We start from the raw sequence: 288358 nt of genomic DNA, 5'->3' as shown, positions 1-288358 counted from the left end.
AGGCCTACATATTGAATAGAGTGTGAGAAGATGCCTAAATATTTAGGATATTAGAATCCATTTCTGATTCCTACTCATCATGCAATAGTAGCCTCTTTCATAAGTCCCAATTACCACGATGTTCTTCTTTACTACATACATAAAATTTAAAAACTCAACACTAGTGTTCTGAAAATATGAGCCCAACCACATTCTCTTTATGCGTATCCTAAGGTAATTGTCACACTACAGAAAACGTAAGGAGCACAATTATTTATTATCATTACTTTAGCACCTTTAATATCCAAAGTTACTGTGATTTATTTAAATTCTTACAATTCATGGGTACTCTAATCTCTATTTTCCCATTTGTGCAATATCTAGAGTGCATTATACATGTTTGTACTTTTTTTCATCTTTATTAACTTGAGTATTTATTATTTACTTTTACATTTGTTATTCCCCTTCCCGGTTTCCGGGCCAACATCCCCCTAACCTCTCCGCATTCTCCCTCTCTATGGGTGTTCCCCTCCCCCTCCTCCCCCCATTACCGCCCTCCCCCCAACAATCACGTTCACTGGGGGTTCAGTCTTGGCAGGACCAAGGGCTGCCCTTCCCCTCATTTATTTTAATCACACATATCTCTGCACCAAGCCTACTAAGTAAAAATATCATAGATTTCATCTGATGGAATATGATACTGGAAGCAAAAAAACTTACTAACAGCTTGGACATTTTTCTTTACAGGAAAAATGTGACATACCTTACATGCTTCTGTGCCTTTTGTCCTGGGCAACTGTAAGATTTGTATGGGTCATAAAGACTTGGAAAATGAAAAGAAACCATGCTGTAAATAGAATGACTTGTAATCCTATACCAAATTCTTCCTTACAACAATGCATAAAGAAAAATAAACAAATTAAACAGAACACCAGACATATTGTAGCCACAAGATGAGGGCATGCACAACTTAGTGTAATCAGAGACCTCTACTGGCTTCTCTATTCGTCACTTCAGTGCTTTAGGTACCATTTTATATTTTAGACTCACTTTGCAATGAAATCTGATCATTCTCTTATTCTATGTAGCAGGAGAAGAATCACTTTATTTCCTACCAAACCTAACATCTATAGTGTCTCAGTCCTGAGACTATATCATCTCCAGAAATCAGTGAGGCAGTTTTGTTCCTTTGCAAATAATACACTAAAACTGATCGCTGTGTTAAACAATAAATGACACTATTGTTAACTTAAAGAGACATGTATGGTTTTCTTTAAATATTTCATCTCTAGAATGAAAATCGTTTAAAAATTAATTACTATTTATTTGATATTTAACTAGAAAATAGTCACCATATATTTTTACAGAAAAAGATTCAAGAGCTTTAAAAATTCACAAGCAAAAGCACTTCCTTTTATTATTATTTTATGTATCTTATTTCTATTTCCATGGAAACAGGATAGAAGTTGCAGCTAGAGGCCAGGAGTAGATTAGAAATCTTTCTTCTGACTTTGTTTGCTGTCTCCCGAGGTGATAGACTTTGCTAGTGTTTTATGAGTGGAAAGGAAAAGACCTCCACAATTCAGTGACTGCTTGTCAGATTCTTCAATAAATGAGCATGTGCAGGAATTTATTCCTTCCCAGCAGAAATGGTTGAATATTAGGGTATATTTTCACAGAAAATGAAGTCAGAACACAAAAAATAATTTAGCCGTTGTATGCTATTTTTAATTGAAGTTGAATATGAGCATGTTCAGTATATATAGAAACTATGAAAAATAATAAACACTTAATCTGAGAGTTATGACTTTCTTGCTTCTGTACAAAATATATGCAGAAAAGTAAATGTAATGCTGTAAGTGTGTGTCTTCTGAGGTAACCTTCATGGCCTTTATATTTAGGCTTACAATTTAGCCTTAGGGATGATTTCACCTCTTACCCATAATGTCCCTGCATTGTGATCTTATGTGTTTCTTGTCAATGTTACGCAATCAGTCAAGGATCAGCCCCTAATTACTCAGTAGTTCTTGCAATTAACTAAATTAGACTTTTTGCACTTAAATATTGAAGCTAACTTTTTAAAAGTTTATGTCAATAATCTGTGGGTTTTTTTTCTTTTTTCAAATTTTTATTTAGGGTACAAGGAAATGGAGTTAATGATGGCTGTGTGTGTGTGTGTGTGTGTGTGTGTGTGTGTGTGTGTGTGTATGCATGTATATTACATTTACAAGCTCCAATTCTCTCCTCCCCCTTGCTTGCTACTCTCGCCCTCTTCTTTCATCACACAGTACACCATTAGCCTTTTTCATTCCCATTTCTGTTCTTTAGGTCGAGTCTTCCTTTTCATCGTTCCCTCTTTTTATTGCCTGCGCGTGCGCGCGCACACACACACACACACACACAATTTTATTTATTACATATTATTGCACTTACATATTTAAATCTAAATTCTACATGTAAGATGAAACATGTAACGTTGACTTTCTGAATGTGACTAGTTCTCTTTCTGCCTCTGTCTCCTGTAGTGCCCACTGTCCTCAAACCACTATACATGTAGGAGAGATAGGCATGTTTTTAGACTCCTGGTTTTCTTGCCTCTACCTTCAAGGGGAGGATGTTGGGCATGTAGGACTACTCTGCCTGATTCAAGTGTACTTAGTTCTTTGCAATGCAGTAATTTTCTTTCAGCCATAACATATGCTTTAACTGGAAACAGGTTTGTTTCCAGTTAAAGGAGGTTCCATCAAGGAGGAAGATAACTGTTATTTGGAGAGTTGTTTCTTGGAAAGTAGTAGGCTTTTCCTAATATTGGTGCTTCTATTTCTAGAATGTTTACTTCAAATATAATTATTTAATTTGAATGAGAACTCCTGCTTAGGAAGGATTAGGATGTTAGCCAGTGCCTTGGACATTGCTCTACTGAGGTGAAGAAGCAACATTAGAACTGCAAGTCTTATGAGAGAAAGGCATTTATTTGTGACCTCTTCGAGTTTCAGATGCTCAGTCCATTGTAATCATGGGAGGGAAGTGTGGCAAGCAGACAAAGCAGACATGGTGCTGGAGCAGTAGTTGAGAACTTCACTCTGTTTCTCAAGAAAAGAAAAAGATACAGGGCTTAGCAGGGGGCCTTGAACCATCAAAATCTAGGCATAATGATGTACTTTCATCAGTAATACGTCTCCATCTAATACATAGTATCCTTTCAAATGTTCTAGATGTTCTAGTCCCTGGTCACTAAGTAGGCTATGGGGGTCATTCTTATTCAAAGGAACACAGGCATGTTGAAGTAGGTGTGAGCTCTCAGCTACTTTCCCAGTACTATACCTGCATGTCTGTTGCCATATCTACCACCATGAGTATAATAGTGTTCTGAAGCTATAAAAGGACCACCAATTAAATGCTTTATTTTGTAAGTTGGGTTTGCCATTATGTACCCATAATGTACTTGGAACAAGAAAATTGGTACTAATGCAGAAAAATGCACAAGTAAATCTATACACTACTTTAAAATTACCTGCTCATCTGTACATACAGCTGTTCTATTCATGAAAATCAGTAAATTGTCATGACAAACATGACCAAATATCAATGAATTATAATGAAAATAAGGTAGTTTGACAAAATGGAATATTATTGAACCATTAGGAAATTATAAAATCACAAATGAATAGACACAGTCATTCTGAGTGAGGAAAGAGTCCCAGGAAAGTGAACACTTTATATTTTCTTATGGATGTTACCTTTGAATCTTCAGATCTGTGCAATTTATATGATAAATCAATACATATTAAGAAATATTAGAACATAGATGTCTCCTGAGAGACAAAGTCAGAGCATGTTAAAAACAGAGGCGAATGCTAGCAGCAAACCACTGAACTGAGAATGGGACCCCCATGGGAGGAATTAGAGAAAGAATTGAAAGAGCTGAAGGGTTGTGCAACCCCATAAGAACAACAATGTCAACCAACCAGAGCTTCCAGGCACTAAACTATTACCCAAAGTCTATACATGGACTGACCCATGGCTCCAACTGCATTTGTAGCAGAGGATGGCCTTGTTGGGCACCAATGGAAGGAGAAGCCCTTGGTCCTACCAAGGTTGAATCCCCAATGAATAGGGATGACCCGTCCAGCCAGTTCAGTTATTCAGAGTTCCGAAGAGGCGCTACCTGAGGGTCAAGGGGGGGGGGAGAAAAGAAGGAGACCAAGCAAGGTTCTGTTGTCAAGGTCTCGTTTATTGAGAGGAATGTACAGCATTTAAAGCTCTGAGGCAGGAGTTGAAGCAGGAACTGAAGCTTAGGGTGGGGAGTATTGGGAAGTGCCCAAGGACATAAGGTGAATCACTACACTGCAACATATCCTCCTTTAACAAAGAGACAACAGTCTTCCAGGGACATGTTCTTTGAAAAGGTCGAACCCTTCTCAGGAATCTGCTCAGGGACCTCGGATGTTTGCTCAGGCTGAAACATCCTGTGATTGCTCCAGGAATCTTCCTGGAAGAGGCTTTTGTCCAACAATCTCATAATCTTACAGCAGCCACCTTAGGGCTGAGTGCCCTGTGACTGCAAAGCTCAGAATGGCTCCCTACAGAGGGATGTCAGGGGTGGGAATGGGGGGGTGGGTGGATGGGGAGGGGGAACACCCTTATAGAAGAGGGGAAGGGGGATGGGACAGGGGATTTATGTCTGGGAAACCAGTAAAGGAAATAACATTTGAAATGTAAATAAAAAAAATCTAATTTAAAAAAAAGATTATCATTGTATGGTGAATAGATACATGACTTTTAATGTGATAAGGGAGAAAAACTTTCAAAAAAATTCTTAATCAACCTACAACTTATCAATGAAGGAAGGACAGAGAATTACAGAAGGGGTAGATAAATATAAAACATAAAATAGTATACCATGGTGGAATCAGGGCCAGTGAGATGACTCAGTGAAGAAAGATACTTGCCTTGTAATCCTGAACCCACACTGTCAAAGGACTTTCACAAGTTGTTCTCTGACACTCACATGCTTGCACAATGAGTAAATTAATATTTAAAGGCAGGGTGGGTAAGGTATCCAGGCTAGTTTTATGTCAACTTGACACAAGTTGAGTCATTTGGAAGGAGGGAACCTCAGTTGAGGAAATGCCTCCATATGATCCAGGTACAGGGCATTTTCTTAACTGGTGACTGATGGGGGAGGGCCCAACCTATAATGGGTGGTGCCATCCCAGGACTGAAGGCCTTGAGTGCTGTCTTTCTTCTTCTTCTTCTTCTTCTTCTTCTTCTTCTTCTTCTTCTTCTTCTTCTTCTTCTTCTTCTTCTTCTTCTTCTTCTTCTTCTTCTTCTTCTTCTTCTTCTTCTTCTTGGAGCTGGGGACCGAACCCAGGGCCTTGCGCTTGCTAGACAAGTGCTCTACCACTGAGCTAAATCCCCAACCCCTTGAGTGCTGTCTTAAAGCAGGCTGAGAAACCATGGGGAGCAAGCCAGTAAGCAGGCATTCCTCCATGGCTTCTATATCAGCTCCTGCCTCCAAGTTACTGCCCTGTTTGTGTTCCTGTCTTGACATCATTGATAATGAGCGGCACTGTGGAAATATATCCCCAATAAACCCTTTCCTCCTCAAGCAATAGCTTGAGCAATATACAGCAAGTATTATGCTCCAGAAAAGGGAACACATACAAGAATATAGAGACAACACCAATTGGACTAACATGAATATATAAAAGGACAGACAGACTTGGTGGTGTAGAAAAGCAGGTGGGCTTGACAAAGTTTGAGGTTACATATCAAAACACATTGTATTACATTCTCAAAGAACTTTAAAACAAACAAAATAAAACTAGAAAGAAAATAGCCAATTAAAAAGAAAAGAACCAAAGGGAAAAACCCAGAGTAATAGGCTGAAGTCATGATACAAAACAAAACAAAAAGAAAATAAATATCATTACAGTTATAAGTAATAAAAAGATGATTTAAAAAGTATTAAAATACAAACTTACATAATACTGAATGAGAAAATATTTTTTTCCTGGATTGTAGATAAAAAAGGAAGAAAAATCCACATCTCCTGAGAGGCTCTGCCACAGCCTGACTGATACAGATAAGGATGCTTGCAGCTAACCATTGGACTGAGCACGGGGATGCCAATGGAGAAGTTAGAGAAAGGATTGAAGGAGCTGAAGGGGGTTACAACACCTTAGGAAAAATAATAATATCAATCTACCAGACCCCTACCCCCAGAGCTCCCAGGGACTAAACCACCAACCAATGAGTACACATGGAGGGACCCATGACTCCAGCCCAGCCGCATATGTAGCAGAAGAGGGCATTGTCTAGCATCAATAGGAGGCAAAGCCCTTGGTCCTGTGAAGGCTCAATGCCCCAGTGTAAGGGAATGCCAGCCTTTGTGGGAGTGGCAGCATTCTCCTAGAAGCAGGGGGAGGGCGAGGGGGGATGGGAGAGGTGAAGAAAGGGGATAATATTTGAAATGTAAATACATAAAATATCCAAAAAAATTAAAAAATGTTAACTGATATTTTCGTTAATGTATTAATAACTATTAGTTATTAATAAAGACACTGTGCCAATCAATATTAAAATTAGTTATAAAGTCTTCACTATCCAGTGGCTGCCTGTTTACCCTAGAAGACAGATTGATTTTTCATACAAGGTGGTATTATCAGAAAACCGAGAAACGACCAAATATCTCCACCAGAGGCCAAGAGATGTATGCCGAATGTCGATATGCATGGGAACTCTCTATCCCATTAAATGTTCTTTCTGATTTTCTACGTGATAATGTGTTCTTTGAATTTCTCTTAGGCTCTCTATGATTCCCATTCTGCCATGTATGGAAAATGTTTGAGAAATATCAAAGTTGGATGAAGTTGTAGAGATTAGAATATCTCAGTAAGTCTGCAACATTTTGGTGAAGAGCAGGTGAATTAGCCATGAGTCAGAAGTTAAAATCCTATGTAAGACGTTAATTAACAAATACAGACATAATGAACTGTATCTTACTTTTGTAACACACATTCTTGAGGCCTTGTGCTATGTACTTTGTTGAATTGTTTAAGAAGCCCTTAATCTAAAATAAGAAACCTCTACAGATACTCCAGACATTCCAGCAATGCCACTTTTATTTTGAAGAGAAGAATTTGATCAATATTTGCTTATAAGTCAATAAAAATGATTTGTGAAAACAAATAAAAGTTTCTACTAAAACTTACTTTTCATTATTGTCCAATACCATGCTTAAGGTAAGGAACATGGTTTAGATTATGAAGGTCATTGATGCCACCCTGGTGACCTGATTTTGAAACCCAGTACCCACACAGTGGAATGAGGGAACATATTCCCACAGTTGTCCTCCGACCCTCACACGCATAAGAAGGTACTCATGTGCTCCTCATGTAACAAAATAAAAATAAATTTTAAAGTAAAATGGCTATAACCCAAGTAATATCTCTGACCTATTTGTCAGTTAAGTGAAATTTGTATTATTTTGTAGAGTCCAAAGCAATCACTTGACAAATTATCATTTTAATTAAATATAAAAATGTAATTAAAAGGTGACACTTTGTGATGTTTGTGTATATGGCATAATGTTAAAATAATAATTCAACTTCTATTATTTAAATATATTTCAGTTTTGTTACAGTAAAAACTTTCCAAATCACTCTTTCTATAGTTTAAAAAGGCAGAGTTAAATTGTTATTTAAAATACCATCATGCTAAACCCAAGATCTTTTATTCCTTATAAATATAATACAGTACTCATTAATCAATTTTCCACTATTCCCATTGCCATACTAAGCCCCAAACCTGAAATGCCCAATTCTGATAGACCAAACTTTTAATGTTTCATTAATTAGTAAGTGAAGTGATATTGACTTTATGTTTAGTTTAATGATGTATATTTCCACTGATATAGCCACAAATCAAAGAATTCTATTGCTTTTTATAGTTTAGTAATAATATTTTATGTCCATAATATGTGCAATTGTAACTTATATGCATTCAAAAATTGATTAATATTCTACATGCTTAAGTTACTTGGTTAATATAAATATGGATGCTGTGAACATGGGAACATGGACCTGTTTCCTATAGACTGCTTTTATTTCTTTTATATTCAAAGTAATTAAATGATAGAAATACAATTTATTTATTTTTAACTTTGAGAAATTTCACACTGTTCCACAATGGCTGAGTACCTTTTTAATTTTTAATTTTTTTTTAAATTTGCAGTTTTTTTCTTTTATTGAATATTTTCATTATTTACATCCCAAATGTTATCCTCTTTCCCGGTTTCCCCTCTGAAAACTCCATGCCCCATCCACCATCCCCCTCCTTCTGTAAGGGTGCTTCCCCACCCATCCAATCCCTCCCACCTCTCTGCCTTGCCATTCCCCTACACTGGAGCATGGAGACTTCACAGGACCAAGGTCTTCTCCTCCCATTGATGTCCGACAAGGTCATTCTCTGCTATATATGTGGCTAAAGCCATGGGTCGCTCGATATGTACTCTTTGGTTGATGGTTTAGTTCCTGGAAGCCTTGGGGGAGGGGTGTTCCGGTTGGTTGATATTGTTGTTCATCCTATGGGGTTGCAAACCCCTTCAGCTCCTTTAGTCTTCCCCTAACTTCCGCATGCTCAGTCTGATGTTTGGCTGCTACATCTTTATCTGTATTGGTCAGGCTCTCACAGAGCCTCTCAGGAGACAGTTGTATTTTGGCATCAACAATGGTGTCTGGGTTTGGTGTCTGAAGATGTGATGGATTCCTAGGCGGGACAGTCTCTGGATGGCCTTTTCTTTAGTTTCTGCTCCACTCTTTGTCCCTGAATTTCTTTTAGACAGGAGAAATTCTGGATTAATAATTTTGAGATGGATGGTTTCCCTATCCCTCAACTGGAGACCATGTCTAACGTCTGGATATGATCTCTACAGGTTCTATCAACTGTTTGAATTTCAGCTAAAGTCTGTTAGGTGCTGGGAGCCTGTTGCATCCCTGGCATCTGGAACTTTCTAATGGCTACCTCATTTCCCCATTCTCCCATGGCTACACTCCTGAGTTCAATTTCCTGACTCTCTGTACTTCTGTCCCTTCCCATACCTGATCCTGCCCCATTTTTTGTTCTCCTTTCTCTTTCCCTTCTCTGTCCTCCCCTCCTTCCCCCTCCCATGGTTATTTTGTTTCATTTTCTAAGTAGGACTGAAGCATCCACACTTTGGTCTTCCTTCTTCGTAGGCTTCATATGATCTGTGAGTTGTATCTGGGTATTCCAATCTTTTTGCCTAATATCCACTTATCCATGAGTATATACCATCTGTGTTCTTTAGTGACTGGGTTACCTCACTCAGGATAATATTTCCTGTTCCATCCATTTGCCTGCAAATATCATGCAGTCATGGTTTTTAGTAGCTGCTTAGCACTCTTTTGTGTAAATATGCCACAATTTTGTATCCATTCCTCTGTTGAGGGGCATCTGGGTTGTTTTTAGGTTCTGGCCATTATAAATAAGGCTCCTATAAACATAGTGGAACATGTGCTCCTTTGTTTTTATTTTGTATGCTGTACTTCCAAGGTCTTACCCCAAACTATTTTCACCCATTTATCAATGTTGTCAGATGATTAAGCCAAGTTTAAAAAGCACTGACACAGAAGGTAGAGGAAATAAAAATTCAGAGATCAGCTGTATTTTATAAATACAATGGTTGAGAGGGTTGTGGCCTCCATAGAAAATGCTGTGTAGCTCAAACTCACAATCCAACAAAATAAAACTTGCAGAAAACTGGTCAAACTGTTCTGAATATTAGTGCAGTCACAGAGATCAGTTGAACTGAAGCTACACTGAAACTAAACTTTAGTTTTAAACCTCACAGGGAGAAAACATGCTAGCTAACCTCTGTGAATTTGCTTAGTGCTTATGACCTTTATCAATGGTAGGCTGGCACCTATCACAGAGATGGAGAAAGGGTATTTTCTGTTTGTGGATAGAAGTTCAATGGATAATGTGAATATCTTTCATACTCCTAGGATGTAGCAGAATTAGTCCCAACAAATGAGAGAAATAAATTGCAACTTAACATAAAATAAATGATTATGTGATCATTTTGTGAACGTGACAGAGATTAGATCCACCTTGGAAAGGAGATCAAGTTCTATCAATTGAGGAAATGCATTCATCAGATTAGCCTCTTGGTATTTTATTGGCTCATGATTGATGTATGAGGGCCGATGCCTAGAAGCATAATTTTGACATCTATAAGAAAGACATGCTGAGCAATCCAGTAAAAAGTATGGTTTCATGAACTATACTTCAGTTCATGCCTCTGGATTCCTCTCTTGATTCCTGCCTCGGTTTCCCTTAAAGATTGACTATAAGTTATGCACTAAAATAGCCATTTCTTCTCCCATATTGCTTTTGGTCAAGGTTTTTACTCAGAACAATGATTCACACTAAAAATGAATACAGGAATTCCTAATAGAGACTAATTTCTTTCCTCTTTACTGAAATCATAGATGGGGTCTAGGTTCAAACACCCTTAATAAAAACATAGTTTTCTAAATTGATTAACAGTTGTACTGGCTTGCTATGTATTTCTAACTCCTTTTCTCAAAGGGAGTGTTAAATTATATTTTTCTATCCTTCAGAATTTCAGACATTGTTGCCTCTTATTCTTTCTCTGTGCATAAGTATTATTTTCTTTTCTTTATGTCACCATCATATCTTAGGGTGACCTTGCCTTGCAATTTTTGCTACTTGTGATTCTACCTCTATGTTTCCTTTCTCCCCTTAGTTATTAATCCATTTTGATATGTTTTATGAAATTAAGTGTAATCTTTACATGTTAATTCATTGTCAAGGACTGCCTTATAGGAGATGACGCTCTCAAACATGGAAAACATCTTTACTACTCTTCAATGAAAAGAGAAAAAGAAAGCTGCTATGAACAACCACATTCTTCCTCAATGATGACTTCTAAGTTTCCCTAAAATATAGGAAGCGATTCTCACATTTTTGCTAATCTGAGCAGGATATCAATATGACTTTTTCTTCCATTTTCTCTGAACAACTTTGTTTTTAAGGTCACATTTGCCTACTTCTTATTCTAAAATCAGGTAGGGATAGTAATGAGGCCAATTGTACTGCCTGAAGAGACAAGAGATGTCCAGTGAATTTTATCCCTTGTTCCCTGAAATGCTAGACCATGAATTATTTGCAAGGAGAGTAGATCAAAGTTGCTGAAAACATTAAGCAACATTTAGTGTTCAATGTTATATAACAACTCTCTGTAGCTTAAGCTCATGGTTCTTGGTGTGGGGGAGAGATTGAAAACCAGACATCATACTTCACATTGCTCTAAATATGAGATCTTCAGGCAGTACACTTACCATTGGTCTAAGTAGAAGGTGTTGTTCCTGTTGATATTGGGATGGATATCATGGCTGTACTTTCAAGGAATTATGTTCCCACTTGCACAGCCCTCAGAAGCAAATAAATGTTGAGAGATTAGAGCTGGTATTGGTGTTAGTGGAGTGGATTTGTAATAAAACTGCTGTCATTGCAGTGAATAGAAAAAAAATATCTTTTAGAGTTCAAGCAAATGAATCAAAATGCCCAGAAATTTATACAGCAATATTTATGTACAAGTTTAAATGTGACATCATTTTTATTTTACAGCTATATGACTGAGTTGCCCAGGGCAAGACAAACCATTTGATTTTGCTCGGAGTGAAGATAAATTGGTTGAATTCTTCATTTTCATACCCGGCCTCCCTTTTAACCCATATGGCACTGTAAATAGACATTGCTGGCTTAGGCTTTTCTCACTGAAATGAAGTAGGGAGCAAACCTAAATACATTTAAAATGAAAAAACCCATTAACTATGATCTGAGTGAATTCTTAGAAATTATTTGGTGAATAGCTATACCTTCTTAGGCAAATGAATAATTACTCTACAAGAGAGAAGTGAGTGAAAGGAGTCCTTTAAGAATATCCACTACACCACGTTCAAAGTTATCTATTTAGCTAAGGTTTATCTATCTTGCTGATTTCTCAAAAAAAACAAAACAAAAAAAAACAAACAAACAAACAAAAAAACACCAACCTTTGATTTTATGGATTCTTTTTATCAATCTCTTTGTTTCTAACATGCTGATCTTTGTCCTAAGTTTAATTATTTCCTGCAGTATACCTCTCTTGGGTATGTTTGCTCTTTTCTTTGTTTGTTTGGTTGTTTTTTTAAACATTTTCTCTTTGTTATGCTTATTATTTCCTAAAAGTGTTTTTATTTATTGATATTCCAAATGTTGCCTCTCCCAGTCCCTCTCTCAGAGAGTCTCTCCCCTGTTACCCCTACTATTCTTGTCTGAGAGGTAGGGACTCTTGGGTATACCCCCACCATGATGAAACAAGTCTTCACCAAATTAGGTACATCCTCCCATACTTCTGCCAGAGTTCAACTTGAACACATAGATATACTGCTTCTGGGCTTATACCGATAAGATGCTTCACCGTACAACAAGAACATTATGTTCATAGCAGCTTTATTTGTAACAGCCAGAAACTGGAAACAACCCAGATGTCCTTCAAGTGAAGAATACAGAAAGTGTGGTTTATTTACAAAAGAATACTATTTGGCCATTAAGACAAAGACACAATGAATTTTGCAGGCTCATGGGTGGAACTAGAAAATATCCTGTGTGAGGTAACTGAGAATCAGAAGGGCATGCACCCTATGAACTCACAGATAAGTGGATATTAGCCACAAAGACCCATTTCTGTAAGTGCTTCACAACCATTCAAGATTACTTTTTTGACAATTCTGTTTAGCATTGTAGCCTATTTTAAGTAGATTATTTGGATTGTTGGTGTGTATATTTTTTTATTGATTTTGGATATTAGCATTTGGATATAGAGTTGGTAAAGATTGGTTCTTATCCTGTAGGCTGCTGTTTTGTCCTATGGACAGTTTCCTTTGTCCTACAGGAACTTTTCTGTTTCATAAGGTTTCATTTATCAACTGTTGATCTTAGAACCTGAACCATTGGTTTTCTGACACTTTGCTAAATGTGTTATGTAGCTGTAACAGTTCTGTGGTAGAATTTTTCGGATCTCTTATGTATACTATTGTTAGAGATACTTTGATTTCTTCCTTGCAATTTGTAGCTACTTAACTCCTTTTTTGGATTTTTTTCTTATTTACATTTGAAATGTTATCCCCTTTCTCCATACCAACAACCCACCCTTTCCAGATTCCCCACCCTGACATTCCCATACACTGGGGAGTCCAGCATTGGAAGGACCAAGGGCTTCTCCTCTATTTGGTGCCCATCAAGGCTATTCTCTGCTGCATATGCATGTGGAGCAATGGCTCTGTCTTGTGTACTCTTTGAATGGTGATTTAGTCCCTGGGAGCTCTGGTTAGATGGTATTGTTGTTTTTATACCATCGTAAAACTCTTCAGCTCCTTCAATCCTTTCTCTAACTCCTCCAATGGGGACTCCATTCTCAGTTCAATGTCAAGCTGTGAGCATTCACCTCTATATTTGTCATGCTCTGGCAGAGCCCCTCAAGAGACAGCTATATCAGGCTCCTGTCAGCATGCATTTCTTGGCATTAGCAATATTGTCTGGGTTCAGTAGCTGTATGTATATGGACTGGATTCTCAGATAGGGCAGGCTCTAAATGGTTATTCCTTCAGACGCTGCTCCAAACTTTGTCTCCATCTTCTCCTATGAATATTTTTGTTCCCCTTCTAAGAACGATGAAGCATCCACACTTTGGTTGTCCTTCCTCTTGAGCTTCATATGGTCTGTGGATTGTATCTTGGGTAATCTGAGCTTTTAGGCAAATATCCACTTACCAGCAAGTTCATACCATGTTTGAAATTTTGTGATTAGGCTACCTAACTCAGGATGATATTTTCTAGTTCCATCCATTTGCCTATGAATTTCAAGAAGTCATTGTTTTAATAGCTGAGTAGTATTCCATTGTGTAGATGTACCACATTTTCTGTATCCGTTACTCTGTTGAGTGGCATCTGGGGTCTTTTCAGTTTCTCATTATTATAAATAAGACTGCTTTGAAAATAGTGGAACATGTGTCCTTGTTATTATTCCATTCATTCTATCAGATCACCATGGACTAAGGCTGGTCTTCAATAACAAAAAAAAAAAAAAAAAAAAAAAAAAAAGAAGAATAAAAAGAAAAAAAAAAGCCCAAACACAGAAGCTGAACAATGCTCTATTCAAGAACAATTTGGTCAAGGAAAAAAAAAGGAAGAAATTAAAAACTTCTTAGAAGTCTTCTGGGATAAAATGAAAAAAAGTGCTAAGAACTCTAAGTGCCTCCAAAAAACAAACAAATAAACAAACAACAACAAAACAAAGCAAAAAATCCTGGAGAGCATAGGTGAGCTTGACAGCACACCTATTAGCTGTAGAACAAAAATAAGCAAATACACTCAAGATTAGTAAATGGAAACAAAGAAACAAGTAGAAACAAAGAATAGACCTATACAAAGAATCAATGAAACTAGCAGCTGGTTCTTTAAGAAAATCAACAAGATAAATAAACCCTTAGCCAGACTAACCAGAGGGCAGAGAGATAGTATCAAAATTATCAAAATCAGAAATGAAAAGAGAGACATAACAACAGAAACATACAGAATTCAGAAAAAATTATCAGAACCTACTACAAAAGCCTATACTGAACAAAACTGGAAAATCTGGAGGAAATGAACAATTTTCTAGACAGATACCAGGCACCAAATTTAAATAAGGGTCAGATAAAACATCTAAACAATCCCATTAACTCCTAAAGAAATAGTTATTAAAAGTCTCCCAACCAAGAAAAGACCAGGACAAGATGGGTTTAGTGCAGAATTCTACCAGACCTTCATAGAAGACCTAATACCAATATTGTCCAAACTATTCCACAAAGTAGAAACAGAAGGAATATTACTAATCACTTTCATAAGGCCACAATCATGCTTATACATAAACAACACAGACACAACAAAGAAAGAGAACTTCAGACCAATTAGTCTTATAAATATCGATGCAAGATAGTCAATAAAATTCTCACAAGCCAAATCCAAGAACACATCAAAACCATCATCCATCACAATCAAGTAGGCTTCATTCATCTTAGGGATGCAGTGATGGTTCAATATATGAAAATCCATCAACATATTCCACTGTATAAATGAACTCAAGGCAAAAAACAAATGATCATTTCATTAGATGTTAAGAAAGCATTTGACAAAATTCAACATGCTTTCATGATAAAAGTCTTCGAAAGATCAGGAATTCAAGGTCCATGCCTGAACATAGTAAAAAAAAAAAAAACAATATACAGAAAACCAGTAGCCAACATCAAAATAAATGGAGAGAAACTTGAAGCAATCCCACTAAAATCAAGGACTAGACAAGGCTGGCCACTCTCTCACTACCTATTCAATATAGTACTCCAAGTCCTAGCCAGAGCAATTAGAAAACAAAACAAAACAAAAAAAAATCAAAGGAAATCACCTTGGAATAAAAGAATTGAAAATATCACAATTTGCAGGTCATATGATAGTATACTTATGTGATCCCAAAAGTTTCACCATAGAACTCCTAAACCTGATAAACAACTCAAACAAATCAGTAGCCTTACTCTACTCAAAGAATAAACAGGCTGAGAAAGAAATTAGGGAATTGACACCCTTCACAGTAGCCACAAATAATATAAAATACCTTGGTGTAACTCTAATCAAGCAAGTGAAAGACCTGTATGACAAGAACTTTAAATCTCTGAAGAATGAAATTGAAAAAGATCTCAGAAAATGGAATGATCTCCTATGCTCATGGATTGGCAGAATTAATGTAGTAAAAGTGGCCATTTTGTCAAAAGCAATCTACAGATTCAATGCAATGCCCATCAAAATTATAAATCATTTCTCCATAGAATTAGACAGAGTAATTTACAAATTCATTTGGAAAAGTAATAAGCCCATGATAGTGAACACTATTCTCAACAATAAAAGAACTTCTGGGGAAATCAACATCACTGACCTCAAGCAAGATTAGAGAGCAATTGTGATAAAAATTGCTTGGTATTAGTACAGCGACAGGCAGGTAAATCAATGGAATAGAATTGAAGAACCAGATATGAACCACACACCTATGATCGCTTGATCTCTGAAAAAAGAAGCTAAAGCTATCCAATGGAAAAGAGACTGCATTTTCAACAAATGTGCTGGTTCAACCTGAGTTCAGCATGTAGGATTCAAATAGACCCTTTCTTTTCTCCTTGTACTAAGCTCAAGTACAAGCGCATCAAAGACCTCCATATAAAACCAGATACACTAAAATTAATAAAAGAGAAAGTGGCAAGGAACTTCAAACACAGGGTAAAACACAGGGTAAAATTTCTTGAACAGAATACCAATAGGTTATGCTCTAAGATCAAGAATCAACAAATGGGACCTCATAAAATTGCAAAGCTTCTGTAAGGCAAAGGACACTGTCAGTAGGACAAAATGGCAAACAATAGATTGGGAAACGGACTTTACCAGTCCTACATTCAATAAAGGGCTAATATCTAATGTACATGAAAAACTCAAGGTGTTAGACTCCAGATAATCAAATAATCCTACTAAAAATGGGGTACAGGGCTAAACTAAGAATTGCCAACCGAGGAATACAGAATGGCTGAGAAGCACCTAAAGAAATGTTCAGCATCCTTAGTCATCAGGGAAATAAAAATCAAAATAACCCTGAGATAACACTTTACACCAATCAGAGTGGCTAAGATCAAAAAAATCAGGTGACGGTAGATGCTAGGGAGGATGTTAGTAAATAGTAACACTCCTGGGTGAGGTAACCCAGTCACAAAAGAACACATATGGTATACACTCACTGGTAAGTGGATATAACCCAAAAGCTTGGAATACCAAAAAAAAAAAATCACAGATAATTTGAAATCAATAAAGAAGACAAAAATGTAGGTGCTTCATTCTATCTTAGGAGGGAGAACTAAATACTCATGAAAGGAAAGACAGGGACCAAGAGTGGAGCAGGGACTGAAGAAAGGGTCATCCAGAGACTGCCCCACCTTGGGATCTGTTCCTTGTGTAGCCACCAAGCCCAGCCACTATTGCTGATACCAGGAGGTGCTTGTTAATAGTAGTCCCCTGAGAGGCTCTGCTAGAGCCCTATTGATACAGATGAGGATGCTTGCAAGTAACCATTGAACTGAACAAGGAGAATCCAAGGAAAAGTTATAGAACAATCTGAAAAAGCTGAAGAGGTTTGCTATACCATAAGAAGAACAATGGTATCAACCAACCAGACTCCCCCCACTACAAAGTTCCCCAGGACTAAACCACCAACCAATGAGTACACGCTGAGGAACCCATGACCCAAGCCGCTTATGTAGTGGAGGATGGCACTGTCCAGCATCAATGGGAGGAAAAGCCCTCCCTGCCCTATGAATGCTCATTTTTCCAATGTGAGGAAATACCAGGGCATTGGGATGGGAGTGAGTAGGTGGGCCTGGGAGCATTCTCGTGGAGGCAGTGGGGGTGGGTATAGGAGAGGGGAAAATGGTAAAGGGGTTAACATTTGAAATGTAAAAACATAAAATATCCAAGAAACATAAAATTACAAAAAAAAGTTACTTGTGTAGGACATCTCCAGGTTCTTTATGAGGACACTTAGTGCTATGACTTTTCTTCTTAGCACTGCTTTCTTTGGGTCCCATAAGTTTGGATATGCTGTCTTCTTTTTCACTGAATTCCAGAACTCTTTAATTTCTTCTTTATTTCTTCCCTATCCAAGTCATCACTGAGTAGAGTTGTTCAGTTTCCATGGGTACGTGGCCTATCTGTTGTTTTGTTGTCATTGAAGTCAAGCCTTAGTCCATGGTGATTTGATACTATGCATGGGACTATTTCAATATTCTTGTATCTGTTGAAGCTTGTTTTGTGGCTGATTATATGGCGATTCCTTGGAATTTCTTTTATTGTTAAGAAATGTTTTAATTTTTTTTGGTTTTTTGGATTTCCACATGAAATTGAGTATTGTTTTTTCTATGTCAGCGAAGAACTGTGTTGGTATCTTGAGGAGGATTATGCTGTTTTTGTTAGGATAAAGGGGTGTTGTACTTTGACAAATACTTTTTCGGCATCTAATGAGATGATTTTATGATTTTTTTCCTTGAGTTTGTTATATAGTGAATTACATTAATGGATGGAATGGAATTGAACCATCAAGTGCTGTGGTGGAGAGAAGAGAGAGATGAAGGATAATATGGAAGACACTCATAAAAGAAAAGGCCACTTGATGATTTGTATGAAAACCTAATATAGTTGAAGCTTCCTAAAATATATAAACATATCAAGACAATTTAAATATAATTACGTAACGACTCGGAGACAGAGTCTCACCTTGCTGTCACTTGTTACCAAATGAAGCTTCCAGTATTGTGAATAGGTTGCTTCTGATTGAGTTGTTGTCCAAAGTGTACCCTCATGGGAATCCCTAAGCAAGAAAGGCTATGAGTAAGACTATAAGAGACTTTTCTACAAACTGATAGTTGTAAGTACCTACTGAAAACAGTGGCTACACAATTCATTGAATTGAACATGGAGAAGTTGAGGTAGAAGTTGACAGAAAGCCTTTAGATACACTGGCAAGTGTTCTTGATGCTAAAAGGTACACTGCATACTAGCAAAGAAGAAATGTGAAGAAAATGTCAGATAAAAGCCCTTTGAGAGCATCCTGCCTGTAAAATATGATAGTGCAATGGTTGCTGAAAGCTTGAGGATGTAACTAATTAATATCTGATTTGACTTAATGCATGCCCATTTCATGATGTGGATGGGATGGTCAATAGCATGAGACTAGATAGCCCAGAAACCTAGGATAACACCAAACACCATTACTGTCCTACTAAAGAAATATATCAATAAAATGATTCATAATGAAATGTATTTATAATCATAGATCAATTTCTTGTTCAGTTATCATGGGAGAAGATTCCTCCTACAGCAGATGAGAATAAGAGCAGAAACGAATAGCTGGATGATATAAAGAGCAAAAGACCTTTAAACACTTGTTACTAAATAGCCATCAAATCCCTTCTACCCAGACTAAGAGAACCCCACAGAAGAGAAAGAGGTATGGCTATAAGAGTCATTGTATATAGAGGATAAGCTTGGATAACCCAAGGTACAATACACAGACCATATGAAGCTCAAGAAGAAGAAAATCCAAAATGTGGATTCATTAGTCCTTGTTAAAAGGAGGGACAAAATATTCGTGGGAGGAAATACAAGGACAATGAGTGGAGCAGAGACTGAAGGAAAGGCCATCCAGAGACCGCCCCACCTAGGGATTCATCCCATATGCAGCCACCAAACTGAGTCACTATTGCGGATGCCAAGAAGTACTTGCTGACAGAAGCCTGATTTGAATGTCTCCTGAGAGACTGCCAGAGCTTTACTGATACAAATTAAGATGCTTGCAGCTAGGCATCAGAATTAGCACAGGGACCCCAATGGAAGAGTTAGAGGAAGGACCGAGTAGCTGAAAGGGTTTGTAACCCTGTAGGAAGAACAATATCAACCAACCAGACCCACAGAGCTCTCAGGGACTAAACCACCAATCAGCCATGTTGGGGAACACATAGCTCCAGTTGCATATGTAGCAGAGGATGGCATTGTTGGGCAACAATAGAAAGATAAGCCCTTGGTCTCATCAATAGGAAGAGAGCCCTGTGAAGGCTCATTTCCCCAGTGTAGGGGAATGCTAGGATGTTGAGCTGGGAGTAGGTGGGTGGGAGGGAGAGCATGCTAATAGATGCAGGAGTAGGGGGTATGGAAGAGCGGGAACCTGGAATGGGGTAAGATTTGAAATGTAAATAAATAAATAAACTATCCAATTTAAAAAAAGAAGAAACAAAGCTTTCTAAACACCACAGTATTGAAACCCATATGACTCACAAAAGCTGACACATCATTCTCAGGGCTAGCACAGGTCTTCACTGCACAGGGTCTAAGAGATAATAGGATAAGTAGACATATATTCCATTCCTATCTCATAAATTATTTCCAATTGATAATCACTTACAAATGAAACTAGTTTCTTCTTAGGATGTGGCACTGTGGAAGCAAACTGCTCTTGAAGATTAAGTATAGTCTACATGCCCAGCAGTAGGTAACCAAAACCACCAACATCATGACCACTGCTACCACCACAACAACAATAACAACAGTCACCACCACCACAACCAAGGTCAACTAGTTTGACAGCATCCTTGGTGTTTTCTTATCCTGTTAATAATTTTTTTAATTTTATATTTTATATTTTTAATCTTTTTCTTCTCTCTCTCATCTTGTCTCTTCTGTTTCTTCTTTTTCTCTCTTTCCCTCTTCTGCTCCCTCTCTCACCCACTGTACAGTATGTCCTTTGTATATATTACGGTTTCTGATTTTGCATTTTTATGTAAATCAGTGAGTTTCTGTTTATATCTTTTTCTTGTACATTTTTCTTCTCTTTGTTTGTTTGTTTGTTTCTTTCTTTCTTTCTTTCAGAGATGTTTCTTTTCCTTATGTTTCTTTTGTACTATTTCTATGTGCTTGCTTCTGTTTTATCTCATTTTATTTTTTATTAACCTTGATAAAGCTTATCCTTTTCTAATGATACACAAGAACGAGGTGAATCTGGATGGAAAGGAAAGTGGGAGAAAATAGAAGGAATAAGGGAATATAAACCATAATCAAGATAGACTATAAAAAATCTATTTTCATTCAAAAATACACTTCTTTTAAAAAGAAGTGTAATGATCAACTTCAGGGCAATGGTGCAATTCTCTAAATTGTCAAAGGAACTGGCCCTCCTGACATGATCAATGGTTATTACACAGATTGTCTGGCAAAAGGACAAGGGGAAACTGTCTAATAACAGGGATACTTATGGAGTTTTGTGGCTGTACAACTCAACACGTAGTCCTCCTGTATATTCACTCTTTAGCCTCCTTTCACCCTCAACTAAGAAAAAAGGGAAAAGAAAAAAGAAAAACAATGTATACCCATATTCTTTGCCATATTGCTAATAACCATTTACTATATTACAATTACATGGTTTAACATACTTAATATTTTTCTTGAGATAAAAAATATCATATACCATAAGTTTCTATATACTAGTCTTTTAGTTATCATGCCATAATAATGTGCACATACATTAATCTATTTATTTAGGACCAACATCACAAAGAATCAATACTATATTATAGTCAATAAGGAGAAAAATGCGAACTTGTTTACAAACTAGATGAAATTGTAATATTGAAGGTTAAATACATAATTAATAATGAATATATGCATATTACACATTTTGGAAGGCATATGTAAAGTAATTATGTAAATATTCATATTTTATAAGCAGACAATATATAATATATTCTCTAATAGACATTGCTATAAATTCAATGAGGGTTCAATAAAATATATTACACAAACAAATTTATTAGAGATAACCTAATTAGTGAGTTTTCCACATTAAATTGAAATAAATTGTATCTAAAAGTAAGTTCCAATTAACTATAGAAAATTTTCTACTTCTTTACAAATACATGCCGATATCGTTACATCATAATGTTATAAAATTAGAAAACTAAAGTAAATAGCACAAAAAGGAATTTTCATGTATCAAACATAATAGAGTAAATGATACAAGACTAGTAATGATTTAAATCACATCAACTCAGAGAAAGCCTGACCCATGCATAACAACTCATAGGCATAATATCTCAATAATCTCCCCAAAAGGCAAACTTCCAGTGTGAGATCTGCAAACCCCACACCTTCAGAACTGTAGAAAAAGCTTCCTGCTTGTTTTTGAGAGGCTGAATGAAGACAAGACAAGCATTACCACTCCTCTGAAGTGAGGAAGGAAAAGTAGACCATAAAGCACTTAACACAGCTGATATTTAAGTTCTACAGTGTTGAGGCCTAGGCAGAGGGAGTTGGAAACATTAGACTGTGATTAATTTACTTTGGAGTCTTTGAAAGCTGGTCTGCACATGTTCCAGTAGAAACTCATCTAGTGTATGCTGAAAGAGAAGAAAGATACCTGTGAAATGTGGAGAGATCTGAGAGTTCTAGTCCAGTGAGAGTGGAAAGTCCTGTTTTAGGCTTTCATCTAACATAGCAGGAAGACGATGAATTAGGAGGAAGGGACATTTCTTATACCAAGTTCTACTTTAAGGTAACAATAAAAATTAATACTTAAGAAACTATGTTAACATTCACAGAAAAGGTAGATATGGAATGGCAAGTCTAGAAAGCCAGAGAATTTAATGACCATAAAAGGTTTTCAACAGATCCACTCTGTTAAAATGATTAACAGAAAATAAAATTACATGTGTAGAAGTTGATCCAATTCACTTTTTAAAAATAGAATAAATTTTGATCTTTAGGACTTACATTTACAATGCGAATCATGTTACAAACATTTCTGCATCATTCCTAAATGGAAAAAATAAATATAATATGACATATATACAAAGTGAACAGAAAGAAAAGAAAATAACCTCTGAGAGGACCACTATTTAAAATTTGCAAATTCTTCAGCCACCAGAAAAATATAGAGAGTGATAATTATGGTTTGTGTGCTCTAATACAATTTTATTTACAAACACAGATATTAAACTAGATTTATGTGTAATATCTTTCCAAGTTATTACAATACTGTAGCAATGACTAAGCCAATTTAACATAAATATTTGAAGCTTAAAGGAATTGAATATGAATTCTCATATTTTTAAGTACCAACAGAATATAAGGTTTTGATAGTTTTTCTCATATTTTTACACTAGAAAAGGATCTTTACTTTTGCAAGCTAGATGTTTCTAAATTCTCTGTAAAGAGATATAATATCACTCCAAATAAACTAAAAAATTATATCTCTTCTTAAAGTTTTGTTAAAAAATAACTGGAATACAGAAGGAAAAACAAATATAGATGATGGAGATACAGCTGAAGATGCTATAGAGTGGATACAAACAGCAATAAAATATTATTAAGCCTTTCAAAGGACTTTAGTACTGATAAACTCTGACATGGATAAACCTTGAAAACATTATTCCACGTCAGAGTGGCCAACTGCAGAGGTCAAACATTTTACAACTCCTGTTATATGAGATATTCAGAAGAACAGAGAAGAAACACCTAGAAAGAGTAAAGACACAGATCATATCAATGAGTACCAGAGAAGCAAACAGAAAATAAATACACAATGGGATTTGGGTCTCTTTAGGGTGGTGAACAAAGTTGAACTAGACAGAGGTAGTTGTTTAAAACTCCTATAAAAGCATGAAATGCTATTGAGTTTTCTTTAACAGATTAATATGTTGTATGAATTCTATGTCAGTTATCTTTTTGAAGTCTATTGCCAATTACTTTTTTTCTAGTTAAGACATTTTGAATCTATACAACGAACATCCTGCATCAGTGCTCTGATGATTCATTCATATCTACTTTTCTTTTTTTACTTTTTTTTAAGTCCAGTCAGTACCCCCTTACAGTTTGCCCTCCCATAGTTCCTCATTCCATTCCTCCTTCCCACTCTCCCCAAAGGTGAGAGTGGGTGGGTGGGTGAGAGAACACCGTCTTAAAGGCAAAAGGGACTAGAGATAGGGTGGGGATAGGGCTAATGGACAGGGTAATGGGAATGGTGAGAGAGGCTTCATTGGGAGCAAATGAGAGAGGATGCAGAGGAACACATTACACAGAGGTTGGCGGGGAGAGACAGCCAGAGAGAGAGAGAGAGAGAGAGAGAGAGAGAGAGAGAGAGAGAGAGAGAGAGACAGAGAGACAGAGACAGAGACAGAGACAGAGAGAGACAGAGAGGAGAAAAGAGAGGGAAAATTAGAGATATCCATTGTGTCCTTCCTTACAGAGCTTCCTGTGGAAGAGGTGGCAGAAATATTGTAGGAGTCAGAGTGGATGGAGGACACCAGGAAAGCAGGGCACACTGAGTCAACTAAGTAGGACACATACAGGCTCACAGAGACTGAAGGAGCAGGCACAGAGCCAGTCTAGGTGTGGATCAGGTTCTCTGCTTTTATGTTGTGGTAGTTTGGTATTTTTGTAGGACTTCTAATAGTGGGATCAAGTTTGTCTATGACTTTGCCTGGTCTTGCAACTCATTTCATCATGTTGGGCTGCCTTGTCTTGATTTGATCTGGGGACTTTTGTGTGTTTTGTTTTGTTTCTTTTCCTTTTGGTCCAGTTTGGCTGTTGTCTCTTAGAGGCTTCCTATCTTTTCTGATGGGAGACAGAGGGGGAGTGGATGTCGTAGACTGGCAGAAGGGTGGGGGACTGGGAGGATTGGAAGTAATGGCAACTGTGGTGGGGCATATTGTATAAGAGAAGAATCTATTTTCAATAAAATAAGCAAATATATTTAAATTAGACCTTTTAATGATAATACAAGCTAATCACATATATATCACATTACATATATATGTAAATGCACACAAAAATATATAAAAGCCAATCCTTGATACATAAAAAAAGAAGGGTTGATATGATGGCCACTATAGCATCCAGAAGAATGGGAAAACTATTTGTAGTAAAGCCCCAGTCAGGCAAAAAGAGAATACATGGCTGATGTATTTTCAAAGTTTCCACACGACTCACATTCATTTCTTGCATGGAAATGGCTATGAGAATTTACATACCTCTTATCATTGAAAAATAAAATAAAACATTGAGTTCAACACTGTGATCCTTGATTTTGCTACCCACTTCTATTGTGCCACAGAATTGTTCTAGCTAAAGTAAAATAATATACCTAGTGTTTTCTAATGAACTATTATTTGACAAGTTATGATGATAGTGAGTTTATTTATAAATGCCCTTCCTTGTGTAGGCAGAAGCAAAGCACCTTTTAAGATAGTTTCATGGATCATGCTCATTGTATTTCTTTCTAAAGTAGGGGATTAGTAGAACTGCTGGATGAATATGGCACCATTTTGTCTGAGTAAGAGCTTACCTGTGTTACTGCACAGTATTTTATTATGGAAAACAACACATACCCCATTTCCTAAAGCCAGAAGAAAGAACTTTTGGGTATGTTTACACAATGATAAATGATAAATGCAGCAATGAATACTTGGCCATCCTTATAGCACATACATCTGCTCAACACCATAATGGACTTGGATTGTTAAAGAGGAACATTCCAGCTATGGTGTTCGTTATTCCACCTGGATACCAGGCCTTTCAGGTGATGAAAAGTCAAACACCATAATGAACAGAGTCATTACTTCACTTGCCTGCGGGTGGAGCTGAAACATTTGTTTTGAATCAGCAGTCCCCTATTGTACATGCGGGCAATTGTTTCTGTAGTGTTTTGGTTCCAACTCACTTTTACAAGTGTTTTATTGAAATGTCAGCTCTCATTGTACTGGCACAATAATGACTCCATTTGAGTGTGTAAAGTATTCAGAAAGTTTTGTTAATTAAAGTCCTTTTTCTGTTTGTACCTTTTTGGATCTCCATGATTAATAGTTATGGGGCACTTCTTATGGATCTGAAGTTTTTTTGCCAAAGGCTAGCTTTCTTGTAGCTTCTTCATCATAGTCTATTGTGCCAATATCTCACTGTGGTCAATGAGAGACATGATTTTCTTAAAAAGATAAATCATCGGAAGGGAGAGAGAAATCAGGATTTTTTTTCATTTTCCAAATATAACACTGAAAACAAGATATTCTTCAACTCTAGAACACTATATATATCCTATATTTTCAGGGAGAAATAACACAAATCTTATTGCTCCAAGACATTGTTTTTCCATTTGGAAAAAAAATTACCTTAAATTCATGGTTGTTGTGAATCTAATAGAAATACATTTTTAAAAAGGTGACTCTATCCCTTTGAACTCCTTTTGTTGTCTAATTGTTCTGGCTAGGATTTCAAGTACTATATTAAATAGAAAGAGAGTAGGCAGGCTTGTTTAGTTGCTGATTTTAGTGGGATGGCTTCAAGTTTCTCTTCACTTAGGTTGATGTTGGCTACTGGTTTACTGTATATTGCTTTTACTATTAAGGTACGGCATTGAATTCCTGCTCTTTCCAAGACTTTTAATATGAAGGGGTGTAGAAAGTTGTCAAATGCTTTCTCAGCATGTAATGAGGTGATCATGTGGTTTTCTTCCTTGAGTTTGTTTATCTAGTGGATTACACTGATGGATTTGTCTATATTGAACCATCCCTGCATCCCTGGTTAAAGCCTACTTGATGATGATGTATGATCCTTTTTATGTGTTCTTCAATTTGTTTTGAGAGAATTTTATTGAGTATTTTTGCATCTATATTCATAAGGGAAATTGGTCTGAAGTTCTCTTTCTTTGTTGGGACTTTGTGTGGTTTCATAGAAAAAATTGGTAGCATTTCTTCTGTTTCTATTTTGAAGAATATTTTGAAGAGTGTTAGTAGTAGGTCTTTGAATGTATGATAGAATTCTGCACAGAACTCATCTGGTTCTGGGGTACTTTTGGGTGGTAGATCATAATGACTGCTTCTATTTCTTTAGGAGTTATGGAACTGGTTAGGTGGTTTCTCTGATCTTGTTTTAACTTTGCTTTAACAATCCTACATGTGATAGAGGGTTAATATGAAGTATATTCTAAGAATTCAAGAAGTTAGACTCCAGAGAACCAAATAACCCTATTTAAAAATGGGATACAGAGATAAAGAATTCTCAACCGAGGAATGTCAAATGGCCAAGAAACACCAAGAAATGTTCAACATCCTTAGTCATCAGGGAAATACAAATCAAAACAACCCTGAGATTCCACCTTACAGCAGTCAGAATGGCTAAGATCCAAAACTCAGGCGACAGCAGATGCTGCCAAAGATGTGGAGAAAGAGGAACACTCCTCCATTGTTGGTGGGATTGCAAGCTGGTACAACCAGCCTGGAAATCAGGCTGGTGGTTCCTCACAAAATTGAACATACTACTACCTAAGATCCCAGGTATATGCCACTCCTGGGCATATACCCAAAAGTTGTTCCAACATTCAACAAAGACACATGCTCCACTATGTTCAAATCAGCCTTATTTATAATAGGCAGAAGCTGAAAAGAACCCAGATATCCTTCAACAGAGGAATAGATACAGAAAATATGTTACATTTGCACAATCAGGTACGATTCAGCTATTACAATGACTTCATGAAATATTCAGGCAAATGGATAGAACAAGAAAATACCGTCCCAATTAAAGTCACCTAGTCACGAAAGAACATACATTGTATGCAATCACTGATAAGTAACTATTAGCCAAAAGCTTAAAATACCTAAGATACAATTCACAGACCATATGAAGCTGAAGAAGAAGGAAGACCAAAGTAGAATGTTTCAGTCCTTCTTAGAATGAGGAACAAAATACTCACAGGAGATAGAGGGTGGGACAGACTTGGGAGGAGGAGAGGAGGGGGAGGGGAAACAGGGCCCAGGACAGGTATGGAAGGAGATTAGGATGATACTCAGAGGATCAGGAATTTGAAGAGAGGTGTGTGGCAATGGGTGATGGGGATCGGGGAGAAGCCACCAGCAAGTCCAAGATGCCAGGAAATCAACAAACTCCCAGAACCTAAGGAGTTGAGATTAGCTGAAATGCCCAACAAAGGGGAGGAAGAACCTGTAGATACCATATCCTGAGATTAGGCAAGGCCCCTGGTTGGGGGATGGGTTCAATCACTCATCTCCAAATTTTTAACCCAGAATTGCTCCTGTCTAAAGGAAATAGAGATACAAAGTGTGGAGCAGAGACTGAAGGAAAGGCCATCCATAAACTGCCCCATCTGGGGAATCCATTCCATATACCAAACCCAGACAATATGGCAGATGCCAAGAAGTGCTTGCTGTGAGGAACATGATATAGCTGTCTCCTGAGAGGCTCTGCCAGAGCCTGATAAGTACAGAGGTAAAGGCTGGCAGCCAACCATTGGACTGGACCAATGGAGGAGTTAGAAAAGGACTGAAGGATTTGAAGGGGTTTACAACTCCACAGGGAAAACAACAATATCAAACAACCAGATACCCTAGAGCTTCCAGGGACTAAACCACCAAACAAAGGGTACACATGGAGGGACCTATGGTTCCAACTGCATATATAGCAGAAGACAGCTTTGTCAGGCATCAGTGAGAAGGGACTCCCTTAGTCCTGTAAAGGTTTCATGCTCCAATATAGGGGAACACCATGGCAGGGAAGTGGGAGTAGGAAGGTGGAGGAGCACCCTCATAGAAGCAGAGGGAGGAGGAATAGGATACAGGATTTCCTGAGAGGAAACTAGGAAAAGGGATAACATTTGAAATGTAAATAAATAAAATATCCAATTAAAAAAAAAAAAGGAAGCCTCTACTTTCCCCCTCCAAAAAAAATGTATAGCATTTTATTGGAAAACGTTCAGATGCCATTTAGATTAATATTGAGACAATAAAAAAAATCTAGTTAACTATTTTTCACTTAGTGAATACCTAGTGAATGGTTATTAGATCTTTCAGTCTTGTGGCAAAAAGCATATATAATAAGAAAGCATTTTGTAAAGGGAATTTTGAGAAAATTCTTTGTATAAACGTCCTTCTGAAATTTAGTCTTTTCAAAAATGTATTCAATACCACTCAAGCAAGGGACTAACTAGGTCACAGGAGTAAAAGAGCAATGATAAAGCTGGGTGAAGCAGAAAACTGATTTGACTTTACAACTAAATTCAAAATGAATACAAATAAGATCAATATAATGGCAAATTAATATGGGAGAGAAAATATTCTTATGCAATGTGGCAAGTCCAGGTGTGACATGGTATTGAGACTTGTGGGATAAATGCATACCATACCCTCCAGAGGAAGCAGAATCCTGGTCACTTGGCAGGCCTCCACCAAAGATGAAGACTTGATTCACAGTAAGCGTTACTCGGGACACTGCACAAATAATTTCTCTATTCCGAACTTCATGCACATAGTACAGTCCAACCCATCTTCTTGGCTTCTGAATTAATCCATCTACTAATCAGTACAAACAGACTTGAATCAGTAATGAACACGTTTTATTTCTGAATACGTTTTTTTCTGATTAACTGTAGGATATGTGTGTGTGTGTGTGTGTGTGTGTGTGTGTGTGTGTGCATCTGTGTAATTCATAGACTGAGTTCCCACCTGAGTTGTTTCAGGTGTAAGATTCATCAAAAAAGTACATGAAAGCCTGAAAGCAAGATAATTAATTGAAATGAATCTGATCAGTAAATGATTAGTTTTAGTATAAATATTTTTTGCAGATAACAAATGTAATAGTTTATGGATATCAATACAATTGTTCATTCTCTCTAATAATGTTTTCCTTCTAAGTCAGAGATTTTTAAAGAGTTTCCATCTAAGCTTTTAAAACAAGGAAGGGTAGACTGTCAATAGTTAAGTAACATAGTAGCTTGAAAACAAATTTGAGGACGCAGTTTTCTAAACTTTAGGTCACAGATAATATACTACATATCAATCCTCAAAAAATATAGATTAATTTGGTCTCAAAGAGAGTGGGGTTTATATCAGTAAGACTATTCTGACATAAGAAAGATAGGAAAGAATGTAGCACACATGTTTTTTTTGATAATAACAATGGGGACAAAGCATTTGTAAGAGAAAATTTGCACACTACTCAACCTTTCTTATATTCGGTGACTAATATTAAAGAAAGTAAGTGGCCTTAAAAACACACAGTAAATGTGTTAAAGTCCCCAGTTTAAAAGTAATTCAAAGATGCTCATTCCATTATTCTGAGAGTCTGAAATATTAGTTATTCTTCATGGATCAGTGGAGATAGAAAGGTACAGTGACTATTCTGTCCTAAGTCTCATTTAATATTGTGAAGCATAGTTTTATGTCAACTTGACCCAAGCTAAAAATCATTTAAGAAACAAAAACCTCATTTAAGAAAATGCTTCCGGGTTGGGGATTTAGCTTAGTGGTAGAGCGCTTGCCTAGCAAGCACAAGGTCCTGGGTTCGGTCCCCAGCTCCGAAAAAAAGAAAAGGAAAAAAAAATACATCCATAAGACAAGTCTGTAGGTGTCCCTGTGGGGCATTTTCTTGACTAGTGATTGGAATGGGGTAGGCCCAGCTCAGTGTAACTGTGATATTCCATGGGCTGGTGGTTCTGAGTTCTATAGGAAAGAAGACTGAACAAGCCACAGAAATAAGCCAGTCAGTTGCATCCCTCTGTGGCCTCCAGATCATTGCCCTGTTGGAGTTCCTGTCCTGACTTTCTTCAATAATAAACAGTGAAATAAATCATTGCAGATTGCCTTAGTCATAACAATAGTATTATCACAGTAATGGTAACCCTAAAGCAGATATCAAGGTGGCCAGAAGTTCTCATTTCTGTAAACATGAATACAAAAAGAAATACAGATGATGAATCAGGAAAATTTTACAGTAAGATCCTTGCCTGAGAGAGCGATGGCATAGCAGGAATATCCTGGGTTGATTTTATGATTTTAATAATAATAAAATTTAAGATGCAGATTGGAATAAAAAATGGCCACTGCTCTTTAGGAAATTTTTGAAATTAAAAAAGATCATTTTACTTCATATATATATATATATATGTATATACATATATATATATGTATATATATATATATACATATATACACGTTCTTCCTTTAAGGCAATACATTTTCTTTGAGAAAAGGTTTCTGGTTGGCCTAGAGTTTATCAATTTGAATAGTCTGAGGTCAGGTCAAGAGGGTCTCCTCTTGTTTCTGCCTTGTCAAAACTGAGATTTCAAATGTGAGCCATTTTACCTGGCATTTAGGTGGGTTCTGGATCTCAAGCTCCAGACTTGGTGTCTGCAAAGCTAGGACTTGACTCCCTGAGCCATCTCCTGAAGTCTGACATTTTTGGGTCAGACTGTCATTATGAATTCATGACTGACAGATGCTTGCTGCTAAATTTCAGAAAATCCTCTGAATTTGCGTCAAAAATAATGGGATTACATGGATGTGATTCTGGCTTGTTACATTCATCATTTACCTCAGCAACATGTAATACATTAGCTCACCCAGATGCTTCTGTGTAATTACTTTACAATGTACCATTTCCTCTGCAATTCAGACAGATCCTCAGTGCACACAGGAAGAACAATAGACTATTTGTATAGTGAAGAAAAACATTTTCTATTAAGGTGTAAAATACAGGTTAGCAAATGCCAAGAGTACAATACTTCAGGAATGTTCCATGCTTAGTGCCTATTAAGATAACAGTGCAATGAGTCTGTTTTTTTCTGTGATGGAATTGCATATATTAGAGGAAATGATTTACTTAAAAGTTTGAAAAAGATCATTTTGTCCCATGCATGAAAGGTAAAAAAGACAAAAAACAAAACACAGAGCATCTTTATTGTCATCTCATGGAAAATTCACACCTTGTATAAAATTTCAAAACTGTGGTTAATGCAAATCTTGTATCAAATTTCAAAATCTTTATTAATGCACATCTTGTATCAACTTTCAGAAGACCTTATGCATTATCCTGTTTTCTGAGATGCACAGCATCATGGTTTTCAGTAGCAACCTTGCTATACAGCAAACCCTGCAACTTCCTTTTCCTATCAATGCTTGACCTTACTCTATCCAAGCTTTAAAAACAATCATTTAAAGATTTTATAAATTAAGTGAGGGTGTCTGTGAGTAATTTCATAAAGGAAACTATGAATGATTGGTTTTTAAGTCAAATTTAAAGGTGTTTTTTAACCCATGAATCATGAATAAATTAATTGTATGAAAGAAAAGTTTGTTACTATTTTGAGTAAGTATAGCATGAAGAAATTAATTTTAAAGATTGAGAAGAGTTTATTGAATTAAAACCTAATGCAATCAGGATAAAAAAGTCCTGAAAATTTTAAATGTCATTTGAATATGATTTTTGTATTTGTGCATAAGAAACGCTATGCACTGATTTATGTAATAAATTTAAGGCTTCCAGGAATTACCTAATTAATGTTAATTAGAAGTTAATGATTGAAAAAAGAAATATAAATTTTATAATTTAATAACATTTGATATATAGTATTAAAGGAACATTTTTACAAACTGTTATGGGTAGAAAAAAAAACTAATTCTTCACAAATGTTCCAGTCTTAATAATAATATATGATTGTTACTAGTTATTACTTGTAAAATTTTAAAATAATTAATGGATCAGCTTAGCTGTGTATCTGATGCTTTCAACTGCACATATACTTATTATGTATTTATTTACTTATTTCTTTTATGAACCACAAGGCAAGTAAGCCTACCTCTGAACATTCTTTGTATGTGAGGTAATAAACAGATTTGTTTAATAGGGCAATGAAAATGTATGAATTATTTGTGTCGTTTATTCACAGCCCACCTTTAGGACTTCCTAAAGTCTACATTATCTTCTCCTTAAAGCATTAATCATGCTTTCTCAGAAAGCAAATCCAATGAAGGATTATTTAGGGGTGGCAGATTCTTCCTGTATTTAGTCATGTAAAATATTCCATAGTAAAGCAGAAATCTCCAAATTCTTTATTCTCTTTATTATTGGATATTTTATTTATTTACATTTCAAATGTTATCCTTCTTCCCAATTTTTCCTCTGGAAACCTCCTATCCCATCCTCCCTCCCCATGTTTCTATGAGGGTGTTCCCCATCCACTCACCTACCCACTCACCCAAACACACACCCATCCACCTCCCTGCCCCATCTTTTTCCTACTGAGACTGAAGGAAAGGCCATCCAGAGACTGCGCCACCTGGGGATCCCTACCTTATATAGACACCGAACTCAGACACTATTGTGGATACCAAAAAGTGCTTGCTGACAGGAGCCTGATATAGCTGTCTCCTCAGAGGCTCTGACATTGTCTAACAAGTACAGAGGTGGATGCTTGCAGCAAACCATGGGACTGAGGACAGGGTCCCCAATGGAGGAATTATAGAAAGGACTGAAGGAGCTGAAGGGGTTTGCAACCCCAGAGGAAGAAAAATATCAACCAACCAGACCACCACTGCCCCCAGAGTTTCCAAATTCTTTACTGTAGTTCAGCTTGAAATTTTGAGTGAAATTGGTTACCATTTCATTTTTCCAGGGTTGTCATTTGAGAAAAGATTTTAAAGAAACTTCCTTGTCAAGAAATATTTGAAAATATGTGGTTTTCCGAAACAATCGTTCTTTTTTTTTCCCTCCGTCTTTATTAAATTGGGTATTTCTTATATACATTTTAATTGTTATTCCATTTACTGGATTCCAGGCCAACATTCCTCTAACTCCTCGCCCTCCCCTTCTATATGGGCTTCCCCTCCCCTTTCTCCCCCCATTACCGCCCTCCCCACAAAAATCACTTTCACTGGGGGTTCAGTCTTGGCAGGACCAAGGGCTTCCCACTGGTGCCCTTAGTAGGCTATTCATTGCTACCTATGCAGTTGGAGCCCAGGGTCAGTCCATGTATAGTCTTTGGGAAGTGGCTTAGTCCCTTGAAGTGCTGGTTGGTTGGCATTGTTGTTCATATGGGGTATCAAACCCCTTCAAGCTCTTTCAGTCCTTTCTCTGATTCCTTCAACCGGGATCCCGGGGATCCCGTTCTCAGTTCAGTGGTTTGCTGCTGGAATTCGCCTATGTATTTACCATATTCTGGCAGTGTCTCTCAGGAGAGATCTGCATCCATTTCCTTTCAGCCTGCACTTCTTTGCTTCATCCATCTTATCTAGTTTGGTGGCTGTATATGTATGGGCCACATGTGGGGCAGACTCTGAATGGGCGTTCCTTCAGCCTCTGTTCTAAACTTTGCCTCCCTATTCCCTGCCAAGAGTATTCTTGTTCCCCTTTTAAAGAAGGAGTGAAGCATTCGCGTTTTGGTCATCCTTCTTGAGTTTCATGTGTTCTGTGCATCTAGGGTAATTCAAGCATTTGGGCTAATAGTCACTAATCAATGAGTGCATACCATGTGTGTTTTTCTGTGATTGGATTACCTCACTCTGGATGATATTTTCCATTTGCCTAAGAATTTCATAAAGTCATTGTTTTTGATAGCGGAGTAGTATTCCATTGTGTACATGTACCACATTTTCTGTATCCATTCCTCTGTTGAAGGGCCTATGGGTTCTTTCCAGCTTCTGACTATTATAAATAAGGCTGCTATGAACATAGTAGAGCATGTGTCTTTGTTAAATGTTGGAGCATCTTTTGGGTATGTATGCCCAAGAGAGGTATAGCTGGGTCCTCAGGTAGTGCAATATCCAATTTTCTGAGGAACCTCAAGACTGATTTCCAGAATGGTAGTACCAGTCTGCAATCCCACCAACAATGGAGGAGTGTTCCTCTTTCTCCACATCCTCGCCAGCATCTGCTATTGCCGGGGTTTTTTATTTTAGCCATTCTGACTGGTGTGAGGTGGAATCTCAGGGTTGTTTTAATTTGCATTTCCCTTATGGCTAAAGATGTTGAACATTTCTTTAGGTGCTTCTCAGCCATTCGTCATTCCTTAGTTGTGAATTCTTTGTTTAGCTCAGAACCCCATTTTTAATAGGGTTATTTGTCTCCCTGCCATCTACCTTCCTTAGTTCTTTCTATATTTTGGATATGAGCCCTCTATCAGTTGTAGGATTGGTAAAGATCTTTTCCCAATCTGTTGGTTGCTGCTTTGTCCTAACAACAGTGTCCTTTGCCTTATAGAAGCTTTGAAGAGAAACAATCATTCTTAGTATTAGTCTTTGATGAGATTGTCTTGACTGCTCCTGTGGACATAATGAGGAGATAAAATACTGTAGCCCTATGTAGGGCTTCCATAAGCTCTCGACAATATCCTATTCAGTAGCAATGCACATTCATGTCCTGAGACTGTCACTTTTCACATATAATAATATTTTGCAAATCACCTGTGTTCTGCTACTTATTCTACTTTACCTAAGTAAAGCGTGAGCTTTGTTTTGATGGAAGCTAAACTGAGGTGAGAGTAAGTGAAGAAAAGCATGAGAATCTGCAGAATGTACCATGCACTGCAGAACTGCAGGAGAGATGATGCTGTGACACTGAAAGACACCACCTCATCCAGGGCAGGTGGTGCTGATGTCATGACTTTGACCAAATGCATCCTTTCCTGATGATGTGTGATAGATAGATGTGGAAAATTATTACAATGGCGGGAAGAGGGAAACTGTTTTATAAACATAACCCAAATAGATGTCTCAAATATTGTGATCAGTTTAATTACATTCAAAACAATAGGGACAGCACTAAAACATACTAAATTTTGATAGACAAAATAGTATCTCAAAGAGCATGGAGATAGCAATTAAAATGAGTAAGAAAAATACATTAATAGTTTTTTCTTTATATACAAGCACAATTTTTATAATGGATGCTCATTAATGTTAATACCCATACACCATACATCATGTTTTCTTTTATAAAATTATCAAACAAATATAAAACATTTATTACTTAAAATGTTCTTCAACATTTTGTTTTGCTATGAAGAAATAATCAAAAATAAGTGTCTTCCTATAGCTCCACTTTTAATACATGTTGGATTCAGATTTCATATTAGGCACTCTTGCCTACTGTCCATACAGTTAAACTCTTCACTGTAGAAGTTAACCATCAAGGATTCTAGTAATGCATGAAATCAATCAAAAACTAATATAGACATAGTTAAACTTAAAGCATCATTGAATTTAAGGAGAAATAAATGAGTCTGCAAAGGTATGGTAGAAGACAGGTATGTAAAGGCATAGTTCAGATCTGTGTATCCCTAAGGCAGAGAAGGTGGTACCTGTGGATGTGGACTGGGTTGTCATAGAGACGCTGGGCACTGTGTTTTGTATGTTTTATATGCACTATACAAGAATTTGAATTTACAATTTAACCAATTGTACAATTTTGTTAATCCATGCATGACCTAGATTGCCCTGAAGAGAGTTTCTTTTGGAGAGAAAAGACTGGAAATTGGCATGCAATTAAAACAAAAGTTTGAAAGAAAAACCAAATACCTATCTTTTAACTTTAACCCCTAATACACATCATCAGTGGTGTAGCTATGAAAAGATAAAGAGAATGACAGTATGTTCACTATAGTGACTGTAAGTACCCAAGCCTGTCCTCAAACTAATTCCTCTGCCACAGTTCTATACTTCTGCAATCAAGATACACTTACGGAATTGATCGAAATAAACAGTGATGCTCTCAAACATGTCCCTGAATTACCTTTAATGGTAAACATACCAACAAAGCAGCAAGGAAATTGTCTTGTTCCAGAACTATATGGTATTTACAGCTAAACCTTTGGTGTAAAAAGATATGGCGAGGTCTGCTACCTTCTCTTTTTCTAATATTGTATCCTTAAAAAGGAAAAAAAAAACAGTACTTTTTATCTGCTTCAGGGAACACTCAGTTTTATTATCTGTATTTTTATCTGTGCTCCCTGACTGCTCACACTGCTGGAGTGCCTGGCATTGGGGACAAAAAAGCAATGTACAGTGGTCAAGAGTAACTATCATCGTAGTCCCAATGTGAGCAGGCTCTTTGCCCAAAGTCCTAATTCAAGTGATAGGGAAGGGCTCTCCAGAGGACGTAAGGGAAGGCAATTGCAAATGTACAGCCCACGGAATCATTTTCACATGGCTTGAAGAATACTTAGGGAAGGTTTTTCATTCCACTGTTCTTTTTGTTAGGTACCTTGGTTCTACAAAGAAAGTGAAGCAAAATACTGCTATGTTTGCCCAAGAGGCCAATCGACAGAATAATAGATAATTGTGTTATATTCTTAACAATGTTCTCCAAGGACAAGTAACCACCCAAGGTTCTTTTTATTTCTTTTTTTCTCAGTTGTGAGAGATAAATTTAAATTCACCCCCTGGTAGAAATGAATATAACTTTGCTTGAGGTTATATGTAGAAATTGTTTGGCATGGGACAAGTCATGTTAGATGATTTTTTTCCTGCTTTGTACTGTACTTAATTTAAATCACTAACAGAATATCTGAGTATGAATTATATATACATTCATCTCCATTTGTTTTCATGGCCATTTGTTTCACTAATTTTTATTGCATGTAAATATGTATATGTTTATATATATTTATATTCCTAATTTAAGCTTTTATTTGATAATTTTTGTTTGTATTGTATCATTGTGTGTATATGGTAGAGGAGGGCATGGGCATGGCTACAATCAACACAGCATACATATTGAGATCAGAGGACAATGAGTGGACTGTAATTTTCTAATTCTACCATGTGGTTCCCGGGGAGTGAAATCATATTTCACAGCAAGCAGTTAACCTATTGGGCCTTCTAACAGCCTCATGCTTTTCCATTTTAATGTCTAGTAAAATTTGAATGTATTAAAATAATGAGTTTTAAGGCAAATGCTTCATTTTTTTTCATGATAGCCCATAGCCTGTCTTTTTTCCTTAATTACTGACTATGCTCATTGTATTCATATGTGTAGTGTGGACAGACTTTCAAATTTTTCTAGGTGATTTTCCCATTCTTTTATCACTATACTCTGTGAACATTTATTTATGTCTAGTTATCATAAAAGATTGGACTATAAGATGCACATTATAAATTTTTTAGATTTACTTTCTATTTTTTTTTATTGGTTATTTTATTTACTTAAATTTCAAACCTTCCTGGTTTCCCCTCTACAAAACCCCTATTTCATTCCCCTTCTGCTCCTATGGTTTTCCCTCTATAAACCCCCTATTTCATTTCCCCTCTGCTCCTATAAGAGAGCTCCCCCACTCACCTACCCACTCCTGCCTCTCTACTTTAGCATTCCCCTACTCTAGAGCATCAAGTTTCCACAGGACCAAGGGCCTCCCCTCTCACTGATACCACCAGATAAGAGAACTCTCTGCTACATAAACAGCTGGAGCCAAGGGTCTGTCCATGGGTCTGTCCAACTCTGGTTGATGGTTTAGTCCCTGGGAGCTCTGGGGAGTGTGGCTGATTGATATTGTTGTTCTTCCTATAAGGTTACAAACATCTTCAGTTACTTTAGTCCTTCCCCTAACTACTCCATTGGGGGCCCATTGCTCAGTCTGATGGTTGGCTATGAGCATCTGCAAATATATTTGTCAGGCTCTGGCAGAGCCTCTTAGGAGACAGCTGTACCAGGCTCCTGTCAGCAAGCCCTTCTTGGCATCTGCAATGTTGTCTGGGCTTGGTGTCTGCATGTGGGTTGGATAACTAGCTGGTTCAGTCTCTGGGCCTTTCTTTCAGTCTCTGTTCCACTTTGTCCCTGCATTTCCTTTAGACAGGTGCAATTCTGGGTTATTATTTTTGAGATTTCCTGAAGGAGACAGGGGCAGGAGGATCACGAGTTCAAAGCCAGCCTGGGCTACAGATTTTTGTTTTATAGTGTGCAGTTTTAAGTTTTTGATAAAAATTAATGGCAAAGTGCTTTATAGTTAATTTTATATTACCTCAATATTTTCTTCAGTTGCTATAAAATATTTCTCGTAGACACTGAGTTGGGTGAATACAAAGCCATGAGTTAATGACACAGGCATGTTTTGCTATGTTATAGGTTCCATATATATTCTGGTTTTCCCTCACTATTGTCTAGTTCATTAACTATTTTCTCTTTTGATTTGTAATAAATTTGTGACCTTATAATTTTAAATACATTCTTAATTCAGAGAATATTAAGCGACTGTCAGTACATTTGACTTGATGTCTGAAGTACGTTAAGATGCATTATCCTTTTCTGACCACTTAGGTACAATTGAACACTTCAGTTCACCCTACTTTTCCTGTCTCCAAGGGATTTAATTCTAATATCATAGCTCTGCTTGACGTTAAAGCTGTGTACCTTTCACACTCCTTAGTACTGTTTTATCCTAGAGTGTTTACTTACAATTTAACAACGTATTTTGTTGTACTTCTGTCTTCTTGTTGATGGAATGTAATAGAAGTTACTGTACTATGCTGGGAGAAGCTATAAAATCCCTGTGATTTTTTCTGAAAGCATGCCTGTTTTTTATTCCCCTTGAGTGATAATGTTAATAAAAAATTTCATGTTCACTACTATTCTTTGGGATTTCATTGATAGCCTCAAATGGTCAGTGTGTGCAACAGAACCTGAGATTTTATGCTTTCTCCCCTCCTTCCTGGTTGTGGTTTTCTCCTCCACTGATTCCAGCTTAGCCTATGTCTCTCTGTTAAGACACTTTCTCATAGTCTTGCCTGCCCTTATCTGCCCCATACACAATTTATAAGTTCCAGGCATCAACTTAACTGCCTGTCTTTTCAGTTGAATTCCAAAGTCCTATCATAAAAATTCAATTTAATTTGGTGTTCTATGACAGAAGCCTACAACACAGCCCACCACGCTATATGAAATTCAAATTATGATTGTTGGAAAAAGTCAATAAAATATATGCAATTGAGGATTGATATTGTGCTACATACTAATCTCTTCAGAAACAATATTTACTGTCTGAGGATTGCCATCCTTATACCCAATTCTCAGCATTTATTTTGAGTTGCAGTTTGGAATACTTGAACTTTTGGAAGATAACCCAGGTTAGCAATGTGGGTAGAGTATTTGGTAAAGATAAACTACACAAAGCCTCAGGTTTGATTCATAGCACCACACAAACCAAATTTTATGCTCCCTATCTGTAACCCCAATAGTTAAGCAGCCAATGTTGCAGAAGAGTAAATTCAGGGTCATCTTTGGCTATATGGTAAGTTCTTCAACTTGAGATATTTCAGATACTTTCAGTTTGAAGCTCGAGTAAAGGAATCTGATTTTGCTTGCTTTCAGAACACAGTGGTATAATCAACTATATTTATATTTATGGTGTATGAAGAATGTTCCTCTAGGGCTTGTCCAGGTTGCACCAGTGCATACAGACTGCTTTCAAACAAGACAGTTAGCATATTAAACCATCATGACACTTCGTGCATCTCACTGTTCTTTCTTTCATAGTCTCCTACATTCTTCAACTGTATCATTTTCTTCTCTTCTCACCAAAAAAGGCACTCAGGAACCATATTATATTTCTGTTTGCTTTGTAACTCTCCTGGCTTTCCTGTAATTGCAGTATACTTTTAATTTGCTAATATTATAGGTTTTAATTTGATTAAAAGTAATAATATGAAATTAATATTTTATTGATATACTTAAACAGCTCAGATTAGAAATATTTTTGTACTTCTTTGGTAGCACCTTACTGCAATCTGCTTACTCTACTCCAAATCTTCACATAGTATATGAGACCAAACCTTGGAAGAGGCTTTCATTGGTTAAGCTCTACAAATCCTACCCAGTCTCAATGAATGCATCTGGCAACTATACCCAGCCAGACCTACTAACTAACCTAGTTCCCCTTGTCGTTGCACCCTACAGACTCCGGATATTGGACTTATTGAAATTCTGGTTTAGTGAACTACAATAACATGAAAAACAGAAAAGCAATACATTTTCTCCATATGTGTAGGCCCTGCCACAAAACAGACAACAACCCAAGATAATATATGTCCCCAAATGAATATCAATCTTATAGTCATTATCCCCAATAAGAACAGCATAGATGATTTTGAGATGAAAAATTTAAAATAGCTGTTGAAAATTTATTCAAAGAAGAAGTAATAAACACCAGGAATAAACATTTAACTGCAATGACAAATGTTTGACTGAAGAAATAAACTGAGAAAAAATGGCTGAATGAAATGACGAGGAAACATTAGAAATGAAAATTAAATTCAGCAAAAAGGCAGAAATACTGAGGAAAACCCAAACTAAAATAGAGCAGAAATTTAAAATCCAATGTATCTAATATAAAGTATAATGGAAATTTCACAAACAGAATGGATAATAGAAAATGTAGACTAGCAATGCTTGAAGTAAAATAAAAATGTGTACATTAAATCATTGAAAACAATAAAATTAGAAATAAAACTCACAAGTGCGATATGTTGGAACTATTGTAACCCCAAGAAAAGAACAACTATATAATTTTTTTGCATTGAGGAAATTTTTTAATTTTCTTTTTCTTGGATATTTTCTTTTTTTACATTCCAATGTTATCTCCTTTTGCCCATCTCCCATACCCTTCCACCTCCACCTGCTTCTATGAAGATGCTCCCACTTCCACTCCCTCACTCCAACCTCTACATCTTGGCATTAACCTACATTGGGGAAACAAGCCTTCACAGAACCAAGGTCTTTTCCTCCTATTGATGCTGGACAATTCCATCCTCTGATATATATGTGGATGGAGTCATGGGTCTCTCTATGTGTACTCATTGGTTGATGGTTTAGTCCCTGGGAACTCTGGTGGGGTCTGGTTGGTTAATATTGTTTTTCTTCCTATGGTGTTGCAAACCCCTTCAACTCCTTCAGTCTCTTCTCTAAATGCTCCATTGGAGTCTCCTTGTTCAGTCCAATCATTCGCTTCATCATTAGGGCTCTGACAGAGCCCGTCAAAAGACACTCTTATCTGGCTCCAGTCAGCAAGCACTTCATGGCATCAGCAATAGTGACTGGATTTGGTGGCTGCATATGGGATGGATTCCCAGGTGGGGCACTTTCCGGAGGACCATTTCTTGAGTTCCTGTGCCATTCTTTTTCTTTTTTTTTTTCTCCCATGAGTATTTTGTCCTCTCTTCTAAGAAGGAATCCAGCATCCACATTTTGGTCTTCCTTCTTCTAAGGGTTCACATGATCTGTGAATTTTTTCCTTATGTATTCCAAACTTTTGGGCTAATATCCATGTATCAGTGAGTGCACACCATATCTGTTCTTTTGTGACTGGGTTACCTCCCTCAGGATGATATTTTCTATTTCTAGCCATTTACCTAAGAATTTCATGTAGTCATTGTTTTTCCTAGCTGAGAAATACTCCATTGTATAAATGTATGACATTTAAAAAAATAAATAAATGGAGTACAAAACTAAACAAAGAATTCTCAACTGAGGAATATCGAATGGTCAAGAAGCACCTAAAAAAATGTTCAACATCCTTAGTCATCAGGAAAATGCAAATCAAAGCCTTGAGATCCCACCTCACACCAGTCAGAATGGCTAAGATCAAAAACTCATGTGAGAGCAGATGCTGGCCAGGAGGTGGAAGAATAGGAACACTCCTCCATTGTTGGTGGGATTGCAAGCTAGTACAGCTAATCTGAAATTCAGTCTGGCAGTTCCTCAGAAAACTGGACATAGTACTATCTGAGGACCCAGCTCTACCACTCCTGGGCATATATCCAAAAGAAGCTCCAACATATAACAAGGACACATGCTCCATTATGTTCACAGCAGACTTATTTATAATAGCCTGGAAAGAACCCAGCTGTTCCTCAACAGAGGAATGGACACAGAAAATGTGGTACATTTTCACAATGGAATACTACTCAGCTATTAAGAACAATGATTTCCTGAAATTCTTAGGCATTGGATGGAACTAGAAAATATCATCCTGAGTGAGATAACCCAATCACAAAAGAACATACATGATATGCACCACTGATAAGTGGATCTTAGCACAAAGACTTGGAATATCCAAGATACAATTTACAGACCACATAAAGCTCAAGAAAAAGTAAGAGCAAAATGTGGATGCTTCAGTGCTTCTTAGAAGAGGGAACAAAATACTCATGAGAAATACAGAGACAAAATGTAGAGCAGAGACTGAAGGAAAGGCCATCCAGAGACTGCCCCACCTGGGGATCCAGACCATATACGGTCTACAAACCCAGACACTGTAATTGATGCCAAGAAGTGCATGTTGACAGGAGCCTGATATAGTTGTCTCCTGAGAGGCTTTGCCAGAGCCTGACAAATACAGAGGCAGATGCTCACAACCAACCATTGAACTGAGAATGGGATCCCCAGTGAAAGAGTTAAAGGACTGAAGGAGCTGAAGTGTTTGCCACCCTATAGGAAGAACAACAATATCAACTAAGCAAACACACCCTGGAGCTCCCAGGGACTAAACCACCAGCCAAAGAGTACACATGGAATGACTCTTGGCTCCAGCCACATATGTAGCAGAGGATGGTTTTGTTGGACCTCAGTGGGAGGAAAGACCCTTTTCCTGTGAAGGCTTGATACCCCAGAGTAGGGGAATGCCAGGGAGGGGAGGAGGGAGAGAGTTTGTGGGTGGGTGGATGGGTAGGGGGCATCCTTATGGAAGCTGGGACAATGGGAGAGGACAGAGGGTGGCCAGAGGGTAAACCAGGAAGGGGGGGTAACATTCAAAATATAAATAAAGAAAATATTTTTTAAAAAGAAAAATAAATAAATAAGATTTAAAAATGTATGACATTTTCTGTATCTATTCCTCTGTTGAAAGATATCTGAGGACTTACCAGCTTCTGGCTATTATAAATAAGGCTGAAATGAACATAGTGGAGCATATGTCCTTGTTATATGTTGAAGGATCTTTTGGGTGTATGCCAAGGAGTGGTATAGCTGGGTCCTCAGGTAGTATTATGTCCAATTTTCTAAGGAACCTCCAGACTGACTTCCAGAATGGTTGTACCAGCTTGCAATCTCACCAACAATGAAGGAATGTATTTCTCTGCATCCTTGCCAGCATCTACTGTCACCTGAGTTTTTTATCTTAATCATTCTGATTGGTATGAGGTAGTATTTCAAGGCTTGGTTTACTTTTTTTTTTTCTTTTTTTTTTTTTTTTTTTTTTTTTTTTGCATTTCCCTGATGGCTATGGATGTTGAACATTTTTTAGGTGCTTTTCAGCCATGCATTTTGTCTCGGTTTGTAAGTCTTTGTTTAACTCTGTATCCCATTTTTAATAGAATTATTTGATTCTCTGGAGTCTAACTTCTTGAGTTCTTGCTATATATTAGATATTTGCCCTCCATTGGACGTAGGATTGGTAAACACATTTTCCCAGTCTTTTGGTTGCTATTTTATCCTATTGACAGTGTCCTTTGCCCTACATATTCTTTGCAATTTATAATTGCTAAAAAAAATCCTGATCAATGGTTTAGGAAATATTTTTCATAAGATTATAAAAGAATTGTTTTCAAAAGTCTAAGAAAAGAGATTTACAAGAAGAAGCACATAAAACACGAGGTAGACAAGAATGGAAAAGAACTACCCCAAGAAATATTATGGTTTAAACAATTAACTATTCAGAACAAAGAAAGGTACTTCAAAGATACCTATGGGTAAGTAGAGGGAGAGAGAGCCCAAGGTACATATAAGGGAGACTTATCACAATAATAATTGATTTCTTTAAAAGCAAAAATGGTTGCATCAAGTTATGAAAGAAGAAAAATAACTTCCCAGTCTACTTTTTCTGGAATAACTACCCATCATAATTTAAGGAAGAATCATATTCTAAGAAAATATTAGAGCTAAATAATGAATGAACACTAATTCAGCCTTTAGGACATGACTGGGAAGAATGCTTTATTATTAAAAAATCAGAATCACACACTGTAATTCAAGATCATGACATCGATAAAATGACAGTAATTAATACATATTATTCAAAAATAACTCTAAACATTATATTCCCAATTTTCCAATCAAAAGACACACACTAGCCAACTGTATTGAAAAACAGGAGCCATTATTGTTGTGTACAGAAAACATACTGCAACTTCAAAGACACACACTCTCCTTATAGTTGAAGATTGGGAAGAACACAATGCTGCAAATAGGACACAGGAGACTGATAGGTATTGCTATTCTTTTATGCTTAAACAGACTTAAACATGATTACATATTCAACCCATGAAAGAAATAGTAAGTAATTTTAATTCTACACTTCCACTAATGCACATATCCTCTACACAAACACATAAAGAGGTAAACGTTGTGAATAAATAACACAATGCATCAAATAGTTGTAACAAATATCCATATTACAGTGCATCAAAACACTAGAGCACAGACATTTTCTCAGAAACTTATCGATGTTTGTTCTAAAATAGATATTATATTGTAATATAAATCAATATCAACTAACTTTAGAAAATTAAACTATCTTGATGTAATCTATCTGACCACAATGGAACAATGATTGAAATTAATTTACAAAATGAAACTAAATTCTTTCCATTCACCTTGCTCAAAAATCAGCCTCATGTGGATCAAAGACCATGACCTAAATTGGAAATGTCAGAAACTCCTAGAAGTGAATCTAGATGGGTAGACTGTACATTTCAAAATGTTGAAATGTTTAGAAATTTTCTAAATTCCAATTCCTATAGAAATGAGGCTGACATTTGACAAGTGTGACTTATTGATAAAACAATCTTCTTTGGATCTTGGCCAAATAGTTTAGAAGCAATGAAGAAAGGTCTGTACAGTAAATTAGTCAATACACCAAAAGATAGCCTAGAGGATAGAAGAAAATCCCCTGACAGAGAATTAATATTTGGAATACATTTTTAAAAACTGAAAAAACTGAAATCATAAAGAAAAACAATCCATTAAAAAGTGGAATATTGCTGAAAAGAGATTTCTCAAAGGACAAAATATGAATAACAAGTAAACAATTTTAAAATTCCCTAAAATCATTAGCCTTCAAGCAAACACAAGTTAAAATTACTTTGATGTCCTGTCTCATCCCAGTCTGAATGCTTGCTATCAAGAAATTAAATGAAATCAAATGTTGATGATGGACAAAGAGATACCCTAATCCATTCTTGGTGTAGTTCAAATTCATATTGCAGCTATGAAAAATATTCCAGTTGTGAATATATACTCAAAGGTACAGACATATTTGCTCTGCCATGTTCTCCACTTCTTTATTCTGAGCCAGAAAACAATAGCTATGAAGGGCAGAAAACTAGAAAGTATCCATGTACTCTTGCTGTAATTGAGTGGAGATAGCAGAACATTGTCTATGAAATGAAAGTAGATAAGGGTATGGAAATGTTTAAGCATGATCACCTGTGGAAACAAGGTGAGAGGTGGGAAAACAAATCAAAATTGAGGACGTATTAAATAAAAAATATAGGGGAATAATACTTTCAAAAAACAAAAAATATATACAATATTTAAAAATGTTAAAAGAATATGTGAACATGTGAATATTGATGTTTTTAAAATTCTAGCATTACAAAAAGAAAAAAAGAAAAAAGAAAAGAATAGAATAGAAAAGGAAAGGAAAGAAATCAGCTTTGGAGCACTATCTTATGAATGGTTGTCCAGGGAAGACCTAAACGTTCCTATGAAAAGGGTTGTCTCTTGTCACTTCTCTTGTTGTTTACCAGAACTGATTGATAAGTTACTCTTTCAGAAATCACCACACAATTTTATTGCCAGACATAGATAAATCAAACCAGGACTTAAACTAGAGTTGAAAGCTCCTCTCCTGGCTTTTATTGTCATGAGAGGTGCCATACAAACTGAGGTAATACATACGGCAGGAATGATATTAATCAGATCTGGACGCCAAAATTTCAATGCCACCTTGTCAGGTAGGATGTGTCCACTTGTGTAATTATGGCAGGCAGTTGTGGGAGTATCCAACCTTTCTCTGATTGTATTAGAGGCCCAATACATGGGATACAATTCATGCCTAGTTACTGTAATCCTGTTTTTTTGTTTTTATTTTTTTTTAATCATGTCTGATGAGATCTTAACCCGCAAGTGGAAACTTACTATTTTGGAATTTTATGGCCTCAAATTTTCTCTTAAATACTATGTTCTTATCTATAGATATATCTTGGGAATAAGTACAGATGATGCTTTAAGTAGTGGTCAGTCATGAATTCAGAATGCTCAGCCCTAAGCATTATTTTCATCAATATTTCTAAGGCATAAGGAATCTTGCAGAAGTGAGTTCACAAAGCAATATAAGGTAAGGTGAAGAGCTAAGAAATTCTATCTTGGTATCCACTCATTGATAAGTGGCTATTAGTCCAAATGCTTGAATTACCCTAGATGCACAGAACACATGAAACTCAAGAAGGATGACCAAAATGCCAATTATTCACTCCTTCTTTAAAAGGGGAACAAGAATACTCTTGGCAGGGAATAGGGAGGCAAAGTGTAGAACAGAGGCAGAAGGAACACCCATTCAGAGCCTACCCCACATGTGGCTCATACATATACAGTCACCAAACTAGATAAGATGGATGAAGCAAAGAAGTGCAGGCCGACAGAAACCGGTTGTAGATCTCTCCTGACACCCAGAATACAGCAAATACATAGGCGAATGCCAGCAGCAAACCACTGAACTGAGAACGGGACCTCCGTTGGAGGAATCAGAGAAAGGACTGGAAGAGCTTGAAGGGGCTGGAGACCCTATAGTAACAACAATGCCAACCAACCAGAGCTTCCAGGGACTAAGCCACTACCCAAAGACTGTACATGGACTGACCCTGGGCTCCAACCTCATAGGTTGCAATGAATAGCCTAGTAAGAGCACCAGTGGAAGGGGAAGCCCTTGGTCCTGCCAAGTGAACGTGATTGTTGGGGGGAGAATGGTAATGGGGGGAGGATGGGAGGGGAAGCCCATATAGAAAGGGAGGGGGAGGGGTTAGAGGGATGTTGGCCCGGAAACTGGGAAGGGGAATAACAATCGAAATGTAAATAAGAAATACTCAAGTTAATAAAGATAAAAAAAGAAATGCTATCTTTGGGGCATTTCTAAGTATTACAATCATAATCCTAGAGCTAGGATTATCTCTACTTGTCCCTCAGAAGACTGGACTTGACTCCGTCTGTCATGGAGCAATGATGGGATTCAGAGACTCTACCTCTCCCTTGTGAAATATTGACAAAATGTTTGATTCTATGAGAGAAACATCCATTGTCCTCAACTGTGTATCCATGAACCAGACGCAGGAAGAGGTCCTATTAAACCTAGTGAGTCACAAATCAGAACCAACATATATGAATGTGCATGATAGAAAACATTTTACTACCTTTTTAATATTATATTTATGATGGTTATTTTATTTTTGAGATCATAATATAATTGAAATAAATCTCCCCATTTTATTTCTTCCTCTCAACCTGTCCCAGGAGGCCCCACTTGCTTTCAACTTCGTGGTTTCTCTCATCCCATTCTTTTTTCCAGGTTTCATACAGAAAACACACGAGAATAGAGCATTATTGCTTACTGGATAAATGGCCACTTGTGCATGCTGAACCAACGTGCTTTGCCAGCCAGAATACACTGCTAAGCTGCATCAGCCTTGCCTCTGATGATCTGTGATGAGTGATGTACAGAGAAGATAAAAGCAAAGTAACTGCTATGTGGCATTTGCTTTTATTACTGTAAATGGTATCATGTGTTTGCATTTACTTGAGAGTTGATCAAATGTAATAGGAGACAGTGTTGACAGATGTCGAGGACGTGTTAACCTCTCCTTTTATCTTTCTTGCTTATGTGTCTCTTGTATCATACAGACTTCTTAGATAGTTTTATTAGCTGATAGGCGAAATGTTGTACAAAATACTCACATAAAGAATTTCATTGTTATAAAGAATTGCCTGTAGTTGCATAAATGATATACTCAAACTGTTGGCTCATATATGGTAACACCACACACATTAGTTCAACCCAAAGGTTTTGTACTGAAGCGCATTGTTAAAAGAAAATTAATTTGTTGCAATGCACATTGAATTACTATTTGCTAATTGATTGCAGCTACATATAGAACTGGTTTATACTGTGTGCAAAATCCTTGAAAATTTCTGAAGTTTGCTTGAAAAAAATTTGATTTTAATGTGTTTTATAAAACTTTAAAGCTACTTTAACACTACACTTTGTTGCTTACATATTTATAAAACAAATGGGTTTCATATAGAACAAGTACTTCTAGGCATGCTTTTAAAAAGATCAAAGAATTGTTTTTATTCTACAAAGCTTGTGAAGGAAGTCTTTTTATTGCATAAAGAATCACCTATCCCATGTATGTTTTCCTGAGTAAAATGAGAAAAACTTTGAAATTATTAAACTAGTATCCTTCTATCACCATTGTCTTACAATTATATTTCTGATATGTATTACAACTCTACATAGTTGCAAACTTCTATTGAGGAATCTTCTATGGCATCATGATACACATAGAATCAATAAAATTCTTATTTCATGATAAAGCCTTATATTATTTCCAGAAACCTCTAACTGAAGCTTACTTTTCCAGAAAAACAAACTGAAGTTTTTTCAGGTGAGTTAGTGATTTGGGAGAGCTAGCATTAGGTAATCATCTGAAGAACACTTGTCACTAATCCAGGTAGTGTGTCTTTAGAACATGTGTGTCACACATGGCCTCCTTAATCAACCTGAGAGTTTCACGGACTTGCAAACATTCTCAATGTGTCAATGGAAAATACAGGGTGCTACAGGTCATGTAGGATATACTAGACACATTGTTCAATGTTCCTATCAATAGAAGGAGAAGTTATATTTTATAGAATATGGTGTTATTATTTATTGTGTTAAATATTATTTTACTATGTAATAGACTTCTTGGAGCTAATAGAAGTTTAGAACAAAATGTAAATATTTCACTTAAAATTAAGAGTTCCTATGTCTCACTCTATTACTGTCCTTCAGGCTATGGTTACTAGTGGTTGCCCATCCCCTAGTGGATAGCCAAATACTTATGTGTATAGGGCTATACTAATTAAATTTGAAAGGTAACTAGTAACTAAAATAAAAAGTAAAAAGGGGACATAAATCTAGCATGGAAATGAGGTAGGTTGCATATGGAGGTAATGGAACTAGTTAGTGGTTGTTTGTTTGGATATATGTCACTTAAAAATGAAACTATTATTCTTTTTTTTATTAACTTGAATAGAAACTATTATTCTTAATGATATATTAAAACTTGCTAGACTAATAATAGACTAATTCATACATAAGAAAGTTTTCATTCTAAAAGTAGAATACATAAATCATCATTGGAACTTCAGTATCTACAAGGTAATTTTGTAAAACAAACAGGATAGATAGCATACAGGAGGAAATAAAAGTGCAGCAACTCCATTTACAGCCTGTTACAAAGTTATGATTTCTGATTCTTCAGATCCTGGGTGCCTAGTTTAAGCACTAAAGTCCCTAAACAATCAGAGCTTGAGAATGAATTAGAGTTTTGGAGCAATTGTGACCATATCATATTGTCTACAAGGCACATGATTTACAAAACTGACAGGGGAACAAGACAGACAGACAGATTTTATACATTAACCCTTGGGGAAGTAACAATTCAGCAGACCACAGAAAAGCATGGCAGTGATGTTCTTCATGTCACCAACACAGTTTTAATGCTTTTCCGTTTCCTCTGGTTGAGTGTATTAATATATCTGTGGTTTCTTTAGCAGCAATCAGATGCATAATAAATGGTATGCAACTGTCAACTAAGATTTTTTATACATGTTATTGACCTTCCAATTTACAGGATTTTTATCCATGATATATATAGCAAGATAAGACTCCCGAGCTGCTGTATAGTCTGTTGATATCATTTTAAGGCGATACATAAAATACCACTGGAAGATGAATGAGATTTTATTTCTTAAATGTTGTCCAGCTAGAGCTTTCTTCTATATACTCACCTCAGCTGTTTTATATGGAACCACATTATATAGAGAAAATGAATATTTCAGCTCATTTATGAAAAGGCAATGTCACATCAAATATTTATATTTCTACCAATATGCAGCAAAGGAAAACAATCTATAATGATTATTTACAAAAGATCATGTCTTTCCTAATTTTTGAGAAATTTTTCATTTGAATATAGTTTTTTTCATACAAAACATATTCTTTTCCCTCCCCAACTCCTACCATATCCTCCATACATACTCACCCACACAAATTTACATTTTTCTTGTTCTTTCTAATTAGAAAACAAGTAAACACGTAAAAAAAAAAGAAAATGGTAAAAATAAGATTAAATAAAAATAAAGAAAAACACAGGACAATACAATTAAATGAAGAAAAACACAAAGAACCCAAGAAACAGCATGAGAAAAACATAGACACAACAGGACACACACATTAGTAATCATAGAAAGCTCATAGATACAAAGTCAGAAACCATAGAAAATAACTGAAATACCTTTAGATGTAAGGGGGAAAAGAAAGAAAAGACAATGCCCAGACAAAGCATTCGGTATCAAATAAACAACATGCCAACAAACATACAAAAATTCCCTCCAAATGCCCTTGAGTTTGTTTTGTTTTGTTAATCTACAACTGGGCAGGCAGACTCCCTTAAAGAGTGGTTTGTGTACTCAGTGAGACTCCCTTGGTGAGTGGTTATCAATTAAAAATAGCTTCTGGACTAAGGATGAGAGCTAGTGCCTACACTCACTTTCAGTACTGGGACCCATTAGGCACAGGCAGGTGAAGGTCTTACACATTGCTAGTTTCTTTGAGATCGCCTGGGCATTAGTCCTGCTGTGCTTGAAGGCTTTGTTCCCAAGCTGTTCTTCATTCCTTCTGACTCTTAATATTTCTGCTTCCACCTCTGCAGAGCTCTCTGCAGGAATGGAATTAGTGCAGACAACCTCTTTAGAACAGAGACTTCTAGTGTCTCTAGATCCCTGCATATGGCACAGATGTGGGTCTCTGCAGGAGGGGGTCTTCTCTGATGATGGCTTAGAAAGTCTCTTAGCTACAAGTATGTACAAGAGGGAGTCATGGTGATGCCCCTCTCCTCTAACAGGACAGTACTATTTTGTTTCTCCTAGGCTTCTGATATAATTAATTTTAGTTCCTGAGCCATCCAAGCAGTGTTGAATATGGGTTACATCTCACAGAGTGTTTCTTAAATCAAATTGGTTAGTTGCTTCTATGAGCTATGTGTTGCTAGTGCACTAGTGATCCCTGCGTGCAGGTCATCATTGTAAAGCCAAGAGTTTATAGCAGGGTTTGTGTTTACCTCTCTTCTCTGGTAGTATGCAGAGTACCCACTAGTTCCCTAAATTAAGGGTGAAGGCTGTAGCCAGGCATCAGGTCAACTTCTCCGTGTTCAATGAGCTATGTAGATGTTGTCTTCAGCTATATGACCTTATCATCACTTTGTGGAGAGTAATCAATAGCTTTGGCAACAGCCTGCATGTTTTTGGGGGTAGGGGAATGTTCCCGTAGGACATCTTTGACCAACAGCTCTACTAGATGTAATTATTTCAGTAACAACATTTCTAGGTTGAGAGTCTACCACTTTTGAATTCTTTTTCACTATTGTTTTGATTTATTAAACTTAATGTACAATTGAATACTTATATTTATTGACTGTGAAATGTATGATCAAACTCATAAACTACTATGCTCATTGGGAAGTAGATTATTGCTCTCTATAGTCATTACTAGTAGACATAATTGGTATTTTTTGGTTCCTTCAGAATTTTAGATAACCTTAGACCATCAGTGGAGAAAAGCTTCTTCTCTGTTTGCTGAGAGACAAATGCTTCCCTTCAATCAGAGAAGTAACATTTCCCTGTCTATCTAGAAAACTACACTCTGTATACAGAATCATTTTCCTGTCTAGAGAAGAGCCTTCTTCTATCAATTTAGAGATGAACCTTTGTTTTCCACATAGAGAAGAGACATCTACTGCTCTCCAGAGGTCTTCTTTTCATGCAAAAAACAACTTTCCTTTATTAAGGAATAAGTAAAATAAGGAAAGACTTTATCATATAATTTTCAAACTACATAATTTTTAAATGTGTGAAAATCAAGTGGTCGGTCCTAAAATCATATAAATGCAAGTAATACAATATGGAATAATCATACACTATATATATATATATACATTCATAATATACTCAAATAATGTGATAATAAATATACATAATAATTAAAGAAAATGAAGCCAGAGGCATTTAATTTGAGAGCTCTTTGAACATTTGTACAGAGGGTTGGAGAGAGGAAAGAGAAAGTAGGAAAATATCTATCATTTTCAACAAATATAGAATAAACAAAAGTAAAAGATAATCATTGAAACTAAACTTGGACGTATTGTATAAATCAAATTTGTGGAGAGACGATGATGACTTAAACTATACAATGACAGAAAACAATTATTTTCTTTTTCCCTTAAACCATTGCTCTTTGTTTGAGTTCCCTTAAGTGGCTCCTTCCCGCAAGCTTCCATTAATGACATCATCACACAAGATTCACAATCTCCTCTTAACATTTCCGCCTTTGGCTCTTAAAATCTGACACTTACTCACTTTCTGCCATCCAACACCATACTTTTCATTTTAAGAAAAATCTGTGGCTTTTTGTATTATTCTTTCACTTGTTCTCCCTGGTTTTCACAAGAACATTCTGCTTTACTGTATTCCTTTGTGTATAAGATGCCAATGAATGTGTGCCCTTTCTGCAGTATGTAATAATTCATGACTAGGACAATAATCCTGCAGAAAATTTTTTCCCCAGGAATTAACTGGCTTCATATTTTAAACATTTCCACTAATAGTCAATTTCCAATAATGGAAAGAAGAAATGACTCCACATACAATTCTTTAAGACTCAGAACAAACATCTTCTCTCAACCGAATCTTTCACAATTAGGTAGGCATGCCTGAATTTTGTATTTTGGTTTTTAAAGATCCTTATAGAAGTGGCACATGAAGTCCTTCTCTTATCACTTTATCAAGATTAAAACACTTCCATGCACATAACTTTAAATGGAACCATAAGGGATATATTAATCTACCCTTAACCTTGGAATCGATTCAAACATCTATGAGAGAGAGAGCTTTAGATCTACTTCGACCCAATTATATTTTGTGAGAGGTAATATTTCATTTTCTGGAGTATAATTATTAAAACTCCCTTTCCATGGTGTTGCTATAACCAATATATGTGTTACCCAAATATTTGAGCACTATAAAATAAACTGTAAGGTAAACATATTTTGTCATTTTGGATCAAAAAGTTAAATTTTAGTCAGTTAAAATGGAAGCTATGTTGAGTGGGCTCAACTTAATCATACATCTTGAGATAGGCACTCATTGAGCCTTTCCTGACAGAAACCAAGTAAGGTGCCATGATGCTTTAGAAGAACGTGGAAGAGAAACTGGGTTCTTAGGAACCAACAGAGGCTTCTGGCTCACAGCCTGTTTACAATGTAACTGAGCTATGCCAGAGCTATGCCAGACTTAGAATTTGGAGACACTAATTTGTGAAAGTGTAAATACAAACTGCTTAAGCTAATAAAACACTGGCAGTTTAGTGTGATATAATAGGAAAACTATGTACATTTCTATGGAAAAATACACATTCTTATTACATAGCAATTTTGTACACATACACAATTTAATAAGTTATACAATATTCAGTATAATTCTAATAGATAATTTATAATATAGTCTTCTACTTTAATAAGTCAGTGTATTTATATATCAAGCATAGTAAGTTCAATATATTCTGATGACAGAAATCTATGGCATACTTGGAGAACTGATTATGGGTGGGAACTAATTTATATCTAGGTGCATCTCTGACTCTGAGGTTATTATCCCTAGCCCTAAAGAGCAAAGGTGAGTAGCTGAAAGGACAATTTTAAGTCACATTTTATGACTTAGTTATTCCACTTTACATTTGAAAAGGGTATTCCAGAGGATTGTCAATGTGGTCTACTCTAGGTATAGTGTTTTGTACACTGTATAAAGTTTACCCCTAGGTTATTTAAATGCTGCTTTCTCTGCCCTCATATCATGTTTCAATCCAGACCAAGCATTGCAATGCTTTTACCAAGAATCCCTTGTCCCAATTTTGTGTAAACAGGTCTTACCCTTCTCTGCCCTGTCAATAAATTCTGATTGCCCAAATGGGTGGGCAGAGTAAAGAAGAGGGTGGGATGTCTGCTAGCAAGAGGAGATAGATAGGAAATGGAAATTCACAGCGAGACTGGAGGAATTGGAATAATACAGAAGGGACCCAAAGAACCAGACTCATAATAATATGTAAGTATCAAGGGATGAGGCTGGGAAGTAGCAAGATTAGCATAAAAATTTAATGTATAAAATTTAATTGCTCGGCAATTAAATAAGTCTTAAATAAGTTCTGGTTTCTTGTAAAGTTGTTGGTGATTAGCATAAGGTAAATAAATACAGGTAACAGATTAATTCACAGTTTACAGTTATATAAAGACACAGATGGTATCTAATCACTTGTAAGTGGATATTGGCCATAAAGTACAGGATAACCAATGCTATAATCAACAGACTCATAGAAGCCAAATAGCAAGGAGAGCCAAAGTGAGGGCGGTTGATTCTTTCTTAGGAGGAGAAACACAATAGATATTGAAAGTTGATGAAAGGAGGGAACTGAGTGAAAGAAGGAACGGAGGGTAGAACCAGGTGGGGGTGGTGTAGATGTAGGGAGAATAGGGAGAAAGAAGGGAGATCTTGTCAGAGTGGTCAACCTCTAGGAGGTGCCAGAGACCTGGGATGGGGGAAGCACCAGAGGGACTATGGGACAATTCCAGCTGAAACTTCTAGCAATGTGTGATATGGAAAGATATGGAACTTGAACGGGTCATTTCTTGTAGCCATGCAGAACTCCCAGTGGAAGGAAAAGGACAGCTACCCACCCAGCAGCCTTTTGACCCAAATGTGTCCTATCTTCAAGATTTGTAGGGACAAAGATAGAGCAGAGACTGAGAAAATGGCCAAACAATAATGAATGCTCCAAATTGAGACCCATCCCTCGGGCAAGAACCATCCCTGACACTATGAATTGTTCTCTGTTTTGCTTGCAGACAGGAACCTAGCTTAGTTGTCCTCTGAGAGGCTCTGCCCATAAGCTAATGGAAAGAGATGCAGAGACTCATACCCAAAATTAGATGGAGTTCTGGGAATGCTAAGGAAGAGACAGGAGAAGGATTAAGGGACCAAAACAGGAGAGCTAATCCACAGGAAGACCAAGAGTCAACTAACCTGGACCCTTGGTGGCTCCCAGAGACTGCAACCCCCAATCAGAGTGAGCATGGGCTGGACCCAGGCCCTCTGCACATATGTAGCAGATGAGCAGCTTGGTCTTCATGTGGGTTCCCCAACAACTGGGGCAGGGGCTGTCCCTAAGCCTGTTGCCTGTTGTTCTGGGTTCCTGTGCAGGTGTACTACTTTGTCTGGCCTCAGTGGGAGAGGACACACCTAATCCAGCAGTGACTTTATATGTATGTATGTAGGGGGGGAGGGTATGGTATTAGTGGGAGTGTTGACACCGAGAGAGGGGAAAGTGGATTAGGGGAAGGACTTGTGTGAGTAGGTACTATGAGGAGGGAAAGGCTGATATTGGGTTGTAAATCAAATAAAGTCCCAGTGAATTTTACTATCGTGCCCCAAATCTTGACTATAGCATATAAAACTATGCTGAAGTTTAGGAGGTAAGACCAATCTTAATTTTCTGGAAATTGTTTGTGTTTTTATCATGTTCTGTAGTTTGCTCTCAGACTTACTATTTAAGTAATTTGATGAAAGATAAGAACAAAATGATTTTCTCTCAATATTTAGAAAATCAAAAATTGTGTTGTCTACAGCTTTCACTTTTTAAAAATGTATTCTTTTTTTTTATGTTATTTGTGAATTCTTGTGTCCTAACTCCGGGTGGATATAGTTGTATAAAGAATCTACAGGAGGGCTCTAGAAGAGGAGTCTCAAAGAGAGGTAGTTACAGGCACCTACAGGGGTTACCACATGTAGCTCTAGGAACTGCAAGCACAGTTAGTACTCTTACCCCTGTCCTGCCACTGGAGCCCTCAGTCTTGGCCTCTGAGGTCGAGTTACAAGGCTCTGAGACAGGTTTATGCACTGTTGAACTGTTTTCACATGATTAACCCAGACCCCTCACATGTGAGTCGGGGTACAAGGAAACAGCATCATCCATTTACTTCCACGGTGCGCATCTTTACTCTGTGAACATAGGACTCCTGGAAATAGTGTTCCCAGGCTATAGCCATTTATTAGAAAGGTGTAACTACAGAAAGAAAACAGTAAGTCTATTCCCTAACACTCATTTTACCTTTTGAACTGAATTTAGTTTGAGTCACATTTTTAATTTTACAACATGAAAAATTAATCTATGTGACTTGGTTTTAACAACAAAAATTTTAATTTTTTACAAATAAGAGAAAAAGGCAACTGACATATGAAATGTGTAACTTCTTTCTTGGAGTCCTTCTTAGAAAGAAAGGCAATATGGGTCAGTGTGAATAATTATTTTTCTATGTTGAACTAGTAATCTCATTGAAAAATAATTCTAATATTGTAGAACTTTTGATTAAATTTTTCTCATCCATTATTCAAACTTTTAAAAAATTGAAAGACAGTTTTTCATTTAGGGTCATTACACTGCTTTTGAGCTAAGTAAAATTGACTAAATTGAGGACACTGTATATAAATTAAAATTGTGCTTATACTGTAAAAGTCAGATGAAGCTAAATCACTTCACTTAGTTTTAATGTAGTTAAAACTTCAGTACATTCTATATTATTTCTAGTAAAGAGCATTGTGAAGTAAAATCACTTGTGGTTATAACAGAAGGATTCCTCCTTTTTCCCCAGTTTTAAAAGACAGTCTAATTTCTAGACCATATTTTGAAAATGAAGTATCCTAGTAAAGTTTTAGGATCCCTCCCCACAAATTATAAATGGCCATTAGATAAAGGACATTTAATTTTCTGTGGCTACACTGATCATGCTGTCAAAAGAATAAGTGAGAATTTTGTAACTGTTACTAATCCATTAGGTACTGAACCTACAGTTTTGAAAATATAGCCAACTCACAAATATATATATATATATATATATATATATATATATATACATATATATATACAAACATATATGTATACATATATTCTAATTTAGGAATTATTTTGAATATTTTCTGAGGAGTTGTCTCTTTATATTACTGTATCCAAATATCATGAAAACTATGTCAAGTTAAGTAGATTTATTTTGTCCATTGAGTGGCTATGATGACAATAGTAGATAGGGCATTGATGTTAAAACAGAAAAAAATGTAAAATATGATGGAAAAGAGGTGGTGATTTAGTGATATTAATTAACATAATTTTTAAAAGTTACATTGTTGTCCTTAGGGACAATTTTGACCAGCAGTCAACATACATAGAAGCAACAGTACCATATACAAGTTCCATTACAGATTATGCTTGCTGTCATTTTGTACAATTTTTATTCATAATTTTTTCTGTGATAGTTATAGCCTCTAGTCTGTAGCTAAAAAACTACATCTTAACACGTTTTGATATATTCGTGAATATTCATTCATTTATACATTCATTTTTAATTTCTTAAATTGATACATAATAAATGAAGGAATTTATTGGGTACTGAGGCATATCTTTATATACAGACACATGCATAAAATCAGGCTCATTAGCATGTCCATTGCCTCAAATATCTATGTGTTGAGAATGTTGAAGATTCTGTCTTCTAATCATTTTGAAACAGCCCTTGATATTCTAGAGGTCTTGACTACCTAGCTACCTGCGGAGCACAGTTTCATGTGCTAAAGAATCTTGACAGTGTAGCTAGGTGGTCAAAACCTTTAGAATATCAGGGCTGTCCAAGAACAGTACAAAGAACCTGAGCTGAAGAATTTTATCTCAGGTCTGTGATACCAAAATATGCTTCAGTGTTGTGAAGAACAGGACAAGTTAAAATTTCAAATTAGAAATAGTATGCACGGTAAAACACCTCCAAGTTACAAGCCTGCCCCCGACACTTCACTTCCTAACAACCACCTATCCAGAGGAAAACAGAAGTTAAATTTATGGTTTGCGCTGCCAACACCAGCCAATTATATTAAAGGCCATAATGGCTCACAGTCAGATGTGTGCCAGGCTAGACACCCACTTCTTGCTCTATAAATGCGTGCCTGAAACTAGGCTCAGGGCTGTCCCCTCCTTTTGGGGTTCACAAATGCTTCCTGGATTCACAAGGTCTTAGAAAGTGAAGCTGCCTCCACCAACCCTGACAACCTGAGTTAGATCCTGGGGATCCAGCAGAAGAAGGAGAGAACCAGTTCCTTAAATTGTCCTCTGACATCCACCCACATGCTGTAGCTCTCTGACTACCTTCCCCCACCACACACACAAAATAAATGAACAAAATGCAATAAAAGATGTTAGCCTTGGCCAAGCATGGTGGAACGGATCTGTAATCCCAGCTACTCCAGAGCCTGAGACAGTAGAATTGCAAGTTCAAAGTCTCCTTGTGCTACAGACTGTGGCCAAGACCTGCCTGGATGGAAAGAGGGCATAGGATGTAGCTCAGCATTACCTGAACAATATGTTCAAAGCCTCTCCTTCCTTTAGACCCCAAGAGGACCCTCAGCACAGTGGCCTACTGTCACTCTCGATAGCATATTTATTTCTTCCTGATCTTTTCTGTCGCTTTGACTTTGAATAAAGTTTTAAGATAGTCAAAAAAAAAAGAAAGAAAGAAAGAAAGAAACAAATGATATGCATAAGACACAGCACATTTTGGAAGCTATGGAGAGTCTCAGTAGCCCACATATCACTTCAATGAACAAATATGAAGCTTACGCCAATGACCAGTGAAATGCTTCCTTTTCCCTTTGCCATTTGGATCTTTTCATTTGCTTTTCAACTTATGGTGTTTGCAGACCCAGTTACTTTAGTATGGTGTTCAATAAGGGTCAATAATGGAGGGTCCATGACCTCTTTGTCATATTGTTACACCAAAAGTAGCATCAAAATCATTTTTATGGAACACTATATTTGAAAGATTCAAAGAAACTCAGAGACTCTTTGAACACATCTTCTCTTCCAAATCAATGTAAATTGACAGCTCCCAGGTGGAGATTCACACCTATGAATGAATTCACCAAGGATTTTGTATTCAAGTTGAATATGCCCTAAAATAAAAGACATTTTCTGTGAGTATAATAACAATGCTAACTCATATTTTCCAAATTGTTGAATACTAACAAATCACCATAATGTTGTGATAATGTGCTAAGCTGGTGGGCAATGATATAAAAAGAAACATTTCATATATTTAAAATATTATAATAACTGATTTTAATATATTACAAGTTTTATGCATCATACAGGAAATGATATGATAATATATTTTGCTAAAGAGTTAAGCAGTGGGAAGGAAACACAGTTAATACCATAATCAATAACATTTATTTTTATTTGGTCCTTTATTGTTTATAATAATTGCACAGGTCCTTAAACTTTTCCTCTACTCTTCCTCATAATTCTATTGAACTTTACATCTGCCATAGCCAGTACTGCTCTTTGAAATCTCTACAGTTAAATCTATTCATTCAATGAAGAAGCATGTGTTTCTTGTGTGTGCATCTGTGTATATGTCTTATCTTATTTAATTTAGGTGGTAGTATAATTAATTTATTCCAACATTTAAATGATATAATAACTAATAGGACTTCTATTTTTCAAGGGACATATTTTAGGCTCTATATCTACAACAGTTCAAAAAATCATGTAATTAAAGTTCTAATCAACCTCATCAATACAAAGGAACAATTTGATACACTTATAACTACCTCTATTAATTTAAGACAGTATGAGCTGGTAGGGAATCATATAGTTTCAATTGTAAAGATTCCACTGACTGGACACAGGGGAATGAAATGAAGTTTTAAACATAGGGAGAGTGTAGTGCATATGGCATTGGTAATTCATGTTATTCATGGAACAGGCAGGGCACCACAGAGGAAGGCTCAGTAATAATCTTTAGACATCTTTAAGAAGGTTATCTTATTTTCAAGATGCTTATTTCAAAGGAGAAAATATAACAACAAAGTATTTGAGAAACATGGTATCCTAAGAATAAAAGAATTAAATTACCTCATTTCCTGGTACTTTTCTGGAGAAAGTTTAATCTTCCCATATTTGGTAGATAAACAGCAATTACTATTTTAAACTCATTTGAAGCAAATAATAACCACAAGAATATGCACTGAGAAGTTCAGAACTTGGGATGCAGTTCAATGACAAGGCATTTTTCTAGTGATTTTAAAGTCCTGGGTCCATTCCACAGTAATGTCAAAGAAAAGAAGAGAGATCAGAAAAACTCTAATTTGAATGTTAACTACAATCATAATCAAATAAATGATCAGATTTTGCTCTAAAAACTGATTTATTATATATTAGAAGTCAGATGGGAAATACAATATTCCTTTTGTGACTGTCCTTAATTCATTTCAGCAAAAATTTTCTTGTGGTTCCAGTAACCTAACTGAAATATTCTTCCTACTTTCGTTTTGATGGAAAAATGATTTTCCCATTATATATGACTATAGTTTGGGTGTCAAGACTTTAAAAAGACTAGGGTGTTTTGTGAAATCCTAGAATATATTTATAAACTTGATTCTGAAGATTGTTTATTCTTATTATTTTAAGACTACTAGTTTGAATGTGTCACTAACAGAAAAGTAGTAAAAAAATTCTAGGCAAAATCTAATTATTTTTCTCAGTACACTATACTTTATATAACTAGAGATCATTTCCTTATTGTAACCTTTTGGTAATTACCATAGCTTCTTTTTTTTCTCTGAAATTATTCCTATCATGTGGTGTTCTAGTATAATAAAAATTTAGTTTTTAAACTTGTTTAATTTTAATTAAAATCTAGTTAAATTATTTACCCTTCCAATAGTTCCCTACATACCTTTTCTCAAAAGGATCTCATAACACAAAACACTCATTCTAAATCGAAGGCCCCTATTTTTTATATTAATTTTGTCATATATGAAACATTCAGCATTCAGTTAGTGTTGCTTGTGTGAAGATCATCTCAGAAATGACCACTTGGTATTGCATAACCAGTAGGGGACTAATCACTAGGTAAAACTAATTCTCTCAGAAGTCATTTGCTGCATGTGTCTTTTTTCTAGTATTGGGATAACTTGAGATTTTCTCTTCCTATGTTACTCGTCTATTGGTGCTATCTTTGTTCAAGTCTTGTATAGGTAGCCATGTTGTTGTATTATAGCTAGTATAGCTTTTCTGTCATTTCAAGTAGATATAATCTTACAACAGTCTTTATAGTCCCCTGGCTCTTTCAATAATTCTGCCTCCTCTTATTGGATACTTTTTATTTACATTTCATATGGAGTTCCCTTTCCCAGTTTCCCAGACATAAGCCTACTATCCTATCCCCCTTCCCTTCTTCTATAATGGTTTTCCCCTCCCCATCCATCCCCCCTTCCCATTCCCTGACATTCCCATATACTGGTGTGTCTAGCCTTGACATGACCAAGGTCTTCTCCTTCCAATGGTGCTGAACAAGGTCATCCTCTGCTACATATGCAGCTAGAGCCATGGGTCAGTCCATAAGTAGTCTTTGGGTAGTGGTTTAGTCCCTAGGGACTCTTTCAATACTAATTCTAATTTGGAATGAGTAATTTCTAATTCCTCCAGTGGGAATCCTATTCTGAGTTAAATAGTTTGCTGCTAGCTTTCACCTCTGTATTTGACATTTAATGGTTATGCCTCTCAGGAGTCATCTATATCCGGCTGCTGTCAGCATGCACTACCTAGCTTCCTCAATCTTATCTAGTTTTGATAGCTGCATATACATATATGGGCTGTATATTTATGTGGGGCAGGCTCTGAGTGACTGTTTCTTCAGTCTCTGCTCCAAACTTTGGCTCCATATCCCCTCTTATGAATATTTTGTTCCCACTTCTAAGAAGGAGTTAAGCATCTACACTTTGGTGGTCTTTCTTCTTGAGCTACATGCGGTTTGTGGATTGTATATTGGGTAATTCGAGCTCTTGGGCTAATATCAACTTATCAATGAGTACATACCATGTTTTTTTTTCTACGATTGGGTTACCTCACTCAGGATAATATTTTCTAGTTCAATCCATTTGCCTATGAATTTCATGAAGTCATTGTTTTTGATAGCTGAGTAGTATTCCATTGTGTAAATGTAACACATTTTCTGTATCCATTACTCTGTTGAAGGGCATCTGGGTTCTTTCCAGCTCTGGCTATTATAAATAAGGCTTCTATGAACATAGTGGAACATGTGTCTTTTGTGTGTTAGAGCATCTTTTGGGTATATTCCTAAGATAGGTATACTGGGTCCTCAGAAAGTACAATATCCAATATTCTAAGGAAACTCCAGACTGATTTCCAGAGTGATCCACCAACAAAGAAGTTCCTCTTCTCCATATCCTTGCCAGCATCTGTTGTCACCTGAGTTTTTGATCTTAGCCATTCTGACTGGTATGAGGTGGAATCTCAGTGTTGGTTTGATTTGCATTTCCCTGATGACTAAGGATGTTGAACATTTCTTTAGGTTCCTCTCAGTCCTTCCATACTCCTCAGCTGACAATTCTTTAGCTCTGAACTCCATTTTTAGTAGGGTTATTTGGCTATCTTGAGTATAACTTCTGGAGTTCTTTTTATATTTTGGATAGTAGCCCTCTATCAGAGGTAGGATTGGTAAAGATTCCAATCCTAAACAATCTGTTGGTTGTCACTTTGTCCTAATTACAGCATCCTTTGTCTTACAGAAGCTTTGCAGTTCTATGTTGTTCCATTTGTTGCTTCTTGGTCTTAAAGCATAAACCATTGGTGTTTTGCTCAGGAAATTCTTCCCAATTCCCATGTGAAGGAGACTCTTCCCCACTTTTTCTTCTATTGGTTTAAGTGTACCTGGTTTGAGGTGGAGATTCTTGATCCATATGGACGTAAGTTTTGTACAGGGTGATAAGAATGGATAGATTTGCATTCTTCTACATGCTGACCTCCAGTTGAACTAGCGCCATTTGTTGAAAATGCTGTCTTTTTTTCATTGGATGGTTTTAGCTCCTTTGTCAAAGTTCAAGACCATAAGTGTGTGGTTTTATTTCTGGGTCTTGGGTTCTGTTACACTGATCAATCTGGCTGTCTTTGAACCAATACCATAAAGCAGTTATCACTATTTCAGTGCTCTGTAATACTGCTTCAGGTGAGGGATAGTGATTCCCCCCAAAGTTCTTTTATTGTTGAGGATAATTTTCACTATTCTGGGTTTTTGTTATTCCAAATGCATTTGCAAATTGCTCTTTCTAACTCTATGAAGAATTGAGGTGAAATTTTGATGAGGATTGCATTAAATATGTAGATTGCTTTTAGCAAAATGGCCATTTTTACTATATTAATCCTGCCAATCCATGAGCATGGGAGGTCTTTCCATCTTCTGAGATCTTCAATTTCTTCCTTCAGAGACTTGAAGTTCTTGTCATAAAGATCTTTCACTTGCTTGGTTAAAGTCACACCGAGGTATTTTATATTACTTGGGACTGTTATAAAGGGTGTCCTTTCCCTAATTTCTTTCTCAGCCTGTTCCTCCTTTGAATGGAGGAAAGTCTATTATTTGTCTGTATTAATTTTATAACCAGACACTTTCCTGAAGTTTCTTATCAGACTTAGTAGTTCTCTGGTGGAACTTTGGTATCACTTAAGTACACTATCATATCATCTGAGAATAGTGATACTTTGACTTCTTTCTTTTCATTTTGTATCCCTTTGACTCCTTTTGTTGTCTGATTGCCCTGACTAGGACTTTGAGTACTATATTGAATAGGGAGAGAGAGAGTGGACAGCCTTGTCTAGTCCCTGATTTTAGTGGGATTTCTTCAAGTTCCTCTCCATTTATTTCAATGATAGCTACTATTCTGCTGTACATTACTTTTAATATGTTTAGGTATGGGCCTTGAATTCCTGTACTTTTTAGGACTTTTATCATGAAGGGGTATTGAATTTTGTCAAATGCTTTCTCAGCATCTACTGAAATGATCATGTAGTTTTTTCTTTGAGTTTGTTTATATAGTAGATTACGTTGATGTAGTTCCATATATTCCACCTTCATTACATACCTGGGATGAAGCTTACTTGATCATGATGGATGATCCTTTTGCTGTGTTCATGGATTAGGTTTGCAAATTTTTATTGAGTATTTTTTTACATTGATATTCATAAGGGAAATGGGTCTGCAGTTCTCTTTCTTTGTTGGTTCTTTGTGTGGTTTAGGTATAAGCATAATTTTGGCTTCATAAAAGGAATTTGGTAGTGCTCTGTCTGTTTCTATTTTGTGGAATAGTTTGTACAGTATTTGTATGAGGTCTTCTATAAAGGTCTGGTAGTATTCTGCACTAAACCCATCTGGTCCTGAGCTCTTCTTGGTTGGGAGACTTTTAATAAGTGCTTCTATTTCTTTAGGAGTTATGGAGATGTTTAAATAGTTTATCTGATCGTTATTTAACTTTGGTACCGGGTATTTGTCTAGAAAATTATCCATTTCCTCCAGATTTTCCAGTTATGTTGAATATAGGCTTTTGTGGTAGGATCTGATGATTTTTTGAATTTTCTCAGATTCTGCCTCCTCTTATGCAATGCTGCTTTAACCATAGGTGCAGAAGTTGTATTGTAAATATTTTTGTTGAGGTTAGGTACTGCATGATCAGTCGCTTGTACAGTTTGGCCAGTTTTTGTTTTCTGTGATTGTCTCTGTTTGCTGTGAAAAAAACCTTCTTTGTTGATGAATGAAGCTATACTCTTGTGCATGCTAGTATACATTTTTAATACAGTTAAGAATTGCAACCATATAGGAAGAACATCAGTTGGCCAGACCACCCAGTGTTCCCAGGGACTAGACCACCAACCAAGGAATGGGCAGGGAGGAATCCATGGATCCATTACACAGGTAGCAGAGGATGGCTTTGTCTTACATCAGTGGGAGGGAGGCCATTGGTCCTGTGGAGGTTTGATGCCCTAGAGTAGGAGTATGCTGGAGGGGTAGGATGGGAGAGGGTGTGGGGGGGGGAGCACCCTCACAGAAGCAAAGGGGAGGGACGGGAGGGAGTTTATAGTCTGGGAGCTTATGGAGAGTTAACAACAAACTTGGATATCATTTGGGATGTAAATGAATGGAATTATTAATAGAAAAAGAATTGTACTGATTGAATAAAATAACAGTAGAGTGTTATCCTCTGAATACCATAACTCTAATACTTCCAGGTAGCTTCTGACTGATTCAACTTCTATTAGCAGTTATAATTTCTTTCCTTTGGATCAATTCTTAAGTTCTATTGTACACTTGTTTATTACCAGCAAGATATCAGTGTCACTATTGGTTATTATCTGATTATTAGTTATTATTGGTCATTATTATAGTAAGTTTTACAGTTTCTAAGAAATATTGATTGATTCCCAGAGGAAAATAAAAAATTATCAATCAACTTCTTGATAGAAAGAGAAAAATGTGAAGGTGGCTATAATGGAGACAAGTGGGCACAGTTTTGTATTCTGATGGTATGTAATCTAGACATCTGAAAGGACATTTTCAAATCAAGCCCAGCTCAAACTTTCCAGGTCTTTGCTGAAATGGTCTGATTTCCTCGGCAATAGTAACTTACCCCAATTTCTTGGTGGCAGCCAAGGTCAACAGCAATAGCCTATATTATTTTTGAAGTCACCTGGAGTTATGAAAGGTGAAATAGAAAATATAGGAAAGTTTGGGGGGGGGGTAGAGTAAATTAAGCAGGGATAAAAAGCTCAATAAAGAAGATGAATATAAGAAAAACAAAAAAGCATAAAAGATATTTAATATATCTTTGAAGATTCCTATTATTTCATATACCTAAAATTACGTGAAATACTTTGACAATTTTACTCAAAGAGATATAGAATACTATTATACTTGGTTTTCTTTCAAGCATAGGTGCTAAGCTCCAAATGTTGAAGATACCATGTAATTTCAAGACAAGATTCAGATGAATCAAGCTAGCTCTTATCTGAAGACTCTTCCTGAGGATTAAGTTTCATAATATTCGAAGGTTCTATGGATGCTGTCAAAGGAGAAAAATAATCACTAATCCTACTCAGCTATGACACCCATGAATCATAATGACCAGCTCAGCAAAATACTCCTAAAGGGGCAATTTTACTCCTCATAAATTGGCAGGAAGAAACTATTGCTTAACTGGACTTCAAGATGAATCAAAATGGGAGAAATTATGCCTAATAGTAGAAAACTAAGTACACAGTTATATTGAAGTCATGGATTCAGAGGAAAACCTACTACTCACACTTTAGTAAATCAATGCAATTCCTACTTGAATTTCAATTATTTATCCTTATACCAGCCATTGAGTACAGCTCTCATTACTCATCAAACTTCTCTTTATAACAGTGAGATCTCAATGGAGGAAATCATAACTACGTAGATACATTTACAATACAGCTGATTTTAAGGACATGATAACATTGCAGAAGAAATACAGAGTAATTATAAGGGTCAGAGACTTAGAAAGCTTGTGCAATTATATCTCTTCAAAATGATACAGACTCTAAACCATGATGCCTAAGTATTATAGCCACCTAAACAAGAACAAGACAATGACAACACCAGTAAATATGGTAATGTGGTTAAACAAATTCTCACAGGACCTCATAGATAGACAAAGATATTTGGCTAACTAATGACTTATGAAAGAAGTATCATAGTCTTTCTCAGTGATAATCTCACTGAATTATTTATCCAGTACCAAGTAATCAGCTCTAAATTTAAATACACAAAAGCATTACTAAATGAACTCAGCAGGTTTTATTTATATATTTATGAATATGCATAATGATAATAATAAAAAAGGTAACAAATTTTGCGACAAAACAAGTGAAGGAAATGTGAGATTTTGGAGGAAAGGAAAGAGTAGGAATTATGTAATTAGGTTTTAGTAAACTTACTTTTACTTAAAAGGGAAATACTTGAGAAAAATTAATTTTATTGTTATTATATCAGCCACTATAAAGCACACTGACATTAAGTATTGAATTTGCAATGCCAATGGATATATTCATGCTCAATCATTGTCTACTCACTAGTTACATTGAAGATGTTATCGCTTGTACCAGCATTCTAATTAATTGCTTCTCAGGAGGAATTTCCTCATGAAGACTTCCATCTTTGGCTCTGTTGTCATTCAGATTTAAGTAGTGGTGATTTTGTTTCTGCTTAAACCTTCTTAGCCAATGAAGTGAGTCATGCTTGCACTCTATTTTGTTTACATTTGAAGGAAAAATTCATTTAAGGGAAAAATGAATGTAGAGTCCTATTTTGGACCTAGATAGTATATAATTTTAGGACTTAATGTTTCAAATGCTTTGAAATAAATGTGAGAAATGTTATCATGAGTAAATAACAAATTTTAAGCTTTTCAAATTTTAAATGAAATAATTTTCCAGTTTCTCTTTTTATCTGAGCACAATAATTAATTTGAATGTAATCGTCTACTCAAAATATATGAATAAAAATAAAAATTTTATACAATTCTCAAAGGCAGTAATTAAACAAATGGTAACCATATCAATTGGTTTTGCTTCAGTACGTTAATCAGTAATTACATTATTTCATCTCTACTTATTGAGTACTTATTGAATATTAGGCAAGGGATGAAGCAGCAAGTGTGCAGTGATGAGCAGACTTGGCATTTGTCCTCAGACAGCTGTGCTATGCCCGAGAATGATTTGTTCCACAGACTATTTGGTGAATCATTGAAAGGGGGAATCTCTCAATATCACATAACTGTGATTGATGGTTAATATGCAATTCTGGAATCATTTTGGTTTGAAATGATTTGTATTGTTATACACATAGTTAAAGTGGCTATATTGGGCCAGCTGATGTGGTATATGCCCTCTAAACTGAATATTCTTCTGAATGGCTTATGTTATTTATTTATTTTGAAACATAAGAGCAATAAAGATAGTAAATATTCTGAGATGGGTAATTAATCTTTATTGATTTTTTAATCTGCTTTCATGATAAAAGCTTCCACTCAGTCTTTCTAATGCCAAATCTTCTCTTTTCTTCATAACCACAGTAGACAATTTGTATGTGTATTATGTGCTGAGATAGAACACATGCATAAATATGCATGGTATACTATTATTATAGCCAAATTATATTACCAATAACCCTGACTATTATTTTTTTGTCAACCTGATAAAAAATAGAGTCATAGATCAAGCTCCAATTGGAAAAAAATGTTATCATATTGAGATGTAGGCAAGCCCACAAATCACTTTTTACTGATGATTGATATAAAAGAGCCCACCATACTGTGAGGTGTTCATCCTCGGGCATGTAGGCTTGGGTCATATAAGAAAGCAAACTGAGCAAGTAAGGAGGAGCAAAGCAGTTGACAGCTTTCATCCATGATCTCTGCTGTAGTTCCTGTGTCTGGGTTTCCACTTTCAACTTCATACTTTGACTTTCCTGTGTGATGAACTGTAAACTGTATGATGTCATAATGCCTTCCTTTTGCAAGTTATTTCTCATCATGGTGTTTAGAAAAACAATAGAAAGTAAGCTATAACACATGGTCTTTTCTAGTAAAAGCATATCAATAAAAATGTGAAAATATATTTATAAGAACATGATTCTAGACAACTTGTGGTAACAGATATTAAACACAAAATTTGAAATATTATTTCATTTAATGTACTATGTATATATGAATCTTTTTATAGATGAAATACTCCATTATTCTCATCATATGTATATTGTTTTATTTACAAAGAAAGAAAATTATTCTACCTTAGAAAATGGAAGTTCAAGTAGATGCAAATAACAATTAAGAAGACAATATGAATTATAATTCTCAAGTCTACTGATTATACGTGGTTTTGTTAATTACAGACTTGCCTCCTATGTTCAGTGAAGTTGATTAAAATCACTTGTAGACATGAGAATGCTCACACAATCAAATGCAAGTAAGTGTGATATTTTAATTATCCACACCTGCAAACATTCAAAGAAAAATACCCTACTGACTTTTCAAGTGTCAGAAAGTACACAAATTGTGTTCATTCTAAACTTTAAAATAGGTCTACAAAACTTTATTCTCTTATGAGATAAGGAAAAAAATATTTACCAGGATATCTGAGTAGGTCATTCCTCTAATAAAGCTATCCTCCACAGAGGTTACCTTAATAGTATAGGAAGATTCCATAACCACTTTCTTAAGTTCTACTACCTGGTTGAGCTGAATAATGGCTCTATCATTCAATTACTGCATAATAAGCTTTTTGTTTGTTTGTTTGTTTGTTTGTTTTATAGTTACCATCTCTAAATATTGTAGAACATTCTCTGTAGAGTTTGCTGGCCTTATCATGAACTCAGATATCTTTCTGCTTCTGTCTCTGTAGAGCTGAGATTTAAGGCATGTGCCACTACATGCCTTAATTCCTTTTTACTACTTAGAAGCTTAGCTGGGTGGGATACTGCCCTGAGGCCAATACTTTTTTCATTCCATTTAGCATCATGCATTTCTCCATTTTCTTTCTTTTTAAGAAAAAATATTTTATTTATTTACATTCCAGTCATTGTCCTCCCCTCAGTCCCCCTCCTATAGTTCCTCATCCCATTCCTCTCCCCATTACCACTGAGAGGGTGCTCCCCCACATTAAGCCTCCCCTTTCCTGGGGCCTGAAGTCTCTCATGGATTAAAGACATTTTCTCCCACTGAGATCAGACCAGGTAGACCTCTGCTACATATGTACCAGGGACCTCGGACCAGCCTAGTACTTATCCTGATTGGTGGTTCAGTCTCTGGGAGCTCCATAGGGTCGGATTGAGTTGAACTGCTGGTATTTCTATGTCACTGCTATCCCTTTCTGCTTCTTTAATTCTTCCTCTAATTCAACCATATGGGTCCATGACTTCAGGCAAATGGTTGGCTGTAAGTGTCTCTCCTTTTGTCTCAGTCAATTGCAGGCTCCCATCTATAAGCACATCATAGCATAGTAGTGGCAGGCCTTCATGTCCCCCATGAGATGGACTCCAAGTTGAGCCTGTCATTGGACTGTCTTTCCTTCAGACTCTTCTCAATTTTTGTTGCTATAGCTCTTTTCAACAGGAACAATTCTGGGTCAGGAATTTTGACTGTGGGTGAGTAAACCTGTCCCTCCACTTGAGGCACTGTTTATCTATTAAAGCTAATCTTCAAGTTTGCTTTCTGCAGTGTTGGGCATTTTAGCTAAGGTCACCTCCAAGGAGTCTTGAGAGTCTGTTACCTCCCAAGTCTCTGGTGTTTTCAAGGAAGTTTCCTCAAACACCAACTTCTCAGGCTGCTTACTTCAATTCTCTCTCTCTCTCTCTCTCTCTCTCTCTCTCTCTCTCTCTCTCTCTCTCTTTCTCTCTCTCTCTTTTGAATATTTCTTATATATTTGAGTGTTATTCCCTTTCCGGTTCGAGGCAAACATCCCCTCCCCCTCCCTTCCTTGTGGGTTTCCCTCCTCCACCCCTCCCCCAAGCCGCCCTCCCCCCAACAGTCTAGTTCACTGGGGGTTCAGTCTTAGCAGGACCCAGGGCTTCCCCTTCCACTGGTGCTCTTACTAGGATATTCATTGCTTGCTACCTATGAGGTCAGCCCAGGGGGGTCAGTCCATCATATGATCTTCAGGTGGTGGCTTGGTCCCTGGAGCTCTGGTTGCTTGGCATTGTTGTACATATGGGGTCTCGAGGCCCCTTCAAGCTCTTCAGTTCTTTCTCTGATTCCTTCAGGGGTTTCCTATTCTCAGTTCAGTGGTTTGCTGCTGGCATTCGCCTCTGTATTTGCTGTATTCTGGCTGTGTCTCTCAGGAGCGATCTACATCCGGCTCCTGTCGGTCTGCACTTCTTTGCTTCATCCATCTTGTCTAATTGGGTGGCTGTATATGTATGGGCCACATGTGGGGCAGGCTCTGAATGGGTGTTCCTTCAGTCTCTGTTTTAATCTTTCCTCTCTCTTCCCTGCCAAGGGTATTCTTGTTCCCCTTTTAAAGAAGGAGTGAAACATTCACATTTTGATCATCCGTCTTGAGTTTCATTTGCTCTAGGCATCTAGGGTAATTCAAGCATTTGGGCTAATAGCCACTTATCAATGAGTGCATACCATGTATGTCTTTCTGTGATTGGGTTAGCTCACTCAGGATGATATTTTCCAGTTCCAACCATTTGCCTACGAATTTCATAAAGTCGTTGTTTTTGATAGCTGAGTAATATTCCATTGTGTAGATGTACCACATTTTCTGTATCCATTCCTCTGTTGAAGGGCATCTGGGTTCTTTCCAGCTTCTGGCTATTATAAATAAGGCTGCAATGAACATAGTGGAGCACGTGTCTTTTTTATATGTTGGGGCATTCTCTTAACCACCTTTGTCCTCTCTCCTGTCCCATACCCTACCTACCTGATCATGTTTCTCCTATCTCCTCCCTCATCTCCCATCCATAAACATTCTTCCCTTGGTCTCCTATGATAATTTTCTTCTCCCTTCTCAGTAAGATTGATAACTCCTGACTTAGGAATTTCTGCTTGTTACACTTCTTAGGGTCTATATGTTAGGTATTATGTACTTTTAGGTTAATATCCACTTATCGGTATGTATGTACTGTGCATGTCATTTTGGGTCTTAGTTATGTCACTCAGGATGTTATTTTCCAGTTCCATCTGTTTGCCAGCAACATTCATGATGTCCTCATTTTGAATAGCTGAATAGTATCTCTTCAATAGTACCTTCTTTCTTCCATGAGCATTTTGTTCCCCCTTCTAAGAAGGACTGAAGAATTCATACTTTGCTCTTTTATCTTCTTGATCTTCATATGAGTTGTATCATGGGTATTCCAATTTTTTTGCCTAATATTCTCTTACCATTGAGTGTATACCATGTGTGTGCTTTTGTGACTGGGTTACATTGCTCAAGATGATATTTTCTAGTTCCATCCATCTGCCTAAGAATTTCATGAAGTCATTGTTTTTAATAGTTGTGTTGAACTCCATTGTGTCAATATACCACATTTTCTGTATCCATTCTTCTGTTGAGGACATCGGGGTTGTTTCCAACTTCTGGCTTTTATAAATAAGGCTGCAATGAACAGAGTGGAGCATGCGTCCCTGTTATAGGTTGGGGCATTTTTGAGTATATACCCAGGAGTTTTATAGCTGGGTCTTCAGGTAGTACAATGTCTAATTTTCTGAGGAACCTCCAGACTGATTTTAGAGTGGTTGTACCAGTTTGCAATTCAAACATCAAAGGAGGAATGTTCCTATTTTTCCCCATCCATGCCAGCATCTGCAGTCAGCTGAGTTTTTGACTTTGGCCATTCTGACTGGTGTGAGGGAGAATCTCAGGGTGGAACTTTGGGGTCACTTAAGTGTACTATCATATCATCTGTAAATAATGATATGTTGACTTCTTCCTTTCCAATTTTTATCCATTTGACCTCCTTTTCTTGTCTAATTTCTCTAGCTAGAACTTCAAGTATTATATTGAATAAGTAGGGAGAGAGTGGGCAGCCTTGTCTAGTCCCTAATTTTAGTGGGATTGCTTCAAGTTTCTCTCCATTTAGTTTGATGTTGGTTACAGGTTTGTGGTATATTGCTTTTACTATGTTTAGGTATGGGCCTTGAATTCCTGAGCTTTCCAAGACTTATACCATAAATGGATGTTAGATTTCATCAAATGCTTTCTCACCATCTAATAAGATGACCATGTGGTTTTCTTCTTTGTGTTCAAGTTGATTAGTTTGATGAATTTCCATATATTGAACCATCCCTGCATCCCTAGGATAAAGCCTATGTGATCATGATGAATGATCACTTTGATGTGTTCTTGGATTCAGTTTTCAAGGAATTTTATTGAGTGTTTTCGCATCACTCTTCATAAGGGATATTGGTCTGAAGTCCTCTTCCTTTGCTGGGTCTTTGTGTAGTTTATAAGTGTAATTGTGGCTTCAGAGTATGAATTGGGTAGTGTTCCTTCTGTTTATATTTTGTGTAATACTTTCATGAATATTGGTATTAGGTCTTTGAAGGTCTGATAGAATTCTGCACTAAATCCATGTGGTCCTCAGCTTTGGTTGAGAGACTTTTAATGATGGCTTCTATTTCTTTAATGGTTATGTGACTGTTTAGATGATTTATCTGATGCTGATTTAACTTTGGTATCTGATATCTATCTAGAAAATTGTCCATTTCATCCAGAGTTTTCAGTTTTGTTGAGTATAGACTTTTGTAGCAGGATCTGATGATTTTTTTGAATTTCCTAAAATTCTGTTGTTGTTCTCCCTTTTCATTTCTGATTTTGTTAGTTTATATACTCTCTTTGTGCCCTGTGGTTACTCTGGCTAAGGGTTTTTCTTGCTAATTTTCTCAATGAACCAACTCCAGGTATTGTTGATTCTTTTTATAGTTCTTGTTGTTTCTACTTGATTGATTTCAATACTGAGTTTGAGTATTTCCTGCCATCTATTCCTCTTGGGTGTATTTACTTCTTTTTATTCTAGAGATTTCAAGTGTGCTGTCAAGATGTTAGTGTATGTTTTGTCCAGTTTTTTTTGGAGGCAATCAGAGCTATGTGTTTTCCTCTTAACACTGCTTTCATTTTGTCCCATAAGTTTGGGTATGTTGTGACTTCATTTTCATTAAACTACAAAAAGTCTTTAATTTCATTCTTTATTTCTTCTTTGACCAAGTTATCATTGAGTAGAGTGTTGTTTAGCTTCCATGTATATGTGGGCTTTCTGATGATTTTTTGTTTGTTTGTTTTGTTTGTTTTGTTTTGTTTTGTTTTGTTTTTGGATACTAAAGACCAGCCTTAGTCCATGGTTATCTGATGGGATGCATATAATTATTTCAATCTTCTTGTATATGTTGAGACCTTTTCTGTGAGTAATTATATGTTCAACGTTTGAGAAAGTACCATGAGGTAGTAAAAGGAAGGTATATGCTTTTGTTTTAGAATGAAATGTTCTATAGCTATCTGTTAAATCCATTTGGTTTGTAACTTCTGTTAGTTTCACTGTGTTTCTGTTTAGTTTCTGTTTCCATGATCTGTCCATTGGTGAGAGTGGGGTGTTGAAGTTTTTCACTATTATTGTGTGAGTTGCCATGTGTGTTTTGTTCTTTAGTAAATTTTCTTTTTATGAATGTGGGTGTCCTTTTATTTGAAGCGTAGATGTTCAGAATTGAGAGTTTATCTTGGTAGATTTTTCCATTGATGAATACAAAGTGTGTTTCCTTATCTTTTTTGATAATTTTGGCTGAAAGTTGATCTTTTTCAATATTAGAATGGCTACTCCAGCTTGTTTCTTGGGACCATTTAATTGAAATTTTTCCAGCCCTTTAATCTGCAATAGTGTCTGTCTTTGTCACTGGGGTGCATTTTCTGTATGCAGCAAAATGCTGGGTCCCGTTTATGTATCCAGTCTTTTTAGTCTGTGTCTTTTTATTGGGGAACTGAGTCCATTGATATCAAGAGATATTAAGAAAAAGTGATTGTTACTTTCTGTTGTTTTTTGTTGGTGGTGTTGTTATTGTTCTTAGAGATGGAATTATGTTTGTATGACTGTCTTCCTTGGTTTTATTGAAAAAGATTACTTTATTGCTTTTTCTAACATGTAGTTTCCCTTCTTGTGTTGGAGTTTTCCATCTATTATCCTTTGTACGGCTGGATTTGTGGAAATATATCATGTAAATTTGGTTTTGTCATGGAATATCTTGGTTTCTCCATCTATGTTAATTGAGAGATTTGCTGGGTATAGTAGTCTGAGCTGATATTTGTGTTCTCTTAGGGTCTGTATGACATCTGCCCAAAATCTTCTGGTTTTCATAGTTTCTGGTGAGGTTTGGTGTAATTCTTATACATCTGCTTTATACTTGACCTTTTTCCCTAACTGCTTTTAATATTCTTCCTTTGTTTTATATATTTGGTATTTTCATTATTATGTTGCAGAAGGAGTTTCTTATCTGGTCCAGTCTACTTTGAGTTCTGTAGGCTTCTTGTATGTTCATGGACATCTCTTTCTTTAGGTTAGGGAAGTTTTCTTCTATAATTTTGTTGAAGATATTTAGTGACCTTTTAGACTGGGATACTTTGCTCCCTTGTATACCCATTATCCTTAGGCTTGGTTTTCTCATTGTGTCTTGGCTTACCTGACTGTTTTGGGTTTAGAAATTTTTGCATTTTACATTTTCTTTGACAGTGTGTTATTGTTTTCTATGTTATCTTCTGCCCCTTGAGATTCTCTCTTCAATCTCTTGTATTCTGTTGGTGATGACTCCTGATTTCTTTCCTAGTTTTTCTATCTCCACGGTTGTCTCCCTTTGCAATTTATTTATTGTTTGTTTTTCCATTTTTCGATTCTGGATGGTTTTGTTCAATTCCTTCACCTGATTGCTTGTGATTTCCTGTAATTCTTTAAGGGATTTTGGTGTTTCCTTTTTAAGGGCTTCTACCTGTTTACCTGTGTTCTCCTGTATTTTTTAATGGGAGCTATTTATGTCCTTCCTTAAGTCATCTATCATCATCACAGGATGTGACTTTAAATCTGAATCTTGCTTTTCTGGTGTGAACAGTTATTCAGGACTTGCTATAGTGGGAAAACTCAGTTTGTATGATGCCAAGTAGCCTTGGTTTCTGTTACTTGTGATCATTTGCTTGCCTCTTGCCATCTGGTTATCTCTAGTGCAACACGCCCTTGCTTTCTCTGACTGGAGCCTGTCCATCCTGTGATCCTGGTTGGGTCAGAACTTCTCAGAGTCCAACTATCTCAGTGATCCTATGATTCTGAGATCCTGTGTTTATCAGAGCTCCTGAGAGTCAAGCTGACTCTGGGACCCTGAAATCCTGGTGTTACCAAGCTCCTGATATCCTGTTGTGTCAGAACTCCTGGAAGTCAATCTTTCTCAGGGTGTGGCAGGAATGGGTGTGTAGCCTGAGCCCTGGGTTTGCTCCAGGCACAGGTACAAGCTGGAAGGAACCTATGCCTCTGGCTGTGTGGCAGTTTGTGTTTCCCTGGTTCTTATGGGGTCCCAGTTATGCTGGTTGTTTGGAAAGTTGTTGTGGCTTCAACAGTGATCTCGAGTGTGGGAGAGCTCCAGTGCTCCTGGTTATGTCCTATTACTTGGGAGTCAAACATCCTCTGTATTCCTGTGGTTCTGTGATCCTGGGTGTTTCAGAGCACCTGGGACAGCTCCCTCTAGTTGTAAGAGTGGATGTAGAGCCAGCACCCTAGGTCTGCTGAGGGCCCAGGTTCAGACCTGAAGGAACCCATGCCATTGAATCATATGGTTCCCTGTTACTCTGGGTGTGGGGACAGTTGTTATGGACTCCTCACCTACGATCCAGGGCATGGTAGAGCACCTGGGATTCAGACTACCTCTGGGTGTTGTGGGAATGCATGTGCAGACAGCAACCAAGGTCTGCCCAGGGCACAGTTTCATACTGGAAGGGCTCATTATATTTTCATGGGCTTCTTTTCTTCTCAAATTATAAGTTTTGATTTTCCCTTACCCAACTTCCTCTTTCTTACTGTAGATTTCTATAAGAGTTAACACTAACAACCACAGAACAGAGTCTATACTAGGCTGTTTTGAGACATCGTATTTCAGTGGAAATATTCGAAAACTCTTCAGTTTAGCCTCAGTCAGACTTTTTGGACAAGGGCCAATTCATGTACATTCTCCACCAACAGATCACCAGAATGATCTCTAGGCAACATAATAAATTTCTTTTCCTCGAAAACATCTTAAGCCACTCACCCACTATTCAAATCAGCGTCAGCACCTCTGCCTTCCATGTTCACACTATCGCAGCCCATTAAGAAGCACTTAAAACATCCCACTGCTTTTCTAATCCAAAGTTCTAAAGTCCACTTCTCTCCAAATGAAAACATTCTCATCCACACAACATGCAAAAATAACCAAGTCGCTAATACTAAGTTCCCCCTGTGGCAGCAATAAGCAGCTCTTATCAAAGGGGAAAATATTGAGTTGTGCCTGGCTTACAGTATCAGAGATTTTGTCCATTATTTGAATTGTGGGAAATAGAGTGATAAGTAGGCTGACATATTGCTTGTGAAGAATCTGAGAATTCCAATCTCTATAGAATATATAGTTATTCTTTAATAAACAGCTATGCTTAATGATAAAACTCATTGATTATTATTTATACTTATTTGCTACAAATGTAATTCTCTTCCAGATGGAAAAAAAGGAGAGGAGTTGACATGCTTGCAGGTGTTATGGTAAGCTGTTCCCAGAGGCTTTGCTTATGATATATTGATATACACAAAATATTGTGTCACAAAATTGGTCTCAACATATAAGGGATGGGATATCTGGACAAATTTGGGGTAGAGTTTTAAAAGTAATAGGCCTTTCAGGATCTTGAATTAACTTAAATAAAAATCATTTTTAAAATGGCATAATTTCTGCAAGCTTAAAAGTCAGATGAACATCTGTGTCTTACAAATGGCTAGACTGATCCAGAAGTTGGGAGTTTCATTTCTAACTCTTATTTTCTACTCTTCTTTTTCTTAATGAAGTTCTGAAACTCTTTTAATACTAAATACTATCTTCTCAGGTATGGGGCTATATGTTTTTCCATATACTTCAAACTTTCCAACCAAAATACCACCCTTAAAACTGTAGTATTGAGCAGATTGGGGAAAAAGATCATTCTTTAGCTGAAAGAAAAAGATTGCTAGCTTAGAATACTATTTCCAAGCAACATACTGGTATTATGTATGACCTGCTGTCTAAAGAAAGCTGTAATTATGATAAACAATAATGTAGTAATGCAGACATTTTAGTCATCTCAAAACAGAGTTGTTGGATCATTTAAATGTAAAATGTCCCTCCTAGTCACAGGTGTGAACATTTGCAGATATATCAGGAGGTTGTGGGGCCTATAGAGATTAGGGCACACGGGAGCATGTTTCATAGCCTATAGTGATTCCTGACTTGAGAAAACTTAGTTAGATCTCTGTGGATTCTCATAACATCCATCTTGCCTTTAAGATTTTAACCATAAGTAGATATAACAAAATCCCTCAAAGGGGAAAAAAATCAGACCCCTTCCCCTTTATTTGCTCTTTTATACAATGTCTGTTTCCTAGAAAAAAAGAAAATTGACTAATACATTGTTTACTTGAATTATTTTTCTGTTTTTTGTTTTTTTGTCTTCCACATTAGTTGTTTAATAGTCTTTTTCCAAAGCAAATTTGGTGAATTTCTCAGGAAGACAAGAGATCTCAAGGTAAGATTCTCAGGATTTAATCTTTAAGTTCATCTCTTATGACCTGCCTAAACTTCAGGTGTCTTAGCACTTTTTGTTTTTTTCTTCCCCAATACTTCTGTCTTCCAAAGTAAATTGTGGAAGACAAGACTTATTTTGGTTTATGGTTCCAGAGAAAGGGCAGCAGGAAGTAGTCATGGCAGCAGGATTAGAATGTTGAAGGATAAGGATTGAAAAAAAAAACAAAGTAAAGAAAGTATCAAACTGGAAGTAGAGAAAGGTTTTAAGCTCCTAGAACCATCATTGCTTACATCATCCTTTCTCTAGCAAGGTTATGCCTTTGCCACCTGGGAGCTAAGTATTCCAATAATGAGACTATGAGAAGGATTTCTCATTTATATTATAATATTCAACATCTCAGCCCTCATAGGTATCACCACCATATATTAATGCAAAATACATTTAGTTCAACTTTAAAAGTCCTAAAGTATTTCACAATGCCAACACTATTTAAAATATTCAAAATGTTTTCTGAAAAACACAAAGCAATCTCTTAATTGAAACACTCTGTGTACTCAAAAGGCCAATTACATGTTTCCAACATGTAGTGGAACGGAATATTCATTAGTGTTCCAAAGGGAAGCATGAACACGTAATGATGAAACACGGAATCAAAGCAAGGCTGTAGTCAGTGGGCCAAAGGACAAACATTTCAGCTTGGTGTCCAATAACAAAAGATATTACATGGCTCTGCTTTTCTAGACTTGCTACCTGTAATATAAATCTTTCTCTTGAGCTGATTCCATTCCCTGTACAGAGCCCTCCCTAATAGATACCTCATGAATTCTGGCATTTCCAGCATTATGACATCTCCCACTGCAACCCAGTCTTAATTTTCTCAGTTTTATCCAGCGAGTTCTTAGAGTCTACACAGATGGAACCCTCTGCCACATACGGTCTGGCTATGGAAAGAGTTTAATAACATTCCACAGACTCAGTGTTACGCTGTGTTGACATTCCTTCAAGAAGTAAGTTAACCTATTTCTTTTATATTTAACCTGAGTCCAGTTTGTAGGACACACAGAGAAGGCAGCTAGATTCTTTGACTGAATACAATAGGAACAGCTTCTAGCTTAGTTGGCAATAGTTATCACATTCAGTGCTATGTCATCTTCATTGCTCTCAGTAATCTGTCTTCCAGGTTCCTACTTAAAAACCCCTTAACAGTTTTCTTATAAAACTTCAGTGATTTTGTAATCTAAAGTTCCAAGACCTTCAATGTTTAAACAACAAACAAAAATACAAAACAATAACAATAAGAAACATGATCCAATGGTTCAGTTCTTCAGTTCTTTATAACTATATAGCTCACATTATGATACCAATATTAATTATATAATGTACTCTCTTTCTGTGCTCATACACTATGATGAAAAGCAATTTGTTGGGAAAGAGTTTGAACTGTTTATAGCTCCTAAGGTCTATGAGTCCATTGTGGCAGGAAAGCAAGTTACCAGAAAAAGGATCATCTCAGGAACAAAGCAAAGAGTACAAACTAGAAGTAGAATCAGGCTTTAAGGTTGCAAAGGCTGTGCCAACAATATACTTTTTCTACCATAGCTGTACTGTCCCCTGAATCTCCCCATACAATGGCACATAATGTGTACCAAGTAGGAAAATACTAAAGCCAAACAGAGAACTAAACTAAAAAGCAGAGAAAATCACCACCAACAAAACAACAGCATCTTTAACCCTACAACTCATCAAGCTTTAGCTCTCACTTTTGTTGGATTTAATGCTGGTCTTAGGGATCAGATCCATGGCCTCACATAGGCTCAATAGAGACTATTTCTGTGGAATTTTTTCCAGTGATAGACAATATTGTCATATTGAAGTTGTCTCTTAGAATCATCATTTGTAACAAATATCCACACACATATGTGAGGTAGATACTAGAGAAGGTAGAAGCTAGGAAGACTTACCCTAAGAATGGTGAAAATTATTCTTTGGGATTCATAAAATTAATTAAAGTCTAGAAATAAAGAGTGAGGTGAACTTTTCCTCTAGGCTTGAATGTGTAACCATGTTCCATAGCCAGTTGTTCTTGATGCCATGGCAGAACTACCCATAGATTGTACCCTTGATATAGAAATAATAGTAAAAATTTCATAAGTTGCTAATCACCATTCTTTATTTCTGTTTGTATATCACTGGAAAACCTCAGTAACCAATATTTTGTTGTAATACTTTCATTTTTACTTTTTGAAAATTTTAGAGTCCTGTAAATTACCAGAGGTAGCCACCTCTCTGCTCCAGCATTTAAGTAGCATATGAATTTCAGCCATTCTAGAAGTCTTAAATATCTGTCTTCATAAATTTAGGAGTAAGTGTTCTTTTTGGTTACCTTACTTCCCAGAATGTATCACAGTGTATTTTGTTCTAAATCTTCAATTGCTAATTTATAATTCAGAACAATTCTCGTTCTCTAAGAATCCTCCTTTTAAACATTCCATAATGTCCTCATTTTAACAGTTATTAATAGAAAGTTCAAGAGATAGCACAACTTACATATCAAAAACGAATTACCATATGCCATTGTTTATTGTGTTTACTCTGTTTCTTGTTTAGCAGTTGACATTTGATTTGTATCTTCTTGCATTATCATGAGACATCTAAAATATGATCAAATTAAGATTAAATAAAATGGTTGGTGAGAAATTTCAACAGATAATTGCATTGGTTGCATAAGTCTGAAAAATGTGAATCCGTTCCCTATAAAACACATAAAGACAGAAAGCAAAATTCATAGCTCAGGTCTCAAATCATCTCATATAAAGCAAGTGACAAGTGTGTTGTGGCACAGTTGCCTACTCCTACACACCGAGACACAAGAGAATAATAATAAATTTAAAATGAATTTTAAACAAAATAGGCAGATTTAATTGATTGCTTAACTCATCAAGGAAAGAAACGACATTAATAAAAAATAGACAGCAGACACAAGCAACTACAGAAATTATTGCACGTTCTGATACTACTTCCCTTTCTAAAAATTTATTTTTAAATCATCTGCATATATATGTGTCCTGTGTAGAACTGTGCACAAGAAAGGCAGACACCCATAGAGCCAAATAGGGCATTGTTTTACCTGGAACTTGAGTAGTCTCCAATATGGATGCTACTTATTGAACATCGTCCCTCTACAAGGGCAGTAGGCACTATGAAGTAGGGGCCATCTCTTTCACCTTAGTTGACTAGATTTGATTTTCAAAGATAAATCTTACCAATTTTTCAAACAGAATAAATTACATCAATACAGATAAACATTTGGTTAATGTTTTCGGAGGATTTGATATTGTGGGAGAAAACTGCCCAAGGAGTGGAACATGACTTTGGCAGGTGTTAAAAAATATTCTGTTTCTTAATTGTGATAATTTGACAAAGCTCATTAAACTGTACGTGTCAAAAGATACAAATCTTTCCCTCTGAAATTTTTAACAAAATAAATCTTATTTAAAAGAACTAGAAACGTCTGACACCAAGCAGTCACTGAATAGATAACAGCTTTCATCATCACTGTCACTTAGAACACTCACACATGGATAACATTCTGCTAGAGTATGCCAAGGCACAAGAGTACAGGAAGGGATCCTACATGAAGTACATCCTATAGTCTGGCAAATCCATGAGTAGGAGAACTAATGAGAGCTATACTGGGTTAACAGTGCCTTAAAGAAAGTGGGTGTGAAAACTTGAGGAAAACAGAAAGTTAGACTGCTAAGCACTTTCCTTAGCTACATGAGTGATGGATATGTTTATGTTGCCCATTATTGGTAAACTAGTCTCACTTATCCAAATAATGGTTTCTTCTAACTACTACAGTTAGGGCAGTACTAATTGAAAATCAGACATACAGAGCTTCTTTCTGAGGCCTCAGCAAAAGGAGTACCACACCAGAGCTGCACCTGAAGTCTGTAACATCATCCTAATTACATGTAATGCTGTGGGCTTGATATACCAGACTGATATGTTTATTGCGGGGTTTGTCCAGTTCAGTAGAAGAAGTAAAAGCCATATAGTAGAATTCTAACAAGCTGTATAGCTTGAGGTTTTTTACATGCTAACCACAAAGCCTAAGGGTGGGTTATGAATATAAAAACAAGCAAGTTTATAACCTTGTCAATAAAAGTTCGAAGTTGGCAAACTTAGTGGAAATTTGATCATTCATCAATCAAGAACTGGAAATCTTTGAAAACCACTTGAATATAACGAATATATCTAATCTGTGTAGAATGGCTAGAAACTAAGTTTGGATTTATACCTTCTCACTCCTAGTTCTGTTCTGTACCTCAAATTATTTAACGTCAACTTGTGATTTCTTTTTCTGCCACATTCTGATATTTTGTGGGTAGTACCCAAGTATTATGGTGTAAGTAAAAAGTCACATATAAGTGCTTTTGTTGGTAGTATTTTTATTTACTTTAATATAGGTAAGAAAAACAGGTCTAAGCCTAAAATTTGAAAAGCAACGCTTACATGTTTTAATAAGACGGCGATTCTGATAATCGCATTTGTCTCATTTCTCCTTTTAGGTGTGATGCCTAAATTTTTCATTTCATTTTTGTTTTACAGGGTGTTGTTTCGTTAAAGCATTGGAGTTGTGGGCAGAATATATTCCAAATCAAATCAATGAAAACTATTTGCGCAGGACCTTTGTTCCACACCATGCTGTAAGGATTTTCCCTTTGTTTAGTAAGACAACTAGTTTAAGTATGAGGTACTATTCCCAACCTCCTTTGAAGAAGAAGACACTAGCTTTGCAAAAGTATGTCGGGTGTTCCACCCAAATAGGTGAAAGAGGTTCAAAAATTCTTTATATGGAGAAATGGTTTTTAGAAATATAAAACGAAAACATACTGACAGTGTATAGTCACTAGTTTTATGACTATTGACATCTTATTTTTCCTTGTTCTGACATTCTTTTTGGTCATTAGCGTTATTTGGTATTTAGTTTATTTATGTAGCGTTACAGTTGCTTTCTGTATCTCACACAGAGTATGAACCTGTTTTGCTACATTGACTCTTCCACATACTAAGGAATACGATGTCAGACATTTCCTGCATACAGAGGAAGAAACTGAACTGCAGAACGCTGGAACTGTTGTGCTTATTAAGTGCCAGTGTCAACATTTATACAATAGCTGTGTGCATGCATAGCGTGACAGGATTGCACGTATGTCAGTGGAAGGTAGACAGAAATGCATACTGACTGCTGCTCTTACATAGCACGAATTGGACGAACAACTCTGCAATCAGATTTATACATTCACCCATAGGAAATAGTGCAGCTTCTATGGTGGGTATAAAATTGGGAGTGATTATAATACTTTTAATAAAGCTTATATTTTGAGTGTTTTTAATGTTTGAGTGTTTATAGGTTTACTAAAACCTTGCTATGTAAAAATGAGGATCTGAATTTGAGTCTCCAGTGCCTAAGTAAGAAGCCAGGGATGTCTCCTGTGCCTTTAATGGGTTTAGGAGTAAAAGGGGGAAAATTGAGACAAGGATCTTACCATTAAGTATAGAGATAACAAGATGCAGACAACTATTAAGCCAGTCTAGCTGATAAAACATGATAAGGATTCAATGATAGACCCTGTCTTAAGAGAATAAGTTGAACAGTAACAGAGTAAGACACTCTCCATCCTCTTCTGGCTTCTGGAGGCAATGCCTGCATTGATACACCCAGAGACATTTCGTGCAGAGCCAGGGGAGTCTAGCAAACCACACACATACAGATGCTTCACACACACACACACACACACACACACACACACACACACACACACACACACACACACACACACACACACACACACACACACACACAATCTTAATCTTATGCCTAACAACTTCATTAGTCAATATTATTCTCACAGTTTTGACAGGAGAAATAGATTTGTGTGTCTCATTCTCTCATTCTCCACAGTGATACCTGTATCCTTCAGTAACTTCACCTTCCTTCCCTATTATATTGGATTCAAATATAGCTAAAGGGATATTGACTCTTGGATGCTTATTATTTTTCCTACTGCAATGCCCTCCAGGATGCTGCAGAACAATTTCTGCTATCTCGTCATTAATATAGAGGTCATATGTAACTGAAAAGCAAACCATGCTCTTCAGCACACACGTGTGCATGCACACATAAACACACACACACATACACACATATGCATATATGTGTTCATTAACAATTCATATTTTAAGCTGGACAATATTATGTAAAGAATATTGACTTTTGAAACTTTCATGGACAGTGAGAAAAGAGATGTGTGGTATATTGAATGTTAGACTCTTTACCAATTCATTAAGCCTTCTCTGTTGACATATTCTCTGAGAGAAAATTCTCACAAGTGTGTCAGAAATGTCGAGTTGCGTATTCCAAATGTTAGTGTACTATTTCCACTTTTGTGTTTCAGAAAACAAAAAATCATTTTTACTTAATATCAATACTAAATGTGTACAATTTAGGGAGTTATCAGTTTTAGAATTGATTTTGGTTTTAGTGCTTATCTCAATAGCATAATATATCACAATATATTAAATTTGATTTTCCAATTTATATAATTTGCCTAACATGAGGAGATTTTGTGGCATAATATTGAACATTAAACAAAGTAATTTTCCTATTCTTTCATTTGATCTATATTTTAAAATTAATGATATTTGAAGTTTTTTTATGTTAGGCAACGCTTTAGAAGAAATTAAATCATATGATAATATGATCTGAAACTTTAGACTGATTTGAAATATTTATTAAAATATTTACAGAACCTCTGGAGAATATATACAAACCCAGACAGACATAGACTTTCATAAAGAGCCACCACATTAACGATCTAGCCGTTTCAAGTTTACCTTCCCCCTTTTGTTTGCTGGTGGCTCTAGTTGTGCAACTACAGTGTTGTTCAGTAAGTGTAATTTCTCTTGGGCTATGAGTTCATGTCTGACGAACTCCTACATCTATTGCACCTGCCAAATTGTACATGGGTCAAGTACAAGCTCTTATTTTATCATTCACAAAGAAAGTCATTGCTGTCGTCTAGGACTTTTACATAACATACCCAAAGAAAGTTAAAAATTCTATTTTGTATGTTTGCTTATCTTTCTTGTTAGCTCTGAAGACTCACAGTTTCAGCAAAAACTGCAAGGGTTAGATGATTGGAGTATTTTGTTAAGATGTCAGGGAAAATCCTGCCTCCGTGTGAGAAAAGCAGGATATTCTTAAGTAGAGACACAATAATTAGTATTATGTTGTTGGCACAAACTGCCCACGAAATGTTAATTTGGACAAATTGCCCAATGACAATGCCTCTGTCCTGCGATTGACAATTTAAAACATTAAACATATCAAGTAGATGGTAAGGTATATTGCACCATCATTGCAGGAAGAATGAAAACAGTGGGATCTTAGATTTTGCCTCCGTTTGAGACTGCTGTAAAGTGAATGCCAAATTAAACTGTTCTCTTTTTTTATAATTACAAGAATGATATGGTGCAAAGCTAAATATAAGAATGATGCTTAACACAAATTACAATTATCTCATGATAAATGAATAATAGTTTAATATTTTTATATATCACAGAGGACACAGATTATTCAAAGTATTGAAACTGTGGAGAAAAGAAACAACGCACTTTACACAAATGAATTTTTCAAATAATCACCTGTATTTGTTTAATGGTCTGTATTTGCATTGGCCCTGCATATCAAGTTATTGATTTCAATCCTTATTACTTTATCATTTACCTTTCAGCAGTGTTGCAGGTATGTGGGGAAATCAGATGGAGGTAAACTACTGAGTACTAGCAGGATTTGCATCATTGAATTGTTGGTGAGCTAAGGCTGTGCATAAGCCCCCATTGCTAGAGTTTTTATTGGAGTAAATGTGGGATGAACTTCAACACACACAACAGTTTTACAGCTTACTGCACCAAGAAAAAAAAATGCTTTAAGTTTCACTTCATGTAGTTCTTGGGCCATCTTTTAACCAGGAAGCTAGCTAGTTACGTTTCTTTTTTTTTAAGTTTTTCTTTCATGTTTAATATATAATTCAGTGGGGTTTTTATCTGAAATTTATTACATGTTAATAGATATGGCTTGCTTTCTTATAATCAGTGTGAATTAAGAAAGGTTCCTTTTTCATCACTTATTTGCACAATTAATATAGGCCCTTAGTTTGTAGGAACCAATGACTATTGCCCACATTAATAAAGGTATAAGACATGATGCAATGCATAGCATAGATGGAAACAAAAGCAGCATATTTATTTATCTATACTTTACCTTAATCACTAGGGCACATATAATATAATACCCTGTAGCAGGATTTTGAATTCAGAGGAGCTAAGATGTTTTATTAATTCTCTATAGGAATTAAAAAACATAGTTTATTTGGAAGCAGTAATGTAAAATTCTAATTGTGTATTAACAATAAGGATGTAATATAACATTTGTTTTTCAAAAACAAGAGTGTCCAGGAAATAATTTAATGCTGGGTCGTACCAAGAGCTGAACATTAATGGTATAGAATACTATATTTTTTAGAGTAAGAAAAGTAGGTCATAGAGTAGACATGAAAAACATGAGCAAGAAAAAGACAATACTTAAATATTTGACATATTGGGGACAAGGTATTTTTGGTGGATCATTGTCTTAGCTTGTTTTATGACCCAAATGGTATCTAATATCAATCAGAGATGAAGTTTTCTGAGTAAGCCATCATTTATAAGTTGTTCTTCCCAGTAGCATGTCAATGGCAAGGAAAACCTCGATTTCTTGATTGCTCATTACTGACCAGTTCATAATTTTTTACAAGTTCATGTAATTTAAATACAAATTTAAAATTGCAAGTAGGTATTTGAATAGAGTGGCCTTGTTATAAGTCTGTGTGTGTTTAAAAATACACTACTCTAAAACTGAATATTTTTAATAATCCAGTATATAATGTTATAACGATAGGTCATTAAACAACTTTGATGAATATACTTACAAAAACAGAGGTGGTACTTTTCAAAATTACAGCTACATAATTGATATGAATTATGGAAATCTTGAATCAATGAAAATTTCTAACATAAGAAATTTTAAGAAGAATTAAATAGTAGAAATTCAGAATAACTCTCGTTAATTACTACAAATTATATTTACTCTCTATTGTCTAAAGATTCTCTAAATAATATGCACTTTACCTTTAAATATTTCTCTTCCTGCAGACAAGTTTCTAATGTATCAGTGTAACCACAAAGAAAATCCTGAAGGATGAGTCTTCGGTTTCTTGTTTCATAGTTTCCCCTAGTTTCATCCTGAAAGGCCAGAGTTGTATTTATTATACATGACCTGACAAGAGCAGATAACATCTGTAATGGTTCTGTTCATGATTCCATTTCCTGCCTTGCATTAGATGCAATATAAATCTTTTACATAAAACATCAAAAGTGCTTTATTCTGACAATTAAAATAAAAGAAACAAAGCACTTCCAGAATGAAAACTGATCAGATTTCCAACTAGCCGTCTCTGTTTATTTTATCTACCTGAAATATTTGCATCTCCAGAGTAAGTAGTTTTGCTAATCGGTTTACATCTTCAAGCTGGCTTCATTTCCTTAAATATTTATACAGTCTTAATGTACATCATGCTGGTTTTATTAATTTTAACCCCAAAGCCTCCCCTACCAATTACTACTTAATGACTATATTGCTTTTTCTCTTGATCGCCTTTGTTCTTTGCTACAATATTAAAAGGGGGAGGTGGGAAGGAAGCATGAGGCTTAAAATCAAACAGCTAAATAAATGGCTACTCTCAAAAATCTACTATGGAGCATCCAGTCTCTGGCTCTGCTGTGTTTCCCTAGCAAAGTTTCTGCGATTGATTTGGATTTGTTTTTCCTTAATATAAATTAATATATTTTTTGTTTAAGAAATAAAATAAAAATATATTTTCAATAAATGGAGTTGGTATGTGGCTTGATGTCACTTGATAAAAGTACATCAGAAATATTGAATCATTTTATATCTTTTGAATGATCAGTAAAAAAATAAGCTTAGTAAGATAAGATTATTCAGCCAAAAATATTAAAGTGTTACACTCATGAGACACTCAGTATTTCCCATTATAAAAGGTGTGGGTGAAAGAGATTAATTTCAAAGTCTATGGTATTTCTTCTCATTTTTATTACTTGCAGAAGGTAATAATTATTGTAAGATGTGAAATACAACAAATCCACACATAATACACATGTATGTATTTATGAATGCATTTGCGAATAAAGATATTCTCCATCTCATGACTTCTAAAATAGTGTCTTTAGCTCTGGTGAATTCCTATAAATTTTACAATACCCACAAAAAATATATTTCAGTACAAATATGAATAAATTTGTGTTCTCAGAAGAAAATTATGTACTCTTTTGTTTCATTTTGGCAACTAAGAATGTTGCAACCTACAAAGAATGTATTAAATATATTTTACTCATTTTATTCTGTGTGTAGCTCCCTGATATGTATCTGTTTTATATATATTAAAATATTTCATTCTATCATTTCAATATATCATTCTATCATTTATCAGCCATCAATACATTATGCAAATTTCTCTACATAGCCAGCATTTACAGGGCATCAAAAACACTACATACACCAGCAGGGCATTCTTAGATGGCAAGAGCAATGAATGTATCTGTTCATATTTGAAAAGTGTATTACATGTTCATTTTAGATGCACTACTAGGTGCTGGTGCTATTAGTGATACAAATATTTAAGAAAATTTAGCTGTCTTGAAACCTAATTATACTCAATGAGCTTTTGATTATCTCAATTTCTGACATTCATTTCAGCTTTGCTGATTGGAAGCTCTAGTAAAAGCGAAGCAATACAACTCATGTTAAAAAATATAAATCTAGTATTTAGGCTGCTTACACAACCTGAAAACTTAAAACTCTTATTTAAATATTTGTTCCCCAATTTATGAGGTATTTTCAAAACTCAAAAATCTTTGCACATTGCACCTAGTACTTATTTCTTAACACATGAATTCTTTCAGAATTGCTTTTATTTGCAAATTTTATGTAAATATTCATATGCCCAGAATAGACTTTAACATACATTAGTTAATTAGTTAAAATTTTATACATTTTTCTGCGAATCTTGATGAATTAACTACTGGCTTGAAATTTTCACAGATTTTAAGTAAGTAAACACTTTTCAGACATTCTTTCTTTTTAGTCTTTCAAAGATGCACACTTTTATTTCTAGTTCTGAGTTTCCAGAAACACTAGATTTGTCCATTCTCAACTTCATTTTTTTTTTTTTTTTTTAGGACAAGGTTTACCTGTGCTACCCAACAACTTTTCATTTTTTCCAAGGATTGACTGAATGCTCTTTAAAATAATAACCTAGTAATTCTTTAAACACTGCTAGTTTTCTCTGAATTTAGCATGTTCATTTCTTGAGCCATTCCATTTTCCCCTTTACATAATTATCCTTACTTTAAAAACCTCAGAATAGAACCTTTAAATCTCTGAACCAATTCTGGACTATTAAGGTTTCCTACCCTGTTCCAGTGCACTATGGCTCTAGGTCTACTCTTTTCTTTGTTTGTTTTGTCTCTCTACATGGGGCTTTTTTTTTTTTTTTTTTCAAAAATCGAACATGCATTCATACAAAGCTGTTTACTATGTTTAATAAGACAAGATGTGCTCCGCTGTAGTTAGGCCACAGTCATTGCCTCTGTACACACATGGATCACGGAGAGCGTGTCTACTGAATAGAAACTGCAGAAACCCTACAGAAATTATATCCTGCCTGTTCAATTGAAAATGGAGTGTTTCCCCATTCTAGAAATTCCCCTCAGCTCTATTTATCTGCCAGTGTTGCTTCATTTTTAACTTTTGATGTCTTAAAATTTCAGAGTGCTGAAAGATACTGAGTCCTAATTAAGCCAATATGTTACAATGCGTATCTAAACAATTGTGTCTTGCTGTGTTAGCATGGGATTAGACACACATACCGAAGTAAAGCCCACTTACATTGATTAAAACGCAGAGTGCAATCTTATTCTTCTGTTCATATTTTAGTTTTGTTTTTGTAGGGCCGATATCACCAGTTAACAACTGTTTTCTGGTCGTTGTTTTGGTGAAAGAAGAGATCATATTACAAAATGATAAGTGTATCTTATATTGAATACCCATAATCTAAAATTTATTTTGCAAGGATTCCATAAGATCAGTCAACTATTTTATATTCTGGAGTTCATCTCTACACACAGCACTTCATCGCTTGAACTTTTTTCTCTTCATACGTAGAGATTTTTATAAAATATTCATAAGAAATTGTTGACTGTAGAACTGTGGCAATTCTCTTGAGTGATCCTGGGAGTTTTTCAGTCAGTGAGCTCCATGTGGCTCTGGCAGCCTGGGCTACGCTCCATAAATCAGGCTAAAACCATTTTGTGCTACTTTCTAAAATTACTGCTATCAACAAAACCCATGAGCCTGAATTACTTAATCTATGCAGATGTTGTTAACTGCATTAATTATTTAATTCTGGCAATAAAACAGCAGTTGCGTTTGCCTTAATACAGACAGACCATTCACGGAGCTCCTTATTGAAAAAATATGTACTAATGTGACCACTAGATGGGAGTAGACAACCTTCCAAGCAATGCACAGTTTGCCACTGGAAGTCCCTAGACTTTGATGTAAGGTAATTCTAGGTTACGGTATCACATTTCTAACCAAAGCTCAAAGAGGATCCTTTGTTAACTATTGGAAGTTACATTGAGATTGAGTTGTTTATGTCAAGAACTGAACTGATCTGAAAACCCTTTCCTCTGTATGATTTCCTGGTGAGCAAAGGACACAAAAATATACATTTTTTAAAATGTCTTTACTGACACAGAACCCACTTTAGATCATAGTTAAGAAACCAGTAGTTTGATAAATTAAGTTGTTCCTTTTGAAGTACAGCCATGTTTAAAAAATAATTACATAAACTAGACCTGAAGGAGAGGAATCCAATAAGCTCCTGCTGTCTTAAGGAAGATGGTTAATTGAATAGTTCATGCACATGTGCTGAATAATAAGCACCTCCAATCAAAGATAAGTATAAAACAAAATGAATGTTTTTAACTGGGTGAGCTGGGCCAGTGAGCCTCGACCGGTCAATGAAGTTATAATTGGTTCTAATTACCACATTTCAAGCCGTTAATGATTTTGGTGTTGTCATTGTTAACCTGTATCTAAATCAAGAACAAAGGTAAAAAAAAAGTTAGAGGAAATAAACGTAAAATGACGAAACGGCATGATTCTTTCCTCTCAGTGCAAGATCCAAAGCTCAGATAACTCTCTAGTGAGGCAAAATCGGATACACAAAACGTTCATCGTAAACAGCAGTGTTTTTCTGTTCTCGAGAAAGTAAATGTCATCGTAATTTTAAATTTAAAATGAGTCATGCTTATTTCATTATCGTTCTTCTTACTCTTAGCCACACAGGCAGTGAGGTCATCAAGACAAGGCAAATGCTACTTTGTCTGCTGAAAACCTTTGTGACTCTGCTTCCAATCCTGAAACCTGTCTGATTTTTCCTGTTCAGCACTCAGATTTGAGTCAGATTTCAGTTTTACCATAGTCTGCTTTACTCATTTTTAGTTGTTACTTATAGTTTAAATATAGATTTATTCTCTAAAGTTTATCTTAATAATCTGCCTGAAAAAGTTTTCAAAAATTATTCTCAGCCTACATTTTCTATACTGGACCCTGTGACCACATTTTTCTAATTTCAAACGCAGAAGACCATTCAATTATATCTTCATAAATGTGAATTTTACTCCAGTTTTAATTTTTTTCAAGTTAAATATTATCATTTTTTTAAATGCCAAAAATGTAATAATATGTTTTATGGCAATTCTGCAAATTTAAATAGCTAAGTAAGTGTTAAATATGTCTCTTATGCTATTAGCTTGTAATAGTACGTCTGTCAAATTATGAGCAAGAAAAGTTGTCTTTGTAATTGTAGATAATAAATGCAATTTTAAAAGAAGGTTCTAAGTAGATTTAAATATTGTTATCACGTAATTAAGGAAAAAAGAATTATGAAGTGATATTTTATAGTAAAATTAACACTAATTTTTTCTTTAATATGTTTTGAAATAAACTTTCTAATTCATACAAATGTGAAAATCATATGCTTAGTCTTTCAAATGCAAATGCTCTGCTGTTACTAAGAATTTTAAGGGGATGGCAATTGATTTCTGAAAAACAAGGCTAACATTATGAAACAAGTTACAAAATTCAATTCAAAATCAAGTGTTACTTAATTATTTTATGTGAATAAGTCTTAACAGAGTTGATATAAATATTTTTATACCATAATTTAATTATTTTAATAAGAAAAGTAAAAATGTTAGTAAATGGTGATTGTTATATCTTAACTTTAGTTTTAAATAATACAAGTATTTTCATATATAGTTACATTCATTTATAATTTCCAAATAAGGGTATAAATTGATCAATTATTGGAAAAGAAGTAGTATTAAATATATTTACATTTTTCTAATCATACTAAAAATAAAACAAGTCAAGGACCTCGGTAATTGTAAATGATTAAATATAATACATATTGATTCTATTATAATGTATGTGGTCTTAAGTGCTGTTAGTATTTTATCTGATATTAGGAACATGGTTTCACAAATAGCCATGTATTATATTTTCCATTTATTTGTTTGTAATGATTTCCTTGTAATAATTTATATATATATATATATGAGTATTTTTAAAATCTATGTATCAATTTATCAAAGTAAACTGTTGGCACACATAATCTTAATTGAAACTGCTTAAATCTCATCATGTATTCTAATTTACGTTTTGCTAGCCAATCTTAAAATCCCAGAAAATCTAAAATCATTCTGTTGTGGATGAATGTTAGTCTAAACACGGTTTTCTTTTCCTTATCCTTTTTTTCCTGTTTCTGGTGTCCATTTTGAAAGAAAAAAGTGTGTACGCTAAATGTGGAAAGAGCAAGCAGTCTTTGCTTCAAATAAAAAATAAACATATATGTTTTTTAAAGCACATTTGTTTGAACATGCCCAAAATAAATTGAGCGAAACTGAAGGATTGCAAGCTTGCTCGTTTTTGTTTTGATTTTACTTACATTATGTTCCCTTGTTTTACTTTATTACTGTGTGAGAGCAGATCAAACACTGGAGCCTCAGGTAAGTGCTGGAGCCCCGCCCTGCACCTGCTGAGACAGACGTTCTTCACAAGCCTGCCTGACTTAGGAATATTTCCTCTCAGTTTCCTCTCAGCCAGCCGCCCCCCGCTACACATTTCTTGTCCCCTCCTCCTCCTCCCCTCCTCCTCCTCCTCCTCCTCCTCCTCCTCCTCCCCTCCTCCTCCTCCTCCTCCTCCTCCTCCCTCCCCTCCTCCTCCTCCTCCCCTCCTCCTCCCTCCTCCTCCTCCTCCTCCTCCTCCTCCTCCTCCTCCTCCTCCTCCCCTCCTCCTCCTCCTCCTCCCTCTCCTTTTCTCCCTCCTCCTCCTCCTCCTCCTCCCCTCCCCCCTCCCCCTCCTCCTCCTCCTCCTCCTCCTATTCCCAAATCACAGAAAGGTTTTAGGAATTAATAGAATTCTTTTTGCAATAGTAGATTCTTCACCAAGGGATAAAATGTTCTGAGGAAGGACAGTGGAGTGACAGAAGAGAAAACATTTCTAAAGGAGAAAGAGCAAATATGAAAGAGATGGTAATCCAGGACAGTGAGCATGCAGGCACGAGCGAGTTGGCACATCAGGCATTATGCACCCAGCACCACAGCTCTGAAAGACCTCCTCATGACTGAGATGTGACAGTGCTACCTGGGGCTTTGTAGAAGCTCAATAACGAAAATGGTTTCATTAGGACGTGGGTTGTTTGCGCCTATAATCAGCCTGTGTATTCTCACTTATATTATGACAAATATAACAGAGACAGAGCAGGCTTTGTTCCTGTATTCGATGCTGGCCGCGGTGGCAGAAAAAATAATATATATGATTCACGTACACATATATTTTTTACCTATCCATTTCTGTTTACTCAGCCAAGATAAGGACTCAAGCTACTGTTGTTAAAAGGCAAGAAGTGAGTGATTTTTTTTCCTCTGGCCTTCGAAACGGAACAAACAACTAATCTTTCATAAATCCTGAATTTAAACAATGAAACATACAGTACACATTGCATTATATTTTGCGGTCTATTGTATATCTCACGGGTGATTCTTATTCTAATGAGACAGAGCTCATGAATGGGAATGTGGGGTGTATTAGAGAAGCCTGAGAACAAGCGGGGAGCAAAACTGTGGCTTCAGCACTTCCCGAGAAAGTCGCACAAGCTGTTGTAAACAATCTGATTTGATTTGGGAATTTTTCAAGCTTTCTTAACATAAACTTCATTTTAATTGCAGAAAATTCTTCCAGAGGGACTGGTTTTATAGTCAACACATAAGGTTTGAAAATCTTGGACTTCCTGTAACAATGGGTTCAAATCCCAGCAGTGCTCCATCCCTTGGTGGTGGCTGAGTTAAGTACCATGCGCATGTATATACATGTGTGAGCGGATATTTTACAGATGAAGCATCCAAAATGAGAGCATTCGTTTCACCGTGTGAAGTTCCCAGTGCAGTTTTCCTAAGAACAGAGTGTGTGGCTCATGAATGACTGCAGCTTCTGGGAACCTTGCCAAAACCTAGGGAAACCAAGAGTGTGGCTTTTCTCTAAAGGAGATTAAACTCCCCATTTAAAAGCTCCCTATACTCCACCATTGTGAGGCTTACACTCATTACTTTTTCCATGTTAGATGGTGAGTTAATACACATGTCTAACTGCAATATCTTAATTTCCTTCTCCCTCTGTGTCTTAGAGTCAGTGGACTCGCTACCACGTGCACCGTTCAGGGTTGGGATTTACAATCGCGCATACAAGATGCTATTGTAAGGGAAATAGTATGCGCACTGAACAAAAAGTCCTACAAAGTAACTGACCAACAATAGTTATCTTGAGAGGAATGTTGAAATAAATATATTCTAAGGTCTGAGGGGATAACATACATTTCTCTTTGAATTGTCTAGTTTTCGGTTTCTACATACATACAGAGGTTTCTCATTATCAAGTATTTGTAAAGTGGATTATAGGAAAGCATGTGAATGGCCAACACTGACTAATGTCTGCTGCTTGTGCATCAGTGTTTTACATATGTGGTTATGCATTTATAGGATATAAACACAAAGTACTTGTTAAATCAATCAGAATACCTATTAATAATATCTTCTGTTTTCTATAACCTGTGGTAGCTTATGATTTATATGGGAAACATGTCCACTTGACAATTAACAACTAAATATAACAATTTAACTTACTTTAAAAAGTTTACAAGGGTATATCATGATATGTATATTGATCAATATCAATATCAATATGTATATTGATGGAAAATATGAGTTGAAATATAACAGAAACAACAACTTCTGTTTCTGTGGCTGTTTTCCTAATCATGTCTTTGGTATTCTATTAAAAGAACTATCATAATTTAACTAGAAAAACATTATATGTGTCTTCATAAATAAATACCATAGGAACTTCAGAAATCTTATTCCTATTTTTAAAATAAATCACTGTTTTCTTCACCTCAAGATAACATATAAACTCAGAATTAATGTGATACAATGTAAAGGTCATCTGAAAAACCAGAATATATCCTAAAATTTAAAGTTCTTTTCTAGTTGTGATATTTATGTTATACTTAGCAGTACGGAAGTGCTGAAATATAAAAATAAGACAAAAATAGTTATTCTACAAGTATTCTAATAATTGAAAAAAAAACAGGTTGCAGTTAAACAATATTTGGCATCAAAGGTAATACTCAAATCTATTGATATGATTAGGTGCTGCAGAAAGCTAATTTTGCGACTTTAAACGTACTGTCTTGAATATAGTGTCTGTATTTTTTATGCTCTTGCTTTAAAGAGAACATTGGTTTGGTATTTAGCCAAGTCCAGTGCTAAAAATGAGACTTTAGCTCTCCTATTGCCCTTTTATTCTATTACAAAAGAAAACAAAACAAAAAACCCAAAACTTTGAAGGTGTGTCTACTTACAGAATGATGGCATAACAATACACAGAGAGAAAACAAAAGCATACAAAAAGCTGAATTCTAATACAAATAAAGAATATTAGAAATAATATAGGGTAAAAATCGAAAAATAATTACCACAAGTTGTCCTCTTATCTCCACATATGTATTGCAGTGTGCGCTCGTGCACGCATCCATACACACAAACACACACACACAATTAAATATAATAAAAAATTTGAGACAAATTAATCTTAGTATAAAATAACAAAGATTATAAGGACAATTTTTGTAATCCTATTTAAAACCAATTTAAAATATCAAGAAAAAAATAAAGATAGATTAGAAAAATATGCCTGTGAAGCATACATTTGATAAAATAAATAAAGGTAAAAATAATAGGACTCAAAAAGGAAATTGTCCAAAACTTCTACATGAGCATAAAAAATGATCTATTCACATGACAGCATTACAAAATACCATAAATAAGTAAAATTTAAGACTGATACTATATAATTTCTCAACTTAAATGAAAGTTTTCTAAATATAAATGTGAAATTAAGTAAAACTTTGAATGCGGTGTCATTATGGGCTTAACTTGGTAAAATAAACTTCTAAAAATATGACATAACTCTGGAGAAAACAAGATAGTCGTGGTGAAGCCATGGAACCACATTCTTTAACATAGGCAAGTCCGATGCTCAGAATGAGGCAGATTTGATTTTCCTACTGACTTCATTTCTACAAAAAAGAAAAAAGAAACCATCCTGTGAAGGTGTGGATATTTACATCATGATTTCATAATTACATGCATGGAGGAAACAAATGCATACAAGTAAGCTAAATTCTAATAAGAAAAATTAGGGCATCTAAATGGAAAAAAAATAATTACCACAAGTTTTCCTCTGACTTCCACATGTGTATTGTAAAACACACCACACACACACAAACCACAAACACACACACAGACACACACACACAGACACACACACACACACACACACACACACACACACACACACAAATAAATAAATACAATAAAGATTTTAAAAACAAAGAAAATGCTCTAGAAAAATGCAGATGTGGAGACATGGACCAGGATAACACTAGCAGGACTATCACACCCCAAGTGAAAACTAAAATAAGTTCTCTATCCACAGTGGTTTATGAGTGAATTATGATGTATGGGAAAGATTATGTGAGTATCTGTTGTGGTTTGCCCTGGAGTTATCTGTATTTTGATGCTAATTCCACTGCCCCTAGGACCGCAGCCTAGTCAGGTGCTCAGGACTCAGGTGAGTTCACCAGAACCATCTCCCCATTGAATTTGTAAAGTACAGGTGAGGGGCAGGTACAGGATAGAAGGAGGCCTGACATTGGAGGAGAAGGAAGGATGGGCGGGAGAGAAGGTTGAAGAAAGAGGAGACTAGAGGAAAGGAGGAGACAGGGAGAGGAGAGGGGAGAAGCCATGGCAGGTGATGTTAAGATTCTGCTCTGTGTATTTACAGGTTGTTATTACTGTTCTCAAGGGATGGATAGTACCGGGATTTGTATGTTTAAGTGGGCAATTATATATTATCAATTGGATCTAAGATTATTGTGTTGTGTGTTCTTTTATGTGAGGGTTTGAGTGTAGGAAAGTGTGTGGCCGGGATGTGTTTCCGCCAAGATATCTAGCAGATATCTTGGGGCACCGCGGTGCGGACCTAGCAGGGAAAAAGACAATATTACTCTTTTTTATTTTTATATTTTTACAACAACAAGTATCAGTATAGATGGACAAGTGGGTGACACAAATACTGTTATAACAGAAAGTCAGTGATAGGATCTAAGATAATGGAACAAATTGTAGAAAAGGTATGTAGTTGTATATATTTATTTAAAATCAAAAATACAAATGTGTCCAGGGTACAGACAAATGGGTTACAGTCATTGATCAAAGCAAAGAAGTAGGGGTGAAGCTTAGGAAACATTCCATGTCTTCACTGAAAGCAAAGGGCTGAGAGGGTGACTGGGAGGGAAACTGCACACCAGGTTCCCTTCGTTTCAATACCTAGTGAAGAAGACAACACTTAGAGAAGTAAATAAAAGAAGAACCCATATACATAGAATTTTGAAGTAATGAAAATATTTACATGGGATGATTGCAAAATAGTAGTGTTTAAAGATGTATTTGAGTATTTATGAGTTTACTTTTCCCCATATTTTAACATTTAGCGTATATGCTTCATGAGACAGGAAGAGAAAATAGCTTCATCAGATGCAGTGGCTTCCAGAGAGAGCATTTTCAGTAAACATCTGCTGTAGTACAGCACTTCGGGTACCTTCTTAACTTTTGGGTTTTCTTGTATGATGGGAACTGAAACCATGCCACTTAGGGACAACAGGAAACCATCCTGAGATACTGATGCACTTATCCAGGACTTTACTGAGGCAGCTAGACTCCAACATTCTTTATAACATCATTGTCATTGTCATCCGTGATTCTAGAATAAGCTGCCACAGACTTTAATTGAAATGAGAAATAAGATTTGGTTGGCAGCCTGGTGATCTCACTGGACGATAGGGCCTCCCATGGAAACTGTACTTTTACATAATTGACTCTTCTTTTTCTTTTTCTTTATGTATCATTTTCTCCTTTTTTAAAAGTTATTATATTTATTTACATTCCCGTCTCTGCCCCCCCAGTCCTACTTACAGAGTTTCTTACCCGATTCCTCAACCTCCTTGACTCTGAGAGGGTGCTTCCCTCCACCAGGCCTCTTGCTTTTGGGGGAACCTAAAATCTTTCAAGGATTAGGTGCATCTTTTCCCATTGAGTACAGAACAGACAGACCCCCTGCTATATATGTGCCTAGAACTAGCCTTTCTGTGCTCCTCGCTTGCGTCTCAATCTCTGGGGCTCCCTGTTGTCCCTAAGTGGCATGGGGTCTGAGTTAGTTGAGTCTGCCAGTCTTCTATGGGGTCACTGTCCCTTTCAGCTTCTTCAGTCTTTCCCCTAATTCGACCTTAGGGGTCCCTAACTTTAGTCCAATAGTTTTTGTATCTTCCTCTATCTCAGTCAGCTGCAGGTAGGGACCCTAGTAGAACAGCCATGCCAGGTTTCTGCCTGTAAGCACATCATAGCATCAGTAATTGTGTAAGGCCTTAATGTACCTCCACCCTGCAGTGAGATGGATCCCAAGTTAGGCAGGTCATTGGACTGCCTGCCTTCAGTCTCCTCTCCATTTTTTCCCAGCAGTTCTTTTAGAAAAGAACAATTCAGGTCAGAAATTTTTACTGTGGGTTAGCAACCCTTTCAATTGAGACCTTGTCTATCTACTGGACATGGACTCTTCGAGTTCCTTCTCCATAATGTTGGGCATTTTGGCTCCTGTCACCCCAATGAGTCCTGAGAGTCTCTCACCTCCTAGATCTCTGGTTCTTTCTAGAGGGTCCCTGCACTCCCCATCTCCCAACCTCTCCCCCGAGGCTACTTATTTCCATTTATTCTCTTGAACCTTTGGACTTCTCTCCCACCCAGATCCCTCCCTCTCCCTGCCTCCTGTGATAATTTCCTTCTCCCTTCTAAGTTGGATTGAAGCCTCACTTAGGCATTTCTGCTTGTTACACTTCTTAAGGGTTGTTGGTTTTATCCTAGGTATTCTGTACTTTTTGGCTAATATCTATTTATCAGTGACTATATACCATGAATGTCCTTCTGGGTCTGAGTTACCTCACTCAGGATGATATTTTCTAGTTTCATCCATTTGCAAGCTATTTTTAATAGCTGAATAATATTTCATTGTGTAAATGTACCACACTTTCTGTATCCATTTTTCAGTTAAGGAACATCTGGGTTTTTTCCAGTTTTGGGCTATTACAAATAAGGCTTTAGGGAATGAGAGTGTCTTTGTAATGGCTCACCTTTATTCAACAATGGAAGGTTACATGTAGAGTTTTCTATAATTACTCTACACTTCACATTAATTTCCAGTAGTTACTTCATTCATAGAACTTCACATATTTTGTATGTGTTACTCAGAAAAATATTTATTGTATTGAATACTATTCAGTTTCATGACAGAATGATAGTAGAAAAATGTTCCTGAGAGTAGAACAGTGCTTACTAATATCAGGGAGAAACAAGGGGTAGACATGAAGAAAAATAATCAATATCCAGGAAATTAGAGTTATACTGTGCTATGCACTTCTGGTGTATTATCTAGTATCAGGGAGCCCAAAGATAAAAAAATATTCACAAGTTTTTACATAATATTTACACTATTTCATAGCGAAGAATTAGGCTTCACTGTGATTTTCCATAATCTATGCAATATACTTTGATTATATTCACAGCTCTATCAGGTTATTTAGCTTCTTTAATTCCTTCTGTTCTGTTCCTCACAGTAATATTCCTCCATTGACTTCATTATCGTCCTTTATCCAAATTATATATATCATCCATATTTCTTAGTATGTCTTGTTTTACTTAGCATCATGAGCTCCAGTGCCATCCATTTTTCTGATAATGTCATCATTCATCTTCAGAGCTAAATATTATGTATAACTTCTATGTTCTCTGTTTCAATTAAAATACCTTTAAATATGCAAAACAGAAACAACAAATCTGAAACTTGCTAAACAATACTTACACTACTATTATTAAACTTTTATTACAAATATTAAAATGTGAACTTAGAGTATATCTCCTTACATAGATGATGGCTTCTACAAAAATAATTCCAGTGCTAATGTGGAGAAATCATGTTATAGAGAATTTTTAAATTATTTATATTAATTACATATTATAAATTTCTTTAAAGACATGCAATATATAGTTGGTTGCTTTTCTAGAAGGTGTAAAAGGAGCATGTAGGAATAAAATCAATATTAAAAGTAAGCACATAGTCATGTCACAGCGAAAAATAAGAGAGAAAAAATAAAATCAGAATCATTAGATGAAACTTTATTATATATAATATATATTTATTTTTATGTGAAAAATATCAACAGAATTTAGAATGATCCAAAGTGAATCAAAATTAAAACTGATGGTTCAAATCATATATTTTAAATTCATGTAGGTTTCCACAGACACATCTGAAATTTACCCCAATATTGTTTGCTCCACACATATATTTTTACATGTTTGTGCAGGGAGGAAGTATTTTTCCTCGCTTGACATCCTGTAAAATAAAAAACAAAGAATATAATGAGAGGAGATTACTGGGTAGAGGCTAACGAGTCTGTCTAATACAGCTTCGGCCCTGGGTTTTAATTATAAAAGTACCCATAATCAAAGACAACATTTTAAACTAAAGCTATGCAGTTCCTTCCTTAGTATTTTTACAGAAGACAAAAGGATCATAAACAAAAGACGGTCACCAAAATCAAGGGTTCCATCCCTGCAAAAGTAACAACCAAAATCTTCTCAGGCACAACATGGTGGTGCAGGTATTTAATCCACAAACAAGGGAGCAGAGGAAGGCAGATTTCTGAGTTCAAGGCTGACCTCTTATACATAAGAAATTCCAGGCAAGCAAGATGTACACAGTGAGAAAATATCTCAAGAAAAATAAACAAAACAACAAAAATAAATATAATTTGGCCCCAGCTCTCCGTTTGACTCCTCCTGGATTAGTTCTACAGCAAAGAATCCATCACTATTATATAGAATATTAGTTCTGGACATTCAACTTATCATAACATGCTGTGCTATTTCCATGTGCCAGGGTCATAGCCTCAGCATATAGCTTAATCAGTGGCAAGACTTGGTCTTGATATTGGTTTCCACTCTTTTCCTTGCATTGAAAAAGCTTTGCACAGATTTATTGCCAGTTTGGCTCTGTTCCAATCTATCCTCTTTTTCCCCTTTTGCCTTCATATATCGTCTATAAATGTTAACGTTCTTCCAACTTACTGTTCTCAATACTTTTGTTTCAAGTATCTACATGTGTGATAATGCTTTGTAGTAATTGTATAGTTTAGTTATCTCTTCAGATTTAGTGCTCATCATAACTAATTCTACCCATTGTTTAAAATGTTCCAGGTGCTTCTGATATTTGTGTTCTGTATACATTAGAAAATAAGTCAGTTTTAATTAATCCATGCAGATAAATGTAATTGATTCAATAATTATTCCAATCTATATGCAGAACACTCTTGAGCAGGAATCAAAAGCCTTTCTTCAGCCCTTTGCTCCCAAAGTACTATTCACCAACATCAAGGTTGAAGGCCACAAACTTCCTTCCAACAGTAGAAAACAGTGCCATTGTGTAGCTTTTAGTGAGTAGATGCAAAAAAAAAAAAAAAAAAAAAAAATCTGTTTACCTCAGTTCGAGCACCTATGACTGTATTTCACCAAAATCTATCACAGTGAATCAGTGTGGGGGTCTTTGGGTGGAGAAGGAGGAGGTTTTAAGGTTTGTCACAGTATATTTGTTGAGTAGTTTCAATCAAAATGGTTTTAACATCAATGTTTGAGAATCCACTCAGAACCAGGCTGTATTTACTCAAGTCCCAGATCTGCAGTCTCACTCCCTCTTCCTCTCCCTCCCCCTCTCTCTATCTGTCTCCCTGTCTCTGTCTCTCTCTCTCTGTCTATCTCTCTTTCTCTCTCTCTCTCTGTCTCTCTCTGTCTCTCTCTCTTTCTCTCTCTCTCTCTCTCACACACACACACACACATACACACACAAATCATGATAAGTATATTTAGTGTTCTTTTAATATATATGTGTTTAGTGATGACTATTTAGATATGAATAACCTATCAAAAGGTTTGTCCATTGATATAACTGAATCTCTCTCCTTTCAGCAGACATTGGCTAAGGCATGTTTACTTGTATGGGATTTTACAAGTTTGATGTTGGCAACCGTATTGTTGAGAGCTGAAGATGTCATGTGTAGATGATATTATTTTCACAGTAACCATCCTGTTCCTTTGGATCTAACAAGTCCGTTCTATCCCTTCAGCCTCTGTTATAAGTTTTGTGTTGTATATGTATATTTCCCAGCTGGGACTGAAAACTACATGGCCACTTATATTCTCTCAAAAGTGATCAGTTGCAGCCTTTGTCTGACACAAAGAAGTCTTCTTTGATGGAGGGTGAGACCTACAATTATCTCCTGGAATAAAGCTGTATTTCAAATAAAATTGAAGCATTATTAATTTAGAAAATTGGCAATGTCCTCTTGTAGAGTCTATGACCTCTCCAACCATGAGGCTTGGCTGTGTTTACTAAGCATGAGTTCCTTCCTTATTTTGAGCAGACATTAATTCTAGTTAAATAGCCTTTTGTTACCCTAATTTATAAATGTCACTATTGAATGGAGGATATTTTCATGGACTGCTCATTTTTTTAATGTTGATGGGCTTAACAGTCAGATAGGACTGTTACTAATTACTCTTGGCAGCTTGCATAACAATAGAAGGTGTCCTATAGAAGGTTGAATAACTCAAAGGGACTTTGTCACCAACAGAGCCTGGGTAAATTCTCTGGAATACTGCATTCCTACAGCTGCTTGCCCATCACACAGGAAACTCAAAAGTCATGCCAGAGAGTCTCCTCTTTCCAAAAGTCCCTAAGCAGAAAGCTTAGGGAATTTTCAGAAGAGGTGTTGTGGACTAAATGTTTCATCCTTCTGAGACTAGTGAGGTTTGTCTACTTCCGGAATCTGATGAATATCCCTCCTTCTTTTTGCAGATAATATTTTAATCACTAGGAATTTAAAACATACAGGTATTTCCATAGTTGTGACACATTAATTTTCCCTCTGTAAAATGTAAAAATCTATTTTGTAGTATTATGGTCAGTGTAAACCAAAAACATAGTAAACAAAACGAGACAAGCCTTAAGATAAGATATAAACACATGCTATATATACCTGGAAATCTCTGCCTTTTAAAAGAGTCATCTATAAACTTTTATATCTGGGATTATTGGAATAGACAATTGTTAAGATATTTAAATCAGAGGCAAATTTCAAATGTCGTGAGTGGAAATCTTCAATGTACTTATAACTCAGAAGAGTTGGCCTCCCATTATACCATTAAATCTAACCCATTAAGTGGAAAAGGTACCCAGACTAGTTATAATTAATTATAAGGTAAATAATGGAGCAACGATACAGGCTTCAAACTAGTAACACCTTTAAAGTGTTATACTGGGTAGCTGGAACCAGAGAGTTTGTGGTTAGCAAAGAGCCCCGAGAGATATTAATCTGAGATAAATTAGCGCTACTTCCAGTGGCCCATTGTAGTCTGAACTAGCAACCAAAAGGGTATGCGGAAATCGGTTCTGCCATTTTTTTTAAACTGCGACGGTGTTATCCAAAGACAATTAAGTTCAATTCACTACTTCTTACAAGATCAAAGCTACTAAGAGACATAAACTGGTATTGAGAAACACTGGGCACTGATAGCTATTATTCCTTTCTGACTAAGACATGTTTTATGTAGTGATCAATTCTTAACAAATCTAAAGCAACCCATTCTAAGGTTGACTAGCCCCACCTTGGTTAGTCCCAGATGGTAAAGTGCTTACCTCATGCTCTAGGATATTTTCCATTAAATCTACAAGTTTCAATGACCCTAGGCACCTTTTGTTTTTTTCTTGTCACGCTGTACCCACCTTGTGTTTCTAAGTTTATAATTGCTTTTCTTTTCTGTTTTTTTTTTCTCACTATTTAAAGTGTAACTTTCCTCCCTCCTTCCAACTTCTTTCTTCATCTTTCTAACTCTGGTGCTCTGGCTACTTTCCCTGTCTCTAAATCCAACATATTTTTCTTAATTAATTATTTCATTTATTTACATCCCAAATGTTGCGCCCACTACCAGTCCCCACTCCCAGAGTTCTTCACCACATGTCCCCTCCCCTTTGCCCCTGAGAGTTTCCTCCTGCACTCATTTCCCCTACGCTCTGGCTCTGTCAATCCTCTTCCTTTCCTCTCCCACTGAGGGCAGCCAAGGCAGTCCTCTGCTACATATGTGCCAGAGGCCACAGATCAGTGTATGTATGCTCCTAGGTTAGTGACTTAGTCTCTGGGAGTTACCAGGGTCCTGGGTTAGTTGATAATATTGTTCTTCTTATGGGAATGCCATCCTCTTCAGCTTCTTCATTCCTTTACCTAACTCTTCCATAAAGATCCCTGACCTTAGTCCAACAGTTGACTGTAAGTTTCTGCATCTGTCTTAGTTGGGTGCTGATAGAGAACCCCTTGGAGGACAGCATGCTAAACTTCTTCTGCAAGCACAGACTAGCATCAGTAATAGAGTCATGGTTTGGTGACTACTCATGGAATGAGTCCTAAGGTGGCCAGTCATTGGACAACCTTTCCTCAGTCTCCTCTCCATTCTTGTCCTTGCATTTCTTTAAGACAGGGACATTTCTGGGTGAAAAATTTGCAGGTCAGTTGGTGGCTCTAGCATTTAGGCTAAGGTCATCCTCATTGAGTTGTTGGAGCTTCTCATAAGTTCCTTTCTTCTCTTTCTGCTTTCAAATTTTATTTTCAGGAATATGAAGAATATGAAGAATGTGAAGAGGGTACTTTTGTCCAGTGAAAATTCTAGTATGATTTTTTTTTTTTAGTTTAGACATATGTCATATCCCTACCACAATTTTCATTCTCTTATTGGAGATACTGTGTTAAATTTGCTGCAGACTAATAGGTAGTGTTTAATGTGAATTCTGAGTTAGTCAATTACTCATAATCTCCACTATTTTGAAATACATTATTATTTTAAGAGAATATTTTAAGAAAATTAAGAAAGCATGTTCCTTACAGCAGAAAATTTGTTTTAGGTGGAATTTAGTTTCCAACTACACCCACCTGTTTGTGAATATTCGAGAATACTAGTATTCAACAATATTTTCCAGATATCAAAATGTAGCTGCCCTGGTCCCATAGGGATTTTAATATGAGCCTTTCTGCTTCTATGAAGCATATAGTAAGTGTTTTGATTAGGATTGTGTAAGACCTGTGAATTGCCTTTGTTGCTAGTCATTTTCATAATAATAACTCTACCAGTTCATATGCATGAGAGAGCTTTTCATATTCTAGGTAAAGGGCTCTAACAGACTCAAGATTGACAAACAGGCTACCAACAGGTCTTGCCCATCCTCCTTCATTCCTCCTTTCTAAATGGTTAGATTCATTTTTGGGGCATGTCCATGTCGCTAAAGCCCAGGAACCAAGGACTATTCTCATTTTGGCCACTTGCTTATGCCTGATGTATTCCTGAGGCTGATTATTGTGGCGCAACTATCAAATTACCAAGGTCCAGCAATCAAATATCCCAATTTAGTTATCCTAACCAACATGTCCTCATCAAATTTACAAACTTATTCTAGCTCACTCTAACACTATCATAGTTTGTATATGCTTGGCCAAGGGAATGGCACTATGAGAAGATGTGGCACTGTTACAGTAAGTGTGTCACTGTGGGTGTGGGCTTTAGGACACTCATACTAGCTGCCTAGAATCCAGTCTTCTTCTAGTAGCCTGTAGATGAAGATGTCGAACTCTCAGCTCTGCCAGCACCATGTCTGCCTAGATGTTGCCATGTTCCCACCTTGATGATAACAGACTGAACCTCTCAATCACCAAACCAGCTCCAATTAAATGTCGTCCTTATAAGAGTTGCCTTGGTCATGGTGTCTGATCACATCAGTAAACCCTAAGACAAAAACATAACTCCCCAGGAGCAATCCACTGAACTGAGAACAGGACCCCCATTGAAGGAATCAGAGAAAGGACTGGAAGAGCTTGAAGGTGCTTGAGACCCCATATGAACAACAATGCCAAGCAACCAGAGCTTCCAGGGACTAAGCCACTACCCAAAGACTATACATGGACTGACCCTGGGCTCCAACCTCATAGGTAGCAATGAATAGCCTAGTAAGAGCAGCAGTGGAAAGAGAATCCGTTGGTCCTACTAAGACTGAACCCCCAGTGAACGTGATTGTTGGGGGGAGGGAGGCAATGGGGGGAGGGTGGGGAGGGGAACACCCATAAGGAAGGGGGGGAGGGGGATGTTTGCCCGGAAAATGGGAAAGGGAATAACACTCGAAATGTATATAAGAAATACAAAAGTTAATAAAAAAAAAAAATGACCTCAGTCCCAAGAATTTGTTCTTTTTTGTATGGTATTGGTACAGGGACAGGCAGATAGATCAGTGGAATAGAATTGAAGACCCAGAAATGAACCCACACACCTATGGTCATTTGATTTTTGACAAAGAAGCCAAAACCATCCAATGGAAAAAAAAGATAGCATTTTGAGCAAATGGTGCTGGTTCAACTGGAGGTCAGCATGTATGCAGAATGCAGATCAATCCATTCTTATCACCCTGTACAAAGCTTAAGTCCAAGTGGATCAAGGACCTCTACCTCAGAATCACTGAAAGTAATAGAAGAAAAAAGGGGTGGGGGGGAGTCTCAAACACATGGGCACTGGAGAAAATTTCCTGAACAAAACACTAATGGCTTATGCTCTAAGATCAAGAATCGACAAATGGGATCTCATGAAACTGCAAAGCTTCTGTAAGGCAAAAGACACTGTGGTTAGAACAAAACGGCAACCAACAGGTTGGGAAAAGATCTTTACCAATCCTAAAACTGATAGAGGCCTCAAATCCAAAATATACAAAGAACTCATGAAGTTAAACGGCTGGAAGACAAATAACCCTATTAAAGGATGGGGTTCAGAGCTAAATAAAGAATTCACAGCTCAGGAATGCCAAATGGCTGAGAAGCACCTAAAGAAATGTTCAACATCTTTAGTCATAAGGGAAATGCAAATCAAAACAACCCTGAGATTCTACCTCACACCAGTCAGAAAGACTAAAATTAGAAACTTCGGCAACAGCAGATGCTGGCGAGAATGTGGAGAAAGAGGAACACTCCTCCATTGTTGGTGGGACTGCAGACTGGTACAACCATTGTGGAAATCCGTCTGGAGGTCCCTCAGAAAATTGGACATTGCACTACCTGAGGACACAGCTATACCCCTCTTGGGCATATACTCAAAAGATGCTCCAACATATAACAAAGACACATGCTCCACTATGTTCATAGCAGCCTTATTTTTAATAGCCAGAAGCTGGAAAGAACCCAGATTCCTTTCAACGTAGGAATGGATACAGAAAATGTGGTACATCTATAAATGGAATACTACTCAGCTATCAAAATAAATGACTTTATGAAATTCATAGGCAAAAGGATGGAACTGGACAATATCATCCTGAATGAGGTAACCCAATCACAGAAAAACACACATGGTATGCACTCATTGATAAGTGCATATTAGCCCAAATGCTCAAATTACCCTAGATGCACAGAACATGTGAAACTCAAGAAGGATTACCAAAATGCAAATGTTTCACTCCTTCTTTGAAAGAGGAACAAGAATACCCTTGGGAGAGAATATGGAGGCAAAGTTTAGAACAGAGGCTGAAGGAACACCCATTCAGAGTGTTCCCCACATGTGGCCCATACATATACAGCCGCCCAACTCCAAGATGGATGAAGCAAAAAAGTGCAGGCCGACAGGAACCGGATGTAGATCTCTCCTGAGAGACACAGCCAGAATATGGCAAATACATAGGCAAATGCCAGCAGCAAACCAGTGAAGTGAGAATGAGACCCCCGTTGAAGAAATCAGAAAAAGGACTCAAAGAGCTTGAAAGGGCTTGAGACCCCATATGAACAACAATGTCAACCAACCAGAACTTCCAGGGACTAAGCCACTACCCAAAGATTACACATGGACTGACCCTGGGCTCCAATGCATAGGTAGCAATGAATAGCCTAGTAAGGGCACCATTGGACGGGGAAGCCCTTGGTCCTGCCAAGACTGAACCCCCAGTGAATTGTTGGGCGGAGAGCGGTAATGGGAGGAGAATGGGGAGGGGAACACGATATAGAAGGGGAGGGAGAGGGCCTAGGGGAATGTTTTCCTGGAGACTGGGAAAGGTGATAACAATTGAAATGTAAATAAGAATTACCCAATTTAATAAAGATGGAGAAAAAAAGTGCTGAGTAAGAGTGCCCAGTGCTGGAGGACTTTCATTGATCCACTTCACTTCTCTCCTTCCCCATCAATTCTCTAGGGGTACTAGGACTCTGATCTTAGCTGAGTTCCAGTCTGTCTTTGGATGCTTGGAATATGGAAATGAATCTAAGAGTCAACATTTCTGCTCTCTAAAGTATTCTGTGATGGCAGAGGCATTGTCTTAAAATGAGGCTTTTGTGTAGAAACTTGATGTAAATTCTACCCCTGGCTGCCCAGATCCCTGGGGGTTCTCCAGCTGCTTGAGTGTCTAGGCAACTACTGTTAATATATTGAAAGAATGAAAAATGCAGCCAAGAAGTCAGAAGTTTAGAAATGCTATCTCACCCTCTAAGAAGCCCTAAATACCTCCAATTCCAGACCCTGCTCTCAGCCAGTATGTAGATAAATGGTCATATTTCTTGAGCCTGCTCTCCCAGTAACTAGATAAAAGGGTGTGAGATAGGCCCTTAAGTAAGTGATCCCAACTTAGTAAGATAACAGGAAGGTTCTCCCAGGAACTAGCTGACCATAAAGTTAGATTGAAAATAATCTTGAAAAACAGGAAGCTTCTCCTTGCGATTTTTCATTAGTATTCTCAACATGTTCCAATGACGCCATCCCTACACCCTTGGGTTATGACTTCTTCCTTTAAATACCCCTTCTCCCAGCTACTTGGAGTCGAATTCCTCTACCCCTGTTTGGGATTTGAATCTTGACCCAGTGTACTGGTTCCTATCAATAAACCTGTTGTTATTACAGCAAGGATGGTCTCTCATGAGTTCTTGGGGGGTTGCACCATCACTTGACTTGAGTGAGGGTCTCCCTGCTTTGGGGGTCTTTCACTATCTGTACAATTCAAACCTTCAATGGTACTTCCTTGGCATATGACTTATGGCAGATTATTGTTGTTTTTGTTGTTGTTGTTGTTGTTCTAGAATCCGTCCTGTCAAACTTTCTCCAAAATGTATCTTTAAGCACTAAATTTCATGTTTGACTTTATATTCTATTTTCATTTCTATAGTGTTTTCTGTTTTCTCCCCCGTGCCCCCTTGCTCCCCCCCTGGAGCTGAGGACCGAACCCAGGGCCTTGCACTTGCTAGGGAACAGCTCTACCCCTGAACTAAATCCCCAACCCCTTATGTTTTCTTCATGGACACTTGAGCAATGTTTGTCATTACATGATTGGTTTAGCTATCTAGGTCAGCAGATAGGAGTGCAGCAAAGGAAATGAGTCACTGGGACTGCAACTGAACGGCCTGAGTAGAGTTAAATCCATTTTATTGCAATATTCTGAGTAAAACAAAGTGAGGTTCTAAGCACAGCAGCAACAAGGGACAGTTTGAATTGTACATGTCCTAGACACATGTGCTGAAGAACTGTGGTGGGAATGAGGTTAGGTGAAGGATGCTTGTACTGGCAGAAGCTTGGTAGTGATTTCCATTGTCAGAAAAACCAGTTTGCAAAGAGTCTATCTGCTGAACCTTGCCTCTGCTTGGCAGAAAAGGGACTGACAATACAGAACAGTCAAACTTTGTTTTTTCACCAACTAAGTGACCACACCCTCTTGCAAAGATACAGGGACCTCTTGCCCAAGGCCATCTCACCTTTGTCTCAAATCCTCCTCTTTAACAGACATATATTACCATTACAAAAGGGAAGGAAGGGAGCACAGCCGGGAAATAAGAGACAAAACAATACCAAAAGTCAGTGATATCTCCATCTGATGTCAAAACACTTTAGATCCCTTGTTGGAGTTCAGACACTGCCACACAAACCTTACAAACACTGATGTCCCTTAAGTAAGAATAGTTTATTGAACACATACCCTAATACTGGATATTCAGGACTTCAAAAGAGACTTGATAGCCTAATTGTGCTACTGGTGTGCTCTCAGGGTAGAGTTTTTATAGGAAAAAAAAGATCAAAAATTTAAAGGCAAGTAGGGAAACAGTTGACTTACCCTGCAAAGTATTATCAGATAACCTTTAAGTTTAAGCCAATTGTTCCTGTGTAAGGTAAGTGTGGTGATGTATGGGTATTGAACAGGGGAATTTCAGAAGATTGAGATACCAGAGCAGGAGTATTATAATCATAAATCTTGGCTTATTAGGAGCATTCTTCAGTCTCAGACACACACACACACACACACACACACACACACACACACACACACAAACCCAACAACAACAACAACAACAACAACAACAACAAAAAAAAAAAACCACAAGTGAGCTCATACGTATGTGCCCGCGCCTGGATAAAGCACACAAAGCCAACATGGTTCCACGTGGAGAGGTCTAATGAGAGAAGAAGAGTAGAGTAGAGGAAACAAGGCCAGCCATGGGCACGTGGCAGGAAGTGGGAAGGGGGAGAGAACAGAGAATAGGAAAGAGTAAGAGAGAAGAGGGAGAAGAGGTGGGAAGCAGCCCCTTATATAGTCAGACACAGCTGGCTGTTGCTAGACAACTGTGGGGTGGGGCATACTTTGCTTTTGCCAGGTAGCTGTGGGGCTGAAGCGTACACAGAATACCAACTTCCCCTGTTTAATTTGTTTAATTAAAAAGAAAAATTAGACAGGACGTTGGTGGAGCAGGAATAGCGTTGCCTTGTGATCTCTGACTACTTCCTGCTTGCTTGGGGGCGACGTGTCTCTAGGGAACCTAGAAAAGTGGGTATGAGATGTTTGTCCAGTTTTAGAGTTGGCTATTTCCTTGTTGTCCAGTGTCTGTGGAACCATCTGAGAATAGGCCAGAAGGAACAGGTCCAATATTAGCTTCTGTGTCTGTGAGATTAAATTGGACATCTGGAGGTCACTTCTCTGGAGCTGTCCTGGGTGTACTAAGCGTCTGGACTTGACAAGATGCTGGAACACACGCATATATAATATAGGCAGAGAATAATATTAAGCACATTTGGGAGAAAGAAAAAAAAATTTTCTTAAATGTACATTTGAAACCCAGAGGAATCCCACCCTTTGGAATAGGCAGAAAGTGGGAATAGGCAGATGTACTTGTCTTGGTGGAGCAGATTTGGTTCATGGGAAGTAGGTCTGAGTGGGTTTCCTGTAGCTTATAAGTGAACATCCTTTAAGATCTGCAGAGCGAGGGAGAGGTGTCAGCCTGTGCGTGGGTACGTGCAGCTGGAACACTGGTGCGTGCAGAGAGAGCTCATTTGAGTCGCAAACGTGTAGGAAACAAGTCTTACGGACAGAGTTCTGGCTGAGAGAGGCCAGACCTGCTTTTCATGAGCATGAACCAGGAGCTACAGCAATGAGGCAAAGGAGGAAAGGGAGGCCTGGGGATGGCTCCAGACAAAGATATTGTTTACTGCTTAGTGTAAATTAGACGAAAACTTCCCAGGAAATGGAGACAGGCAGCGAAGACCAATAGATCCGTGGGTGAGAATAGGGATTAATTGCCCCACCAGTGGTGCTGGGGCTAGATTTAGTGCCGATGCTCCTGAGCCAGAGAGCAGTTTATCCAGGCCTGGCCTGGCATTAAACTGTCTCAAAAAGAGAGGGAGGAAAAGTCTCACCAAAGGGAAAAGGGTCCTAGAATGAGAGTCAGTGAAAGGATCTATCCCCAGAGGCAGCATAGGTAGCGCCAAGTTCAAGAATGTTCCCCTGAGACCGTATGTACACCATGGAAAGTCAAAGCACTAAGGTAGAGAAAACTCACAGAGGTTGAGTACATACTGCTCACCAGCAGGAACTCCTCTTGGCGGGCAGCTGTATGCAGAACATCACAGCAATTGGGAGGTCTGCTGGAGTGGTGGAACTCCTGAGTCCCACAGGAACCAGCAAGTGATGGTGATGGTGGTAGTTGGATGGTATAGATGGTGTGGTAGAGACAGCAGCTGTGATTGAATTGTGCTCACTGAAGCAGTGGTGGATATAATGGCGAGTGGTGTACGCAGAAGTAGCATGCATCTCCAGTCCTCCTTTCCACAGCCAGCCTGAGCTTACAGTTGGACTCCACCCCGAACCCAGGGTGGACCGTGGGCGATGCGGCGGGAGCAACAGGGTGGACTGGGGGCCAGGGCAGGCAGCAGAGCCGCGCGGTGGGAAAGGCCTCTCCTCCTCACTGTGGATGGCAGCAGGGTGGGGGCGCCCTGTGGGCACGGGGAGATAAAAAATCCTCACACAGGGCACCAATGTTAGGGTTCAAATCTCGGCTGGTGCCCGACAGAACACACCAAGCAAACATGGTTCCACATGGAGAGATTTAATGAGAGAAGAAGAGTAGAGGAGACGAAGGAAGGCTGGCCATGGGTGAGAAGGGGAAGGGAGCAGGAACAGAGAAGGACAGAGTAAGAGGGTAGTAAGAGAGAGAGGAGGGGGGCAAGCAGCCCCTAATATAGTCAGGCGCAGCTGGCTGTTGCTAGGAAACTGTGGGGCAGAGCATACCTGGCTGCTGCCAGGTTGTTGTGGGGGTGAAGCTTAGACAGAAAACCACCAGGTGAGGAAGAGCTGCCCAGTGATCAGCTCTGACTCAAGATATGTTAGACATAACCATTCATATTGGCCTTTGATTTGATGATTCCTACGGAAAGCTTTGTGGAATTTCTTTAAGATTAGTAACCTTCATAGAGAACACCCATAAGATGGTCAAGATGTCCTTTCTCTAAATCAAGGCATTTCTCCGTGTCAATGACTGCAGATGCATGATAACAATGAGAAAAAGCTGGCAGGCATGGAACAAAATGACTATAGCAATTCTGGGGAGGCTAGGTGTGTATGTGTGTGTCAGACCATAACATCTACAACCCTTTCCAAGTTTGTAGATTGCTACACTTTTCTTTCTCCTAGGCTTTATCTACTACCTGTTAGTAGTTCGCCTAGGCTTGTTTCCCTGATTCTGACATCTCCAATATCTTGGTTTCTTCAATGCAATCCAGACTGTATCTTTATAGCTTGATGGAATGACCTTTCTAGGTCTCCATAAAGGGACAACCCTGACACATGCCTGGTCTGAGCAGCTTTCCTTAGACATGGAGAGAGATTATATAACCCCTTACTTGTATGCTTGACACTAAACTCAGAACCACTTGGCTGAATCTGCCTAATTCTGCTGCTTGTTGAGGCTAGAATAAGGCCTCACCATTCATATACATTTTTACTAGCTTTCTGTGGTTGGTGTTTTTTTACCTTGGCTAAGCTTGGCAACCCTGTACCTTGCTCAGTAGATCAAGTTTGCCTTGAACTCTGATATCCACCTGCCTCTGCCTCCCCAATGTTAGGATTAATGGTATATACCTGGTCCTAAACTTTTCTCTAATTTTGTTTCCCAAATTGGAAGCTTAGATGGATGTGGACTGACTCTTAAGTCAGCATTTCATTTATTCCCCTCAGCATCAAGATTTTCTTTAATCTGTTCATACATTCTGGTATTCTTTTTCTTCTTCAACTGTACATTTTGTGTCTTCTGTTGCTGAGGTTATACCTAATCAGTTAATTAAGTAATTACTTACTTACTTAATTTAAGATCGGCTATTAATAGCCAGAAAATACAATCCCTAGGTTTTTTGGAAATGACATTTTTTTTAAATGCTGTTTAATCCATATCTTCAACTTAACCTCAGGTAGATCTTTCAGATAAGAGTTGAGGTCAGTCATATTCTCTACAAAAATATTCCAAGAATGATCTAGAGGTCAAATTAATATCATTTTTGTTTTATACCTCTTGAGCTGGTCCCCCAGAGTTCAAGTCACCCTCAATATTACTGTCTTTCATGTTTCTACGAGTATGGTTCCCTAAGCACCATTTTAATCATTCAATTGATTTTTCTAATTCAAAATCCCAAAATTTACATTCCTCCAAATAGAAGTATGATGTAACCTTTAAAAGTATTTATTTGGTTGAAGCAATTGGCTCACATGTTTCCTGCTGTATAAACTCATCCCTTTTTGTTCTTTCTAAACCTTGGCTAGTTGGCTCAACTTATATGTTCTTGTTCAAAATTCCTTTGAAAACTGACTGTTTCAAACTGACTTCTCTCAGATTCTCCTAAATTACTCTGCTTGACTTCAAACTAACTCTGGCAATCTGTGCCAATCTTCTGGATTAGAACTCCTCATTCTTTGCTCATTCTGTCTTCATCTATGTCTAGCTTGTTTTGTCTGAAACCAGTGTCTGTAAAACTGTCCCAGTGAAACTGACTCTGAACTCCACAAATTGACTCTGAACTCCACAAACTGAAATGCCATGGACTCAACTTCACTACACTGCTTCTCAGCTCACTGATTCAATGAACTGGCTAACGAGAACTCAAAGATCTATGTGCATGTTTCTGTCTCCCAAGTGCTGGGATTAAAGTTGCATATGACCATACCTGAAGATAAACTTCTCTTAACACGCTAGACTTTTATTCAGAGATATTCTTGCCTCTCTCTCCTAGAATTAAAGGCTTGTCTATATTCCAGCCAGATTATACAGACCTAGAGCATTTGGATTTGATCTCTTGCCAGAGAGGCTATGTTGCTGGATTAAAATTTCTCTACACTAGTCTATAACAGCAATATCCTGCAATGGGAATGACTTCTTAAATTTGATATAAAGGAAAAGGATGAATGAGTTAAATAAAATTAAGATTTGTTCTTAAAGAACCCTAAAGACAATGAAAAGACAAATGAAATTGTACTAAAGTAAATTTTTTTCTGTCTGCAACAGAAACAAAACTAAAATAATGAATTGTCAAATGAAAGAAAACTTCAGCTGACAATTATGAGCTCTGGAGACATGTGAGTGGTATTCTAACTTAACAGCCAACCTCTCAAATAAGTGAATGCAAACACTGAACCATTCTAACCGGTAACTCTTTAATATTTTTAAGCCTAAAATTAAGAGCAGGTTCATGGAAATCTGTTCTACACGAAAAGTTTGAGGAATAGTCAGAGTGTGGTTCTTAGTGAAAGATACCAATCTGAAAATAAAAATCATATAATAATGAAATACATACTTTAATTTTTAAAAGTATGTAATATTACTCTACAAGGGCGATGTACTATAGTCTTGAAAATGTTTTACTTATGTAAAGACTGTTCCATTTCTCTCCAAGTGTGCTAACCCCTACAATCTCTTCAAATTAGGGAAACTCGACTACATAATATAGTACAATAGAGAGGAATTTGGACTTTACCATGGGGAAAAATTACTTTTATTTATTGTGTATGTTTGCAGGCAGTGGTATGCACATGCACACTAGGCATTTGAAGACAGTATTAACACATTTTTATTTACAAGCAAATGATTGATCAATCAATCATACAGAAGTACTGCAGACAATTTGTATAAAATCTATGAACTAGCCCTCTGGCTGCTTGGTGGGAAGTGTTTGATGTCTTAGTTTTCAAAGTAACAGAGTTTAATTCAGTGGATAAAAAGGGATTCTGGTACTCTGCGTGAAATAAATTTGAAGTGTTTTCACCATTTCACTGGAATTAAGGGCATGCTAAAGAAACAGAAGATAACGTGATTAGTTCTATGATAGGAAACACATACATTAGAAGGAATATAAACTGCATACAATTTTAAATGACTACATTACTAATATTTAACACCTGAAAGTATTCAGAATGGTTTCCTTTTCATTTATTTTATGGCAGTCAGCATTGTAACAATAGGATCGTGTATTTAAAATATAAAAATGTGTGATGGAAGTAAGAGTAAAGTTTATTCTAAAACTCGAGAATTGTCTTTATCATATACTGAAGCCTGAGTTCAATGAACACAACACTTCTTGCAAATTCTAGGTAGTAACTTGTGTTGTTATATTTTTATACATATAAAATCAGAGTAGTAAGAATTTTTACAGAGCCATTTGTAAATATGTTATCTTCTTTTAATGTAATGATATATGTATGTCATTACACACACACACACACAGATATGTGTGTGTGTGTATATATATATATATGTATATATATATATGTACGTATATGTATAAATTTTGGGGACAGAGATGAACTTTGCTTCTTGTTTTTCTAACATTTCATGCACTCACTATATTAGCATCACAGGCTTATAAATCTCCCAAAATTTGCTGCGGAAATCTAGTGTCTATCAAATGACACTGGTACACACTGACAGAATCTAATTTAAATATCAGAGCAGCATCTTGTAAGATTCTTACTTTGGAATAATGAAAAGGAAACTGTAGCCGCTTATAAAGCACTGTGCTTATATGTGACTGAGAAACAAAATCTTAAGTATGTTTCTAAGACTAGTGGATGTAGCACAACATATTTTATTACTTTATTTTTAATCTCATAAACATTTTTTTGAAAAATGATTCTGAGTATGCTTGTTTAGCTGGCCAATTCCATTAAATGATTGAATACTTTTTGGGTTTGAAAGAATTTGAAGTGAATTAGTTTGATGTCTGGATTTCTCAACAAATTATCAAAGACTTTTATTTGTTATATTTCTGGTCAAGGAAAATAAAAGTATGCAATTTTGTTTTTGCCAGCAATCAGGATGACTATACAAAAATTTTATCTTTATTTGCTTACAATCTGCTATATTATTAAGCTGACAAGAGGGTTGTGATTTTGTGGGTGTATGTGTGTGTTTGTGTGTGTGTGTGTATATATATATACATATGTATATATATATATGAATGTATTTGTGTGTATGTCCATATGTATCATGTATGTATGCCTATATATGTATGTATGTCTGTATGACTGTGTATGTATGTACTTATGTATGTATGACTGTGTATGTATGTGTGTGTTTGTGGGCGGGTATTTGTGGTGTATGGAGTACTCACATAGATGGAGAACCCAAGCAGGATGTTATGGAGTCTGACTGTTACTCTCTGCCTCATTATTTTGAGACAGCATCTCTCAGTGAAGAGAAGCTTGCAATTTTGTCTAGGATCCCTGACCAGAGATCTCTCATGGTTCATCTTTTCATGTCATTCTAATGTTGGGGTTACTGGAGTATCTACTCATGATTTTTATGTGTGTTTTCAAGATTTAAACTTAGGTCCTTGTGTTATAGACCACTAAACCTTATCACTATGCCCAGAAAATAAATTAAAAATAGAAAAAAGCAAAAAAAATCTGTGTTTGGCACTTGTGACCAGGAAATCATGCTTTAATAGTTAGTGACTAGCAAATATGAACCAACAGTTTGCCCTATCAGCATGCCTTTCCTTAGTGATAGACCATCAACCGAAAGAGTATCTTTCTTTTAGTTTGTTTTCTCAGGTATTTTTAATAGCAATGAGTAATGTTACAAACACAATACTTATTTTATTTCTAATATGGATGGTTCCACATAACACAGTTTGAGTAGGATGAACAGTATTCACACTGCTTCTACCTTAGGAAAGTAACTTTGTCTCACCTCACATGAAAGAATCTAAATCACAAAATAAATTCTACAATTTTTGATTGCATTTTTTGGGTAGCCCATAGTTATTCATTCAGATAAGTCATTGATTGTGTGTACCAGTTTTCAAAGAATATAATATGCTTAGAATTGATAAATGTACTTTATCATAGCACTTATCAGTCTATAAAAATTTGTATTAACTGTATAATTTGGCTTAATTCTCCTATAGCAAATTGAGTAAAACCCAATGTTACTGGTCTAGTAAAACGGTTGTTATTTTAAAAGTTACTTTTCAATCTTATGATGGCATTTCACTAGGCAATGATCTAGTTGGTTTCTTTGCCTTTTATGAAAAAGTCAGTTTTCCAATTTTATTTAGAAACAGATTCTCTGTTGAAGTAATCAGATTTTTGATTTTCTCATAATAGCAGTGTGCCAATAACATATTCTATATTACTAACAGGGTTGCTTTTTAATTTTTAGCTTAATCCTAATAAGGGGTGGGATGGTAGTTGAAGTACATGATGTTTGTAATGTACTCACACAGCTTACTAAAATGCATAATTGGAATAAAGATTTATATTAAACTAATGATTCCAAATACGTTGATTTTTAGAATGAGTTCCTTTTGCTATGTTTTAAATTATATTCTGTGCTTTAAGCAACCTGTATGAATATACAATGATAATAGAAATCAAAGAATTCTGCAAGAAGTGTTTTTTCTCTGACCTAAAGCTGATATCCAAAAATAGCATTTTCAACTAGTTTGGTGGTTCTCTCTCTCTCTCTCTCTCTCTCTCTCTCTCTCTCTCTCTCTCTCTCTCTCTCTCTCTTTTCCTCTCTTCTCTGTCGCTCATTTCTCTAAGTAAGATGCATGTGCTTCCACAAGCCTACTGTTCAGCAGAAATCATTATCTATTCATTTATTCACAATGAATGATTTCAAACACAGCCCAAGTACCTGCATTCTCACAGCCCTACACATTTATATCACAATTTGTTTTTAATTATATTTATACTGTCAATATGCATGAACTATCTTAAGCAAACTATGCAGCTCGTCATTATTTTTTGCTAGCTTGCATACTGCTATTTTTGTTCCAAAATTAATAATTTTCTTGCCATTATTTTCGCTTAGTTTTCTATGCACTCACAATTTCTCTTTACAGCGACTGACTGGCTATAATTGTAAAAGTCCCTTTAATTTATTCAAACCTTATATCAATTTCATGTCCTTGATAAAAATCTCTACTCAACCTGTTCCAATCTGTTCCTTTTTCACCTGGTATACAATTGTCTTTCTGGGACCTACTTTCCTCATTCTAAAGAGCCATTAATATTTGAGGGGTAGCTATGAATAGAAATAAAGGAGTGTGGTCTGCATCAGCCCACTTTCCCTGCAGAGCATGCCTCATGAGAGCAGCATAGATGAAGCCTAGAAGTCATTCATGCTTGTAATGAGTGAGACATTCATTTGGACAGACATTCTTCAAGCATCCTGCCTGGAGAATTTTGGCTATAGTGCCATCCCTCTCAGAGGATGCTACATGCTTCATAGTTACTCTTTCAGAACTCAGCTTGTTGAAATCTGTTTGCCACTGTGTCAGGTGCCCAACATTAGGCATTTATGATTTCCTCTCCAGGCTTTAACTGGGATGAGAAAAAAGAGCAGTCCCCTATTTTTTCTAAATAGGAGAAAGAAATCTATGTGTGCTTGCACTGTATAAATGTCTACCTAATTCTGTTTTCGATTTATCTAAATGTCTGCTCTTAGAGTACCAACATTGGGTACTAAACACCAAGCACTACAAAGAATGTAAGAGGTGCTGTCATTTTAATGATCCTTTTTCCTAATTCATGTTTTGAAACACAATGCTGATGTGATGCTTTTTAGAAACTGAGTCTTCAGTATGCAGATTTGGTCTTCAGGCCAGAGCTATTATGGGAAGAACCTGTGCTGTTAATCTTTCACTATTGATTATTACCCTGAGAAGTACTTAGACAATTAATAATGCACACATCTGTAACTTGACTGATGAAGGAGAGTCACTTGGCGGTGTGGGTGGTTTCATCTAGTTGATGCAGGCCATAAATGAAAGGAAGATGAAATAAGGAGGATGACTGGTACACACTCCTCTTCCTGAAGATGTCACATTGTTGTTGACTGCTTTCATGGACATCTGACTCTCCCTTCTCCACCTTCATGAACATACATTATTGAATCTTCCAAGACCTTCCAGCCTTCAGAAGAAAACTGGGCATTACTATTGTTCCCAACGTGTTAGGAGTCTTCTAGCCTCTCAGATAATAGGTGTTGGTATATCAGATTCTCTAACATGCTGATAAGGATTGAACTAATCAGGCTTTGGTTGGGAATGTGGTGTAGCAAACAAACTTTTGAATTATCAGATACACTCAATGCAGTCTGTTCCTCAAAAGAAATGTGAATAATACAGGATCAAGGCTTTTATTAAAGAAACACAGAATAACAAAAATATCCAAATAAATAAACAAAAATTTAAAACAGCCAACCTTTTTAATCCTATAAGGACAAAGACAGGGTACATTGTCTGTCTGTACACTTGTAAGTCAGTTCTCACCAAATACTTAAGCTGCTGAGTTTTGAAATCAGAAGTACCTCAGCATCTAGCAGAAAATGTCTTCCTAATGAGGGTAACTAGTTAAATAAGAGTCTTCTATTTTGGAATATTTCATATACTTTAACTACTAATATATTTTCATATAAAGACCCTAATATGAAGTTAGACTAATTTTTATGTCTAAAAATAAACTACTTAAAAAAGATTTTTTTGTTCATAGTAAAGTTGATTAATTGTTTTAAATGATAATATAGTAGGTTTAGTTTAGAAATTTGTCATTGATTATATTTCATATTTCTCAATATTTAGAGGAGGAGGGGAAAAGTGGGAAGAATAGATATGGGGGGAGACAGGAGAGAGACCCAGAGAAAAAGGAGAATAAACAGAAATATGCAACAGCTGAGGGGTGGGGTTGGGGAAACATCCAGAAACTCCCAGAGACCTGAGACGGGGAAAACTAAAGTCTCAGAGACCTGAGATGGGGGAAAACTCCCAGGATTCAATGGGGATGACCTTAGTCATGATGCCCAACAGTGGAAGATGGAACCTGAAGAGACCACCTCCAGTAGTCGGACAAGGCTCTCAGTGGAAGATGGGGACACAGGCCCATCTACAAAATTTTCAATCCCATATTCCTTCTGTCTAAAAGAAATGTATGGACAAAACTGGAGTAGAGACTGAAAGAATCACTGAACAGTGACTTGCCCAACTTGGAACTCATTCCATTGGCGGGAACCAGCCTTTGACACTATTGCTGATGCTATGCTGTGCTTGCATCGGGAGCCTAGCATGGCTGTCCTCTAGGAGGCTCTCAAGCAGATGTAAATATTCACAGCCAAGCATTGGATGGACATCGGGACCATTATAAAAGAGTTAGGGTAAGGATTGAAGAAACTGAAGGAGATGACAATCCCATAGGAAGAACAACAATGTCAACTAACTGGGACACTTGGAACCTCCCAGAGACTGACCCACCAACCAAAGAGCATATACAGGCTAGTTCGAGGATCCCAGCACGTACGTAGCAAAGGGTTGCCTTCTCTGTCTGGCTTCAGTGGGAAAGGATGCACCCCACTGAAGGAGACTGGATCAGGGTGAGGGAAGGATATTTTCCTAGAGTTGAAAGGCAGAGAATGCTGGAAATAAGTCGTGGGGCAGGGGCAAACGTTGGGATGCACATTAATTAATTAATTTTGAAAACCAAAATTTATTTTAATATAATTACTAATAGTTTAATATAAAGACACTAATATGAATTTGACTAATTTCTATGTCTAAAAACTACTTAACATAATATATCCTTCTTCATAGTAACATTGTATAATTGCATTAAATGACAATGTTTTAGGTTTAGTTTAGAAGTCTGATTTTGTTTACATTTCACTAGTCAATATTTAGAAAATTATCATAGTGGGTCAGAGAAAAGGCTCAGTTAACAAGGCTGCCTTCTGTCAAAGCAAAGACCTGACTTCAAACCCTGATAGCCTATGTGGCGAAAGTAGAAAATTCACTCATGAAAGTAGTCTTTGCCACAGGTTCAGTGAAACACATGTACTACCATTCATCTATATAAGCTTGTGTAGGAGACACACACACACACACACACACACACACACACACACACACACAGAGATGGGGGGGCAGAGACAGAGACAGAATGGTGAGGGAAGGGAGAGGGAAGTGGAAGGAGAGCAGGGAGAGGGGAAAAGGGAGCACAAAAGATAGGGAGAATATAAGTATGATAAAATGATTTTAAAAAATTAAATGTCTCATGAAAATCAAACTTTATTTAGTAGTGATTTGTGTATCATCTTTTAAATGAAACTCTGTAAGAATATATTTTGATGTGATTTTAGTATACTTAATGTTCTATATATCAGTGGCTAGAAATATGTGTAGATTATAACAGATAGAATGGTAAAGTTTGCAGGGTTAAGGTCATGCAAGATTAATATATAAAAAAGACCAGTATGTACAATTTATGGTAACATTCATACTTGAAGATTCCTTTTCCAGGAACAGTGAGAATCAAAACTCAGAAATGCTTTACTGACTAAACCATCTTCTCAATCCCACACTTGTAATTTTTGTTTGTTTCCAATACATCTTGATCACAGTTTCCCCTACCTCCAATTCTCCAGTCCTCACCCCCACATTCCCCTCTCCCCAGATCCACTTATCTGTTTCCTGTCACAAAAGAGCAGAACTACAGGAATATCCACCAAACATGGCCTAACAGCATACAATAAGACAAACCCTCATATCAAGGCTGGGTCAGGGAACCCTGTAGGAGAGAAAGGGTCCAAAGAGGAGACAAAGATATTAGAGACACCCCTACTCCCACTTTTAGGACTCCTACAAAAACAACAAGCTAACAATTATGTCATATGCAGAGGACTAGCACTGGACCATGCAGTCTTCAAGATTGCTACTTCAGTTTCTATGAGCCCATAGGAGCCCTACTTAGTTGAAGTCTGTGGGCCTTCTTTCTCTGGAATCCTCTATCTATCTGGCTCTGGCATTTCTACTTCCTCCTCTTCCATGATGTTCCTAGGACGCCGAAGGGAGAGACCCAATAGAGATATTAAATTTGGCCACTTTTCTGTCTCATGTTTGGCTGTGTGTTGCTATTCCCATCAGCTGCCCTTGATGACCTCTTTGCTGAAGACTGGAATAAGCGATGTTGTTCATGAATGTAAAGATATCATTAGGAATTATTTTATTGATTTTTTTCTATCATAGGTCTCTCAGCTATCCAGCTTCTATTTCCTGGTCATTAAGGCAGTGTTTGATATTTCTCTCTTGGTTTGGATCTCAAATTAGACCCATATTTTGTTAGCCAACTCCACATGTTCTGTATCTACATTGCCCCAAGACGTTGTGCAGGCAGGAATGATTATGAGTGGAAGGTTTTGTGCTTGGACTGTTGCTCCTATGCCATCCCTGGAAACCTCGCTTGTTTATAGTGTGTAACGAGTTCAGGCTCACAGTCTCCCAGTACTTAGAATCATAGAATCCTGAGAGTTTCTACTGAAACTCCACCCCCCCACACACAGACACAAACACACCTTCCAATTCTAGTTATTTCTCCCATTTCTTCCAGACCAGAGCTCTCTCCCTTTATCCCCTCCACATCTGATCCTTTCTTTTCTTATCCTCATCAGTCCCCAGATCATCCAAAAAATCTATTCTATTTCCCCCTTCCAGGGAGATCCATGCCTCTCCCTTAGAGCCTTCCTTGCTTGTTACTTAGCTTTTCTGGTTCTGTGGATTGCAGTATGATTATCATTGCCTTCACAGCTAAGTCCATTATAAATGAATTCATATCATGTTTGTTTCTTTGTGCTTCATTTAGGATGTTTCCATTCATTCATTCATTCATTCATACACTCACTTGTGTCAACGAGGGTGTTGAGTACCTGGAAGAGAATAGGGGACAAGAGACGTGAAGAAAGACGCCAAGACAAAAGTCTGATCAAGGCGACAATTTTATTTTTCCAAGGCTGAATTTATACCATAACATGGGTAACAGAGGGAGGGGGGAAGTAAGAAACATTTATGCAGGCCAAGGACACAATATTCGTGTGGTCGGTGAATAGGCTGATGTTGACATGATGTCAGAAAGGTCACAGGTTTGTCATATCATTAGTCAGTAGGATGTTGGTTTTTCAGAAAGGTTATAGGTCATCACATTGGGCATCTTGATGTTAGATGTATTTCTATTTTGACCACCAGATTTGTATTAGTCTTCTGCAGCTGGCTGGGGATTTTCCATGAACTCAGTCATACCTAATTCTAACCATAATAATAACATCAACAATGGAGGGCTTTAAGAGCATCGCTCCCAACATCTCCCCCTTCCTTACAGCCAAATGAAAAGGTGACCAAATGGCCGTGCTGTCCTGGAATGAGCCCATCGGGAACTCTGTCTGTCTTAGGTTGGAGTGATATATGTCACATGGCCAAGAGAATCTTGTGGCCAGGATTCGTCATGGGATAAGGCAGCAGCTAATGACGGCCCTCCTGTCTTAGGCCCTTTATTGTGAATATATCACTCTCTTACCCATCATTGACTGTCCAGCTCAGCACACAGGGGTGACAATTCATTGATTTTTTTCAGCAAAGACATTAGGACTGCAGGTAGAAAAGAATGTTGGCCTCATTTGGCTGAAGGACAAAAATGTCCTTGCCTGGGCTGGGAGGAGATGTGTAGGTGAGCTTGGCCATCATCAAAGCATCCTCCATAGATAGCCTTTGATAATATACCTGAATAGGTTTTGTTGCTATATTATCTACCTGTTGTTTAACAAAGCTGGTTAAATGATTAAATGTCCAAGGGCCAAAAGATATAAGCAAAAGAAGGCCTACTAGGGGGCCCAACAGAGAGGTAAGCAGGGTGGACAACCAAGGAGAGGTGGAGAACCAATTTTGATATCACCTTTCAGCTTTTTCTCTTTCTCATTTTCTTTTTTCTAAGCCTTCTCTGACATTTTTAATTTTCTCTTTACCCATATTCTAAGACACAGGACGTATCCAAGCACTGCCTTTCTCTCACAAACCAGAATTCACTGTGATTGCTCAAAGTTGGGAAATTAAAGGTAAAAAGTCAATCAGAAATAAGTATACTTTTAGCATGTATGGTTTATGTAAAAGAGGTGCCAGACAATTATTGTCCTTTCTGATTAACTTCTGACCCCCAAAGACAGTGTGAGTCAAAATTAAAATAGCCAGATATACTTAAAACACTGCTCTAAATGTTTCTGTGAATTGTAAATGTTTACAATTTTTAATTCATATTAAACATCTTAAATAATGTGGAGAAACCTCAGCATTGAATTATAACCATCAGGAACAAAAAGACATACATCGATATCCCGTGCATGTTATGTAAGAAATAAGCAAACTCCAACTCAGTACAGTACAGTATCAATAACTGAAAATTAAATATGTTGATACATAGAAGGAAAAATAACATGTTGATTGACATTGTTGAAATTCCCAAAATAATTCCAATAGACAATTCAATTTGCTTTCATGTAACAATCATAATTGCATTATCCAAAAAGTGAAACCCTGCGAAAGGTAGAAGAATATATATCTTAGAATACATGTCCTGGAGTGGTTGGTAGAGCTTCTAATTTTTCTTGTGCAATGACAATGGTCTCAAAGCAGTGCATGTCTTGGAGCAAGCAGCTCGTCTCAGTGGAGTGCAGGCTGTAGATGAAGTCGTGTATGTGCTCTGCACCTTGTTCAGTGCCTCCCTGGGCTCCTTCTTTGGGTGAGTGCCAAAAGCAGGGGAGTAGGAATGTCCAGGTTCTTTTAACAATTTTATGGAAAATATAATCCCTGTATTGACACCTGATTGAAACATTCTATGATCCCAGGTATATCCATGTGTCCTATCCTGGTTTCAACTTGCAGAGGTAAATTTAATATTTAGGGGGATGCACCATCCCCTTGTTTTAGAATTAGACCCTTCACAACAGGAATCTAGGACAAGCATATTAGCAGAATGGAAGGTATTATAAGTCAAACAACACAGTGTATTAGGTGATAAAATTCTTAGGAACAGGAGAAAGGAACCAGGCAAGAAAGTTAGAGGGCGGCCTGGAGAGAGCTGGTGGAACAACCAGATCAGGTGACAAATAGCATTCAGTAACACAGCTAAACGAGGAATCTTTCTTGGGATGAAAAGCCCATTGCAAAAATGGCCGCAAGCTTTGTGCCTGTGAAACAGAAAGGCGAGCAGAGGGGCAGCTGGTCTGTTACCGGCTGTCTCTCTGGTCATAGATTTTACTTAAGGAGTACCTCCCTTCAGTGTCAGGGTGGTGGCTCTGCCTCTCAAGAGAACCAACCTCCAAACGTCACTAAGTTTCCAGTAAGAACTAATAACAAAAGGATGGAGAGATGGTTAGGACTTGGGTGCTAGATGCCAAGTGGCTGATAAAAGAATTGTATGGTTTGTCTGCTTTAGGGGGGAAGTTTCTTCCAGGCTGTCAGATATGCCTGGCGACCTTGAGCCAGAGGACCAGGAGAAAATAGCATCTGAGTATTGAAGCAGGACTCGCCCGGGGGTGTGTGAGTGTGTAACCCGATTGAAACCTTGGGTATCAGAAAGTAAGCTATAGTAAGAGATAACTGTTTATAAGGACTCTTCTGCTCCCATTCCTGAGGCAGGGGTCACAATTGAGTTGGACTTCCTGCCTCTTAGATCTAATAAAGATATTGCTAACACTGACCTTTAATAGAACTACAGCCCTCCCAGGACTGCAGTAGTAGCCCTTCACCAAGCTGTCTCACTGGGTTAGAGGGCCATGGAAAAGAAAACATTGATCCTGACCTTGCTACAGCCTCCAGTTGGAGTAAGCTGAAGAGCCGGTGCCAAGACTTTCTCCTCTTATCATCCTAGAGTAAGTAAAGTCTGTTCTGTCTGGCAAAACAAAGTTCCTCACAGTCTGCTACAGACTTTTTCAGAAACTACTTTAGGGGCTCCCTGCCCCCCAGCCTGGGGCTTTTTGACCAACCTGGGGCAGGAGCTGACTGCTGCAGAGATAGGATCAGAGGCACTGTCTATGTCAATGATGACTAATGGGGAAGGTGACTTAATGTTAGAGATCAACTCCTCTCTTGGAATAGGGCCAGCAGATAAGGCAGGCTCCCTTAAAGAACTTCTCTTAATGAAATCTCTTCTTCTGTGAGCAAGTGTAGAAGGTCTGGCCACTGAAGGCAGCAACTGGAAGTTTCACTAAATCTCCACTATCTTTTTGTTGTCAAAGCATCAGCCCTGGCCGGCCTCATCACCTTGAAACTCCTCTTATGCCAATTTGGCCTGAGCTGCTCCACCACAGGCAGCCTGCAGCTTGCTTGCTAGCAGGCCTGCTGGACTGGCACCCTTAGCCCCACATTTTCTCACTCTGTGCTGTGAATGTCTAAGCAACAGGGAGATCTTTCTTCAGGATCCAAGGCAAAGCTTTTCAGGTTCTTGTTAATGCCTGCTTCAGACATGATCACTCGATAACCTGGAGTCCTTCATATTCATGTGTGATAAACTATTAACAGCTGCTAGACTGGGCAAGGGGAACAAAAGGAGGGGCATCTCTCCTTGGGGAGGAGGTTCAAGAGAGAAAGACAAAACTCCTAGGGAGAAAACAATTTCTCTCAAGCAAATTATTTCCAAGTTAAGCACCAAGAGGACCAAGTAAATTTCCTTGACAAACAAAACAAACATTTCCATGATTTCAAACACAGTCATCAGTCCAAGTCCAAAATGAAACAAAAGTCAAAAAGACATGACAATACCACAGAAAACAAACTAGACAAACAAGACCAATTTCCACAGATGCCTGATACCTTCAGTACCTGGCCCAAACTACAGCTTAACCTTAGCTGCTTCTGGGATGAGGCAGACCGTCTGATCTCACCTCCCAAGAGGATTCTAGATTCCTTTCTTCACCTAGAGTATCATAACCGTAAGCCCCTCACGGGACCCATAGCAACCACGGAGGGGACTGTAACACCTCTCCAGGGGAGACTCAAACCCCCCTCTAAAGGGACTTGAATCCTTCAGACAGCCGACATGGGCAATAAAAGACAACATGAAACAAAGAAAAGACAAGATGACACAAAGACAAAACAAAAAGTAACACAGAACACAAAAGACAGATTTGTGAGCTTACCTCAGATCTCCCTGCCAATTGTGGTCTGGGGGGAGCACAGTTCACAGCTGATGCACCAAAATGTTGTGAGACCCCCTAGTGGCCTTACATAAGGAGCACCACCCACAGAGCACAGATTGACAAAGTGACTGCTGAAATAGCATGAGGATATAAGGTTTTTAATCCACGTACCTGGGGTTGCCCTTCCACGCAGGGAGAGGCAACATCAAACCCAAAAAGCACACAACTTTTATTCTTTACAGAGAGCAGACCTAAGCAACAGGATTAGCTGGCCCATAAAGCAATCACTAACTCTGCACTACCTTTTGTGTCAATTGTTCCCTCCTGGGGGAACTATGGACAAATATTTCCTACAAAATCTAAGAATTTATTTAAATTTTTTAACCCTATTCTTTGTGTGCTGAGTGACTCCCAGAGTTCTGTCACAAAAGGTGACTGTAGAATGCTTGTCCCATCACTCACCACTGAGATCTGCGTCATCCAGGGAGAAACACACACCAAGCCTCTGAACCAAGTTCGGGCAGTCCGTGGTTGCCAGAAGCAGGGTAGCAATGGCTCCAAGGGGGGTGGGGAGAGCAAAGGCTTTGACGGGTAGCAAAGGCTCCAATAAACAAGGAATTCCTGCCTATTCACAGGGGACGACGTTCTGCTCCAGGAGATCTCCAAACGGCTGCACGTTGGGCGCCATTTGTCAATGAGGGTTTTGAGTACCTGGAAGAGAATGGGGTACAAGAGACGTGAAGAAGGACACCAAGACAAGAGTCTGATCAAGGTGACAAATTTACTTTTCCCCAAGGCTGAATTTATACCATAACTTGGGTAACAGAGGGAGGGGGGAAGTAAGAAACATTTACGCAGGCCAAGGATACAATATTCGTGTGGTCAGTGAATAGGCTGATGTTGACAGGATGTCAGAAAGGTCACAGGTTTGTCATATCATTAGTCAGTAGGATGTTGGTTTTCCAGAAAGGTTACAGGTCATCATATTGGGCGTCTTGACGTCAGATGTATTTCTATTTTGACCACCAGATTTGTATTAGTCTTCTGCAGCTGGCTGGGGATTTTCCATGAACCTAGTCATACTTAATTCTAACCATAATAATAACATCAACAATGGAGGGTTTCAAGGGCATCGCTCCCAACACATTTGTTTGCAAATTTCATGGTGATATTTATTTTATTTTATTTTATATTATTTTGTTAACAGTTGAGTAATGCTCAATTGGATAAATATATCACTCCATAATTTAATATTTTATAATATTATATTATTTGTCTGTATGTTGAAGTGTGTTGTTCTCCTGACTTCTTTCTCAATTTGTTTACCATTTGTATATGAGAGGGTTATTGTTTGTTTTTGAGATTTTATTGCTCTTTTTGTTTTTGTTCTTGTTTTGTTTGTTGGATTGGTTTGTTTTGTTATGTTTTTGGTTTCAGTTCATCTTGTTCCCAGCTACTTTGGCAAAGGTGTATGTCAGCTATAGAAGTTCTCTGCCAGAATTTTTGGGGTCTGATCTTTTATGTATATTATCATATCATTGACAAATAGTGATATTTTGACTTTTTCATTTCCAATTTGATTCTTCTTCATCTCCTTTATGTGTCTTATTTCTCTAGCTAGAACTTCAAGTATCAAATTTAATTTTGATAAAAAAAAGTGGTCAACCTTTTCTTGTTCTTGATTCTAGTTGGCTTGCTTTGATTCTCTCTCCATTTGTTTGATGTTGGTTATAAGCTTATTGGAAATTGCCTTTATTATGCTGAGGCCTGCCTTTATATGTTACTTTCTCTCTTTTTTTCCTTACAACTTTAAGTATTCTTTCCTTGTTCTGATTGTTTTGTGTTTTGATTATTATATGGTGAAGATACTTTCTTTTCTGGTTCAATCTATTTGGTATTCAATAAACTTCTTGTATTTCAATGGGCATCTCCTTCTTCAGAAAATTTTTTTTCTATGATCGTGTTAAAATATTTCCTGGACATTGAGCTGGGGTGTCTTCTGCTTCTATTCATGTTATTCTTTTCAGAGTTTCCCATATTTTCTGGATTTTTTAAATAATATTTTTAGGTATTTTACTTTGACCTATGTACCTCTATTCTATTGTATCTCCAATGCCTGACATTATTTCTTTATCTTATATTATTATGATGCTTGCATATGTAATTACTACTTACTTATGGAGATTGTTTATTTCCATAACTCCCTCTCTTTATGTTTTCATTATTGCTTGCATTCCCAATTCCAAGTATTTTTCTTGACCTTCTTTAAGGAATTTTTAATTTCTTCTAATTTTCGTGTTTGTCTTTTCCTTGATTTCCTTAAGGGATTTATTCAGTTCTGCTTCAAAAACCTCAATCATATTGGTAAAATTCGCTTTAGGTCTTTGTCTTGAATTTCTTCCAAGTTAGATTATTCATATCTTGCTGTACTACTATAGTTGGGTTCTGGTGTTGACATGCTATACTTTCTACTGTTGATTATGTTTTTATGCTGATCTCTAGACATACATCTAGGATTAGGGTAATTATATGTCTACATGCCTATTTCTGAGTTTGTCTTTGTTGGATAGTTGTTCTGTTTTTATATTTTCAGTTTACTCTTTGGTCCTCTCACCAGTGTGGCCTCTATTGAGCAGGGTTTTCCAACCATATTTGTGTGTAGTTTTCTTGTGGTCTTCAGAGCCTCTTGAGCATGAGGTCCCTCCCCAAGGTAGGGACTGGGATAGTTGGGGACAAGACTAGGACATGGGTTATATTGGATGGGTACTATGAAAATAAGTGGGCAGTTCAGTGGCTAGACAGTCTACCTAGGTTTCTCATATTTTGTGTGGTCTCTGGTAGAGCTGGGCATCTGCACACTTTTATTCCTTACTTAATTCATTCAATTTGCTTCTATAGCCTCAGTGCCTCTCTCTTTTCTTTACTTCATCTCATCTTTATAAGATCCTCATTGGATTTGTGGGAAATTAGAGAATCTAGTATTATCTTTTCATATCAGAACAGATACTTTCATTGTACTTACAAAAGTCATTTTTTCTACAATACTGCTTAATCCTTGTGCTGTAGTACTAAAACATTTTCAAGACATCCTGTGTTTTTTCTACATCATAAAATGGTTTTTACATTTACTACATTTTTATTTTGAAAAATATTTAATATAAAGCCAGAGTCACACAAATAAATGTAGGTGACACAAATAATTGTAATCTAGCCAGGCAGCCAGCAGCCAGGCAGGCAGGCAGGCAGGCAGGCAGGCAGGCAAGCAGACAGACAGACAGGCAAACAGACAGACAGATAGATAGATATACATATACATGCATAGATATAGATAGGCTAAGGTGAGCAAAAGAATCAAATTTCTTGAGAGGAAGGCTATCAGTCACTTAGACACAACATGACATGTACACATAATTGAAAATAATGAATATATTTTTTTAAAATCAGAATCTTGTGAACAATAAAGCATTTTAAAGTTATATTTGGAAGTTCACTAACCAATTAGGCAAAGGTATATGAAAGGTGCTGTTTCTTGTTATATATTGTACAATGATTAATTTCTTATGTCAAGGAAGACTGTTTTTTTCTAGTTTCTTACCAGATATTGACCTAGTTATTTGGGTAAAAGTGTTGTAAATGTGGCTAATGTGTGCAGTTGATTGTGAGTATAGAATGCTACCCTCCACAACGTGAGTAGATTCCCCTTCAACCAGCTGATTTATAATGAAAATAGTTTTTCTAGATAAAGAAAATTCTGAATCCCTCTGCAATGTTAACACCAGCTAGATTTCCTCATGTTATTTTTCCTAGAAACTCCAGGCTCATCAGTCATTAAAATCAAATGTTACAAAAAAATGAACTTATCTGTGAAATATAGCTGTGTAGAGATTCCCATGTATTTGTTCTCTGTCTGTGGAGACTGTTAACTGTTACAGATAGCTGTAACAAATTTTAAAATCCTGGTAAACTTGCCAAGATTGTACAATAAGATAGTTAGTTATTATAAAGCATTTATGATAAAAATGAGGTTTCCAAAGAAAATAATGAACAAGCTCATGCTGAAACGGTGGCAGAATTACCTCTAGAATTGGACAGTCTGTGTCCAAACTCTGACTCTTAGACAAGTTACTTGCTCCTCAATATCCAACTTTCCATTTTCATAATGGCATTATCAATCATTCTTGCTGCATAGACTGTAGCAAAAAAATTAATGATATACTGGATATATAACAGAACATGTCTTAAATATAAAGAAAGCTCAACAAATCTAGTGGTCAATTATAATTACTTAGTTTTAGAAAGAGAACTGCTTTAATTTTAGTAACAAAGAAAAATACAGTAGTAATTTTGTTTTAAATATTCTGTTGACACCCAGCGGAGTAAAATGTCAGACACTTGAATAAAATTACCTTTAAGTAATAAAAGGTACCCACAGAAAAGAAAAAAAAGTTTTATTATGTTAGGAAAAAATATTTAAACGGAAAAACTTCAAAGCCTGAATTGAAAATGTTGGTGTATATTATTTTTTAGAGAAACAGAAAGGCTTTTACGAAGTGTTCCACTAATAGAAGTGGGAGGGGAAACAGATGATTATGATAAAAGAACAATTCTCATTTGAGACCTCTTTGGATTATAAATACATATTTTATGCAAATAGAAACTTGAAAACAAAACAAAACAAACAAACAAAAATGAACCCTCTCATCCTTCCCATGAAATACTTGGTCAAGTGCTTGAAGGTTCCAAGGCCTATGCAAGAGTTAGGAGAGTTAGTTTTTCTTTTTGTAGTATTAAAACAAAAAACATTTATTTTCTTGAAATACAAAAGAACGGGGCTATGGATTAGTACAGTCCCCGTGAGTAGGGCAGCTCATGAATGATATAAATCTTGGGAAGGGCCCAAAGCATTAGCTGACAATACAACCTTCCTACATAGTAGGAGCTGAACATTGCTATGCGCAATGGAGTTGAGAAACAATGTCAAGGATTTAAAACTGAACATGATAATTCTATACATTTCAAGAATTATTTATCTTAGTAATTAAGATTAAGTAATTTATATTGCTGTTTTCAAATATATTTCAAATATATTTCAAATATATTTCTATGAGGTGATTCTATGTAATATAAATGACATATACATATATTACATTTTTTGAAAATAATTTTTATGCAATGTATGGTAATCATTGTTTTCAATCCCATTTCTACTTCCAAATCCCCTCTACCTTCTTACCTATTCAACTCTATGCATTTCTTTATTGAGAAATTTTCTAAAGAGTCTCACTCTTTAGAAAACTTGCAAGAATATGGTAAAATAAACAAAAGTAAAAAAGAATTCAGAACAGCAGGTAAAAATCATGACACCCATTCCAAATCACATCCATAAAAATAACACATCAGCACAAGCTGTAACATACAAGCAAAAGACCAAAAAGTAAAATAGAAATAAATTCAAACCAACAAAAAAACAAGATCATTCCTGAAAAATGCAATAGGAGAAAAATAGTCTATGGAAATATCATTAAATTCATTGTGTGTTGGCAATCTACTGGGTTCTCAGGTAGTGGAATGTCCAATGTTCTGAGGAACCACCAAACTGATTTCAAGAGTGGTTGTACCAGTTGCATTCCCACAGAAAATGGAGGAGTGCTCCTCTTTCTCCACATCCTTGCCAGCATCTGCTGTCACATGAGGTTTTGATTTTAGCCATTCTGACTGGAGTGAGGTGGAATTTCAGGATTGTTTTGATTTACATTTCCCTGATGACTAAGAAGGTTAAACATTTCTTTAGGTGCTTTGTGGCCATTCATTATTCCTCAGTTGAGAATTCTTTGTTTAGCTCTGTACTCCATATTTAATAGGGTTATTTGATTCTGTGGAGTTTAATTTCCTGAGTTCTTTGTACATATTGCATATTATCCGTCTATCAGATATAGGATTGGAAGGACATTTCCCCAATCTGTTCGTTGCCATTTTGTCATATTGACAGTGTCCTTTGCCTTATAGAAGCTTTGCAATTTTATGAAGTCCCATTTGTCTATTCTTGATTTTAGAGTATATGCCATTTGTACTTTGTTTAAGAAAATATTCCATATGCCTAAGTGTTCAAGGCTCTTCCCCAATTTCTCTTCTAGTAGTTTTGGTGTCTCTGGTTTTATGTAGAGGTCTTTGATCCGCTTTGACTTGAGCTTTGTAGAAGGAGATAAGAATGGGTCAATTTGGGCACTCAACACTGAAGTCCAGACACCGTCTGGATCTGAAAGGAGCCCGAAAAACAGCTACTGCACCCAAATCCTGTGGGATGGAGAGCTAGACCTTCAGAGAAGCAGACATGACAGAGAAACCAGAGGAGACTACTCTCTGCCCACATTTCTGACTGTAGAGGAAAACACCTAGAGCCACCTGGGCCCCCTGTGCACAGGGTCCCAAGTGAAGGCGGGGCAGGCCTTTCTGGGAGCTGCCCTCATGGAAAGCTGAAACCCGGCTCTGAAAAGCGACTTCAGGCATGAAACCAGAGGTGAGACCAACTTTTCTGCTCCAAGTGACCTGCCTGGTGGACTCAGGACACACAAAGGCAAAATTCCTCTAGGACCGGGCACTTCCGGTTTCTAGCTGGGGGCCCAAACCTCACTGATACTGGCCTACAGCTCCCTGCTCTTAAGCCCCGTGGGAGAGAGAGCTCATTGCCCAGACAGGTGGGCACTCCTGAGACTGCAGGACAGGAGGGACCACCAGTACTGCCCACCCTTGCCCACAACCCTGGCCCAAGAGGAAGCTGTATAGGGCCTCTGAGAACAGAAAGATAGGGACACTCAACACTGTGGTCCAGACACCTCCCTGATCTGAAGGGACCCTGTCAAACAGCTCCGTGCACCCAAATCCCGAGGGAGGGAGAGCTAGACCTTCATAGGGGCAGAAATGCCTGGGAGGCCAGAAGAGACTACTCTCTGCCCACATTTCTGACTCTAGAGAAAAACACCTAGGACAATCTGGGCCCCCTGTGCCCAGGGTCCCGAGCAAAGGTGGGGTCCTTTGGTTGCTACCCTCACAGAAAACTGAAACCCGGTTCTGAGGAATGACTCCAGGCCCGAGACCAGAGGTAAAATCAACTTTTCTGCTCCAAGTGACCTGCCTGTTGACTAAGGACACACGCCCACAGAAAACCTGAAGACCAGTAGACAGGAACGACTACATGCCTGAAAGCAGAACACTCTGTTCTCACAACTGTCTGAAAAGAACAGGAAAACAGACCTACAGCACTCTTGACACACAGGCCTATAGGACTATCTAGCCACTGTCAGAACTAACAGAACAAGGTAACACCAGAGACAACCTGATGGCAAGAGGCAAACACAGGAACCCATGTGAAAGAAACCAAGACTACATGGCATCATCGGAGCCCAATTCTCCCAAGAAAGCAAATACTGAATATCCAAACACAACAGAAAATCAAGATCTAGATTTAAAATCACATTTGATCATGATGATGGAGGACTTCAAGAAAGACATACTCCCTTAGAGAAATGCAGGAAAACACAAATAAAAAAGCAGAAGTCTATAGATAGAGCAATAGTGATAAAAAACTGCGTGGTATTGGTACAGAGACAGATATATACACCAGTGGAATAGAATTGAAGACTCAAAAATGAACCCACACACATATGGTCACTTCATTTTTGACAAAGGAGCCAAAACCATCCAGTGAAAAAAAGGATACCATTTTGAGCAAATGGTGCTAGTTCAACTGGCCATCAACATGTAGAAGAATGCAGATCAATCCATTCTCATCACCCTGTACAAAGCTTAAGTCCAAGTGGATCAAGGACCTCCACATCAGACAAGATACACTCAAACTAATAGAAGAAAACGTGGGGAAGCATCTTGAACACATGGGCACTGGAGTAAATTTCTTGAACAAAACACCAATGGTTTATGCTCTAAGATCAAGAATCGACAAATGGGATCTCATAAAACTGCAAAGCTTCTGTAAGGCAAAGGACACTGTGGTTAGGACAAAACGGCAACCAACAGATTGGGAAAAGATCTTTACCAATCCTACAACTGACAGAGGGCTTATATCCAAAATATACAAAGAACTCAAGAAGTTAGACCACAGGGAGACAAATAACCCTATTAAAAATTGGGGTTCAGAGCTAAACAAAGAATTCACAGCTGAGGAATGCTGAATGGCTGAGAAACACCTAAAGAATTGTTCAACATCTTTAGTCATAAGGGAAATGCAAATCAAAACAACCCTGAGATTCTACCTCACTCCAGTCAGAATGGCTAAGATCAAAAACTCAGGTGACAGCAGATGCTGTCGAGTATGTGGAAAAGAGGAACACTCCTCCATTGTTGGTGGTATTGCAAGCTGGTACAACCAACCTGGAAATCAAGCTGGTGGTTCCTCAGAAAATTGGACATTGAACTGCCTGAGGATCCAGCTATACCTCTCTTTGGCATATACTCAAAAGATGCCCCAACATATAAAAAAGACACGTGCTCCACTATGTTCATCGCAGCCTTATTTATAATAGCCAGAAGCTGGAAAGAACTCAGATGTCCTTCAACAGAGGAATGGATACTGAAAATGTGGTACATCTACACAATGGAATATTACTCAGCTATCAAAAACAACGACTTTATGAAATTCGTAGGCAAATGGATGGAACTGGAAAATATCATTCTGAGTGAGGTAACCCAATCACAAAAAACACACATGGAATGCACTCATTTATAAGTGCCTGCTCAAATTACCCTAAATGCACAGAACACCTGAAATTCAACAAAGATGACCAAAATATGAATGCTTCATTCATTCTTTAAAAGGGAGCAAGAATATCCTTGGAAGGGAATAGGAGGCAAAGTTTAGAACAGAGGCTGAAGGAACACCCATTCAGAGTCTGCCCCATATGTGACCCATACATATACAGCCATGAAACTAGATTGATGAAGCAAAGAAGTGCAGGCTGACAGGAACCGGATGTAGATCTCTCCTGAGAGACACATCAGTTTATGGCAAATACATAGGCAAATGCCAGCAGCAAACCACTGAACAGAGAACGGGACCCCTGTTGAAAGATTCAGAGAAAGGACTGAAAGAGCTTGAAGGGGCTTGAGACCCCAACCATAGTTTCCACGGACTAAGACACTACCAAAAGTCTATACATGGACTGACCCTGGGCTCCAACTGCATAGGTAGCAATGAATAGCCTAGTAAGAGCACCAGTGGAAGGGGAAGCCCTTGGTCCTGCCAAGACTGAACCCCCAGTAAATGTGATTGTTGCTGGGAGGGGGTAATGGAGGGAGGATGGGGAGTGGAACACCCATATAGAAGGGGTGGGTTAGGGTTAGGAGGATGTTGGCCTGAAACCGGGAAATGGAATAACAATTGAAATGTAAATAAGAAATACTCAAGTTAATAAAGATGGAGGAAAAAAAAGAACGTGTCAATTTGCATTCATGTACATATTGACTTAAAGTAGAACCAGCGCCATTTGTTGAAAATGTTGTCTTTTTTCCATTGTTTTAGCTCCTCCATCAAAGAATAAGTGACTAGATTTGTATTGGTTTCTTTCTGGGTCTCCAATTTTATTCCATTGTTCTGCCTGCCTGTCACTGTACAAATACCATGCAGTTTTTATAATGATTGTTCTTTAATACACCTTGAGGACAGGGAAGGTGCTATCCTTGGTTTTTTGCATTTCCAAATGAATATGGAAATTGTTTTTTTCTAATTCTCTGAAAAATTGAGTAGGAATTTTGATGGGGATTACATTTAATCTGTAGATTGTTTTTGGCAAGATGGCCATTTTTACTCTATTAACTCTGCCAGTCCATTTGCATGGAAGATCCTTCTATCTTCTGAGATCTTCAGTTTCTTTCTTAAGAGACCTGAAGTCCTTTTCATACACATCTTTTACTTGCTCGGTTAGTGTCACACCAAGTTATTTTATGTTATTTGTGGTTATTGTGAAGGGTGTCATTTCCCTAATTTCATTCTCAGTCTGTTAATTCTTTGAGGGGAAGAAGGCTACTGATTTGGTTGATTTAATTTTATATCCAGCCACTTTGCTGAGGGTGTTTATTAGCTGTAGGAACTTTCTTGTGGAATTTTTAAGGCCACTTAAATATACAATCATATAATATGCAAGTTGCGATATTTTGATTTCTTCCTTTCCAATTTGTATCCATTTGACCTCTTTTTGTTTTCTAATTGTTCTGGCTAGGATTACAAGTACTATATTGAATAGGTAGGGAGAGAGTATGCAGTCTAGTCCTTGATTTTAGTGGGATTGCTTCAAGTTTCTCTCCATTTAGTTTGATGTTGGTTACTGATTTGCCGTATATTGATTTTACTATGTTTATGTATCATTCTTGAATTCCTGATCTTTCCAAGACTTTTAACATGAAGGGGTATTGAATTGTGTCAAATCCTTTCTCAGAATCTAATGAGATGATCATGTGTTTTATTTCTTTAAGTTCTAGTGGATTACTTGAATGGATTTCCATATATTGAACCATCTCTGCATCCCTGGGATGAAGCCTACTTGATCAACATAGACGGTTGTTTTGATAGAGTTTATCTATCTTGTTGATTTTCTCAAAGAATAAGATCCTGGTTTTGTTGATTCTTTGTATAGTTCTTTTTTGTTTCTTCTTGGTTGATTTCAGCTCTTAGTTTGAGTATTTTTTATCCTCTACTCCTCTTGGGTGAACATGCTTCTTTTTGTTCTAGAACTTTCAGATTTGCTGTAAAGCTGTTAATGTTTGCTCTCTCCAATATCTTTTTGGTGTCCATTGGAGCTATATATTTTTTTCTTAGCACTGCTTTCATTGTATCCCAAAAGTTTGGCTATGTTTGGCATTCATTTTCATTAATTTCTAAAAAGTCTTTAATTTTTTTAATTCTTTCTTGACCAAGGTGCCAATGAGTAGAACATTGTTCAGCTTCCATATGTACATGTGCTTTCTATATTTTTTGTTGTTTTGAAGATCAGCCTTAGTCCATGGTGATCTGATAGAATGCATTGAATTATTTTAATTTCTTTGTACTTATAAAGGCCTATTTTGTGACAAATTATATGTTGGATTTTTTGAGAAGGTACTATGAGGTGCTGAGAAAAGTTATATTCTTTTGTTTTAGGATGAAATGTTCTATAGATGTCTGTTAAGTCCATTTGGTTCATAACTCCTATTAATTTCACTGTGTCTCTGTTTAGTTTCTGTCTCCATGATCTGTCCATTAATGACAATGCTCTGTTGAAGTCTTCTACTATTATTGTGTGTGGTGCGATGTGTGCTTTGAGTTTTAGTAAAGTTTCTTTTATGAACGTGGGTACCCTTGCATTTGGAGCATAAATATTCAGAATTGAAAGTTCATCTTGGTAGATTTTTCTTTTGTTGTGTTTCTTTGGAACATTTGCTTGGAAAAAATTTTCCCAGCCCTTTATTTTTAGGCACTGTTTGTCTTTTCACTGACCTGTATTTCCTATATGCAGCAAAATGCTACATCCTGTTTCTGTATCCAGTCTGTTACTCTATGCGTTTTTATTGGGCAATTGAGTTCATTGCTGTTAAGAGATATTAAGGAATAGTCATTTTTTCTGTTATTTTTGTTATTAGATGTAAGATTATGTTTGTGTGGGTATTTTCTTTTAGGTTTGTTACAAGAAGATTACTTTCTTGCATTTTCCAGGGTGCAGTTTCCCTCCTAGTGTTGGGAGTTTTCCATCTACTATCCTTTTTAGGGCTGGATGTGGAAAGACATTGTGTAAATTTGGTTTTGTTATGGAACATCTTGGTTCCTCCATCTATGGTAATTGAGAGTATTGCACAGATCATATGAAGTCTGAGAAGGAGGAATATCAAAATGTGGATGGTTCATTCCTTCTTCAAATGGAGAAGAAAATACCTCAGGAGGAAATACAGGTACAAAGTGTAGAGCAGAGAATGAAGAAAAGGTCTCCAGAGACAGCCCCAGCTGAGGACCCATTCCATATCCAGCCACCAAACCCAGTCACTTTTGCTGAAGCCAAGAAGTTATTGCTGTCAAGAACAAAATATGGGTGCCTCCTGAGAGGCTCTGACATAACCCCATTGATACATATGAGGATGCTTGCAGCTAACCATTGGACTGAACAAGGGAACTCCAATAGAGGAGATAGAGACAGAAAATGAAGACACTGAAGGTATTCACAACCCCACAGGAAGAACAACAATATCATCTAACCAGATCCAACCAGAGCTCACAGGGACTTAACTACCAACCAATGAGTACACATGGAGAGACCCTTGACTCCAGCCACATATGTAGAAAAGGATGGCATTTTACAGCAGGGCTAGGAGGAAAAGCCCTTGGTGCCGTCAAGGTTCATTTCCCCAATGTAGTACAATGTCAGGGCATTGTGGTTGTAGTGGGTGGGTAGGAGTGGGAGCATCCTCACAGAAGCAAGTGGAGGAGGTATGGGAGAGGGTGGAAAGGGGATAACATTTAAAATGTAAATACATAAACTGTCAAAGAAAAATAAAATTAAAAAATAGACAAATAAGTCAATTTAAATGTCAATATTTTAACTTGAACAGGCTCCAGTATACTTGCTGCACTTCTGAGACTTCCTGTTTTCATTATTTCTCCTTACTTCACTAGATTTATGTAGCACAAGGAAAACCACAGTAGATTCCAATGTTGTATCTCAACAATATTGATTGAGCTGCATCTAAAGAATATTGATATGTTGTAAGGACATCTTTTAGTAACTTATCTAATTTTCAGTTCAGTCTTGGCCTTTAAATGTTGAAAGACACAGAAATTTACAGAAAAATAATAATCAAACAGGTATATTTCAAAGGAATTTTTCCTAAAGGGTATACTGAAAGAAAAGGCATTATTTCAAATTATTTTAGACAATCACATATTTTGCATACAACCCTACACTTTATTTGAGGATAGTCACAATTCAGGCCTGACATTTGTTCTATTCTTCTCACTCTTTTCATTTCTTTGTTTTAAATTTTTGTTGATATAACAATGTATTGTAAACCATTTAGCACTCTACTTCACAATGAGCCATGTAATATCTATCAAATAATAGTGCCATAAAAATTATGGGCACAAACATTGTTTTAAAGTTTGTCTGTGTCAATCACCTATATAATGTTTAAATTACTCAACATTTTAATTATATAAATAGACTTTTAAATAAATTATTCAACAGAACAAAACTTTTACATTGTTGTAATTAATTTCTTATTAACATGGCAGTGTTTTCTTTAATGAGAAGTTCTAATTTCTCTTCAAGAAAATGGAGTTTTTCTTTGAGCACTCAGGTAAGAATGTCTCATTTACATTAGGTTTGTATGGAACTCAAAAATCAATCATTGCATATTATTTGCAAATACTCTTAGGTATTATGAAGGAGATGATAAATGCTATTATTGATACCACATACTTCAAGTCAGAGAACATAGAGAAATGAGACCCATAAAAACTGAGAAGCTTCATCCATACAGGCTAGTTTTCATAGTGATGAACTATACTATGCATGATATCAGAGAAAATGAAGAATCATCAGTCTAATTCAGATCTGGTTCGTGTGAAAAATGGTAAATAGCCAACAATAATTATCCTGACTACTGGTTGAGAGTGGTACAAGTGTCCTAGTAATAACCTATAATTTTGTGTTTGTGTTTAAGTCCTGCTCTACAAGTTAAAATCACACATCTATATTTATAGGTTTCATTGCAACTTTATTTGCCAGAGAAAGTAATGAGATGAGTATTGAGAGAATGTCTATCTGTTCTATCTATCCCCAGGCCTAGGCCAGTAAGCTTCTAGACTCCATACAATCTTTCAGACTCTGCTAACCTAGGCCTACAACATTTTAGCTTCTGTGACTTACAGCTGAATAAGGTCATTCTTTCTAGATCTTTCTGAATGCTGGTTGCTTGGTTCATCTTAGCTGTTCTGGCTCTAAATCATCTCCAAGCTGATTGATTCTCAGCTGCTCACTGAATTCTTGGGCTTGGCCTAAAACAAACTTTGGAAATTTGTACTAGTCCTTTGAATCCTTCTTATTCTCTGGCTTCAACTGTTTCTGTTGACCTATATACCACACTGCACATGAATGTCCTGAACTCCATAGCACTATGTGCACTGCACTGACTCACAACTGACTGATTTTTTTCCCCTGTGTTGTTCTTAAACATTAGCTTCTCTTTCCTGTGCTGTTCTCTTGAGATTTGGCATATTTTATTTCTGACTCATTCTGTCAAATCTTTCTCTGATTTGTCACTCAACTAGATGTCACTGTTTGGGATTAAAATATGTATAAATGGTGTGTCTATATTCCAGTCAGGACTAAAGATGTGCCATATGTCTGCATTCCAGCCAAATCAAACAGACCTAGATCTTTGGATGTGAGCAGAGCAACTATGATGGTGAATTAAAATTCCTCTATATGCAGGAGTCAAGAACTTGTGTCAAGAGAAATCACAGATCCTAAGAGCCTGCTATTATTTTTCTAAATGCATTGAATATTAAAATCATGCCTCATCTCAACCTCATTTCCTTAGATTTGTGTGTCTCTCAGTACTCATCAATGAAGCTTCTTTTTACTCTAGATGGCAATTAGCACGAAGGCCCACAACTAGTCAAGGTATAGAGAGTGAAAGGTTTACAATGCTCATCCCGAAATGGGACATCCTCACAGTCTCAGAGATTTTTGTGGAAGACAGTACAAAACACCATAAAAACCAAAGGTAGTGCATGAATACAAGGAAACAGAATTTTCTGGGCATAACAGGCTGGTTGCCCATATGGCATCACAGTAGTTTTGACAGCATGCACAAGACCTGCATAAACTGAAGCCAGACAAAATCCCAGCATGCCAAGAGGAAATAGGCATAAAACACTAGTTCTAGCCAAATAACAGCATGCAACTGATAGCTGCTGGGAGAGTGAGAGTCCATTTTCTTTAAAGGTATGGCAGATTTATTGGCTCCAGTGGGAGCCTACAACACTAAGAATATATACAAATTGTACTTGGTAAGCTTAAATTTTAATAGGATGTCATAAAGTTGGATGAATTGGGAATGAGTTGCTTCTGTGAAGTGTTGGGTAAATATGATCACAATACAGTGTATGAAACTCTTAAAGAACTAATAAAATTGAAGAAAAAGTTCACAAAATAAGTGAAGAAAATGGCAAATGTCAACATAGTAGGACAAATGAGGATGAAAACTACAAGTAAAATATTGGTGAGAAACATTTTAAAATAAGAAAAAGAGATTACATAGCACACATTGCATGATAAGAAAAATTCTTGTGCTTCAGGAGTTTCATTAATATTTTGTGCAAAGTCAAAATATTTTCTTTGAGAGGATAGAAATTAATCAGTTGTTTTACTATATCACAATTGATCATAACTATGATAAAAAGTTCTTTACTAGTTACATAACTTCAGCCAACAATTTATTGTGAAAAGAAAGATATAATCTTATAGAATAAATTATAGTTTAGATTCTCTGTGAAATTCTCTAAAATGTTGACTATCATTTCAAACCAAGAAAAATACCAAATCTCTTAATTTTCTGGATTGCAAATCCCATAAAACTGTAGCTCAAGAAAGTATTTGCTTTCCTACAACTAAATAAATAAAAAAACAGCCCTGGTTATTAAATACTAAAATATAATGCTTGAGGTGGTACACTAATCATAATTTATTATGCTTAGACCTATATTAAGTAATTGTCTAAACACCCAGTGCATACCTATGCTTGAAATATTGAGATAGTTTCTTACCTTAGGCAAATAAATGTAATTTTTTGAAGATGTAGATGGAATTGAGCTGGTATAGTTACAAAACAGTAGAGAAAATTAAAATTAAAAAGGAGTTTAGGGATGAGCTCTGAGGTCAATGGAAGTGAACAGTAAGTGGTGTTCCACACTTGTTTCTGTTTTTAGGTTCCTGTCTTGAATTCCTGCCATGGTTCCTTTTGATGATAGATTATAACCTGTAACCTGAAATAAGATGAAACAGAATTTTTATTCTTTCCTCAAAATTATTTTGTAAATGCCAGTTGCTAACATAGATAAATGTGCAGGCATAATAACACATGCAAATACTTTCAAGAAAAATAAAATGAAGATGACACAGGTAACAAGAGACATGGGTAAGAATATATGCTCATTGAACAGCAAGCCTTAGAGAATTTTAGTCACAACCGAGAGGATAGTGCCCTTTTGGAATCTAGAGAGTGTGAAAACATGATCCTGCTGTGCTCAAGAACTACAAAAATTGCACCGAAACACTGGGAAAAAATAAGGCAAAGAAATTTCTCTAACATATTTCAACTAATATTTAATTGTTCTCACTTTGGAGACTGTAATTTAATTCCATCAGTTCACTTTCCTATTTGTACCTCCAAAGACTTCTGTATATTTCTCCCACCTCTCCTTCAAATATATGACCTCTTTTTTAACTGTTATTGTTTATATATATATAATAACATATATACATATATTTGTATATATGTATTATACATACATACATATATATCTATATCTATCTATCCATATATATAACCTATTCATTCCAAATAATGCTACCTGTATATATAGTTTCAAGACTGACCCTTTAGCAACTAGGCAGGCCACTTCTCCTTTTCCCAGTTTTTCTCAGGTGAGTGTAACTCTCTGTATAAGGTGGAGATAGCTTGAGTTTATTTCCAACTAGATTGGCATGTTCTCTGACATCATCCTTGTTAAGCTCATGTTTGGGCAGTGACAAGGAATATTGCAGAAACTGGGGCAAAAAATATAGTAAGAGCCAGGAAAGCAGGGAGTTTTCTGAGATTGTATCTCAACTGACTAAAATCTGCTTCTCTCTAAAGTTCTTCATATTAGGTCCACCTTTGGTGGAGAATAATTCAGATTTTAACATTCCATCTTATAACAAAACTCTGTAAGTCTATGATTCAGTGTTAATACATTTAAATGTATGCATAAACCCATGTTTTTAAAGATACCTGCAATGTATAATCTCACTAGTGTTAATTGTCTACTTGAGAATCACCTGAGAGATGAACCTCTGAGCATTACCTTTATTACATTATTTGGGGTAGGAAAGCCCCACCACACCACAGGAGAGGGACAATTCCATGGTCAGATCTCATGGACTATATAAAATGGGTAATGTGTGCTGAACACTAACATCCCCTGTGACAGGTATTCCTTAGCTCCTGCCTCCTTGACCTCACGGCCATGATGGACTACAACTTGAAATTTGAGAGAAAATGAGGCCTTTCTTCTGTAAGAGGATCACCCCACTCCCCGCAATATGTTGTCACAGTAACAGAAAATTGACTTAGGCACCAAGGTAAGATAAAGGAGGAAGCAACAAGTGAGACTACTTCAGCTGAGTACTGAGAAGCACTGCAGTGCCTCTGATTGATATGCTAGAAGAAAATGTGAAGTGGCTGAGGTGACTAAATGAAATGATGATGCACACACACACACACACACACAAGCACATTTTGAGAAATAAAATAATTTTTATATAAAGTATCTGGATTTTTTTATGTGCTGACAGTATATGATTGCTAGAAGAAAACACTTGGCAAAATGCATGCAGTCAACTGAAAAAGGGAGAGAGAAAAAGAAAAGAGAGGGGGGAGGGGAGGGGAGAGAGAGAGAGAGAGAGAGAGAGAGAGAGAGAGAGAGAGAGAGAGAGAGAGAGAAAAATTAAGCAGCTTATTTATGGAGATAGACCATAAGGCATAGTTAACAAAGGGTCACTCTCCAAGATACATGTGTATCTGTTCACCCCACACACCAAGCTTTCACATCAACAGCACTTTCTCCAGCAATTGCTTTTCAGCTCCAAAATATCAGAAAGTAAAACATTTCACTTAGACAAAAATATTTTCTAATTCTGTTTATATAAACAACAGTTCGACCAGGCCCCAGCTCTCAGAGGGCAAAGTGGACACTGGCTTCCACCAGTAATCAAGAGGCTATGGCCAATTGGCATCTGCTTGTAGAGGAAACATTAGTTTATTCCAATGGTGTCTCACCCCATGACCAGCAGTATATGATCAACACAAAATGAACTCAATGATATTTTTGTAGGTATGTTTTCTCATATTGCTTTGTTTGGACATTTTTTGTCTTTCTTATCTTTTGTATAATATTGTTTTTGATTTTGCGTTTGTTTCTGTATGGGTTTTGTGTATTGTATTTGTGTGTGTGTGTGTGTGTGTGTGTGTGTGTGTGTGTGTGTGTTTAAACTCTGGTTTGGTTTTATTTTCATTTTCTTGCTTGTATGTTTTCTAAAAACAGAGAGAAAAGACTTAGTTATGTTCATGGTTAAGCTGCTTCATTTTATTTCTCTCTCTCAGGTGACTTTGCCTGCATTTTGTCAGGAGTTTTGCTCTAGCAATACTATATTGTCACCATGTAAAAAGCCCAGATACTTTCTTTAATAGTTATTTTGCTTCTCAAAATGTGTTGACATACGTATATGCATTATTCTAGCATCTCTCATCATTTCATTTAGTAATTTCAACCAGTTTACATTTTAGTGTGACAACCTGGAATGTAGACTTGGGTAAATGTGGAGGAGGGAGGAGAGGAGAGGAGTTGTAAGACGGAAAGCTCTGAATTTTTTCAATGAAAAGAAATGTCGAAAGAGGAAGGGAAGATGGCAGAGAGGAAGAAGCAGATGGGAAGAAATGTAGAAAATCCTACTGTAGCTCTCAACTCCGGTTATATTTTATATGTCCTCTAGGTCTACCTCATAATCACTCATGTCTATATTTGTAATTAGAAAATTGGAGGAATTTAAATGCATTACTTACTCCCTCTTTTTTTTTTTGCAAAAGATTTCCATGTCAATTAGAGATTAAAGGGAAAATGAAATGTGTCACAGTGTCCATAGAGAATTTTACTGTGTGTAGTAATATAAAGTATTTATTGACAATTTGACAAATATTTGTTCTACACATAAATAATTTTTCTAGGTGGTACTTATTTCTTGGCCATTTTACTATATTCTAAGTAATCTGTAATAGATCCTAATCTATCAATGGAGGGGATAGATTTTAACTGATATTAAATTAAAAAATTAAGTAAATGTTTTCTAGCACCATTGGGACCAGACAAAGAGAAAATGGCCTGATAAATGGCTCAAAGATAGACTCTGAGAAAGTAAGCTACTTTTGCCCCAACCACTGCAACTTTTGCCACCACCACTGCTGCTGACCACCCATTACCGCCTGCCACAGTCCATCTAAATGCTGAGAAGTCTCCGGGTAGTTCTAGACCCTTGAGGATTGCAAAAGATTGAATCACCAACCAAAGAAGGAAAATGAGCTGGACCTATCCCTTTTCCCAACACATATAGCAGATTTACAGCTGGTTATTCATGAAGGTCTGCTTACAATTGAAGCAGGGACTATCCCTAAAACTGTTAACTACCTGTAGGTCCTGTTTTCCTACCTGGCTAAATTGTTTGGCCTCAGTGGGGGAGGATGCACCTGGTCCTGTAGTGACTTGATATGAGTGGAGGGTTCTTCCCCCTTCTCAGAGGAGAAGGGGTGGTGGTAGAGGAGGAACTGTATGAGGTAGGAAATGGGAAGAAAGGGGGTCCTGATATTAGAACTATGTTTTTAAAAACATAATCTAGTACATATAGAAAATAATATAACCAAACTAGAAAAAAATACCTGCTTTACACACATAAAAGCAATAGTATTTTTAACAAACTCACAATGGTTATACATTATCAGTTAATACCTAAGAATATTACTTGTATCATTACTGTGAAATAACATTAAATACAGGAATTATTACTTTTCCTCTGTACCATCTTGTTAGATAAACTAGTAAGAGCTTGATAATACCAAAAATACATGAAAGCAGAGAAGTGGAACATTTGCTGCTCAGGGTAATAAATGATAAAGTCATATCATGAAGACATTTTCATATTTTAGAACATACAGAAATAAAATTATGTAGAATTCCTTTGATAGGTCAACTGAAAAATACACACCTTACATGGTATATATGATGAACATTATTTTGAATCAGAAGATGTCATATTGATTTCAATATTCATTCCTAGGAAGAGTACCATACAATTCACACTTTGATATCCTATGAAGCAGTTAAAAGCAATACAGAATTACATATATTGCTTCACAAAATCTCAAATACAATTCATGAATCAATGACAGGACATAAAAGTGCAGAATTTTAATCACAAGCTCACAAAAATATCGAAGACCTATGAAACTGTTAGAGTCATCCTAATTGTGAGTGTTAAAAAAAAACAAAAAATGAGATAATCTGTAAAATTATAAAAGTACAAAACTTTATTAAATAAAATAAATTTCAAATTGAGACAGGTAACTGCAAAGAGAAACAGTTTACTCTGTCAACTCATAGAGGAAATGCATGGACATGAAGAAAAGACTTTATGTTAAATTAGGTCTGATTTTTTTTTTTGAGACAGAGCTTCTATATGTAGTACTGGATGTCATTGTATGAGCTCTGTACATAGGTTGTCTTCAAACTTAGAGATTTGTCTACCTCTGCCTCCCAAGTGTTGATGTTGCAATCACCAGTTATAAAAGAATTCTTAAATGGAAGTTACTAGTGCTCCCTGGAAGAACAAAAATGAGGGTGTAGCAATATGTGCCTTGAGAAAAAGTAAATTAACTGAGATTTTCAAAATTTTAGTTCACAACATAAAATTTGGTTCTACCATGTGATGAGTTATGATAATAGAAAACACAAGTGAACTTAGTGTCAATTAATTTGTAACAATTTTGGAAAACTTCACTGATGTATTTTCTATCAGGATTATTTCCACATGCAATTATAGAAGACAAATGAAAATTAATTTACCACTTATAGATTCACAATGCCAACTTGAGGGCTATTTCCTTACTTTTTTGGGACTATAGTCTTACTTAGTAAGATATGTTGGATACTTTAGAAAATATATATTACAAAGGAAATATTGTGCTTTTATTCCTACTGTTTATAAGAGTTACTCTGAAGATGCTGGGAGACTACATGATAAAAGGTGGGAAATGTATGTTCTCCAAATGAGTGGAGAAAAGCAAGCTACCTGGTTCAGGGAGCAATAAGACAGTCCACACAGACAAATGTACTACTCTAAAGCAGGCAGGTTGATCAGTATTCTGGGGAAGATAAAATAAAGATGTTGGCTACTGTGAAGAAGAAGAGAAAGAAATGTAAGATGTCTCTCTCTGCACTCTTAGCTTACAGAACCTTGCCAGGAGTGACATGTAATGAAGATATATATTCAGTATTGTACAGCTACATCCCCAAAATCTATCAGACCTACAGGGTCAACATGAATATCTAAAAAGAGAACTGTGACAGGGGATATTGTCGTTAGTGAAGAAAGCACTTAAAAATATCACTAAGTAGCATCTTATTGGCCAAAGGCATGAATTTGGTTGTATGTAGAGCTAACTCACAAAAAGGAAACATCAGCTCAACATGCTACTGGTTTGGCCATCACTGTAATGGCAGACAGAATAAAGTAATTCACTTAATTATGGTTTCTAACATTTTTGAGTTTATGGATACTGTTCAATTAAATATTACAAAAACAATCAAGAAAAGAAGTAATTTGACAGAAGCACAAACATTTGATATTTTCACTAAGGATAGCTGTCTTTAAGTTGTCAGAATACACAGGAGAATCTAGGAAACTTGCAACTGCTTTTACAAAGCAGCAAAATTTAAATGAAGACAGTGAGTGTCATATCACTCAAAGAAAACTTGGCTCTTGAGGTTGAAATACAAAGAGCTATATTGACATGTGAGGAAAATGATACATAACAAAGCTAAAATTTTTAGCAAACTCAACAGATCAGAAATGAGTACAATACAAATATATTAAAGGCAGCCAAATATAAGAAATGAATGACTATAAACCTCAATATATCAAAACCTAGTCCTATGGTGCAGAACTAATCATTTTATAGATGTTCCAGTAATGTATCAGCAGTAAAAATGACAGGACAGATGGCAAACAATGTATTGAAGAGGGGGATAGGATAGAAATAAACCCATACACACACATACATGAGCCATGTACACATACATGTACTCACATAATCAGATGTGTACGAACATGCAGAGAAGTATAGACATTAGTATGTATACACACATTTATGCATATGCATACATATACCCTCTCTTGTACACACACACACACAAACACACACACACACACACAATACACACACTGGGATTTTTTTATAAATTGGTTAATAACAGTAACAGAGAAAAGAATATTGAAGATGGAAAAAGAGGAGAAAACTTCAAATAAAAAATCAGAGTTAGAACTATCTTTAGGTAAAAATTATTAAATGTCAGAGAACAACATGGTGGATAGCAGAACTATTTCAGACTACCCAGAGATATAAATAATGACACAAAAGTTTTCTTATATTTTAAATCTTAGGCCTTATGCTGGCCAGTCTCCCAGCTACAGCAAACTTAAAACAACTAATCCTTGGACTAGCTTGCACCACATGGCTAGCTCTATCTCTCTGCTCCTCTCTTCAGAGTCTGTTCATCTCCAAGTCCCTGAAGAGTTTCCTATCTCTAATTCTTCTCTAAGTGTCACTATGCCAAGAAGTTGCACCTTTTAGCCTAGCTATTGGTCTTCAGATATTTATTATAGCCAATCAGATACAATTCTAGATTCCCTTAGAAAGGTGATTTACAAAGTATGACACCAGTGATTGGTCATAGAAATAAAAATACCAAGACCCTGTCAGTACTTAGCTTTCTTCCAGTACAGAATTAATAATTGAGTATACGGAGACAATCTTCATATAATTTACCCCACAGTGTTGATATAAACTATTAAGAAACTAGCACATAGAATTTTAAAATTCTGAAATTTTAAAGGAAAATATTTCTGGAAGCTGAAGTTTACTAAGTGATAGTTTGGGTAGAATCATCTAGAAAATGTATATTCAGGAAAATGTTACATGGGAACTATAATAATGATACTACATGTAAATATTTATAAGTGTGATAATTAATTACATCATATTGAACAAACAACAAAATGTAAACAGAAGACTAATACAACTAGTATTACTTATTTTTATTGACTAAAATTTAAAGTTGTTTAAAATAAAAAAAATGTATTTTAAGAATTGTAACAGATAAAATAGCATGTCAAGCATTTAACAAATTATAGGAAATAGCATTGCTTTTATACTTTATATAAATTGGTAGATTACATTACATGTATACAGTTTTATAAATTAGCAACTGTAGTGGTAATTTTGTAAAAGTAAATTTGTTAAATAGATCCAACTTTCTCAACTAGCAATGAAGAATGCAAACATCATAGAGTTTCTACCAACTTAAAAATAGGGGGTCAAATGGGTGACTCAATAGTTAAGAGCTCTAGCAGGGAATCACAGTTCTCTTACTCAGGAGGCTCTCAATGGCACCCAAGTGCAGCTTCAGGGTATCTGACATTGTATTTTGATCTCTGGAGGAAACTATAATCCTCCCCATAAAGAAATACATACATACTATAATTAAAAGTAAGAAAAATTCATGTAATAAATGAGGACTGTCTGACACGGATTTAACAGACCAGACTTCAGTCTTCTTTATGAACAGTATACACAATTTTTAAAGGTCTTAATTTTTTGTATACTTTTACTCTCTTTTACTTTTAAATTATAATTTCATTAATTTTTAAATTTTATTTTACATTTTTATTAATTATTTTATTTATTTACATTTGCAATGCTGTCCTCCTTCCTGGTACTATCCTACATGAACCTCTACCCCATTTTCTCTCCCTTTTATCTCTAAGAGGGTACTCCCCCAATTACCCATACAGTCCCACCTCACCCCTCTAGTATCTCCCTTCTCTGGGGCATTACCAAGACCCCCACTCCCACTGATGGCAAATAAGGCAATATTCAGCTATATATGTAGCAGGAGCTATATATGTAGCATGGACTGGCCCATAGGTACTTTTTAGTTGGTAGTTTAGTCCATAAGAGCTCTGGGGAGTCCAGTTAGTTGATACTGTGGTTCTTCCTATGGAGTTGCAATCCCCTTCAGCTCCTGCACTACTTTCCCTAACTCTTCCATTAGGGTCCCCATCCACAATCTAATCGTTGGTTATGAGTATCTGTATCTGTCTTAGTCAGGTACTGGAAGAGTCTCTCAGGGAACAGCCATACCAGGCTCCTGCCAACAAGCACTCCTTGATGTCAGCAATAGTGTCAGGATTTGGTGCCTATGGATGGCATAGATCCCAAGGTGGGGGTGGGATGGTCCCTGATTTGAACCCAGAGTTGTTCCCGTGTAAAGGAAATGCAAGGACAAAAAATGGAGCAGAGATTTTATTATGTATTTTTATTAGAATACTGAGAATTCTATAGAATATATTTGATCATATATAACGCTTTCTCCTTCTCTGAGATCAACCCATCTTCCCACTTACTTACACATACTTTTTTTCATTTTCTTACATTTAAAGCCCAGCTAGTATAGTCTATGTTTTTTTACGTGCACTTAGATGTGTAGCTTTCTGGTGAGGCTTATTAATTCTATGCAGAGTCACAGTTTTTAAAAGTCTGGCTCTTACATTCCCAGAACCTACCATTTGTCATTAGCCTCTTCAATAGTGGTATGACTATATTTCAACATGCTACTTTTGTATGCCTTTGGTTTTCATAGGTCTTGAGAATGTTGTCAAACTGAATACAAACTGTATGAGTTCATCTGTGCAACTGCCTTGTTATGTCCTGAAAACACTGTCTCACTGTAATGTCATATACTTTTTGTTTTAATGATTTTTTCTTCATTATTTTTCTTCTGCAGTAAGATTTCTGAGCCTTTGGAGAAAGAGATTTGATTTATATATTTTGTTTAAGAATGAATGCAATACAGTCTTTCACTCTATGGACCACAATTAGTCATAGTAATCTGTGTTAATTGCATTAACCTATAAAAAAGTTTATCTGATGAAGACTTAGAGATGAATTAATCTATATGTAAAACAATCAATCATTTGGAATTAGGTTTGTATTGTCCCCATTCATCTTATTAATAGTAGTGGTTTCTTTCTTTCTTTCTTTTTTTTTTTTTTTGAAAGAATCTTTCTACAAAATAATGTTATTTTTCATTTTTATTTTATTTTATTTTTTTATTAACTTGAGTATTTCTTATTTACATTTCGAGTGTTATTCCCTTTCCCTGTTTACGGGCCAACATCCCCTAATCCCCTCCCCTCCCTTCTTTATGGGTGTTCCCCTCCCCATCCTCCCCCCATTGCCGCCCTCCCCCCAACAATTACATTCACTGGGGGTTCAGTCTTTGCAGGACCCAGGGCTTCCCCTTCCACTGGTGCTCTTACTAGGATATTCATTGCTACCTATGAGGTCAAAGTCCAGGGTCAGTCCATGTATAGTCTTTAGGTAATGGCTTAGTCCCTGGAAGCTCTGGTTGCTTGGCATTGTTGTTCATATGGGGTCATGAGCCCCTTCAAGCTCTTCCAGTTCTTTCTCTGATTCCTTCAACGGGAGTCCTGTTCTCAGTTCAGTGGTTTGCTGCTGGCATTCGCCTCTGTATTTGTTGTATTCTTGCTGTGTCTCTCAGGAGAGATCTACATCTGGCTCCTGTCGGCCTGCACTTCTTTGCTCCATCCATCTTGTCTAATTGGGTGGCTGTATATGTATGGGCCACATGTGGGGCAGGCTCTGAATGGGTGTTCCTTCTGTCTGTTTTGGTCTCATGGACACTCTAGAGACAAATTATTGACATCCATTATAAAAATTTATATTAGTTTATACTTGTGGATCTTGTCATAACATAATCAGAAATGACTGTTTGTTTCCATGAAATGTGTTGCATTCTTACAACACTGGTTATTTACAATGCTTCACCAAGCTGATTGATGTAATAGCTACCAGGGTTTACAAATGGGTAAGATCAATAATTATATACTCTTCTGGTAGCATGGATAGCTCTTTTCAACACTATAATTACTAGAAAATCATGATGGTAGGGGTGTTTTACTTGGGATGAGCTTTGAGGCTTCAAAAGCTCATGGTATTTCCATATTGGTCTTTCAGCTTTCAGCCCAGTGCTTTTGGATGAAGATATAAGCTCTCAGCTACTGCTTGAGTGGATACCTGTTGCCTGCTGCCATAATTCCCACCACAATAGTTATGGGTTTTCTCTCTGAAATTATATGTCCTAAATAAACTCTCTCTTTTATATATCACCTTTATCATTTTTTCACAGAAATAAAAGAGTAAAGGAGACAAAGTTTTGTACCAGGAATGGAGTAAAACCATGAATGATATTTCCATGTGGCTTTTTGGAAGAATGTGAAAGAGTTGAAAGGTTTGACTGGGAAAGCAAGGCAGTTGAATCTACTAGCAGAGATTAATGAGTCATCTTACTATAGTCAATAGTAACGACAGTGATGTAGACTATGGAAGACCTGTAGAAGAGGCTTAAAGCACTGCAATATTGACAACTGGAATTGGGATCAGTCATAATATTTTATCAAGGAATGTGGCTGCTTCTTTGCAGTGCACTAAGAATCTTCCTGACTTTCAACTGAAACTTTTTGAACTAATTTGTTGGCAGAAGAAATTCCAAGATAGCCTAACATTGACTCTGTCATGTAGTTATTAGTATTAGACTTATAGGCAGTCAGTGGAAAAATGCAACTTGTGGGGGAAAATATGCCTGGAAATTTAACATTGGAACCAAGGGCTTTTATTAAAAGAGTTAAAAAGTGGCCTGAGGGAAACTTAATAAAGGAGCTGGTCTTCGGTACAGAATCCCACCCTAGGAAGCCTCTAAATTGTGATAAGAAAAATGAAAAATGGTATACTTTTAAAACAAGGAAAAAATACTCAAATTATCTTCTATAATTACAGATAGTCTACAAAATCTTTTGCAAATTTGAAAAATGAAAGGAATAAGTTCATGAACAAAGATGCAACAATGTATTAGAAAATTGAACTCAGATGTCAGTGCTTTCGCTTTTACAAGCAGATATTGTGCATGTCAATTTAGTCAGGTTTTCTTTTTTAGAAGCTATTTTATTCCTCATCAATAGAACTTTTATTTTACTTATATCAATATGTGCCTACATTTGTGTATGTGAAACACATGCTTAATCTGGTGACAGAGAAGAACAGAAGAAGATAACAGTTACATGCACTGAAGTTTACAACTCTGAGCTTTCATGTGGGTTCCAGAAACATCAACCAATCCTCTGCAAGAGCAACAAGTAGTGTTAGGGACAAACCATTTTTTTCCAGCCACTTTTTAGATTTTCCCAACATTAAATATAAAACTACTCAGTTTTTAACATTAATAATATGAATGAGAGAAGTAGATGATATGACAAATTGAAGCAAGAGAATTTATATGATTATATATCTATTGATAACATAGAAAACCAAGTTAAGGCTAGTGTTATATGGGATGAAGCAGATTGATGTTTCTTAGGTAGAAGAAACTATAAATATGTTTTATGAACTTCTTTTTAGTAACTTAATATAAGTTTGTGAGAGTATGTTAACACTAATGAAGGCTATTTTAATAAGATTTTTCAAATGAGTGTGGAAAAGAAGAAAAGTAACTGTTACTATTGATATAGTACTTTCTACAGAAACATTTTCTAATGTTATTAAAAACAACCCTAAATTCCCAATGTTATAGGAGCCCTCATGGTAAAACTGGAACTGATAAAACTCATTGTAGAAAACAGGAAGACTACAACATATAGATATAAGACTATAGAAGGAGGAGCTGATGCTAAAATCTGGTTCCCTAATTTTTCTTTATTACGTTAATGAACACAGCAGATGCCTGCTGTGGGTGAAGGAAAAAAAGGTGGGATTTCCAGGACTCAGGAGGAAGAAGAGGGAAAGAGATAGAGAGAGGGGCTTTTTGGACCGACCTTGGGGAAAGGCATACTTACAACATATAAGGACTGAGGGCAGCTAGAAGCAGTGGCAGCCTCTGCCACCACCAGAATTCTCATGTAGGTTAGCTGATGAATTGAGGGCAATAGATTCTGTGCCCAGAAGTTGTGTTATCTAGGTTGTTTTAAAATGTTAAGTCTGTCTGGTGTTTTTGATCCACATAGACTCAGGAAAGCAGGAAAGAAAGGCAGAGCCATGTGCAGACATTGGCAGAGAGGAAGCACAGCTCCCAGCACTTGTTTGAAAAGCATCAGAACTGACATTTTGGAGCTACTGAACTGAGCAAGACCAGGGAGGCTTGGTGGAGCTAGCAGCAAGAGATTGAAGGAACCCAGGCAGAGCTCTTGAGAAAGAACGAGCACGTTTAACCTTACACGCAACATATGACTACAAGACTACAATGTATAGAAACAGGAATTGACTTTCTGAATAGAAGGACTCCATTTACTTAGAAATTAAGAACAAACATTGAAAAAGGAGCCCTCAAAATTAAAAGAATTTTTTTTTACAGAAAAAAAATCAACAAGCAAACAATGAGGGATTCAGAAAATGAAAGCTTATGGCTATTACTTATTTATCTCATAGTATCTAGAATGAAGAAAGAGCCCAAACCCAAGAAAGGAGTGTGCAATGACAGACTCAACCTGGAGCTAACAATTATCAATGACTCATAAGATAGAGCTAGGAGCTAATATTCACCTCCTTTCTCAATGCTGAGATTTGGACTGCAGTGAGCGTATGCACATATTATCCATATTGTTACAGTCATGGTGTGTGCAACTTCCTTGATATGTCTTAAGAACATTGCTTTGTTGTAGTCCTCTACTTCCTTTGGCTCTTATGAAAATTTTGATTTTATATCATCACTGTTAATTTCCCCTAAGGAATTTTAATTTTCATTTATCATCAAACAAATTATTTGTCAATGTTTTCCTTCTAAAACCTTTTGTGACTTACTCATTTTTTTTTGATGTGTATTCATTTTGGCTTGGTTCTCATACATTCTTGTCTACTCTGGAAAAGATCCAGTCAGTTTTCTTTACAAGAAATTCTTACTTTAACTTGTAAAAAGCAATCTTTCAACTTCAGCATTTCCTTTTCTAAACAAATTGCAGTGGGAATTTTCATATTTCTTTATAATGCTCAGACTGAGCATTATCTAATATTCATATTCTACAATGTGGTCCATCAGTAACACACCAAGATCTAGGAGAGAAAGTTGGGAAAGAAATTGAAACATGAAGACTACAAACTTACAAATGGAGAGATTTTCTAGTTTTCTGTGTTCTTTTCTGTTTCCCAAATTGAGAAGCAAGGAACCAAATGAACTCACTGAGACAAATAGGGAGAGGAAGAGGGAGGAGGAAAGGGAAGGGGAGGGGAGGGGAAGGGAGGCAGAGGGGGAGGGGGAAGAGGAGAGAAAAAGGAGGAGGGGGAGGGGAGGGGTAAGAATGGGGGGGAGAAAGGGTGAGGAGGAAGAGAGGGAGAGGAGGAGGGAAGGAGGAGGAGGAGGGGACGGGGAGGGGGAGAGTCTTTACCATTTGACACAAAACTTAATGAAAATACAATGAACAACAAATTTAATCCAGGTAGAAAGAAAGGCATTATATACAATTTGTTTTTTATATGGCTTTTAATATGCCAAGGACAACACATAACACAGTGGAAGTTTATTTCCCAGTTCATGCTGTATTTTTCTGCCAACTACTAAAAATCTTTGAAAATTTATATTTATATAATTTTTATTTTTATCATGCATTTTTCTTTTATTGAAAATAGCTATTTTTCTCCTAAAGAAGACATCCTTACTATGGTTTATCTTCCTCCTAGTTCTGCTAGTTTCTTTCTATCTTGGATCCCATCTGGATCCACGTCCTTTGTATTACAATAGAAAAAAAAGGTGATTTTTAAGGATTAACAATAAAATAAAATAAAACCCTAATATACACATTGTAATTGGAGAAAACAAAACAAAGAGAAGAGCCCAAGAGAAGGCCTAAGTAACAGAGAGCTAGGAATTCCATAAAACAGTAAGCTAGAAGCCATACTATATAAAGAAAGTACCTGAAGAGTATGAAGAAAAAGAAAAAAGTAATAGTTAAACTAAACTAATAAAAAGGATAAAATTAAAAAAGAGTCACTGATAAAACATTTATGAGGCAATGCAATTCTGAAGAGGCAGCTGAGTTCATTTTGAGTTTGCAGTCTACTGCTGGACATGCAGCCTAACCTTAAGAGTTGTTTCTTTCCCCTATTAGACTTTCATTGTGAGATTAAAATTTCATGTACAATTAGTTATTAATTTGAGAGAGCTGTTGGTGTAGGTGTGAGGCATGTTGATGAATAATCAATCAAGAATCCATCATCCCTTCTGACTCTTACCTATTTTTCACCTCCACTTTTGCAGGGTTCCTTGATGACTGAGGTGATGGAATTTGATGCAGATATCATTTTTCAGTTTGACTGTGACAAGAACCCTCACTCTCTGCATAATTTCTTGTGGTTCCCTGTATTTCTTTCCCTATGCTGGAAAGAGGAAGCTTTAGTGGTGGCTGAGCAAGGCAATGATCTATGAATATAATAAAGTATGATTAGAATTCATCATCTTGCTAAAGGTTTTGTTTGTTTTGTATTCTTTATTCTTGTTTTCTTGCTTGTTTGTTAAAACAGTAGCATTTGGTTTTACTCTAAGTCCTGGGGTTATACAATTGCAGGTTCTTGATCATGCAAGCAGTGTCATTTAAAGGGTATGTGATGGTTTGTAAATGCTTGGCCCAGGGAGTGGCAATATTAGAAAGTATAGCCCTGTTGTAGTAGATGCTGAACTTGTTTATCATTTGTAGGATTTAACCCTCGTGGAATGCTTAAGATCACTTATGTATGCTATTGCATTATTTCCAAATAGAAATACATTGAGTTTTACCACTCAGATCCCCTTGATCTGCTTCAGTTTTCTTATTCATTTAGTTAACATTTCAGTCAATTTATTGAATTTATGGAAGGAGTGGATAGCCTAGATGTGCTGATTTTATTTCAATTGCTTTGAGTTTCTCTTCACATACATCGATGTTGGTTATGGGCATAATGGAACTTGCATTATGTTGAGATGTGTCTGTTGTTTCTCTAATTTCTCCCAGACTTTTATCATGAAGGGTTATTGGCATTTATAAAAGCCTCTATGGTATCTAATGAATGAACCATCTGTTTTTTGTTTATTAGATTGTTTATCGGTTTGACTTAACACATGTTTGATCATCCCTGAATGTCTTGGATGAAGTCTACTTGATCATATACTTCATATTCTTCATTTGTCCTTGGATTAGATTGGGAAGTATTTTACTGAAAATTTTGCATTTATGTTCATGAAAAATTGTAATCTTCTCTGTGTCTAAGTGTATGCTCTGTTTTTGAGAAAGTTCTGTAAGATGCTGAGATGGAGATATATTCTTTATTGTTTGGGTAAAAATGTTCTCTTCAGATTTGTTAGTTCTGTTTGCTTTATGATGTCAGTTAGCTCCTACATTTCTCTACTTAGCTGTCTTCTGGATGACCTATCTATAGCAAGCATGGTGTATAAAGTCTCTCATTATCAGTGTGTGAGAATCAACACAGAATTTAAACTGTAGTATTGTTTCTTTTACGAATTTGGATGACATTGCCTTTAGTCATTTTGGTGGATTTTTTTTCTTCCTTTTCCTGTCCATTTGGTGTTCTCTATATTTCTTGTATATTGGGAGGCACCTCCTCCTTTAGGCTAAGCAAATTTTCTCCTATGATTTTTTTAATGTAAATAGTTTTGTGTCTTTGACATGTGTTTGTTCTCTTCCGTCCGTTCCTGTTATGCTTAGATTTAGTGTTCCACATTTGCCCAATACATTGAGTCAGGGTTTTTGGTTTTCATTCTTTATTTTTTACTTTTAACATTTTGTTTGGCTCAGGACTCTATTTCTTCTATCATGTCTTCAGTGTCTGACATTAGTTTTTCCATCTTGTATTCAGCTACTTCTACTTGCTTCTGAGGTCCTTTTCTTTTTTCTTTTCTTTTTTTTTTATTTCTTCTTTTTTTCGGATCTGGGGACTGAACCCAGGGCCTTGTTTGTGTTTCTTTTCTTTCACTATTTTACCCCTTGAGCTAAATTTGGATTCCCCTGGAGGGCCCTTTTCAAGTTCTAATTTCATCTCTTGTTTAGATACCAAAAGTTCCCTCAGTTTGGGTTTCATTACTGATCCTATTTTACTTTGACTCGGAGGTTTTAACTTCATTATTATTTTGTTCCACTGTTTGTGTTTCTACAAGTTTCTTTCTTTCCATTTTACCCCAAAGAAATATATTTATTTGGATTCATGGAGGGCTAGGTAGACCCATATAGTTGTGTGCTTTTTAAAAAAATAATTCTTTGACTTGTTTATATACCAAAAGTGGTCGCCTCTCAGTCTCTCCTCCTGAGTTCTTCACCCACTCTTCCCTTCCCTTTGACTCGGAGAGGGTGCTCTTACCTCCCATTCCTCTTTCTTTCCCGGGGCATTTAGAATCTATAGGGATAGGCAAGTCCTCTCCACAGAGTCCAAAAGACAGCACTCTGCTACCTATGAGATTGCGGGGTTGGGGTTAGGGTGTAGGGGGCTGCCCCAACTATCATGTATGCTGTTTAGTGGCTTAGTATCTGTTAGCTCCCAGGGGCCCAGATTAGTTGACACTGTTGGTCTTCCTATGAGGTTGCCATCTTCTTCAGTTCCTTCAATTGTTCTATTAACTTTTCTGTTTTTTTTTCCGAGCAAAACATTTTTATTAAATATTTTATGCATTTTCAATTTAAATATTATCCTCTTATCCCCTGAAGTCCTGTGAAGGACTGAAGCATCCACATTTTTGGTCTTTCTCCTTCTTGTGCTTTTCAAATCTGTGAATTGTTTCTTGGGTATTCTGAGCTTTTTGTCTAGTATCCACTTATCAGTGAGTGCATACCATGTGCATTCTTTCGTAACTGGGTTACCTTACTCAGGATGATATTTTCTAGGATGTTGATTTTCTAGTTCTACCTATTTACCTAAGAATTTCTTGTACTCATTGTTTTTAGTAGTTGAGTAGTACTCCATTTTGTACTACATTTTCTGTATCCATTCCTCTGTTTAAAGACATCTGGGTTCTTTCCAGCTTCTGGCTATTATAATAAAGCTGCTATGAACATAGTGGGGCATGTGTCTTTGTTATATATTGGAAATCTTTTGGGTATATGCCCAAGAGTGGTACAACTGTGTCCTCAGGCAGTACAATGTACACTTTTCTGAGGAACGGACAGGCTGATTTCCAGAGTTTCTACCAGCTTAGAATACCCCAACAAAGAAAAAGTGTTTCTATTTCTGTGCATCCCCGACAGCATCTCCTGTCAATTGAGCTTTTGATCTAAGCCATTCTGAATGGTGTGAGGTGAAATCTCAGGGTTGTTTTGAATTACATTTCCCTGATAACTGAGGATGTTAACATTTATCTAGGTGTTTCTCAGCCATTCAATATTCTTCAATTGAGACTTTTTTTTAGATATGTACCCCATTTTTACTCTGCTATCAATGACTTCAGGAAATTCATAGGCAAATGGATGGAACTAGAAAATATCCTGAGTGAGGTAATCCAATACAGAAAACACACATGGTATGCACTCACTGATAAATGGATATTAGCCCAAAAGCTCGAATCACCCAAGATACAATACACAGAACACATGAAGCTCAAGAAGAAGGATGATCAAAGTGCAGATGCTTCACTCCTTCTTAAAAGGGGGAACAAAAATCTTCATAGGAGGGCATATGGAGCAGAGTTTGGAACAGAGACTGAAAGAAGCAGCTGGAAATAAATATATATATATATATATATATATATATATATATATATATATATATATACATATATATATATATATATATATATATATCAGCCACCAAAACTAGGTAAGATTGATGAAGCTAAGAAGTGCATGCTGACAGGAGCCTGATATAGCTGTCTCCTGAGACACATAGCCAGAGCATGTTAAATACAGAGGCAAATGCTAGCAGCAAACCACTGAACTGAGAATGGGACCCCTGTTGAGGAATTAGAGAAAGGACTGGAAGAGCTGAAGGGACTTGCATCCCCCATAAGAACAATAATGTGAACCAACCAGAGCTCCCTGGGACTAAACCACTACCCAAAGATTATACATGGACTGACCCATGGCTCTAACTGTATATGTAGCAGTGGAAGGCCTTGTTGGGCACCAATGGAAGGAGAAGCCCTTGGTCCTTACAATGTTGGACCTCCAGTCTAAGGGGGTGGGAGGAGGAAATGGATAGGGAAGGGAACACTCTTATAGAAAAAAGGTAGGGGGACGGCATTAGAGGCTTATGTCTGTGAAACCAGGAGAAGGAATAACATTTGAAATAAAAGTATTGTAAGTAAAATACTACAATAAAAAAAGAAAAAAATTGAAAAGGTTTATTTGATTCTTCTTGAGTTCTTTGTATGTATTAGATATTAGCCCTCTTCTGGATGTAGGATTGGTAAAGATCTTTTCTCAATCTTTTGGTTGACATTTTGTATCCTTTGCCTTAGAGCTTTGTAATTTTATGAGGTCCCATTCATCAGTTCTTGATCTTAGAGCATAAGTCATTGATGTTCTGATCTACAAATTGTCACATTTTTCTACATGTGCAAGGTTATTCCCGACTTTTTCTTCTATTAATTTGAATGTATCTGGTTTTATGTGAAGGTCATTGATCCACTAGGACTTGAACTTTGGACAAGGAGAAAGAATGGATTGATTTGCATTCTTCTACATGCTGACCTCCAGTTGAACCAGCACTATTTGTTGAAAATCCTGTCTTGTCCATTTATGAGAATGGGGTGTTGAAGTCTCCTACTATTATTGTGTGTGGTGCAATATATGCTTTGAACTTTAGTACAGTTTCTTTTATGAATGTGGTTTCCCTCGCATTCAGGGCATAGATGTACAGAATTGAGAGTTCATCTTGGTACATTTTTTTCCTTTAATGAGTGTAAAGTGTCTCTGCTTATCTTTTTGATAACTTTTGATTGAAAGTCGATTTTATTTGATATTAGAAAAGCTTGTTCCTTTGGATAATTTGTTTGTAAAATTCTGTCCTAGCCTTTTACTCTGAGATAGTGTCTGTCTTTGTAACTGAGGTGTGTTTCCGGTAGGCAGCAAAATGCTGGGTCCTCTTTATGTATCAAGTCTGTTAGTCTTTGTCTTTTTATTGGAGAATTGAGTTAATTTGTGTTAAGAGATATTAAGGAATAGTAATTGCTGTTTCCTGTTATTTTTTGTTACAGGTGGAATTATTTTTGTGGGTCTCTCTTCTTTAGATTTCGTAGCAAGGAGATTAATTTCCTGCTCTTTCTAAGTTTTAGTTTCTCTCTGTGTGTTGATGTTTTCCATGTAGTATTCTTTGTAGAGCTGTATTTGTGGAAAGATAATGTGTAAATTTGGTTTTGTCATGGAATATCTTGTTTTCTCCATCTATGGTAATTGAGAGTTTTGCTGGGTATAATAGCCTGGGCTAGCATTTGTGTTCTCTTACGAAACCTGCCCAGGGTCTTCTGACATTCATAGTCTCTGGTGAGAAGTCTGGTTTAATTCTAATAGGTCTGCCTTTATAAGTTACTTGACCATATATACCTTTATAGCTTTTAATGTTTTTTCTTTCTTTTGTGCATTTGGTGTTTTAACAATTATGTGATAGGAGGAATTTCTTTTCTGGTTTATCTATTTAAAATTCTATAGGCTCCTTGTATGTTCATGGGTATCTCTTTCTTTAGGTTTGGGAAGGTTTTTTTTTTCTATAATTTTATTGAAAATATAAACAGGCCTTGAAGATGGGAATCTTGCTCTCTTTAATACCTATTGTCCTTACATTTGAACTTTTCATTGTGTCCTGAACTTCCTGATGCTTTTGTTTATGAGCTTTTGCTTTTTGCATTTTCCTTGACTATTGTGTCAATGTGTTCTATGGTATCTTCTGCCCCTGAGATTCTCTCTTCACTCTCTTGTATTTTGTTGGTGATGCTAGCCTCTATGACTCCTGATCTCTTTTATAGGTTGTTTCCCTTTTTGATTTCTGTATTTTTTTCTATTTCCATTTTAAAATCCTGGATGATTTTGTTCAATTCCTTCACCTATTTGCGTATCTTTTCCTATAACACTTTAAGGGATTTTTGTGTTTCATCATTAAGGGCTTCTACTTGTTTACTTGCATTGCCCTGTATTTCCTTAAGGGAGTTATTTATGTTCTTATCAAAGTCCTCTATCCTCATCATGAGATGCAATTTTTAAATGCAAATCGTGCCTTTCCAGTGTATTGGATATCTGGTACTTGTTCTGGTGGAAGAACTGGATTCCGATGATGCCAAATAGTCTTTGTTTCTCTTGTTTAGGTTCTTGCCATCTTGTTATCTCTGATGTTAATTGGTCTGGCTATCTTTGACTGGAGCTTGTCCCTCCTATGGGCCTGTGAGTCTGTGATCTTAGATTTACAAGCACTCCTGGGAGACTGGTTCTCTCCCCAGGCTTTGGACCCAGAGTGCTGTGGGATAGCCTTAGCTCTGGGCACAGTTGGAGACTGGAAGAATCATGTCCCAGGCTGCTCCCTAGTTCCTGTGCCCTGTGTGATCCTGGAAGGCGGACACTGTGTGTCCTTGTTGGGACAGTCGGTGGATGGAAGTAGGGTCTCACCTGATCTCTTAATATGGAGAGTGCCTCTGGGACACCAGCACTCTCTGAGCAGGTTTTGCATCCAGAGTCTTCTAATGTTTCAATACAGGTTGCATACCTCAGTCCAATAGTTGGCTGTATCTGACAGTCAGCTGCTGTTAGGGTCTCCCAGAGGACAGCCATACTAGGCTCCTGTCTATAAGCACAACATGATATGAGTAATAGTATCACAGGTTGTTACCCACCTATGGAATGTATCCTAATTTGGGTCAATCACTGTTCAAAATTTTCAATTTCTGTTCCATTGTTCTCTCAGCATTTCTTTTAGACAGGAGCAATTCTGGGTCAAAAATTTTGAAGTTATGTCCCCATCCCTCCACTGGGTGCCCTGTCTTTGTACTGGAGATAAACTTCTGCTTCCATCTCCCCACTATTGGGAAGTACAGATAGAGAGACCTAGAATCAATGGTGGGAGTATCTCTGGCAAGAACTAGAAATTTCAGTAAAAGGAAATACCCAGGAATTTATGAGGGTGACTCTAGCTAATACTTCTAGCAATGGGTGATATGGAGCTTGAAGTTACCATCTCCTATACCAGAAGGAACTTCCAATGTAGGGAATGTGACACAGCCAAAAATTCTTAGAACTGCAATTTCTCCTGCTAACAAGATGTGCAGCTGTAAATTGAAGTAGAAATTTAAGGAGTGGTCAAGCAAGGACTGGCCTGGCTTGATCCCTACTCCATGAGAGAGCTGACCCCTTATACTATTAGGGATATTCTGCTATACTTCTAGAAAAGTACCTAGCATACGTCTTCTGAGATACTTCACTCAGCAACTGCTGGAAACAAATGCAGAAATACATAGCTAATCATAAGGGGGAGCTCAGCGAATTTTATGGAAGAGAAGGACAAAGAATTGATGTCACAGTAGCTCTGTCTTTTTGTGGGACTCCTAATACAAGGAGCTGGAGTCTATCTGACTTTGTTGGCCTGCCTTTAGATCCCTTTCCCATAACTGGGTTGCCTGTTCCTAGACATAGTAAGGGAGTATGAACCTAACCCTACTACAACTTGATATGTTCAGGCAAGTTGAAATTCATGGAAAGCCTTCCTTTTTTCTAAATTTTTCAAAGGAGAAGGAAGGGGATGGTGGGTAAGTGAGATGGAGAGAAAGAATGGGTACAAAGAGAGCAGTACCTAAAGTTGGGATGTAAAGTAAATAAATTAATAAAAACAACCTTCAGTATTGCTTTTGGAAAAGAGAGGAAGGAAAGATAGATAGTTAGGCTTATTTTCCTGGTGGAAGTAGACTTTGATTTCCAGGGAATGACTGCTGTCAATGGAAGTTAGGATAATGGGATGAGACTGGGTGATTAAACTTGAAAGAACAGTAGTGAGAGAGGAACATCCACACTTAACCTACCTGCTTTCCTAGCTGGACTGCTCTTTGAGATGGGTCCTAGGCTAAAGCAATGAATGGAGAAGCAGGGGTTTGGAATATGGTGGGGAATATATTTATAATCCACTGGAGATGAACCAGGGGAAGGTAATGGGGGCAGCAGCAGATGATCTGTTTTAGAGCCCAGGGGTAGGAGAGTGAAAGTTTGGGAAATTGTATATACAGGGACAGATGGAGTGATGAAGATCTATAGTTAGTCTACTTGTTTCCATGGGTGGAGTGGCTGCCAGTTATTTATAATAAATGTGTACAGATGTCTCTTCAATTAGATATTATTTAAATTTTAAGACTTTTTCACAATCTACTTTGGTTCAATACTTGAGAAAACAAGTATCTTTGATATTACTACAGATATTGAACTCTCCTGTCTTAGTTAGGGGTTTACTGCTGTGAACAAGCACCATTTAGTCAAGTCTTATAAGGATATTTAATTGGGGCTGTTTGAGAGGTTCACAGATTCAGTTCAGTATCAAGAAGGGATCATGGTAGCATGTAGGTAGGCATGGTGCAGGAGGATCTGAGAGTTCTACATCTTCATCTGAAGGCTGCTATTGGAAGATGAGCTTCCATACAGCTAGGATGATGTTCTTAAAGCTCATCTCCACAGTGACACACTTCCTCCAACAAGGCCAAACCTACTCGAAGTGGGTCACAGCTTCTAATAGTGCCATTTCCTGGGCCCAGCATATACAAGCCATCGCACCTCCAATAAAATTTAAAAAATAGAATAAAAAAAATATCATATTTTAGAAAGTGTAACTTTTCATTTTAACTTTATTAAAAGTATATTCTTATTTCTTTGCATCAAGAAAAAGTGTGTGTGTGTGTGTGTGTGTGTGTGTGTGTGTGTGTGTGTGGTTATTTATTCCTATGTTGGTTTCTTATTTTGCTCTAGAATGGTGAAATGGAGGGCAATAAAGCCACCAAATTTAACTCAAAGAAGTATGTTCTTATCAGGTCTCTAGAGTGAAGTCATACTTTAATGCAAAACTATATTTTCTGTTCTAAATTGATCATCTCCCCCAATGGTAGCATGTCGCGCGCCCAACATCCCGCCAGCAGGAAACGCACACGCAGACACATGAATCCTTCTGCAGCAAAACATTTTTATTGTATCTTAAAGAGAGGGTACCGGGGCGCCAGCATGGCGCGGCTTATATACACCCTAGCACGGCGCATCCACACCTGATTGGTCGCTTACCCATGATCTCATAGGCACGCCCCAGAGTGAGCAAAGACCTGGCACGAAGATACTCTTGCACATGCGCACACAGTTAACTTCCTGAAAGGAAGTCGGTTGGCGCTGCGGAGGCCAGCGCCATCTTGTCTATCCCGGCTTTCCACGTGGGGCACAGTGGAAGCCAGCTCCATCTTGTGGTGGTGAATGTTATTGCGGCTCTCCACACTAGCATGTAGGATTATAGACTTATTCTGCAATTATATCACATATACATCATCTTTGGCATTTGAGTACTTGATATCAATTGTTGGCTATTCAGAGAGAATTAGAATGCATAAACAACTTTCCACAGAAAATTTGTCATCAGGGTAGAAGAGCCTTTGTGGTTTCAAAGGACATGGGTTCATTCTTTCTCTTTGTGGTTCGATTTGTGAGCTATCAACCGCTTCCTTACCATGTCTATCTCACTGATACAATGCTGTTATGTTCAAATCTTAGTAGTGATAGATTCTTATTGATATGAAACTATAATTTCCAAATAGATAATTCTTCTGTAACTTACCTTGGTCATGGTGTTTAATACAGCAAAAAATCAATGACTACTAAGGCTGAGTAGAGTATTTCAAAGAAATGTGGTAGTAAACACTATAATATATATTACCTATTTAATAAATATTTCATGTAAAATATACTTAGCCTTATGTCTTATTTCTTATATACTATATTATACATAAAATTTATACGGTTCACATCATTATAAATTTTCACCATAGTTCATATGTATAAAGATTCAAAACATGTCTATAATTTGAATTATGACTAAGAGAAGAAGCTATGATTTTATTCAGTTGAAAAATTGGGACTGATTGGCACATGTCAGAATGCAAAGAAATCCAACTGAGAATAAGCTGTCAGCAGTATAGCAAGAAATTTTAGTGATAGCTGGTATTTGTGTATGTGTGTAGACAGGGAGAGAAGGGAAGCTGACTAGATGATGACATTATACCACATATTCTGCTCTTGAGGAAAAATAAAATTTAAATAGTAAATCCTTGCCCTACTTATATTTGTCTATAATTTTCTCTCTCTCTCTCTCTCCAAAAAAAAAAAATGCCCCAGCTCTGTGTTCATTGAGAACAGTTTTTGGTCAAAGCATAAGAATTCAGATTTTAGCTTTGTTTTATTCACAATATCTCTATCAAATATACACAATATTACCTCATCTCTCTATCTTGTTATTGACTTAGAATCCTTGACATTAATCTAAGTCTCACTGCTGTTTATCTTTTTATCCTTTTTTCCTCCATCTTTATTAAATTGGGTATTTCTTATTTACATTTCAATTGTTATTCCATTTCCTGGTTTACAGGCCAACATCCCCCTAACCCCTCTCCCATGCCTTCTATATGGGTGCTCCTTACCCCATCCTCCCCCATTACTGCCCTCCCCCTAACAACCACGTTCACCGGGGGTTCAGTCTTGGCAGGACCAAGGGCTTCCCCTTCCACTGGTGCTCTTACTAGGATATTCATTGCTACCTATGCAGTTGGAGCCCAGGGTCAGTTCATGTGTAGACAGGGAGTAGCTTAGTAGCTTGGGTAGCAGCTTAATCCCTAGAAGCTCAGGTTGGTTGGCATTGTTGTTCATATGGGGTCACAAGCCCCTTCAAGCCCTTTCATTCCTTTCTCTGAATCCTTCAACGGGGGTCCCATTCCAGTTCAGTGGTTTGCTGCTGGCATTCGCCTATGTATTTGCCTTATTCTGGCTGTGTCTCTCAGGGGAGATCTACATCCGGTTCCTGTCAGCCTGCACTTCTTTGCTTCATCCATCTTATCTAGTTTGGTGGCTGTATATGTATGGGCCACATGTGGGGAAGGCACTGAATAGGCGTTCCTTCTGCCTCTGTTCTACACTTTGCCTCCCTATCCCCTCCCAATGGTATTCTTGTTCCCTTTGAAAGAAGGAATGCAGCATTCACATTTTGGTCATCCATCTTGAGTTTCATGTGTTCTGTGCATTTAGGGTAATTCAAGCATTTGGGCTAATAGCCACTTATCAATGAGTGCATACCATGTGTGTTTTTCTTTGATTGGGCTACCTCACTCAGGATGATATTTTCCAGTTCCATCCATTTGCCTATGAATTTCATAAAGTCATTGTTTTGATAGCTGAGTAATATTCCATTGTGTAGATGTACACATTTTCTGTATCCATTCCTTTGTTGCAGGGCATCTGAGTTCTTTCCAGCTTCTGGCTATTATAAATAAGGCTGCTATGAACATAGTGGAGCATGTGTCTATATTATATGTTGGGACATCTTTTTGGTATATGCCCACGAGTGGTATAGCTGGATTAACAGGTAGTTCAATGTCCAATTTTCTAAGGAACTTCCAGACTGATTTCCAGAATGGTTGTACCAGTCTGCAATCCCACCAACAATGGAGGAGTGTTCCTCTTTCTCCACATCCTTGCCGGCATCTGCTGTCGCTGGAGTTTTTGATCTTAGCCATTCTCACTGGTGTGAGGTGGAATCTCAGCATTGTTTGATTAGCATTTCCCTTATGACTAAAGATGTTGAACATTTCTTTAGGTGCTTCTCAGCCATTCGGCATTCCTCAGCTGTGAATTCTTTGTTTAGCTCTGAACCCCATTTTTTAATAGGGTTATTTGTCTCCCTGCAGTCTAACTTCTTGAGTTCTTTGTATATTTTGGATATAAGCCCTCTATCAGTTATAGGATTGGTAAAGATATTTTCCCAATCTGTTGGTTGCTGTTTTGTCCTAACCACAGTGTCCTTTGCCTTGCAGAAGCTTTGCAGTTTATGTGATCCCGTTTGTTGATTCTTGATCTTAGAACGTAAGCCATTGGTGTTTTGTTCAGTAATTTTTCTCCAGTGCCCATGTATTTGAGGTTCTTCCCAAATGTTTCTTCTATTGGTTTGAGTGTATCTGGTTTGATGTGGAGGTCCTTGATGCACTTGAACATAACTTTTGTATAGGGTGATAAGAATGGATTGATCTGAATTCTTCCACATGTTGACCTCCATTTGAACCAGCACCATTTGCTGAAAATGCTATCTTTTTTTCCATTGGATAGTTTTGGCTCCTTTCCAAAATTCAAGTGACCATAAGTGTTTGGGTTCATTTCTGGGTCTTCAATTCTTTTACACTGGCCTATCTGACTGTCTCTGTACAAATACCATACAGTTTTTATCACTATTGCTCTGTAATACTGCTTGAGTTCAGGCATAATGATTCCCCCCAGAAGTCCTTTTTATTTGGGGATAGTATTAGCTATTCTGGGTTTTTTTGTTATTCCAGATGAATTTGCAAATTGTTCTGTCCAACTCTATGCAGAATTGGGTTGGAATTTTGATGGGAAATGCCTTGAACCTGTAGATTGCTTTTGGTAAAATGGCCATTTTTACTATATTAATCCTGCCAATCCATGAGCATGGGAGATATTTCCATCTTCTGAGATCTTCTTCAATTTCTTTCTTCAGAGGCTTGAAGTTCTTATCATACAGATCTTTCATTTGCTTTGTTAAAGTCACACCGAGGTATTTTTATATCATTTGGGATTATAATGAAGGGTGTCATTTCCCTCATTTCTTACTCTGCTTGTTTCTCTGTTCTGTAAAGGAAGGTTACTGATTTGTTTGAGATAATTATATACTCAGCCACATTTCTGAAGGTGTTTATCAGGTTTAGAAGTATGTTGGAGAAACTTTTGTGATTATTAAATATACAATCATATTACCTGCATATAGTGATATTTTGATTTCTTCCTTTCCAATATGTATCACTTTGATTTTTTTTTTTTGTCTGATTGCTCTGGCTAGGGCATCGAGAACTATATTGAATAAGTAGGGAGAGAGTGGGCAGACTTGTCTAGTCCCTGATTTTAGTGGGATTGCTTCAATTTTCTTTCCATTTAGTTCAATATTAGCTACTGGTTTGCTATATATGGCTTTTCCTATGTTTAGGTATGGGCCTTGAATTCCTGTTCTTTCCAGGACTTTTTTCATGAAGGGGTGTTGAATTTTGTCAAATGCATTCTCAACATCTAATGAAATGATCATGTGGTTTTGTTCTTTCAGTTTGTTTATATAATGGATCACGTTGATGGTTTTCCGTATATTAAACCATCCCTGCATCCCTGGAATGAAGCCTACTTGATTATGAAGGATGATTGTTTTGATGTGCTCTTGTGTTCGGTTTGCAAGAATTTTATTGAGTATCTTTGCGTCGATGTTCATAAGGGAAATTGGTCTGAAGTTCTCTTTCTTTGTTGGGTCTTTGTGTGGTTTACGTATTTACGTATAAGAGTAATTGTGGCTTCATAAAAGGAATTTGGTAGTGTTCCATCTGTTTCAATTTCATGGAATAGTTTGGATAGTATTGGTATGAGGTCTTCTATGAAGGTCTGATAGAATTCTGCACTGAACCAATATGGACCTGGGCTCTTTTTGGTTGGGAGACTTTTAATAACTGCTTGTATTTCTTTAGGAGTTATGGGGTTGTTTAAATGGTTTATTTGTTCATGATTTAATTTCTGTACCTGGTATCTGTCTAGGAAATTGTCCATTTCCTGCAGATTTTCAAGTATTGTTGAATATAGGCTTTTGTAATAGGATCTGATGATTTTTTGAATTTCATCTGATTTTGTTGTTATGTCTCCCTTTTAATTTCTGATTTTATTAATTTGGACATGCCCTCTGTGTCTTCTGGTTAGCCTGACTAATGGTTTATCTATCTTCTTAATTTTCTCAAAGAACCAGATTTTGGTTCTTTTGATTCTTTGTATAGTCCTTTTTGTTTCTCCTTGGTTGATTTCAGTTCTGAGTTTGATTATTTCCTGCCTTCTACTCCTCCTGGGTGTTTGCTTCTTTTTGTTCTAGAGCTTTTAGGTGTGCTGTCAAGCTGCTGATAAATGCTTTTTCCTGTTTCTTTCTGCAGGCACTCAGAGCTGTTAGTTTTTCTCTTAGCACAGCTTTCCTTATGTACCATAAATTTGGATATGTTGTACCTTCATTTTCATTAAATTCTAAGAAGTCTTTAATTTCTCTCTATATTTCTTCCTTGCTCAGGTTATCATTGAGTAGAGCATTATTCAACTTCCACGTATATGTGGGCATTCTTCCCTTATTGTTATTGAAAACCAGCTTTAGCCTCTGGTGTTCTGATAGTAAGCATGGGATTATTTCTATCTTTCTGTATCTGTTGAGGCCTGTTTTATGACCGGTCATATGGGCAATTTTAGAAAAAGTTCCATGAAGTGATGAGAAGAAGGTATATCCTTTTGTTGTAGGATAGAATGTTCTATAAATATCTGTTAAGTCCATTTGGCTCATGACTTCTCTTAGTCTGTCTATGTCTCTGTTTAATTTCTGTTTCCATGATCTGTCCATTGATGAGAGTGGGGTGTTGAAATCTCCCACTATTAATAGATGAGGTACAATGTGTGCTTTGAGCTTTAGTAAGGTTTCTTTTATGTATGTAGGTGCCCTTGTATTTGGAGCATTGATATTTAGGATTGAGAGTTCTTGGTGGTTTTTTCCTTTGATGAATATGAAGTGTCTTTCCTTATCTTTTTTGATGACTTTTGGTTGAAAATTGATTTTATTAGATATTAGAATGGCTCCTCCAGCTTGCTTTTTCAGACCATTTCCTTGGAAAGTTGTTTTCCAGCCATTCACTCTGAAGTAGTGTCTCTCTTTGTCTTTGAGGTTTGTTTCCTGTAGGGAGCAAAATCTTGGGTCCTCATTGTGTATCCAGTTTGTTAATCTGTTTCTTTTTATTGAGGAATTTATTTCCATTGATGTTGAGAGATATTAAGGAATTGTGATTGTTGCTTCCCGTTATATTCATGTTTGGATGTGAGATTATGTTTGTGCTTGTCTTATCTTTGCTTTGTTGTAAAACAATTAGTTTCTTGCTTCATGTAGTGTGTAGCTTGCCTCCTTGTGTTGGGCTTTACCATTTATTATCCTTTGTAGGACAGGATTTGGAGAAAGATATTGTGTAAATTTGGTTTTGTCATGGAATATCTTGGTTTCTCCATCTATGTTAGTTGAGAGTTTTGCTGAATACAGTAACCTGGGCTGGCATTTGTGTTCTCTTAGGGTTTGTTTGACATCTGTCCAGAATCCTCTGGTTTTCATAGTCTCTGGTGAGAAGTCTGGTGTAATTCTGATAGGTCTGTCTTTATATGTTACTTGTCCTTTTTCCCTTACTGCTTTTAATATTCTGTCTTTGTTTTCTGCATTTGGTGTTTTGACTATTATGTGACAGGAGGAGTTTCATTTCTGGTCCAATCTATTTGGAGTTCTGTAGGCTTCTTGTATGTTTATGGGCATCTCTTTCTTTAGGTTAGGGAAGTTTTCTTCTATGATTTTGTTGAAGATATTTACTGGTGCTTTGAGCTGGGAGTTTTCACTCTCTTCTATACATATTATCCTTAGGTTTGATCTTCATATTGTGTCCTGGATTTCTTGTATGTTTTGCACCAGTATCTTTTTTCCATTTACATTATGTTTGAGAGTTGTGTTGATGATTTCTATGGACTCTTCTGCTCCTGAGATTCTCTCTTCTATCTCTTGCATTTTGTTCATGATGCATGTATCTATGGCTCCTTGTCTCTACCTTTGTTTTTCTATATCCAGGGTTGTTTCCCTGTGTTCTTTCTAGATTGCTTCTATTTCCAGTTTTAATTCCTTCAACTGTTTGATTGTGTTTTCCTGAAATTCTTTTAGAGATTTTTGTGATTCCTCTCTATAGGCTTCTACTTGTTTATTTATGTTTTCCTAGGATTCTCTAAGGGAGTTCTTCATGTCTTTCTTGAAGTCCTCCAGCATCATGATCACATGTTTTTCATGTAGATCTTGCTTTTCTGGTATGTTTGGATATTCAGTGTTTGCTTTTGTGGGAGAATTGAGCTCTGGTGATGCCATGTAGTCTTCGTTTCTGTTGCTTGGGTTCCTGTCCTTGCCTCTCGCAATCAGATTATCTCTGCTGTTACTTTGTTCTGCTATTTCTGACAGTGGCTAAACTGTCCTATAGGCCTGTGTTTTAAGAGTTTAAGCCCTTATAGGGCTGTGTGTCAGGAGTGCTGTAGACCTGTTTTCCTGTTCTCTTTCAGCCAGTTATGGGAACAGAGTGTTCTGCTTTCAGGTGTGTAGTCGTTCCTGTCTACTGGTCGTTAGGTATTCCTGTGGGTATGTGTCCTGAGTCCACCTGGCAGGTTACTTGGAACAGAAAAGTTGGTCTTACCTCTGTTCTCAGTCCTGGACTCGCTCCTCAGAGTTGGGTTTCAGCTCTCAGTGAGGGCAACAACCAGAAGGACCTGCCCTGCCTTCACTCAGGACGCTGGCACAGGGGACTCAGATAGCGCTAGGCATTTCCTTCTACTGTCAGAAATGTCTGCAGTGAGTAGTCTCCTCTGGCTTCCCAGGCATGTCTGCCCCTCTGAAGGTCTAGGTCTTCCTCCCACAGGATTTGGGTGCAGGGAGCTATTTGATCAGGTCCCTTTATGATCTAGGCGGTATCTGGATGCTGTGTTGAGTGTCCTTATCATCCTGTTCCCAGAGGCCCTATACAGTTTCCTCTTTGGCCAGGGGTGTGGGCAAGGGTGGGTGGTACTGGCAGTCTCTCCTGCCCTACATTCTCAGGAGTACCCACATTTCTAGGTGATGAGCTCTCTCTCCCATGGCATTTGGGAGCAGGGAGCTTGGGTGAGGGTCAGCAAGGTTCGGGCCCCAGCTAGAAACAGGAAGTGCCCAGTCAGGGTGGAATTTTGCCTTTGTGTGTCCTGAGTCCACCTGGCAGCTCACTTGGAGCAGAAAAGTTGGTCTTACCTCTGGTCTCGGGCCGGGAGTCGCTCCTCAGAGCCAGGTTTCAGCTCTCTGTGAGGGTAGCCACCAGAAGGGCCTGCCCCACCTTCGCTCAGCACCCTGTGCACAGGGGTCCCAGATAACATTAGCATTTTCCTCTAAAGTCAGAAATGTGGGCAGAGAGTAATCTCTTCTGGCTTCCCATGCATGTCTGCCCCTCTGAAGGTCTAGCTCTCCCTCCCATGGGATTTGGGTACAGGGGGTTGTTTGACCAGGTCCCTTCAGTATCTTTTTGTCTTTAAATTAACACAATGTTCTTAGTATATTTAAATTCTTTAATCAAAATTTGAAAACTATATATAATACTATAGAGGGAGATCATTCACAGCTATAAAAATGAAACTAACTTATTAGTTCAGTGCCTCTGCTGCATATTCATTTACTTCACAGTGATAATAAAACTTTCTTCAGTTTTTGGCTATTCACCCATGCTTTCTATACTAAACAGGGTGAACAGTTATGTTGCATGCTCTTTTACAAAATGAGATTCAAAATATAAATCAGAAGAATTATTTAACAGATGATTCTAGATAAAATGGCAAGCAGCCTTAATACATTCTTGTCAGATGTCATATCAAGGTAACACATTGACTAGGTACAAACTTCTAGCTAAAACATTTGCATATATGGATTCATAGAGTGCATGGGTTATGATGGTCATTCTAGACAAATGACTTATCTATAATTGTATAATGCTTTTGGCAAAGTCATTTACTGTAGGAAAATGAAATTAATGCTTTGCCATGAAATCAGAAATTGATATATTTCTAGTGACTTTTCGCTTATTTTTAACTAATCAATATCAATCTTTAGGATTTTATCTGTATTTATTAATATGGTTCTTAATGGAACATTGTGTTATTTTGCTGTTACAAGTAATATAACTATTTCAGAACAATAGTGTGCTTAGTTTTCCCAAATTGGTGCCGAAGGCTTGAAGTGGGAACTAAATTTTTCATCTGCTTCCATGTTGCTGATGTTGAAACTTTTTCAAATTGCATAATAATTCATCACTTTGGTTGTATACTTAAGATTTTGAGCCATTCTATTCATAAATAAGCTGTTATATATTTTCATCTAAACTGCTTTTTAAATGATAATTGAATAGTCAAATCAATGTAAAGCAAGGCAATGTTATCATGGAAATATAATCACATCTGCGATGCTGCTTCTTCACTTCCCTGCATGACCTGCTCACAATGACTTTTCCTCCACATAGACACTTGCATTTTCTGAATAGCATCTATAGTACCAAATCATTCCTCTGTATACACATCGTTTTATGATTTATTCACTGTCATGATTTTTTGCTTCTCGGTAGACGTGCCAACCCATGGATTAAGTCATTAAAAGAAGAATTTATTATTTTTAAGTGTGAAAAACTGACATTTAAATTAAAAAGAATACAGCAGGTCAAATAAAGGTTAGGGAACAGGCATGATGAAGTCTCCCTGTCCAGATTTCCTTTAAGATATTATTGTGATAAACAGAATGGTGTTTCATTAAATTTAAGCCATGTCACACTTACTTTTGCATATGAAATGTAAATACCTTGGGTTCCCATATTGTTATTGAAATAGATTCTGAATATATTTACATATTTAAGGAGTTCACATTCTCCTTCTTTTCTCTTTGAGGTATCTCTTTGGCAGTCCATGGCTCTATTTCCTTTCACCTGTATCACCAATATTTCCCCATGTACTACCTCCCCATTTCCGTTACTTTTTGGCTTAACCTGGTATAATACAATTAAGTTTTTGAGTCTCAACACCTGTAAGCTTAATATAATACCTATATTCAGTCACATCTGAGCTTTTATGACACTTTAAGATGCACACAATCCTCAAGAGACTTGACTCCACAGGAAAGGGGGAACTCTCCTGAGGAGAAGCACCCTCTTGGAGAAAAGAGAGAGGAGGGATGAAAGAAGGAACTGTGGTAGTGGAAGACCAAGGGGTAATGACAGAAATGTAAATAAATAAAATAATGAAAAGAAAAACAGATTTTGGAAAAGTAAAAATGCAATATAGAACTAAACAGAGAACTCATAACAAAGGAATACTTGATGGCCAGGAAGCACTTAAAGAATTTTTCAGATCCTTACTTATCAGGGAACTATAAATCCAAAGGACCTTGAAATTTCCCCTTTCACCAATTAGAATGGCTAAGATCTAAAACTCAGGTTGGTACAAATGTGGAGAAAGAGGAACACTCCATCATTGCTGGTAAAATAGCAAATTGGTAAAACCACTCTGGAAATCAACCTGGAGCTTCTGCAGAATTTTGGAGAGAGATCTACCTGAAGACCCAGCTTTGGGACATACACCCAAAAGTTGCCTAACCATGACACAGGGTTGCACTTGCTCCACTATGTTCATAGTGGCCTTATTTGTGATATCTAAAAGTTGGAAACAACCCAGATGTCCTACAACAGTAGAATGGATCTAACAAAAATGTGGTTCATTTACATAGTGGAATACTCTTTGCTATTAAGAACGAGGACATCATGAGTTTTGCAAGCAAATGGGTGGAACACAAAATGTCATACTGAGTGAAGGAACTCAGACTCAAAAGGACTTACATAGTAAGTATTCTCTAATGTGTGGATATTAGCCAAAAAAGTACAGAATACCAGGATATAATCCACAGAACTCAAGAAGGTTAACAAGCTGAAGGGTCCAAGTGAGGATGCTTTAATCCAACTTGGAAGAAAGAAGAATGCAATTACATGGATGGGATGTAGAGGAACAGAGGGACTTGGGTGAGAAAGGGGAGGGGAAGGAGAAAAGGAGAACATGATCAGGTATAGGGAGGGGAATAAGAGTGAATCCCTGAGGCCTGGCAGAATTAATGCAAACAAGCAACCTTGGGAGGTAGAAGAAGGGGGACCCTCTAGAATGTACCAGAGACCTGGGAAGTAAGAGACTGTCAGGACTCAAAAGGAGAGACTTTAGATGAAATGCTCAATAATGGAGAGAGGGAACTTGTAGAGTCTACCTCCAGTAGAAAGACAGGGCATCAAATGAAGGCATTCGGTTGCCATCCTATAGTCAAAAACCCTGACACAGAATTGTTCCTGTCTAAAAGAACTGCAGGAAAAAGCATGGAGAAGAGACTGAAGGAAAAAGTTCCAGTGACTAGCCCTAATCAAAATCCATCTCAAGAGGAGGCTCCAAGGTCTGACACTATTATTGATGCTATGATGTACTTACAGTCAGGAACCTAGCATGACTAATCCCCAATAAGCCCAACAAGCAGCCGACTGAGACAGAAGCAGATACTTACATCCAACCAAAGGACAGAAGCCAGGGACCCTTGTGGTTGAATTAGGCAAAGTCTGGAAAATGCTAAGGAGGACAGTGATCTCACAGGAAGACCAGCAGTCACAACTTGCCTGGTCCCTGAGATAACTTAGTCACTGAGCCACCAACCAGGCAGTATACACTAGCTGCTGTCAGACCCAGACACATATACAGCAGAGGACTACCTGGTCTATCCTATACCCTTGATATACCTAACCCTTGAGAGACTTGAGGCCCCAGGGAGTAGGGAGGCCTGGGAGGGGTTATGGAGGAGGACATACTCTTGGAGGCAAGGGAGGAGGAATGGGATGAGGAACAGTGGAGGGGGAACTGGGAGGAGAGTAGTGGCTGAACTGTAAAAAAATAAATGTTAAAGAAAAAAAGAAAGATCAAGGTTGTCAAAATGATTTGAAAAAGTTTGTGGTACATACTTGAGTTCAATTCCTGGACCCGACAGGGTAGAAAAAACTGATTCGGGAAACTTATCCTGACCTCTGACCTCTACATGTACACCATGTTTTGCACATACACAGACACACATAAATAAGTAATTAAAAATATACAATAAAATTTAAGAAGTTTCAGTAAACATGCATTTATTCATTAATCAGTAATATATGAAACATCCATAAACATTGATCCATTTTAGCTAAAATAACCTTCCTTACATCCATGAAGTTCAGCAAGACGATCACAAATTCAACATTGCTTAACTATTAAGATTTGGTGTTACCATGAATCATTCCCAAACCCCTTTATTGAGCATAGACACACTGCTTCAGTTTGTGTATATTCCCTTATTTGTAAATCTCTTTCAAAATCAACTGGTTTTAGGTGCCGTAATAACCCATTATCTGTTCTTGTCAAGAATGACCCTTTGACAATTAGTTTTCTGTTGTCTTTAAAACATGCTTCTCTGCTTCCAATTTTCTTCTCCCAGTGTGCACCTGTACTTCTGAACACAAGATTAGCATCCCACACATTTGGCCTAGAAATGTGTTAAGGACACAGATAAACTTACAGTGACTTTGATTTCACATTAGTTGTTTTAGAACTCTGATCTGAGTTCTGTCCCAATTCACAAAATATAAGATGAGATGGTGTGATCAGAAACTATTGGTAACATCAAACAAGCAGGAATACCACAGTATTATAATAACACAAGCCAAGTAAAGACAGTTGACAATGGGCGAAAGAAATGAGGGCAAAAGTATTACATATAAACAGTCAAACAACTTCAATTATGAGCAGGTCTGAGGAGAGCCACAGATAGAAACCAAAAGAAGGATGGTAACTAAAACCCAGCAGATTCCTTTCATCTTCCCTTATTAGTATCTGAAATGTGAAAACCTTTAGGTGTGCATTTCAATTATGAAGGCAACAGCTCTGTTTGTAGTATTAATTGAGGTCACTGCCTGCTATCATCATGTATCTGGGAAATCAAAGCTTTCCTTAATTTTCATTTATCAAATACATAAAAGTACACTGACTGGAGATAAAGAACCCATAAGGCAACATAAGGAAAAGGCTGAAGTGTAAACTCAAAGTAAAAAGTGGTCAGGCTGTCTGTCTGAAGCCTTGGCTCTCATTAAGCTTCCAGGAGGGGAATGCCTGTATCCTCGAAGTTTGCTCTCTGGGGAGCCCAAAAGACAAATGACATCACCTCAACCCATCCAGCAGTCAAAGACCCTAATTCTGCGGTTCTCCTGCCAAGCACATAGTAGGCATTCACAAAGTTCAAGTGGATGACAAGACCCAGTTGTATCAACATTAAAAGAGCAACTTAAAATTAGTAACACATTTATAATATATTTCTGAAAGACTTTTATTATGTTTCTTGTAAAATTAGTAACTGTTTCCTACTATCTTCGGCTTAGATGAGTTATTCCTTGAATATCTTTAATGCTGACACCTTGTAGTGTCATTCTGAGGTAGATGTAGTCACATACTCTAAAACTGATTGTTTGCACTTTAGGAATTTGTTCTGTTCTAGAGGTTCCAAGATAATATAGAGACTACAGGATTAAAACCTGCACCTCCTATTTTAAATGATGTTTAAGGCTTCCAAAACATTTGTACTGTTCCTAAGTGTGTAAGGTGTCAGGTTTTATGAGAAACTGTCAGAGAAGGTGATTATTTTTTTCTTTTTCTTTTTTTTATTGGATATTTTTTATTTACATTTCAGATATTATCCCCTTTCCCTGTTTCCCGTCCATAAACCCCTTATCCCATCTCCCACCCTCTTCTTCTATGAGGGTGTTCCCCCACCCATTCCCTCACCCCTTGCTGCCTCACCACCCAGACATTCCCCTACACTGGGGGATCCTGTCTTGGCAGGACCAAGGGCTTCTGCTCCCATTGGTGCCCAACAAGGCCATAGATGAGGATGTTTCTAATCACATACTTCATAGTTAACAATAAATACCAGAAAAATGTGTAAAGTCTTATAAAGTTAATGCTCTTACTATTTTCATAAACAAATGAAAATGAGATACATGGAGAAGAAGAGATGAGTATTTTATGTTATGCGTTATGTTTGGTCTCTTTTAAGAGGGCTTCTGGGTTACATTGTTTTGTTTGCCTTTAGTTTTGTGTTTGTTAGATTTGTTGATGCTTCTTTGTTTTGTTTTAATTTTTTATTTGTTTGTTGTGTTGTGTTGTGGCAGAAATTCCCTGTGTAGGCCTGGCTGTTTTGGAATTAACTCTGCATATCAACCTGCCTTGAACTAAAAGAGATCTTCCTACCTCTGCCTCCTGAGTCCTGGGATTAAAGGTATGTATTAATGCTACCCAGCTTACGCGGGGCTTTAGAAGACTGGGCAAAGCAGCCATAGATGAAGATTCAAAAGAATTACAATAATTTCATTATGGCATTTTTCTGATTTGCAATATTTTTTAGTTGTTCTTCAGTTACTACATAAACTGAGAATTTCTATTTTTTGCAAATAGCAGGGAAAGTGTTTTTCATAATAATTATATGTCCAATAAATAATTTACCAATGTCTTCAAAAATATCTCCAGATATCAAGTGGAAGTAAAACCAGAAAGCCTGGCAGGTGAGCACTCAGAGCTGGCTGTTCTGGCCTAAACTTCTCAGATCCTGTTACAAGGAACTATGGTTCAAACTAGACCCAAACTAGTGTAGGCTGGGGGTGCAGCATGGAGTGTGGTGTGCATGGGTTGGGTGGGATGGGATGGAGTGGGTGATGTGGGTGGGGGTTGGGTGGGATGGGTAAGCACCATCATAGAAGCAGGGGTAGGGGGTTGGAGGTTTTCAAGGGGGAAACTAGGAAAGGGAATAATATTTGAAACGTAAATAAATAAAATATCCAATAAACACACACACAAAAAAAAGGAGGGGAAACTTCCTAATCCCGAGATCCCAAGAACAACTACCCTCAATACAATTGCATCCATAAAACAAACTTTTGGAAATGGTTGGTTAATACAATGAAATGTATTGCTACAACTACTGTGTTATGCATTTATAGTCAGCTATGGATTTTATATTTGAATATTTGTATCATTCTGCCATTTGTTCATTGGAAGAGTATATATTATATTTTGGTTATGAAAACCAATTTATATTCAAGAAAAGAAAAAGAAATATTTATAGCAACTCTTTTGCAACAAAGACTGTTGCAGCTATGCCTGGAATTGTGAATAGTAATTCAGAAGAAGGTGGACTGATGAATAAGTGTGTGTACATATACATTTCTGTTTTCTGTAAGAAAATAAGAGATACAGCATCATACACATCGACAACATCGCATTAAGTTAACCATACCATACTGGCACATCCATTATCATTTTATTCAAACAAATATCAGGCTCCATAAAAATTGATTATTTTTAGCAAAGTGGTATCAAATCACAATGTACAAGGATGGAAATTGCTAGAAAGAATTGAAAATAGATATTTTTAGTACTGTTCAGTGAGCTCTTAGGTATCTTCCCACTGCTTTAAAATGCCTCTTGAAAGAAGAGATTATTTAACTTATATTCTTTAAATATATATACATATATATGTGTATATATAGACATTTGTTTTCAACAATAATATTAAATATATGTCATGATGAATAAAAGGATGAATAAAGGCACAATTATAGAAAGGAAAGTAAAGAGATTTAAGTCTTGAGGGTATTCTGATACAATATTGTGCATCAAAAGTTTGCAATGCCTCCTTTCCATCTCAAACTCAAGCCTTCTGATTTCATGAGTGAGTGAAACCACATTCTCCTAAGCTTTCTGTGCCTGATTATTTCACTTAACATGAGGGACTCTGTTTCCACTCCTGCTAGGCATTGTCACAATTCCACTCTTAATTATGTTCCACGGTATGCGAATATTGCATTTTCTTTATCTGCTCTTTAGTGGACAGGTACAGATTGTTTTCATTTATTCACTAGTGGGGAATGCCCCAGTCAGTGTGAGAGTATGCACATCTTCTGCATATTTTGTGAAGCTAGGAACAAATCCAAAGCCTTTCTTAGCTAGCACATTGTCATTACTGAAGTAGATTTCCAGGCGCTATTTTTAGTTACTTGAGGAAGAATGCCATTCAAAGATTTATAGCAGTTTATAAAGTATGGATGTGGAAGAATATAAGGCCGATTTTTACTTATTTATTTACACCTTCATTTAAGTGTGTTGTATGTATGCATATGTGTTAGTGTGCCTGTGTCTCTGTCTGTGTGCCTATCATGTGGATAACTTTTGCGAGTTATTTATATCCTTCATACAAGTTTAGAAGGGTCAGATTTGGAATCTAGCACCTTTGCATAGTGAGCCATCTTGCTAGCCTTTAAAATATTAAATAACTAGATGAAAAAGATCGAGAGAGGTTATAATCTTTAGAAGTTTGAGTGGAAATAATTTTAAATATACATTTATTTGCAAATTATAGAAAGTGGAATAAATATGGTTTCTGATAAATTGTCTTCAAACTATCTTCTACAGTTTTATTTCTGAACACAGAAAATATTTTGGCCTGGAAAAAGAAAAGAGCAAATCAAGAAAATATATCCTGCAAAAGCAAAAGAAAAAAAAAGAATAACTTCCCAGGGTTATGACAAAGGAAGGATTTAGGTTCATAAGCAGTTGAGAGTTGCAAAAAGAATCTAATGAACATTAGCATTCTGTACTGTTTCTGCAGAATGATAGAGAAAATTTACATGAACTAACAAACTAACACTCTGTTCCTGTGGCTCTAACTGTGCAATGCATATTCCTTTCACTCTGTTGTTCTCTTCCTATGTCAATGATAGGATCTTTCTGGTATATGTAATTTGTATGCAATGACACGAAAGGCATTGGGGTCCCTTTTCCCTCAATTTCTTCACATGCTCTGAGAGCTACAATACCAGTTATGGGCAAGGACACACCTCCATATTCCTTCTGCTTTTTTCATGGTTTCTATTTTCCCACAGTAGCTGAGGTGGAAATGTAACTAAAGACTGAAATGACTGATATGTTTCCTCAACAGTCCCAGGATATAGTAAATAGGTGGGGAATTTTGAGAGTTCTTTCTATCAAAGAAAATTAGCTCTACAAGAATGAAAATTTCCTTAATCTTTTAATTCTTCTTCTTGCCAATTTTCCAAATGTGTCACAGATTTATGTTCAATTCTTACTCATGCAATGCATGCTTCATGCATGAAAGACAGATGTGATTTAGCAGAACATGGTGACTATCTTCTGGCATATTCTCTCTGAAAAGAATACAATAAAGGAAAGAAAAAAGAAACAAATTACTTATCAAACTGTTCATGCGTTTCTTTGTGAAGCACTGTTACTATTCTTCCAGCAAGTAGTAATTAAATACACTCTTTTGCTTTAATATTGGAGTTTGATCAGCATTGTATGTAATCTGTAGATTTTTTTTTTCCGGTTTCGGGTAGAACATCTAGCATACCATTCTTAAATCTCCTTTATCCAAAAGCATTGGATTTTATGCCTACGAACTTTTCTTTCTCCTTAAAATTTACTTTGATCTTTGGTGATCTTATTAAATTCCCCGAGATTAACATACAAAGAAAACTTCAACCTCACTAACTTAACCGGGAATCTCTTTTAGTTATTTAAGATTATTCATTTGGAATAACAAAAACCCAGCATATCGAAAACTATATTCAACAATAAAAGAACTTCTGGGGGAATCATGATTCCTGTCCTCAAGCAGTATTAGAGAGCAATAGTGACAAAAACTGTATGGTACTGGCACAAAGAAAGGCATGTAGATAGGTGGAATAGAATTGAAGACCCAGATGGGAACCCACCCACCTCTGGTTACTAGATCTTTAACAAAGGAGCTAAAACCATTCAGTTGAAAAATACAGCATTTCAACAAATAATGCTGGTTCAATTGGAGGTTAGCATGTAGAAGAATGCAAATCACTCAATTTTTATCACCCTATAGAGAGATTAAATCCAAGTGGATCAAGGACCTCCACATCAATCCAGATACATTCAAACTAATAGAAAAAAAAGTCGGGAAGAATCTCAATCACATGGGCCTTGGAGAAAATTTCCTGAACAAAACACCAATGACTTATGCTCTAAAATAATGAATCAAAAAGTGGGACCTTATAAAACTGCAATGCTTCTGTAAGGCAAAGGACACTGTCCTTAGGACAAAATGGTAACCAACAGTTTGGGAAAAGATCTTCACCAGTCCTACATCTGATAGAGGGCTAACATCCAAAATATACAAAGAACTCAAGAAGTTAGAATTCAGAGAGCCAAATAACTATATTAAAAATGGGGGGGGGTTTCGTTCTTTAAAGGGGGAACAAGAATACCCTTGGGAGGGAATAGGGAAGCAAAGTTTAGAATAGAGGCAGAAGGAACACCCATTCAGAGCCTGCCCCACATGTGGCCCATACATATACAGCCACCAAATTAGATAAGATGGATGAAGCAAAGAAGTGCAGGCCTTATAATAGAAGTGAGCCATATCATATTCTATCAGTGTTGATCCAAAAACAAGTTATGTAAGTTACATCCCAAAGTTGACATTTAGGTTTGAATTGCTTAGCTGGTCATAATATGTTTTAGAAGCAATACTTTCTATTTGATATACCTGATTTATCACATGTACTTTAAAGTAAGGTTGTAATCAATACTATTTGCTTTAAATAATAAAGAAGAGATTTACTTTATTTATAGGAACATAATGTTACGATAAATTACAATAAAATATATTTTTGTTTTTGTAAAATACAATACTGAAGAGACAGTAAATTTATAAACTTGTTATATTCTTTGTATAGCTCAAATGCCAAGAATTTTCAAAAGTCTTCCAGGATTATTTATTTTATTTTGTTAAGTGTATTCATCTCCATTTATCATCCAACAAATTGTTATACATATATCAACAGTCTGTTTCTGTAAAATTCTATTCACTTCCTAAAATGAATCTAGTTCCTTTCCACTTTTACACTAATGGCATTCTAACTGTCTCTACATCAAAGTTTCAATAGCTGTTTACAATCCAGGAAAGATGTACCAATATAATAAGACTCTTGAGAACAGTGACCTCATTTTCTGTTTAAAAATAACTCCAGAGTCACAAAAATCAATGTATTATATTTTTATACTTTATGAAATCATTTTGGGTAAATTAAGTTGGAATGGTATTAGGAATCTCTATATACGCAAGATTTAAGTTTAATATTCACAAATACATATAATCGTATATAAAGCTTTAATATATCAAAAAATGAAAGCATTTTTTCTACCACTGAAAAATATTTTGACTTCTAGTAAAGTAAACAGCAACATATAATTCCTATCAAATTAAAAGGTTCATAAATGTTGTCACTTCTCAGTACTCTTTCATTTTGTTTCTATAATTTTTGTCTTCAATTACAATAAAAATCTATATACTATGTGATTGATAAGTATCCTAATCTTCTCTTTATAATCTCTGTAAACTTTGTTTTACTTTCATAAGAAACGAGGGTTTTCTTCTTGAAGTTTTTGTGCACTGTAGATGCATTTTATTATAGGTGGTGATATTATATAACATACTACTCTTTAAGTTTTTTACTTCTTATAAATTTCATAGTTCAGTAATAGTTAGTCCTATGTAAGCTTCAGTTATCTACCTATAAATTCAATATCAAGTAAAAAACTAATACTTTGATTCTCAATAGGTGAATGGAGGGATGGCAATGAGATTGAAAGACCAGCACAGTTTGGCCAGCAGCATCATTCCCACCGCATTGCTATTTAGAATGTATAGAAGTACATAAATTCAGATAAAATTAGATTATAAAAATAAACATTAAAATAACTCTAAAATACCAAAGAGAAATAACATGTCCTCAATTCTGCAATAATAGTGTCATTTGACACCAAAATCTTTGCATGATATAAAAACACAATAGTTTGTGCATATATAGTAAGATTTATTTAAGTAGAGACAATGCAAATACTTTGGATTTTTACTTAACCTTTAAGATTTATTTTATTGTGTGCATGTATATGTATATATCTGTGTATGTAATTATGTATTTGTGTGTGTGTGTGTGTGTGTTTGTGTTGCTTAAATGAATGTATATGTGCCCTGTGTGTGACCGATGTCCTTGAAAGTCATAAAGAGGCATGGGGTGTCCTGCAAGCGGTGTTGTGTATGGTTGAGTCATCATATTAATGCTAGGAATTTAAGCCAAGCCTTCTGCAGACGAAAAAAAAAGTCAAAAGTCTTCCTAGCTAATCTCCCCAGATTTACTGTTTATTGTTATGAGTAAAGTATCTGGCCTACTCAACTTAAAAGAGAGAACGTATTTATTTTAGTATGTGATTCAGAGTGCAGAGAATATGGCTTTTTGGTTTAAACACATCAGATGAGATTCTCATTGCATTCAGGACCTTTATTCAAAGTGTAGATACCAGATGTCAGATATAACATTTACAGACCACATGTGACTTACTTTCTCACTTTAAACCTCACCTGCAAAGGTTTTACAGTATCCCCGTATATTATTACAAGGTTAGGACAAAGTATTCAAGCATATGAGCCTGTAAGAAGTCTTTACAGTCCACCATATTCTGATCCTGACAATCAAAGATTCATGTCCATATCACTACTAAAAACACATTTAAACAGGGCTAAAAATATGGCTTTCCCAAGCAGACACCCAGAATCCATAGTGCTGAACTCTTCCTTGTTACTTAGCTTTTATGTTTACAATAATAAAAAAAAAATTACCCAATATACTTCCTGGGGACAAGTGAAAGGTTCCTGATCCAGATATGTTGGGCTTTACCTCACATCTGTCTTTGAGACTTCAGGGAGGCTTCTTTGACCCTCTATCTCATACACTCTGTATGCCTGTAAAGTTAGCATTGCACAGACAATGACACTAAACAATGCTTCTAGATCATGGTAAGTTTTTGCTCTCTTGAGCTATTTACAGAGAAGATGTGGCATCTTAATCTCTAGGTAGCTGAATCAGGAAAAATATTCTCTCTGGAATCTTGTAACATTAAGGCAATGCAAGCTCTCCTCACAGGAAAAGTCTTTCTTTATACATTGGAGCCTGAAGCGGTTGAGAATATGATTTCAGGGTGTTGTGATGCTATGCTACTTTTACTAAGCATGTAGATTTGCTTCTTCTTAATTTCCCAAAATCATTGAAAATCAGATACCAAGAGTAGCAATTGCCTACTATAACCTTTCAAAGGAATATCCTAGTGTTTGTTTTTTTTTTCTTCCACTCAGGTATATATTCATAAACTTTCCGCAACCTCCCTGAGGCATGTCACCAGCAGGGGGCAAAATATTAAAAAATAAGGTATGAAATACCTGTGTCTGAATTTATGTAGCACCAGTCAGTAATAAAGCTGATGGCCTAGAGCTTAGGCAGGATATAGAAGGTAGAACATCCAGGAGGCAGAAAAGACTCTTGGATAGAGTGGAAGATTTGCCTGGGAAGACATGGCAAGAAGGACACATGGTACCTGGGCACCTATAAATGTGTTATTATAAGTTATGATCTAGTCAGGGAAGAGCATAGATGTATGAACAAAGTATTTGTAGATATAGGATGAGTCTGAGTCTTATTTCTGGGATCATGAGACCTAACATAACAAAGATAAAAACAAGCTTGTTGGGGGAATTTTAATATTCATACCATAGTAATACTTTAAACCAAGTTTTGAGGAGCTTATTTTTAGGAATAGTTATATATTGTAACATTTATTCTTTGCTTTTTGAGTGCAAATATGTGAATGTGTGTTGTGTGTGTACGTGAGAATACGAGAATGTATATTTGCATGTGTGATGATTCACATTTATGTCACTGCACATGGACAGGTTTATATGTGCATGTGGAGAGAACATTGAAAAAATATGTCTTCTTCTGTCTTCACCTTATAGATGAAAGCGATTATTACTTAAATCTGAGAGTCAATGTTTTTCCTTATCTAACTATAGTTTCTGCATGGGTCTTGTTGCTCACAATGTAATGAGATTACAGGTGGTTAAACAATCCTTCTGACATTTACATGTATATTAGGGAACTGATATGTGGACCTCAAAAATTATACTGAAATGTTTTCACTCACTAAGCTATAATTTCAACCTCAAAATTTTATTTTATATGTACATAAAAGAAGTTACTTTCAACATTCAGGAGATTCCATTGTTTAACAATAGACATTAGTTTCTTGTTATGTTGCTTAGTATAGGCACTATTTAAAATATGATACAAAAGTTAAATAAATTATATATATATTACTCTTATGAATCTTATATATCTCAGATGGATATCAAATTCAAGGGCTATAATTTGTAAAACTGAATATTGAACCAACAGTTTTGCATATTCTAAAAAAGTATTCTTTCATTGAGCTAAATTGCTAACAGTTATTAAAATCAGTATGAAGAAAAAATAGTTTTGAATTTAAAATATAAAATACTAATTAATCACAAATGTTGAAATAATTTTAAATGAAGATAAGTCCTATAATATTAATATAAATTACTATAATATTAATATAAATTATGAAAGATATGATTGCGAATAATTTCTAATAAAAATATTCATTTTTTCATTGTGTAGAAAATATTCTTATGGTTTAGCTAAATGGTAGTCTAATAATTTCAACTAGTAATTATTATAATTCTTAATGCCTATTCTCTTGAGGAATCTCTTTTCTACCTTTCTATTCAGGAATAATGGAATGTCTTTAAGTTTTAGCTGCCTCCCAATTGCACAGAAAAACAAATTTCAAAACACCAAAATTTATGCAACTCATTTTATAAGTGAGACCAGGAAATTCTTTTCAGTGCATTAGTTCAAATAAAGCTTTTCAAAAGTTACCCAAAGATGCCTTATCACAAACATTTGTCTTTAAGAACAAGACAGATGATCAAAAAATCAGTATTTTAGCAAAAAATAAAATATTTAATACAAAAATCTAAGTCAAATCATTATAACTCTGCATATATTATCAAAATTGATATAAATTCATCATAAATTTGTATCTTCTTTTCTGAGGGACAAGATTGTTGATTGGACTGTGAGGATACTTCATACAGTTAATTATCTTTCACAGCTCCTTATAAGGACATTGACCCTGAGTACAATGCTTTGTCTCAGATGATCTTTGCAACTTTGATGCTTTTATTGATTATTATGACAATCTTTTATCATTTATGTCCACAAAGAGTACCAGACAGATGAGTCTGTCATGTTCTAGTATCAGCTGTAAACATTACCTCATTTTCTTTCTTTTTCCTTATGTGTTGGTTATGATTGAACATTTTTATAGGCATTTTCCGCTTAATTCTCTTTTCCTTAATGAATTTTCTTTTTCAAATACAGAGGCTTGATTTATGCCAGCAGGTAAACCACTGAACAGAGAATAGGACTCCCCAGCTTGAAAAAAAAAAAAAAAAAAAAAAAATACTAAAGAACTGGCTAAGAGTTTACCTTCATGTCACCCTTCATATTGCTCTTTGTAGAGTACTTGATTCTTCCTTCCTTCCTTACTTCCTTTCTTTCTTTCTTTCTTTCTTTCTTTCTTTCTTTCTTTCTTTCTTTCTTTCTTTCTTGGTGAGGGGAACTTTTTAACAATCACAGTTAATTGTCCCCATTCAACATTAAAATACTGTTATCCTCTGTCCTTTTCCCACCAAAGTGCACATTTTTCACACTTAATTTAAACTTACTGCCAAACCTGAATCAAAATAATGGACACTAACAATGATATAGTCTGAATATTTTCTTATCTTCAAATTTATTCCACTAAAACAATTAGTCTTTTATTATTTTCAGCCTCACTCAAGTTTTCAGGACATTGACAGAAGAAAGTCAAAGGTTTTATTTGTTTGTTTGTGTGCTTGTTTTTTGTCAGGCTATAACATGAATGACCTCTGGCCCAGTTACTTTTGAAACCCTATTGCAACCCTTTTGCTCTTCTGCAAGCCCAGGCATTAGGACTTCACTGTTCATATTTCCTTTTGCATTCTGTTCTTTGAAACTCATTTTAAAATGATCCATCAGTTGATTTTTGGGAGTTTAACTATTTTCCCTTCTATTCGAAGGGTGGGGAGGGGGGATTAGGAGGGTGTTTTCCTCTGAGAATTATGTCTCGGGGGAATAACAATTGAAATGTAAATAAAAGAAATACTCAAATAAATCAGTTAATAAAAATGATAAAAAGAAAAAAAATAAACAAAAAAAAACCCTGTCAGTAGGGAAAAAACTAAATAAAAAAAAATTTTCACTAATTCAACTCAACGTCTGATAGAAGGGCTATTATCCAAAATTATAAAGAACTCACAAAGTTAAGCACCAAAGAACAAAATGATTCCAAGGGAAAAAAATAGGGTATAGAACTAAACAAAAAATTCAAAACAGAGGAATCTGAAATGGCAGAGAAGCACTTAAAAAAATGTTCAAAGTCCTTAATGATCAGGGAAATGCAAATCAAAACAACCCTGAGATTACATCAACTAGAATTGCTAAGGTCAAAACCTCAGGTGACAGCAGATTGGTGAGGATGTGGGGAAAGAGGAACACTCCTCCATTGCTGGTGGGATTGCAAACTGGTAAAACCACTCTGAAAATCAGTCTGGAGGTTCCTCAGAAAACTGGAAACAGATCTACCTGAAGATCCAAATATACTACTCTTGGGCATATAACCGAAGGATGCCCCACCATGTCACAGGGGCACCTGTTCCACTATGTTCATAGTGGACTTATTTGTTATAGCCAGAAGCTGGAAACAACCCAGATGTCCCACAACAGAAGAATGGACAGAGAAAATGTGGTTCATTTACATAATTGAATACTACTTAGGTATTAAGAATGAGAACATCCTGAGTTTTGCAGGCAAATAGACAGAACTAGAAAATACTTTCCTGAGTGAGGTAGTTGGGCCCAAAGTACATGCATGGTATCTACTCACTCATAAATTAATATTAGTCAAGACAAATACAGAATACCCAAAATACAACTCATAGAATTCAAAAAGGTTAACAAGCCAAAGGGCCCAAGTGAGGATGCCTCAATCCCCTTGTGAGGGAAAAGAAAGCAATCACAGGTAGTGTGGGGGTGGGGAGGGAGGATCCTAGGTGGGAAAGAGGACAGGAACAAGAAGAGCAGAACAGGATCAGGTATTAGGTGGGGGGAAATGGACTGAAGTCCTGAGGGCCAACAGGAAGGAATGGAAACAATAATGTTGGGAGGTATGAGGCAGGGAACCCTCCAGAATATATGAAAAACCAGGGAGGTAAGAGACTTTCAGTACTCAAAAGATGATAACTTAGTTTAAATGCCCTACAATAGGGAGAGGGAACTTCCAAAAGAAAGATAGGGCATCAAGTGAGGTGGGTTTGCTATCCCACAGTCAAAACTCTGACTCATAATTGTTTCCAGGAACGAAACTGGAGAAGAACCTGAGGAAAAAGAGGTCCAGTAACAGGTCAAAAGTGGGATCCAGCACAAGGGGAGGCTCCAAGGCCTGACACTATTACTGAATCTGTGGAGTGCTCACAAAAAGGGGTCTATCATGACTGCCCTCTGAAAGACCCAACAAGCAGCTGAAAGAGTTAGATGCAGATTTTTACACCCAACCAATGAACAGAAGCTGGTTACCCCTGTAGTTAAATTAGAGAAAAGCTGAAAGAAGCTGAGGAGGAGGGTGACCCTGTAGGAGAACCAGCAGTCTCAATTAACCTGGAACCTCGAGATCTCTCAGACACTGGACCACCATCCAGGCAGCATACATGAGCTGATATGAGGCCCCTAACACATAATCAGCAGAGGGCTGCCAGGTCAGGGTTCAGTCAGAGAAGATGCACCTGAAGATCAAGAGAATGGAGGCTCTAGGGAGTGGGGAGGTGTTTCGTGGTGTGGCTTGGAGTGGTGAAGATATCCTCGTGCAGACTTGGGTGGGGATGTATGGGATGTGGAGCAGTCAGAGGGTGGACCGGGAAGGGGAAAAATCTCAAGTGTAAAATAAAGATAAACAATTTTTTAAAAAAATGGCCTATTAAGCGTCAACGATAGAATTTTAGTTTTTTTCTAGCCCACAGTTTGAAAGCCTTCCTAATGTTTGTCCCACACAGCAGCTCTGAAGTCCAAAGAAACATATGGTTAAATTTCACAAATATATTCTTACTTACTATTGTCACTTTATGCATTATTGCTTCTTTGTACAACAACATATCTGACAAAAAAGGAGAAATAGCTGATTTTAGGTCAAAGATTGAGAATACATTCCATCCTTTTGGGAACATATTGGCGGTAGGACCAGAAGGCACCTTTGCATAGCTCTCACATTGCTTGTGCTGTCAAAATGTAAAGAAGATCGAAGGCTAATACTCTTCTAGTTTTATTAAATCTGACATCTAAGCTTTTGGAAAATCATACCTGCTACTGAATATCTAGCCAACTACCCAGGGCTGTTGGAGAAGAACAGCCAATGAGCACTTTAATGCATAATTCCTTACTCTTTTTTAAATATTTGTTTTTATACTAACAGGTATGTATAGATCTCACCACTTACCATCCTTTCTCATTTCAAGAGGCCATTACATTCTGTAAAAGCATAAATGACTGAACTCCTGAGAAGGGACCATGTGATGCTCAACCCTAACTGATTCATCCACAATACAACCCCTGCCCCTGAGGCTCAGGGATTAAAGAGGAAGAGGAGGTGGGAAGTTTATAGCTACAAAACAAACAAAACAGAACAAACCAGAAATTTTCCTGTGAATTGTGTCTCCTATTACGTCAGAGAAGCTATATCTAAGTCTTATGAACATGACTGCCTAAACAAGACCTGTACAAGAAAGACACCAATAGACATGCTAACATGGAAAGAAGAATTATGGGGCCTCAACCCCAGACAAAGAGCTACAGGCAGTCATAAAATGCTGAGAGCAGGAGAAAGAGTCTTCCCCAGGAAAAAGAAGAGGCTTCCAATAGTGACCTGACACCATGTGATCTGCCATGAAATAACTTGTATATAACTAAAATTATGTTAATTAAACAATATAAATATTTTGGAATACATATGTGTGCACGTGCGTGCCCTCATGTGTACACACACACACACACACACACACACACACACACACACACACACACAGAGTATCAACAACTTAAGAAATAGAAAGCATTAATTAGAGGAAAAGCAAAGGGGGATTGCATGGCAGAGAGGGAAGGAAAAGGAGAAAAGATGTAATTGTAATTTTTATTTTATGTATTTATTTTCCAATAATTTATTTTTACTCACTTTGCATCCTGATTACAGCCCGTTTCCCTCCGTTCTGCCTCTGTCCCTGCCTTACAAACCCCTCCCCATATTGCCCTTCCCTTTCTCCTCAAAGAAGGGAGAGACACTCTTGGGTACATATCACCCTGAGTCATCTAGACCTTGCAGGACTAGGCACATAATCTCCCATTGAGCCCAACCAGACCGTCCAGGCAAGGAAAAAAGGTGACCTAATGATAGGGGATCGAGACCAAGACAGCTCCTGTTTGATTGTTACAGGTCCCACATGAAGACCAAGCTACGTCTCGACAAATATATAGGGTGAATGGGTCCAGTCCCTTAATGTTCCCTAAATGGTAGCCCAATCTCCGAGAACCGTAATGTGCCCAGGTTAGTTTACACTGGAAACTGGAAACTGTTTTATTTCTCGAGCAATATATATTTTCCTTTAGTATATATGACCTTATTTCCCTTATATGGTTATCTTTTCTTTTTACACTTTTAAATATTCTTTATTAGTACTTTTATCAATTTTATACAGAAATTGAAATTATAGCTATTAATAGCTCTACTTAAATATTGGTTGTATTACTCTACATAGTAAGAAAAGATTTTGACAGTAGAATTTATTTGATACTGACTTGAGGCAATTCTTTTTGAACATTAACGGGTGAGGAGGGATAAACTTCATGGATGAAAAGAATTAATGACAGTATTATCAGTCACTAGAAAGATAACCCCAAACATCATGGACATGGTACATCATTAAATAAAATATATAATACCTGCCATAGCAAAGCTAATGGTGCAGATCATTTAAAAGAAAAAGTGGCCTTAGGCTGTAGTATTTTTATACAGTATGCACCTAGAAGTTCAGTTTTTCTTCCAGAATTCATTGATTAAGTAGAAAATCCCTGATTGAAGGAAGGGAGCCCTTAACCTCTGTAATGAATAGTCCCCAAGTTGGAGCGCTAATGTTCCAAGTCCTCGGTTTATCTTTGTTTCTAGCTCTTTGCCTCTAAATCAAGATTAAAAAGCAAGTCAACATGAGCTAAAATAAGAAGGAGGGCATTTAATCACCCTGTTAGCTTCAAATGATTATTGATTTGTGGAGATGATGTCTAATTCTGCTAGAAAATCTATTTTAGTAATGACTACTGCCTCAGTTTTATCTATGACTAGAGATTATTAACAGTGGAGATCTCAAGAGAAGTGTACAATTTTAAGCCATTAATATCATATTTCATATTTTTCATTAGGACATGTTTTTGAGATCTGTCTTTTAACCTATAACAGGATCAGGTTATTCATTTAGGAATGTTTGCTTCACAGGTCCAATTATTATTTTCAGTCCTTGGGGAAACAAAATACATTGAGATGCTGACAGATAAGTAGCAGAGTAGAAAATATTGAATGTTTTTTAACCACATAAACATAGCACTCAAGCATGCCTAGAGATGTGAAATTAATATATTGCTTGTTTTCCTTTTAACTTACTTCATGGTCATACATTAAACACTCCTAGGGTCTCAGATTTGCAATTACAGTGAAAACAAATGTTTAAGCATGGTTGAAATAAACAGCGAGTAAATGCATTTCTGATGCAGATAACTAGATTTAAGATAATCCTTTCTGTAGGAATTGCTATGAAGAATGCTACATCAAATGAGACCCTTGCTTTTTTGGGTATGTTTCAGTATTGGTGGTTGCTCAGTGGAATCAGGCAGGAGAAGAAAACAGTATATCTACTAACCATACTATTACAGGTGATGCTACAAAGCTAGAGTTTGTTATTTAATTTTCTATACTTTATTATAGAAAAGACCTGTTTCTCACTCAGTAAGAGTACAGAAAATCTAGAGGACTATTTGAGGGTAGAAAGAACTGATTGTATTATGTAGAGCTGTCCAGGGCTGTTGATATATTTAATTGGTAAATTATTTGTGACATCCACCAGTAAGGTGAATTAAGAAAAGGGATAATGGGAAATTTAAAAACTCAGTCAAAAAGAACATGAGTATGAATTTTAAATTTGAATGAGATTTTGAAAAATATGATATTTATGAACTAGGGTAGAGAATTAGAATGCTGCATTTAAAAATCTGTATTATCTCAGCCCCAAAGAATTAAGAGTAAAGGATTCTGTCCTGGATAGCAGCCTGTCAACATTATTCAGGCTAGCACTACCTAAAAAAGTATAGACTTAATTAACTAACTGACTTCATCAGATTGCTCTGTTGAGATGATTGTGAAGGAATGTCATATCCTAACTTAATGTAGGAGGACCCAGTTTACTGTGAGTGGTACCATCTTTAGGGAGGCTCTTTCAGGCTTTACAAATAGGATAGGTCGTTAGTATCTACAACTAAATCAGAAAGTGACTCTGAAAGAAGTACTCCACCACGGTTTCTGTTTCAGGTTTCAGCCTTTGGTTTCTTCCCTGTGGTAGAACATGACCTGGAAGTGCAAGCCAAATGAAATATTTTCCTATTCTAAGTTGCTTTGGGTGGAGTGTTTTACCACAGCAACTGAAAGGAAACTATAATAAATGGGAATCAGTTCATTTCTTCCACCATCTGGATTTGGAACGTCAAACTCAATTTGTAAGAATTCCCCTCATGTATCTCCCTGCTTGAGCTCATACTGAGGCTCATATTTATGAAATAAAACAGAAAAACTCAAGGAACATGGAAGTGAATTTTTTCTAAGTCTTTTAAATTTATTCATAAGATACCAATTTACTATTGAAAAGATGCAAATCTTATTAAGTGCATCAATTATGGTTTCACTTAGGAACAACAAAAATACACAAGCATTAAAAAAACTGTCATAATATTGAAGGACTTTCATACTGGCTCAAGCATTGCAAAAACTGCACCAGCAGGTTTTGTCCTTTACCCATCAATTTCCCTTTCTAAAGCATTAGAATACATTCCTAAAGTCCCCAAGACCTATTTCCTGTTTTGATCACTAAGTAATTCCTGTCTAATGTTCAGCAACTAAGATTCATTATTTGGCTACAATGTCTAACGTCTCTAGTTAGGACCAACTCACAACTGACCCAAGCACACAGTTTCCTTTTTCTCCCTATAAATCTAATCCCAATGAAAAAACAAAACATCAAACAAGCAAACATCTACTGCTTATTGTTTGCTTATTCCCAATTCAGAGGCAGTCCCTTGTTTCTGTTTGTCTTTTCAGAGTAATAACCAACTTTGTGTTGAGAATTTGATATCTCTGTGTGTCCTGTAGTGATTATAACCAGGACCCTTCAAACCCTTCCAAGTACAACCTGTTAGCTTCCTCAAGAAAATATCATTTGAAACAGTCCACTTGAAATTACTGCTGTCAAATATTTGTTATGAATCTTATTTGTTTCATTTATGCATCTCGCCTTTGTGTAGGCTTCATAAGTCTCATGTAAAAGAAACACAAAAATTAGTAAAATTTTAAGTAAATTGATTATATACAGGGTAACAGTTACAAGGATGAGGGTTTGTTTTTTGCTCATTCAAATATCTTATTTGTTTCATTTATGCATCTCTCCTTTGTGTAGGCTTCATAAGTCTCATGTAAAAGAAACACAAAAATTAGTAAAATTTTAAGTAAATTGATTATATACAGGGTAACAGTTACAAGGATGAGGGTTTGTTTTTGCTCATTCAAATATACTGAGTAGGAAAATGTGACTTATGGACTGAAGTGTTTTTCTATTATGAGTAGAAACCCAGTTATCCTGGGAACAATTTATACAGACGAGAAGATGTTGAAATCATCCCGAATATTCAGAATATGCACTTTTTAAGTAGAAAATTAGGGCTGGAAACATATTCAGTCAAGTTGTTGAGTACAGGCATAGCCCGGACACAGGTCTTGTTCCTGCTTTACTACCACAAACAACCAAAGACAGATTAATAAATAATGAATTAATCGTAAAGTTCAACACTCTCTCTCTCTCTCTCCTCTCTCTCTCTCACTCTCTCTCTCTCCTTTTGATTCAGGGTTTCTTCCAGTAGTACTAGCTATCTTAAAACTTGATCTATAGACCACACTGGCCTCAAACTCAAAGACCCATTTATCTCTGTATCCAGAGTCCTGGGAGTAAAGGTGTATGCCACCCACACTCTCAATTTCCTTCTTCATTTCTCACAGTAACTCTAGGAAAGATGTACTAAAATAGAAGTATATTGACAGGGCAGGCTGGTGAAAACCTGGGCCCCTCACCAAACTGGATTGGAACATAGGGCATTAGTCATGACCTAGACATGAGTGTATGAAAAAATGTGGGCAGGACAGGGATCTGTGACATACACAAAGCTATTTCACTAAACCAATATAATTTCCAACTATATTTAAATATTGTAATTTACCACATTTACACTCACAGTTACATGTAACTCTTAACCATCGTCCAAAAAATTTCCATTTTTTAAAAAAAAAATCAGATGAAGACTAATACTGAGTTCTACAACTTGTCAAAATACAGAAGTGAAATAACCATGAGGTGCCCAACTACAATGGTTACATTAGCTATACAGCTCCTCCATGTCAGCATCAAGAAACATTCAACAACATGAAACTGACAGATTGTAAGAGGCAGAGGAACAGGATGTCTCCTGCGAAGGATTTTCTTCTAATAATATGGATAGTTTGTGAAATCTCAACAATAGGGTTGTCTAAACAGGGACTGCTTAAAATTATGGCACCACTGAACATATGAGCTTAGGGAAGAAAGAATCATAAAACTCAACCCATGGTTAAGGCAAAGTAATGATGGCAGGATGTAGTCATCTTTCAAGGGTATAAAAACATAATTCATATTTATATAAATATGGCATAATTCAAACACACACACACAGAGAATATTCTTCTCCAAGAAACATAAACTATAGAATAATTTAAGTGCATGGCATAGGTTTAGGTCACCTCCATTTTAGTTTTTATCAGGGTCAAGATACTACCCAAGCAGCATAGGCTATTGTCATTGACACTGGCTGGCTCTCACAACTTGAAAGTGAGATCCTAAAGATACCACACACCAGATCTTGGGAGTATAGAGCTGTGACTATTCTGGAAGTTTCTCCCCTGAGACCTAGCTCTTAAAATATTAAAAGTTGTCATAAAAGCTGTTAATGAAGTAAAATAACTAAAAGTACTAACCAGCTGTTTCATCTATGAACCACTCTTATGACTGTACCAAGAGTGTCTTAGTGTCACTTGTATTTTAACAATAACGAATGGCCATTTTATGTTATATAAGAACTGCTAAATAGAAAGGAATCCAACCTTAGTAATATAACCATAGGCTACATCTTTTACCTGGTGAAGTATGCAACATAGTGAAGAAACTATTGCCGATTGTCTAAACTAGTGCAATATCCCAAATGTATTATAAACATATATACTTATAACAACAGATAACTGTAGTTATCAGCTTTTATCGAAGAAAATACTTTTTCAACAGATAGTGTCAATTAAAGAAATCTACAACTAGTCAAAATGCAGAGAACATCTAACAACTAGTCAAAATGCAGATATCCACCCCAGTTGAGATCTCTGAATACTCTAAGTGTAATGATGCAGGAAAAGGTAATGGTCTTTTACAACAATGGAAGTACATGCAAGGCTCTGATACACTATTGAGTGCTGTAAGTTATTTCCTTATCTGTGTGACAGTCACACAGAATCACATCATGAATCCTTAGCATCTTAATAATAAAGTCCACTGATAAAGACCTTCACAATGGCAGCATTGGTTGGCAAGATGATGTGAATGGAGGAATTCTCCCATAGATAAAGACAAAGGAAAAGAGAGAGAGAGATAGAGGAGAAATCAAACTTTTCTAAAGACAGTATCCAAACTCAAGTGGCCAGACATGCATATATGTACATATGGACATATAAGGTATACTAAACAGAATAAACAATTAATATATGTATAAATATATATAAAATTATGTGACACATGACACATTGTAGAGAGTATATTATATATCATACATTGTGTAACCCAAAAAAAACCTAGTAACTACATTTGACCATTCATTCTAATATATGGCAAGTATGTTCTCATACTCCTAAAATGAACATTTTTGGTATTTTTTGTATGAGTGTCAATGTTAAAACAGTACAATAGATTACTATAATGTAAATGGTTGAATTAATCATGGTACATTCTTGCATAGAAAACTATGCAGGATTTAAACAGAACAACTATTAATATTCATAAGAAATTGGATAAATATTCAGAGCATTAGTTTAAAGAGGCAATCTCAAAAATTACATAATATGTAACTCCAAATGTATAGCAGTATTAAAATGGCAAACTGTAGAAATTGAAACTGTTTGGTGGTTTCTATGACTTAGGTTGGTGTTTGTAGTGTGAGTAAGCTAAATGTAATGATATAGGAAAATATAATGTTGTTTTACAACAATGTAAGTATTCTGCATCCAACTTCATAAATATAAATTAACTTATTTTGACAACAAAGGACATTTAAAAATACTACAATGAGAAGAAATTATCCATATAAGGTCCCTTGTAATTTTTTATGTCTGGTTCTTTTCATGCAAGTGTATTTGTTTTTTTTTTTTTTTTACAGTGCAGTTGTTATTTCCCCTCTTGGTCTGCCCTATGACTGTTCCTCATCCCATTCCTTCTCCCCTCTGTATTCAAAAGGATGTCTCCACATCCTGAGCCACTCTTCCACCCCCAACCCTGCCAGGCCTCCCCACCCCCTGGGGCCTCAAGTCTCTAAATGGTTAGGTTCATCTTCTCTCAGTGAGGCTAGACCAGGCTGTCTTCTGCTGTATATGTATCAGGGTCCTCAGACCAGCTAATGCATGCTGCCAGTTTGGTAACACAGTGTCTGAGAGATCTCAGGGGATCTGGATTAGTTGCAACTGTTGATCTTGCTATGGGGTCAACTTCCTTCTCAGCTTCTTCCAGCCTTTCCTTAATTCAACCACTGGGGTCTTCAAATTAAGTTCAATGGTTTGGTACAAATATCTGTATCTGTCTCAGACAGCTGCATGTTCAGCCTCTTGGAGGGCAGACATTCTAGACCCATGTCTGTAGTAAGCACAAAATAGCATCAGTAATAGTGTCAGGCCTTGGAGCCTTCCTTTGAGCTAGATCCCAATTTGAGTCTGTCACTGGACCTCCTTTTCCTCCATCTTTTCTCCATTTTTTGTGGGGCAGTGGACCATGAGAAGTAGCTTTGTCCTTGGTTGAGGTAAAGGCTTTGAAGCCCCAGAGACCCTGAAGGGACAGAAAGAGCTTTGCCTGCTCCCAGGCACCAGGACCCAGTAATATAGCCACAGGTCCCATAGATTTATGGCCATCAGTCACAGAAGGGCAGCACCCCAAGCCCTTCCACATGTAGATGAGACATCCCTATCATCTCGGACCAAGACAATAGGAAAAGAGACATAACCTGTGGTCAAGTAGGCTCAAGACAGAGATCTCCATGCTAATTAGGTACATATACGTCCAGAAGACAGAGCAGATAAGCTTTACTTCAGAAATATCCCTTCATGCAAATCAGAGGCCCACCCTGAGAAATAAGGTACAGTCTATGCATCCACTTTCCACTATAACAATAAATGATTTGAGACCATAGAGTGTCTATTTTCATTGGGCTCTACCATGGGGAACCATGCAAAGGCCTTCCCTACAGAGCCACTGTCTATTCTCCCTTAGAAGTCCTCTCTGTATTCTGAGACAAGACCTCCACTGAGTCAGCCATCAAGTCAAGGACGTTCCCTGTAGGCCTAGCAGGAGCTCTCCCGAACCCTGGCCCTGAGCTAGACTCAGCCCACAGGCCTCCAACTCTTTTCTCAGCTCTTCCATAGCTCCCAGCAATAACTGGATGTCCAAGAGCCTGAGATCCAGTTGGCCCCAGCCTTGTTGCAGGCTGGCAGATCCTCGAATCAACTCTGGCCTTCCCATACTTCTGATTGCACTTTCCCACCCTGAGTGGTGCCTCTGTGCTTACCTATGACCTAGCACCCACCAGGTAGGTGCAGTCAAACACCCTGCTTTCTGCCTCCCCTAGTGTCTGTGACCTGTAGCAGAGGAAACTTAGAACACATAGTACTACAATTATTGTTCTTGCCATTCTTTTAGACAGGAAGAGTTATGGGTCAGAGTGTTTGACTTGGGATGGCAACCTCATCCCTCCACATGATGTCCTGTTTTTCTATTGGAGGTAGACTCTTCTCTTCCCTTTTACCAACGAAAGACCACCAAGGAAATGGTGGTTCCTTGCATTTGGATCTTCAAGCTTGAGCTACACCATCAATGCAAGAGAACTGGCAGGGGGCAGGAGAACAAGCCCAGTTTCAGGCAACCATTTATAGAGTGAAGAAGGGACTATCTAGCCTGGTGCAAATCTGATTGAAAGGTCACTATAGCCTTTACCATAATTGACTGGTGCTAGGAATCAAACCATAAGCTTAACTTCTGTTTTACTCCTGATTGGTGATTGTTAGAAAGTGAAATTTCAGGGGCAGGCTTGTAACCAGGAGGTACAGATTTGTTGGGGAATAACCTAGAAGCTGGTTCAAGACACAGGTCTTGTTTGGGGGATAACCTGGAAATTGATGCTAGATGCCAGTTTGTTAGTTAACTTGAGTTCAATCATAGGTCAGGTTCTCAAAGATGGAGTCTGAACCCAAGAGATTTGATCAGCTGCTCAGGCACCAAGAGAGTGCACGTGCACACACTCAAACACACACACACACACACACACACACACACACACACACACACACACTTTCTGTTTTTTCTCTTAGGGAATATGAAGGCTTTTATTTTAGCCTCATCAATGATGGCAATATGAAAGACACTATCAATTCAAAAACCAAATTCCTGTTATTCATGGAGGAGCCGACATAGGCAGAAACAAATTTTTCCTGTCAGCCCAGACCCAGTGAGATCCTGGATACATTTCAGGAGGCCGTACTGTACATGAGATGACTGATCTGAGAGTGGCCTTTATTGAAGGCTCTACATACATTTCACTCTATTCTCAAGAGATGGAGAATTTGGGTTAATATTAGAGTTAAACTCACTTCTGTACTACATCTTGGAGATGAAAGTCCTTCATTTTCTGAGATTAGTTGTCTTCAAAAGATGTTCCTCATACAGTCTTAATATTGAGGTTTTATTGTCAAATTTATATAGATAACTTTCTCCAGGATTTTGATTATGTGTGTGTTGTTTGTGTGTGTGTGTGTGTGTGTGTGTGTGTGTGTGTGTGATGAATACTTCCATTGAGTCCCTTGAGAATGATTATCTTATAAATGCATTACATGCCGATTATAATTTTTGAGAAATGGTAGTTTTCTCTGCCTGTATTTTATTTAACTCAATCATGTTTACAAGAATCTAATAATGGAGATTGTTAAAACCAGTGCTTTTATGCTTGCTCACAGTCATGGCTTTTACATGAGCTGTGGTAACTTAAAAACAAAAGAAAGCTAAGAACTGTTGGGATCTTTCTGATTCATATCCACTCTAAGATGGTCAAATAAGCTATACTACTGAATCAGAGAGTTGATCAAATCACTTATACTTAACCATCAGAATAAAAGACTCTAAAATAGAGACTAAACCACTTACTAGAAGATTTCTTATTTTATCGACAGTTATTTGATGGAATAATAAGAAAATTCTCCCTTTACTATTTTAAGTTATTATTTCAGAATAAAGCAAAATCTTGCACAATTAAGAGTTTGATGAGATCTACTTTAAAACAATCATATATATTATCCCATGACTTACAGAAGATCATCAAACACCCCTTTCTGTTTAGAAACTAGATTTCACGGTCATAGTTAATCAACCACTATTTGTTCCTGTCAGATCCCACTGCACTTTACATTTTCTCCCTGTTTTACAAAAATGGCTATTGGCATCTGCATGGGAAGAAAAAGAACCCTATATAAGAAATTGAGCACAAGAAATCCATAAATGCTAGCCAATACTGGTATTACATGATTAAGTGGAACAATTATGAACGAGCAAGTCAAAGCTAGCAGGCCATTCCACATCAGTTAGTTAACACACTGTCAGACTTACTGACTGCAAATCTTTGTCTCTCCCAGCTTTACACTGTTGATGCATTGCAGTGATGGAATCTTTTATACTTAAAATGTTCCAAGAATGCACCTAGATACTTCGTCTCTCCTGTTTTGATAATGGGATTAAATTTTTTCTTCTTAAACTGACCTAACACTGTACACAGTGTATTTTATAAGATTATTTGTTAGAATGTATTATTTTTTTCATGTTTTTTAACTGACATACTAAGTTCTTCACGATTCTAGTACTATCATTTTATTTAAGACATGCTATATTAATCATTTTCACTTTTTCAATGATTACACAAATTATAATTACTTAATTTAAGTTTCATTCATAAAGTCTCCCAAACATGAACTAAGTAAGGATGATGCCAAAGAATATGTCAACCAAATGGATGAAGAATCCTCTACACACACACACACACACACACACACACACACACACACACACACACACACACCAAACAAACAAAATCATATATTAAACTATGTGAAGCTGGTAACAACAAAAGCTGCTATTCCAAAATTGTCCAGTACCAGTCAATCAACCTTTATGACATTTGTATAGTGTATGTATGTGTAGTATATAACCCTTATGTTTAATGCTTATAGAAATAGCATTATATGTATTTGACGGGTTATATTTAAGAATATATCTGTACATACATAATGCATAATATAATATTATAAAAAAAGCCAGTAATTTGAAGGAGAGCAGGAGTGAGGATAAAATAGAAAAGGAGTGGGAAATATATTTAAATTAAAAATCTCAAAATAAAAGTTTCTATATATTTTTATTTGTTCAATTATACCAATCCCCTAATTGCCACGTGCATAGTTTAAAGAGAGAAAGGAAATAATTTTGACTGTTTAATGTATTTTCAATATTTTTCATCCATGCAATATATTTTTTTAACAAATAAAAAGGTCAAAGACTGATGAGGAATCAAAAGGAACAGATGTGGAAGAGTAAAGGGAGGAGATATGAGTCACTCCTGCTCCCTCATACAGAAAAGAGAGGTATGTTAAACAACACTTATAATAGAGAAAAGGAATGAACAGCTAGAATGACATGTGCATATCTAACTAGACATTTATCCTGTTCATCAAGGGAGCCCACAATTGCACCTGTATCTACTTGTTTGACACCCAGGTGGTACAGTCTATATTTACAGGAGTGTCTGCAGCCTAAAGACTCTTTGTTGTAATGAGTGTAAGCCATTGTGATTATAGGCATATAAAATTAAAAAGAAGCCATTCTTTAATCCTTCTCACTCCCATCTGTTAGGTTGCTACCTCTCAGGTGTGATTTAGACAAGCAGATGTGCAATCTGGGAATCCATCCAAGCTCATTTGAGTTTCTTCCTCTTTAAGGAAAGAAAACCATCCAATAATATCTTCTGAAAACAATTTTGTCTCTGCTTGTGTTCTGTCCAATCTGTGATTATATTTTAGTCTCTAATCACAGCATGGAAAATATGGGTCAAAAAGCATTAACACTGGGTTTTTCCTTCCTCATAGTAAACAGTACTGTCTTGGGTCTGTTCTCAGTCTTTCTTCAGAGAACAATCTTCAGTTATAACTGCTGACCTCTGGATAACAACATGGACCACTGGAAATTCACAGTTATATAATTCACAGTTTCCCATAATTTGTCCCTACAGAAAACCCAATAGTGACCATGGCCAAGTAGTTTGCATAATTAACATAATAAAAAGTTTAGGGCTCTTTTACCAACCAGACACTATTGGAATGATTAAATAGCTGAAAAGGTCTATCATTCAAATGATCATGGCAGGAGCAGGCCAGGGAGTGAGACCTCATTAATGCTTTAATTTTTTTATAATCAGGAATATTAAGCAGGATAGTCTTTCTAATTTAGTAATAACTAAATTAATGCAAGATTCTAAGTGGCCTAAAAACAGGCACTGATCTATGAAAGATTACAGAGGAATTAGGCAAAATAAGTATATGGTAACATTCAACAGCAACTTGGAAATCTCTACATTTCAAAACGTAGACAGACAGAATGACAGACAAGTAGATAAAGGAAATGGAGTTAAATCAACTACTCATAAATTGTTAAGTATCTTACCACATAGACTAAAGAATGGAATGGTGATTTATAAGTAAGATAGTCAGTTTTGTTCTGTATTATTACATATTAAATATTCATGTTTATGAAGAGAAAGAGGATAGCTATTGCTCTTGTTTTTTAATAGTATTTGTTTGTTTATTTTATTGGCATGTAAGGGTGCAGGAGCCAGTGGAGTTCAATAAAAAGTGTCATGTGCACTGGAGCTGAATATCAATAACTGCTGCTAATCACTGAGCCCTATTTCCAGATTACTCTTATTTCTTAATAATTTCTGTATCCCAAATTAATTATATTTGTCTTCATTGCTATAGTATTGTAAGCATTATACATTTGCCTAAGTAAAATGAAGGTGGCAGAAAAAGTGGTTACAAATTAAACTCTTTAATTTAATTAACCTCACTATCACTGACATAAAGATACTGGAATTACTGGAAATGATCACTAGTCTATGTTTGGAGACGCCAGTTAAATATGTTTAAATGTTGCAGCAAATGGTGTCAAGGTGTGGAGTAGAGAAAGCATTCCCAGGAGAAATACACAGAAATAAAAAAGATTAACATAGGTAACATCTGTTGGTGAAGAATTTAACAAATTTATTTCTAGTGTCCAAGATTCTCACCACATTTGCTTTGGAGGAACAAAATTTCTTCAGTTTTGAAACTTATGGTCTATTTAGTCATAAATCAAAGGTCCTAAGTTCTTTTCACCAAGTTCTTTTCTATATTAAGCCAAGATTAAATACAGAAAGTATCAGGTAATTCTGTAGGATTGTGACAAAATATTGTCGTTGGTGATATTTTATCATTAATTTACATTGTCTTATTTCTTCTCTCTCTCTCTCTCTCTCTCTCTCTCTCTCTCTGTGTGTGTGTGTGTGTGTGTGTGTGTGTGTGTGTGTGTGTGTGTGTGTGTGTATGCAATGTGTATAAAGATATCCAAAGAAATTAGAGAGGGCCAGATTACTTAGAGTAGAAGATACAGGCAGTTTGAACTTCCCCATGTGGGTGCTAGGAACAGATCTTGCATCCTCCAGAAGGGGATGAAGTACTCAAAACCTTTCGGCAATTTCTCTAGCCCAGAACCAAGCACCCTTGCCCATTTCTTTCATCTTCATAATTAATAAGAGTCTACTGTGCTAATAGCAGGTAATAATTGCAAGGCTTTTATGTATACTGTATCCTACCAAGTACAATGAATTTAACAAATTTTATTAAAACATCTTGTTATTACTTGTGGAAACGCTTAACTGACATATTTTATAACACTGTTGGATGAAGTATGCATGCTTAAGGAAAATGGGTGCTCTTCAGAGAACATGTGCTTGATTTTTGGAAGCTACATGGCAGCTCAAAACTGCCTAAAACTCCAGTTCCTCTTTAGCACTGTGAATTACTCAGGAGATCTGGATTTCAGAAGTTCTGAACCGAACTTGCTGGGGGCTTTGCTAGCCCACCACTTATCTGAAAAAAATTTGTTTCGTAGGTCTATCTTCTTTGGGAGAGGCTTTGTGACCTTCAAAGTTTCTCTGGAGACTTGCAATTTTGCTACTTCTTGAGGGTTTATTATTAAATAAAATTTTACTTATTCTTCAAGATTATTATACACTGTAAAATCTTATGCATTTGATTGGATGTCATACAATTCTGATCATATTTATCACCTCCAATTTTTTCTAGACCCGTCCTTATCTCCCTTCCCACCTCATATATTCTCCATTTTTTTAGTCTTTGTTGGCTAACTTTGCATTAATATATGGTCTACCTTTGAGTATAATTGATAAACCAGGTATAACTCTATCTAAAAAATGAAAACAATAAAAACAACAACAACAAAAACTCAAAAACAACTGACTTTCCTCTCAGAATTAATCAAATACAAAATCTCTTCAAGGAGGAATGGAATTCCTTATGATCTCCTACTTTGTTCTTTCTCTGATTTTTCCATGGCATAAGCCTGTACCCATACTGTCCATGGTTTTATAATATTTGTTAGTTTTATACGCATCTTCCCAGTTGTGTCTAGAAAACTGCTATTTCCTTGGTGTTATCGGCCACCTCATCCTTGTATAATGGTTTGACAGTCTGTTCCATGTAGATCCTTGAGCTTTGATTACAAAGGGTATTTTGGTGGTTTGAATGTGAATGGCTTGCACATTCTCATGTACTTGGATGTTTGATCTCCAGTAAGTGGATCAATATGGGAAAGAGTAGCCTTTTTGGAGGTTTTGGTCACCGGGGGTGGACATTGAGGTTTCATACACCTTAACCAGCCATAGTGACTGACTCTTTCTGGATGCAGATCAAGATTCAAAAATGTTCAGCTACCTTTCTATCACCATGTCTGTCTTCTTCCTGCCAAAATATTAATGGACTAACTCTAAAGCGGTAAGCAAGGCCCCAGTTCAATGCATTCTTTTACAAGCTTTGCTTTGTTCACCGTCTCTCTTAACAGCAATAGAACAGTAATTAAGACAAAAGTGATATAAACTCCATTTAGGCCTGAGCCTTCTGAAGTCTCCAATTGTTTCAGTATTGGCAATTGTGGTTCCCTGTGCTAATTGGCATCTTCTGAAAGAGGCTTCCCTTATTACACCAGTCTATGGCATAGCAATAAGCCATCAGGATCAATTTTATGGCTCTCACTTTTTAGAAGAAAAATGGTAGTAGGATTTTTCTTGGTGTCTATGAACTAACTTGTCACAGGATCTTGATATCATTGACGGTGTCATGTATAGGTTTCATCTCTTAGAGCAAGACTTGGTTATTCCCATAACATTTGTGTCAGTACTGCAACAGTGGGCATATGTTGCCAAGCAAGTTGTTATGTAGCTCAGAAGATTCATAGCTAGGTGAGAATGATAATGGATTTTCTTCTCCAGTAGAAAAATAACAGCTTCCAGCAATTTAAAATCTACATGGTAGAGGTATGGTTTCCAGGTAATATCAGCTGTATTTCTTCATGTTCTATATCTCAGTTATATAGTGTTTACAGTACTTACAGAGATTTATTCTCAAATTCTGGAGAGTAAACGATAGACTACCAAAAATAATGTTGATTTTTTCCTGAGTCTTAATGAGTTTTTTTTCAAGATGAACATCAATTTCAAAGAACACCTAATGAATATTTATTATATTCATTAGATTCAGGAATTCAGTGGGCATTGTTGACTTATTAATAATTCTATACACATCACAAAACCCAATATTTATTTTATCAACTATGTTTTCTCATATCAACTTCACAATATAACATTGCTGTAAAATAACCTAGAGTAAAAAAATTCAAGGGTCAGAAGTTTATCTCAAATTTGACAATGTCTCAAAATGGCAATTTATCTTAAATTAACAATTTCTAGTGTAAAATGAAAAATGATATAAAATTATTTTTAAACTTATGGTATTTTAATTTTAATCCAGATTTTAATTCTCCATTGGCATCATTATTTTCCAAAGATCCTTTTTTCATATGTATACTATTTCTAGTATCTTCGTTAATTCATGCATACTCACTAATTTGTAGTTGTAGGAATCAACATGAGTTTGTATTACTCTTTTATTTACCGACTTATTATCTTGACATTTCAGTTATAAATCTAAGCTTATAATTTGAAAGCTATAATTTATTTATTACTACCTCTGTGGCCCTGCTTTGTTTCTCCGAGGACCACTGACATTTTGTTTGTTTATTTGAGTGGTGATTTGTCTTAAAACAAATGTCTTAGATACATTACTTGAATGTTGCTTCCTGCTGTATAAAGGGGTTCTGGGCTGTAGATTTTCTTCATGTATTCCAACACTTAAATATCAGCCAAGGAAATGGAAATAGTTTACCTGAACCTTTTGGTAATTTCTATGTAGATTTGGTTTTCACCCTATTACACACAGCACAGTATATACATTTATCCAAAACTTATAAAATGTTTAAATCAGTCAATTGCAGATTTTGAAGAAATATAAATTTTCTTATCTCACAGTCACCTGTATTTACTCACTTTATCAGCAAATGCACTTTTCAAAAACTGTATTCATTTTTTTTTCAAGTACACTTGTTGGACAATTGGTGCTTATGTAGCATTTGCAGAGATTTTCCACTCACCACTATGGTAGTAGCCATGAACTTTGCCCTCCATTCACTCTACCATTAATAGTGCAAACCACAATGCTACGTGTGGATTGCTGAGAGAAGACAACCTTTAAGTATAAGCTGAAAAAATTAGAGATAAGTACCCATTTTTCTTCCAGATGTTTTACATATCTTACTGGTTTTATTATCATTAACATTCTGTTGGCTTTTGCTCTCTTATTTAACTTTAGGGTGCATAATTAGAATCTGAAGCTAAAAAAAATGGGATTGATCTACTGTTACCAATACCATAGCCTCTCCCAAAACTCTCAAAACATACTTTCTGTATTTTTAAAGATATAAATGTTTAGGTGTGTATTTGCCATACAGAATTATTTGATGATACAAAACGCATCACTAGTGATCAAGCACAGAATAAATTTTTGAGTTTCTGGTACAATAATTACAAAACTTTTGCATCCAAATAATAAGACAAATATGCAAAGCTGTCAAATAGTTATTGATTATGAGGATGAACTAACTTTTGAATAAATATACCCTGAGTTGTCATCATTTTGATTGCCCATAACAGCAGCCCTGCAAAACACTGGTTTTTGATCTACCATGAAGTAGGTAAATGCTCATGAGGTCGTGTCTCCCTGCAAAAATATGAGACAGTTAAGAATTGCTAGGGGGAGGAGTTTACATTGTCATACCCCATTCTCAAGTATCGATAGGTAGGTAAATGTTTGCTTGGAAAGCCAAGAGTGATCTTGTGGTTCCAATATTTGATCCTAATTGAACTTATTGGTTCATCAAGCTAGATGTAACTTAATTCCATTCTTTGTTCTGTTGTCTGTGCCCTATGTATGAAAAAGGAACATTTTACTTGTCTCCACAGCAAATCTAACAAATTTTTTTAACACTTCTTCATTAGTCAAGTAATTAATTTGTGTTAATCCATCTAAAACATACTTGGCATTTGCCCAACAGAAGTTAGATTTGCATATAGAAATGATATCAGCAATATTTATTTATTGTTACACTTATTCACTATAGTCAATGTGGAAAGATCATGTGTCAACTGATAGATAGATGACAAGAACATACTATGTACAGACATATAGGGTAATGTTCTGTGGGAAGCGGGTGTGGCGGCAGTCCCAAGATGGCGCCCAGGACTGTAGCTAAGTCTCATGACCAGCACCTGACTTCCTCACATACCTGAAACTAGCCACATCCATTGTGAGAGCTGTGCAGGCACACCATGACGCAAGATCAGGCCATGTGACGTGGACCTATGAACTGAGATTACACAGTCTGGACTGAGGAGTCAGAGTTGAGGGAGGATGCCCTTCAACAGAAGAAAAGAAAAGAAAAGATTTCTGTTTGATACAATAAACTGCTTTGAGAAAACATCGTGGTGTACTTTCTGGACAGAGACAGAAGCCACAAGTGGTGGCCCGTACGGGGAACCTCCTCCTTGGTTCAGAACTCATCACAGTCAGGGCAGCTAGCTGGTAAGTTCCTAGGTAAGTGGGGCAAGAAAAGCTCTCGGATTGAGACTATAAGGTTCTCGGTTTTGGACAAGTCTCAAAGCTCTCAGATTGACTATAAGTTTCCGGTTTTGGGACAAATTTTCAACTGGAGAAAACATCATCAGTTCACCAAATATTTGATAAAAAGTGAAAGGAATCGAAAGAAAATAGAAATAGAAAAACCAGACATGGACCATGGTTTCGGTGACAGACATTGATAATGCCCAGTTGGAAGAAATTAGGGGGAAAGATTTTTTGCCAGCCCAAATGCTGCCAGTGTGGAAATTAGTGAAAAATTGCATAGGGATGAGGAAAGGTGTGGCTAAAACAAATGAGGCACTCATCAGGTTAGGGAGAAATTCTCAAAAATTAGAGACTGAAGGAAATTCTAGTGAGGGGGAAATGTCAGAAGATGATCTGGAAAGCATCGACGACAGCTTAGAGAAAGTGAAACTAAAGGTAGAACCATTGGCTCCAGGGCTGCCTCATCCGCCTCTGTATACTCCAGGCGGGGCAGAGGGACGTAGCTTACACACGGAAATCTGGAGAGTTTTTGGCATTACTGCAGCCATTGTTACTGCTATAGCAGTTTCTGCCACCACAGCCATTGCTATGGCCATATCCCTTACCTCCATAGTACAGACTGCGGCAGCTGTAATTTATCCACAGGTGTTGCAGAAACTTTAGATGTTCAGGGTAATATTAATAGTCAGTTGAGAGTGGGGATTTTGCTGCTGTATCAAAGGGTCGATTTGCTCCAGGAAAAAGCAGATATTAGGATGAATTTAATGCAATTGGGTTGTGAGTGGAAATATTCAGGACTGTGTGTCACCTCCATACCATTTGTGAATGTCTGTCGTGCTGCTCAGATATCCTGTAATTTATCTCAGTATCTTCCAGGAATTTGGTCTCAATACCTAGTTCAGGGATTGAGACAAACCATTGTCCATGAACTCCACTCAAGGGACCCCCTGGAAGTGGTTGGAAAGGGGAAGTTTAAAGGTCAGCCAGAGCTACAATCACAAAGTCTGCTGCAGCATGAAGAGCCCTCCATTGAACCAGCCTCTGGTTCCTAACAGACTTCCAGACTCACAGGTGGCAAGGCAACCAGAACCATGCAGCAACCACAAAGGATGATTCAAGCCACACAGAGCATGTCCTTAGCTGGAGGATATTAGCCACTGTTGCCTCACCTAAAAGAGAGGGCTGAACTTGCTGGACTTGCCCTATGCCTGATTCTTATTAGCGTCCTGGCCTTTTGGACTGTGACCAGTTTCATCAGCGCAGAACTCAAGCCTGAATATTCAGGTTTTTTGCAGGAGACAAGACAGTCTCCTCAAGGGGCTTGGCATGCTAGGGTCAATGACAGGTAAGACTCCCTGGGCTTGTCACCACCTCCAGGGATCAAACCTATGCTGTTTGTCTCCGGACAGGTGAGGGGCATTGGGGCAGGGGGGGAGGAACCTAAGACAGGCATTCTCTCTGCAAAAAACGTAAAGAAGGGGAGATGTGGGGAGGGGTGTGGGGCAGCCCCAAGATGGTGCCCGGGACTGCAGCTAAGTCTCAACTAGGTCTTCCTAACACCTGAAACTAGCCACGTCCAAAGAGCTGCACAGGCACACCATGATGCTCAGTCCATGTGACATGGACCTAAAAAAATGTCTGGACTGAGGAGTTGGAGTTGAGGGAGGATATAAGGTCTGGGGCTGGGTAGAGGGAGAGAGAAGAAAAGAAAGATTTCTGTTTGCATGTTGTAAGGTTCCTGAATAAACCGCTTTGAGAAGAACGTTGTGGTATCGCTCCTTTCTGCGGGGCAAAGACAGAAGCAACAATATTCATCTATGAAAAGGCTATGAATCCTCTTCTTTGCAAAAGCATAAATGTTACTGAGAATGATTTTCTGAAAAAAAGTAGACAGAATTCAAAATACAAGTACCATGTGGTTTTTAACATATTGAATCTAAAGCACTTAATCTAACACATTTTAAGAGTAAAATGGTGGCTACCTAAGGCTTGCAGGAAGGAGAAGATAAGATGAAGATATGGAGAAACTTAATCAACAGATACATATGACATCCTCAGTGTATTGTTGTGGAGTGTTCTCCTGGTACACTCAAAATACACTACTGTTAAAAGAGGTGAAAGAAAGATTTCCAGTACTCTTTTCAATAACAAAATCAGAAGAGTTAAAGGTATTTAATCTAATTTATAATCTAAAAATAAAATAAGAGTTAAATATATTTACTATAGTTTAAATTTCATATGATATAAATATTTATGAAAAATTTATGACACATTAATATGAATATATTTAACCTTTGGAAATTCCTATGTAAGTACTGTTTTGTTTTGTTTTTTGTTTTTGAATCATTTGTCTCCTTCCTCTTCCTTCCCCAACCCATCCCATTTACCCTAAATCTTAAAATCCATAGGCTCTTTTTCTTAATTATTGTTGTCAAACACATACACCTACATATATACACAGAGGACACATATACACACATACACACAGAGATACACACACATTCTCTCACACACACACACAGAGTGATGAGAGAGAATCTGTTCTTCACTTTAGAATTCTTTGTAGGTATGTGAGCTGACTATTTGGTATTAGATAAACTATTATGGGGCCCATCCCTGTAAAAGACTGATTCTCCCTCTCTACGGGGATATTACTTACCTTTATCTCTTCATCTAGTGATGGAGGTTTGCCAGTTTTCCCATATCCATGTTGGTATACCAACGGTTGTTGTCCCTTTCAAGTTTTCCTTTCGGCAAGTACGTTGTTGAGATTTTCAAGACTGCTCTTTCTCATTGACAGAAGAAAGTATCTCATGCTATTTCCTGGTACTTCTGGCTCTTGAAATCTTTTTAACCTTCTTCAACACATTTCAGGTGTCCAAGGTACTGCCTTCAGCAATATTTTCTTCTCTTCAATTCCTGGCAGGTAATCAACATAAGGGCAATAGCAGTAACATTGTTTTGGGAGTTTCTTGGGATGTCCTGTTCAAGAACTCCAAAGACGGACATATTCACATATTCATACACACACACACACACACATATATATATATATGTGTGTATATATGTGTATATATATATAACATTATCTTTAACTATCATATTTTGTATATAATTGTTAAATATATATCACATTATTTTTTCAATTAAAATAACTCAAATTCATATTGGATAAGTACAACATACAATGTAGGTAAGTAACAACAACTACCTCCATTTCCTCATATTAAAATTGATGTGTAGAATTTCAGAATTTGTATAACACATGAAGAAAATTTTAAACCAATTGCTTTATTTGAAAAACCCACAGCCACACATTAGGTAGAACTTGGGGAATCCTGTGGAAGAAGCAGATGATTGACGAAGTCAGACGGTCAAAGGTACCAAAAGAAAATTTACAGAATAAACTACCCTGGTATAATAGGGGCTCACAGACTCTGAACCACAAACCAGAGCACATGCACTGGGTAGACCTAGGCCCTCTGCACACGTGTAGGAGTTGTATAGTTTTGTTTTCATCTGGGATTCCTAACAGTAGGTGAAGGAGCTGTCTCTGACTCTATTATCTGCCCTTGGATTTGTTCTCTGTGTTTGCTATCTGAGTTTCCTTGTTGTGCCTCAGTGGATGAAGGTTTGCCTAAACCTACTGCAACTTGATGCAACAAGGTTGGTTGATTTCAATGTTAGGCTTCCACATTTCTCTGAAGAAAGGGAAAAGGATTGAATGGGGGTCAGGGAGGAGAGAGAGGGACTGTTAGAGAAGGGGAGAGTAGAAGCTATGATCCTCATGAAAAGTAAGTTAATTAATTAATAAAAAATAAGGTCCATAATACATTTAGAATTCTAAATTTTTTCTCCTACTCTTTTCTGAGACAAATTAAGTATTTAATCATTCAGCAGCAATTCTAACTTACAGTTTTTTTATTGTATTTTTTTATTTATATTTCAAATGTTATCTCCTTTCCTGGTTTCCCGTCCATAACCCCCCTATATCCTCTCCCCTCTCCCTTCTTCTCCTTCCCCTCCCTGACATTCCTCTATACTGGGGTGTCCAGCCTTGCAAGACCAAGGGCGTCTGCTCCCCTTGGTACCCAACAAGGCCATCCTTTGCTATATATGCAGCTAGAGCACTGGGTCTGTCCATGAATACTGTTTTTGTAGTAGTTTAGTCCATGACAGCACTGATTGGTTGATATTGCTGATCTTCTGTGGTTGCAAGCCCTTTCAGCTCCTTCAATATTTTCTCTAACTCCTCCAATGGGGACTTTATTCTCAGTTCAATCGTTGGTTGCTAGCATTTGCCTCTGTATTTGCCATTATATGGCAAAGCCTCTCAGGAGACAGGTATATCAGGCTCTTGTCTGCATGTACTTTTTCTACGCAGCAATATTTTTCTAGTATTGGTGGTTGTATGTATATAGGCTGGATGCACAGGTAGGGCATGTTCTGAATGGACATTTCTTCTATCTCTCCTCCAAACTTTGTCTCTATATCTCCTCTTACGAATATTTTTGTTCCTCCTTTTAAGAAGGAACTAAGCATCCACACTTTGGTCATCCATCTTCTTGATCTTCATGTGGTCTGTGGATTGTATCTTGTGTAGGTCGAGCTTTTGGGCTAATATCCACTTATCAGTGAGTATATACCATATGTGTTTTTGTGATTGGTTTACCTCACTCAAGATAATATTTTCTGATTCCATTCGCATGCCTATGAATTTCATGAAGTCATTGTTTTTAATAGCTGAGTAGTACTCCATTGTGTAGATGTACCACATTGTCTGTATCTGTTTCTCTGAGGAAGGATATCTGGGTTCCTTCCAGCATCTGGCTATTATAAATAAGGCTGCTATCAACATAGTGGAGCATGTTTCCTGGTTATACGTTGGAGTAACTTTCGGATATATGCCCAAGAGTGGTATACCTGGGTCCTCAGATAGTGCAATGTCCAATTTTCTGAGGAAAGAACACACTGATTTCCAGAGTGGTTGTACCAGCTTGCATTCCCACCAACAATGAAGGAGTGTCCCTCTTTCCCTGCATCCTTGCCAGCATCTGTTGTCACTTGAGTTTTTGATTTAGACATTCTGACTGATGTAAGGTGGAATCTCAGGGTTGTTTTGATTTGCATTTCCCTGATGACTAAGGATGGTGAGCATTTCTTTAGGTGCTTCTCAGACATTCGATATTCTTCAGCTGAGAATTCTTTGATTAGCTCTGTATCCCATTTTCATAGGGTTATTTGGCTCTCTGGAGTCTAACTTCTTGAGTTCTTTGTATACTTTGGATATCAGTCCTCTATCAGTTGTAGAATTGGTAAAGATCTTTAGCAATCTTTCGATTGCTGTTTTGTTCTACTGACAGTGTCTTTTGCAATTTTATGAGCTCCAATTTGTTGATTCTTGATCTTAGAACATAACTCATTGTTGCTCTGTTCAGGAAAATTTCCCCAGTGGCCATGTGTTCAAGGCTCTTCCCCACTTTTTTGCCTATTCGTTTGGGTTTATATGGTTTTATGTGGAGGTGCTTGATCCTTTGTACAGGGTGATAAGAATGGATCAATTTTCACTCTTCTACATCCTGCTCTCCAGTTGAACCAGCACCATCTGCTGAAAATGCTTGTTTCCACTGAATGATTTTAGCTCTTTGTCAAAGATCAAGTTACCAAAGGTGTGTGGGTTCAATTCTATTTCATTGATCTACCTGCCTGTCTTTGTTACCAGTACCAAACAGTTTTTTTTATCACTATTGCTTTGTAGTATAGCTTGAGGTCATGGATGGTGATTCCCCCAGAAATTCTTTTGTTGTTGATAATAGTTTTTGCTATCCTGGGTCTTTGGTTATTCCAAATGAATTTGCAAATTGTTCTTTATAATTCTATGAAGAATTGAGTTGGTATTTTGATTGGGATTGCATTGAATTTGTAGGTTGCTTTTTGGCAAAACTGCCATTTTTACTATATTAATCATGCCAAACCATGAGCATGGTCTTTCCATCTTCTGAGATCTTCAATTTCCTGTTTTGGAGGCTTGAAGTTCTTGTCATACAGATTTTTCACTTGGTTGGTTAGAGTCACACCGATGTATTTTATGTTGTTTGTGAATACTGTGAAGGATGTCATTTCTCTAATTTCTTTCTCAGCCTGTATATCCTCTATGTAGAGGAAGGCTATTGATTTGTTTGAGGTAATTTTATATCTAGCCACTTTGCTGAAGTTGTTTATCAGGCTCAGTGTTCTCTGGTGGAACTTTTGGAGTCACTTAAGTATACTATCCTATGAGTCACAGTAGACCTTATAGGATTCCGGTTTTTATCTGCATTATAGGATGACAATTTACTCAATCATGCTAGGCATTTTTTATTGCAACGGGAGTCAGTTCTTTGGATGTCCTTGTGAGGAATTTTTCCCACCTGTGTTCCACATTTTGGTTTCGCTGTACTCAGTTATATCACTGGGAATAGGAGATACACAAACAACTGGAAATTTCATTTGATGACATTCTTATACATAAAATAATTAGCAATTTTTTACTTATCCAGGATCTAGTTACTAAATTTACCTTGAGAAAAATTTAAACCATATTTAGAGAGAATGCATCTGATAGATATTAGTGATGTTGGGTTTTGTACACCTGTCTTACAATTGAAAAAAAATACATATTTAAAATTAGGAAAATTGCTGTTTTGTGTAATTTTTTGGATTTCATAATTTTAAAATAATTTGAGATACTGCATTCATTGAGCACCTTATAAAATATTTTAATTTGTCCTTTGACAATATTACATATCAACAATATTTTATTATCATATTCACTCGTGTTATGATTTCTTATTCTATTTTGCTGTTGCTGAGCCTAACCATTTTCATGGTCTTCAGCGTGTGTTTTATTTGTGTGTGTGTGTGTGTGTGTGTGTGTGTGTGTGTGTGTGTGTGTGTGTGTTTTTGTCTCTGTGTATTCCTGTCTGTCTCTCTGTATGTATCTATGTATATCTGTGTCATCTTGTGTATATCTGTCTCTGTGGGTGTCTATATGTGTCTGTCTTTCTGTGTCTACATGGCTATCTATATATATATAGTATGAATATGCCTGTTTGTATATATCTGCATATCTGCCTGTATGTCTGTATGTCTGTCTGTATGTTATATGTGTGTGCTTCTCTCTCTCTCTCTCTCTCTCTCTCTCTCTCTCTCTCTCTCTGTGCACCCATCTGTCAGTGTGTGCATGTGTGTGTTTGTGGCTGCTTGTCTGTGTCTGGGTTCCTTTTAATACTAAGGATTCTGTTCTTAATGATGAGCAGAATATGGAGAGAAAGAAAAACGCTTTAGTGAATTTATCAGAGGCCATAGTAATGAAGAAAATGACATCACCATCATCCAGCAAACACTAGATGCCAATGTAATGTTTGAGAGCTGATATTGTATGACTCTTGTGCAGGTAACCCCAAATGCACTGACTTTATGAGTATATCAGACACTCTCATTTCTACTTCTCATGCTCAGGCTTCTACACCTTTGTTGCTCCCATTTCCATGATGACTATGAGACTTGGAAGGGGTGATATAGATTTCTACTTTGGACTGAGAAATCATGAGTCACTCACACATTCTCAGCACATCAACAAGTTGTATGCCTCTTCATTAGCTGCCACAGACTATGAAAAAAGCCTTCCTGGTCAAAGCTGCTAATACAACAGATTTGTAAGTCTGAAGTTAAATACTTTAGAGGTAGTTTGAAAACACCTCCATTCAGCAAGATGGCAGAAATAAGTTCCCCTGTAATGCCTATGACCTACACAGTCATGGAAGTATGACCAAGTTTATGATATCAAGAAAGGATTCTTCAGGTGGAGCAGGCCTCTAAATTTCATTTAAAAAAAGTGGTAAGGTATACTTTAACACTCACACTATTCTCATGGCTCATAGTATACTTTGCTTCGATGGTCACAATGATGTCAAGGAGACCTACTATTAGAAAAGAATAAAGATTTTGAGAGCTGAGTAATATTCGACTGTGTAGATGTACCACATTTTCTGTATCCATTCCTCTGTTGAAGGGCATCTGGGTTCTTTCCAGCTTCTGGCTATTATAAATAAGGCTGCTATGAACATAGTGGAACACGTGTCTTTGTTAATGTTGAAGCATCTTTTGGGTATATACCCAAGAGAGGTATAGCTGGGTCCTCAGGTAGTCCGATGTCCAATTTTCTGAGGAACCTCCAGACTGAGTTCCAGAATGGTGGTACCAGTCTGCAGTCCCACCAACAATGGAGGAGTGTTCCTCTTTCTCCACATCCTTGCCAGCATCTGCTGTCACCTGAGTTTTTGATCTTAGCCATTCTCACTGATGTGAGGTGAAATCTCAGGGTTGTTTTGATTTGCATTTTCCTTATGAATTCCTAGGCAAGTGGATGGAACTGGAAAATATCATCCTGAGTGAGGTAACCCAATCACAGAAAAACACATATGGTATGCACTCATTGATAAATGGATATTAGCCCAAATGCTGGAATTACCTTAGATGCACAGAACACATGAAACTCAAGAAGGATGACCAAAATGATAATGCTTCACTCCTTCTTTAAAAGGGGAACAAGAATACCCTTGGCAGGGAATAAGGAGGCAAAGTTTAGAACAGAGGCAGAAGGAACACCCATTCAGAGCCTGCCCCACATGTGGCCCATACATATACAGCCACCAAACTAGATAAGATGGATGAAGCAAAGAAGTACAGGCCAACAGGAACCAGATGTAGATCTCTCCTGAGAGACACACCCAGAATACAGTAAATATATAGGTGAATGCCAGCAGCAAACCACTGAACTGAGAATGGGACCCCCGTTGAATGAATCAGAGAAAGGACAGGAAGAGGTTGAAGGGGCTTGAGACCCCATATGAACAACAATGCCAATCAACCAGAGCTTCCAGTGACTAAGCCACTACCCAAAGCCTGTACATGGACTGAACCTGGGCTCCAACCTCATAAGTAGCAATGAATAGCCTAGTAAGAGCACCAGTGGAAGGGGAAGCCCTTGGTCCTGCTAAGACTGAACCCCCAGTGAACGTTATTGTTGCGGGGAGGGCGGTAATGGTGGGAGGATGGGGAGGGGAACCCATATAGAAGGGGAGGGGGAGGAGTTAGGAGGATGTTGGCCCAGAAACCAAGAAGGGGAATACAATTGAAATGTAAATAAGAAATACTCAAGGTAATAAAGAAAAAAAGAAAAGAAAAGAATAAAGGCAATTTATTTTTCCATTTAGCAGACTATATACAGCATTTAAAAGCTGTGAGTTGTTGCCAACAAGAAAGAACATTGTAACTCTGTTCCACCTTAATTTCTCAAAGTATATGGTGTCTTCACCAATATAAGCTGTTTTAGTTATAGTTCTTTTGCTCTGAAAATAAACCTTGACCAAAGCAGCTTATAAATTAAAGCAATTAGTTGGGGTTTGCCTCTGAAACTGGAGCAAGTCCTTAAATAACGTGGCAGGAAGCATGGTGGCAGCCAGTTCAGCAGGCATATCTCTGGCTCAGGAGTTGAGAGTTCACATATGATCCTTAAATTGTAGGCAGAAGAAGAAAGACTAAGCCTGGGAAAAGTTATTGAAATTTGAAAGAGCATCCCACAGTGACAAACCAGCTCCAAAAAGGCCACACTTACTCCAAAACCCAATACCTTGTAATTTTTTCTATCCAATCCACTAACTGAAAACAAATATTCAAATGTATAAACATATGGAAGGCATTCACAGTCAAACCATCGCAGGGTCTTACTATTTAATTGTATTGGATATAAAGAGTGAGCTTATATTGTTGCAGTGTTCTGGGGACTCCCTGGGCAATCACACATAGAGAATTCTCCCATACCTGATACTGGGATTTGTTCAATACCCTATACTTCTGGAAGCAATATTATTCAGCCATCATTTGAAAATAAAAATTAATTCTATATACAAAGCAGTATGTTTACATTTAGCATCTCAGTTTATATGACATTATAAACTGCTTTATTAACATAGGGTTATAATATATAACTTCATAAAAAATAGTATAATTTTTATAAATTTGTTCTCATGTTTAAACTGCTATAGTTATATGTCATATTTAATGATCTATATGAATTTTAAACTGACTTTATTTCTGTGATAACTGTCACTAAATTTTAGAGTATATTTTTTATCATTGGATAACTTATAGATGACCATGCTTCATTGTGACAATTCATTTATATAGAGGATACATTTTGATCATTCTATCTTTTCATTGTTGACAATGCAATTCTTTCCTTTGAGTTTGGCTTATTTTCACAGGAACTGTAATATTGCATGGACTGACATGGATGATATGAATATATTCTTAAGAGTTTTCTTATACATTTATAAGTATATGTGCTTAGTTTAACGTGTATTCATTGATGTTTTGTGATATTTAGATCAGAGGCTTTTTACATACTTTGTTGAATTTATATATAAATTGATGACTTATTCTTTGTTGCTGTGATTAAGGGTCATGACCAGAAGGGACTTATAAAAAAACAGTTTATTTTTGTTTATGTTTCCAGAGGGAGAGTATACAATGTTCAGAGACACACAGGAGTAAGGATCAGGATCAGGAATATACATAGCCCATCTTTACCCATGTTTAGGAATCAGAAATTGAGCTAGATGTGGAGTGAAATTATAAACTATCAAAGCTCAGCCCATTGACATATGTCCTCCAGAAAATCTGCACCTCTCAAAGGTGCTATATCCTTCCTAAGCAACATTTATACACTTATGCAAATACAAAAAGCTATAGAGGCTATTTCTCATTCAAACCATTACAGTAAACATGCTTTTTCTTCTTTATTTTTCAGGGAAATATTTGACAGTAAACATCGATGTTGATAATAACAATGGGTCTGTCTTCAGGGATGTGTCATAATGGCCTGATTTTATGAACTTATATTATTTTATATAGTTTTAAAAGAAATATTATGATGAAATGATTATTGACTATCATCAAGTGTTTTTATACCTATGGTGTTATTTCTAATGATTGGAGGAGAAAACCACCCACACAATTCATCATGGACAAAAAAATTAAAGCAAGCTTTTTTATTTGTGTACATGGGGAGCCAGGGCTAGATCCTTCTAAGGTAGGGTTAGAGGAGTCAGATTTGAATGTTATAAGGACAAGAGTTTTCTAGTTTAGGTGTAATGGGTTTCTAAAGGAGAGATTTGCAGGATAAAATAGGTGAGATTACAATCCTTCCTGAAACAAAGACATGGTTGGAAGGTAGATAAAAGAAAGTACTCATAGTTGGTCATGTAGCCTTTTGAAACAAATATAGTTGTTTGTAAGAATAAGCATTTCTGAAACAGGCACTACAGAATCATTAATAATTAAGGTTATAGTTGAGACTTGTGAAGGGTATTGTTTCCCTAATTTCTTTCTCAGCCCATTTATCCTTTGAGTAGAGGAAAGCCATCTGTTAGAGTTAATTTTATATGCAGCCTTTGCTTAAGTTTTTTATCAGCTGTAGGAGATTTCTGGTCAAATTTTTGGGGTCACATAAGTATACTATCACATCATCTGCAAATAGTGATATCTTGACTTCCTCCAATTTGTATCTCTTTGTTATCCTTTTGTTGTCTAATTGCTCTGTCTAGAATTTCAAAAGAATTCTATTGAATAGAATTTCTATTCTATTGAATAGAAAGGGAGAGAATGGGCAGCCTTGTCTTGTCCCTGAATTTAATGGTATTGCTTTGAGTTTCTCTCCATTTAATTTGATGTTGGCTACTGGTTTGCAGTATATTGCTTTCAATATGTTTAGACATGGACCTTGAATTCATGATCTTTCCAATAACTTTAACATGAAGGGGTATTGTATTTTGTCAAATGCTTTTTCAGCATCTAAATGATCCTGTGCTTTTTTTTTCTTTCAGTTTGTTTACGTAGTGGATTGCATTGACGGGTTTATGTATAGTGAAATATCTCTGCATTCCTGGGATGAAGACTACTTCTTCATGGTGAGTGAGCATTTTGATAAGTTGTTGAATTCAGTTTGCAAGAATTTTATTGAGTATTTTTGTATCGATATTCATAAGGGAAATTGGTCTTCAGTTCTCTGTTGGGTCTTTTTGTTGTTTAGGTATCAACATAACTATGGCTTCACAGAAAGAATTGGATAGTGTTTCTTCTGTTTCTATTTTGGCATAGCCTAATACTTGAGAAACAGGTTTAATCACAGACAAGAATGAACCAGGTTGTTTTTACATTTTGATGATTTTTAAGCCTAAGTTGGAGGCAGGCCAGTTCTTCCATAGTTATATGTATTTTTCCTTCATTATGTCATTGCAGTACAATTGCATTAACTGACATGCATGCATTCAAAATGATCTATTTGTATTCAGCATATAAAATATATTTGTCATTGTTATACATATCTTTCAAAGTTGCTGTTTCTTAAATGATATTTTTTGTATTTATCAGGGATATCAGCTTTTAATTTTTCATTAATTAAAATTTTCATATGCCCTTAGCATCAATCTGTTGGTGGCTTATTAAAATTGATTTATATGACTATAAAAATTTAGTGTATTTTCATGCCAAGCAACTAGAGCTTCCAGGGACTAAGCCACTACCTGAAGACTGTACATGGACTGACCCTGGACTCTAACCTCATAGGTAGCAATGAATATCCTAGTAAGAGCACCAGTGGAAGGGGAAGCCCTGGGTCCTACTAATACTGAACCCCCAGTGAACTAGACTGTTGGGGGGAGGGCGGCAATGGGGGGAGGGGGAGGAGGGGGAACACCATAAAGAAGGGAGGGGGAGGGGTTAGGGATGTTTGCCTGGAAACCGGGAGAGGGAATAACATTTCGAAATGTAAATAAGAAATACTCAAGTTAATAAAAAAAAAAAAAAAACATTTAGTGTGTTTTCAAGTCAGGATGTTCAATGTCTCCTATTTGTTCTTCATGCTACTCTTTGACTATTTGGTATTTTTGTAGTTCAGTAAAAGTCTTTAGTGTTATAGATGACATTTAATAGGGAGATCTATAGTAATAAATATATTTTTAACGTTGCGACTACTTCAATCTAAGAAACCAGGATGATAGTCTATTGTTTTTGTATCCAGTGTATAGTAGATGAGGACTCCATGCTAGGTCTGATGCTAGCACTTGAGCATCCTGAGACTGTGAAGACAATATCAGAAAATGCAAAAGACCCAGGATATTCTCTGACACCTGTCATAAGCCTCAGAAGGGACAGATTGTGGACTTTGCCTTTGAAAGCAGCCCTCCTTAGGTGGGCAAAATATATGTAAGAGAACTGAAGACTGTGTTGACTACAACTGGATAGAGCTTTATGTTTTATAATCTCCAATAATTTTAAACATTTTCTTAAGCGTTTTGATAACTACTGTTAATAAGATGGTTTTTACATTTTTCATTTTTGATATTTAAATATACATATCAATGCTAGTGTTTTGTTTCTTTTTATTTGTTTATGTCTGGCAGCTTTGCTGGATATGATTATCAGCATTGATGGATATTTGGTGACGTCTTTTGTGTTTTCAGTATATACATATGATCATGATATCTGCAGAGAAACAGTTTGACATTGCTCTCAATTGGATATCCTCTTTCTTTTACTTTCTTGACTGTTATGAATAGGGCTTCAGTACCACACATATGTGTGTTATGGAGTAGAACATTCTTGTTATAGTGTAGATCTTACAGGTCAGATATTTCAGTGTTTCCCATTCATCAGGGTCTTAGTACTAGATAGTTATAGCAGCTACAGCTGAGTATGAAGTTGCATAGCTCAGCTCTGACTCAATTAATGCTTTGCATTTCTCATGCTTCTGTCCCAGCAGTCAGTTCAACCTTATAGCATGAACACCCATGGATAATATATACGGAAAGTGACATTGTTTTCTTGCATTAGGATACTTAGAGAATATAGGCAATCAAATATATAAACAAGTTTTATTTATAAATATTAACTAATTAAATAAATAATATTTCCTATGTTTACAAATATGTCTCTATGAATATGTAGGGAAATAAATAATAATATTAGGATTTCATTATATTTTTGCATAAACATATGCAAAAAATCAATTTATATAACTGCTTCTCATTTCCATTCTTTTTCTGAACATAATTATTTAAATAACAACAAAGTATTTTTTTTAACGGATTTGACAATGGGATGATCTTCCAAGTGAGACTTTCTCTGTCCTTGTAGAACTGGAAAAGACACAGGTGCCTGATTTCCCTGAGTTTTCAATAAACAGAATCCATAGAAATGAGATGGTTTGGATTCACAGGAAATAACTTTGAAAATAGTCTATTCATATTGAAATCAACTCCTGTCTAGGGTTTTGTGTTAGCAAAGAATGTTTATTCTGTAAAGATTGACGTCCATGTAGCCTCATAGCACAAAAATATATGGATTAGGCAGCTTTGCAATCATGTTAACTCCTTTAACTCCAATGTCATATTCAATACTAGAAAATGTACTTAGAGCATTAGAGCATGCAGCCAAACGAGAGCATTAAGCATGAGATTTACTTTAGGTCAAATTAAGATTTAGAAATTTTTGTAATATCTTAAGAACTGATCTAATTTTATTTGTCAAACAATATATTTAATTTTAAAAATTATTATCTTATTTTAAGCTAATGAGGATTATAAGCAGTATTTATTAGTATCTTTTTTACAATATCTCCTAATCAACAACTTGGTGCATAAAAATCAAAGTGATAATTAATTACATTTAAAAATGTCTTGAGGAAATGTCATGGTTATATCTATTTTGTAGAATACACTGCAAAGTAATCTGCTTGCCTTTCTATGTAGATGAAGTCTCATGTATACTATCCTAATCTTGTGTGTCAATTATGTACATGTATGTATATATATGTATATATATATATGCAAATATAAATGAAACTATTAATGATAACCATCATTTTTCACATTTTAATTACTTATTGTGTATCTTTCCATTTATTTATTTATTCATTTATTTTTTTTCTGAAACAGGTTTTCTCTGTCCTAGAACTCTCTTTATAGACTAGGCTGCCTCAGTCTCACAGAGATGTACCTGTTCTCCCTCCAGATTGCTAGATTTAAATGTACTCCACCACCAATCAACTGTTTTTATTTTAGTATATTTAGGTTTATTACCTTCTTTAATTATGAATTATCATTTATTCCATCAACTTCAGATGTGAAGATTTTTGTGATATGTAAATGGCCTAAGATGTGGCTTGGCATGTGGCATGCACACACACACACACACTCACACTCACACACAATCAGATAGTATCTAATTCTTCTGCAATGTGTGTCACTCTCCGAAGGGAGCATATGTTGCCCGGTCAGTCGTTATTGCATCTAGTGGAGTTTATACTTAAGTGTCTTCCATGATTACTTTTTTTCCTCCAAAAATGTACTGTGGGTGTCCCTTCTCCTCAAAGTCATTGGCAATTGACCCACTTTGGTAGAGGGAGCAGAAACATGGACGGACCAGGGTTCAGTCTGCTGAGTATATGATGAAAGGACTTTCAGAAACAGCATCAGTGAGACAGCTATATATTTTTTTCTAGGGGTATTGTAAAAAAGGACTGTAAGGGGTATGGGTAGAAAGGGTTCTTAGGTGTATGGGTGGAAAGAGCTGATTGGTCATATCATAGCAACTAATTATCATGCAAGCAGAAAACTAGATTTATGTGCTGAGTCATGCAATCTATTCAAAGATCTATGCTTATCTTCATATTTCTAATAAGATAACGCAATCGTGTTCAGAGACACTCTTCAAATAAGGTTGGGCAGAGAAAGGAAAGTTCTTCTGAGAAAGGGAGTCTTCTCTTTTGCACTCAGCTCAGAGAGCTACCAATGGTGGTTGTGACCTTAATAGCAGGGTTCTCCAACAGTGTACATTGCATCTTACGCCACAAAGAAAACCACCCTGTAGGAGTTAATGTTTCAGGTGAATAGTAGCTTAATTTCTCCACATTCTATAACTCAAGTCTGTGATGTCTTCATCAATATGTTTTACTGATAAATTCAGGGAAATTGCCTATAACATTGGCAATAGCTTGTGATATCTGGTAGTTTGGGGGATCTCACAATCAACACCCCCTCAAAAAATAAGCCATTCATGGATATGGTCTTTTGATGGGAAAACTTCAGGTATCTCATAAGGACATTGCTACCCTGTCACAGGTTAACTCCATTTTTCTATCATATTGCTTATGTGTACATTTTAGGAAGCTTCTATAATCCTCTCCTTCCATACCAGCCAGAATACGGCAAATACATAGGCTAATGCCAGCAGCAAACCAGAACTAAGAATGGGACCCCCGTTGAAAAAATCAGAGAAAGGACTGAAAGAGCTTGAAGGGGCTCGAGACCCCATACGAACAACAATGCCAACCAACCAGAGCTTCCAGGGACTAAGCCACTACCCAAACACTATACATGGACTGACCCTTGGCTCCAACTGCATAGGTAGCAATGAATAGCCTAGTAAGAGCACCAGTTTTGGTCTTGCCAAAACTGAACCCCCAGTGAACATGATTGTTGGGGGGAGGGCAGTAATGGGGGCAGGATGAGGAGGGGAACACTCATATAGAAGGGGAACGGGAGGGGTTAGGGGGATGTTGGCCTGGAATCCGGGAAAGGGAATAACAATTGAAATGTAAATAAGAAATACCCAATTTAATAAAGATGGAGGGGAACAAAAGACTTTTCCAAAGGTGTTCATTGTTGCTTATTTCTTACTTCCCACATAAGGATTGTTGAGGTTTGCTCTACTGCTATGTATGATAATGCTAAATTCAATCCCTGAAGGTCTAGACCTACCAGTGACTTCTTGTGTTTATATATGTAAACATTGTTTCCTGATTTAAAAATATTGGCTATATGAAATCGTCTATATCCAATCACAGGGGGGATTAGAGGTAGGTAGATTAGGAGGGACCTGGTTGGAAGAGGAGAGACAACGAGGAGAGAGGAAGAAGGATAAGGAAGCCACCGTGAAGAGAGAGAAACCATGAACACAAGGTCAGAAGAAACATTAATTTCCTGGAAAACACCACTGGGCAGGTAGCAAGGCCTGTAGTTAGAAGTGAAGATTATGACCTTCCTGGTGGACTCAGGATACACAAAGGCAAAATTCCTCTGGGACCAGACACTTCCGGTTTTTAATTGTAGCCCAAACCTCGCTGATCCCAGCCCACAGCTCTCTGCGCCCAAACCCCGTGGGAGAAAGAGCTCACCATCTAGACAGGTGGGCACTCCTGAGACTGCAGAGCAAGAGAGAATGTCAATACTGCCCATCCTTGCTCACATCCCTGGCCTAAGAGGAAACTATATAGGTCCTATGGGAGCAGGAAGATAGGGGCACTAAAGTGGCAGGTCTCCTGCAGTCCAGACACCACCCAGATCTGAAGGGACCCAGTCAACAGCTCCCGGAACCCAAATCTAGTGGGAGTGAGAGCTAAACCTTCAGAGGTGCAGACACGCCTGGGAAGCCAGAAGAGACTACACTCTGCCCACATTACTGACTCCAGAGGAAAACAACTAACGCCATCTTGGATTCCCCTGCACATGGGCCTGGGAAAAGGCGGGGAAGGCCCACCTGGTTTTCATACTCATGTAGAGCTCAAATGCAGCCCTCTAGGAGCAACTTCAGGCCCAGGACCACAGGTAAGACCAACCTTTCTGCTCCAAGCGACCTGCCTGGTGGACTCAGGACACATGCCCACAGGAACAGCTGAAGACCAGCAGACAGGAAAGACTACACACCTGAAAGGAGAACATGTTGTTCCCATAACTGACTGAAGGAAAACAAGAAAACAGGTCTACAACACTCCTGATACACAGGCCTATAGGACGATTGAGTCACTGTTAGAAATAGCAGAACAAGGTAACACCAGAGACAACTAGATGGCAAGAGGTAAGAGCAGGAACCCAAGCAAGAGAAACCAAGACTACATGGCATCATCGGAGCCCAATTCCCCCACCAAAGCAAACACTGAATATCCAAACACACCAGAAAAGCAATATCTTGATTTTAAATCACATGTGAACATGATGATGGAGGACTTCAAGAAAGACATAAAGACCTCCCTTAGAGAACCGCAGGAAAACATAAATAAACAAGGAGAAGCCTGTAGAGAGGAATCACAGAAACTCCTGAAAGAATTCCAGGAAAACACAATCAAACAGGTAAAGGAATTTAAAATGGAAATAGAAGCAATAAAGAAAGCACAAAGGGAGACAACCCTGGACATAGAAAACCAAAGGAAGAGACAAGGAGCTGTAGATACAAGCATCACCAACAAAATACAAGAGATGGAGGAGAGAATCTCAGGAGCAGAAGATTCCACAGAAATCATAAACACAACTGTCAAAGATAATGTAAAATAGAAAAAGCTACTGGTCCAAAACATACAGGAAATCCAAGACTCAGTGAAAATAACAAACCTAAGGATAATAGGTATAGAAGAGAGTGAAGACTCCCAGCTCAAAGGACTAGTAAATATCTTCAACAAAATCATAGAAGAAAACTTCCCTAACCTAAAGAAAGAGATGCCCAAAAACATACAAGAAGCCTACAGAACTCCAAATAGATTGGACCAGAAAAGAAACACCTCCCGTCACATAATAGTCAAAACACCAAACGCACAAAATAAGGAAAGAATATTAAAAGCAGTAAGGGAAAAAGGTCAAGTAACATATAAAGGCAGACCTATCAGAATCACACCAGACTTTTCGCCAGAAACTATGAAGGCCAGAAGATCCTGGACTGATGTCATACAGACCCTAAGAGAACACAAATGCCAGCCCAGGCTACTGTATCCTGCAAAACTCTCAATTAACATAGATGGAGAAACAAAGATATTCCATGACAAAAACAAATTTACAAAATATCGTTCTACAAATCCAACCCTACAAAGGATTAATAAATGGTAAAGCCCAACATAAGGAGGCAAGCTACACCCTAGAAAAAGCAAGAAACTAATCATTTTGGCAACAAAACAAAGAAAAGAAAAGCACATAAAAATAATCTAACCTTCAAGTACGAATACAACAGGAAGCAACAATCACTATTCCTTAATATGTCTCAACATCAATGGACTCAATTCCCCAATAAAAAGACACAGATTAACAAACTGGATATGCAATGAGGACCCAGCATTTTGCTGCCTACAGAAAACACACCTCAGAGACAAAGACAGACACTAACTCAGGGCAAAACACTGGAAAACAACTTTCCAAGCAAATGGGCTAAAAAACCAAGCTGGAGTAGCCATCCTAACATCGAATAAAATCGATTTTCAACTAAAAGTCATCAAAAAAGAAAAGAAGGACACTTCATATTCATCAAAGGAAACATCCACGAAGATGAACTCTCAATTCTAAATATCTATGCTCCAAATACAAGGGCAACTACATACATAAAAGAAACCTTACTGAAGCTCAAAGCACACATTGCACCTAACACAATAATAGTAGGAGATTTCAACACCACACTCTCATAAATGGACAGATCATGGAAACAGACATTAAAAAGAGACATAGACAGACTAAGAGAAGTAATGAACCAAATGGACTTGACCGATATTTATAGAACATTATATCCTAAAACAAAAGGATATACTTCTCACCACCTCATTGTACTTTCTGTAAAATTGACCATATAATAGGTCATAAAACAAGCCTCAACATATGCAGAAAGATAGAAATAATCACATGCTTCCTATCAGATCACCGTTGGCTAAGGCTGGTCTTCAATAAAATATAAGGGAAGAATGCCCACATATACATGGAAGTTGAGTAATGCTCTACTCAATGATACCTTGGTCAAGGAAGAAATAAAGAAAGAAAGACTTCTTAAAATTTAACAAAAATGAAGTTACAACATACCCAAACTTACGGGACACAATGAAAGCTGTGCTAAGAGGAAAACTCATGGCTCTGAGTGCCTGCAGAGAGAAAAAGGAGATGGCATATATCAGCAGCTTGATAGCACACATAAAAGCTATAGAACAAAAAGAAGCAAATACACCCAGGAGGAGTAGAAGGCAGGAAATAATCAAACTCAGAACTGAAATCAACCAAGTAGAAACAATAAGCACTATGCAGAGAATCAACCGAACCAAAAGTTGGTTCTTTAATAAAATCAACAAGATACATAAACGCTTAGCTAGAGTAGCCAGAGGACACAGCGAGTGTATACAAATTAACAAAATCAGAAATGAAAAGGGAAACATAAAAACAGAATCAGAGGAAATTTTAAAAATCATCATATCCTACTACAAAAGCCAATATTCAACAAAACTTGAAAATCTGGAGGAAATGTACAATTTCCTAGACAGATTCCAGGTACCGAAGTAAAATCAGGAACAAATAAATCATTTCAACAACCCCATAACTCCTAAAGAAATAGAAGCAGTCATTAAAGGTCTCCCAACCAAAAAGAGCCCAGGTCAATATTGGTTCAGTGCAGAATTCTATCATACCTTCTTAGAGGACCTCATACCAATACTATCCAAACTATTCCACAAAATTGAAACAGATGGAGCACTACTGAATTCCTTCATTGAAGCCACAATTACTCTTATACCTAAACCACACAAAGATCCAACAAAGAAAGAGAACTTCAGACCAATTTCCCTTATGAATATCGACGCAAAAATACTCAATAAAATTCTGGCAAACCGAATCCAAGAGCACATCAAAACAATCATCCACCATGATCAAGTAGGCTTCATCCCAGGCATGCAGGGATGGTTTAATATACGGAAAACCATCAAGGTGATCCATTATATAAACAAACTGAAAGAACAAAACCACATGATCATTTCATTAGATGCTGAGAAAGCATTTGATAAAATTCAACACCCCTTCATGATAAAAGTCCTGGAAAGAATAGGAATTCAAGGCCCATACCTAAACATAGTAAAAGCCATGTACAGCAAACCAGTCACTAACATTAAATTAAATGGAGAGAAACTTGAAGCAATCCCACTAAAATCAGGAACTAGACAAGGCTGCCCATTCTCTCCCTACTTATTCAATATAGTTCTAGCCAGAGCAATCAGACAACAAAAGGAGATCAAGGGGATACAGATCGGAAAAGAAGAAGTCAAAATATCACTATTTGCAGATGATATGATAATATATTTAAGTGATCCCAAAAGTTCCACCAGAGAACTACTAAAGCTGATAAACACCTTCAGCAATGTGGCTGGGTATAAAATTAACTCAAATAAATCAGTAAACTTCCTCTACACAAAAGAGAATCAAGCTGAGAAAGAAATAAGGGAAAAGACATCCTTCATAATAGCCCCAAGTAATATAAAATACCTCGGTGTTACTTTAACTAAGCAAGTAAAAGATCTGTATGTTAAGAACTTCAAGCCTCTGAAGAAAGAAATTGAAGAAGATCTCAGAAGATGGAAAGATCTCCCATGCTCATGGATTGGCAGGATTAATATAGTAAAAATGGCCATTTTACCAAAAGCAATCTACAGGTTCAATGCATTTCCCATCAAAATTTCAACCCAATTCTGCGTAGAGTTAGACAGAACAATTTGCAAATTCATCTGAAATAACAAAAAACCCAGGATAGCTAAAATTATCCTCAACAATAAAAGGAATTCAGGGGGAATCACTATCCTTGAACTCAAGCAGTATTACAGAGCAATAGTGATAAAAACTGTACGGTATTTGTACAGAGACAGACAGAGAGACCAGTGGAATAGAGTTGAAGACCCAGAAATGAACCCACACACCTGTGGTCACTTGATTTTTGATAAGGGTGCCAAAACCATCCAATGGAAAAAAGATAGTATTTTCAGCAAATGGTGCTGGTTGAACCAGAGTTTAGCATGTAGATGAATGCAGATTGATCCATTCTTATCACCCTGTACAAAGCTTAAGTCCAAGTGGATCAAGGACCTCCATATCAAACCAGATACATGGAAACTAATAGAAGAAAAGGTGGGGAAGAATCTCGAACACATGGGCACTAGAGAAAATTTCCTGAATAAAACACCAATGGCTTATGCTCTAAGATCAAGAATCAACCAATGCGATCTCAAAAAACTGAAAAGCTTCTGTAAGGCAAAGGACACTGTTGTTAGGACAAAGGACAACCAAGAGATTGGGAAAAGATCTTTAACTGATAGAGGGCTTATATCCAAAATATACAAAGAACTTACAAAGGTAGATTGCAGGGAGACAAATAACCCTATTAAAAAGTGGAGTTCAGAGTGAAACAAAGAATTCACAGCTGAGGAATGCCAAATGGCTGAAAAACACCTAAAGAAATGTTCATCATCTTTAGTCGTAAGGGAAATGCAAATCAAAACAACCCTGAGATTTCACTTCACACCAGTCAGAATGACTAAGATCAAAAACTCAGGTGACAGCAGATGCTGGTGAGGATGTGGAGAAAGAGGAACACTCCTCCATTGTTTTTGGGATTCCAGACTGGTTCAACCTTTCTGGAAATAAGTCTGGAGTTTCCTCTTAAATTTGGATATTGAACTACCTGAGGACCCAGATATACCTCTCTTGGGCATATAGCCAAAAATGCCCCAACATATAACACAAACACATGCTCCACTATGTTAATAGCAGCCTTATTTATAATAGCCAGAAGCTGGAAAGAACCCAGATGCCCTTCAACAGAGGAATGGATACAGAAAATGTGGTATATCTACACAATGGAATATTACTCAGCTATCAAAAACAATGACTTTATGAAATTCATAGGCAAATGGATGGAACTGGAAAATATCATCCTGAGTGAGGTAACCCAATCACAGAAAAACACACATGGTATGCACTCATTGATAAGTGGATATTAGCTCAAATGCTTGAATTACCCTAGATGCACAGAAGACATGAAACCCAAGAAGGATGACCAAAGTGCGAATGCTTAACTACTTCTTTAAAAGTGGAACAAAAATACCCTTGGGAGGGAATAGGGAGGCAAAGTTTAGAACAGAGGCAGAAGGAACACCCATTCAGAGCCTGCCCCATTGTGTCCCACACATATATAGCCACCAAACTAGATAAGATGGATAAAGCAAAGAAGTGCAGGCTGACAGGAACCGGATGTAGATCTCTCCTGAGAGACACAGCCAGAATACAGCAAATACATAGGTGAATGCCAGCAGCAAACCACTGAACTGAGAACAAGAAGGAATCAGAGAAAGGACTGAAAGAGCTTGAAGGGGCTCGAGACCCCATATGAACAACAATGACAACCAAACAAAGTTTCTAGGAACTAAGCCACTACCAAAGTCTATACAAGGCCTGACCCTGGACTCCAACTGCATAGGTAGCAATGAACAGCTTAGTAAGAGCACCAATGGAAGGGGAAGTCCTTTATCCTGCCAAGACTGAAACCCCAGTGAACGGGATTGTTGGGGGAGGTCGGTAGTGGTGGGAAGGATGGGGAGGGGAACACCTATATAGAAGGGGAGTGGGAAGGGTGAGCTGGTTGTTGATCTGGAAATCGTGAAAGGGAATAACAATTGAAATGTAAATAAATACCCAAGTTAATAATGGTGGAGAAAAAAAAAGATTTCACTCCATTATTGCTGTGATGAAAAAAAATGGTTCAAAATCAAAAAATAAAAAATAAAATTCACAATTGACACAAGAAAATATTCATCAAGACATGTAATTTTAATTACTTCCTTGGTCTTACAAATCATTGGGTATATAAATACCAAAGCTGTAAGAAAGAACCAATAAGAATGGTTATTCAGGAACTGAAGGATAGCTTGTAGTTAAGAGTTCTTGTTCCTGCAAAAGACCAGGGTTGGATTGTTAGCAACCATATGGTAAATTCAGTTTCAGGAACCCACCTACTTTCTCTGACATCTGGAGGCCCCAGATATGCATGCTTACAAAGCAGACATATAATGACATTAAAATAATTACAAAAATTCTTTAAGAAAATAGTGGTTACTACAAAAAGGCAATAAAAATTGAGAAAAATATTTTTAATGTTGAGAACATATTAATATAGCTACTAACATAAAGAGGATACGGATTATTCAAGTAATAAAACTCTTGCTGTTTTAAATTTATTACGGTTTTTATAATTCTGTGTGTCTCTTTGTCTGTATGTGCAGATATCCCTGAAGTCACGCATTCTTAAACACTGAGTCATCTGTTCAGCTCTAGTGAAAACTCTTGATGCAATATTCTTAATACAGGGATACATTGAGAAGAAGTTATTTCATTTCCCCCAAAATCTATCTTTATGTGTTTATTACATTAGTATTCAAAAAAGGTGGCCTAAAGGTCTATCAAACAATGAAGAAAATGTGATACATTCATATCATTGAATAATTGAGAAAAACTATGAAAATCTGGCATTTACTACAGCACGGAAATAAACAGATTTCACTATTTTAAATAAAATCAATCAGATATAAAAATGCAAGTAGGATCTTGTATTATTCATATGTTAATTGTTAAATGGTTGACCTACAGAAGTTGCTAACAGAATAGTAGTTACTAGGGTCGGGAGAGGCCAGAAAGGAGGTGAAGTTGATCAATGGGTGCTAGGTTTTAAGGCATTGTGGCATGATATTTACAATAGAATGTTTGTAGATAGAAAGGAAGTATGGTACAAGATAGTCTTATCATTTTCACTCTAAAGAATTGACAAACTTATAAATAATTGACAATATAGATAGCGTACATCAAATATCACATGATAAAATGTGAACAAACTACATTTCCTATAAAAACATAAATTCATTTTTATAAGTTGTATTTTTATAATTGGTATTATTATAAATAGAGGATACATGCTAAATACGTATACAATTATAAAATGTACACAGTTCACATATTACACATCTAGGAAAAGTTTGGGGAATAGTATTGAGGATCCTGGTCCGGAAATGTAGGAGATCTGACGTTACTTTGAATACTTTGAAGCAGGTTCTTTTTTTTTTTTTTTTTTTATTAACTTGAGTATTTCTTATGTACATTTAGTGTTATTCCCTTTCCCGGTTTCCGGGCAAACATCCCTTCCTCCCCCTTCCTTATGGGTGTGCCCTTCCCACCCTCCCCCCATTGCCGCCCCCCCCAGTCTAGTTCACTGGGGTTCAGTCTTAGCCCCAGGGCTTCTCCTTCACTGGTGCTCTTACCTAGGCTATTCATTGCTACCTATGAGGTCAGAATCCAGTGTCCCCTGTGAGGGGACCCAGTTATTCAGGGTCCCGAACCTGTGGGCCAAAATGGGGGTGAGAGAAGAAGGAGACCAAGCAAATTCTGTTGTCAAGGTCTCATGAACGTTACAGCTTAAGGCTTTCAGGGGGGGTGACCTTGTGAAATGAAGGAAGATGAGGGGTATAGGCAGTGATAGCTGGAAAAGAAGTCACGATGAGGTCAGGTGGTGGAGACACAGGTGTAGACTGAGGAGATAACTGGTATCTGCTCGAGCTGGGCATCCTTGAATGTTATATCTCCTGCCGTAAATTCATGGGAGGCTTTATCCAACAATCTCAAGACTTTATGGCAGTCATCTAAGGGAGTCTCTGTGGCCAAACAGCCCAGAGTCACCTTGAACCATGCAAAAAAGCGGCTAGGCCCAAATCCAATATGCTCTGTGCATCTCCCCCATTTTCTCTTATAAAAAAAAAACATTAGGTGGAAGTAGTGGTCTGAGAGAGATCAGACATGCCTCACAGAGTGAGCTCAGCCATGGCAAGCCACTCTTGCAGTTAGGACTGCACCCCAATGGCTGGAATGAACTTATGCTGTAACACACCGTTCTGGGCTATTAGGTGTGTGTTATTGGGGAGAAAACTGGGCAGAGGAGCATTTGAACCCGCCAGCTTAAAGAGCCACCAGGATCGACCTCAAACTAGATCTGTCATGGGGTCTCCCCCCAAGGTTCCTTTTAGATTGGTCAAGGTCAGAGGAAGTTGCCCGTCCCTGAGATAGCTACATTGGATCATCTTCTCATTCCTTCTTACTTGAGCCCAGGGCGAAAGGTAGGAGCCAGATGGCATTAATTTAAGAGATTGTGGAAATTGAGCCTCTCCCGATAAGTAGTGGGCACCTCATCTGGTTCTCCTCAGCTGTTATGGCCATACCACCAAGGACCTAGTCAAGCCTCTCCTGTAATAAAATTTAGAATTCCCAATTGTTAGCAACTACTCCAGAAAGTTCACCCACTATGCTTGCCTAACAGTAACTCCAGAAACTGCAGACACAATGGCTGCAGCAGGGCTGAGCAGCGAAAATGCCAAGTCTTTCCCAGGACATTTCAGGATGGTCATTCTTCTCTGGAACAACCAGGCAAGGAACCATGTCTGAGATCTGCAAAGGGTTTCCCAGTCCACAGCAGCTTTTTACATACAGCAGTGCACAGAGTGAGGCGCAATGGTGGGGTGGACCACACACTGACTGTAACAACCCAAGAATTTCTGTGATGATAAAAAGATGAGTGGGAATCTCCATATTCCTCCAAGACACAGGAATGACTCCAGGGACCCGAACCAGGAGAGCTGAATCTTCATGCTCCCAGGATCAGCAAGTCTCAGCAACCACCTCTGGCAGCTGGCATACTCTTGTAGCATCCTGTAGAAAAAACACAAAGATTCCCTCTTCCCCATATAAAATATCTGAACAGGATCATGCCAATAGGTGGATCTTTCTATTTCACCTAGGCAGAAGTATGCCTAGTTGTAGGGTGCCATAAATACTCAGAGTTCCTTGGCATACAGATTTTAAAACTGAAATAAAAGGAGCATTATTTAGCATACAGGGATAACTCCCCTTTTTTATTTATTAAGATATAGTTAAGATATTATTTATTAAGATAAGTCCTCGAGGATTAAATTGAGGACACTGAGCACTTGTATCTATAAATTGATTTTTATACCAAATTATTGTCTCCAGCATTATTATTTTGGATATATAAAGAATGAGATTTTTTGACTAATTGTTCTTATGTAAGGCCTACAATCTGTCTGGTATCATTGTCCTCCCTTGTTAAGGAGTCCAGGCAATCCAGTTTGAGTTCTTGAATGGCCTATAAACAGTACTTAGTGAGCCACTAAGCCATCTCTCAGCCCCTCACCAGCTTTTATTTGCCTAAACATAAGCATTAATTAGAAATGCCAAATCCTGTAAACAAGGTCCAGATTTAAATCTAGAAATCCCTGAGTTGGCAGGGTGAGGCTGGGCGTTGAATTGTCTGGAGTCTTCCTCTTTTCATGAGGGTGTTATCAACTCCATTACCATTTTCAAAGAGCTGGGTCTATGGTTGTGTTTAGTTGTCTGAGGAGCACTGAAAGGACAGTGAGTTATCAGACATTCACACAAATCATCACCACTGATTTCATGTGAAAACCTATCTAATAAAAGATTAATTAATTGTAAAATTTGAGGGCTAGTAATATATAAAAAAAAAGGAAAATTTTTTAATCAATTGTAAAACCATAAGCCACACATTGGCTATCAGTGTATGAATTGAAAGCTTGATTTTTAACATTTAAAAACAGTGGCTACAGCATGTAATTTAATAGTCTATGTTGAAGCAGGGGAAACTCAAGAGAATAAACCAGTGATCCAATCATACATGTAGCCTTTTCATTAGATGAACCACCTATAAATACACTAAGCGCATTTTCTATGGGTTGCATGCACAAATTTACAGTAAATACAAAGCATGTAAAGAGTAAAATTATCAATTTTGTCTGAAATTTGTATATGTAATAGGCCAAATATCAGTATTTTGTAATAACCAATTAACTCTTGTTTGGAATAAGATATGTTTCACCAGGTTTCTTTTTAAAATACTTTCATGACTCTAGTCCACAACTCTGTATTAACACAGCTGAAGCTTTATCTCCAATGTGCATAACAAAGACCTAAGTCCTCTGTTAAGGTGAGGTACTTAGCCAATTAACATATCTTTAGTAGCTTAAAATTAGTTTCAAATATTCTTTTCTTGAGTAGTGCAACAGCTACTCCCCAAATATTAAAGCTCATTTTGAGAGCAAAAGGTTTGTAGTAAAAATTTCATATACACTGAAAGATTCAAAGTTCTAACTTCTTACATTGAAGAAGCAAAAATTACATAATATAAGGCTATTAGCCACTCTTTTGTAAAAATTTTTAATGATATCACTTCATGGGCTCTCTAAAATTATAAGCAAGCTCACAAAATAAAAACTCACAATCGCCAGGATGTAAACAAACTGCATAAAAACAGTCCTCTAAATCTATCTTGAAATGGCAGTTGGAGTAAGCAAACAGGCTGTAATGCTCTCACAAGTTCTAAAACCTCATCAATCCTTCGTAAATCTTGTAACAATCTCTACCTGTTTGATTTTTTTTCTCAATTATAAATAAGTTTGAGTTAGTCAATGCAACACTGGCAATCCTTAATCACAATCCTTAAATTCTCCTTGTAACAACAGAGCACAACCACTAGGTCACCTGAGTTCTGAGTAGTGACTAGGCAGCTGTCCTTGGGGCAGTGGAATTAGCATTAAAATATAGATAACTTCAGGGCAACCACAACTATGGAAAGCAAAACTCCAATAAACTAGTCTCCAAAACCAGTCTTCCTTCATGCTACTAAGTTTGACTGCCAATTCTACATAAGAACGCACGATGGTGCAGTCTCCAGTACCTCAACAAAGAGACATTGCCCTAAAAATCTTTTAGAAGACTGGTTTCTAGAATAAGAATTCCATAAAATATTATCTCAATTTAGATCTGTTTCCCTAGGTTGGCTCTTGCCATGTTATCTAGAATGACTTCATCCAAATTACAGTTTTAAGCCAACTTTCTGTTACCAATGTTACACCTTTTTAACATATCTAATAACTTAAAAGCCAATAGTACATAACCAAGGCATGTAGAGTATATTTATACATTTAAAACCAATCAGAAACAAAAATTGAAGTGGCTACACCTATCTTTTAATATTTAGACCAAGCACCATTTTTATTTTTCTAGCTGTGATTTTAAGAGAAGCACCTTGTCACCTGCTAAGTCTAATAATAATAAGTCAGGATTTTCTAAGAGAAACAGCCATCAGCTCCCTTAACATAGAAGCTGAGGAGCTGCTGGCAGGATCGGCTAGTGTAAACATTTAAAGCTTGCCCAGTGGACTTAGGGTTTAGCTACAGATGTAGGCTCCAAAGCCAATTGAAACTTTTTTTATTTATTTGTACCTTTTTTGAAAGGAGTTAAAACTACATCAATGGTTGAATCAACCAGCATTTAAAATTTTAACCTTTTTCTTTTAAACATGAAACACAAAACATTTAAACAACGAGAAACAAAACCACAGACATAAACTGACAGACGTGGACAGCTTGGTGCTCAAGGACAAACAATAGACATAGGGGAAAAACTAGATGGTGTCCCACGAAGGGACCCACATATCCTACCTATGGAACCCAGAACCAGAAATAAGCATTTCTCCAATAGGAGCCAGCAGAGAGGCATGACGTCTCCTGCTTTCCCTCTGTTCCTAGGATAGCTCTGAAAAGGTTTTTCTCTTTCTCCAAAGCATCTGCAGAGAGTCCGGGAGGACTGTTTTCCCCAAACCCATTCTCTCTCATGTCTAGGGTGTAAACTATCTCTAGTCAGGGTCCAAAGACTAAAACATAACTCTAAAAGAACGCATACACAAAAACATGTTACCATTACCTTGTCCCTTTTTATTACAAGTTTTAGAGCCCTAAAGCCATCATCAGGATCTTACCCCAAGGACACTTTTCATCAACAACAGCAACAAAAAAAAAATTGATTAAATCCTTTTCTTAACTCTCCTCTCTCCTGAATGAGCGCTTGATCTCTCCTATGAACAAGCCTCCTAAATCCATACCCTTCCCCATGGCGAAACTTATCTTACCTCCCTCTCAGTGATGCACGAGCGATGCAGCCTGGAGAGTCCTCAATCTCTCCGGATCTCCTGTCTCCGTCGTCCGTAGTTGGCACACCTCCAGGGTCCCTGTGTTCCAGGCGCCACTTGTCCCCGCCAGCGGGGGACCCATGTCAGGGTCCGACTACCTGTGGGCCAAAATGGGAAAAGAAGAAGGAGACCAAGCAAGATTCTGTTGTCAAGGTCTCCTTTATTGGGATGAACGTTACAAAACTTTCAGGGGTATAAAACATAAGCTGAGGCAAAAGAAGTTCAGGTGGTTTTGAGGAGATAACTGAAGCCTCTGCTCGAGCTGAGGCATCCCTTTAAATGTTATACTCCTACCGAAAATTCATAGAGGCTTTTTATCCAACAATCAAGACTTTATGGCAGTCATCTATTCTCTGTGGCCAAACAGCCCAGAGTCACCTTGAACCATGCAGAGGCGTGCTAGGCCCAAATCCAATAAGTCCAGGGTCTGATCCATGTATAGTCTTTTAGGTAGTGGCTTAGTCCCTGGAAGCCTTGCTTGGTATTGTTGTAATATAAGGGTCTCAAGCCCCTTCAAGCTCTTCCAGTTCTTTCTCTGAGTTCAACTTCCTTCTCAGTTCAGTGATTTGCTGCTGGCATTCGCCTCTGTATTTGCTGTGTTGCCCTATGTCTCTCAGGATCGATCTACATCCGCTCCTTCGGTCTGCACTTCTTGGTCTAATTGGGTGGCTGTATGTATGGACCTGAGTGAGGCTAACCCAATCACAGAAAGACATACATGGTACCACTGAAATGGCTATTAGCCCAAATGCTGAATTACCTAGATGCCTAGAAACAAATGAAACTCAAGACGGATGATCAAAATGTGAAGGCAGGGGGAACAAGAATACCTTTTGTCAGGAAGAGAGAGGTAAAGATTAAAAACAGAGACTGAAGGAACACCCATTCAGAGCCTGCCCCATGTGGCCCATAATGAAGCAGGTTCTCATAAAACAATCAGGCTTAGGTAATAAAGCTGCAATCATGTGTTCTCTCTCAAATCAGGATGAAGAGACTTGAATACAGCATAACAAAAGGAAAGAAAGGCAGAGATTAGACTGGTGGAATATGTTCTACTGAAGAACACCATGACCTAGTGAACATAGCGTATTTTCTCACTTGGGCATTGGGTAATTCCATGCTTTGTAGGCAATTGATTTTGTACTTTTCCGCTCTGCAATTTGGAAAGAACACATTTCTATCATTTTTAGCCTTTGATTTATTGTGCTTTGTTAGGACAATCTTAGACACTTGAAGTAAATAGGAAATATACTAGGAAAATAGGAGATAAGTTATGTGTAGAAACTGATATGGTGTCTGTGCCTACAGGAGAGGCATGCTATACTGTGATACAGACATGGAGATTTAGATAAATTAAGTAGAAGGGATAGGCAGTTTATAATCATTATGCAACCTTAAAATCAAACACTGAAAAGTAAAAAACATATAAACTTACTTCTTCATATCCACTTTAATATTCTAAGATTGAAAATTCATTCATTAAACTAATTATCATCTTCACCATAATGTATTTCAAAATAACCCTTCTTAGCACATCCTCATTTTGATTGCTAAGTGGCATGTCCCATTATAAGAATCATATCTAAACTTAGATTAAAATTATGAATTCTTATGACTTCATTTTAGGTGTTTAATGGTTGTCTTAATTTAATTTTACTACTGTGAAAAGACACCACCACAAAGGCAACTGTCATAAGGACAACATTCAGTTGTGGCTGGCTTACAGGTTCAGAGGTTCAGTCCACTATCATCAAGGTGGGAACATGGCAGAACCCAGGCAGAAATGGTGTAGGAGGAGCTAAGAGTTGTACATCTTCATCTGAAGGCTACTAGAAGAAAAGTGGTGTCCAGGCAACTGGGACAAATGTCTTAAAGCCCATACCTACAGTGACACACCTATGGAGACTGGACTTCACGTTCTTGGGCTGAGGATATAAAAACCACTAGGATGTAATATTTTTTTCCTATTTTCTCAAGTTCTTTTATATGCTCTGATTCCAAACACATTGCAAGGTTTTGTTTTGTTTTATGTTTTTTGTTTTGTTTTGTTTTATTTCTTTTAAGATTAGAGACTATATCTCAAATATTCCAAGCCTCCTAGAATATCTTGGTTAATAGAATTTAAATGGCCTTACAAGATAGAACATTTTTCAGAGGAAAAATATCATTTAGACTAGCATTTCTTGCACAAATCAGAGTTTAATAACAACTTATCCTGTTATTTGAATTTAATTGATATTTTTCAGTTTAGTTGGAAGTATATGGTGATTGTTACTATAAACCATTGGTAATTGGTGAAGTTTTATTTGGTGAAATAAAATAAGGCATTCATTGAATGTAGTTTGAACTTATATTTGAGTAAAATAAAATAATCAAAACGAGAAGGCTACTAATTTGAGAATGAGCGTCATAATAGAAAATGGACAAAGGTTACTTGAGAGGGACTGAAGGGAAGAAAGAGAAGGGAGGAATTGATACAATTTTATTTTAATTAAAAATAAGCTTCATTAAAGACACAAAACATAAAATTATTGTGAAAACAAAATCTTTCGATGTTTTACCCAATAGAGCTGAATAACTCTTCATTTTCATTAAAGTTCTTAAATTTCTGTGATATATTTCTGAACATCATTATCTCCATTTCATGGCTAGTATAAAAGGAAACAGGGGTAGGTGAAATTAGAATGTAACATTTGCTTATTTGATGGACCCCATTGCCAGAAGTTAGCTAAAGATGTGAACATTAACAATTGCTGTGAGATAAGAAGTTACTTTATATTTTCATTTGTCCAAACTCATCTGTGTTCCATTTCCAAGGGTAACTGAGAGCTGAATGAATCATGAAATGACATCATCCCATCAGTGAATCTGAAATTGTTCTGGTGGCTGCGAGTTAATATCCCGAGTCAGAATCTATGTCCGACTATAGCATCAGATCCTTTCTAGTGAAAATGTTCTCTCTGAATATTTTGCTGATGAACTTGATACAACTCACAACATAGATACTGTATTCAGCTTACACCCAAGAGATATTTTCTCTGGATTAATTTGGCATAGGTGTTCTTTTCCAATTCACTCCAATTTGTCATCTGTCTGACTTCTGTTCCTCTAAACCACCCCTGAATAGTAGCTCTCTGAATGCTAGACCCAAGGCGGACTTGTTTTTCTTATGCACGCAAACTAAGCAGCCTGCTGGCTGTCCTTCTATTCTGAGCTACCCACTCTCCATGAAAATCTCATACTTATCTCCGACTTTCTTAACTCACCATTCAATCTACTTATTTCCTACTTATTTTATGTTCCTTCTCAAAATGATATTATGTAAGGGAAGCTTTCAATGGACAGTACATTCCCTGAAATGTTATTAACCTGCCATAATGTATTATTCACCAAAGAACACGGTTGATTTTGGCTCTTGATTTTTTTCAATCATACTATAAATATACTAAGAGAACAGGTACTTTGTCACTTTTTCTCCACCCCGGTATTCAGAATTCTTAATATAGAAAGAGCAACATAATACTCACTATGTAAGTGCTAACTGAGTGGATGAATGGATAAATGCTTGTCTTGTCGCCTTAGACTTTCCTTGACTTGGATGAAAATTCCAACCTATCCGTCTCGAAACACTTTAATTAAACCATGGTCAACTTTATTTAAACATTAATTCCAACTTTTTAAACACATTTTATTTGTAATCTAGCTATATTCTAGACTTTTTATATAGCTATTTATTTTTCTTAAAGATATACCTTATTCAGATTATTTACCTTATAGTATATTTTTCTTTCTTTCTTCACCAAGGATTTGAATTAATCTTTTCTTGGTTTTGCTTTCCCAAATAAAAAGCAAATAATTGAGCTTTTTTACTTTCATTTATTTATGAAACTTCTGAAAGCATAAACTTCAGGATCACTTTTTAAATGTAAAATTAAGTTAGTACTCAGGTCTCTATTTTCAACTTTATTGATGTACATGCTCAGAAAAATTTCACCATGTTCACTTAATACTTATAAAGCATATGTTAAACATAATGTTCTCTTTTAGTGGACAGAAGTAAGTTCTTCTCAATCCTAGTGTGACATCCAAAAGATTTTCTCACATAAACCTCAATAAAAACAATTATTAGTTTTAAAAATTGTATTAATGGAGCAAATTATTTGAATGGAGAATTCTCAATAGAATATAAATTAGTGGAGTTGGGGATTTAGCTCAGTGGTAGAGTGCTTGCCTAGGAAGCGCAAGGCTCTGGGTTCGGTCCCCAGCTCCGAAAAAAAGAACCAAAAAAAAAAAAAAGAATATAAATTAGTAACAAATATATGTAAGCATACTGAAAATGAATAAACTTTGGCAAATACATATCCATATAAATGTATGCACATACATGTATATATGGATAACAATTAAACAAAAGTCCTCGAATTTCATAAAGAGCAAGTAATGGTATATTGGAATGTTTGAAAAGAGAAAAGGAAAGGAAGTGATACAATTTTATAATCTCAAAATTAAAAGAAATATTTTAATTTAAAATACTAAATATGTAATAATAACCAAAAATACAATAAAATATATTTTTGCCACAGTTTTACTGATTTGGGTGAAAGTTTCTGTATACATGTGTATGTGTGCGAGTGTGCGAGTGTGTGTGTGTGTGTGTGTGTGTGTGTGTGTGTGTATGTGTGTGTCTGTGTAGGTCTATGTGTGTTTCACAAATCTTGTCATGAAGGATCCCTATATACTTACGGTTATTGTCGATTTAGATTATAAATTTACTAAAGAAAATAATATAAAATTTCACAAAAAATAAGTAAAAGGCAACTCAGTACACTGTTCAATAATTTTGTATTTTGTTCATTAATCTTTAATCTTTTAGCATTCTGTTGGCTTCTTGAACCTGCACTGTGTTTGATTCATTGTACTTCCTAAAATTAGACATAGAAGCATTAAGGGAAATAAGGAATTGATACACATGTCATTTGAGAACTTTTAAAAATGAAAGAAGTATTGATACCATAGATAAAGACCACAATTCTACTGCTCATTTTCTCAAGCTTTAGTTTGTTTTTAACAGTACACAGGGGGCAGACAAACCATACATGTTACATCTTTAGTTTGAGAATGAATAAGCCATGTAAAATGGTTCCTCAAATTAAGAATCAATGATATAAGAATAGAAAGAGAACAATTTAACTTCAGATTTGGGGGCTTCTTTATCAAAAAGAAAATGCCTATATTGATGTATATATATGTATATATTGATGTATGATATATTGCATATATTGATGTATGTTAAATGTAATTTGTCTCCATCATTACAAACTAAGCATTCAAATTACTTTTCTTCACTTATATTTTTCTGAAGTAGTATATGTGAAAAAAATCTCTTTAATATATTTAGAAGAAAGAACTAAGATTATCTGGAAAAATGTAGTTTCTATATTTGACTCTAAGTCTCTAGAGCAAAGTTCTCTACAGATTTAACCTGACATTTATTTTCTCTACTATATAAAGAAATACTTTCTAAGAAAGGGAGAAGTCCTAACATGAGAAACATTATTAACTAGGTATATACAATAATATTATATTTCTTTATTTTCTTATTGGATATTTTATGTATTTACATTGCAAATGTTATCCCCTTTCCCGGTCCCCACACCCTTTTTTGCCCCTGCTCTGCTTCTATGAGGATGCTTTCCCTCCTACTCACCCAAACCCACCTCAAAACCCCGGCATCCTCCTAAACTGTGGAAACCAGGCTTCATAGGACCAAGAGCTTCTCCTCCTCTTGATGTCAGAAAATGTCATTCTCTGCTTCATATGCAGCTGAAGCCATAGGTTCCTCTGTGTGTACACTTTGGTTGGTGGTTTAGTCCCTGGAAGTTCTGGTGGGCCTGATTGGTTGATACTGTTGTTCTTCCTATGGAGTAGCAAACCCCTTCAGCTCCTTCAGTCCTTTCTCTAACTCCCCCAGTGGAGTCTCCTTGTTCAGTCCAATGGTTAGCTGCAAGTACCCTCATCTGTATCAGTAAGTCCCTGGCAGAACCTCTCAGGAGACACCCATATCAGACTCCTGTCAGCAAGCACTTCTTGGCATCAGCAATAGAGAATGGTTTTTCTGGCTATATATGGGATGGAACTGCAGGTGGGGCAGTCTCTGGATGGCCTTCAGGATCTGCTCCACTTTTGTCCCTGTATTTCTTCCCATGAGTATTTTGTTCCCCCTTCAAAGAAGGATTGAAGCATCCACATTTTGGTCTTCCTTCTTCTTGAGCTTTATATGGTCTGTGAATTGTATCTTGTGTATTCCGAGCTTTTGGACAATAACTTCTTATCAGTGATTGCATACAATTTGTGTTCTTTTGGGACTGGGTTACCTCACTCAGGATGATATTTTTTAGTTCAGTCCATTTGTCTCTTCAGATCGTATACATCTTTCACCTTTTAATGTGATAATTCTTGAACCTGGGGTAACTACAGAGATTTCTAAGAATTGCTGTCTAGGATGTTGATGAAGAACATCTAAAGTTCTTTGGATCTCAACCTTGCTCATACTGTGGCCTGGGTTGTGAAGACCCCAACTATAAAATTATAGTTTTGCCACTTTATAAATATAAGTTTCTTATTGGCATGAATCGTAATATAATATTTTTAGAGATAGGGGATTGACAAAGGAATCTATGCCTACAGGTTGAGAACTTGTGATCTAAATATTCATAACAGGTATGCTGAGCACACTTAAATATATATATCTTTTCAGAACTTGGAAATATACGAGGAGAGTCTGGAGAATTATATAGATCTGATGCGATTGTGGTCTTGCCTGGGGGTAGGTTCTTGATTGTTATATCATGGGGCAATTTCCCCTGAATATAGGTGAAACATTTTCTCGAATAAGTTGTAGACTGTTAAGAGTAAAGAAGACTAGACAGTAAATAAACATAAGGAAGATGCATCTTCCCATATTTCACCTGTGACTATCTTCTAATTCTACTGTGGATTCTCTGCTATGATGAACTGTTAACTGAAATTGCCAGTCAAATTAAAAAAAAAAATAAAAGCTATTCTGTGTTCTGTCGGAGTATTTTGTCTCAGTAACAGAAATGAAACTAGAACAGAAATTGTTACTGAGGGAGGGGGTGGTTGCTGTGATGAACCTGACTATCTTGTTTTGGGGGAGAATGTGGAAGACTTTGGAACTTTACAAAACCTGTTGCGTGCTCAGAGAAATGTGGATTATAAAGATTCCTCACTGAGGCCCAGATCATGTTTTTCAAGGAGAGCAGGACTTTCTTGAAATTTTACTAGAGGACGTTCATATGATTGTATGGCTACAAGTCTGTGATGATCATGCTTGACTGAACAAGCATCTATATTGTAAGCTTGCAATAGGACTTGGAAATAGAGAATTATCTCTCACGTTCTGAAACTGAAGGCATGGAGGGCTCAGAAAGAGAGTTACTGAAGCTAGACATCTCTGGCAAGGGAGATTCACTAAGCAGAGATGTTGACAAGCCTTTGGTAACTACCACTATAATGGGAACCCAAAATACTATAAAGGGAAATGCAGTGCAGTGTATGACATGAGGAGAGCTGCAGATATTAAAGAAAGCTAGCCTAAGAGAGAAGTAATGCTGACCTAGAAAAGTGAGGCTGCCCATGCCCTTTGGAGACCAGAAGACAAGACCAAGATGAAGAACACTGAGCTTCACGACTTGTTATTTGCCTTGCCAAATTTCGGCTTTGTTATGATATGATTGGTCCTTATGATGCATCAATTGTTCCTTTTAAGAGTTGCAATGTTTAAAGATTTGAAACTTTTAAATCACAAGATTAATATGAGAATGCAAGAAGGGAAAGTATCCTTTAAATGTTGTGTACCTGTTTGAATGTTTGAGTGTGTGTTTGTGCACGTGTGTGTGTGTGTGTGTGTGTGTGTGTGTGTGTGTGTGTGTGTTTTATTGACAAGGAATGGATTATGGATTAGTTTCAAATGTCAACTCATCACAAGTTAGAATTACCTTGGAAGATAAGCACAATTCAGAAATCATAAGATCCATTTGGTTAGTGGACTTGTCTATAGGAGAACTGTCTTTGTGATTACTTGAAATGAGAAGTCTCACCTTGAGTGTCACCATTTAATGAAGGTAAACCATGGACTGCATAAGAACAAAAAAAGTGAAAAGTATGCAAGCAAACAGTATAAAGCCATTGCTCTCTTTGTTTATGAATATGGAGATTTTGTGAGCACTAGCTTTGAGAGTCTTTCAAAGTGCCTTCTCTGGTATAATGGACTTCAACCTGTATTGTGAGCCAACTAAATCATTTTTCTCTTATGTTACTTTCTGTCAGGTGTTTGTAACAACTACAGAAATGGAAAAAGAACACTGAGTCTATGAGTTGTGTATGTATACCTGCTTCTTTTCAGTAACTTAATGGTTCCTATTCAAGAAAAAGTAAAACAAATAACAAACAAACAAACCAACAAACAAATAAAAGCTGTTAGTACTCTGCTTTCTGCTTTTCCCAATTCTATAATGTTTGACTCATGTTCTTGCTAATATATGTCTTGTTTTAATTTTCTGTCCCTTCTGCTTTTTTTTCTAGATACATTCATTATTTCAACAGCTATTTACAGAGTATGAAATTGTGTCAGAAATTATTATGATGTAAAAACTATTGTCAGTGGACTAGATTAAATATTAAAGAAATGAGGTAAAGAAGGATTAGCAAATATATATAAGGCAGAGAAATCTAGAGACGAAAATGAGGAATGGCTAGAGGTAATTAAGCTTCAACACAAAGGATGCATGGAAGATAAAAAGAAGAGAAGCAAATGGATATGTATAAAGGACCATAAGTGAGGCATTTCTCCTGCTTTTTAAGTGTATTTTATGTATTTATTGCTTTTTTCTATATATTTTCTTCAGCATGATATGCATGTCTGTTGGACTTTGAATAATTAGCAAAGTCATGAAATTAAAAGAACTCCAGGAATATATGACATATATTTGATGTATTTTTTGTTGGGAAATTTTTACCTATTAACAAAATGTCTCAAAAAGAACAAAGAAAAATACTAATGTTTTAATTACTGAGCTCTTTTCCAAGACATAGGTCACTTTTATTTTAATGGACTTGCTCAAGGAAGAAACAGACATAAACAAGTAAGAATTAAGGACTATTTACATTGTTGCAAGAAAAAAAATGATATGGAATCAAGTACAAAGTTGAGAAAGTTGATTTTTATTCAATTAGCTTTTATCACAATGTATTTAATTGCACTTACTATTAATAAATATATTTTGATATGTTTTTATGTGCATATTTATAAAATGAAAAATGGCAATACATAATTTTATTGTGAGATATTTTGGTATGGACTAAATTGTACCAGAGCCTGACTAATTCAGATGTAGATGCTCACAGTCAACCAATGGACTGAACACGGAGACCCCTATGGAAGAGACAGGGGAAGGACAGAGGAAGGAGCTGAAGGGTATTATAACCATGTAGGAAGAAAAACAATACCAACTAACCGGACCTCCTAGAGCTATCAAGGACTAACCACCAACCAAAAATTACAAATAGAGGGACCCATGTCTTCAGCTGGATATGTAACAAAGGGCTGCCTTGACTGGCATCAATGCAAGGAGAGGCCCTTGGTTCTGTGGAGGCTTGATGTTCCAGCATAGGGAGATGCTAGAGGGTGAGGTGAGAGTCGCTGTGTTGGTGGAGGAGCACCCTCATAAGGGAAGAGCAGAGAGGGGATGGGATGGAGGTTTGTGGAAGGGAAACCAGGAAAGGGACAACATTTGAAATAAAGACAAATAAAATATCCAATAAAAAATTAAAAAAAAAAGAAAACCTATGGTAATGGCGATGATGGTTGCTATTTCCTGAATGTTAGAAATGGAAGAAGAAAGAAAAAAATTTAAAAGGCTTAGAGAGCATAAAGGAAGAATGAGGGGAATGGTCAAGGAGAACTAGTTAGAAGAGTCTGTGAGTCTATAAGCTAAAAGAAATTATAGTTTTATACAAGTACTGACTGTATGAAACACTTTAACAGGAACTTATGCCTGAAAATATCCACAATTACCTCTACTGTTTTACTTTTGTAAACAAAAACAATTGAAATGAAAACCCTCAGGATTCTACTATTAGATAATAAAAAATGAAAAACATAGTCTAATTCAGAAATGTTCAAGCCAGTGAGGTCCATCAAAAACAAGTCTGTGGTCTATCGGGAACTGGCAAGTGAAACTGGTTGTGAGATGATAAATCTTCCAAGGACTCTTCTGTGTGCTCATTTTACTGGAGCAAAACAAGAGTTCCAATTTCCCAGCAATGAAAAAAGCCATAGGAATTTATCCATCATCTAGAAGTATGAGAGTGCTTTGTAAAGTCATTTAAAACTCTGTTCATTTTCTAGGAATGAGAATTGAAGAGGGTTGCTTATAATTGGTCTGATTTTCATTTTCTGCTGCAAGAAGAAAGGCTTCAGAATCTTTATTAAGTTAAAGAAAACTAAATTAAATAATCCCGAGAATTGAATAAAATAAAACCGTGCAAAATATTTAATTTTTCTTTTTTAATATGTTGGCCCATTGGAGTGTGGATGTCATAGAAATAATGTATTTTTAATGTTTAAAATGAAGAGCATTGAAAACAACCATTGTAACACAAAAGACGGCTTATATTTTAAAAGATATATATATATATATACATATATATATATATACACATATATATATTCTTAATGCTTTCTTTTTTTCAGTGAATATTCTGGGAGACCAAAAACTGTTATCATGTAGCTGTTAGTTTATCCTATCCTGTTTAACAAATGTAAGTAAAACAATTACTTCTGATGTATCCATAATTACCTTCCATAATTCACCATGGATCATTATTAATTTTATGGGTAAAACTTAGGTCTCTTTTTTACCTCTGCTCCCTAAATTGCTCTCTGCTTTGGGACATGATCTTACCAGTTTTATTTATTACCTAAATTCCACCCTTAGGTTCTATTCCTGAATTTTCTCTTACATGACAATTTATGTTCATATCCAACAGATGTGTTGGAGCAATACAGTTCAGAAATATCTCAACAGTGGGGAGAGGGAATTGTATTTAGGAAGAAAAATTTTGGAGACATTTACATATGGTGTTCACTTGTAGAAACTAATTGGTGTTTATTTACAGTTTCAGACATTGAGAAGCCCCATTTCGGATACCTGAATTCACTTACTCATTCATTTTGCTTTCCTTATACTACTCTTAGCCAAGATATCAATCATTTTAGTAAAGAAAGGATATTTAAAGGAACTCTTCCATTGCTGCTGGGATTACAAACTGGTATAACCACTCTGGAAATTACTATGGAGGTTCTTCAGATAGTTGGGAACAGACCTACCTGAAGACATAGCTATAACACTCTTGGAGATATACCCAAAACATGTTTCAACATATAACAAAGACACATGCTCCACTATGTTCATGGCAGCCTCATTTACAATAGCCAGAACCTGAAAATAACCCAGATGTCTCTCAGTGGAAGAATGGACATAGAAAACATGGTTCATTCACAGAGTGGAACACAATTCAGCTATATTTTGCAGGCAAATAGTTGGAAGTAGAAAATATCATTCTGAGTAAAGTAACTCAGACCAAAAGGACATACAAGGTATATTCTCACTAATAAGCAGATATTAGCCCAAAGAGTACAGAAAATCAAGGATACAATCCACATAACTCAAGAAGATTAACAAGCAGAAGAGTCCAAGTGAGGATGTTTCAATCCTACTTGGAAAGGAAATGAAAAAAATCACAGGAGGCAGAGGAAGGGAGAGACTTGGCTGAGAGAGGGGAAGGAGAGAGTAAAAGGGGAAAATGATCAGGTATGGGGAGAGTGTGGAAAATAGGAGAGAAGCTCTTAGGGCCATCAGAATGAAGAGAAATATGCAACCTCCTGGGTGGGAGACTGGGAGACCCTCTAGAATTTACCATAGACCTGGGAGATGAGAAACTGTCAGGAATCAAAGGGAGGAACCTTAGATGAAATGCCTAACAGTGGGGAGACAAAACTTGTAGAGTCCACATCCAATAGAGACACAGGGCGTCAAGTGGGGAGATGAAGTTGGCATCCCACAGTCAAAAACTTTGACCCAGAATTGTTCCTGTCTAAAAGAACTGCAGGGACAAAAAAGGAAAAGAGATTGAGGCAAAAAGGTCCAGTGACCAGTCCAACTTGGGATCCATCTCAAATGGAGCCATGAAGACCTAAAACTATTATTGATGCTCTGGTGTGTTTATAGACAGGAGCCTAGCATTGTTGTACTCTGGAAGGCCCAATGAGCAGCTGACTGAGACAGAAGCAGATACTCAACCAGTGAACTGAAGTCGAGACCCTTGTTGTTGACTTAGGGAAAAGCTGGAATAAGCTAAGAAGGATGAAGACCCCATAGGAAGATCAGCGGTCTCAGCTAAGCTAGCCCACTGCGATATCTCAGACACTGAGCCAAAACCAAGCAGCATACACTAGGTGGTTTGAGGCCCCTGAGGCATAGAGAGCAAAGGACTGCCTACTCTGGCCTGAATGGGAGTAGATGTGCCTAACAATGGAGAGACTTGAGGCCACAGGGATTGGGGAGGCCTGGCCAGGGCGGTGAGGGGAGGGGAGCGATGGGGGGGCACTTCTTGGAGACATGTCAGAGGAAAATCGGAAGAGGTATTGTGGGAAGGTCGACCAGAATTTGGGCAATGCCTGGAATGGAAAGAAATAAAAAGAAAAAAAATGCAACTGTTCTAAATCACATTCTTGTCCTAGTGATCTTGTCTGAAGTGATCATATTTAACAAATTGTTTACTTCAAGATGATAAATCATCATGTTTCTATGTATTTTGCTTTGGGGACATGGGAGACATGAATAAGACACATCTTAGTTTCTGAACAAGTGCTACACTAAGGCCAATGAAAAGCAAACTCAGTACACACACCTTCAAGCAATATTTCAAGATATTTATGAATAAAGTTTTATAAAAATAAAGTCAACTCACAAATAATGGAAATTCTGAATTGAAGGAAATTCTTGTGAAAGGTCTTTTTTTTCTCCCTCCTCAAAAGTGATATCTATATACAGGTGAGGTCAGGTGAAATTTTATTATTCAGATAAGGCTAGAGCCTATGATAGGGCAGTGGAAGAGAAGATAGAGTTGAAAAAGAAGGGAAAGAGAGAGAGAAAAAGAGAAAGAGACAGAGACAGAGACACAGAGACAGAGACAGAAACAGAGACAGAGAGAGACATAGACAGGATGGGAGAGACAAGAAGGTACCCGAAGGAGAGGATGATGAGTGGGAACTGCATGGTCCTAGGAGCCATAAGGACCTGGAGATTTCTTATATAGATCATTGATTAATGTAGGGTACGTTTGCTCAATCTAGATGTGCAGATTGTATCTATATATGTTGAGTTTTGAGTTCTTTGTGTAGGCACTTTGAGGGTTGAGGATTTATTGTTATAAATCCAGCTGATAAATAACAAACCTCTGGTGTTTTCATTTTGCAGGATTACAGGGATTTGTGTGGTGCATTGCTGGGTTTCTTCAGGCTAGCCACGGCATTTGGATGATCTGGGAAGTGTTAGTGGCAGCCGGCTAGCCTTGAGAATGATGGAGCAGGCAAGACCACTATTTCCAGTGCTTTGCTGATCATAGTGTATATAAAAATTACGTGCAACATATGGTGCCCAATTTGGGGCAAGAATCCACTAGAAATTTAAGATTCTTAGTCTAAGAGTGAGAGAATTTGTTCTTAGTGAGTAGAGAGGAGTCATGTGACTCCAGAGTGCACTATTCTACACAAAGAAACACAGGCATAGACCCAGTTAGGACTGTGAGTTCCCCCACTGTACATAGAAACAATATAAGTAAAAGCTGCCTGCTTCATATAAGCAGATGCTAATAGAAGTTTGATTTAATTGCTTTTAACAATAGCCCAAGTTACATGAGAAATTCTGCCTGGGATTCTGAACTAATAATTGATTTCCATAGAGCCTTAAGATTTTGGACTCCCCATGTTTTAGTGTTTGTGTTCTTGTATATCCTTGCAAGTATGAACTGTCTGTCACTTGTTTTGCTCATCTTAGCCATTCTGATAGGTAAAAGATAAAAAATCTCAAAGTAGTTTAGATTTACATTTCACTGATAGCTAAGGTTGTTGAGCATTATTAATTTACTGAGAATTCTGTTTAGATCTATACCTCATTTTTAAAATCAGGTTGTTTCCTATATACCTAGTTTCTTACGTTCTTCATAATTATTGCATACTGGTTCATGATTAGATGGATAGTTGATAGAAAAACTTTCCCCCTTCTGATTTATTCCAATAACATTTGCCAGACAGAAACTTTTCAGTTTTATGATATTCCATTTATTAATTGTTGTTTTCATTCCTGTGATAATGGTGTTCTGTTCAGACAGCCTTATCCTGTGTCAATGAGTTCAAGATTATTTCTCACCTTCTTGTCTATTATTTTCATTCTATCTGGTTTTGTATTATGCTTTTGAAGTTGAGTTTTATGCAGGGTGATAGATCAATTTGCTTTCTTCTATAAACTGACATTCAATTTGACGAGCACCATTTGTTGAAAATGTTGTCCTTTTCTTTCAGTGTGTCTTCCTGTCCTCATTATCAGAAGTCAAGCATTTGTTAATTTGTGGATTTATTTATGATTTCACTTCAATTTCATTCATCAATGTATCTGTTTTTTTTCTCAATGCCATGCTGTTTTTATTACTATAATTTTATAGAGCAACTTGAAATCAGGCATGGTGACACCTTCACGAGCTCTTTTATCACACATGATTATTTTAGCTGTCGTGTGTGTGTGTGTGTGTGTGTGTGTGTGTGTGTTGTTTTCATATGAAGCCAAAAATTGTCCTTTTGAGACCTTTCAAGACTTATGTTGAAATCTTGATGGAGATTACATTGAACCTGTAAATTGTTTTTGGATTGTAATTTCTCAAGAGGATGGATATTGATCTACCTTAAGACGTATATATGGTGCTCTTTGGCATATACACAGAGGGTGCATCATGCTACCACAGAAACACTTGTTCATCCATGTTCACTACTTCTCTATTCATAATACTCATAAAGGGAAATAACCTAGATGTCCTCAAGAGAAGAATGAATTTTGAAAATGTGATGCATTTATACAATTGAATATTACTCAGCCAGTAATGATGTCATGAAATTTGTAGAAAAATGGATCGAACTAGAAATAAAGTATCCTGAGTATGGTTCCCCAGACTCAGAAGATTAAATATGGTATGTATTTGCTTCTATGCGTATTTTAGCTGTTACATCAATGTTAACCAAACTATAATCCATAGATATATAGATATAGAGAAACAGGTACAGAGTAAGGAACTAGAGGGAACAAATAGTTCTCATTAGGAAAGAGAAATAGAACAGATAGGTATGGATGGAAGGGTGGATTCTGCTATAGGAGGATCAAGTGAGGAAGGGGAGCAAATACAGAAAGAGATGGCTAAAATTAAGTGGCAGTTGTAAGATAATATGGAAATACAATTGAGTAGAAATTCACACACACACACACACACACACATATATACATATATATATATATATATATATATATATATATATATATATATTCCAAATTATCTGTTTTGTTGTCAGCAAACAAGGCTTTTAGTACCAGGATTGAACTACATTTAATTAAGTTGTTGGCCAAAGGGATCCCACATGAATTCCCTAACAACTGAGGCTGTTGATTATATTTTAATTTGGTTCCAAGCACAATCCCCAGTCACCATACTTGAAGACAATACATATGGATCTAATTGAACATGGAGATGTGAAGATGGTGCCTACAGAACTGTTCTTGCTATGTTCCAGTGGTTTTGGTACAGCAACCTATTCTGCCCACTCTCAAAAGAGCAGCATAAACACCAAGCCAGCCTCAAAACTTTCATCTACCATGGTCTTCTACATGCCAGATATGCTATGGCAGTGATAGCACAAGCTTGCGGGAGTAACCAAACATTAACTGATTTGACTTTACTTCTATTTCCAAGACATTGAACACATTCTTCAAACTATGTGGGTGACAAAGAACTTGATACTAGCTAACCCAAGGTCCTAGGGTGAGATTAAATAGTACTAGTCTAAGTAAGAAAGCAATACAATGACAAAATGACTGTGCTATACTCATAAATCAGCATTTTATACTGTTAGCAGCAGAGAAGCTTCTTTCTGAAACAGATGGGAACAAATATAGAGACCCATATAGCAAGACACATGAAAGAGTGAGAGAACTTGAAACACCCAGCCCTAAATGTAATGTCTCTATGAAACATGAGCAAAGCTCATAAAAATTTATGTCGACTAGAACAGCAAGCACAAGACTTGCATAGGTCTGCACAAGATCCTCTGTGTATGTATTATGACTTCTAATTCATTTTAGTGCTTTTTGAGGATTTTGAATGTGGAAATGAGTGGATTTCTGATTTTTCTTTCCTCTTGGTTCTTTACCTTTTTTTTGTTGTTATTGTTTTGTTTATTAATCATTCCATTTGTTCACATCTCAAATGATATATGATATCCCACTTCCCAGTTTCCCTTCTACAAATTCCCCATCCCACATCTGTCCTCTCCATCCCTTTTGCCTGTATGAGGGTGCTCCCATACCCACACACACTCTTCTGTTCCACTGCTCCAGCATACCCCTATGATAGGGCATCAAACCTCCCCGGGACCAAGGGCCTCTCCTCCCATTTCTGTTTGTTTTTATTGTCCAAATAGGATACAATAGCTTTTGTTTTCCATTATTACATTTTACTTTATTATATATTTTTAAGAATGAATGAGTGAATGAAAACCTAGTGACTTGGATAAAGGTTTAACACTGAACTGCAGTATCCTTGATAAGAGAGGGATAGATAGTTATCCGCTTTGGTCAAGGGAGCTTGGAGGTGACAGCAGAAGTTGCTGAAGTGTAAAGTTGTTCTGAAACTAAAGTTCATGGAGCTCTCTGTCCATGCAAAGTTTGTCTTGGACCAAAATTTGCTACTGATAGAGAAAAAAAGGAGAAAACTGTAATTCTAGTGTCATGGCCATTTGTATGTATGTTGAAGACAAAGAGATCTCAAATGGTGAATTGATATGAAATAGTGATATAAGAGATACATAGACAAGGGAGAACTGTTTTTATAACTTGGGTAAATAAAGTCACAAAAGTTTAGCTTCTGTAAATTCTACATGACATATTTTGAGATATCTCTCTAGATGTAACTAGGAAACATCTTTACCATGAAGATGACTAATATATTACTGAAAGTATGAAAGATGCACCCAGATTTTCTTATGTGGAGGGCCTTTCCACCTAAGAGGAAGTTGTTTCACTTTTGTGATAACAATTGAAATGGTAAAGAAGAAGTATTAAATGTGAATATTCTTTTTTATGACAATTCATGTGTATTTTCAATTTGAAAGACTATTATGAAGCTCACTGTACTGTAGTGTGTGTGTGTGTGTGTGTGTGCGTGTGTGTGCATGTGACATAAACAGCTAGGTCTTTAAAGATATATTCATATTAAATATAAAGTTAAAGACAATAGCATAATGTATATTTTATAGATCATTCATTTTTATCCACAATCAACCTAGTGCGACCAGGTGCTATTTGATGGAAGAAGATCTTGAAAAATATGTTTAGAGGAATCTGTGATACATAATTGGTGACTTTTAGAAGTTCAGAGAGAGTTGCTATGGTTTATTTAGAGGTAGCACATCATTTGCTGAAGTCTCCTAGGCTTGTTGACATCCCAGCACTTTGTGAATGAGGCTCTTTTTATTCTCCCTTCATTTGTTTAGCTCTTTACCTAATTGATTTTCTGTGCTAATACACTAAAGGTCTGAAGAAGGCAGTGCCTCAGGTGTGACAGATGAAATAAGGTGCTTTTAGGCATCACTTTTATCTTCCATGTCTAATGTGTTGGTTACAGCTGTGCAGTTTAACAGCAAAATCGATACGTCATTTACTGCCGGTACCTGAAGGAATTTGGAAACCCTTCAGTATTTTAACTATTAGATTTCCTCTGAAGTTTTATTTAATACTTACTTACCTGTTTGCTTTCTACTCCTGAATGCCACAAGGTAAGAAATTTTCTCTCCTCCCAGACTTCTCAGGAATTTTTATTGCCGGTAGGGAGTTAAGTTACTTTACTGTGAATCCTGGAACATCTGTCAATTAAATGAATCCTAGAAAATGTAAAATAAATGTTTAAAAAATCTTTTCCATTTGTTTAAATCATTTTGAGCTTAAGCATTTAGCATTTAGCATATGTGCCACTGCAAATGGAAACACGCTATTGTGCGTGAAAAGCAGGATGTGTAGGGACATTTGGGCAGTTCTTTTTGTAAATGGATATGTTTATTGCCAATTTCCCATTTCGCATCAGCAATATCATGAATTTTACATGAAACGTTAGCAAATGTTTTACTTCAATAAAACATTTGTCCTGTAGAATATTTCAGTTTCTTCTGTTCTCCTTTTCACTCTATAATTTATCATCTATTTTTAACCTATAATGCATATATAATCTACCTATCTATAATCTCTTAATCTATTATCTATCTATCCATAATTTTATGTATCTAAAACTATCTATAATCTACCTGTTTGTTTATCTGTATACCTATCATCTTTCTATCTGTGTGTGTGTTTGTGTGTTTCATTGTGTTTCTCTAGTTGGTTGATTCTTGTGAGTTTCACTGGTGTGCCTTGGTGCAAGTATCAAAAAGATTTGATATTGCCTCAATTCTTTCCCTCCCTCCTCCCTATAAATCAAATCACACCAACACAAATAAATGAGAGTATTTTCTACTGTTTTGAAATCCCTCAGGGAATTGATTAAATGGTTTTCTCTTTAATAAACTCTGAAGAGCAACCCATTAAATGTCTCTACCAGTTTGTTTTTCATATATGTGCAGGGCAAACTTAATAACAAGTTGCATTGTTGTTAACAGTTATATTCTTAATATATGCTTTCTAGTTAAAAATGAATCTAAAGTTTACTTTAAAATGATCAAAACCGTAGATGCTTAGGTGAAATAAATTGTAACACAACTGTGTATAGCATGATTAATATGAGTCCATTCAATAGTATTTATATCATATTTCAGCACATCAGTAATAGAACTACTACTGAATTCGAAATGTAACATCCATAACGCTGGGAGATTGCATGTAACTTCAGCTAATTTTTATTAAGATAAATGGCAAAATAATGCATTGCTTTGCTCAAAGACTGTCAGATGATCACGTGTGTGTGTGTGTGTGTGTGTGTGTGTGTGTGTGTGTGCAAACAATAGCCATGTTTGTTCACAATGAAGACACTGATGATGCAGGGGAAAAGTGGGTTATAATTGTTCTATTTCTTATGAAATGTTATTTGTTATTTCAACTTACATCACTTAGTTAAGCACATTTAAATGTTATGAGCTGCATTTTTATACAATCAACTAATTAATTAATTAATTTTTACACTCCGGATTTTACTCCCCTACCAGTCCACCCTCTGACTGTTACACATTCCATAACTCCTCCCTGCCCCTGTGTCTCCACAAGGAGATCCCCACCACACCCTTCCCACCACATCCCTAAACTTCCTGGGGCCTCCAGTCTCTTGAGGGTTAGCTGCATCTTCTCTGACTGAACCCAGACCAGGGAGTCCTCTGCTGTATACGTGTCAGGGGTCTAATTTCTGCTGGTGTATGCTGCCTGGTTGGTGGTCTAGTGTCTGAGAGATCTTGGCGGTTGAGGTTAATTGAGACTGCTGGTCCTCCTGCAGGATTGCCCTACTCCTCATCTTCCTCCAGCGTTTCCCTTGTTCGCCAAGAGGGATCAGCAGCTTCTGTCCATTGGTTGGGTGCACTTATTTATTTGCATTTGACTCTTCCAGCTGATTTTTGGGGCTTTTGGAGGGCAGTCATGATTGGCTCCTTTTTGTAAACGCCCCATAGCCTCAGTAATGGTGTTAGGTCTTGGGGCCTCCCCATGAGGTGGATCCCACTTTGAGACTGTCACTGGACCTTCTTTTCCTCAGGCTCTTCTCCATTTCCATCCCTGCATTTCTTTCACACAGGAAGAATCATGGGTCAGAGTTTGAATATGTGATAGCAACCCTTTCACTCACTTGAGGTCCTGTTTCTGCTGGAGGTGGGCTCAACAAGTTCCCTCTTCCCACTGCAGGGAATTACATCTAAGGTCCAGCTTCCTGAGGGTCCCTCACCTCCCAGGTTTCTGGTACATTCCGGAGGGTCCTCCCAACTTCTTTCTTCCTGGAGTTGCCTGTTTCCATTCTTTCTGCTTGGCTTTAGGGCTTCAGTCATTTTCCCACACCCAATATCAGATCATGTTTCCCCACCACCACCCCTGTTCCTTTTATCTCCCAGTTTCCTTCCTCCCTCCTCCATTTTGGTTGCTTTCCTCTTCCTCCCAAGGGAGACTGAGGCGTCCTCAGTTGGACCTTTCAGTTTGTTAACTTTTTTGAGTTCTGTTGACTTATTCCTTGGTATTCTGTACTTGTTTTTATTTTTTGGCTAATATTGACACTTTAGTGAGAACATAGCATGTGTGTCATTTTTGATGAGGCTAGTAATTCACTACTATGTATTCTTTTCAGTTGACTGAAAAATTTGACATTATCCAAAATTTGAAACGTTCTAACTATTAATAAGTTAGTTATTATGCTTGAATCAAAGTATTATTACTACAAATATACTCTTGATTCAGATTGGACAAAATAACATTTTGTATACTTATACACACAAACACACACACACACACACACACACACACACACAAAACACACATACACACACACAGATATTTTTAGGGGGTTCAATTTTATTTGAAAAAGAGTAAGCCTCCAAGAAACGAATGAAACTGATGCTTAATTAAAATCTTTTTTTTTTTTATTAAACAGTAGTTTTGTTATTTTTGTTTTGTCTTTTTTTTTTTTGATATGTTTTAAGAAACAAGTGATTTGGTTTATTTCCCATTGAGTAAAAGGACCTGGTATTAAGGTTTTTTTTTTTTTTTTTTTTTATATACTGGCAAACATCCTGTACCCCCATATCCTCATTGCCTCCACAAGATGATGGAGTTCTAGAATCCTTTTTTTTTTTTTATTAACTTGAATATTTCTTATATACATTTCGAAAGTTATTCCCTTTCCCTGCTCTCCTGGCAAACATCCCCTCCCTCCCCCTTCCTAATGGTGTTTCCCTCCCACCTCCCCTATTGCCGCCCCTCCCCCCAACTGTCTAGTTCACTGGGGTTTAGTCTTAGCAGGACCCAGGGCTTCCCCTTCCACTGGTGCTCTCCACTAGGATATTCATTGCCACCTATGAGGTCAGAGTCCAGGGTCAGTCCATGAAGGGTCTTTAGGTAGTGGCTTAGTCCCTGGAAGCTCTGGGTTGCTTGGCATTGTTGTACATATGGGGTCTCGAGGCCCTTCAAGCTCTTCCAGTTCTTTCTCTGATTCCTTCAACGGGGGTCCTGTTCTCAGTTCAGTGGTTTGTTGCTAACATTCGGCTTCTGTATTTGCTGTATTCTGGCTGTGTCTCAGAGTGATCTACACTTCTGCACTTCTTTTGTTTCATCCATCTTATCTAATTGGGTGGCTGTATATATATGGGCCACATGTGGGGCAGGCTCTGAATGGGTGTCCTTCAGTCTCTGTTTTAATCTTTGCCTCTCTTCCCTAGCAAGGGTATTCTTGCTCCCCTTTTAAAGAAGGAGTGAAGCATTCACATTTTGATCATCCGTCTTGAGTTTCATTTGTTCTAGGCATCTAGGGTAATTCAAGAATTTGGGCTAATAGCCACTTATCAATGAGTGCATACCATGTATGTCTTTCTGTGATTGGGTTAGCTCGCTCAGGATGATATTTTCCAGTTCCAAACATTTGCCTACGAATTTCATAAAGTCGTTGTTTTTTATAGCTGAGTAATATTCCATTGTGTAGATGTACCACATTTTCTGTATCCATTCCTCTGTTGAAGGGCATCTGGGTTCTTTCCAGCTTCTGGCTATTATAAATAAGGCTGCGATGAACATAGTGGAGCACGTGTCTTTTTTATATGTTTGGGCATCTTTTGGGTATATGCCCAAGAGAGGTATAGCTGATCCTCAGGCAGTTCAATGTCCAATTTTCTGAGGAACCTCCAGACTGATTTCCAGAATGGTTGTACCAGTCTGCAATCCCACCAACAATGGAGGAGTGTTCCTCTTTCTCCACATCCTCGCCAGCATTTGCTGTCACCTGAGTTTTTGATCTTAGCCATTCTCACTGGTGTGAGGTGAAATCTCAGGGTTGTTTTGATTTGCATTTCCCTGATGACTAAAGATGTTGAACATTTCTTTTAGGTGTTTCAGCCATTCGGCATTCCTCAGCTGTGAATTTTTGTTTAGCTCTGAACCCCATTTTTAATAGGGTTATTTGTCTCCCCGTCTAACTTTTTGAGTTCTTTGTATATTTTGGATATAAGGCCTCTATCTGTTGTAGGATTGGTAAAGATCTTTTCCCAATCTGTTGGTTGCCGTTTTGTCCTAACCACAGTGTCCTTTTGCCTTACAGAAGCTTTGCAGTTTTATGAGATCCCATTTGTCGATTCTTGATCTTAGAGCATAAGTCATTGGTGTTTTGTTCAGGAAATTTTTCCAGTGCCCATGTGTTCCAGATGCTTCCCTAGTTTTTCTTCTATTAGTTTGAGTGTGTCTGGTTTGATGTGGAGGTCCTTGATCCACTTGGACTTAAGCTTTGTACAGGGTGATAAGCATGGATCGATCTGCATTCTTCTACATGTTGACTTCCAGTTGAACCAGCACCATTTGCTGAAAATGCTATCTTTTTCCATTGGATGGATTTGGCCTTTGTCAAAAATCAAGGACCATAGGTGTGGGGTTCATTTCTGGTCTTCAATTCTGTTCCATTGGTCTATCTGTCTGTCTCTGTACCAATACCATGCAGTTTTTATCACTATTGCTCTGTAATACTGCTTGAGTTCAGGGATAGTGATTCCCCTGAAGTCCTTTTTATTGTTGAGGATAGTTTTAGCTATCCTGGGTTTTTTGTTATTCCAGATGAATTTGCAAATTGTTCTGTCTAACTCTTTGAAGAATTGGATTGGTATTTTGATGGGGATTGCATTGAATCTGTAGATCGCTTTTGGTAAAATGGCCATTTTTACTATATTAATCCTGCCAATCCATGAGCATGGGAGATCTTTCCACCTTCTGAGGTCTTCTTCAATTTCTTTCTTCAGTGTCTTGAAGTTCTTATTGTACAGATCTTTTACTTGCTTGGTTAAAGTCACACCGAGGTACTTTATATTATTTGGGTCTATTATGAAGGGTGTCGTTTCCCTAATTTCTTTCTCGGCTTGTTTCTTTTTGTGTAGAGGAAGGCTACTGATTTATTTGAGTTAATTTTATACCCAGCCACTTTGCTGAAGTTGTTTATCAGCTTTAGTAGTTCTCTGGTGGAACTTTTGGGATCACTTAAATATACTATCATATCATCTGCAAATAGTGATATTTTGACTTTTCTTTTCCGATCTGTATCCCCTTGACCTCCTTTTTTGTTGTCTGATTGCTCTGGCTAGAACTTCAAGAACTATATTGAATAAGTAGGGAGAGAGGGGCAGCCTTGTCTAGTCCCTGATTTTAGTGGGATTGCTTCAAGTTTCTTCCATTTAGTTTAATGTTAGCCACTGGTTTGTTGTATATGGCTTTTTACTATGTTTAGGTATGGGCCTTGAATTCTATTCTTTCCAGGACTTTTATCATGAAGGGTGTTGAATTTGTCAAATGCTTTCTCAGCATCTAATGAAATGATCATGTGGTTTTGTTCTTTCAGTTTGTTTATATAATGGATCACGTTGATGGTTTTCCAGATATTAAACCATCCCTGCATGCCTGGGATGAAGCCCACTTGATCATGGTGGATGATTGTTTTGATGTGCTCTTGATTCGGTTTGCCAGAATTTTGTTGAGTATTTTTTAAGGCCGATGTTCATAAGGGAAATTGGTCTGAAGTTCTCTTTCTTTGTTGGGTCTTTGTGTGGTTTAGGTATAAGAGTAATTGTGGCTTCACAGAAGGAATTCGGTAGTGCTCCATCTGTTTCAATTTTGTGGAATAGTTTGGATAATATTGGTATGAGGTCTTCTATGAAGGTCTGATAGAATTCTGCACTAAACCCGTCTGGACCTGGGCTCTTTTTGGTTGGGAGACCTTTTAATGACTGCTTCTATTTCCTTAGGAGTTATGGGGTTGTTTAACTGGTTTATCTGTTCCTGATTTAACTTCGGTACCTGGTATCTGTCTAGGAAGTTATCCATTTCCTGCAGATTTTCAAGTTTTGTTGAATATAGGCTTTTATAGTAAGATCTGATGATTTTTTGAATTTCCTCTGAATCTGTAGTTATGTCTCCTTTTCATTTCTGATTTTGTTAATTTGGACACACTCTCTGTGTCCTCTCTCGTTAGTCTGGCTAGGGTTTATCTATCTTGTTGATTTTCTCAAAGAACCAACTTTTGGTTCTGTTGATTCTTTCTATGGTCCTTTTTTTTTTTGTTTCTACTTGGTTGATTTCAGCTCTGAGTTTGATTATTTCCTGCCTTCTACTCCTCCTGGGTGTATTTGCTTTTTTTTTTGTTCTAGAGCTTTTAGGTGTGCTGTCAAGCTGCTGACATATGCTCTTTCCTGTTTCTTTCTGCAGGCACTCAGCGCTATGAGTTTTCCTCTTAGCACAGCTTTCATTGTGTCCCATAAGTTTGGGTATGTTGTACCTTCATTTTCATTAAATTCTAAAAAGTTTTTAATTTCTTTCTTTATTTCTTCCTTGACCAGGTTATCATTGATTAGAGCATTGTTCAATTTCTACGTATATGTGGGCATTCTTCCCTTATTGTTATTGAAGACCAGCTTTAGGCCGTGGTAGTCCGATAGCACGCATGGGATTATTTCTATCTTTCTGTACCTGTTGAGGCCTGTTTTTTTGACCAATTATATGGTCAATTTTGGAGAAAGTACCATGAGGAGCTGAGAAGAAGGTATATCCTTTTGCTTTTAGGGTAGAACGCTCTATAAATATCCGTTAAGTCCATTTGGCTCATGACTTCTCTTAGTCTGTCTACGCTCTGTTTAATTTCTGTTTCCATGATCTGTCCATTGATGAGAGTGGGGTGTTGAAATCTCCTACTATTATTGTGTGAGGTGCAATGTGTTTTGAGCTTTAGTAAGGTTTCTTTTTACGTATGTAGGTGCCCTTGTATTTGGGGGTATAGATATTTAGGATTGAGAGTTCATCTTGGTGGATTTTTCCTTGATGAATATAAAGTGTCCTTCCTTATCTTTTTTGATGACTTTTAGTTGAAAATTGATTTTATTTGATATTTGAATGGCTACTCCAGCTTGCTTCTTCCGACCATTTGCTTGGAAAGTTGTTTCCCAGCCTTTCACTCTTAGGTAGTGTCTGTCTTTGTCTCTGAGGTGTGTTTCCTGTAGGCAGCAGAATGCAGGGTCCTCGCTTGCGTATCCAGTTTGTTAATCTATGTCTTTTTATTGGGGAGTTGAGGCCATTGATGTTGAGAGATATTAAGGAATAGTGTTTATTGCTTCCTGTTATATTCTATATTTGGATGAGGTTGTGTTTGTGTGCTTTTCTTTCTTTTTGTTTTGTTGCCAAGACGATTAGTTTCTTGCCTCTTCTAGGGTATAGCTTGCCTCCTTATGTTGGGCTTTTTTACCATTTATTATCCTTTTGTAGTGCTGGATTTGTAGAAAGATATTGTGTAAATTTGGTTTTGTCATGGAATATCTTGGTTTCTCCATCTATGTTAATTGAGAGTTTTGCAGGATACAGTAGCCTGGGCTGGCATTTGTGTTCTTTAGGGTCTGTATGACATCAGTCCAGGATCTTCTGGCCTTCATAGTTTCTGGCTTAGAAAGTCTGGTGATTCTGATAGGTCTGCCTTTTATATGTTACTTGACCTTTTTCCTTACTGCTTTTAATATTCTTTTCTTTATTTTGTGCGTTTAGTGTTTTGACTATTATGTGACGGGAGGTGTTTCTTTTTTGGTCCAATCTATTTGGAGTTCTGTAGGCTTCTTGTATGCCTATGGGTATCTCTTTTTTTAGGTTAGGGAAGTTTTCTTTTATGACTTTGTTGAAGATATTTACTGGTCCTTTGAGCTGGGAGTCTTCACTCTCTTCTATACCTATTATCCTTAGGTTTGATCTTCTCATTGAGTCCTGGATTTCCTGTATGTTTTGGACCAGTAGCTTTTTCCGCTTTTACATTATCTTTGACAGTTGAGTCAATGATTTCTATGGAATCTTCTGCTCCTGAGATTCTCTCTTCCATCTCTTTGTATTCTGTTGGTGAAGCTTGTATCTACAGCCCTTGTCTCTTCTTTTGGTTTTCTATATCCAGGTTATTTCCATGTGTTCTTTCTTGATTGCTTCTATTTCCATTTTTAATTCCTTCAACTGTTTGATTGTGTTTTCCTGGAATTCTTTCAGGATTTTTTGATTCCTCTCTGTAGGCTTCTTTACTTGTTCTCTAAGGGAGTTCTTCACGTCTTTCTTGAAGTCCTCCAGCATCATGATCAAATATGATTTTGAAACTAGATCTTGCTTTTCTGGTGTGTTTGGATATTCCATGCTTGTTTTGGTGGGAGAATTGGGCTCCGATGATGCCATGTAGTCTTGGTTTCTGTTGCTTGTGTTCCTGCGCTTGCCTCTCGCCATCAGATTATCTCTAGTGTTACTTTGTTCTGCTATTTCTGACAGTGGCTAGACTGTCCTATAGGCCTGTGTGTCAGGAGTGCTGTAGACCTGGTTTACTGTTTTTTTTCAGCCAGTTATGGGGACAGAGTGTTCTGCTTGTGTGTAGTTTTGCCCCTCTACAGGTCTTCAGCTGTTCCTGTGGGCCTGTGTCTTGAGTTCACCAGGCAGGTCACTGCAGCAGAAAAGTTGGTCTTACCTGTGGTCCCAGGCTCAAGTTCGCTCAGGGGTGCTGCCCACGGGTTCTCTGCGTGGCAGCAACCGGGAAGATCTGGCCTCTTCCGGGAGCCTCCATGCACCAGGGTTCCAGATGGCCTCCGTGTTTTCCTCTGAATCAGCAATGTGTGCAGAGAGCAGTCTCTTCTGGTTTTGCAGGCGTGTCTGCCTCTCTGAAGGTTTAGCCTCCTCCCACGGGATTTGGGTGCAGAGAACTGTTTATCCGGTCTGTTTCCTTCAGGTTCCGGGTGTCTCAGGCAGGGCTCCTGCCTCTCCTGGGCCCTCTCCCACGGGAGCCCAGAGGCCTTATACAGTTTCCTCTTGGGCCAGGGATGTGGGCAGGGGTGGGCAGTGTTGGTGGTCTCTTCCGCTCTGCAGCCTCAGGAGTGCCCACCTGACCAGGTGGTGAGGTCTCTCTCCCACGGGTTTTGGGAGCAGAGAGCTGCTGCGGGCCGGGCCTATTAAGTTTATGTATGTGTTTTTCCTACATTTTTACTTTGTTCACAAAGAATGTCAACAAGGAATATGGATGAAGAGGATTAAGGATCTAACACAACAGTCAACTAGAATAATCAACACTGGAAACTACTTCGAGTACTCATGGTTAAGCCAAATAAACACGTAAGAAAATAGAACTTATTTCCATGCATAGATAAATCTTTTACTATGGGAAATATTACCTTTCAAGCAGGGAAGATGGTCATAAACAGTCTCAAGCTATGCCTGAACCTTTATTCCAAACAGCACATTTAAATATCTGTACATAAGTTTCTTAATTCACATAATTTCTAAATTGAATAATAGCCAATCGTATCACTTATTATCTGGACAAATATTGAACTATCAATTGTCCAAAATACATAGTTAAGCAAAATTCTATGTAGTTTATTTTAATCTACACATATAGTATATTTATTTATCAAGATATGGGGCAATAATCTCATGAGAAACAAAAATAAAAACAAATATCTTAATGTATTCAGGGTGAAACGGCTTTCCTATTTTTGAAAATACTTTTTTTTTACATGGAATTGATACACACACATATGTTAGATATCATCTTTAGAATTATATCAGTATTTTTGAGAGCTCCTATTATGTGACACTAGGGCCATAGGAGGTCCATAGAGGAACAAGTAGGGATTATTGTGCACTACAAACTTGTAATATAGATTAGAAGTAGTTTATATTCACAAGCAGAATTTTAACATGAAAGGAATAGATAAGAGTTTTGTCCTAGTTCAGGTCTCTACTGCAGTGATAAAGCACGGTGGCTAAAGCAACTAGGTAAGGGAAGGATTTATTTAGCTTACACTTGCACATCGTATTCCATCACTGAAGGAAGCCATATAAGAACTTAGAGCAGGAACACAGAGGCAGGATGCCTTAAAGGGGAGGCTGCTTACTGGTTTTGCTCCTCATGGTTTGCTCAGGTTACTTTCCTACAGAACCCAAGCCTGTCAGCTGAGGGTGATGCCACCCACAATACACTGAACCATTCCACATCAATCACTCATTAAGAAAATGCTCTATAGGTTTGCCTACAGTATAATCATATAGAGAGACATTTGGTCAGTTGAGGCTCCTCTACTCTTTTGTTCAATTGATATAAAACTGGCCAACACAAAACTTGTCTGAAAACTGGGCTACTCAATTGCTAGGGAATCCAGCGTTATCTCCTCAATAACTCTTCAAAGCTTAGTGTATCTAGTGCATTCTTCAGTCATATACTGAGCGGATGTCACTGTTCTTAGATGTCTGGTACATTTATTTATGGTATTTATATTGTGAGATATATCCTGATCCAATTTTGTCCATCACTTAGTTCTAATTTTATAGTATTATATAGTGCATTTGAAATAAAATAGCAGTAATTCATAAAATATCTTACCTTTCTGATTTTCTACAATCATTATAAATAAAGATGAATGTAGAAAAGATATTGCATACGTGTGTATGTATTCACAGTTTTTGTCTGTATACGTGTTTAATTTATAGATATATACATGTGTATGAGTATCCTGTACATATACAAGGGGAAACTAGAAGTTGATGTCAGGTGACCTCATCCATCATGAATTTTTAAAATAGTTTATTTGTTATTTCATGCATATTGGTATTTTTCCTGCATTCATGTCCATGTGAATGTGTCAACGACCCTGGAACTATAGTTATACACAGTTCTAAGCTACCAGGTGTGGGCTGGGAATTGAACCAGAGCGGACAGAGCTCTGAATCTCTGAAACATCTCTCTGGTCCTTCTATCATGCATTTTGTTACAAGGCCTTCATTAAACCTAAAGATTTACATTTATATCACCCTGGCTTGAGAGCAATACCTCAGTACCTCTTATTCCCTATTCTGCAGCACTGAGACTACAGACATATGTCACCCTACCCAACATTTTCATGAGCGCTGAGAATTCATATTCATCATATTATGCTTATCTATCACTATAGACAGTGGACCATGTCCTCAGTCTCTCCAGCCACATTTTAATGTAACATCTCTTTGTCTGATTTTTTGTTAATCAACTTAACCTTTAATCACAATTTAGTGGCTCGGAGATATTTTCAGTATTTTGTTGTGTCCCCTCATCCTTCTTCTTAAGTACATTATATCAGGTAACACAACCTAGAATAATATATTTTAATGGAGAACATTGGCATGTTTTCAAAAATTAAAATGCTTGTGGTTGAACACAGAACATCGAGATAAGCTTATATTAAATTATTGTTCCAAAGTTCCCATGCAGTAAGCTGTGTTTCAAAATGTAATTTATCTGGAGAATTGTATTAATCATGAAAGCTCTCAGTGTAAGTATAACAGAAGTATATATCACACACATACACAGATAGATAGATAGATAGATAGATAGATAGATAGATAGATAGATAGATAGATAGATAGTTTCAGGAATGACTAGTATTAGGTAAACAATTGATGTACCAAGTTTGGTATCATGGTCCATTCTGTAGTTACTACCACATTTAAGCACATAGGTATATGGTAATGATGTGTTTTTAGTATATTGTACCTTCATTTGGTTTTGTTTCAACTTTTTATATTCAACATGCAGAATATTATTAGAATATAGTATTGTGATTGCTCTTTTAAGATAGATATTTACACAGAAGTGTGGGCAATCCTGAGAGTGCAGGGCAGGAGAGACCGCCACTTCTGCCTACCTTTGCCCACATCCTTGGCCCAAGAGGAAACTGTATAGGGCCTCTGAGCATGGGAAAATTGGAGCAGTCAAGCTTCAGGAGCCCTGCAGTCCAGACTGCCTCGGACCTGAGGGGACCTATCAGATACCTCCCAAATCCCATGGGAGGGAGAGCTGTACATTCAGAGGGGAAGACATGCCTGGGAAATCAGAGGAGACTACTCTCTGCCCACATTTCTGACTCTAGAGGAAAACCCCTAGTGCCATCTGGGTCCCCTACACACAGGGACCCAGAAGTAGGGGCAGGCCCTTCTGGTTGCTGCCCTCACGGAGAGCTGAAACCTAGCCTAAAGGAGTGACTTCAGGAACGAGACCACGGGTAAGACCAACTTTTCTGCCCCAAGTGACCTGCCTGGTGGACTCAGAACACAGAAAAGTAAAATTCCTCTGGGACCAGACACTTCTGATTTCTAGCTGACACCTGAACCTCACTGAACCCAGACCATAGCTCCCTGTTCCCAAACCTCGTGGAGAGACAGCTGATTACCCAGAAGTGTGGGCAATCCTGAGACTGCAGGGCAGGAGAGATCACCACTTCTGCCCACCTTTGCCCACATCCTTGGCCCAAGAAGAAACTGTATCATGCCTCTGGGCATGGGAAGATTGGAACAGTCAAGCTGCAGGAGCCCTGCAGTCCAGACTATGCCCAGATCTGAAAGGACAAAGTCAAACAACTGCCTGCACCAAAATCCCCTGGGAGGGAGAGCTAGACTTTCAGAGGGGCAGACATGTCTGGGAGAAGAGAGGAGACTACTCTCTGCCCACATTTCTGACTCAAGAGGAAAAAACCTAGAGCCATCTGAGACCAATGCTCACAGGGACCTAGGAAAAGTTGGGGCTGGCCCTTCTGGTTCCTGCCCACAGGGACAGCTGAAAGCCAGTGGATAGGAATGACTACACACCTGAGATCAGAACACTCTGTTCCCAAAACTGGCTGAAAGAATACAGAAAAACAGGTCTACAGCACTCCTGACACACAGGCCTATATGAAGATCAAGCCACTGTCAGAAATAACAAAAGAAGGTAACATCAGAGGCAGCCTGATGGGAAGAGGCAAGCACAAGAACCCAAGCAACAGAAAAGAAGACTACATGGCATCATCAGAGCCCAATTCTCCCACCAAAGCAAACATGGAATATCCAAACACACCAGAAAAGCAAGATCTAGATTTAAAATCACATTTGATCATGATGATGGAGGAGACTTTAAGAATGAAATAAGGAACTCCGTTAGAGAAATGCAGGAAAACACAAGTAAACAAGTAGAAGCACTTAGAGAGGAAACACAAAAAATCCTGAAAGAATTACAGGAAAACACAATCAAACAGGTGAAGGAATTGAAAATGGAAATAAAAACAATAAAGAAAGCACAAAGGGAGACAGCCTTGGATATAGAAAACCAAAGGAGGAGACAAGGAGCCATAGATATAAGCATCACCAACAGAATATAAGAGATAGAAGAAAGAATCTCAGAAGCAGAAGATTCCATAGAAATCGTCCACACAACTGTCAAAGATAATGGAAAATGGAAAAAGCTACTGACCCAACATATACAGGAAATCCAGCACTCAATGAGAAGATCAAACCTAAGGATAATAGATTATAGAAGAGAGTGAAGACTTCCAACTCAAAGGACCAGTAAATATCTTCAACAAAATCATAGAAGAAAACTTACCTAACCTAAAGAAAGAGATGGCCATAAAAATACAAGAAGCCTACAGAACTGCAAATAGATTGGACCAGAAATTAAACTCCTCCTGTCACATAATAATCAAAACACCAAATACACAAAACAAAGAAAGAATATTAAAAGCAGTAAGGAAAAAAGTTCAAGTAACATATAAAGGCAGAGCTATCAGAATTATACCAGACTTTCACCAGAGACTATGAAAGTTAGAAGGTCCTGGACAGATGTAATACAGACCCGAAGAGAACACAAATGCCAGCCCAAGTTACTATATCCAGCAAAATTCTCAACTAACATAGTTGGAGACATGACAAAACCAAATTTACACAATATCTTTCTACAAATTCAGCTCCTATAAAGGAAAATAAATGGTAAAGCCCAACACAAGGAAGCAAACTACACCATAGAAAAAGGAAGAAACTACTCTTTTTGCAACAAAACAAACAGAAGAGAAGCACACAAACATAATCTCACCTCCAAATATGAAGATAACAGGAAGCAACAATATCTCCCAACATCAATGGACTCAATTCCCCAATAAAAAAGACACATATTAACAAACTGGATACATAATGAAGACCCAGCATTTTGCTGCCTACAGGAAGCACACCTCAGAGACAAAGACAGAAACTACCTCAGAGTAAAAGGCTGGAAAACAACTTTCCAAGCAAATGGTCTGAAGAATTAAGCTGGAGTAACCCTTCTAATATCAAATAAAGTCGATTTTCAACCAAAAGTCATCAAAAAAAAAAAAAAAAAGATAAAGGACACTACATATCTATGCTCCAAATACAAGGGTACCTGCATACATAAAAGAAACCTTACTGAAGCTCAAAGCACACAGTGCACCTCACACGATAAGAGTAGGAGATTTCAACACCCCACTTTCAATGGACAGATCATAGAAACAGAAATTAAACAGAGACATAGACAGACTAACAGAAGTTATGAACCAAATGGACTTAACAGATATTTAAAGAACATTCTATCATAAAGCAAAAGGATATACATCCTTCTCACCACCTCATGGTACTTTCTCCAAAATTGACCATATAAACAGTCACAAAACAGGCCTCAACAGAAACAGAAAGATAGAAATAATCCCATGTGTCCTATCAGATGTACACGGGCTAAAGCTATTCTTCAATGACAATAAGGAAAGAAAGCCCACATATACATGGATGTTTAACAATGCTCTATTCAATGATAACCGGGTCAAGGAAGAAATAAAGAAAGAATTTCAAGACTTCTTAGAATTTAATGAAAATGAAGGTACAGCATACCCAAACTTATGGGACACAATGAAGGCTGGGCTAAGAGGAAAACTCATAGCTCTGAGTGCCTGCAGAAAGAAACAGGACAGAACATATATCAGCAGCTTGACAGCACACCTAAAATCTCTAGAACAAACATAAGCAAATACATCAAGGAGGAGTAGAAGGCAGAAAATAATCAAACTCAGAGCTGAAATCAACCAAGTAGAAACAAAAAAGACTATACAAAATGTCAACAGAACCAAAAGCTGGTTCTTTGAGAAAATCAATAAGATTCTTGGGGGGAGGGTGGTAATGGGTGGAAGATTGGTAGGGGAACACCCACGTATAAGGGGAGGGGGAGTGGTTAGGGGGATGTTGGCCTGGAAACTGGGAACGGGAATAACATTTGAAATGTATATAAGAAATACCCAATTTAATAAAGATGGAGAAAAATATATATATTTACGTATCACATTAAATTATGCCTAGATGCTTTGAAATCATTGTGATACTACAGTTAAAAGAAAGTATCATTTTGACAACAGGTGAACTGTGTCCTATGTTTACAGCCCCAGAGCTCTTTTTCATTCTTTATGATGTAGTGAAAATAAGGGTAATTCAGGTCATTACTTCTAATGCTTTTTAGGGAAGGGAGTCCAATGTATTTAGTTATAACTGGGCAGATAAGAGCTTTTTCTATAGAGTACAGCAAAGCTATGAATTTTCAATATTACTGATGAATCCAAAACTCTTTTGTGGGTCATTGAAAATTGTTTGCAAATGACCACATTCTGCTTTCCAAGTACACATTTGAAATATTGTCATCTTTCCTTGCAAAAAACCTTGAATGGCACTTTAAAGTGACCTCTTTGGAAGAATTATATTTTTCTTATGTGTTGATAAACCCCAAATTTCTATCTATTACTCATTCAATAAACTATTTTAAGACAGACATTATGACCATTAATAAAACAAGATAAATTAAATCCTCTTTCTACCTTGTAACTAAAAATACCAGTAATAAAATACTTGTCATAATGACAATGGTCATCAGAGGGAAGAAAAGAATATAGAGACTCTAGCTATAAAAAAATCATTCTTAAGACTAATTCTACTTGCTTGTACATATCGATAGTGGAGGAGGAAATGACTGTTTTTAGTTTACGAACAGAATCATGGACTGTCATTTTTGAAGAAAGAAGAACAAATGAGATGTGTTAGATTATGTATTTGCTCCACGATTCCTCCTTGGAAAATTTCCAGATTAAAGGAAAAATTGGCTTTTTCCAGTGCCATTTAAAAAGTATAAATATGTAAAATTTCCATATACTTTTGGGGAATTCAAATCCATAAACGTATGGGCATTTGTGCATACACAGATTTGAACTTTGACTGATGTAAATCACGCGTGATCTGCCAGCTAGCCAGTCATTCAGCCAGTCAGCTTAGGTTATTACCAGCTGCCACCAGGTGTGGCACATTTCCACTGTCTTTATGAGTTGCACAGCTGTGTGTGCCCCCTTTAAAATATCAGAACCACCCTAGATATCTCTCCCTCTCCTGCCCTCCTTCCTCCTCCCTCCTTTCCTCCTCTCTGCCTCTCTCTCTCTCTCTCTCTCTCTCTCTCTCTCTCTCTCTCTCTCTCTCTCTCTCTCTCTCTCTCTCTCTCTCTCTCAATCTGTGCTGTATGTGTTTGTGTATGTTGTTTGTTCTCTCTGTCTCCTTGTTTCTCCGACTACCTATGTTTCTCTGCCTGTCTGTCTCTATCTGTCTCTCATATCCCCACTCTAAGACAGCCTTCCACCCTTCCTGCTCCCCCAGTGAATCTCTCAAATTAGATTTTCTGCATGCCATGATGTCCTAGCAGCACACCTCAGCTCTGTACTACCAAAGTAATGTTTTTACCAATTTATTTTTCTTTTGTCCTAGAGATTTGAAGATGTAAGAGTATTCTTACTCATACATACCTGATTATATCATCTGCTCTTCTTCTTATGAATTTAAAGAAATAGTGCATTTAAGAGGATTTTGGTCCAAAGATAGAGGTCATTTTAGATCGAAACTATGAAAAAGAAAAATGGGCAAAAAATGACATTAAAATCACTTACGTTTAGCAAAGAAACTATAAGTTTCTTATTATGTCTTTGGCTATTGAAATTCTAACATAATTTTAATAGCACATGTATTTAACATCCTAAAAATAATACTACTATATAATACATGCAAGTATTAGAGGCCACATCTATGAATATTTTAAAAAGTGAATGTTAGTGTAATAATTATTCAGTGAAGTTCCATTAAAGAAAATTCTCCAATTTACTGTTGGGGACTCATACAAAATGTTATCATATATTACTTAATATGAAAATTATGTAAAGAATAAAAAATAAAAAATTTAATTCAAAAATATCAGAAATAGTATAATATAAAAATTAAAATATTGAATAGAATTCACTAGTCACTAAAACTAGTCACTATTAAAGAAAACGTTCAAAAGACTTGACTATAAACTATTTCAAAACAAAATAATAGTGAATTGGTATACATAGCTTTTAATTTATCAGATTCATACATAATTTATATGTTATGAAATGGGATAAACGTTAATATTAATAAGTAAATATTAGAATATTTATCGCAAAAATAGGAAATGAAAATGAATTGCCAGAACACAAACAATGACAAAAGAGAGAGCTATGCATGTGATATTTACCTACTGTGTGAATAATTGCTTACACACTGCTGATCGAAGTAACTGATGAGACATCTATTACAAAACCACAGGATAATACACATGTATAGGTTGCACACACAAATCTTGGTTCAAATATACAGGCACAAAAGATTGATAATGAAAGAGTAGATAAATAAATATAAGCCTATAAGTAACCAAAATATTTCGACTATAATGATACCGATTTATGTTGAACCAAGTTTTTAAAAGTACTTTGGTTAAAATAAAAAAAAAAAGAAAGCAATAAAAGCATTTACTCCAAAAATTAATGTGTTTCAATATGGAACTAACACAATAACCAAATGAAAGATAAAATGGGAATAATTTCAGAGAAATATACGAATGTATTGTTAAACCTGGGGACATCAGCACTATTCTACCAGAAATGATCAGACATAAAAATTAGAAATAGAAAGCCAAAAGACATAAATGAGAATAGCAATATTATTGTTCAAATAGGTATTATGTTGATTGTTTTGCATTTTAATGTGTAAAGATTATGTTCACTAGCTAGAAGCAGATAATATATTCAAAACTTGTTTTATGAGACTATCATTATGCTAAAAGCAAGTATATCATGCTACACACACACAAAACACACACACAGAGAGAGAGAGAGAGAGAGAGAGAGAGAGAGAAATCACAATCATAAATATGAACAAAAAGAAGCAAATACACCCAGGAGGAGTAGAAGGCAGGAAATAATCAAACTCAGAGCTGAAATCAACCAAGTAGAAACAAAAAGGACCATAGAAAGAATCAACAGAACCAAAAGTTGGTTCTTTGAGAAAATCAACAAGATAGATAAATCCTAGCCAGGCCTAACGAGGACACAGAGAGTGTGTCAAATTAACAAAATCAGAAATGAAAAGGAGACATAACTACAGATTCAGAGGAAATTCAAAAATCATCAGATCTTACTATAAAAAGCCTATATTCAACAAAACTTGAAAAACTACAGGAAATGGACAATTTCCTAGACAGATACCAGGTACCAAAGTTAAATCAGGAACAGATAAACCAGTTAAACAACCCCATAACTCCTAAGGAAATAGAAGCAGTCATTAAAGGTCTCCCAACCAAAAAGAGCCCAGGTCCAGACGGGTTTTTGAGTGCAGAATTCTATCAGACCTTCATAGAAGACCTCATACCAATATTATCCAAACTATTCCACAAAATTGAAACAGATGGAGCACTACCGAATTCCTTCTATGAAGCCACAATTACTCTTATACCTAAACCACACAAAGACCCAACAAAGAAAGAGAACTTCAGACCAATTTCCCTTATGAACATTGGCTAAAAATACTCAACAAAATTCTGGCAAACCCGAATCCAAGAGCACATCAAAAACAATCATCCACCATGATCAAGTAGGCTTCATCCCAGGCATGCAGGGATGGTTTAATATCTGGAAAACCATCAACGTGATCCATTATATAAACAAACTGAAAGAACAAAACCACATGATCATTTCATTAGATGCTGAAAAGCATTTGACAAAATTCAACACCCCTTCATGATAAAAGTCCTGGAAAGAATAGGAATCCAAGGCCCATACCTAAACATAGTAAAAGCCATATACAGCAAACCAGTGGCTAACATTAAACTAAATGGAGAGAAACTTGAAGCAATCCCACTAAAATCAGGGACTAGACAAGGCTGCCCACTCTCTCCCTACTTATTCAATATAGTTCTTGAAGTTCTAGCCAGAGCAATCAGACAACAAAAGGAGGTCAAGGGATACAGATCGGAAAGAAGAAGTCAAAATATCACTATTTGCAGATGATATGATAGTATATTTAAGTGATCCCAAAAGTTCCACCAGAGAACTACTAAAGCTGATAAACAACTTCAGCAAAGTGGCTGGGTATAAAAAATTAACTCAAATAAATCAGTAGCCTTCCTCTACACAAAAGAGAAACAAGCAGAGAAAGAAATTAGGGAAACGACACCCTTCATAATAGACCCAAATAATATAAAATACCTCGTGTGACTTTAACCAAGCAAGTAAAAGATCTGTACAATAAGAACTTCAAGACACTGAAGAAAGAAATTGAAGAAGACCTCAGAAGGTGGAAAAGATCTCCCATGCTCATGGATTGGCAGGATTAATATAGTAAAAATGGCCCATTTTACCAAAAAAGCGATCTACAGATTCAATGCAATCCCCATCAAAATACCAATCCAATTCTTCAAAGAGTTAGACAGAACAATTTGCAAATTCATCTGGAATAACAAAAACCCAGGATAGCTAAAACTATCCTCAACAATAAAAAGGACTTCAGGGGAATCACTATCCCTGAACTCAAGCAGTATTACAGAGCAATAGTGATAAAAAACTGCATGGTATTGGTACAGAGACAGACAGATAGACCAATGGAACAGAATTGAAGACCAGAAATGAATCCACACACCCATGGTCCTTGATTTTTTGACAAAGGAGCCAAATCCATCCAATGGAAAAAAAAAAGATAGCATTTTCAGCAAATGGTGCTGGTTCAACTGGAGGTCAACATGTAGAAGAATGCAGATCGATCCATGCTTATCACCCTGTACAAAGCTTAAGTCCAAGTGGATCAAGGACCTCCACATCAAACCAGACACACTCAAACTAATAGAAGAAAAACTAGGGAAGCATCTGGAACACATGGGCACTGGAAAAAATTTCCTGAACAAAACACCAATGGCTTATGCTCTAAGATCAAGAATCGACAAATGGGATCTCATAAAACTGCAAAGCTTCTGTAAGGCAAAGGACACTGTGGTTAGGACAAACGGCAACCAACAGATTGGGAAAAGATCTTTTACCAATCCTACAACAGATAGAGGCCTTATATCCAAAATATACAAAGAACTCAAAAAGTTAGACCAAGAGGGAGACAAATAACCCTATTAAAAAATGGGGTTCAGAGCTAAACAAAGAATTCACAGCTGAGGAATGCCGAATGGCTGAGAAACACCTAAAGAAATGTTCAACATCTTTAGTCATCAGGAAATGCAAATCAAAAACAACCCTGAGATTTCACCTCACACCAGTGAGAATGGCTAAGATCAAAAACTCAGGTGACAGCAAATGCTGAGGATGTGGAGAAAGAGGAACACTCCTCCATTGTTGGTGGGATTGCAGACTGGTACAACCATTCTGGAAATCAGTCTGAGGTTCCTCAGAAAATTGGACATTAAACTGCCTGAGGATCCAGCTATCCCTCTCTTGGGCATATACCCAAAAGATGCCCCAACATATAAAAAAGACACGTGCTCCACTATGTTCATCGCACCCTTATTTATAATAGCCAGAAGCTGGAAAGAACCCAGATGCCCTTCAACAGAGGAATGGATACAGAAAATGTGGTATATCTACGCAATGGAATATTACTCAGCTATCAAAAACAACGAGTTTATGAAATTTGTAGGCAAATGGTTGGAACTGGAAAATATCATCCTGAGTGAGCTAACCCAATCACAGAAAGACATACATGGTATGCACTCATTGATAAGTGGCTATTAGCCCAAATGCCTGAATTACCCTAGATGCCTAGAACAAATGAAACTCAAGACGGATGATCAAAATGTGAATGCTTCACTCCTTCTTTAAAAGGGGAACAAGAATACCCTTGGCAGGGAAGAGAGAGGCAAAGATTAAAACAGAGACTGAAGGAACATCCATTCAGAGCCTGCCCCACATGTGGCCCATATATATACAGCCACCCAATTAGACAAGATGGATGAAGCAAAGAAGTGCAGAAGTGTAGATCGCTCCTGAGAGACACAGCCAGAATACAGCAAATACAGAGGCGAATGTCAGCAGCAAACCTCTGAACTGAGAATAGGACCCCCGTTGAAGGAATCAGAGAAAGAAGTGGAAGAGCTTGAAGGGGCTCGAGACCCTATATGTACAACAATGCCAAGCCACCAGAGCTTCCAGGGACTAAGCCACTACCTAAAGACTATACATGGACTGACCCTGGACTCTGACCTCATAGGTAGCAATGAATATCCTAGTAAGAGCACCAGTGGAAGGGGAAGCCCTGGGTCCTGCTAATACTGAACCCCCAGTGAACTAGACTGTTGCGGGAGGGCGGCAATGGGGGAGGGTCGGGAGGGGAACACCCATAAGGAAGGGGGGGGGGAGGGGATGTTTGCCCGAAACCGAAAGGGAATAACACTCAAATGTATATAAGAAATATTCAAGTTAATAAAATAAATAAATAAATAAATATGAATGCTAAAACTATAGAAGTGTGTAATTTCAACTACCTTTTCAAAATGTTCCACGTTAAAAAGCAATACAGTCATTGTAATTCCATATATCCAAACAGATAGACTAAAAGAAAAATCATAATGTCAAATAAGACAAAAGTTATAGACACATAAATATTCTTAAATATACTGAACACAAATTTGTAATGATAACTTTCAGCTAACCAGAAATCAAGAGGATGATTTTTACTTTATATATGTGTCCCATTACCATAAAGTGGTACACGATGGTGATATCCAAACTCCTCACTTATTTCCATGTCCCATACATTTTTGACAAATGAATAAATAAACACACACACACACACACACACACACACACACGGATGGTATTATTAAACTCTATTTTTTAAAGATGATATGTTAATAATAATCTATAGAGAAGTCAAATAATGTGCAAAAATGCACATAGACTAATAAGCAGCTGAAGTAAAGTTAGAGGGTATGAGATTGATACATAGGACTCAATTGCTGTACTTTGGCTAAATAATGAAAACATGGAATTTGAATTTTCAAACACAATTTATATTAGCAATTATATTTCAAATGCAATTTATATTAGCAAATGGTGTAATATTTAGATAAAAGGCTAGCATTAATATTTTACAAAATTTGAGGAGCATCACAAAACAATAGTTCAAAAATCATATAACTGAATATTTAATTGTCCTATATTTATGATTAATGATATGACATTGTGAAGATTTTTATTTTTTTCCAACTTAATGTCTGCATCCAGTTAGAGTTAAATTTTCACCATATCAACAAATTTTGATGTTTACTTGAGAATAAAATATAAATATAAAAGTTGAACAAAATAAAAACACAGATATTATACCTGGAAAGCTTTATCATATAGACCAGTATTGAAGGAAATAAGACTTTGCTATAATTAGAAGCAGTAGAATAGAAGAAAGACAAAAAATGGCATACGTGTAGCTCTGTGGCTTTCTAGGTGTGGTTCTCAAAAAAGAAGCTTCCAAGTCAATTATTGGGAAGTCATGACAAAGAAGATATTAAAAATGAACCATTTAACATTCATCTGCAGAATACAGAAATATTTCTAGAGCTTGCTTTGGTTAGTTCTTTTAAAGAGGTCAACTTTGGTTACTTCTAAGGATCTCTGATTGCGTTATAATAGAGTCAAATGTTTGTGGATTTATTTTCTCTAATGTCTTACAAAATATGTATCAAGTATCTGAAACAGTATGTTACACACAAGAAGTAATGTCTGTTGGAATATCTATCAGCAAATAAAAAATATAGTTGTTGATACAGTTGATAAATATCTCCAAAGAAATATGGAAATGAAGTACATTTACAACTCATATAATCATCATTGTGCTTGAGCATATATCGAAGTCAGTGCACTATTGCTTTAATAGGTAATACGTTATATTTTTCTTAAAATCAACCTGGGAACAACTGAATTTTGAAATCAATAATGATCATTATGGAAAGTTTAAATTTGTACGGTTGGTGAAACAACAAGAATTAATAGTAAGTAAGTTGACTATGTTAAAAGACCCCAATTCCCATCTATTCAGGTAAGGGGCTAATTTTAGAGAAAAACATTTATTTTTAGTAAGTTATGCTAAAGTTAAACAAAAGTCAATATTATTAATTACAATAATGGTACAGTAAAGAAGTAACAGAGCTAAATCATTGAAGGCTAGTTTGATGATTATATGTCTACATATTATATGACTTGATTGTGGCATTTTGATTGATAGAGGCTTGAGGAAGTTTCATCAGATGCCCTATAATAATATCTGAAAGTCATCAAGTACTTTTAAATTATCTTGTCTAAAGGACATTTTTGTAGTTTAAGTATTGTTCTAGTAACTATTTTTTTCCTACTATTGCATAGTGTCTCAACTTTGTATCTTTTCATAGAAAATAAGAAAACTATTTTTGTGTATCATATTCTTACTTATGTTATATATGTATTGTATCTCGGAGGTGGCTAAAAGAATATCGTCTATATAATGAATAATATGAGCCTAAGGGAAGGCCTGCGAGAAAGCCCTAAAACCTTTCTTCCATAATATGGTCACGTAGTAGACTCAGTAACTTCGTCATGCCTTGAAGTACTACAGTTCATTTATATTGAAGCTGAGGTTCTTCATGAAAATGTGAGGGTAGAAAAAAAATCAAATGAACCTTATTAGGATGATTATGTACCAAGTGAAGGCAATCTTTTGAATCCCAAACAAAATCTCTGCACTAATTTGCCATGGAAATTCTCTTCTGCAATGATTAATTGAAACATGAATAACATAAGACTGTAGAACTGCCATTCTGGACCTGTGCACTGTGAGTTTATAGCATTTTTCTTTAAGCTTCTTACAGCTCATAGTTCCCAAACCTATTCTTTTTTAATTTACCTCCATAATTTCTATGATCCATACGTCTATGGTACTAATGGAGACATAAGCTCAATAATCAATTAATATTTTGTAAACGTTTTTCTCTTATTTTTAAATCCAATAATGGTTTATTATATTTCTTAAGTAAATTATGTATGCTACTACTTTTATGTCCACTATCAAATCTGCCTTCAGAAAGTACATTTTTTCACGAACTGAAAACATAAGGCAATGATAGCTGTACATTTTTCTATCTTGTTTAAATGGCCAATCAGCAGCTATTGCAATCATAACTCTAATGTTCCCTATATAACTTTTAACAGTAACTTCCATAGAAACTATATTTTTAATGGATGAAATACTCTAATCCAGTGAAAGTCCAATGGTTCTAGACAGTATAGCTTTACTCATAACCTATCTATAACTTAAAGGACATTGAAGAGAGGAACTTTCAATATCTCTAGGTAAAGGACTATGAATAGCAGCACTTCCTTTACAATCAGCTTGTAATGAAAGAATAGTCTGATGGCTATCTAATGCTGGCACAATTGTTATTGTTTTTGGATGTTAATACTCCAAATTTAAGGGGACATAGCAGCATTCTTCAATCAGTTGTCCTGTAGGTGGCTGGTAGAGTTATTAATGTGAGGAAATGTATTGCCTTCCTTATCATCTTTGGATAGGCATTCCTTAGCCCAATGATTTACTTTATTATATTGCAATAAGCTGGAGGGTCATCAATTCTGAACATGTATTATTTGTAAGGGCATTTTACTTGTTTCTTAGCATGGTCAGATCATAACAATGGAAACATTTTTCAGATATCTGTCTTTGAACAGCACAGGTTTCTAAAACAGCTAATTTCACTTTATGTTTTAATGTCCACAGATTTCTACATGTAGTCAGAAAATCCAAACACTTCTTTGCTCTCTCTGAGGTCTGATTATTCCTTGTCAATTCTCACTGGCATTATTAAAAGTCATCTATTTCAATAATAACTCTAAAACCTGCCCCCTTCCCCCTTTTAGTTGTTTTGCGAAAGCGACTCTGAGTCTCTACAAGAAATAATCATAAGGCACAGACAGGAATTATATAATTATTATATAATTAGAACTGAAGTAAGATAATGTATTAATTTTCATCCAAGCAACCATAACTACATTCCTAATATCATAGAGAGCCACAGGAGTACATATACTGTTACTGATGTTCTGCTGATATCCATACACCAGTCACTATCAGCATTTCTTATGTGATATTTCCACAATCACTCTTTATTGCCGAATGTCTTCATGAGCTTCTCTTGCAAGCCAAATACATATGTCATTGAAGAAATTTGGAAGGGCTAAGAAGCATTTTAACAAATATATGAAAACCATATGGCAAGCATTATGAATCAGTACCCCAACAAAAAAGATACTTAAAACAATATGAGGCAGTAGGTCTATAGGAAGTACAATAATTTTTAAAAAATATTTTATTATATCCTTATATACTTCATGATAACATTTTGATTTTTCTAAAATTACACTACAAATACCAAGTAAAGCTCATGAGGCCAAAGAGAAATCGGAAAACAAATTTCTTTGATGTGTCTTTCCTTCCCAGTTTGTAAAATTAACTCTTTCATAGATTCATTTAGGTCCTGATAAAAAGTTGAGGAGAATTCAAGATTAGGTTCATGATAAAATTGCTCATCTCATGCTTTAGCATCAACTTTAGACAATGGAGGATACCTCCTTAAAGGAGGTTACAGCAAGGGAGCTGAGGAAACCATCACCAG

The sequence above is a fragment of the Rattus rattus genome, chromosome 1 (assembly GCF_011064425.1).
Source record: "Rattus rattus isolate New Zealand chromosome 1, Rrattus_CSIRO_v1, whole genome shotgun sequence".
Taxonomy (NCBI): Eukaryota; Metazoa; Chordata; class Mammalia; order Rodentia; family Muridae; genus Rattus; species Rattus rattus.
This window is presented reverse-complemented; position numbering follows the sequence as displayed.